Source organism: Zootoca vivipara, chromosome 2, assembly GCF_965207765.1.
Source record: "Zootoca vivipara chromosome 2, rZooViv2.hap1.1, whole genome shotgun sequence".
NCBI lineage: Eukaryota > Metazoa > Chordata > Lepidosauria > Squamata > Lacertidae > Zootoca > Zootoca vivipara.
In genome coordinates, this window is record NC_142584.1 from 80,733,462 (window position 1) to 81,021,819 (window position 288,358).

Below are 288,358 nucleotides of genomic sequence, written 5' to 3' on the forward strand. Positions count from 1 at the left end.
CCGTTTCTCAATTTGTCTAGTCTTAAATTCAGTTCACCACTTTTTTCTTTTTTAATAAATAAATAAATAAATAAATAAAGACATCACAAGAATTCGTCAGTACCCAAGTGCACATTTCTCCTAACAGACACATTTTGCCATGCAGCTTCCTGTAATATAATGCATTTCCACAGATATTGGCGCACTTCCCGCTAATACCCATATTTCCACACGCATCGTTTGGTTGGAGACCTGCACTACAAAACTAAGAGAAGTGTGAATTTCGCGTGCTGGATCGCATATTGTTTTGGGAAGTGCAAATCAGATAGTTTTGCACCGAATTGCAAACCGAATGAAAATTCTCCCTCGTCCCCAGGCAAGAGCAAAGACTTTCCTTGTGCTCTCCCTTTGGGAAGTTGTGTGCATTGAGCAGAGAGTGGGAGGGCAAACCAAGGGCAGATCCGTGGAGAGCAGATAGGGCCCAACAGAAAGGAGACCCCGCTGAAGATACCTTGCCCAAGCGCCCCTAAAACCTGGAGCCTCCGAGGTGCAATTTCACAGGCGCATATGTACGGAGCCTGGTATAAGAAAGCACCTTTGCACAGCATCCAAAAGAACAGCTCTGAATATGTTGAGCTGGTTTAATCCTGTGTCCCTTTCCCCTGCCCTCCATGTTTGGATGGGGTTAATGTAACACTCAGGGTAAATATGCAAAACTATTTCAGCAGTGCTTCTGAGTATTAGAAATGGGATGGAAATGTAATATTACATTTTTAAAAACCCGCAATAAAAAAATACATTGGGGGTGTTGCATCACATGCTTCTCTGGACAACCTTTTCCACAATAATAGCGCCACCCACAGATTTTACTTGTCTGAAAAGGAAGTATTTAGAGGACAGCCCTCCCAGGCAGGTAATGAAGAGCTGCTTCCGAAAGAACACACAGCCCAGGATTTTCTGGGCTTTAAAGATTGCCACTAGTACAGTATTTGAATGCTTGGTTTTAACTAACAAACCCCTTGCTAGTTTTATTTGCAGGCGGTAGGTGGCACCAGTGTTGTTTCTGTAAGACCTCTGCATCCTGGCTTTTTTTACATCCTCCATTAAGGGAATATTGCTGTTTATAGGAATGAAGAAACACACACCACGAACTTCTCATTCGGCACTGAAATGTATCATTTGGGAACTATGGCAATTCTTAATGATGACATATATTTAGTCATCCAAACAGAATGAAATGTTTCCCTTCCTTTCCTTGTAATCTTATGACTACTCCTCAAATCTGTGGCAGTCGGTTGGTTGGTGCATAAGTTGCTTTACAAGCTCTGTCTCATTATCGCAACCGAGATCTCTCAAAATCGCTCTTACTGTGCTCAGGCCAACAGAAACTGCACCTTCCCATTCCTGTTCTGCTCGCCTCCTTGACTGATGATCTACTTTCTACTTTGTTGGAATTTGTTGGAATTAGTTGGTTGGTTATGACAACGCAAGAAGCTTTCAGCCCCATTTCACAAAAGCAATCAATGGGTAGGTAATGAGTGCAAACAGTCTTCTTTTTATTTTCTCCTGCAGGTCTCTTAGATATTCATATAGTCACTAGATGAACTGGGGACAGGCAATAACGGGCACACAGTAAAGCTGCAAGGAAAAGCAACCGAGTCTCATCAGGGAACAAGGCAGGGTACAAACAAACAAACAGCTTTGGGATCCTGTTCATTCTCCCGGGCTAATGGGTTATATTGATTCTCCTCACAGCTTGATAGGTGGGGTGGCAAGGAATTTGCCCATGAAGGAGCTGGAACAACATCAAACACAGCTCTACTTGTTATAGTTTAATTAATATCTCTCCCCAACCCTGTAAAGCCCTGGTGACACAATAATATAGTTTGCTGAAGTTGTAAGAACAGTGCACTAAAACAAATGATTCCCAGTCTGCTGCTGGAAATTAGCTAAACCAGGGAGTGGGTAGAAGGTAAACTGGAACTACTGTACTGGCAGATTGCTGGATGATTTGCAGTTGATCAAGAAGAATTTCTCTTTCATAGCAACACAAAGTCCCCCTTTCCCTGAATTAGCCTGCCACATCACAGGTGTGGGTACTAGGTTCTGTTAATACTTTCTTGGGTGCAAACTCAATGGGAACTTACTTCTGAGTAAGATCTAGGATTGCACTAATCCCACGTAGAATAACCAGAGGGAAAGTAGGTCGCGGCATAACAGGGGCAAAGAACGGGGGATTTATTTACTTATTATTTCAAGTCCACCTTTTTCTCCAAGGAACTCACGGTAGCGCACAGTCTCTCCCCATTTTAGTCCCAACAACAACCCTGCGATGTAGGTTAGGCTGAGCGGTGGCAACTGAACCAAGGTCACCCTGTGAGCTTCATGGCTAAGCAGGGATTTGAACCCTGGTCTTTCAGGTCCTAGTTTGACACTCTAGCCTCTACACCACGCTGGCTTATTTAACTTCCTTATACTCCAAGTTGTACCCTTTGCGCCTAGACAAATGCCAGCCCTCTAACTGGAAATGCCAAGGATTGAACCTCAGGCCATCTGCCTACAAACCAGGGATGGACAAACCTGTCAATTTTCATTTCTCTCGCTTTATAATTTTTCCAATCTTTAGTTCACATTTCCACACAAGTTTGTGACACCCCCCCAGTTCTCATCATTTTAGTGTGAAATTCTCCTCATATACACATTTTTGAATGCAATTTCACTCAATTGTACACATTTTTGCAAAGCAATTTTACCTTGCCTGATGTGTTTTGCCATTTATTTCCACTAATAAATACACAATTACCCCTAGTGTGTACATTTTTTGTAGACGCTTCTTGGCTAGCGAACTGTACTGTAAAATCTGGAAAGGTGCAGATTTTGGAAGATGGCCGTTCCTCCTCTGTTCACGCATTGTGTCAGAAAGTAAAAATTGGGTAGAACTGAATCCCCACCCCATCCTACAAGAAAGGCCTAAGGTCTAGCCACAGAGCAACTCTCATCTCTTATTTCAGGACATGCAGTTTTTATCACTGCTGCATCTCCCAAATCCCCGCAGCCCAAGACTTCTGCATGGCACCCTGGGGGTGGATCTATGTCTCTGTGGTGAAAGCAGGTGCCTGCCGGGCTTGCGAAGATGCTTCTTCCTCCTTTATTGCTCTGTTGCTTTATTATCATTTATTAACTATAGCCTCAAGGCCATTTCTCTCAGGTATGACCTGCCTGGCAAGTACTGCAAGTTAGGGCTCATATTTAGGGTTGCCAGACTCAATAGAGGACAGGACTTCTGTGCCTTTAATTGCCCTGCTCTCTTTTGAGTCTGGAAACCTTAAAGAGAAACCAGCAGACCCTTTGTTTAATTTCCAAGCAAAGGGTCTGCAGGTTTCTCTTTAAGATTTCCAGACTCAAAAGAGAGCAGGGCAACTAAAGGCACAGAAGTCCTGTCCTCTATTGAGTCTGGCAACCCATATTCGGCCCTTCTTGAAAGAGACATTTCTTTCTTTCTTTCTTTCTTTCTTTCTTTCTTTCTTTCTTTCTTTCTTTCTTTCTTTCTTTCTTTCTTTCTGTCTTTCTGTCTTTCTGTCTTTCTGTCTCTCTCTCTCTCTTTCTTTCTTTCTTTTGTTGGTTCACGACAAGGTGCCCCTTTTTTTGGTCTATGTTCTCTAATACTCTTGGCTATTCTGAACCCATGTTGTCTGCCACACCCATTAGCCACAGAGTTTTCAGTACCCCCAAGCAGCTTATGAGACACAGGTGACTTAAGACTGAGTCAATACATTGATCCACTTAGCTTAGTGTTATCTATATAAACAAACAGTGCCTCTCTAGGGATTCAGATCCAGCCCTACCAGATAATAATAACAATAATTTTATCATGTATACCTCACCCATCTGGCTGGGCTTCCCAAGCCACTCTGTGCAGCTTACAGCACATATAAACACATAATAAAACACCAAACATTAAAAACTTCCCGATACAGGGCTGCCTTCAGATGTCTTCTAAAACCTGTGCAGATGCCTGGGGTTGATCCCGAGACCTTCTGTATGCTCTACCACTGAACGAGGGCTTCCCTGGAAAAGCTGCCATCTTCTGTATCTTTCAGACTTTATGCAGATACTGAGCCAATGAAGCTTTCCCCACCACATGACAGGAGAAGCTACAACACAGCTGCCACCTTCCCCATCCCCCGCAAGCCTCATTGTGTGACAATTTGGGTGCACGGGCTGGGTTGTGTCGAGGAAGGACAGGTCTCCTGCACCTTTAATATTTACACAGGAAAGGGAATATCAGCAGGTGCAGCTTTGTCGGGTTGAGTTGGCCGTGCTGCATGACAAGCAGCAGCTGCTGAAAACTCCCTCTGCACAACTGTTAAAGAAGCCCAGTCTTCTTTTTCATCTGGCCACCCTAAAGGCAGTCAGAAATTTTAGCAAGAGCAGCTTCCCCCCCAGCATTGAGATGCAGGGATTTTAACCGCTTTAATTGTCATTCTTTTTAGCTGGCTTGTTTTATTGTCTATTTTAATTAAGCATGTTTTACTGCTCTGATGGAATCATTGTGTATTTTAATTATGCATGGATTTTATAATTGAACGTATAGTTATAAAGTGCCTCGAGGCCATTTGGGCATATAAGTGGTATGTAAATTAAATAATAAATATAATAAACAACTGATGCAATGCAACCTGGTTCTATATGCATGTTTGTTTGAAAAGCCATTCAACTGAATTCAGTTAAGAATACTGTGCTATACATGCAGACAATGTAGTTATCTCAAACCCAGTAGACTCCACCTATAGCCTCCATATTCATTGACTCATTTTCGTATGTGGAGGTTGTGGGCAGAGCCTGAAGCCATAATCATATTCCTCTCTGCACCCACACATTTGGTCTGTTTGCACTGGTGGCTTGAACAAGGCATTATTCTTTTAGGAGTGCAGCATGAACATGCAACCAGCAGGTTAAATAATTCACCCAAGATCAGACTTCTTGCTGTCAATAGGCCTAGCCATGAGTAACTGTGTCAAGCATGCAATTTAAGCTGCAGACCAAACAGCTCATTGGCAGAGTAGCCAACCAATTTAAATATGATTATTCTCAGAGAATTGATTTGAGGAGTGCAGCCTCAGTGACAATATTTGCTTGTTAACATTTGTGCCGCCTGTACTTCTCTCTCTGTTTCAGTCTTCACCAGGAAGGGGAAAGAAGCCTATGTGCATAAAATACTGTATGATTTATTTCACTAGAAGGCTTGTGTGGGATGCCTCCTGCATGACTCCATAGCAATTAATTCAGTACTGCTTAAGCAGAACTCAGTTTGAATTAAAATGCATCTGTATTGTAATTGGAGTTTTTTGTTTTGTTGCTGTCAGCTGGACATGCATAATAGGATGGGCCCTAATTTCCATTATCAGTCACTTGCCATCTTTCCAGCACAAGGGGAGGGACACCAAGCTACAAAATAAGCACAGCGAACCTTATAGTGCTGATAAACATATTGGCTTCTTCACCACCCATGACCTTTTGTCTAGTTTATGGCCAATGCTTTTTATCCACTGAAACTTAGAGCAATTCACTAAGACAACTGTGATTTATTATCTCCATTGTAAAGATTGCTAAACAGAGATGAAAGGCAATCTTGTTCCTCCTCTGCCACAATGGTAGAGGCAGGTGTAGAACAGAAGTCTTCCATTTTTAAAATCTGGTCTCTAATCCATTAGAATGATGTTGACGACTCACTCCCTTCACTGGCCCTTTCTTGTGATCTATCTGTAGATCTAATTCTGTCTCCCTTGGCTCACAGCAATTACCCAGAAGGGTTAAATCCTGCAAGGTGCTAGGTATAAGCAGAAAGCATATCTGTGTTTGCTTTAAGCATACGAGGACAGACAATGGTGCTGGAAATAAATTTGGATCAAAATCTCTGAGTTGTTCTGACTTAGAAAAAGTGTGGATTATTTTCTCTGTCATTAAAAAGCAACAACACCTTATTCATCACTTTGACATTCCCATTGGAAGTTGGAATCTAAAATACTATATATTCCACGATGCCAGTTTTGTACAATTTGTGACCCGCCCCATAAGTCTCAGCTCCTTTCACCAGTCTCTGGATGAATGAGATGGGGGGTGCATTGTATGTATGAGAGCATTTCTGGAGAGAAGCAAGGATTAGTTTGCACAAGCAAGCTGTCCATGCAATTCTTCTCATGTATAGGACAGTGCATCCAAAGTTCATTGTAGGGAAAGGTTTTGCAGCTAAGCAGTCTCAGGAGGTCTCCAGGTTCAATCCCTGGCAACTCCAAGTGGGGCTAGGAGAGACCCATCTGAGACTCGAGAAAGTCACTGCCAGTCAGTTTAGACCAGGGGTCAGCAAACTTTTTCAGCAGGGGGCCGGTCCACTGTCCCTCAGACCTTGTGGGGGGCCGGACTATATTTTGAAAAAAATAATAATGAACAAATTCCTATGCCCCACAAATAACCCAGAGATGCATTTTAAATAAAAGGACACATTCTACTCATGTAAAAACATGTTGATTTCCCCTTAGTTTGGGGACCCCTGGTTTAGACAATACTGAGTGAGATTGACCTGACTTACTTCAAGGCAGCTTCTTATATTCCTAGTGTAAACCAGGCTGGACACAAGTAGAGCACATGGCAACCATTTCTGTGATTTTGGCAGCTTAAACAACAACAACAACAACAACAACAACAACAACAAAGCCAGCCCAATCAAAGGAATTGGAGCTGACTGCTGCAAAAAGTATTCATGCAGAGTCTGATAACACTAGGAAAGAGTGTGCAGATTCAATAAGGAGCCGATGTACCTGCATGCATTGGCTTTAAGAAAGCCTGTAGAAAATAATGTGTGCATATGTGCTTTGATCTGTAGGTTTGTAGGTTACTGAGCAGCGGCCACCCAGGATAGCTTTGATTGAAAGTCCCTGCCCTGTAAAAGGCCCTCCAGATGTCTAAAGGAAGACCAGGGCCAATATTCTATACTTGTTTCTGTCTCAGAGTCTGAAAAATGGCAAAGCAAAACAAATAGAGAAGTGTAGGTATTTCGTTTAAACATTCACAGCTTGGGCAAAATTATTTGTGATTTTTGTTTTGTTTGGGGCGTAATAGAAAGACTGTAATTAGAGTTGCATTGATATGAAGAGTCTTAACATTTACTTGGGAATAACTCCAACTGAAGTGGGTTGACTTCTGATTTAACATATGTTTAAGGTTGGGTTGTAAGTTTCCCTGGATCAATCTATTGATCTCAGCCACTTGATAGCTAATTGCCATCTATCTATCTATCTATCTATCTATCTATCTATCTATCTATCTATATTTCTAATAGCAAATTGTTATGTTTCCGCAATACTATATTTCCTGAATGCCGAAAATGGATATTTAGCAATATTTACCTCCCAGGTCCATAATGAGTTAGAAGTGTATGCTAAAGTACCAAATGTGTTAATTACCGTATATTCCAGCGTATAAGACGACTGGGCATATAAGACGACCCCCAACTTTTCCAGTTAAAATATAGAGTTTGGGATATACTCGCCATATAAGAAATACGACCCGGCGTATAAGACGACCCCCGACTTTGGAGAAGATTTTCCTGGGTTAAAAAGTAGTCTTATACGCAGGAATATACAGTACTTGAACTCTGTAGCTTGTTGTGATTCATGTATGTTGAAACATACAAAGAGGCCTCATGTTTGCACAAGATTCTTACGTGGCTGCAAACTTATATTTTAAACCAAGTGCTAATTTTCCAAAAACATCTGGTTGCAACATTATTCTTTTTTGCCCCAGTTGTTTCAAATGCCATACCCAGGCTGCCTGCCCACATGTCTCGGGGAAAAATGAGGCACAAACCTTTCCCTGTAAGTTGGATCATCCAGGGAGGTCTTTAAAAAAAAGAAAGGGAAGACAAATGCCATCTCTTCTTCTGTACAAATCATTGCTACTGACATTAGATGCCTCTTCAAAGCAGAATGCCTCTTCATAAACTAATTGTTTACTCCTGCTGTGTAGATGCTGTGCAATATTTTTAATGTGCATCTTTTGCTGCTATACATGATGAAACTATATTCAACAAGCACAGCTATGTAAAATGCATGAGGGAAAACTGGATTTTTGTTTGTTTGCCTGGCCAGTAGAACAAAGACCAATATCTTTAGCTGCAACCAGTTCTCAGTCTCCTAAAACTTTTGCAGATGTTACATTAGCATTTTAATATTAATCTCAATTCCTTTATCTCCCAAGATCATGGTGAGCTCTTGCTGCAAAATGCAGGATGTTTGGGGATTGAAAGTATGCACTGGATCTTTCTTGCCCCAGGGCTGTTCTGCAAGCACTCTGCGATATGGGGGACTTCAGAAATATACAAGCACATAAGATTATGATAAAAGCTGGTTAGCATGAAGCAAACCTCAGACTGCATTAGTCAGCCGCAACCATACACTCTCGTTTTACTAGTATCAGTGAACGCCAGCAATAGTTCTCTCTCCCACACCCTTCCGTTGGAAGAAAAGCTGCAAAACCACTCCTTGATGAAATAACGACAATGAAATTGTTGTTATCCTCAGGAAAAAAACCAAAAAGGTCTCCAGCAGAGAAGGTTTTATTGCCGCAATCTAACTATGGCATTAGTATAGAAGCCAGTGGATGTTTTGTGGGGCACTGTCCCACCAAGTCTGCCCGCAGCCAGACCCCACAAACCTGCCTCCTTACAACCAGCAATATGCGGGCTGTGGGGCACTGGCTGTCAGCCTCCTCCTTAGTCTCATTGTTTCCTTTATAGAACTTAGCAGGGAGGAGGATGGGAATGAAACCAGAATTAGTTGGGACCACCTGTCATTTACTCTGGTGCCACCTGCTGGTGGCCTCCCTGCCTTCCGCCCTACAGTTTGAATGAGCACCAGACACCACAGGTGGAAGCTTTTCAGTTTTGGAGAAAGGTATATTTTGTACTTTTTTGCACCCCACACCAGGAGCTCCCCAATATACAATCATGTTGATTATATGCTATCAGACTTGTGCTACCAAAAAAATGTGAATTGGGGGGAAACAGCATTTTGCATCATAGGAACATTACGTGGGTGCTACATGCTAGGTGCTTGCAAACAACTACTTGTTCCCCACAAGAAGGAGGGACTAGTAACCAGGCTTAACTAAATCATGACCTGGAGGTGACCACATAAGTAGGCATTTGCAAACACCAGCCATGTAGTACCCAGTTCATGTTCCTTGTATGGAAAAAGTTACTTCTCTTGTAAGTTTTTTTTTTAATGGAATATAAGTATCATCGCAGATAACAATGGCTCTCAAAGTGAACCATTCACAGTAGGATCAGGTGTTAAACAGGGTTGTGTTATTGCCCCAACTCTATTCATTATTTTCATTGCCATGATCATACACTTTGTCAACGGGAAACTCCCCACCAGAGTAGAAATCATATAACGAACAGATGGAAAGCTCTTCAATCTGAACAGGCTGAAAGCAAAAAGTAAGGTTACCGTAACTTCTGTCATAGAGCTTCAGTATGCTGATGACAATGTAGGGTGTGCACGCTCAGAGGATGACCTCGAAACAATCCTAAATATCTTTGCAGAAGCTTACGAAAAGCTTGGCCTATCACGCAACATCCAAAAAACCAAAGTGCAGCACCAACAAGTACAAAATAACCCCTCTGCAGCGCTACAAATCCAACTCAGTGGTGTAACGTTGGAAAATGTTGATCACTTTTCCTACCTAGGCAGTTACCTTTCCACAAGGGCCAACATTGATGCCAAAATCCAGCATCGCCTGAGCTCTGCGAGTGCAGCTTTCTCCTGATTGAAGTGCAGAGTGTTTGAGGACTGGGACATTCGCAGGGAAACTAAAGTGCTTGTTTACAAAGCTATTGTACTACCAACCTTACTATATGCTTGTGAAACATGGACCACTTATAAACGCCATCTCCAACTCCTCGAAAGTTTCCATCAACGATGTCTCCCAAAAATTTTTACACATCACATGGGAAGACAGGCGAACTAATATCAGTGTACTGGAAGCACCAGTGTTGAAGCAATGATCCTTCAACATCAACTTTGTTGGACTGGTCATGTTGTGCGGATGCCTGATGATCGTCTTCCAAAGCAACTACTCTGTTCCAAACTTAAAAATGGAAAGTGCAATGCTGGTGGTCAACAAAAGAGGTTTAAAGACTGTCTCAGGGCAAATCTTAAAAAATGTAGTATAAACACTGACAACTGGGAAACACTGGCCTGGGAGTGCTCCAGTTGGAGAACAGCCTTTACCAAAGGTGTCATGGGCTTTGAAGAAACTCGATCTCAGGACGCAAGGGAGAAACGTGCTAAGAGGAAGGCATGATTGACAAATCCACACCGTGATAAACTCTCACCTGGAAACCAATGTCCCCACTGTGGAAGGACATGTGTATCCAGAATTGGCCTCCACAGTCACTTACGGACCCATTGTTAAAATCGTGTTTATGGAAGACAATCTTATTTGGCTACGAGTGATCGAAGAAGAAGAAGAGGAGGAGGAGGAGGAGGAGGAGGAGGAGGAGGAGGAGGAGGAGGTACTCGTAAGTGTGGAAACCGGGAAGCATTTTGGTGCATTAGGTTTTCCGGATCTAGTTCAAGGCATTCTTCTGGCACCTCCACAACTTTGGTTAATGGGAGGGGATTAACCTCTATAAAGCCAATGATTTTAGGAAAACAAATGTAGATCAATGGTTGCCTATTTAGTGTTGTTTACTTTAAAGGATTGGCTTGCATGCGGTTTTGCATACCTTTGTCAGGCAGGACCAGGGAAGGCCATGGAATAAGGCCTGGAGTAAATATTATCTCTCATGAGCTGGAACCAGAGACAGAGATGGGGTGGGGTTTGTGGCTTATGGGAAGGCCTGCAATGTGGGCCAGGTTGCACAAAGACCAGACCTCTTCTTACACACCCTCCAAGTGTCCCCGTTTTCCAGGGACAGTCCTGGAATAATGAAAACCACCCCGGCTTCTGATTTGATAACAGAATGTCCCTATTTTTCCTTTCGGTGGTGCCTCTGCCGAGCTCAGGAAGAATGAGCTGATGCTTGCCTGAGCAGTGGTGGCTGTGATGGAGCATTTTGTTGCCTCTCCATGACTGCCACTGCTGGTCTCCTCCCTTGAGCAGCTTGTAGCAGCTGCTGGAGAGAAGGCAAGAAGGAGCAGAGGTTGCTGCTGCTGAGGCCCAGCATCGCATGACACACAGGCTCTGAGGGGCAGGCAGAGGGCATGGCTGCAAGAGCAGGAAGAAAAGGGGAGCCGAGCAGAGTGCAAGGAGTCTTGGGTTTTTTGTCTTCTTCTTCTTCTTCTTCTTCTTCTTCTTCTTCTTCTTCTTCTTCTTCTTCTTCTTCTTCTTCTTCTTCTTCTTCAAGACACGCTTTGTGTATCCATGTCAAATCTTGCCCCTTTTAAAATTAATTTATTGCAGTGTCATTTTTCTTTTCTGTAAATCTACCAAAGAATAAAATAAAATCAGGATTAATGTGTTTTCTCAATATGTGTTCCGTTGGTGTAGTAGCACTTGCCCTTCTTCTGATAGGAAATGCTCTGTGGGGGCGGGAGACAAAAAAATGGGGAGCTGAGGAGGGTCAGTTGGGGGAGGGGAGTGAGAAATGTCCCTATTTTCATCTGAGGAGCATTAGAAGGTCTGTTACTATTGAGAGGGTGCTAGGAGCTGGGCCTGCAAAGCCCTGGGTTGCTCACATGATGCTATTCTCTGACCATATGGATGACCTTCTTTTAAGGAATGATAGTGAAAGGGTGGCTGAAGAACATGTTGACTGTTCAAAATGTCTATTTCTCCTCCTGCAGGGTTTTTTCCCAACAAGAAGCTAGGTCAACTTTTCCTACTGGGATGATTTGTGTGTAGTGAATCCTGCTTCAGAGAAATGAATATAATTTAACAGCACTGGCGGTCCCTTCCAGCCTTATGAATCTATAAATAAATGCCAGCAGGACATTCAACAGCCTTGAGCCACAAGGCTCTGAACAGCTCTTTGATAGCCAATCAACAGGACTATAGAAGAACGATGCTATTAACAAGCAAAGCTGCCCCAGTTGCTATCTTTTGGCAGGAGGGGGGTGTTCAGTAAAAAACATATCTCCCTATCATTGTTTCAAGGAAGAAGTGCGAAGACCATAGTGGAAAACGCCCTCTGGATATCCATCTAAAATAGTGCAATACATAAGGATGGGCAAGGAAACTTCCCTTCTCTGTGTTTGCTGTAGAAGTCAAACAAAAAGGAACAGGATCTGATGTTGATGATAGTGTGGAAGTACATGTGTGTGTAATGTACACACATATACAAACATTTGCTCATTAAATATACAGCCAAGATCTTTCCCTGTGCTCTAGTTCACTTGTAATAATATACAGTACGAAGAAGATATTCCAGCAAATTTGGACGCATGTTTCCAACGTATGTTTTCTTTCAGTGTCTCCTGATGAAAACATAACTTGGAACATGTGCTCGATGTTAATAAGCATTCAAATTCACTTTACAAGCGAACAGTAATGATACTCGCGGTCAGCTTTTGGGGCTGAATCCTGGCCCCCTAGACAGTCTCGGCTAAAGATCATGGATGAAGTGCTTGGCCTGTCTCTGCCTTATGGCAAGGGTAGGCATTTGCCCTCCCCCTTCCCTCCCGAGTCTCAAAGCAGCTACAAAATCATTCTGTGATTACGACTGCAGCATCCTATGTATATCTACTCACGGGAGGTCCTACACATCTCTGTGAAGCAGAGGGGCCAGAGAGCTGCCACCTACATTGCTTCAGCTCTCACTTTGATCTGCAAAAAGCAGATATCCACACAGAGGAAAATGACCCTTGATTGACTTAAATATGTACCTAGATCTGAAGCTGATTGTATATAAAACATATTCACCAACCATGCAGAAAACATGAGCCAAAATAGCACTTGTGAACCAGACGTTTGGAGTGGTATCTAACCACCACTTAGTTCAGGCATAGGCAACCTTGGCTCTCCAGATGTTTTAGAACTACAACTCCTATGATCTCTGACCACTGGCCCTGTTAGCTAGCGATCATGGGAGTTGTAGTTCCAAAACATCTGGAGAGCCAAGGTTGCCTATGCCTGATAGTAACTATTTTGTAGTAACTATTTTGAAGCATCTTTAGCATACTTGCACTATGGAATAATCTCAGCCAATTATACATTTGGGGGGCATGGGGATCATAGCAGGGATATGAGAAAACAGCCTTCCCTTTGTATATTTGAATAGCATTGCTAAGAAGGAGAAACTATTAGGCTGCAGTCTTATGCACACTTCTCCCTTGAATACAGCCCCACTGAGCACAGTGTTTCCAAGTAAATGTGAATAGCCTAGTGCTGTTAGGAGGTGGAGGTCATATTTACAACCAGACTCGACTACTGCAAGACGTTATGCATGCCCTTGAAGATTGCTCAGAATCAACAATAGGTTTAAAATGTGGCAGCCAGGACCAGCATGCAGTACTGTCTGCTTGGAATGTATCTCACCAGCATTATACAAAAAAACAAAATAAAAAAAACTCCACTGATTCCCAGTTTGCTTTTCATTTTCCAGGCATACTTTGGGATGTGTTTTTCTTTTCTTGGTAGAGAAGGACCATAGTTCAGTAGTAAAGCACATGCTTTGAATGCAGAAGGTCCCAGGTTCAAACCCCCCTATTCCTTTCTGAAACCTCGGAGAGGCACAGCCAATAAGAGTTGACAATACTAAGCTTAGATGGACCAATGGCCTGACTCAGTATGAGAACCTTCTTCTGTTCCTGTAAGGCCTATTAAGAATGAACTAAATAAATTTAATTTAATGAATTAAAGGAAGAAAGAACTAAAGATGGTTTGTTTTAGAACATAGCAGCTGTCCTATCAATGTTACAAGGTATATTATTCCTTTCTAATTGATCTTTGTCCAAAGTTAAGACCTTTAAATAGCTACCTTATAACCAGAATACCAAGGAGGAACTGACAAAAGTAGCCAGTGAGTCCACCTTGCAAAAGAGATTGCAAACCAAAGGGCAAGCATTCAGGTTGTAGACAGCATCATGACTTTATAAGGCATTAATTTTTTCCTTCCATTCACCAGCCGCTGAACATTCACAGGGCTGTTGCTCAGATTCAGGGGAACATGGACAGGAATTTTCAGTGGGTACATCCGAAAGTACATATTCCCTTTCTGGGCAATGGATTCCTCTGCCAGCATGATGAAAGCACCAAGGGCTCTTCCACGTATCTGGCAATCTTTGAGTGTACTTCTACACTCCATGGATAAGTTGCCTATTTGGTAGGTCATTATTATTCCTAGTTTACAAATGGGGAACTGATTCTGAAAGAAAGCAATTTGCCCACAACTGACCAGTGAGATCATAGCTGAGTTACAACCATGGCATTCCAGATCCCGTGGGAGTGCTGTCTCCATTGGACAACAGCGAGTCTCTGCCCATAAAGCGAAGGCACATTAGGTTAGCTATTTATTTGGGGGAAAAATCTACCACTTTTTCCTCCAAGCAGCTCAAAGTGGTGCACATTGTTCTCCAACTCCCAAGTTTATCCTCACAACAACCCTGTGAGGTAGGTTAGGCTGAGAGGCAGTGACTGGCCCAAGTCCCCATAGCTGCCAAGTTATCCCCTTTTTAAAGGGATTTTCCCTTATGCTGAATAGGCTTCCTCGTGAGAAAAGGGAAAACTTGACAGCTATGCAAGTCCCCCAGTGAGCTTCATGGTTGTGTGGGAATTTGAACCCCGGTCTATCAAGTCATAGTACAACACTCTAACTGACGGCCATCAAAATCTTTAATCAGCTATGTACCTTGCAATGGTAGCCCATGTGATGCCCTCCAGATGTTGTTGGAGTAAAACTTCCATCAGCCACAGCTAGCATGGCCATTGGCCAGGGATGATAGAGGTGGCATACCAATAACATCTGGTTGGCACTAAGTTGGTTACCGCTGCTCTGTCGCTGTGTACACATTACTGGCTTAAAACACAGCTATGTTGTTCTTTTTCTCAATTTGGATTGAAGCTGGTTTGGCAGAAAACACATCAAATCGCAGTACAGTCGTACCTCTACTTATGAATAACTCTACTTACGAATGTTTCTACTTACGAACGGAGCTCCGTCCGCCATCTTGGATGCTGTTTAGATAGGATTTCTTTCTACTTACGAATTTTTAGATAGGGTTGCTTCGATTTATGCTTTTTTTCTCCCAATGCATTCCTATGGGATTAGACTTACAATTTTTTTCGACTTACGAATGTGCGTTCGGAACGCATTAAATTCGTAAGTAGAGGTACCACTGTATTTCAAAAGAAACTCTAGCACAGATATGGATTGTGGCTATCACCATGCGTATACCACTTATGATGACAAGCTGGAGGGGCTCTTCCACAATGGCAGTCTATGGATGGATGCCCCTCCAACGAACATACAGGTTCATCCAGTTAAATAAAAATATCAAACATACACAGATTCAGAAAAAAATATATGAGAACAGATACAAAAGCTAAGCATAAAATCCAGATATTTTAAATCAGTGGCAGGTAGATTCTATACCCCCTATGACATACATACTTTCTACTGTTATCAGATCAAAAACTTTTTACTAAGTAGGTGGATAAAAGAAACTTTATTTACTTTTACTTGCCGATTCCATCTCAAGTCTTGGGTGTTTTGTGTTAATGTTTCATAATGCTGGTTACCAGCAGCCCACACCAAACATCCCTCCTAACAACAGTATAACTATAAAAGCAGTTATTTCCCCCTTTATAGGAAGAACCAGAACAACCAGATGAAGTATCAAAAGGCCATGCATAGTCATGAGTTGCAGCTGGCAGTTGCTGCATAGTTGCCTATAAGCCATTTACTGTGTACAGTTGCTCAATTTATCAAGTGGGTGGGCCAGCCCCTTAGTACATTATTCATACTTAAAAACAATACAAAAATCCCACCTTATAATACTTTTACGACAGTAGCAAAAATAAAGAGCAGGGGATCATAAGATGATCCCAACTATCCCTGCGGCTTGTTTCTGAGAGGCAACAGTGGCTCTTCCACCACTAGCTGTCACACCCGGTTTGGCAGGCAATTAAAGTTCTCTGGCACCAGCAAGTCCTTCACTGCTGGTGATGGCTAAGGCTCCAATCCTAATCCCATTTACCTGGGAGTAAGCCTCACTGAATTTAGTAGGGTTTGCTCCTGAGTAGGCATGGTTGGGCAGCATCCTGGCCACAATAAGAGACAACACTACCATTCCTCCACTGATGAATCCTGTTTTCCTGCGACTGCTGGGAACATGAACCTTCCTGCCAGGCTTGCTCCAAACATAGCTCTTTCCATGGCTGACATTTGCATTAGTTTGGAATCTGCTTCTCCCTTCCTTCCCAAATCGGCAGCAAGCCATTGTGCTGTGGCCAAATCAGGGTGAGGTGCAAGGCGCTGTAAGTTTGCAACAAGCACTCCACCAGCAACCCTGAATCAAATTGGAAAGGCAGGAGCATGTGTCATTCTCACAGTGCCAATGGGGGTCTATAAAATATCCACAACCTTGCACTGAAGTTGGTTTCCTCCATGACCCAAAACACGTTGCTTAGTCTCCCAACCCCTCTGTCCCCATAAATACACTGGACTTGGCATCAACTCAGAGGGCACCTCACAGGGATTGCTCTTCGTGGCATTTCAATGGCTGGCTAGGAAATGCAATTACTGTTCCTAACTATCATGATAACAGGAAAGGGATTATCCAAGTATGACATATTCCCTTTAAATCTCAGGGAAGGGCTTCTGGAAGCACACCAAAAGACATTGCAGATGGGGGCTGCTGGAGTCCTTCCTGCCATTCCTGACCTAATGTGGCATGTGCTGTTTGTGGCACAGGCCACTTAGATGTATGCTATGATGTATGCATCCGTTATCTTGGGGATGTGCCAGTTACATTTATGGCACATAGATCTTCTTTCCTGTGTTGTGGTTGAGCAAATAGCCACAGTCAGATACACAGTGCTTTTGTGACTAACCCAACCATACAGAGGAAGTTTCTGAAAGAAGAGGAATCTGAGCTCATGATTCAAAAAGCCAGTTGCCCTTACCAATAAATACGAACGCAGAACGGTGCACAAGCTCAAAAAGGATCACAGCCAGAATTCTTGTGGTGAGAGTCCTGGAGGATAGGAAATTGAAGAACAGTCAGAACATAAATACAGGTAGACTAATATATTTAAATGTCTAAGTGAGCATTTGGGTAAAAAAAAAGCCTGCAAACTGAGAAGCACAACAAAAGTCTACAAAGAGATAGTTTATTTCCACTTCTTTTAACTTTTCTTCCCCCCTCCCTCTTTCTTCCTAGTGCAGCCTTCCCTCTCTCACACATGAGCATCCTCAGATATTTTCCTGGGGTGGGTATTTTTCCTGGGGTGGGGCAAAATAAAACATTGAAAGGGTGGAGCAGGCGATTTTCTCACAAAAAAAATGAGAAGAATGGTGTTTGCATGCTTTGCCTCAAATCTCAGGTTCTAAAAATGATAGCAAAAAAATGAAACTTGGGGATTGCGCTTCATTCCAGGGGCACCAAGGAAAGCATGACACCCATGGGTGGTGATCCCTGCATTAGAACATCCAAACACGGCCCTTGGCTGAAAAGGCAGGCTGATCCTACACACATTTCCTGTTAACAGGGGAAGGGTTTGTAGCTCAGTGGTTGAGTATGAAGAAGTTCCCAGATTCCATCCCTTGCATGTCCAAGGAGGAGTGGGAAACCCAGGCCTGAAACCCTGGAGAGCTGTTGCCAATCAGTGTGACCAATAATGAGCTAGATGGGCCAATGGGCCATCTTAGTATAAGGAAGCTTCCTACTCATTCCAGGCAGAAATGAAAGTCAACGCTTTCCCACCATGCTAGGGGAAAGACTTCACCCACTGAACTTCTCCTAGTCACAAAGTTTTGGGGGGTGGGGAGGCAATCCTAGCCCGTGTAGGATTGGTATTCACTTGTGTAGACCACTGTGTGTTGTGTTCCATGGATTTATGGAACAAGGCTAGAAACTGTTGTAAGCTAGTGGCATTTTTTATGCTTTAAAACAGGAGGCTTCCACCTTGACTGGTTTTCCAGCTTGTTCTCTCCCACTCCCTCTCTGCAGCTGGCCACACCTCCTCACTCCTTAGTCCTTCCACCTCATCATATCTTAAAGCAGGAGTGCACAACCTTTTGGTGGCACATTTAGAAAAATACAACAATGAACTGTTCTGGGCAGCAGCAAACACACATCCCACACAACGAAATCTGGCAATGCTTCAGAACCTTATTTGTGAAAGAGCGACAATGACCAACTCTCCCCAAAACAAATAAAAAACAGACACAGAAACAGCAGGCAACCACCTGAAAAGAGCACCGAAAAACCTTCTATAACACATACATACAAATTGAGAGGAGCAGTGGGCCATGCCTGGGGGTGCCAGGGTGCCTATAGGTGCCATGTTTGGAGACCTCGGCCTTAAAGAAAATTTACCCTCTCCACACTGACCTTAAAAGTGATGGATTGTGGATGAAAGTGGATTGTGCTGCGATTCATCACTGCTTCCATATTCTTGGGGGAAGACCTCTTGGGCAAGATGCCCCCAGTGGGCCTACATCCTCAAGCAGGCCTTCCCTCCTTGCCAAAATTGACAAAGGAGGGCATGGGCTTCAGCTGGGCATCCAGGAGGGCATCCAGCGTACTTGGATGTGAGCCTAACAGTGCTGTTCCCTGATGTTGATCCTACTTTTCTTATATTCCCTGTTCTCTGGCACACTGATGGCCATGAATCTGGCCAGTCCTATTTTAAAGCCATCCGAACAGGTGGCTGTCACTGCATCCTGTTGTGACCTTGGGGGGCTAACACCGCTACTCTTCTGTTGTTGTTGTTGTTTAGCTTTAAAAGCAACAGCCGAAGAAGACAGAGAACAAAAAAAAAAAAAATCAAAAGAGAACATGTGCTCCTGTGGTCTCACACTTGCCTAGTTGTGAGGTGATTTCAGCAGATACAAGTTCCACAGACAGAAACAAGTCTTTTTCTTATTCAGAATTACATGTACAGTACAGTATACTGCCCCCCCCTTCCTGAAAAGCCCTCAAGGCTGGTTTCTCCCCACATTTTACCCTCACAACCAAGGGCGTAGCCAGGATCAAAACTAGGGGGGGGCAAGCCATGATCATTCAGGGGCGGGGCCACAAAGTGGGAACGTGGGCGGGGCTACAGGGCCAGCTGGCCTGGCGACATCGTGGCGGCGGCAGCGGCCACCTTGTGCTTCTGGGGCTGGCAACGGCGGCGGCTACCCTGCTTGGCTGGAGAGGACGGGAGGGTCGGGCAGGCAAGAGGGGGTGACAGGGTGGACGAGGGCAAGGCAAGGCACGGCCGCAGTCACGACGGCTCCGAGGCGTTGCTGCATATCAGCATAATATTTCAACCATGTTGTGGGTTCAAGCCCCACCTTAGGAAAAAATTCCTGCATTGCAGGGGTTGGACTAGATGACCCTTGTGGTCCCTTCCGACTACAATTCTATGATTCTATTGATATATTGCCATAGCATATGCATCATTCTGCTTTCTTGAATTGTCCTACTCCTAGGCATAGCAGCCAACTCCTAGAGGCCTAGGTGCCTCCCCCCCCCCAATTACTAGTAAATACCGTATGTGAAAGAGTCATCCCCCCCATGTTGATGGGCTTTCTATGTGGGGCTTATCTGCCCCCCCCCATATTTTATTAAGAATGGAAGAGGGAGGGAAGGAAGGAAGAAATAGAGAGGGATAACTCATATTTGTGAGTGCCTCTGGGTGATGCTGTGAAGCTGGAACTCTGCAGCAAGAGGATGGGAGGGTCGGGCAGGGGAGAGGGGGTGGCAGGGCAGGCGAGGGCGAGGCAAGACAGGGCCGCAGTCACGACGGCTCCGAGGCGTTGCTGCATATCAGCATAATATTTCAACCATGTTGTGGGTTCAAGCCCCACATTGGGGAAAAATTCCTGCATTGCAGGGGGTTGGACTAGATGACCCTTGTGGTCCCTTCCGACTACAATTCCATGATTCTATTGATATATTACCATAGCATATGCATGATTCTGCTTTCTTGAATTGTCCTAGGCATAGCAGCCAACTCCTAGAGGCCTAGGTGCCTCCCCCCCCAAAAGAAATTACTGGTAAATACTGTATTTTAAAGAGTCCTCCCCCCCCCCATGTTGATGGGCTTTCTATGTGGGGCTTATCTGCCCCCCCTCCCAGTATTTTTTTGAGGATAGAAGAGGGAGGAAAGGAAGGAAGAAATAGAGAGAGGGATAACTCACATTTGTGGGTGCCTCTGGGTGACGCTGTGATGCTAGAACTCTGCAGCAAGAGGAAGATACCGGTACACCTGTACAGGAGCCTTGTAAGCAGCTTTCTCTCTGCTTGATTTACAGCAGGCACGTCCAACAGGTAGATTGTGATCTACCAGTAGATCACTGGATGTCTGTGGTAGATCACTGCTAGATCACTGGCACCCCTAAAAAAAGCTCACCCAAATTTTTCCTCCTCCCTAAAAAAAGCTGAACTATGACCTGAAGCCCTAAACAAAAATGGGCCTCCCTCCCTCCTAAAAGAAGCTCAACAAGTTTGACCTAAACCCCCCAAAACAGGGCTTCCCTTCCTTAAAAAAACTCAACAGCTTTGACCTGAATCCCCCAAAAGGGGGTAGATCACTCCCAGTTTTTAACTCTGTGAGTAGATCAGAGTCTCTTGGGAGGTGGCCACCCCTGATTTACAGTATACAGATGCAGGAGGAGGGGCAGACTGGAACACCAATGCTTTTTATAAACATCACTGTGTCTATCATAGCTACAGCCCCCCCCCCTTCTTATTCACTTCCTTTTAGCCTTGCAGGGCCACCTTAGTCAAATTGAATCCTCTGCACCCTCATTAAATCGCCAATAGAACTGTTAATGCGATCCCTGAATGCCCATTAACAACTCCCACTGAATAACAATAGGGTGAATAGGGTGGACCTTGCCTGAAGGGATATTCTGCTCCATTGTCTTAACTGCTTAAGTACTGGTAGCCACTTTGCTTTATTTATTTGATGTGTTTTTGTTACAGCTGTGTTCCCGCCCCCAGCAAGTGGAGAGCTGCTCTTGCTAAAGCAAAGCCCTTTCCACTTCAGTTTTTGGAGGGGCAAAGTATTGGTTATGGTCTGTAAAATACAATAATTTTTTGCTTCTAGGGGGGGCAGCTGCCCCCTCCTGCCCCCCCCCTGTCTACACCCATGCTCACAACAACCCTGCAAGGTAGGATAGGCTAAGAGATAGTGGCTGGCCCAGGGTTACCCAGTGTGCTTCCTCATGGCTGAGTGGGGATTTGAACCCTGGCTTCCCACCAGGCCCTAGTCCTGACACTCACCACTACATCACACTGTTGCAGGAATATAGGTGGTGCCATAAACCCGAAACTTAAAAGCCTACTAAATACCTTATGGCAAAGCTTCCATTGATTAGAGCATTATTAATCTTTAAGGTGCCTCAATATTATTTGACATTTCTTTCACGCAAGTGTTATTGGTGGAAGAGATTTGAATCTGGGCATGACAAAACCAGGAGCGCAATGCGTTGCGCGCAGCGCACCCGACGGGGGGGGGCAGCGTTTTCCTCTTCTCCCCCCCCCCGCGCAGTTGTGCCTCTCCGCCTGCTCCGCCCCCTCCCTGGCTGGGGTCCAATCCCTTGGTCGCCGCGGGGTATATATAACATCTCCAGGCACAGACGGCGCGCAATAGTTCCTCTCTGCAGGATTGTTTGGAGGCGAGCACGTGTGCGCTCCGGAGGCGACGCTGGGCTGGTGGAGCCGGGCAGGCTGTTGTTGGCAAGCTAACGGCGCTGTTCCTTCTCTTCCCCTGTAGGTTTCGCCGCTTGTACACTTGGCTGCGACCCAGAAGCAGCAGCGCGAGGGAGGGAGCCAGCAAACCAGCCTCGGCGGGCGGGTTGGTCGGCCTGCCCGCTCATTACCGCCAGGAGGAGGCGGGGCGGCGGCGGCCTCGGCATGAGCACGCAGGCGCGGGGCCAGGCTGCTCGCAGTGACTGGAGCGGCAGCGGTGGCAGCGGCAGCTTGCAGCCTCAGTGGCAGGAGCAGCAGCAACAGCAGCAACAACATCTCCACCACCACCTTCCTTCTCCTCCCTTGGGCCTCAGCGACCTCGAAGGCGACCCCGCCGCAGCCATGCCGGTGACCGAGAAGGACCTGGCCGAGGACGCGCCCTGGAAGCGGATCCAGCAGAACACCTTCACCCGCTGGTGCAACGAGCACCTCCGCTGCGTGAACAAGCGCATCGGTAACCTGCAGTTCGACCTGAGCGATGGGCTGCGCCTCATCGCGCTGCTGGAGGTGCTGAGCCAGAAGCGCATGTACCGCAAGTACCACCAGAGACCCACTTTTCGGCAGATGCAGCTGGAGAACGTGTCCGTGGCGCTCGAGTTCCTGGAGAAGGAGAACATCAAGCTGGTCTCCATCGGTGAGCTTGCGGCGCGCCCGTCGGGGCTGGGCAAAAGAACAGGGGCGGCCGGGCGGGCTTCCGTGTGTGGCGAGAGCAGCGCTTACGGGCTGCAGGCTGCCTGAGGGAAACAGCTCAGCTTCTGCATCCCCGGACCTCTTTAGTCGGGACGTTGTTTCAACCCAACTGTTCGGGCACCTCTTGTGCCTGGGGGTTGCGACTAAAGGTTTTTGGGGAAAATTCAAACCAGGTGTCTGAATTCCTCCCGGCGTGAGGAAGGCAGACGTGGGGCCAAAGTGCATGGCAGTGGGTGCCCCGTTGAGTTGCCGCTCCGCTAGAGTAGCAAGCGGGTGGGTGGGCGAGGTGGGCGCGGCTCTGCTGCCAAGCGTCTTCCTGAGGCTCCGACGAGCCCCCGGGAGCCCAGCGTGGAGGGCGGCTGTGGGGAGGAGCCGCCCAACCGGACCCTCCCAGGGCGGATACCTGCCGGCTTGTTGCACCCTGCGAGCTTTGAAACCAGCTCGGCTCTTAGCCTACTGCCCTCCAGTGGAGGACCCCTAAGCTATCTTGAGCCCCCCCCCCCCTTTCCCGGTCTCTTTAAGTGCTGTACTGTTGTAAAGCACGCCGGTTGGGAGAAGGAGGAAGGACATCCAGGCGTCGGGTATTTGCATGCTCTCTTCCCCCGCCCCAGTTAATGGTGTCTCTACCATCTACAAACTGCCCCGTTCCCGGGCTCGCATTGAACCGCAAACGGGGCCTGAGCCTAATCCTGGGAAAGCGAAGAAATGGCTGGCGCTGCTCAGACAGGATTTCCTGAGATGCCTCCCTCCCAGCAGGTAGAGCCACTTCCTTTTGGCGGCAAAGACTTCGGTTTCCATGCTGGAGGTTTCTGAAGGGTTTGCGCTGTATAAATGCCCGGTCCTCTGATCTGAGACCAGTTTCTTCTCTGCTTTCCTGGGAGAAGCAGGCATTGGGCTGAACTTGGTTCCCGTTTAAAATTAAAGATGAAAAAAAAGCAGCTGCCGGGCTTGTGGTGATAGTTTGCAAAGCAGTGCTATCTGCCCCTCAAGTAGCATCTGTCAGGGAAAAAAACCCGTAGCCGGCCTTCTCATTTTATTCTCTGGAGAATATGGTGTAGCCAAAATGCTCTGTGCTGTTGGTTCTGTGCACTAAGGATGTAGTATATAAGGAATGCTAATAATTCCTTGTTAAATTATTTTAATACCTCAGCAAGCATTCTAAAGTGTCTGGTTTTCTAAAAGTGTGACTGTGATAGTACATCTATTTTGATCATTAGGATTTGACATTACAACCTGAGATTAATTCAGTAGAGACTATTAACACCTATTTTTTCAGTTGGCACTGCTGTTGAGTCAGCTGTGACTAGGTTCTTGGTGCAGTGGGACAAACTGCAAAATGATGGGCTATGTATGGTAGTCTGGGCATACATATTTGACACATCACACCTATAAGGTGTTGTGCACTATTAACTTGTCACCTATCAAAGGGATAGCTGCAGCAAAATACAATCTTGTTGAGCCCTTAAAGACTGACATCCTGGTGGCATAAGCTTTTGTGGACTAGCCCACTAGATTAGATGCATGGTGTTATCCTGAGTTGCAGGTACATATGCATTGTGTGTTGTAGAATCGAAGTGTGAAAGGATCTCATGGTCATCTACTCCATTCCTCTGTGAATACAGGAAACTGTAGAACCTGGCATTGGGACTCCCTTAAAAATTGTCCATGGATAATGATACTCCATATTTTCTCTTTTGAAGTTGCATTTTCCTAAACTTACGGGTTGGGAGGTGGTAGTGGTAGAGAGGGAATATACTAGTCAGCTTCAGTCTAGTTAGAAACCCTTTGTAAAGGACTAGATGGCATTTCAGATGCTGTGATTAAAAGGCTGCCAGTGTCCTAAGCACAACAAACTTCCAAGATACAGTTGAACTATAGAATGGATAAATGTAGTCTGATTACAATAGCTGATTACAGTATAGAAAGCTCTGCACCTAAGTACTGTTGCTTTGTTTCTAGTATCTTTTGTGTTGGGAATCTTTTCTTGCAAAATGCAGAACTTGTATTAAAGGAGGGAATAAATAATGCAGAACAACACTAGGAGGTGTTTCTGGATAATATTGCATGGATAGAATGCCAGCTGAAATTATTGAGGCTAAACCTGATGCCTTGTGGACACCTGTAGTGTATAGCAAGAATGCAGGATATACTTCACAACAGTTGTGTTTGTGAAAACATGTAGGTAGCACAAACAAAATATTTTACTGTGGCTTAGAAATGTTAACTATAAAAAAGCTTAAATTGATTTTTCAGCAGCTGAAGCTCCACCATCAGCACACCCACTTTTCTGCTGCCAATCACAATTCTAAAGTGACACAAAAGCGAATACTTCTGCTTTTAACAGCTACATGAACCTTTGCATGTTTTCTGGGAAGTAAGTCAAAGGGGGATAATTGGGAGTGAGTGTGCACAGCCTGTTGCAGGAAAAGTCTTGTATTTTACTAGATTTTTTTGAAAATCTGCTTTTCTCCCCAAATTGAAGGGGGAAAGTGCCCACTGGCAATCCTTATTGATCTCAGCTACACTTCACCTGAATGTTCTGGGCTGAAGCAGGAAACAATGTGGTCCATACAGCATGAAAGCAGGAAGGAGTATTGCAGAATTAGGTTTTTACCCAGGCAGGCCCATACCCTGAGGCAGAAAAGGCGCATCATCCAACTTGTCCGTGAGTGTTTATGGATGAAGGTTATGTGATATTTAGGAAGGAAATTATGCCTCTACTAGCAACTGCCCATAATTCCCATTTTAAGAGCAGAAGTTGCAAATGGGGTATCAGTAAAGTGACAAATACTCTCAAAACATTTTCACAAAGATAAACTTGGTTGGCAGGGTTTTTCTGGGCAGAGACTTCATCCATTGGCCAAAACCCAAAACAAAAAAAAAAACCTCTGCTGCCAAGCAATTTGGTAACCATTCTCAATGATAGCTTAATGCTCTCAGTCGCATATGCAGCTTGGGGAGCACTGAATGCTACTCCGAACCTCCAACAGGAATAGTGGGGGCATGAGTATAAAGTACATTATTTGCAAATGAAGCCAGTTTTCAAACTTTTTAAAAGATGGGTTAATAGCAAGTGGTTCTCATAGCCAGATCTTGCTGTGTTCTCTATTAGCAGGCAAGTAGTAGCACAGAAGTGGTGTGTTAACAAGCAAAATAAAATAAAACTAATACCTGCCTGTGGGAGCTGAAATCTAACTTTCTAACAATTGTTGCCCTGTTTGGAAGTCTGTCTGAGTTTTAACTGGGGAAGTAACTTCGGTTCTCTCTGCAGTGGTGTCTCTGGAGTATAGAACTATGTTATGAGCAAAACGTGACCTTGAGTTAGAGACCTGAAGCAGAACTTCAGAGACGTCCTGTCTGTGTAAATAGAGTTGAGGCTTCAAGGAAAAGTATAGGAGAAAAGAATGTTGGTTCTCTGTATGTAACCCATATGTTTTGAAGCACGGAAACCTTGCTGAGCTCTGAATCAGACTCCTTGTGGGAAAATACCTTTGACAGCTGTTGCAAACTTGCTTTTCCAGGGATTACTTCACTCTGGTTTCTTTTCAGTTTAAATATTAACAGCAGAATATTGTTGGTGCAAAGCGCCAACAGAAGTAACAAGCGGAATCATGTGTACTTCTGCAACTAGTGCTGGGTGCTGCTAGTTTCAGAAACCCAATTAAAAAGTGTTGTGGTGGGTGGGGGAATGCCTTTCACTAGACAAGGCCCCGCCCATCCTGTACTGCCCCTGGGAGATGGCAAACTGCCTCTTACAAGTTGGTACTCCAATGTCTGGGCAAAGCAGGAAGTGTGTAGGCTCTTGCATGTGTGGATTACAGTACAGTACATGCTATGTAGCAGCAATAGATTTGATTCAGATTTGTAAATTACGATTGCAACATGTTTTAAGGAAAGTTTCTGAAACGTGTGCCCTGGGTAAGCTTAATGATAGCTGTTTTCTTCCTTCATTGTTGAAGGAAGTATGCCTTTAAATATCAGTTGGTGGGAGTCATAGGTGGGGGAGAGTGTTGTTGCACTCAGGACCTGCTTGCAGACTTCACGCAAGTATCTGGCTGGCCACTGTGAGAATAGGATGCTGGAGGAAGTGCTCTTCCCAAATATCCTGAATTCTCCAAGCTGCTTTAAATGCTAACATGTCATGTCACCTAAAGAGAGGCATAAACTTATCTTCGGGCCAGGGAATAGCAGAGGTATAATTTGATGGCTGCATCATTTTGATACATTCCAAAGGATTAGAGATCAAAGGATCAAGCTTTGCTTTACAGCTGCTTTAGCTTCACCTCCTGTGAGGCACAAGCAGACTATCCTCCTCCTTTTAGGTATTCTTTGTCACTCATCATGGGACAGGAAGGGTCAAAAGTTCTTGTATGGTCTTGGAAGGCATTTTGTGCCATAGCTAGAACTTGAACATGAAATTCCATGCATGTTGCCTCCCAAGTTAAGTCTCACTGAGTTCACTGGACTTTGCCCACCCAGGTATAGGATTACAGCCTAAAGCAAAGTAGGGGAACTTCCGAATCCCAAGTGTACACATGAAGGTTCCACCAGCATGCAGCTATACCTCTGATTCAATTGCTGGCATAGGTTATCTTATAAAACAATCACCTTGCTTGAAATAGGATTGAGGCTCAATGTGATCTATAAACTTACAGCTTGTTATGAAGTTCTCTTACTGAAATCTTAAGTACAAACAGCCATACTAATTTTGCTCCAGGTGTTTGTTCCTGAATCAGATTAAATCTGGCATTGCTTTGGATAGCCCTGTTCAGCGGTGCTTAGGTCTAAAATATCGCATTTCAAACATAAGTGCATCACTATAATCTAAAGAATACCTTATTTTGTCACCCTCTTTCTATATTACTTTGCAATACTGAAACCTTAAATATTACTGCTAGAAACCCTCCCCTGAATGATCAGCCCTCTAGTGTCCTGTAGCTCATGTCTAGATGCAGATTTACGTACAGTGGTAACTTGGGTTGCAGACGCTTCAGGTTACAGACTCTGCCAACCCAGAAATAGTACCTTGGGTTAAGAACTTTACCTCAGGATGAGAACAGAAATTGTGTGCCAGCGACGCAGCAGCAGTGGGAGGCCCCATTAGCTAAAGTGGTACCTTAGGTTAAGAACAGTTTCAGGTTAAGAACGGACCTCCGGAATGAATTAAGTTCTTAACCAGAGGTACCACTGTAATGAATTGTACTCTGCTAAACCATTAGTGGTAGCTGGAATTTAGACACTTACTTAGCACATATACCTCAATATTGAAAGCTGCTTCAGTCAACAAGAGACATATGAATCCTTTTTTGTTGGAAGATGCGTAGTTAAGCACCTGTATTTTGGCAGTTAACATGCAGCTAATGACTAGCTATCAAATTTAATAACTGATATTTTAGTGAACCATTTTGGTTCATTTGCCCCAAGCAGGTTCCAATGTAGCTTTCTTCTTAGGCTCAGAATTGGGTTGCAAATGGAAGTGTAAGAAGTGGGAAGTGATCCAAACTTTTAAAATTGTGATTGCTGTGTGATTGAGAGTGCCACTCCTGAAGCACAGGTTATGAGTGTGCGCCTCATTCAGTATATATTGCCTGATCTTTGTGGGAATTCTTTTCCTTCAGTAAACCTGGCAGGTTTTTTCATGAGCAGTAAAACGCTAGTACATCGCCTGCACTACACTCCTTAATGATTCACCCAAGTGAGCAGTTGGGTTGCCTTCAGTGAACCAGACGTCTTGAATAACTTACTATAAACTGCAGCACTGAATGCAGTGGTCTGCTGGTGGTAGGAGATGCAGCTTGGTTTAATGGCAAAGCCTCAGAGGAAACATGGAACCAAATGTCCATGAGCACCAGTAAGCAAAATCATTTTTATTGTCCTGGGTCAACTTGGAATTCAGAATTTTCCTAATATATTCCTTTTTGCTATAAGAGCAAAAGAGGACGAGATGGTTGGACAGTGTTCTCGAAGCTACGAACATGAGGTTGACCAAACTGCGGGAGGCAGTGGAAGACAGGAGTGCCTGGCGTGCTATGGTCCATGGGGTCACGAAGAGTCGGAAACGACTAAACAACAACAACATTCCTTTTTGAATACCCATTGTAATATGCGCGTAAGTGGAGTGTGGTGGTCTCTTCTCGACTGATCAGACTTCCTTTGGATCCAGACTTCCTTTGATCAGAGTTCCGTTCCGATGATGCTTCTGCCGATGGAAGGGGGGAGCTATTCCCCCATGCCCCTCCCCCTGAAGCCTCTATGCCCTTGCCAATTGCTCAGGAGGATTGGGGATCTTTCAGAATGCTGTAGGCTGCAAGCAGAATTGGTGCAAATTTCTTATCTCCCCTACTCCACTGAAAGCCTCCATTTGGATTGGACGGCATGTACCACAAGCAGAAGGTGCCATTCCATTGCAGAAAGAAAAGTCTTGATCCAATCCATGATCTTTTACCTCCATCGTGTGGTAGAGGCAATAGCTCTTTGCAACATAGGGCAGATAACTTTTGAAGTAGAAAAGCACTACACCTATGCTGACTCAGTTTAGCAGGAACACTGATAAGCAATACTCTGATGTCACTATACGGAGAAAAACCGAACCAATTCGTGCTAGACATTCAATCATGCAACAGTTGTACTATTTATCAGTGGCTCACTAGGGTGTGTGTTTGGGTGTGTGAATTGAGTTGCAATTAGTAATGCTATTGAAGCAACTTCTGTCTTCATGTTGCAGTTGAAGGAACGAACCTGTACTTGGTTTTTTTTGGGTGGAGTAGTTCAAATGAAATGTTTGATTTATGGGTTTCTTCATATGCAGTTGTCTCCGTGAACAGAAGTAGTAGCTTTTTAAATAGAGAGGGTGGTTTCACTGCTGCCAGCTAATGTCCACACCCCATGTTTATATATACTCAAAAACCTAGGTAACTAAGCTAGCTACTGTTATGCAGCAATAATTGGCTGTTTTAGGATGTGGGGACTAGAAACCAGCATGTTTCTAGTCTGTACAATGCAGGAACATACCTTGTGTAATTGCAGACTCACCCCCAGCCTAGTATGATGTTCATACTGTGGTAATATTCTAGTTTCCTCAGGCAAGGAGCGGAGTGATGAAAGCATATGCCTTAAAATCCTCTTGACAGTGGTTAATGACCCTTCTCTGGTCAGGGGAAGGTGGCGTAATACTTTGAGCAACATTCCAAAAAGATTTCTGCCATATCGGGCCCTAGGGTTTGTGTGCTGTTGCCACCCATTGGACTTGAAAAATTCAGACCTTCAACACAAATTCAGTATTGTCCTTTCTGAGTGGCAATGGTTTTTCAAGGTCTTGGGCAGAGAGGACTTCCCCAGTCCTGCAACCTGAAATTTCTTGCCTAGGGATGCTGATGATTGGAACTTAGTCACACAAAGCATGAAGTGCTGGGAGTCTTTGAGAAAACACGCTTGCCCTTTACTATAGAAAATTTTTTCCCCCTTCTCTACTTGTGAGTTGATAGCTTTGTTCAGGTTGGTGTGTGCAAAGAGGCTTTGGTTGCAATTAAAAATGACTGTGCTGGGTGAAATGACATAGAAATCTCATTGGCAAAGCTTGTTTCGGAGAGTGTGTGATAGTATTGGAACTATTGGTGCTTAGATTGCCGTCTTTAATCTTGAAATGGAAGCTTCTTATATACTCATAATAAAGGGTGGCATTGGTAGCTGAAATGCATGTGTAACCTGAACTTATAAACAGACTTCTTCTGTTTCAAAAAGCATGTTCTCCTGTGGCCTGATCAGAGCAAATGCTGCGTCTTACAACTTACTGTTGAAAGGAATGTTGGCAGTTTCCTCCTCCCTCTCCTCCCATTTTGCAGAACCTTGCATAGGAACTATAAATGCCTAGAGATTATCACAGTGGAAATGGTGCTGCAAAGCACAACTCGCCACCTTTGCTCCTAGAACAATGATTTAGCAGACAAACTTCCTGAGGAGGAACCCAAGGTTCAAGGATTGCTTTCTGCCTGTTAACTGACTCCTTAATCATCCTTAGTTGAAACTCGTCTACTTGAAAAACAGTTACTTATCTCGGGGCTTTACCACTGAGTTTCAGCTGGCATTACTGCTTTATTGCTAGTGAACACAAGAATTGTTATTCCTATCATGTGCTAGGTTTTAATAATGGTTGAAATGTAAAATCATTGTACGGTAGATAAAATTGCTGTGTAGGAGGCTTTTTTTTTGCCCAGCTTTATAGTTTGTGTGACACAGGGACATGAAACACTGACTCACTCTGCCCTATTCCTTGCAATGACATGTTTGTGCATGTGTGCCTCCCCAACACTTGAATGCCTGGGTATCTAAATGTCCTGGTAATTTAGAACATATTCCCAGCCCTGGCTAGCTGGGAAGTTAGAATAATTCCTGTCCATAGTATGTGTAGTGTCTATTTAGAATAACTTTTTTTAATCTAAGTTTTTATCAGAAATTTTAATGCACATTTTATATTATGTAATTCTTAGAGGTTTGGATAAATCCTGATATCTAATGTATATATTTACACACACACACACACACACACAAAGAGAGAGAGAGAGAATGAATATGAGGGCAGATGCAGTTACAATGAAAGACGACTACCTAAATGAGGCAGAAAAACAAAGCAACAAAGACAGCTGTGTTGGGATTAAAAAATATCTCGCAACACCCATAGCATAACAATAACTCAACATAGCATAACAATACCTTTATTAGGACAAGCCAAGAATCATGAAATGTGCAAGCTTTCAAGTTCTGCAATCAGGTGAGATGAGTTTCAAAGCAAGGGATGGGGAATAAAAATTGAATGGGCTGGGTCTTCAAGTCTAAAGATGGAGATTGCGAAAATGATTTAGCCTGCTAGGTGCTTGCCAGTGTTGTGATCCTTGCAAGTATTTGGTTAAACCTGGAATTCTGGCATAAACAAGTGACAACTGCTCCCATTTTTTAAAAGTAAAGTTTCGTGACTATAGCTTGAGCTGAGCCATGAAACTCACTGGGTGACCTTGAGCCAGTGATCTTTCAGCTGAACCTACCTCACAGGGTGGTTGTGGGGGTTAAATGAGGAGGGGGAGAACCGTGTAAACTATCCTGATTTCCTTGGAGGAAAAAAGTGGGATGGGAATGCAACAAAATAGAACAGCTTCCAAATGAGACTGGCTGATTGACTTTGGCTGTAATCTTATGCATGCTTTGTTGTTTAGTCGTTTAGTCGTGTCCGACTCTTCGTGACCCCATGGACCATAGCACGCCAGGCACTCCTGTCTTCCACTGCCTCCCGCAGTTTGGTCAAACTCATGTTCGTAGCTTCGAGAACACTGTCCAACCATCTTGTCCTCTGTCGTCCCCTTCTCCTAGTGCCCTCAATCTTTCCCAACATCAGGGTCTTTTCCAAGGATTCTTCTCTTCTCATGAGGTGGCCAAAGTATTGGAGCCTCAGCTTCACGATCTGTCCTTCCAGGGAGCACTCAGGGCTGATTTCCTTAAGAATGGATAGGTTTGATCTTCTAGCAGTCCATGGGACTCTCAAGAGTCTCCTCCAGCACCATAATTCAAAAGCATCAATTCTTCGGCGATCAGCCTTCTTTATGGTCCAGCTCTCACTTCCATACATCACTACTGGGAAAACCATAGCTTTAACTATACGGACCTTTGTCGGCAAGGTGATGTCTCTGCTTTTTAAGATGCTGTCTAGGTTTGTCATTGCTTTTCTCCCAAGAAGCAGGCGTCTTTTAATTTCGTGACTGCTGTCACCATCTGCAGTGATCAAGGAGCCCAAGAAAGTAAAATCTCTCACTGCCTCCATTTCTTCCCCTTCTATTTGCCAGGAGGTGATGGGACCGGTGGCCATGATCTTGGTTTTTTTGATGTTGAGCTTCAGACCATATTTTGCGCTCTCCTCTTTCACCCTCATTAAAAGGTTCTTTAATTCCTCCTCGCTTTCTGCCATCAAGGTTGTGTCATCTGCATATCTGAGGTTGTTGATATTTCTTCCGGCAATCTTAATTCCGGCTTGGGATTCATCTAGTCCAGCCTTTCGCATGATGAATTCTGCATATAAGTTAAATAAGCAGGGAGACAATATACAACCTTGTCGTACTCCTTTCCCAATTTTGAACCAATCAGTTGTTCCATATCCAGTTCTAACTGTAGCTTCTTGTCCCACATAGAGATTTCTCAGGAGACAGATGAGGTGATCAGGCACTCCCATTTCTTTAAGAACTTGCCATAGTTTGCTGTGGTCGACACAGTCAAAGGCTTTTGCATAGTCAATGAAGCAGAAGTAGACGTTTTTCTGGAACTCTCTAGCTTTCTCCATAATCCAGCGCATGTTTGCTATTTGGTCTCTGGTTCCTCTGCCCTTTCGAAATCCAGCTTGCACTTCTGGGAGTTCTCGGTCCACATACTGCCTAAGCCTGCCTTGTAGAATTTTGAGCATAACCTTGCTAGCGTGTGAAATGAGCGCAATTGTGCGGTAGTTGGAGCATTCTTTGGCACTGCCCTTCTTTGGAATTGGGATGTAGACTGATCTTCTCCAATCCTCTGGCCATTGCTGAGTTTTCCAAACTTGCTGGCATATTGGGTGTAGCACCTTAACAGCATCATCTTTTAAAATTTTAAATAGTTCAGCTGGAATATCATCACTTCCACTGGCCTTGTTATTAGCAGTGCTTTCTAAGGCCCATTTGACTTCACTCTCCAAGATGTCTGGCTCAAGGTCAGCAACCACACTACCTGGGGTGTACGAGACCTCCATGCTTACCTAGGAGTAAGTCCTATGCATGCTTACCTAGGAGTAAGTCCTATTGTTCAATGGGGCTTACTTCTGAGTATGCAAAATCGAGGGTTGCAAACAGATTCACACTGTTTGCCTCCGCTCTGAAGGTTTTCTCCTGTAAGAGAGAAGCAGGTACGTTTGGGTTTAATAGACTTGCAAATCCTCTGGGACCCTTCAACATGACCAAAAAGAAAGGAGAGAAACTGGCTGTGCTGCTGCTGGCAGCGCAATCATGTCATGTAAAAATGAACCATCTGTGCAGAACTGCGTTGTTAATCTGAAGAATGACTGTTGGCAAAGATGTACTCAATTCATCACGTGAAATATGCTTCTGTACAGTTCTAGAGAACTGTAGGCCGGGCATAACTCTTTGGTGCTATTGAGCTGTCATAGTGGAGATAGAAAACCAAGGCTCCTACTGTGACCTAGGAAAAGACTATTCCTTCTATCCAACATTTGTTTGTGGGTGCTGGGCTTGCTGCTCCTGTTTTCATTGAGCATTTAATGAATTTGCTCTATATTTTCTTTTCTCTGTAAAAGGAATTGTTACGTGGAAAAGGTAACATATGGTGGGTCATCTCCTTGAGTTCAGGGCAGGGGTCCCACAAACTCTTACATAAGTCACTACAGTACTTGAAACTTTAGATTCAATTCGGACACTGTAGGTAACTTTTAACTTGGAGGGGTTTCTCACTTCATGCTGTTTTTTGTCTCCCACAAATCCTCTACCACAGGTGTGGGCAGACTTCAGACTTGGGGGAATCTCCTTCAGGGTATTTTTTTGCTGGCATCTCATGGCCTGCAAAATAGTGTCTGCAGGTAGGGTGGGGCTGAATATATCCTACCGTAAGGAGCTTCTGAGGACATACTCAGCCCAGGAATCTGTTTTCAGTACCAGAACTCCTAACTCCTTGTGTTTCTCTCCTCACCCCAGCCCCCTTTGCAACTGTGTTTTATTAGTCTAATTTGTTTAGAGGTGCTTTTTTTGGTGCTGTTGATAAAGGAAAGTAGGAAATGCTTGCTCCGCTGCAAACAGCTCATATCTATCACATGCTGGGAACTTGGGAGGAGTGGGTAGAATTAATTAAAAAAACAAACATTCTAGGCTTTGAGGAAGCTGGCCGCAGCAAGTATGTTTGCCACTCTTTTCTCCTTCCAACTCTTCACATTAAATATATGAAGCAACTCTCTTGCTTTCGACTCCCCCCCCCCCAAACATTAGCATGAAGCTGAGATAAAAGTAGGGCCAGTGGCTTCCCGGCCCCTTTCTTTATGGATGGGAGCCACGCCCCACTTGCCTGCTTTATATTTCTGGCACGAGGGTTGGAAAACTCAGGCTTGACTATCTGTGGTTCCCCCTTCCCGCCCAGTTCTGTTCAGTAGAAGTCAAAGACATAACATAGAGTTTTGTGGTAGTGCAAAGTCATATTCTTTATGGCAGTGCAATTTTTTTCCAAAGTGTGCTAAAAGCTAGGGTATTGCATCCATATGGCCTACAATGATAGAGGCCACCCAGGCAGTCTGAGTGTTTCATGTGCACTTTGCATTGCTGTGCTCTGTGTCTTGGAAGTAGCTCAAGAAATGGGTGAACAATGGGTGAAGTAGCTCAAGAAATGGGTGAACATGATCTGACAACTGAATTGGGATTTGTGCCAACGTCCTTATCTCTGCCGTTAGAAACTTGGTGGTGTAAACCTGACCAAGTTCTATACTTTCTGATTTCATCGGCTGCTGTGGGATCCCTAATTGGATTAAACAGGTGAAAATAACGCTTAAGATGTGCTCCTTCACTTTATGAATGAATAGCAAAATGGCTTAATGCTTTTAGCAGCACAGCTCCACTTGCTGCTGCCTCTTAGGAAGCCAAGGCCGCTTTGACATAACATTGCTCTGAGTGCTGCAGTGGGACCAGGCCCAAACTTCAATTAAGTTAGTGGGGTGGGAGGCAGAAACCGTAAAAAGACTTCTGTGTGGAGGTGGAGATAACTGTTTGATCTGCAGCACAGCTGACATGAAAATGTGCTCGGAGCTCTACAAACTACGGTACAAGGGAAACCTTCCCTCTGGGCACTGTGGCTGCTAATGGGGCTCTTCAGGGGTGGAGTGAAAGGTGGGATTTCTGAGTAAAGAGCTCGGGGAACTGGAACTCGTTAGGCAGCTGAGGAAATTAGTGGCCCTGCAGCTTAAAACAGGAAAGAGAGATCGTCAGCTCAGAAACTTGCAAGGTTCTGACTTTAAACTGCTGAGGAGCAGGTTTATGCGTCAGTGACTAAAAGACTTGGAAAGTCCCTATACACTGGGATTGCATCTTAACACATATTTTACTTATGCTTTCCACTCCCGCCTGCAACCTCTGTGTTTATCAGGGGAAAGATCCGTCAAGCAGCAAACCAAGCGAAAAAAAGAACCCCCTTTCAAAAATGGTATTCCTGCCGCTTCTTTGTAAGGAGCAACTGCAAGTGAAGTGAGGTTGTAGCCAACCTGAACGGCTGCTGATAGGAGGGTGCCTGTCTGATGGGGGAGAGTCCAGCTAGCCCTGGCGGGATGCGGTGGCAGCATACTGGTTGCTCTTCAGGAGAGAAGCTGCACAGATGGCTTGCCTGCTGCTGAAAGAGTTGCACTGGTTACGAATCGGCTATCTGGCTAAGTTCAAAGTGCTGGTATTGGTGTTCAAAGGCCACCAGGATACCTAAAAGATTGTCTCACCCCTTTACATACCTCACCAATCACTGTGCTCTATAGAAGAGGGTCTCCTGCAGATACGACCTTATCAGGTGTTCCATTCTGTATGCCATAGTATTTGGACCTTCATTGTGGTGGCACCTCCCCAATTCTCCCAAGACTCACAGCCAAGATGGCCTCTGGCCTCTCCCCTATTCCTGCTTAGTCTAGGTGACTAGGGACTAGTCCTTTCCAACTCTACAATTCTACGGCTCTATTCTGTAATTTTGGGCCCAGGGCTTAATGTGGTGGCCACAATAAGTGTGACTTGGGTGAAACATTGGTTGTTTCGTTAACAAAAATGGGAACATCTTCTAGGCTTATGCCATGAGTCTTGTGTTGCTTGCCTTGATCAAAATGCTTTAAAACAGGTTAGTTTGAGGAAGTAGCCAAAATATTGCGTGTATCAAAAAGTTTTAAGAGGTGTACCAGGCTATGAACATTAACATGTTTTTCCTTTAACTAGAACACTTCCTTTTTCTGAATGCTGCTCTTTGCCTGTGATGGAGCCTGGCTGAACTGTGCATACTTTCATGAATGGGATTTCCTCTCGCCAATCCTGTTATGTGTGGTGACTCTGGATGGTTTCAGATGGAAAAACTGAATCAAAGTGTACATTGTAGTCAAGGATTTCCCCAAACAGTAATCACTTCTGATTACTTCCAACGTGTTGGTTTTGGCTCTAAAAAACCCGTATACACTGTGGCTTTAGTGTTTGGCGTGTGCTGCACAGAAGATATTTGGCTCTACCATATCTAAATAGCTTCACTTATCTGTGCAGACCTCTGCTGGTGTGATGGCTGCCTGGAAGCATCTTGACCCACACCCAGTGTGAGTAAACATGCTTGCTAATGCTGTGGATGTTGGTCTTGGAAGCTCCCCAGACTTTGTCACTAACCATGTAGCCTATACTACTGACTGATTGCTAAAAAAGCTGCTGCAGATGAGTGGCTGGAATCTTATGACTTTTTTTTTAGCATGGTTATTTGGATAAGGAACAAATATTGGGTTAAGGTAGTTGTGGGAAGGGGACCCAGGTGGCGCTGTGGGTTAAATCACTGAGCCTAGGGCTTGCTGATCAGAAGGTCGGCGGTTCGAATCCCTGTGACGGGGTGAGCTCCCGTTGCTTGGTCCCAACTCCTGCCAACCTAGCAGTTCGAAAGCACATCAAAATGCAAGTAGATAAATAGGAACCGCTACAGCGGGAAGGTAAACGGCATTTCCATGTGCTGCTCTGGTTTGCCAGAAGCAGCTTTGTCATGCTGGCCACATGACCTGGAAGCTGTACGCCGGCTCCCTCGGCCAATAATGTGAGATGACCCCAGAGTCGGTCACGACTGGACCTAATGGTCAGGGGTCCCTTTCCCTTTCCCTTTACCTACCGGTAGTTGTGGGAAAGATGCCCACTTCCAGCTTCACCCCAAGCCTGCCTGGGTCAAATGTACCCTTTCCTGTTTCTGGGAGGTCTCCAGTATTTTGAGTCGGCATGGCTCTACCAATGGGGATAGATAAGGCCAGAAGTCATTGGTCTACAGCTCCCATCAGCCCCTGCGAGCATGGCTAGTGATCAGGGATGGTGGGAGTTGTCTGTCAGCAATTTCTAGGGGTCACCACATTGGCCACCCCTCTATGAAGCAGCCTTATCTGATCCCCCACAAAGGGCACCAGGTGGTAGTTTACTCTTCATGGTGAAGGTGAGTATTGAGGGCTGGGTCTCTGAATAGTTCCTGTGAACAGTATTCAGTGATCAAAACTGAGCAAGATGAGTGAAGTTTAGTTGGCTGGTTTTGAGACCTAGCTAGTCTGTTACCTGAAATGCCAAATAGTTTGAGAGTTGGTATTGCAAAGGGTTTGGCTTTAGGAAAAGCTAAGAATAAACTCACATTGTGCTTTTAGATAATGAAGCCTAAGGAAGTCTTGCACAACTCCCTTTAAACTTAGAGTGCAAGTCAATAGTGTTTGGGCCTACTTATTTCAGGTCTACCACCCTGACCTCTGATAGGTCACTGTAATAAGGACAACTTTAGGAAACGTAGACTGCCAAGAAGGGTCTGATTTTCTGTTCTGGGCAGCGTACTTGTAGCAGAAAATACTGCAGAGACATATAAAGGATGTCAATGCATACATCTAGTTAAGTGTTGAAAAAAGCTCATTGCTCCTTGATTTCTGCCTTCCTGGCAACAGGAACCTCAGATGCAGTTATGATCTGTGCATGTAAACTGTAAATAGCAATAATTGTCTGCATAAACCATACATTTTGACAAGACTCTGTATTATCAAATGAGAGGGTATTGCGATCAGGAAATGAGAAGGCAACAGTGGCTTGAAGCTGACATAATTTGCACTCTTAATGCCACAGACTCAAAGCCAAACATACCTTAAAGATAACTGCAGGCTTAAAGGAGGGTCTGTTGTCTGCAATTAGCCACTGAAATAGGAGTGTGGTGTGCATAGTCCTTCCAGCCTCAATCTGAGGTGGCACTATTCTTGTCCAATTGGAAAGCTTTTGCATACTGTTGATGTTTACTTGTAGTAGAATAATATGCATTGAACTATGGCATATGTTGATGATGGTTGTGTGGGTTGCCAAGCCCACAGAACCTGCATTCTTCTGCCTAGCCTTTCTGGAAGGATTGTTTTACTTCTGTCTTGCAAATGTCAAATTGCAAGACAGGCTTGCCTTTTGCAGAATGAAGTTCTGGTTTGTGAGAGGCCTTTTGTGGGAAAAATAGCAAATGACTGTGCAATTTATCATGTACTGAATCCTCTTATGGTGCTGGAGGAGACTCTTGAGAGTCCCATGGACTGCAAGAAGATCAAACCTATCCATTCTGAAGGAAATCAGCCCTGAGTGCTCACTGGAAGGACAGATCCTGAAGCTGAGACTCCAATACTTTGGCCACCTCGTGAGAAGACTCGACTCCCTGGAAAAGACCCTGATGTTGGGAAAGATTGAGGGCACAAGGAGAAGGGGACGACAGAGGACGAGATGGTTGGACAGTGTTCTCGAAGCCACCAACACGAGTCTGACCAAACTACGGGAGGCAGTGGAAGACAGGCATGCCTGGTGTGCTCTGGTCCATGGGGTCATGAAGAGTCGGACATGACTAAACAACAGAATCCTCCTAGTATTTTTTCAGTTCTGTTGTAATTTGTCTTCCCCCAACCTGGTGCTCTCCAGGGTAATGATCACCTCAACTCACTTCAGCCGGGGTGTAGGAGTTATAGTCCAGCAACAGCTCAAACTCACCAGTTTGGGGGAAGTCTAGTGTATTTTATAAAATATTTTTTTTCATTATAAAATAATTTTTCCCCCTTCCATTAGGTTTCTATACTTTTCATGGGGCCATGCAAAGTCTCTGCAATGTGTATGCTATCTGTTTCATACTTTCTTCCCCTCCCCCCCACCCCCGAATTTCTTTGACAGCAGAATAATGGGAGTTTCTACCTATATTTACCTAAATTTAATAGCATTGGAAGATGGAGCATCTTATCTTACCCTGCAGTTATATGCTGTTGTTTTTGAAGTGAGGCTTGAAGACATGGAAGCATGCTAGGCAGGAGCCATAAGTGTAATGTGCCTTTCAAACGGTTATTTTATATGGTCGCCTTATTCCAAGCCAGTGGCTAGTTGATCTAGATACACAGTGAGCTGCTGGAGAAACAAAAATACTTACCAGAGTCTTCAGCCCCCATTGAGGCCTGGTGATGGGGGTCCTGTCTCCTTCCTAAATGATCTACCTCTAGAATTGGTGTTTTCCCATTATTACTGGTTTTCATGTGCTTGTGATGTGTTGCCACTGACTGGTGCATTTTATTCATGAGTGGGCACTCTAGTATTTCAGAGAACAGGCTGGTGGGATGCCTGCCTGAAAATAGACCCATGAACAAATGTTCCAGACAGCAGCCTCAAGCAGCAAACTTGAAGGGGGGCATTGTTGTATGTCTAGACAGCTACCATGAACAATGTTGTGGAAAAGTTAATACCGCCTTTCTGGCATACCTGAAATGAAATGCAGGATTGGAGCCTTAATCAGCAGGCAGGGCTACTTCAGAACACTATTGTACTCATGCGGATGGTGGCAGATTACTGGGAATGGTGGGTGAATGTGGGTGCAGTCGTAACCGTAGGGCTTTCCAGACAATAGTTTCCCACACTATAGTGCTACCTCTGAAAGCACTTTCCTGACATTGTTTTGCACAACCCGTCTTGGACTGTCCCATCCATGCTGTTCCTGATTTGCCACTTGACCTAGCAGCAATTAGCACAGTTGTCATGTGCTTCCATTGGAGCTGCTACTCCTTGACCGTCAGCGCCTGGGGGTCCAGTGGCGCAGCTCTGTTCTTCAGGATGCTTGCTTCCACAGCATCCATTCACCCGTCGGTTGTGGGATGAATGAATCTAGAACCTCTGAGATGAGTTTGGGCTGCCAGAGCAATTGCAATAGAAGCGAGAACGATAGATCTCTATAAACGCTTGAGGCAGCTTGCGCCGAAATGAATGGCAGTATTGGGGGGTTGGGGAATGATTCTGTGCATGTGCAGGTTAGAATGGCTGCCAAGAAAATCTCCTGGGAATACGTGCATCGATATTCGGATGCTTCGCAAGGCAGTGTTCCAGTCAAGCCAGTAATGAAGCAAACTGATCTCATCTGCAGCTTCTGGGGGCTTTTCACATACATGGGGAACAAGGGATGACCTCACTAATGTGGAATGTGCTTTGCTTAGTGTAAGAGGGGGGCCTGTTCTCCTGGGGGTTATTGTCAGCATAACAAGTTTGCCAATGATGTCATTTATTCAAAGCATGCTGCAGCAGGCTTTAAGGACACAGGAAGGGCTTTTCGAAAGCCGAAGTTTATGTTTTAGTAATAAATGGAACCAAAGTTCTCCAGGTTGGCTGTAGAAAAAAATTATTGGAAAAGGAAGCATTACCAGGTGCTGACTCCTGTTATACCACTAGTGCCAGATCTTAATAGCCAAAAGGCTCTTAACGCAGAACTGTGGTGGTAAATGTTATGTGATAACAAGAACTGGTGAAAAACAAACCTGAGCTTGCACTTAAGTAGTGATCACTTAGCAAATGTGCCACAGATGGTTTCTAAGCAGCATAATAAAGCAGCCCAGTATTCACTGCCATACACATGCAGCCCACTTGTTGGCATCTGTCTCAAGAGCTCAAACAGCTGCATTAGCAACAGTGTGTGGAGGTCCTGGGCTGCCCAGGGTACAAGACTGCCCCCCCCCCCGCCTCACTGCTGTGGTCCAATACTTCTTTTGGCACCAGCTTGGCTGTAGAAGTTGTCAGAAGGAGGGATACAAGGCACCATCCAACAGTCTTAAGGACTCTACTCTGGATATGTGTAGGGTTTACTCTTGAGCCATTTTTTCTCCTGAAGTTGATCTTATAAAGCAGTGGAGTTTTAGGACCAGAGTTTTCCTTCTTCTAGATGGGCTACGTTGATGAGCTCCATCTGCTCCTTGTTTCTTTCTACAGTATGTGCAGTTACTGCCTTCCAGACTGTTGGAGTCACTATTGGTCTCGTCTGCTTAATCCACCAGAACCTGTGTTTACATGTAGGGGGAAGTCGCTAACTTACCAAGGGTTTGAGACCCATTGGTTACCCTCACCTGATTTAGCTGGCCAATGGGAGCCATTCCCGGGGTGTGGCTACTGTCACATGCTGACAGCTTCTAGGAGCCACAGGTGAAAGCTGAATGCAGGGTGGGGACTAAAGGTGGACAAACTACCCCAGAAGGGGTACAATGTGCCCCCCCACCAGAGTTACCATCCCTTCCCTAACACCCCTTACATTTTTATTTAAAATGCCTACAGCATTCTTTAAAAGCACAATCCTCTTGGGAGAAGAACTTTGTTAATGTGGCTCTGGTTGCATGATGTCCAGTTCACACTACTTTCAGGGTAAATCACAAACATGAAAACCTCCCACTTCGGATAGTTGTGTGCTTTATTTGGAGGCCGGTGATGGGAAAGTTAGCAGTTCTGTTTTAAGGGACAGTGTACTACAAGAGTAAACAGGGCAGGGCATGAATGCCATTCCTGAATGTTGCACACAGTACCTGCAGGACTAAATCATCCTTGCAACCATAAGAGTTGACACTTGCTTAACATGGAGACAGTATTTCCATGTTAAATACAGTCATACCTCATGTTATGACCTCTTCAGGTTACATGTTTTTGGGTTGCGGACCGTGGGAAACCCGGAAGTACCGGAACGGGTTACTTACGGGTTTCGCCACTCGCGCATGTGCAGAAGTGCCGAATCGCACCTGCGCAGACACGGCGATTCAGGATGCGAACGCTGTGGGTTGTGGACGTGCCTCCGTCATGGATTACGTCCGCAACCCGAGGTTCCACTGTACTACAGCTGCCAAAGACAAATGACTTGTGGCTCTGTACTAAGAAACTTGAAACTTCTAACACTCAAAAACTAAATACCTTCTGAGAAGCGGGAGGTGCAGGGAATAGACAGTGTTGGTCCTTGTGGTGGTTGTGGGTATAAAAATGCTTCCCTTAAACATGGCCCCCCCAACCCACGGGCAGTATTTGGCACTCCCAAAAGGTGGTTCTGTGTACTCCCAAGATGTGTTGCCCATTCAAAATTATATTATAATTTAACTTATACTGAATTTAATGATCAATCGTTTGAAATGATACACAATGGCTGATGGGGCCATTGCAAGGCAGCTTTGAGAACTGCAGTTCGCACCACACTCATACTAACACCCATTTTGATATGTGGCCCCCGGAGGGTTGACAATGGGTCATTGTGGCCCTTTACCCAAAGAACCACAAGTGATTGTCTGCAACAGACTCTTGATTTGAAACATTAAGTGCAACAGCTTCATCTTCCCTAGTTTACAAGACACCTACGGTAAGGATGCATTTGCAGCCATTGTAAGGCAACTGATGATGGCGGGATTGGGATCTTGTGGCCCTCCACTTGCTGGACCAACTCACATCAGCTGCAACCAGGGATGCTGGGAGATGTAGTCAGCATACGGATAACCACATATCCCCCCTCCCCCACACCTTTTCTAGTATGTTCTGTATTTTCTTTGTACTGTCCTCTTGCTATGGTTTGGACCCACAGGCTTGAGTCTTAAGGTCAGGAGGAATTACCTGTTTCAGACATTATGACAAGCCATAGCCTACCACAATGGGAACAATTTGTAGTGAGACATGTTTGTATGCTTCCATTGTTTGATGAGTTGCAACATGCCATTTCCTCCAAACTCAACTATGGCTGGTGTTGCCTAAACGACCTATCTTAAGGTAAGCCTTTGAAGCCAAAGTCTCTGCTACAACTAGAAAGCTATTTGGCACCCTCTGTTTGCTTTAAAGCCCTAAACGGCCTCGGTCCGGTATACCTGAAGGAGCGTCTCCACCCCCATCATTCTGCCCGGACACTGAGATCCAGCGCCGAGGGCCTTCTGGCGGTTCCCTCGCTACGAGAGGCCAAGTTAGAGGGAACCAGGCAGAGGGCATTCTCGGTAGTGGCACCCACCCTGTGGAATACCCTCCCACCAGAGGTCAAAGAGAACAACAATTACCAGACCTTTAGAAGGCATCTTAAGGCAGCCCTGTTTAGGGAAGCTTTTAATGTTTGACGGATTTCTGTATTTTAATATTTTGTTGGAAGCCGCCCAGAGTGGCTGGGGAAACCTGGCCAGATGGGCGGGGTATAAATAATAAATTATTATTATTATTATTATTATTATTATTATTATTATTATTATTATTACTATTATTGTCACGGTGGTGATCTGCTTCCAAGGAATACAACTTGCAGATGCAGGCATATTGGGTTGCTGCGACTTTCCTCAGGGCTACAGTGGTCCCTCGACTTACAAATGACTCGACATCCGAAGTTTTTGACTTACGAACAGGACAAATGGCCGCACACTTAGGAATTTTTCTACATCTGAATGGAAACCATTGGCGGTTTTAAATGCGGTTTCTTCGATTTACAAATTTTAAATGCGGTTTTTACGACTGCATTGCAGCTTGGTAGCAGAACCTTTGCTGCCCCTTTAAGGCATATAGTAATCTTGGCTCAGTTCTAGTAGGTTTTTTTTTAAGGCTATAAACTAACAGTCCCCAAAATAACATGCTTCGGGCTTACAATAATCTCAGTGGTCACATTTGTCATTTTAAATTGCAGATGTGTCATTAAGCTCTGCCCTCTGTTCCAGCGGAAGGCCCCCCCCCCCCCAAAGAAGTTACCAAGTTATGTACTATTAGCTGCTGTTATCTCTTGAGAGTCCCATGGACTGCAAGAAGATCAAACCTATCCATTCTTAAGGAAATCAGCCCTGAGTGCTCCCTGGAAGGACAGATCGTGAAGCTGAGGCTCCAATACTTTGGCCACCTCATGAGAAGAGAAGAATCCTTGGAAAAGACCCTGATGTTGGGAAAGATTGAGGGCACTAGGAGAAGGGGACGTCAGAGGACAAGATGGTTGGACAGTGTTCTCGAAGCTACGAACATGAGTTTGACCAATCTGCGGGAGGCAGTGCAAGACAGGAGTGCCTGGCGTGCTATGGTCCATGGGGTCACGAAGAGTCGGACACGACTAAACGACTAAACAACAACAACAACATCTGCATGATCTGCATCAAACCTACAAAATTGGCTTACGCTTTTTCATGGAAAAATAGCTGTGCTATACCAGTGGATTTCAGCCCTTTTAGGTTAGAGGAAACACACCTTTTTTTAAAGTACCGTGGCCCTTTCTCCCTGCCCCCGACATCCACCCTACAAAGTCAAAACAGGTAATGAGTTGTAAAATGTTGGCAGACCCAAGCATTCTGTGGAACCCTGGTTGGAAAAGGTGCAGTCTAGAAGGCAGCAAGCACATATGTGGGTGTCCGCCTATAAGGCACACCGTTTTTCAATGTCTGGAACCCAATGTAAGAGGTCACCCAAGGTGAAGGGGTGCATTTGGCTACAGAAGAAATCCTGCCTTTTAAGTTATAGCGGCTGGTACCCAGATACTGTAAATCCCTTAAAAAGAAACATAATGACTGGGGATATTTTAGTTGTATTGCCTTGTAGAATAATAGGAATCACTCTGACCTATTACCTTAAGTTTTAAGTACAAATTCTGAAGGCTTGCCAAAAGAAGTATAATACATCTGTCTCCCTTCCGTAGGAGTCTTAGGTGTAATCTCAAATCAAGGCTAGGCCAGAAGAAGACAATCTCGGTGACATCATTCTTACTGAAAACATTGCAAAAAGTGGATACCCTTTCAAGAAATAGTCTCTTTCCTGCCTTCAACTTGCTTTGCTCCAGGCTTTGAAAGCAAGCCCAAGTAAAACCTATTTTGGGATTGGGTTAGGAAAATCTAGCGGAATGGGCTGCCCTTGCTGTTCTAAACTAGGTGCACAGGTGGCACAGTCGAGATGCCCTGTTGCAAAGTGGTGTCAAAGTTTGGAGTTTGTGCTGTTTGCTGAACTTCTTACTTCCACAATTCCAAATGGTTGCTATGCCAGTGAATATGTTAAGAACTGGCCACCTTGCATTCCTGGCCAGTAGTACTACATAGGAGCTTGTTCACCATAGGTATGTCCCAGTTTGGTTACTTCCAGAGTCATAATATCATAAAACTGTAGAGTTGGAAGGGATGGGGGTCATCTAGTCCAACCCCCTGCAATGCGGGAATCTTTTGTCCAATGGGGGGGCTTGAACCCATGATCTTTGAGACTAAGAGTCTCATGCTCTACCGACTGAGCTATCCTATTTCAAGTGACAATTAACCTGGTTTTCTCAAGCTGCCAAATCTAGCTTATAACAATACTGTCCTTCCTTTGCCCATGTTCTAATCTCTTGCTTGTGCCAGTAAAAAGCATAGTTCTTCTGTGTATTCCAGTTACCAAGGAAACTGACCACAGTAGCTTATCATGTTTCCGCTAATTGTCTAAGAGTAAATTCCTTGTAGTACTGCAGCAGGACAAAGTTTTTAAAAATTAACAAATTCACTTGGCTCTTATGCAACGAGGTTTCAGTTGGTGTTCCCCAGTCCAGGCACTTGTGTGAATAAACTGAGCCGTATACTTTGTTTTGAACGGTGGTCCTGCAGAATAGTGGGTTGCTGGCAAAATGAGAACTGTTTCTAAGCGAGGCAAAAGGTCCTATTGGGTGTCACTCTGGACTGTGTTGAAAAGAATTCTTTGGATTGTAGCACAGATCTGAAAGCTAACTAACCCAGCTAGTAAATGCCAGTAATAAACATGAATAACTATTCTTCTTTTTAGTAAATATTTAACACTTGTCTCCAGGATCTGACTAATTCCCAGGGCTGCAAGTACATACTTGCGAGATTGCTCAGTTTCAGTATTGATCAGTCATGTGAGGTTCACAATGGGCTGTAAGTAGGAGAAGGGGCAGAATGTTACTACTGTTTTGAACATGTCCCAGGTTTTAAAATGCTTGGGTAACAACCAAAGATGTATTTGGAACAAATTACAGCATTTCTGAAGAACTGGCATCTGAAAGTGAAAAGGCCACCAGCAAAAACACTTAAAACAATTCACTGTTGGAAAAACAGAAAATAATTATGCTAAATTTGTCTTCTCTAGCATAGACAGTCGGCTGATCGGCGGAGATGTCTTGTCACTATTTTATTTTGGATTGTTTTACTTGCTGTTTTAATGTGCTGTAAATTGCATAAAGTGATATAGAAATGAAATGAATACAGTCATACCTCGGTTTAAGTACGTCTCGGTTTGAGTACTTTCAGTTTAAGTACTCCGCGGACCTGTCTGGAACGGATTAATCCACTTTCCATTACTTTCAATGGGAAAGTTCGCTTCAGGTTAAGTACGGACTTCCGGAACCAATTACACTCATACTTTGGGTTAAGTACGCTTCAGGTTGAGTACTCCGTGGACCTGTCTGGAACGGATTAATCCACTTTCCATTACTTTCAATGGGAAAGTTCGCTTCAGGTTAAGTACAGACTTCCAGAACCAATTGTGTACTTAAACCGAGGTACCACTGTAATGATGATGATGATGATGATTAAATCACCACTTCCAAAAGGCAACTAGACAGTCTTGTTGTTGTGACCGTAACCCAGGTTGAAGGTGCTATTTGGTAATGAACTTTATAAGAGGTTCTAACACAGCTCTGGATGTTGTTGGACCATAACTCCCATCATCTGTGACCATTGGCTTTGCTTACTGGGGCTGATGGTAGTTCAGTAACATCTGCAGGGCTACAAGTTAGCAGCCCATGCTCTAGTAGTCACCACGCAAGATCATATGGAGGCCTCCCCATTGTGTTTCTATAGACAAAGTAGCAGACTTAAATTTGGAGCACTTTTGACCTGTGGTGCCTGTATCACTATGGAAGCCTGCTTCTGCCTGAACCTTTTTTCTTCAGTGATGCTTGTAAATCTTGTGGCTAACAGCTCTAAGCAACTCAATTCATTACATTATAGCGCTATCCCTCTGCAGCTAATGTAGGGCCTGCCCTAATATGACTGTATACTATCTAAAATACAATGATTCAGTTAGGAAATGTGCAGGTAAAAATTTGGTTCCTGCTACCCAAACACATTACTAGTTCTTGAGTGGAAATGTTTTCCACATAAGGAGGAAATGTCCAATCAGCCCTTCTTGTTGTGAAATGAGTTCTTACACTTGTGCAACTTTTGGTTCACTGGTGGAATTACTTCGAAAGCACGTCAAAATGCAAGTAGATAAATAGGAACCGCTATAGCGGGAAGGTAAACGGCGTTTCCATGTGCTGCTCTGGTTTGCCAGAAGCGGCTTTGTCATGCTGGCCACATGACCTGGAAGCTATACGCCGGCTCCCTCGGCCAGTAATGCGAGATGAGCGCGCAACCCCAGAGTCGGTCACGACTGGACCTAATGGTCAGGAGTCCCTTTACCTTTACCTTTACTGTTTTCTTGCAAGCCCTTGTAGCTGTGAGAAGAGGCGATTGCAGACCCCTTTAAATCTTGTGTGCGTATTGTAGCTGTATAATGAATTGAGCAATGACCCTCTGGAATCCGACAAATCTCAGACTTCACATGTTAAAAGGCCAGTATGCAGCCACAAAGCTAACTTGTCTTCAGCAGTTGATCTACCCTCCAAACCTGGCTTTTGTGAGTCTGCAGCTTAAATGTTGCAATTTAGCTAAACACTGTTCCTCAGGCCATGTACCTTAATAACCTCCAGACTGAAGCTGCATTGCTTAAGCAGTTTTAAGATGCAATTAACAAATGACAGTGGCTAGATAGAAATTCCACTGTTAATTGCTCATGAAATGTATTTGTGCTTGGGGCCAGAAACATTACAATAGAGCTTTGCAATGGAGAGAGTTGTGTAGGTGAGCAGTTTCTCATCATGAAACAGTGTATTGGCATAGTCTGTGAGTCCAGGTCTAGTTCAAACAGACCTGGCCAACAGGGCTTGATGTGAGTCCTGAAAATACTTGGATAAGAGTTCCCAGGAAGGACTTGTTTTCATAACTACGATTCTTTAAATTTCCCTGGTGTGATTTTGGTTTTACCACTGGCCAGAGTGGTGGTGCACTGCAAACTGCTTTATAAGTTTTCTAGCCACAGTATCACTTATGCACGGACTCATTTTAAGTTCTTAATTTCTAGATCTCTTTGGTACCCAGTTGCAAATAGCTGTTGTAAGAGTCAATGTAGAAATGAACTTTTGCTTATTATACATCTGAGCTAGGTAGTAGGGAAGCTTGTTTTCCAAGTCCAATTTTGTCGGCATGATGCCATTTTAGAAGCACATTCATCTGTTTGGCTTTCTAGTTTCATCAACATACTGGTGTGTCCTGGGTAAATGTTGACTAGGGTACTAAGGAATTTCTAGCTTGGTAGAAAGTCTGCTACTAATAGTTGAGTGATAAGGAGGGGAAATACTTGGACTAAAAATAACATTTTCATATTGATGTGAATAAGCTATAGCCAAATATGCAATGGGATGGAAATCTAGCTGTGTAAATGCTCCTTTTGTTCTCTAAATTCTAAATGACTGATGCAGATTGGTTCAATCTTGTCTTTGTATATCTTATTCACCATGTAATGTACCTTTCTACAAGAAAGGTTTGTGTTGTAGAAATAATAGCTCATGGTTTCCACCCCCATTTTTAAACCCAAAGTCTTTTGCTGCCAATCTGCTTAATTTTGCAATTATGCAAGAAGCTGAGTAAAACATTAACCTAAAAGCATGGTTGATTAACTCTTGAGAAACCAGAGCAAAAAATTACCACCCTTTTGGGATATCTACCAGTTAGTATGATTGGCTTACTGCCACTTACTATGGAGGTACATAATGAACCTATATAAACTGTTTTATGCTCTCCTGTAGGGCAAGGTCTTAGATTGAGGACAATAGGCTGGTTGTCCTAGTTCCCAAGTTCACCTTATTATGATCTGTCTGTTGACAGTAGGCAGCTGAACTGATGGCTTGAGTAGAAACTTGGAGGAAGCTACTCCAACCATTAATCAAGCATATAGTAAAGTATGTGTAAAAAGATCTCAACAGAGACTTAGGTAGATGGGAAGAACTAATGCGTCTGCCAATCATCTTATCCACCTGACTCCTGTGTGGTTAGTTTGGTGGCTCCAAGCAAATACCTTTGTGGATTTGTTGCCTTTCAGCTTGACTTGATGCCTAATGGTGGTTTTAGTAGTAATTCTGTGTTTCTTCTTCTTTTCAGATAGTAAAGCTATTGTTGATGGGAACTTGAAACTAATCCTAGGGTTAGTATGGACTCTTATCCTCCATTACTCAATCTCGATGCCAGTGTGGGAAGATGAAGGAGATGACGATGCCAAGAAACAGACTCCCAAACAGAGACTGTTGGGATGGATTCAGAACAAAATCCCTTATTTGCCAATAACAAACTTCAATCAAAACTGGCAAGATGGCAAAGCATTAGGTGCCCTCGTTGATAGCTGTGCTCCAGGTAAGCCTCCTGCGACCTTTCTGTTTTCTCGCCCTATGTCAGTAGCAGTTGATTTATCTTTACCTTAATGTAAATAAGATTCCCTTGCTTTGAGAGGTCCTGTGCTTGACTTAGAAGTCACACCTATGAAAACAAGCTCTAAATGTCTGTATAAAGGTCAGCAACCCTTCATGAAGGTTTCACAGCTTTTAGGCAATGCATCTTAAAAAAAAACTTGGTACATATTTTATGGATTCCAAAATGTCCAATCATAGTTGTTGAGCAGCATGTTTTTAGCTTCATGAAATATTGCATGGATTCTAAAAGCTTTTCTACAGGTTTTTTTTTTAAAAAACCCCAAAATATTCTGGATGTAAATGCAACAGTAGAGCTGTTTTGTCATGTTTAGGAGCTGTTACCTTTGTTGCACCCAACTCTCAAGTGAATGAGAGTTGGCTAAGTTAACCTTCTTGTGGTCCAGGAGTAGCCAGTAGCCCTATAGATGTTGACACCTGTTTCTGAGCTAAGAAGGATGTTGGTGGATTAAACCTGCTGTCACCCCTGGCCGCTGGCAGGCTGTCTGGGGTTGGTGAAAGTGTGGCAGAAGGGTGCTCCTGCTGTTGGCAAAAAAAAAATTCCTGAAAATTCAACACTGCAGAACAACTTGATAAATGTTGCATCCAGAATTTCAGGATAATCCTTAGTTATTTTTCCACCCCAATTTGTAGTTTTGGTTTCAGCAACTTCTAGGAGGACTTCTTTCATACCAGGGATCTTGTGCTGATGGTATATTGGGCTGAATGTGCATATTGTAAATTAGAGAGCAGTTTGTCAGAATCACATAGCTGCCAAGTTTTCGCTTTTCTCGCGAGGAAGCCTATTCAGCATAAGGGAAAATCCCTGTAAAAAAGGGATAACTTGGCAGCTATGGAATCATAGAAGTTGACAAGACTGGCAGCATGGAGTGCTGGAAAAGCCAGTCAGTGGTTCAGCAGTCAGTGTAGCTCAGTGGATAGTAGGCAGTTCCAATCTGTTAGATCTCATTGAATCTTTCCCCACAAATAAGAGTGGAGGCCAAACAATACAAACAGGATTTATCTCGTACATCCTGACTTTGCTGTCTGAAAACCTTGGGTGCCAGGCTATGATCTCTGCTTCCTACTCTGTGCAATGCAAGTGCACTTCTGTGGGTAGACCTTAGCAGTTACTAGCTAAGATAAGCATAGAGGTATGCTAAGTGTAAATGCTTCTGGGTGTTCATAGCATTTTAAACTTTCTAATTCTTGCTTTGCTAGGTCTCTGCCCAGACTGGGAAACCTGGGACCCTAAGAAGCCTGTTGATAATGCCCGTGAAGCCATGCAGCAAGCAGATGACTGGCTGGGTGTCCCTCAGGTATGGAGAAGAGAATGGCATTTGAGCTTCAGCATAATCAGGTGGCAGGATATGAACAGAAATAATTTTACTTGTAGCATCTGATAGTCCCGGTTCCACACAATCAGCTGTGTTTAAAAATACCTGCTGTGGTATATGAAATGTCACCGCACAGAATGCGTTTGAGACTGCTTCCTTGAAAGCTGCCTCTTTAGTGTATGGTAACTTATGCATGGGCTACATTCTGGGAATCATGCCTAAATCCAAAATTGGGTATAGTCAATAGACAGTGGGTTCAATGGTAGGTGGAATTGCCAAAATCGCTACCTGGATGCTCACGCACCCTTTTTATTTTTATTTGCCAAGCCTGTAAAGCTGAATGCATACAAATTAAATGTGCGTAAATTGCAGGCTTACAGTATTGAAAAACTTGAGTTTCCCCTCTCATTTTTACAAGGATAGAAGCCCCCCTTCCCCCTCTTCCTATAAAGGTTGGGCTGGATCCTACCCCTGCTAGAAACACTTTCCTTTGCCTTTATTGAAATAACTCATATTATGCCCATTATTTGCTCCAGTTAAAGAAAGCACTTACAACTTACTGTGTCAGTGCCAATAATATTCAATAAATCTACCTAGCTGCCCTCCGTCTCTGTATAATTAAGGTCCTTGACTGCTGTTATGTACTTTCGAATTGGTGCTACTGAAGTGTTTATTTGACAGGTCTAAAACAGTTTATACATAGAACCTAGGCAGTGTTTAAGGGGACCAGTAAAACACTCAGTGCAACTTCCTCAAGTGATTGGCTGTTGGGAGGAAGGTGGCATCATAACCTTTTGACTGGCAGTAGTAACTCAACTGCAAATGACCGAGCTACTAAGCTATGTGTGCAAATAAAATACACTTATTCTATGTGTTGCAATTGTATGGTGTAATCTTTCAAAAGGCTTCTTGCTCTTAGGAATGCTTCTGGTTAACTATATTTCCAAACTTAGGGAATTATTGGACGGACAGTGATTTGGATGTGTAGGAATGTACGAGGGGAACTCTGATTCACATGTTGCAATCCTAATGAAAATATATCCTTATTTACCAGGTCATCGCTCCTGAAGAAATCATACACCCTGATGTGGATGAACACTCTGTAATGACGTACTTGTCACAGTTTCCCAAAGCAAAGCTGAAACCTGGTGCTCCTTTGAAGCCTAAACTTAATCCAAAGAAGGCAAGGGCGTATGGCAGAGGTGAGGTCTAAAATGCTTTTCTTATAATTTGGGTGTATTGTTACTTATATCTTGTTACATACATTCAAAACTATTGTGCTTTTAAAAAACCAGTTGGTTCTTGCTCTATTTAAATCATGTTTGTAGACAAACTTCCAAGTTGCATTGTGTTCATTTAGTGCAGTGCTGAGATTCAGAAAAATGTGGAAATAGTCCAAAAGCCACTCCTACTTTCACATGAACTCCCACTTTGAGAACCAGTTTAGCAAGGCTATTGTCTTGTTCTAAGATGTAAACCTAAACTTCATCACTGTCAGTGGGCGGGGACCAATTGCTTTAACTAAGGCAGTGGTTCCCAAACATTTTTCCATCGTGGACCACCTGGAATGTTGCAGAGGGTCCAGTCCACTTAATGGTATTTCTTCCTGTTGTAGCAAGTGTAATGCACTATGCTAGGTGCTGTATGGTTTTTAAATGTATTTTGATTGCTGCTTTTATTTTGCACAAATTGCATCAGTTTGTATTCAAATAATACAGCAAAATACAATATATCTTAGTGTATAATAAGATTGTAAGAATGTCACACTGCAGTTTGCATGACTGCTGATAGGCAGGAAGGCATCCTAGTCAGGTGGGTGAATGGTTGGCCCAGGTGAGTGTTGTCAGTGGTGGCTGGTCTAGGCAAGCTATAGAGGAACATCCAGGGTTCCTCAGCAAGCATCCTGCTGTTCTCGCTGTGAACCTCAGCAGCTTAGGTGGCCTCAGTAAGAGGCGTGTCTGCTGAGGAGCTTCCCTGACCTATTCCTCCATAGCTGACTTGGGCTGTCATTTGGCCAAGCTGTAAGAGGGGCATGGTTTGGGTGGGTGAGTGACAAGGGAACTGGAGGTGGATGGAGACAGGCTGGTGAGTGGGGTTGGAATGAGAGGGGATGGGATGAGAACCTGGAGAGGAACAGAAGTTCTACTGAAGGTAAACAAGCAGGGATCCTGTGAAGACCATGAAAAACTAATGCACATGTATATTCAGAAAACTACCAAAATCTAGGGTATCTATGTCGTCAACACTAGATTTCTTTTTCTTTTTTAAGCAACACTAAGAATTTTAAAGCAAACTCCTAATTCACAGATCACAGATGAATACACAGTTCAGAAAGTAATTATCTTTCGGATTCTGCACACCTCCAAATTTTGAAATACTATTCACTACTCAGAACCTGTGCATTAGGATAAAATGCATTTGGAAATCTGTGCATTGAGAAAGTATGTATTTACATTTATTTTAAAAATGCAGTTTAATGTGACTGTCGCTAAGACCAGCCCCATCACCACGGATTTGTCTGTCAATAGCAATTAACCACATTAGCTGCAAATTGAACCTCCCATATTTTGTGGCAGTGCTTCTTTCTTCACCATCATGTCCTGATGCAACATTAAGAGCGAGGATAGCTACAAATTGGTGCTGATAATTCTAGGAAATAATTTACTTGCATCACAGTTTAGTAAGTATACACTTTCTGCATGTTGTCTTTACAGCCAGCTAAGCACAGCCTTTTATTCCTGCAGGAATTGAACCACATGGAAATATGGTGAAACAGCCTGCCAAATTCAGTGTAGACACCATCAGTGCTGGCCAAGGCGAGGTATTGGTTTTTGTAGAAGATCCAGAAGGAAACAGAGAAGAGGTATGCATATTGAGAGGTCTTGGGCCAGGGAAGGGAAATGGGTTGAACACTTAAAGGTAAAGGGACCCCTGACCACTGGGTCCAGTCGTGACCAACTCGGGTTGTGGGGCTCATCTCGTGTTATTGGCCGAGGGAGCCGGCTTACAGTTTCTGGGTCATGTGGCCAGCATGACAAAGCCGCTTCTGGCGAACCAGAGCAGCGCAGGGAAATGCCGTTTACCTTCCTGCCGGAGCGGTACCTATTTATCTACTTGCACTTTGATGTGCTTTCGAAGTGCTAAATTGGCAGGAGCTGGGACCGAGCAACTGGAGCTCACCCCATCGTGGGGATTTGAACCACAGACCTTCTGATCAGCAAGCCCTAGACTCTGTGGTTTAACCCACAGCGCCACCCACTATGGTAAAGGAATCCTCTTCAAGTGTTTTGGCGTTTGAGTGAGCTTCATGAATCATGAGGATGGACCATACCGGTTAAGGGGTACAGGCCATATAGAACGTCCTAATCTTAGTCCCTGGCATTTTATTTACTGTATATTCTGGCGTATAAGACGACCCGGCGTTAAAGACGACCCCCGACTTTTGAGAAGGTTTTCCTGGGTTTAAAAGTAGTCTTATACGCAGGAATATACAGTATTTGATTATTTGTACTCTTAGCCTGCCTTTTACAAAATGCTCTCCAGTGCAGGCTACAAAAATGTCACTATAAAAATAGGCACGATGTGTAGAATTAAAATCATAAAACCACCACAGCAGCCAATACAAAAAACCAGTGAAAAAGATCAAGAGACTTAAGCATGACAGAGTTGCCTATTGCCTTCCTCTTTCTTAGGCCATGGTGACTCCTGACAACGATAAGAACAAGACTTATGCTGTTCAGTACCTCCCAAAGGTTACAGGACCTCACAAGGTAAGAATATCTGAAGATTCTGGATGGAGATGTGAGTTTTAACTGCCCAAGTACATTTTGCTCAGGACAATGTTGTTGTAATTCTATCTCAAAACAAGTTTGTCTAGTTTTGTAGCTGTAGTTGAGAGTGACAACACTCCCCCCCCCCAGCTTAAAGTACTGATTGGCTGGTCTAACAATTGTTCATGTAAAAGAGGAGGTGGAGGCAACACTGGTAGTCAGTTTTGTTTTAGAGTAGCTAAGCTGCCTTTTTAAAATCCTGCCTTCTCTTTTGGTGAGAAAGTGAACTATATGGTTGATTGACATTCAATGCCCTATTAAAATGTGTTTTTCCTGTAAAAAATGTGCATAATTCATCTGGATATGGTAGCTGGCATACCACATTCAACGTTTGACCTGCAGACACTTCTCCAGAAGCTTTGGGTTTTTTTTTGTTTTTTTTAAAATGGCTTTTAAATGTCAGCTTGTGAATTCAGAACTCCTCTAGATCTATTGAGTGAATGCAAACTGGCTACCTGCTTGCAGTGGTGCATATCTAACTTGAATACGGTTACTACACTTCTAGGTTACAGTTCTGTTTGCTGGCCAGCACATTGCAAAGAGCCCATTTGAAGTAAATGTTGATAAAGCCCAGGGAGATGCCAGCAAAGTGACCGCAAAAGGGCCAGGCTTGGAAGTAACAGGAAATATAGCAAATAAACCTACTTTCTTTGAAATTTACACGGCAGGTAAGATGGGCTTAATGGATTCCTTCCTTTCTAACATGGAGCTGTGAGCAGCCTTGCCTTCTCTTTGTATGGATGTTGCTTCTTCTTATAGATGTTTTGGGGCACTGAATCTCACCTTCCCAGACGTCAGGAGTGATAGGAATTGGATGCATAGCCAGAGACTCCTCCCCTGACACACAAAGCGTATGTGAGGGTGGAAGGAATGCACGGTGCTCCATGGGTTGGGCATTTACTTTTATTAAAATTTTATTATTTGCGGTGTTTTTACAGGATTGTCTTTATTTCAGTTTTTAATTAGTATCATGCCACTTTATGTAAACCACTGACATATTTTTTTATGAAGTGGTTTATGAATTTGCTAGATAGAATAAATACAAATAACTGGGTTAAGGATGCTCAAGGTGCATTTGAAGCTTCAGGGTTCAATTTGCAATTCATGGCCACGTTACTTAATAACAACACCTCTAGTTTGCACATGAAGGGGTGTATATCGGCTTTACATCTCTTTGGTGTCAGGTACAGAAGCTTGCCTCACACCAACACTTACTAGTCTTCCAACAGGTTTTTTTTAAAGCAGGCATTGATATGAATTCACATCATTTTTTCTGATTTGCCAATCAGGGATGGCAATGGCCTTGGCTTTCTTTGGGAAGAAAGGTTGCCAATGTGTTCAGGGGAGTGCAGAGTATAAGCCTTTTGTGTAAGGTGCATGATGTTCATGCATTTGAACTAAGCATTCTTCATTGTTCTTGGGAGTGCATAGCATGTCTGTGGCATAGTGTTCTGTGTAGTTCCGTTCTCAAGCTGGTCCTTGGCTTTGACTGCAGCTACAGCTTCCAACAGGTATGGTGGCCCTTTAATAGTTCACATTATTGTAGAGCCTTCCTACCATTCTGTACAAGTCATAGTAAATAGTGCTGCATGACAGCAATCTCTTTCAGTTGGGTGTTTGTGTGCAGTATGCTTTCGGCAGGAGTATGCATACATGCGTACATCCACAGGCACACTTTCTTTCCTTTTTTTTTTGGTATAGGTCTTTGGTTCCAACATATCAGAACAAGGCAGTGGGAAAGAGTGTATTTACTATGCACAATAACTTAATTTTGAAACTTGCTTCCCCACTTCACATAACCGTAGCTATGCCATTTGCATCTCGCCATGTAGCTTCGCTATTGTTTCTTAAGAAGTCACTTAAGACGAACTTATTGAGTACTAGACTTAGGAGTTTATAGTGCTTGAATTTTGCAGTAGAAACTTTAAAAGGTGACTGTGAATTGAGTATAACGAGGATTTTCCCAACTGGGGATGTGAGTCTTGTTAGGCTATATTGCAAAACTAAAGCTGCTTATAAATCCTTCCAAATAGGAAAACTACTAGACATAAGTCTAAATAAATCTAGGAGTGTTTTCTGCAAAACAAGCAGGACCTTGGTATAAAGATAAGGAGAATTCTGGCTGCAAATGTCAAAGGTGTATTATCAGGCATTTTGCAACTAAGTTCCTCAGGCTGCAAACCTTGAGGTCCTCCTGCCCTTTGTTATGGATCATTATCATATTCAATAGCTTATGGGTTTTTTTTGAAAAGCTAAACTGGAAATTCAAAACAATGTGCTCTTGAGGGGAGATGGTCTCGGTGTCCCACTTCCCACCACCCCAACTTGGCTATATAGAGTGTGCATTTACTCGGCCCTCTTTCCACTGTGATGGCTACTGGCCAATATAAGAAACTGGGAGACTTCCCTAATTGTGGAAATAATTTTTGAGCTCCTATTTTGTATCTTTTAGGGGCTGGTGTTGGTGATATAAGCGTCGAAGTTGAAGATCCTCAAGGGAAGAACCTCGTGGAAGTTGCAATAGAAGACAAAGGGAATCAAGTCTATCGTTGCGTTTACAAACCTCTTCAAGCTGGTCCCCATACCATTAAAGTGGTGTTCGCTGGAGAGCAAGTTCCCAAAAGCCCTTGGGGTATTCATGTTGGTGAAGGTATGTGTTTAGGGCAGATGTAGAACTATTTAACCATGTTACTGGATAAATGTGCACATTAAATGCAGTATCTATGAGACTCTCTAAATGTGGGAATTCAGTCTTTTGGCTTGGATAAAGCAGTTCATTTCTTGCATGGAAGTCATTTCCCCCCAAAATGACTTTTAAGTGATAGTATCTTATCACATTTAACTAACTGGGTTTAATCAGTCTTGTCATCCTAAATGATCGCATTGTTCCTTCTTACACTTTTAGAATTGAGCTTTCTTGCTGTTTCTCTTTAAAACCAACTATATTCACTTTATTTTGTATCACAACTCTCTTCCCTTCTTGAACTGACACTTGGCTTTCTATTCCATCCTTGCCTGCTCCTGTGCTTTCAGACTTCTGCTCACCTCTCCTGAGCTACTTTCAATTTGTGAGATGTTGGACTTCACTGCTATTGGCTTCATAGTTGGGCAAGCTCTGTCGGTAAGAGGGTGTGCAGGGTGAACTTGTGTTGCTGCGTTTTTTCTGAACACCTAGTCGGCAGGTTTGTAGCCCTAAGCAGAAGTAGCTGGGTTGTATGAAAATGTTGCAAGCAGCAGGTCAGGCTTCAGGCAGTCTTGCAAGAAGTCAAACGGCTTAACCACAAACTGCCAAACTTTGTTGCAAGGAGCTTGAAACTGAACTTCGGCTTGCTGCTACATCCACAGTTTGTTGCATCTACAGATGGATGTAGAACTAGTCAATGCAGATTGGCTGGGGATGAAAATTCCCTGCATGCTTGCAGCAGGACAGCTTTTCGTAGGATGAATTGGTTTTCCCTCTAAGGAAATAGTTGCCAACTCTAGAAGGACATGCATGGAGTTGAGCTGTTGGGCGCCTAAGCCTGCATGCCTCACAGTCCAATTTCATGGCTAGGCCAAATACTGACAACTGTGAGCCTGCTTATCTCCCATAAATCGTCATTCTGTATGTGGTCTTTTCCACACTGTATCCAGTGGTTTCTGCATACAGACCTGCTTTCCCTAATGGTGACGGTGTTCAGGAAAGCACGTTTACACACTTGTGTGTGAATTACATTTCTCCCATCTCCATGGTATTGTTCATTTTGGACACATCTGCATGGGGCTTCCTCTGGGGATTGGATTTGCTAATTTAGGGGCAATAGCAGGATCAGCATAGCAACACTGTCTCAACAATGCAAGGTGCAACATCTCTATGAGATGCTCCCTGTCTCATGCTATGTTTCACTTCTTGCCCTCTTCTTCACCCCCCACCCCTTGAAACCTGAGACTTCGCTGGGAAAAAGAAGGTCTGGTTCAAACTGGAAGGTTTCATCTGCATGCATGCCCTAAGGCAGGCATCCCCAAACTTCGGCCCTCCAGATGTTTTGGACTACAATTCCCATCTTCCCCGACCACTGGTCCTGTTAGCTAGGGATCATGCCCAAAACATCTGGAGGGCCGCAGTTTGGGGATGCCTGCCCTAAGGCAATATGCTCTCCTAAGTTTTGAAACTTTGAAAATGAGGATACTTTGCTCCTTTTACTATTGTAAGACCAAAAATACTTTTCTTTTCTTTTTTTTAATAAACAAGTTTCTGCAGTTCCCCCCCCCCCCCTGTCTTTCATGCTGATGTAAATTTGTTAGGAGTTTAGTTCATTTAAATGAGACTTGTGTTTGTACATAGTGAAGCATGTGAAGCAGAAAAACTGCAGCCCCCAATTTATATGTTAATATAATGTGCATTGACAGCCTCGGTCTTGCCTCCTTAAGCCTGCAAAATGGTGTTCAGGTTTTACATTTCATAAACTTAAAATCTCATCCATCTTAAAGCAAGCTGAGAGAAGCCGTTCCAGACTAGCTTGGCTAAGTTAAATATCTCTAGGAATCAAAGGCTGTATTGATGTCTGTCTGCAATTCGCTTGCAGCGTGCAATCCAAATGCCTGCCGTGCCAGTGGTAGAGGCCTCCAACCTAAAGGAGTTCGGATCAGAGAAACCGCAGACTTCAAGGTTGATACTAAAGCCGCAGGGAGTGGAGATATCCATGTGGCAATAAAAGGACCAAGTAAGTGCTTGGCTTCTTAGCATTGCTCGGGCTTTGGGGTGGGGCCAGGGAAGTTTGCAAAGGGCTTAAAAGTGTAATCAATCGGCCTGTGATTCTGGTATCTGTATGTTGACTTTATCCCCTGGGGAAACTCCAGAAGTGAAATGGAGCCACTCTTTTCTCTCTCATATCTAATTGCACAAGAGGAGACTAGGTAAACATGGCTGAAAATTTGAAATGACTGGTTCTTTGGGTGTGATAACTGCCTTGTTTACCTGTTTATACAGAAGTAACCTGAGCTGTGCAACTGCTTTAGTGGGTTTGGAAAGGCTTGAACTTCTACTTCAGCATCTATAGAAGGGTGTGTGTGTGTGTGTGTGTGTGTGTGTGTGTGTGTGTGTGTAGCCAAAAACATTCAGTAATAATGTTTCATGACAACATTGCTCAAGAAATGTGAAGCAAACATGCAAAAGGGGAAGAAAGGTTAGGCCGAACTAGACAGGATGGTATCAGGTGCCTGCATTTCTTTGCTTATCTGCCTGAATGGAATATAAATAAGAGGCTGTGTGTGTCAGACTGATAACCAAATGAGGTGTGTGGCTGAGGAGTTCCCCTCTGCTTCAGAAGCGGTTTACCTGGGGAAGGGCTGTTTTGGAACGCTAAGTCCAAAGCCCTATTTGTTGGGTGTGCAGATCTGGATATGTAGTACTTTAAGTTCTAATTTACAACCGGGAAGGTCTAGCTTCTGGTTTATATCTGAAGCTGAACATAAAGGGAAGGAATTAATGTCTGCCCCAAATTTGGCATTCCCTTTCGGTTGGGTGGAAGTAATGTGTGATGCATTTCTTGGTGAACATCTTTGAAGGATATTTCTTGCGGCAAAACATGGGCAGCGTTCAAAGCTTATTCCATGTGTAAATACTGGAAACTAATGGTACTTGTATTTATTGTTTGAAATACTCCTCAGCTGCTTGAGGTAACTTGGACATGATCTGTCAATTTTTATGCAACTTTACTTGGCTGTTTCAGGATTTCAGACGGTCATTCTTTTCCCTGTCTCAGACTTGGTAAAATAATAAGTGAAACTTAGCAGTTCAGGATACTAAATTTTACACATTTCTGGGATTTCTGACCTTAAAAATGGGTACTCAAAACTGAACCCCGGGGATCATTTCCCCTCTGCTTCGCATTAGCATGTTAATGCTCCATTCAAGAGTCATAATGGACAGAAAGTCCCCCGCTGGCTTGCTGATCATATGGCAGACACCTTTTTCTACTATTGAATCACAGTATGGCTTGAAATAGATGCAGGGCTTTGTTACCTTCTGGCCCCAGATCAAAATGAATGGCAATCCTTTTCAGCCTTGTACAAATTGGTGGGGATTCTGGTGGGCCTCTTGCGAGCTGTAATGTGCTTAAAGCGTTGGCTACGGCAGGGTTGCCAACTGTGCACTGTTAAAGACAATAGGCTTGTATCAACAAACTTCGGCATATTTAGACTGTTGCAGGAAAATTAAATCAAGTAGGCATTCCACAAATACTTGTGGTCATGAGGTCTGATGAAGCTTAAGCTTCCCTTGTTTTAACATGACACGCATAATTCTTCAGACTAAGGAATAACATAAGGGAATGAGTTAAGCGAGGTAACGTAACACTTTCACTCATCGATCTCTTCTGGAAATATTTATGCCATCTTTTTTGCATGACAACTTAGAGGCCATTTCTCCTCCTTCCAAACTATTTTTGGTTGGGGGGAGGGGAAATGACTTCATTCTTAGCAATTTTTCTTAAAATACTGGAAAGGGGCAAAGTTGCCTGTAACCAGAGGATCGAGGCTGTAACTATGGAAGGCTAACTAGATTGATGGTATTTCTGCAGAAGGTCTGGAGGAACTTGTGAAACAAAAGGAGTATGTGGATGGCGTGTATGCCTTTGAATACTATCCAGTAACCCCAGGAAAATACATTGTGACAATCTCATGGGGAGGCCACAACATCCCTAAAAGGTGAGTTAGAACAGGTTTGTTTGTTTTTAGCAATGGATGTGTATTCCCTACCAAACATGTTGGAACTGCTTAAGTTTCCACAGCTGCCAAGAGCAAATTAACGGATAGTAGTGTCTAGTACAAGGGTACTACCCTGTTTGGACAAATTGTATATTTCAATTTCTGAAGAGGTAGACCATGTCAGCTGCAGTAAAAAGAAACCAAATCATGTGGTGTCTTAAAGGCCAACAAACTTTATTGTGACACAAGCTTTCATCTGTATTTCTAGGTATCAGATTACAATAATGATCATGATGATGATGTATTATTTATACCACACCCATCTGGCTGGGTTTCCCCAGCCACTCTGGGTGAATTCCAGAAGGATATTAAAATACAATAATCTATTGTAATCTTGGTGCTACTATTTGGTAGCACCAAGATTATTCAGATTTTATTTAAAGAGTGGAATTTTAATGTAGGCAACCTTGGAATATCTGCCGTATTTTAACTTTTGTCGGTCCCTGTCTGTTTTCCAAGTGATGCACCACATAGAGGTTAGGCTCCCACTTCATCTATCTGTAGCTCCCAGCTCCTACTCTTTTAGCTGGACAGAGGTGATTGCACAGTAAGCTCTGCCTTGTTCTGGATTCAGGCTGTAATTGGAATCGTTGACAGTGTAGGGAAGGGTAGTGCTGACCATTGCTGCTTTCAGTCCCAAGCTTTTCCTAGAGTCCCAGGTGCATCATATCCATCCTCTCCCTACCCAATCTATCTGATCTGAATCCAGTGGCAGAAATGGAAAAGAAAGGAAGAGGTTTTTTGAAGTCTGGATCCAATCCAGGAGGTGCTTACAAAAACGCAGGAGGACAATGTTTCTAATTAGCTACATCTCTGTAGCTCTACTTGAGCCCAACTTTAGTATCTGATATTAATTGTTCCTAATCCTGCTTTCTGGTGTTTCTGTCATAGCCCATTTGAAGTTCAAGTAGGCCCTGAACCTGGTCCTCAGAAAGTAAGAGCGTGGGGGCCAGGCCTTCATGAAGGCGTTGTTGGTAAATCTGCCGACTTTGTGGTAGAATCCATTGGCCCAGAAGTTGGATCCTTAGGTAAGAACTTGCCTAGCTTGCCCTGCTTTGCTAAATGGTTATTGCATTTATGTGACGCCTGGCTAACTTCACATGGAGAAAGTCTCTCAACATCACATTGCAGTGGGTGTGGAATCGCATCCAATTGGATTTAAAAGAAATTGGTTTGTATAGCACTTCTGACAAGAACAATGACATTGTCCTCTGCCCAGTTTTAGCATGACAGGCAGTAAATGTTGGTGATGCCTTTGTTTCTCATGGTTTTGTGAAGGTTACAATGTCTCTGGTAACTTCATTATTGACCCTGCCTTTCGTATAACACCAAGGACTAATGGGTACATTTATAAGCCATTTTTCCTCCTAGAAGCTCAACGTGGCACATATTATTCTTCTTTGTCCCACTTTAGCCCCACTTTAACTTCACAAACAACCCTGTGAGGCTGAGAGACTGTGACTAGCCCCAGGGCCACCCAGTCCAGCATACTAACCACAACACTAAACTGACTTCTGACGAAAGTGATGAGAAATTTAGCACATGGCCCCTGAAGCACAATAACTGCAGTGAGTTTTCAGGTTTGCTTTGCAATAGATGGTTTCAGCTCACATAAGGGTTACCTCAAACAAAACCAGCTGAACAGGCTTTAATGCTGTTGATTTAAAAAATGGTTTTGAACAGGCAACCCAAGGTCTTTGAGTCCTATAGCTAAAGCATGGCACATCTTAACAGCACTGCTAACATGTTTGCTTCTTTTAGGTTTTGCCATTGAAGGCCCATCTCAAGCCAAAATTGAATGTGATGATCAGAATGATGGCTCGTGCGATGTGAAATACTGGCCCAAAGAGCCTGGCGAATATGCTGTTCACATCATGTGTGATGATGAAGATATCAAAGACAGCCCCTACATGGCGTTCATCCAGCCTGCTTCTCCAGGCTTCAACTCTGACAAGGCAAGTATCTGAGGAGCTGCCTCTTTTTTTAAAAAAGCTGTTAATCTGTCAGCCTTCTGTATAAACTGTGCTAGAGGGTATTCAAGGTCAGGATTTAGCCCCAATTTAAAGGAAACCTACGGTGTTTTGGAAAAGTTGCTGCCTTGTCCAGTGACATGGCAACACCAGATATGAGTCTGTCCCAGGTAAGAAGTTCACTACTGGAAAAGCTCCTTCCATTGAGGACCGCTGCAAATTTAGGCACTGGTGCATGTATGCTTTTGCATTGTAAGATGTTCCCAAGAACATCAACTGGAAAACTACCGGTACTTACTTTAGCAGTGACATGCAAGGTATATCCAGGTATCTCACTCGAACAAACTTTGGGCATTGTAGCCTGAGCTATTAACAACCTGTAAAGGTATGTTGACATATTTTCTTACGTTTCTGCTGATCTTCCTTAGGTAAAAGCTTACGGCCCAGGGCTGGAGCGGACTGGCTGCATTGTGAACAACCCTGCAGAGTTTACAGTTGACACAAAGGAAGCTGGGAGTGCCCCCCTGAGGATCTATGCACAAGTAAGGTCCAGAGTTCCAGGCTGCATTTTCTTCTCACCAAGTCATCTGGAACTGTAGCCTTGGAATTGTGTTCAGAAGTTGGGAGTTTTCTTCTTAAGGGTATTAGTCTGACGGGCAGAAATACTTAAGATGCCATATGGCCACAGGCATCACAGGATGCTGGACTTGATGGGCCATTAGCCTGGTCCTGGCATTTGCCATATTGGTGAGTGTGTGAGCCCAAGTCCTTATAAGATACAGGGTCAGGTTTATTCCTTGATAGGAAAGAATTGCACTATTGGTCTTGTTACCCAGGTGGTTTCTGGTACGTGGTTCTAGCAACACATTTTAGTGTGAATTTGGTCCTAAGTGGTATTAATTAATAATAATTAATTATTGTAAGTGATATTACAATCTGCCTGCTCTGTGAAATCTAGCTATAGCCTGTAGGATTAAAGTGGAACAAGTTTTACGGCTCTTTACAGTACATGGTGGCAGTGAAGAGAAAACAGGAAGGGCTTCCATCACTTACTAGGACTGTAGATGAGAAGATAAACAAAACACGTCTCCATCCTCTATATCTCTATTGTGTTCTTGCCTTCAAAACGTTTATACATTCTATGTACCGTTAAGATCATACGGTGCCACAAGGTATCGGAACATGTTCTGCATGGAAGCCTTAAATGTTGACCAGTAAGCTTGCACTGAAGACTCTTGACTCGCCATCATTTGTGGTAAACCAGCAGTGATAGGATTCTAAAACCATGTCGGTCTGTATGTCGCCCCTCTTAAGAGGATCCACGTTCTTCCTTTTTCTTTACAGGATGCAGAAGGGAATCCTATTGACATCCAGATGAAAAGCAAGCCGGATGGTATCTATGCCTGCTCTTACAATCCAACAAAACCAATCAAGCACACACTTGCTCTTACTTGGGGAGGAGCTAATGTGCCCAATAGTCCTTACAGGGTAAGTTTTAAAAGCTAAATAGCTGCAGCTCTTTAACCTCCAGTTGTAGCATGTCATACCATGCCTTATGCACAAACCTTTGCTTATGTTAACTGGCGTTTTGTTGGTGGTATTACACTGAGCCCAGAGGTGGAAAACTAGATCCATCTGGCAGGCTGGATCTTTATCTCCCTCACCTGCTTGCAGGCCAAGTTTGACAAAAGGGTGGTGCCACCCAGCTGTCAGTCACCTGATACCAGGTGACCAGTTTTTTTAAAAGAAAAACGTGCTTGCAAGACCCAACAGTTTTGCTGGTGCTGCTGAGCAGTACCTGAAAATTCCATTTCAGCCCTATTCCCCAAGCACCCTTGACATCATATGAGGCTGTAGGGCAGGTCGATGTGGTTTAGGCCTAAATGGTCTTGTAGGCCAAATGGAGAGGCTTGGTGGGTCTGATTTGGATGTTCTCCACCACTGCTGTAACCAAAAGTTCAATTGCTTTGTGCCATCGTTGCACATCTTTATGTGCCAGGCAAAAATATTCCTCTTTACCGAGGCCTTTGGCCATTAAATAATCTATGGCCTGTTAAAGCTTGGGTGGGGAAAACTGTTATGACTATTTTATTATTATTCTGTTATTATGCTTTTTATTAAGTTTTTATAATTATGCACTGCAAAATGTGTTCTTAATGTTGTGCACTGTCCTAGGATCTTTTGATAAAGGGTGGTATATAAATTGAAATAATAATAATAATGCACCATTAAAGATGTAAATGAGATTAGGAAAAGTTCTGACCATAAAATAAAGCAGATTCAGAAATATTCATGTTTTCTGGTCCTCTCAGTTCTTAAATCCATTTTTATTTTTTGGGGGTTGCTACAGGTTTTGTTACCATGTACAGTGGTACCTTGGTTTGCAACCACTTTGGATTACAGCCGTTTTGGATTACAACCACGTCAAACCCGGAAGTGCGTGTCCCCTTTTTTGGATTGCAACCCATTTTTTTGGGAGGCCCCATTGGTGAAAGCGTGCCTTGGGTTACAACCTGTTTTGGTTTACAACCGGACCTCCGGAACGGATTATGGTTGTAAACCAAGGTACCACTGTATTTAGGTTCCTGTTTATGATTTTATTTTGTCTCCATATTGTCTAATACTTACTGTAATCAAAGTGGCTCCTCTTTTAATTTGATGAAATGTTCCCCCCCTAGGTCCAGATTGGGCAAGGCAGTCATCCCCAGAAGGTGAAAGTTATTGGACCTGGGGTGGAGAGAACTGGTCTGAAAGCCAATGAACCTACACACTTCACAGTAGACTGCACAGAGGCAGGAGAAGGTAAAACCAGAATCACTAACACTGTTAACCTAAGCTCTATTTGCTGCTGTTCCAGTGGAACTGTTCTAGAAAGAAATGTGCTATTGGAAGTGGCTGACAAAGCTGTTAGTCCGTGTAAATGTGTTAAGCAGGAGTGGAGAGCCTTGGGCTCTCAGTGTTGCTGAAATGCAACTCCTATCAGCTTTAGCAAACATGACCAGTGGCCAGGGGTAGATGGGAGTTGGTAATTCAACAACATCTGGAAGGCCTAAGGTTCTCCATACTGGGCGTCAAGCCGCAACTAGTGATATGAGGGAGCAATTGTGAAGTCTTTTTACTAACAAATTGATACTTTTGTTTTCTTCCTAGGTGATGTCAGTGTGGGCATTAAATGTGATGCTCACGTATTGAGTGAAGAAGAGCAGGACATAGACTTTGGCATCATACATAATGCTAATGACACGTTCACAGTTAAATACACACCCCCTGCAGCTGGGCGCTACACTGTCAAAGTGCTGTTTGCTGGAGAGGTGTGTAGTTATGGTGGAGGGGGGAGTTGAGATGCCATGTTATATTGCTCTCTGGTTAGCTGAAGTTTCTGTATGTATGGCATTATTGCATGACTGATTTATTTTAAGCTCTGTTTCACCTCTCAGGGGTTCACACCTGAAGGTCCTCAGGGTGGTTTATGACAATGAACAGCAATTATAAAAACGTATCTGATATATAGAGATTGTTGTAGCAGATAAAAAACCACTTAATGGGCTCTTGGTTTCATGTTCTGCAGTTGTTTCTGACTCCCTTGCAGTTGTCACTAATATTAGAAGAGTAAAATGAAATTCAGTGCTTGCTCTTTAGAAATGAAACCTGTTTAATACACAGATAATACAAAAAAAAGGGTAATAAGTTTGGTGTTCTCTTGCTCTGTGATTGTAGTTGGAACTAATTCCAAACAAGAGTCCTTACAAGTTTCTCATTTAGCATCAGTTAAATAAGAATGTAGGGCACTTCTAAAAGGCACACACCAAGAAATAGGAATGCTTGTTCAACAGATGGCAGAAAAGGCACCATGCAAAGCATCACTTCCTCTCTATAGGGTATCTGACCACACTCTGGCATTTGATTGAATGACCACTTGAAATGTTCCATGATATGTGCATTTAGGCCAAGGGTGTTCTAAGCAGGATCAGCATTTGCCTTTCGATCTTCTGGAGCAGAAAATTAGATTAATATTAGGGTTTCTGAGTACACACACAGAATTGATTATCTCTGCCACAAACGGTTGATTTCATTTTGGTATTCTTTGTTTTAAATAGAAGGAAATCAATCACTTCATAGTCTGGTGTATGTTTGAAGATATACATTTTGGAAAGATGCCCCGGGTGTCTCATGAGCTAGTTCTTTTGTACTGTCTTACTTGGGGGAAAAAAACTTTGTATTGCATCAAAGCTTTTCTTTTTGTCTTGAAGGAAATCCCTACAAGTCCTTTCAGAGTGAAAGTAGAACCATCACATGATGCAAGCAAGGTGAAGGCTGAAGGGCCTGGACTAAGTAAAACAGGTGAGAGTTCACCTTAACTTGGTGAGTGTGGAAGTTTGGGGGGCTGTCTTGATAGCTGTTTGCTTGTTTCTTTTGTCTTCATATTAAAACACAGCAATACCCAGTTTGCGCATATTCCTTGTGCAATGGACTCCCACTTAAGCAGAAAGGACTTGCTTTTCCTCTTCTCTCACAGCTCCCTGTGTCCAAAATGTGTTCTTTAGCCTTAGGGGACTGCAGTGGGAAGGAGAAGGAAGGGGAAATCCACTAGGACACTGTTGGCTCTTACCTATACAATTCTGCATTTAGGAGAGATCAGTCCATTGATACAAAAAAACTTAATTTGTGTCACAAAGAGTCCAGTTTGGTCTTAGCCTGGTGTCTTCATTCTGTTACAAGAAAAAGAAAGCATGGCACACCTTCTTTCTGAATATGCCTTAAGGGGTGATGATAAATTCTACTTTTTCTCCTACTTAGGTGTGGAAAATGGGAAGCCAACACATTTCACTGTGTTCACAAAAGGTGCTGGAAAAGCCCCTCTGGATGTTCAGTTCAGTGGGCCGATGGCAGGAGATGCTGTCAAAGATTTGGACATAATTGACAACTATGATTATTCTCACACTGTAAGATACACTCCAGTACAGCAGGTAGGATTTCCTATAAGGGGGTATTAATGTGATCTCTCTTCTGTCTCATGGCTTGGCCCCAGGCAGCATCATAGCAGCAGGACCCAGAGGAGGACTGTGATCTCCTCTCCCAGGGGTGGTTTGGCTGAACTATCACTTTATGTTCAAAATTATGTTGCTAGCTGCAACTTTCATTTTCGCCCCTAGCAGTTTAAGTATAGTGACTGCTGTGTGCTTCTGGTGAGTGGTGTTTCTGTTGGTCCTTGTATGTAAATCAAAACTGAAAAACCCAACAGGTCATTCTGGATTGGATCCTTAACATCCTTCTATAACTCTTCTTGTAATCCTTAGCAGAGCAGACACTGGCTTCTGCACTGCCGGGCATCTGTATTGGTCCATTGATACAGGTGGTGTCTCATCTAAGCTCATGCTGAGATGAGCCTTTGGGTATTTTGTGCAACTTTTAGGTGTCCATAATTTGGAATAGCTGGGTTCTATAGGCTTTTGTTTTAGTTGGATCTTGGTAGCAGAAACTTCAATGCCAGCTTTCTCTTTGGCATGCCGCTTGTGACACTGGCTGGTGTAAATAGAACTGGAGTTTATGACTTTGGAAAACAGTAGTGCTGTGTACTAAGCTCCAGCAACTTGCAGCAAGCTTGCAAGTGGTGGGGTGCATTTGAGGGGCTGTCTTCAAAATATGGCTGACGCGTGTTGACTGTGTTCTTTGGAAGCCAGTTAACTGTTCCTGGCTTGCTTACACCTCAAAGTACTATTTTTTCCCTATGCTTACCAAATCCAAGATACACGGATGACAGCTAAGCCATTTTACTCTTGCTTCCTTACAGAATTGTAGAATTGTGGTTTCTACCCATTTGCATAGAGCCTTGTTTGTAAATGCTTCCTCGCATAAAAAGTTCCCCGCGTGTCCCAAGAACATCCCTGCTGGTTCAGGCCAAAGGCCCGTCTCTCCAAGCATCCTGTTCTCACAGTGGCCACAAGTGGGACTTGAGTACAACAGCACTTTCCACAATTGAGATTTCTAGCAACTGGTATTCAGAGGCATGATGTCTGACAGTGTAGGCAGTACATAGTCATTGCGTCTAGCGGCCAAGAATAGCCTGATCGTCCTTTAAAGTTATCCAAGTTGTGTGTCATAAACTAGCACATTTGGGAGAAGGCTACACTGGACCTAACTCACAGGTGATGCTGGCTTATTGTGTGCCGGGAACCACTTCTGCATGGAGAGCATTCAAAAATGTGACCCATTTTCTGGGTGCTGTGTAGAATATTTGGCCCATAGGCTCCCAGCTTAGATAAAGGAAGCGGAGATAAACTCGGGAAACTGAACACTGGCATTCTGCCAGCATTCTGTCAGTGGTTGAAAATCATAGTAGGTGGTGGCACTGTTGAGAAATACTGCCTTATTTGAACACTGAACCATATGTACATTGCATTTTTGAAGCGAACGTTGATAGAGGTTCTGGAGGCGGAAGGGGAGAGTGAGCTGGTTAAAGTGAATAAGGGGTGGAGTAAGCAAACATTGCAGTCTGATCTTTTGCTCTGTCAGTCTGTAAACATAGCAGTGACAAATACTACTTATCAAACATTAAACTGCTCCGGGCCCTGTGAAAATGTAACTTCTATTCCCAAACGCCTTATCCAAGGGATTAATTTCCAGAACTGCCGCATGATATGCACCTTAGTCACAGGGAGTTAACATGCTATGCTTTGCTGGCCCGTGCCCAACTAGCTTAACTGAAAAATCTGAATTTCAAAGTCTCTTCTCTATAGCCAGCCTCTGTTCCTTCAAATTTATTAGTGTTCTACAGCAAATGAACAAAGGGAGGCTGAAGATTCTGGATGCATTAATCTTGTGCCCATATGGGAACATTGCAGACGAATGCATGGCAGTTTCTAGGCAGTAAATGCTTCGTTTCTTGGCACCTAATTTAGCTGTTTTACAGAATCAAAAGTGAAGTTGACCGTCTGTCTTTTGTGGTGTTAATAGGTGCAGCTCAGACTGTAAGGGGTGAATGGGAAACTAGGAAAGCAGGTTGCAGCCAACTTATGGGTGGCCTGTTCTGAAGTTGTTAGAAATGCCTTAGATACAGAACGTTGGATTTTGAATGGGCTTGGTCTGTTAGGTTTAAACGATTGGAGTTGATATATAAAACCAGCCTTTGCCATACACAAAGGTTTTATCAACTGAAAATTTCTAACACTTTCATTAGTGGTTTTTTGTTTTTGTTTTTTGTTTTTCCCTTCCTGTATCTCTTATTTGTAGATTATAAATTTGATAGTTACAGACTTGAGAGTATACATATCCACATTATACACAGTGTAGAGGTCAGGAGGGTGGCAACACAAGAATGGGCCTTCTCTGCAGTGGCTCCCTGTCTGTGGAATGCTCTCCCCAGGGAAGTTCACCAGGCACCTTCACTATACATCTATAGGCGCCAGACAAAAACATTCCTCTTCAACCAGGACTTTGCCTGACCTGACATTCTATACCCTTTTTAAAATGCTGGCACTTTTCCGTGTGTGTGAGATCTGGTTTTTGTTTTAATTTTATGTAAGCAATTTTTAACGTGAACCACCCTGAGACCTTCAAGTATAGGGCAGTATAAAAAAGCCGACGTTTCTCCACAGTTTTTCCGGGTCATGTGGCCAGCATGACTAAGCTGCTTCTGGCGAAACCAGAGCAGCGCATGGAAACACTGTTTATCTTCCCGCCAGAGCGGTACCTATTTATTTAATTGCTCTTTGATGTGCTTTTGAACTGCTAGGTGAGCAGGAGCTGGGACCGAGCAACGGGGCTCATCCCATCGCAGGGATTCGAACCGCCAACCTTCTGATCAGCAAGCCCTAGGCTCAGTGGTTTAGACCACAGCGCCACCGCATCCCTATAGGGTGGTATAGAAATAAAATAGATAAATAAATAAAGTAAAAATGTAGAGGACCCCAACAGTATTTTTGCACATCTATAAGAAGGGTAAAACAGTGAACCTTGACCTGCAGAGTAGTCGTCGTGTTAATTCTGATGTTTTGCTTTGTGCTTGTATTAAGCCCTTGCACATTAACTGTAGCTAACTTACTGAAATTTGTAGAAAATAGATTAGTTTGAAACACAGTAGGCTTAAGAGTGAAGCTGGCAAAATACGGATCCTTATAGGGCAAGACTGAGCACAGGCTTTCATCCATAACAGGGCAGAGCATCTTGGTGTCCTAGTAAAAGCATAGTAGTATTTTAGCCTTTAAATCCAGAACTTCTTAAAGCTTCACGCCAAGGCTGCATCTGCACAAAACTTGCTTCCGCTACCAATTGAGATTTCTCCTACCAGTTATTTACTTGCCTCTACAACTTTGCTTGTATATATTGCCGGACAATTTTAAGTAGAACTCTGGAGGTTTGGGATGGGCTTTTGCTTCCTGGTGTCTGAAGATATGCATGATGAAGTATTAGGGGGCAGTTGTATGTCAGACTCTGCTGCTGTAGTTTCTGGCTTGTAGCAAATATCGAAAAAAGAAACAACATTTTCCAATCTGTCCAATCTCTCTAGGGGAGCATGAATGTTCAAGTGAGCTATGGTGGTGATCCCATCCCTAGGAGTCCTTTCACTGTAGGTGTTGCTGCTCCACTTGACCTAAGCAAAATTAAAGTTAATGGCCTGGAAAACAGTAAGTAACTTAAGTAACGTGAGCCTTTTCTTTTTTTTTACTCGTGTACAGAATAAACTTATCCGGAAAAGAGGTCAAGATGCTAGTAGACACCTGAATTGACAGATTTCACTGTTTTGTGTATTGTGTAGAACTCCTGAGTTTGTTCAAACTTGAGAATTTTGGGTGGAGAAGGGTGTATGTATATGTTCTCGCTGTTAAATTGAAATTGGCTGGTCTCTGCTTTGGAAAGAGCAGCCCATTTAAGGCAAGTACTTGAAGCGAGATTTCTGCCTGTATCGGCAATAAAAGAAGTTGTGAGCTTAGAGGTCGACATTGACCTTGGACTTTCCTTGGATAAGTTCCTTTCAATACCCAAAATGTGGGGTAAGAGAGAGAAAAAAGCAAGGCGTTGAAGCTTTCCTGAGTTCTGCCCATTAAACTATTGGAAAGCAGGAAATTCTCCTGGTTCTAAACCCTTCACCAAAGCTTCCTGTATGATGTTTGCTCTTGCTAAAATGTTTGGTTGGATATATTGAGATAATGGCTTGCAAAATGGAATAGTAACTCTACATATTTTGGAATGTACGGTCTCCCTATGTCGTTGTATTGATAGCCGGTATGAATTTTGTTCTGAATAATATGACCTATGATCCGTGTAGAGAAAGAGAACATTCTGTAACTGAGTCTCCTTTCCTTTCTGAAGGAGTCGAAGTAGGGAAGGATCAAGAATTTCTAATTGATTCAAAAGGTGCTGGTGGACAGGGCAAACTCGATGTGAACATCTTCAGCCCCAGCAAGCAAGCCGTGCCATGTCTTGTGGAGCCTGTAGTAGGCAAAGAGTGCAGCACTGCAAAGTATATCCCACGGGAGGAGGGCCTTTATCTAGTCGATGTAAATTATGATGGGAATCCAGTCCCAGGAAGCCCTTACGCTGTGGAAGCCACTCTGCCACCAGATCCTTCCAAGGTGAGCTGTTGCTAACCCCTGCTACATGGGTGGGTGAGATTTGGATGCTTCCATTGCTTGGCAAGTTGTGATGTATGTGCATCACACTCTTTAAAAGTGTGGCAAGTGTTATCTTTTAGCAGAAGCCCATAGGTGCAAATTTGGGGCATGGTCCCACAGACATAGATGTGCATTTGCAAACCTTACCCATTCAAATTTCACAGAAACTAAGACTTTAAAAACCATCCAAATTATTTAATTTGCACCCTCTCAGATCACCTGGGAGCACTTCCTCTTCAGTTAATTTGATCAAATTGCGCTCATGCTATCCCCGTTCATTATTTCTTCAAATGGTTGATATTTATCCCCCACCATTCAATTTCCCTCAAATTCATTATGGACTCAGAAATGTCCCCAAAGATGTATAGTAATAGCCATGGATCTTAATTGCTTTCTCTCTTGGCGTTCTCATATATTACAAATTGGTAAATTCGTTGGTTATGCAATGAGTTTACGAAGAATTATTTTGGATCATCTGCGATTAGGCATTAATGTCAGGCGTTTTGGTAACGATCTAAGCTTCTACGTTATTTTAATGCATGTTGAGCCTTGTAGGCAGGATTAAAAGGCCTATTTCTTTCGTAGTTCCTGTTGAAGAAATGTTGGCGATTTCTGAAGAAGTTAATGATAAATCACATGGGATCATTTTAGCTCTTGTTTTCCTTTGTGCTGATTGGGTCAACTCTCTTGCTTTCAAAACAGATTAGACTAATGAGAATCAGGTTGGCGGCAATATGCTAATTAGGCCAACTGTTGTGCAATGTCGCTACATTTTCAAAATTGAAGAAAAAAATAATGTTGAGCTTGAAATCTTGCTGACTTGTGATGATAACTTGTGATAGTGATGATAACAGTACTTTTGAACAGTAGAAATACTGTTTGGTCTTTATATATCTATTTAGTGAATGCAGACCACTAACATAAGAGAACTCTAGAACTGGCTCTGATCCCTTCCTGGTTAAATACTTAATTTAGCACTTTCCTATCCTTCCCAGGTGAGAGCCTATGGTCCAGGTCTTCAAGGAGGCCTTGTTGGAAAGCCTGCTGAATTCACAATAGACACCAAAGGAGCTGGAACTGGTGGTCTGGGGTTGACAGTCGAAGGCCCATGCGAAGCCAAGATAGAATGTTCCGATAATGGGGACGGCACTTGCTCAGTCTCCTACCTGCCTACGAAACCTGGCGAATACCTTGTGAACATCCTCTTTGAAGACGTCCATATTCCTGGCTCTCCTTTCAGAGCAGACGTTGAAATGCCGTTTGACGCTTCTAAAGTAATCGCCACAGGCCCTGGGCTTGAACGTGGCAAAGTGGGGGAAGCGGGCTTGCTACATGTAGACTGCTCAGAAGCTGGGCCTGGGACTCTGGATATGGAAGCTGTGTCTGATTCTGGCTCCAAGGCAGATGTCGAGGTTCAGGATAACAAGGATGGGACCTACGCAGTTACATACGTCCCCCTTTCTGCCGGGATGTACACACTCAAGATGAAATACGGCGGAGAAACTGTGCCAAATTTCCCCGCACAGGTCAAAGTTGATCCGGCTGTGGACACAAGTCAAGTCAAAGTGTTTGGGCCAGGAATTGAAGGGAAAGGTATGCCTTCCTTAGTTTCTTTATAGGTTTGTAGCACTTGTAGAATCTAGTTGGAAGGGGACCAAGGGTCATCTAGTCCAACCCCCTGCAATGCAGGACTCTCAGCTAGAGCATCCATGACAGATGACCGTCCAACCTCTGTTTAAAAACCGCCAAGGAAGGAGAGTCCACCACCTCTCGTGGGAGACTGTTCCACTGCCGAACAGCTCTTACTGGAAGAAAGTTTTTCTGAATGTTTAGTCGGAATCTTCTTTCTTGTAACTTGAAGCCATTGGTTCGAGTCCTACCCTCCAGAGCAGGAGAAAACAATCATGCTCCCTCCTCCATGTGAAGGCCCTTAAGATATTTGAAGATGGCTATCATATCTCCTCTGTCTCCTCTTATCTAGGCTAAACATACTCAGCTTCTTCAAGCACTCCTCATAAGGCTTAGTTTCCATACCCTTGATCATCTTGGTTGCCCTCCTCTGCACACATTCCAGCTTGTCAACATCCTTCTTAAATTGTGGTGCCCAGAATTGCACACAAAATTCCAAGTGTGATCTGACTAAGGCAGAATAGAGTGGTACTACTACTTCCCTTGATCCGTATAAAAAAATTGTCCAGTAGCACCTTAGAGACCAACTAAGTTTGTTCTTGGTATAAGCTTCCGTGTGCATGCACACACTATACAGTGGTACCTTGGGTTATAAACACTTCGGGTTACAGACTCCTCTAACCCGGAAGTAGTACCTCGGGTTAAGAACTTTGCCCCAGGATGAGAACAGAAATTGTGTGCCGGCAGTACGGCGGCAGCAGGAGTCCCCATTAGCTAAAGTGGTACCTCAGGTTAAGAATGGACCTCCTGAATGAATTAAGTTCATAACCAGAGGTACTACTGTACTTTTGTCGTCACTCGCATGACTCTTAACCTGCATATCCCAGTACATGCTTAGATGTGCCCTGGCAGTTCACAGTGCTTTCCAGGAAAGCACCCTTCCCGCTACCAAATCACATGGCTCACTTCCTCATTTCTGTGGGTTGATAGTGACTCATGAGACTGTAGAAAAGCACCCTGCCAAAATGTGTCTTAGGTGAGCAGGTTTGCGGGAAACTGCTTGGTTGGGATCATTCTTGCATGATACCATTGGGGTCTCTTGAGTACCATTGCTGTCTCAGAGTGGTTGAACCTATTTCCATGCAGAAGCATGGAATTCTTGCCCAAAATGAAGCTATTTTCCAACTTTATTTCATAGATGTTTTCCGTGAAGCGACCACTGATTTCACCGTAGATGCTAGACCCTTGACCAAGACTGGCGGAGACCATATCAAAGCTCAGATTGCAAATCCCTCTGGAGCTTCCACAGACTGCCTCATCAAAGACAATGCCGATGGGACATATGCAGTAGAGTTCACGCCCTATGAAAGAGGTAAAGTCTGCTAGTTGCTACTGACTTTGGGAGAATAAGGGAGGAAATAGATCGTACTAAGCAGTACCATTCTGTATTTTAACACACGTTAAAGGGCAGGCTTGCTCCAGGACAAGGGGAGCCAACTTGATGGCCTCCAGATGCTGCTAGACTAAAACTCTCATCTTCCCTGACCATAGGCAATGCTGGCTAGCAGAGCTGTAGCTAGGTGATCTTGCGCCCCTGGCAGAACCGCCCAGATTGCGCCCCCTAGCCATGGACAAATTAGCTCTTCTTTCCGACTCTCCTCCAATCCCCCACCTTCCACCCATTCAATTCACCCTCTATTTAAAACGATTTCTTATGAGGCAATAATCAGTATTTATATTTACGGACATATTTTTAGCTGATTTTGCACACACACACCCATCGCCTGTGCCCCTGGCAGGGGCCCACCTCACCACCCCCTAGCTACGGCCCTGCTGGCTGGTACTCATGAGAGTTGTAGTTGGACAACATGGGGAAGGCACTACATGTTCTAGAGTAAACTCTCTTGCATTCTGAAAATAGTTAATTCAAGTAAGGTGGAGGCTAAAGGTCAAAAACCTGTGATATAACTTTCGCAATGCTTCAGAGACTTCTCCAGTAAACCTTCATCATCTGCTTGCAGGTCCTCACACGGTTGAAGTAACCTATGATGATGTTCCTGTACTAAACAGCCCTTTCAGGGTTGATGTTACGGAAGGATGCCATCCTTCTCGGGTGGTGGCCCAAGGAGCTGGGCTACAAGAAGCCTTCACAAATAAACCAAACCCATTCACTGTTGTCACTCGGTAAGTATGATGGACTATATTTATTGGTGGATCTTACACCGATCCTCCCGCAGTGGACCCCCTGCAAGACTGTGCAGCCCAGTGCACTGGTTCAGGAACAGAACTTCAGGAACAGTAACTTGAGTTCCAGTTGCTTTTATTATATACAGCAGAGCAAAACCAAAAGCAAAGTATTTGCAAGTCACCATACACAGCTCTCTCATCTAACACACACCAGCTATCTCCAGACTCTCTCAAAACTCCCCAACAACGACCTTGCAGTATCATGCTGCTTAGCAGGGAACTTTCATCCAATCACAGCCTGTTGCTAGGACTCTAGGTTGCTGGGCAAACTTTAGTCACTTAGTCTAGCCAATTTGGCTGCTTGCCAGCTTTCTAATTGCTTCTCCAAAGCTGCCTTACTTTCTCAGACTTTAACAGTATTCTGATACGTTAATGTGGGCAGAGTAAGCTGTGTATTTGTAAAATAAAGTTGGGAGATCTGACTGTAGGTGCATGAAATAGAATTGCTGGTGTCCTTGCTTCTCCTCCCAAAGTAGCTGATTGACGGGGGCATGCCATGGGCTAGGTACAAATAGCAAGAAGCAACTTAGAGCTCTTGACATCACCACATTGTCATCTTCCTTACAAACCCGCCCACACACCTTCAACTCACTGCTTTGATTCTTGATGACTTTCACTAAACTGTCTTTGTGTGATTCACACGCCTGCCAAGTAATGCCCTCACCAATGACTTCAGAATTCCCCAGGCTAAATTGGACTTGAAGAACTGAAGAAACCATTAATCAATCAACATGTAGACCTACCTGCACTACAGGTTCTTATTCTTCTCAACTGATTGGTAGGCTACTGTCAATTTGAGAGAATGCAGCAGAAAACAATTAGTTGCAGTCATGCAAAGCAAAGTGAGCTCTTGAGTTTAAAATGTGTAATAGAAACATGTTAACTGTTTTTTCTTTTCTTAAATGCTTGCAGAGGGGCTGGAATTGGCGGCCTTGGAATAACTGTTGAGGGGCCCTCAGAATCCAAAATAAGTTGTAAAGATAACAAGGATGGCAGCTGCAGTGCAGAATATATTCCTTACGTTCCAGGAGACTATGATGTCAACATAACTTATGGGGGCGAACACATCCCTGGTAAGACGCTTGCATCCTGAGGTTGGATTCAAAGTAAAAGCCTGTGAACTGGCTTTCATGTTCGAGAACACTTTTTTTAAAAAGGATGTTAAATAATGTGTGTTGCATTTGAAAAAGTCAACACATCATGCTTTTGTAAGAACATTCCCAGTGGGTCTCGTAGCAGAGTCTTTAGATTTTTGGGAATACACAGCAAATAGCCATATTGACCTATAACACAATTATAGTATATTTTACTGCTGCTCTTTGACCTCTACATAAGAATTTCTCACACTAACTGGCAGCAGCTTCCCAGGTTTTGAGTTTGGGGGTATCTCCCAGCCCTACCTGGATTGTCCGGAGATTGAGAATCTGGGATTTCCTGCATGTGAAGCTGATGCTCTGCCACTGAGCCACTGCTCTTCCCCAAATGTATCAAGATTTCGTGGTGGGTGCTACAACCAACTTTCAATGCCCCAAAACATATTTTTCTCACCTCATTAGAGCATCAAGTTCACATTGCACAGTCCCATTTCAATTAAAATTTAATCCTTGTCCATCTAAATAGCCAGTATAAATCTGATTTAAGTTGCCCGCTTTTATCAGGATAGTCATCAGTGGGGGACCAAGGGAGCAGTGAGAGAGGAGCTGGGCTCCTTAGGGGTGGCTATTGACACACATTTACATAAGTTGCCACATTCCCCTTTGTACTAAGCTAGCACTTGCTTCATTGGCAGGGAGTCCATTTAAGGTTCCTGTAAAAGATGTCATTGACCCCTACAAGGTGAAAGTCTCTGGACCAGGCCTGGGAACAGCAGTCCGTGCCGGAATTCCCCAGTCGTTTACTGTAGATACCAGTAAAGCTGGGGTAGCACCACTTGATGTTACAGTAACAGCGCCCAGAGGTAATGTGTTCCACTGCAATCACTTGATATTTCTTTTAAATGAGGTTTTACAGTTGTCATCACTTGGAAGCACTTGAGTGGTAACTGGTAGGAGTTGTTGAATTGGAAGTGCTAAGAAAAAGTAGCGTTGTGTACGGTTCTGAAGTGCAAAGTTTTGGGCACTGCTGATATAGCTATTACTCTGTAGTGCTTCAGAAAGTTGGGAGCTTCAGTAATCAAGGTGCTTCTTTATAACTCAGTTGGGAGTCTTCAAGGCAAGTCTAGTGTTTAAACAGACATGGGAGGACAGCAGTTTGAGTACAGTCGTACCTTGGAAGCTGAACGAAATCCATTCGGGAAGTCTGTTCAACTTCCAAAACATTCGAAAACCAAATTGCAGCTTCTGATTGGCTGCAGGAAGCTCCTGCAGCCAATCAGAAGCTGTAGAAGCCCCACTGAACGTTTGGGTTCCAAAAGAACGTTCGCAAACCGGAACAATCACTTCTGGGTTTGCGGTGTTCAGGAGCCAAAATGTATAAGTTCCAGGGCGTTCGACAACCAAGGTACGACTGTACTTGAAACTTGGAGTGGAGCATATCTGGGCATTGAACGAACTTCTTGCGCTAAGACAATATGCTTTTCAACCAGTCAAATCTTGCATAGAAAGCGGCAGACAGGAGTATTAATATTTGTTTTCATGATGTATTGATTTGCATTTTTGTTCTGTTGTGAGCTGTTATGAGAATATAAATTTAATTAATAAAAACAAATGGTACATGCTGATCCAAATATATTAATGTTGGGTTTGTTTGTTTTTTTAAAAAAAAATCAAGGTAGCTTAGGTAAAAATAGTACTGTATATTCTTAGGGTGGTGAAAAATGGCCTAGGATCATGTGACAGCTGATCGGGGTGGGGGGCTGCGTTTTGAAACACTTCTTGCCTACCTTGAAGGGCCACTTACAACATGTTAAAGATACACTACCGCTTACTCTTTATTTGTGAATGTACTAGAAAATGTTAAGGTGGTTATCTCTTTGGCAGCAAGTTCATTGAGCTCCCCTTGGTCCTATCCACTCCTGTGAGACGTAAGTGTCTGGCTGCCTTGTCTGTGAAGTGCCCTGATCCTTGATAAGAGCATGTAGAAAGATTGAGGGAGGAAAGGGGACAGAGGTAAAGGCCTGAGGAAAGCTCTGCTAGGGGGTGTCAAGGAAAGGAGGGTTGGAAGAAGGAACAGCCTGGTGGGGTGAGGGCTAGTGGAAGAAACCCAAAGCAATTCTGATGTTACTAGATGCTAAGCACTCTTGCTTGTCAACTATCTAACATTGCCAGATATAGAATGTGAATGCATTGAACGTCTGATGAATGAAACCCTTCCCCGCCCCATAAATTGTAGTTGGGTCTCCTCTCTTACCTCATTCTTCCAGTTACTGAAGACCTAACAGACTTTTATTTAACGTGGTAGACATTGTTCTGAGTACTGCAGACTTATCCAAGAATACTTGAGTATGTAAAATACCTCTTGGAGCAAGTACGTTTCAGCTGTTAGCAGATCTAATTCAGCTTCATCTTAAGAAGTCTTTCTTCGCTGAAGTTGTGAAAGCAACTCAGCCCAAGGGCCAGGGGAGGCAATGGCATTTGGAATTAAATTGCATGTACACCGCACACCGTGAACCTATGCTGAATGGGATGCACTTTGTCTAACGTAGCCATTGCATGAATAACCACCTTTTGTGTAATTGGTTTTAAGGCAAACATGTCTCAAGAGACAACTGACAGAGCTCTGATTTTGTATTACTAAGTTAATAGCTTTTTAATTCTAGCTGATGAGCCGGATACCCAGTCATGGCGCAGTCCGCTGAAAGCAATTTCAGAGTTCTTTAAAGGTGACCCACAGGGTGAACCTAATGAGACAGGTTTGAACTTTTACTAACTAATTACCTGCGCCTCCAGCAAATCCTCTAAACTGTATAAAGTGCTGCTGTGAATGAGCTTAATTGAACCTCTGTGCTTAACTGCTGCTGTACGATTAATTCTCCACTGAGTTATCCTTTTTACTAAACAATTCCTTGTTTGATTTATATGGAAACTTACTTTGGTCCTTGATCTAAATTGTAGCTGCAGGCAGTTGTAATCATGTTTGCAACTAATCTTGTGAAATAGCTGCATGTGCAAATCCACATATCTTGATTTCCTGGGAAATAGGTCCTTGGAGCTCTTCTTACCTTGAACTAGCCGATCATAGCACTTGTTTGACAGCACCAAATTTTGTTGACTGCACTCAACTTCTCAATGTCATACTGAGGGGTAGAGCCTAAAGAAGGCAGGGAATTTTTTTCCATTCTGCGCCAGTTTTCATATGTTTATTCATATGTCATTTCAATCCCATTTCTACATCTGCATTTTTTATATTAAAAAAGCATGGACATTTGTATTCAAATACATATTGTCATTTAAATGCATATTTTATCAGTTTCTCAACCTTTTAAATGCTAAAATATGCAATTTAATTTTTTACACATTTCGCTGTTTTTGAGAAGTGTATTGCAAAATTTGGAGAGCTGTTCTGATCTTTGTATTAATCTGGGAGGTGCAAATTGATTTGGTTTGCTCATCGATGCAGACCAAATAAATCTCTCCTCCTTTCCTGGGTTATAACGAAAGTTACTAACTATTCCAGACTAACACGCAGTACTGAATTGGATATTGAGCCCAATCAGTAGTAGTGTTTAAATAAATAAAAAAGTCTTCCTTTTTCTGGAAGCTTATATTTAAATGTGCCCGATAACTGACCTAACCAGCTGTATAATTTTTGAACAATAAATCGTTCCAACCCGTATTTGATGGGGGTTTCTTAGCTTACAGCTACATTGGAGTTGAGCCAGGCAAGGAACTGCTAGTGATTTCACCTCTCTCTAATTGATGAGGTCACAGACTGGGAATGATAGGAATAAATTGGCTTATCTGAACAGACCACAAAGCAGATGTCTCTGTAGATTTCCTGCAAAGCTTTATATCAGCATTGCGTGCGTGTGTCGATGCTCAAAGCGGCAAAAATTGCTCGTGTGTCATTGAGACCTTTGATGAGAAGGTGGCCAAAGGAATTGAAATGTGGTCTTTTTATTACTTAGGCTTGGCAGAACCTGTAAATATAGTTGACAATGGCGATGGCACCCATACAGTAGCCTACACACCTACGAAAGAAGGTCCCTACACAGTTGCAGTAAAATATGCAGATGAAGAGATTCCTCGCAGGTAAGAGTGGGGTGCAGGAAACAGAGCTTACTGTGCAAACTGCAGTTCTGTTGGCTGTCCTCCAAATTTGAGGTGGGTTGCATTGTTATTCATGAGCTTAGTCTTTGCACTTAGTTTTGGTAAAGAGGCTTTAAAGAAATGCTTCTACAGCAAGGACTTGATTCCTCCTGATGGTTGTCAGAGAGGGGGAAGAGGCTACAAAGTGCTGTGCAGTTCCTTGAATCTAGCAAACATTCTGTAATTAGACCAGTGTTTTCTTCTGCCAAGGGCCAGCTTGTTTATTTATGTGCTGCTATTATTGCTTGAATGCCAAAATAGGCTTCCGAGAAGATTTACAAAGCACAAAAACCAGTTACACAAGCATTAAAATGCAAGTGCCCGTTGCTGAAAGGCACAACGAAACAACGCAGCAATTAAAAATGGGGGTCAAAAGATCTCTAGGGAAGGCCTGTGTAAACAGTTGTCTGTCCCACTATCTTCCCCAAATGTCTAGTAGGTTTGTACATATAGTAATGAGTGGTTCCCTAACTCCTACATCAAAAAGATTCAGTGACTAATTCAGTGTCTGGCTTCGGTGGTTATCCTGCACCTTTGTTTAACCTGCAGAAGTACTTTCTTCATGCCGGTGAGGCATCTACTTACATAAACATTCATGATCTTCAGTGCTGAAATATGTTGCTCTGTTCTTTCAACAGCCCATTCAAAGTTAAGGTGCTTCCAACGTACGATGCCAGTAAAGTGACGGCGAGTGGGCCAGGGCTAAGCTCCCATGGGGTTCCTGCCAGCATGCCCACTGAGTTTGCTGTTGATGCTAGAGATGCAGGCCAAGGACTTCTCTCAGTGCATGTGACCGTAAGATACGACTTCTTCCTACTATTGACCATTTAACACAGGAGCTGAATCTTCACACGCTGAACTCAAAGACCTCTGGTGTTTTGAGTAGGAGAACTAGAATGTTTCCTTCTGTTGCACTGCTGAGCTTCAGTGGGGGCTCAACAGGGCAGACCTCCATTCAGCAGTGCCCTTAAAGCCTTCCTTTAAAAGTATAAGTTGGCAAATTTCGCTTGCTTTATATATCACCCAAATTTAGCAAGGCTACTGTGTGCCGACTGTTTCTAGGCAAAGCTTGTGGCTCCTAATAGATAGAGGATGCCCTGGACATAGTACAGTGCTTTTTGATGTGAACTATTCCTAGCCCTTTCAGATCCCCATAAACTAGGCCAGTCTGGAGTTTTCACCATGAATGAACATAGACAAGGTTTTGTGGAAGGGCCAGTGCATACTTCAGAGGTAATCATAGCTGTTCTGGGCTCTGTTTCAAGGCAGCTTTGTCGTGAGTATTTGCAAAGACAAACCTTGGTTTCGAGGGATACTAGTTAACCCCCACAGCCCATTAAAGCTGTTAAAGCAAACAAGTATGCATTAAACCAGAATAATGCATGGTGCCCCACTCTCCTGCCTAATAAGCAGTGCTATGAAAAATAATGGAAGAGTCGAGCTTGCATTTTACCAAAAGGACCTTTGACTTGCAGCTATTGGTCAAAAACTGCACAGATACAACGCCTAAAAGCTGTCTGGTGGCATTATGATATGCAACAGTCTTGCATTAGACTCCTGTTTCAGTATAAACCGAGACCATTCTTAATCAAGAAGAAACAGGTTAACAAAAATGACTGCTTCCAGTGTAACATGGAAAGTGTTTGCATTACCCACAGAAGCAAGCCAATTGCACATCGCTCATCCAAAGCCTGTGGTATTTCTTGCAGGATCCAGGCAACGTGGATATTTACTGCCAAGTCTTGTCCTTGGGGTTTTTTCTTGTCACAAGATTGGCTTTTACAGGCAGCAACAAATCATATTCGTTCGAACTTCCATGTCAACCTCAAACTGCCCTTTGATAGCTTAAATACCAGGTCCCCCTTCAAAATAAAAAACAGCATGTTATAGAAACTGTCAAGTTCAGGGTAGATGTAAACCTGAACGTCTGCTGGTTTTAGAGCTTGCGCTCTGCGTCTTTGTGATTGAGGCTTTCTTGCTGATTGTGGCTTTGCTTCTGGCATTCAGGACCAAGAAGGCAAACCAAAGAGGGTTGACGTCCAAGACAACCAAGATGGCACTTATGCAGTGACTTACCTCCCTGACAAGACTGGTCGCTACTCAGTTGGCATTAAATATGGTGGGGACGATATCCCCCTTTCTCCATACCGAATCCGTGTGTCGCCAGCAGGAGATGCTAGCAAGTGTCAGGCAACAGGTAAATTAATTTTGTTTTCTCACTGTAAGCAAGTGTTTTATAAGAGTACTGGAGCCAGGCAAGCTATGCAAACAACTCTCCTAAAAGCCTTTGTACAGATATATTGAAGTGAAATGGGATATCTGCCCTATATGATCAGTACAAATACTTAAAACAGTAACTTTTAAAATCTGCATTTGTGCCAAGATAGCATTTTGATGTACAGCCTTTAAACAAAATGCCTTGCACTAGGTCTGACTTTTGGTTCATCTAGCTTAGTTTTGCCTTACACTGACTGGCAGTGGTTTCATGTAAAGGGCCTTCTCAGCCCCACCTGGAGATGCCAGGGATTGAACCTGAGCCCTTCTGCATGCAAAGCAGATGCTCTACCACTGAGCTGCACCCCTCCCACATGCACAGTTATTCCCCTTGGTGATTGCAGCTTGATGCAAGAATATGTTGAACCCAAAAATCTGCTGCAGAAGTAGCTCAAAGTGGAGCCTGTGGCCAGATGCCAACCATGTGCCCCCAATAGGCATCTTTCAAGCACAAAGAATATGGAAGTGGTGGTAAGCATGCCAGTCTCTTAGGAAAGCATCCATTACAGGCTGAAGCAAAGCTCTAATGCAAGAGCCTAGGGTTGACTGCAGGGAAAGACCATGTTTGCACCAAAGGAGTGACTGCACTGTTGCCTTGATCCACAGCGGTCCATTTCTGGTAGGGTGTATGTTGTGACATCTTCTGGCTGTTTTAACGGCATTAAAGGGGCACAGAGGGCTTCAAGGGAAAGAGCAGCTGTCTCTGCTGCAATAACCACCTCCTTTCTCCCCCCCCCCCCACCTTACAACCAGCAACCTGTTGTTTGAAAGCTGATACAAGGATAATGCTTTCTGCATGAATACAGCTTTGTGTTGCTCATGTGGATCGCAAATTGTGCAGGGATTTTTTAAAGTTAAGCCAAACTACTTTAGTGTTCACAAACGTACATACCTCTCCTTATCAAAGTATGCTGTGGTACCCTGATAAAAATTCTCATCTGTAAAACATTGCTGTTTTGTGTGAAAAATGCTTTCGATGTGTTACGAGTGCTAGATAAAAGGAGAAATGGATCTGGAGGTGCAAATGAATCTCTTCCCCACTTCATCCACCTCCGCATGCACCCAGGGGACCTTGTGCTACACCTGGGGTGGTTTGCAAAGGTTTCATGACGAAAGCCTGGTTTAGGCTTGCTGGTCTGCAGAAGTTGGGATTAACTTGCTGTGTGTTTCATAATGCAGGTGTCCAAAAGGAAACCGCAAAGGATTTTCTTGGCAGAAGATACGAGAAACTGCTCTGATGCTCACCATACCATTTATCTCCTAGGTCCTGGCATTGCAGACACAGTGAAGTCAGGAGAGGAAGTTGGCTTTGTAGTAGATGCTAAATCTGCAGGCAAGGGCAAAGTGACATGCACTGTTCTGACACCAGAGGGTACAGAAGTCGAAGCAGAGGTCATTGAAAACGAGGATGGAACATACGACATCTATTATACAGCTGCTAAACCAGGAACCTATGTAATTCATGTCCGCTTCGGTGGAGTGGACATTCCAAACAGCCCCTTCACTGTCATGGTAAGGTGTCTGGCTTTTGGTTTAGAAACCCTTTGTGTGAACTTAAGAGTAGACTGATAAGTAGTGAGCACGTTAGCTTTAATGAGTCACATGAAGTTTGACACACAGTCGTTTGCAGCCTGTTAGTGCAATCCTTAGCAAGAGTAATGAGAAGAAAGTTCTGTTGAGTTCAGTAGGACAAACTCACAGGTAAGTGGCGCTAGGATTGCAGCCTAAATTAGCATTGGAGTGAGCTGAACGTTTTGCCTATGTGGGTCTTGTGGACAAAGTATTGTTTTTTTCGGCTATGAGAAGTACTGCTTCACAAAACCTAGTGTCAAATGCCATTCTTCCATTCAGATCTGCTGTTGTACCACTTTCCTCCTTGTTCAAGGCTCTTCGCCGTTGTGATCCCAGCTAGTTGGGAACTGTGAGCAAGAAGTCAGCCCAACGCAGAGTGCGTGCGCAAGAATGGAGTTCCGTCACAAAGGGCTTTGGGGCACATTCTTGTTTCATGCGGAAGAGGGGAAAGGTGGCTAGCTTGGAAGTGTCACACAACCCTTGAATTCTGGTGTAGCTGCTTTCACCTTTCCCACACTGTGTGTGCCACAGAACCCTATGCATATGTACCTCTTAAGTTGTGATGTTTTTTATAAGCTCTATGAATGAAGAGGGTTTTTAAAACTATACCTTGCCTTTTGCCACTAACTAGGCTACAGATGCAGATGAAGTTGCAGTGTTGTCTCAGGAGCCACTAAATGCAGCATGTCCCCCTGGATTCCATCCCTGGGTACCTAGTGTTTTGTTTTTTTACACTGTCTTCCATGTTCCATTCAAGAATTGACATCCTGCCTCTTGGGTCTGCTTAAGCTTGCTTTCTTGTCATATCTTACTGGTGATCAGAAAGCTACTTTGGGGCAACTTGGATTTGATTCAGAACCTTCCTTCATATACATATATATATATATTTAACAACTCTTAACATCACAATCATTTTAAACGTTGCATCTATGGTACTTTGTCCTTAGGGAGCTATTTCCTTCTTGACTTCAGATGGTGAACGGCTTCTTCCTAGAGTGTTGTCACTGACCATGTTGTTCTGGCTTTGTTTTGGTTTCTCTTCTGCTTACAAAAAACCCACAACTTTCTTCCAGACCATAGCTAGCTTCAGTGTTCCTTCGGGCGGAGCTATCCTTACATCTTTTACTCTTCCATTTTGTATGTTTTTAAAACTCTCTTCTGAATGTGTTTCACATTAAACAGTGAATGGGAGCAAAGCTTTGTTGGGTGGTCAACAGTCCGCTGTTGAGTGGTGTCTTCATTCTGGATGCAACTGTTTTGTGCTAGAACTCCTAAAATGACAATAACTTTCCCTCCACAATAGGTCACGGAAGAAGCTTATGTTCCTGATGGTGACATGAATGGTCTTGGGTTTAAGCCCTTTGATATGGTCATTCCTTTCGCAGTAAGAAAAGGAGAAATAACTGGTAAACAAGCTTTCAGCACACAGTTGATGACTCTCTTTAAAGCAGTGGTGAGGACCCTGTGGACCCCCAGATGTTGGGCTCTTAACTCCCACAGTCCCTGACTGCTGGTTGGGGCTGATGTGGGTTAGAGGCAATATCTGGAGAGCCACAGAGTCACCATCCCTTAGTTAATGTCAAGGAAAACGCCTTGCCCCCACCTGTCTTTTGGGTGCCCCTTGCATGGCCCAGTAGTTTAGCTTTGTAATACATTGTAATAGAAGCATAGATTTCATCCTGCAAGATAATCTTTCAGAAAGATTGCGCTATTGTTTGGCCTTAGCAGAGCTGGGAGGAGATAAAAACGAAGCTCTCCTAGAGTAGCCACGATTGTCCTGTCCTTGTGCCCCACTGCGCAAGTCTATTTAATCTGCTCTTAAGCATCACCCAGAGCAACAGCTCTTTATTGGGGCCTTCAGTTATTATTATTATTATTTATTGAATTTCTATATTGCCCTTCATCCGAGGATCATGGAGCAGTTCACAATATAAAAACACAAAAATACATACCATAACAATTATCATTATTGTTATTTATTGAATCTGTATACCACCCTTCATCCATAGACCTCAGGGCTGTTCACAACAAAAACAAGAAAAAGCCTTGCACAAAATGCTAAAACCAAAGCGCCTGAAAATAATACCCCACCCCTACACTGTTGAAAAGGCCATAGATTGTTTAATTAGCCAAAGGTCTGGTTGAAGAGGAACATTTTTGCCTGGTGCCTAAAGGTGTTACAATGAAGGTGCCAGGCGAACCTCCCTGGGGAGAGCATTCCATAAGTGAGAAGCCACTGCAGAAAAGGCCTGTTCTCATGTTGCCGCCCTCCAGATCTCTTATGGAGGAGACACACAGAGGAGGGCCTTCGATCATGATTGCAAGGCCTGGGTAGCTTCATATGGGGAAAGGTATTGCAGTCCTGAGCTTGAAACAGTCTGTGCTTTGGCAGGCCATGGCAAACTCTAGAGAGAGTTGTAGATGCCACCAGACCTTGATGGCTTTATGGATTTTGCCTGTCTAAGCCCAACCTTCAAGGACACGACTTATGTTAAAAAATATTAGTGCGTTACACTCTGGTCGTTATCAGAAGAATAAATGGATCTCCAAGCCTTAATGCAGGAGAATTTTTGGAAGTGTTGTCAAAGAAATGTAGGGAAACCTTTGCACCTTTATATAACCTCCTCCTCCTCTCCTGTTTATATGAGTGAAAGGGAGGGCCCCAATACCATGTGGATTTGAGTGTGAAAACACCAAAACATATGGATTTGCTTTTTGAAGTATTGTGCAGTTTGAGTTCAATTTGAGCCTTGCGTTTTCAGGGGAAGTTCACATGCCCTCGGGGAAGACTGCACCAGCAGATATTGTTGATAACAAGGATGGCACTGTGACAGTCAGCTATGCCCCTGTTGAGGTTGGATTGCATGAAATGCATATCAAATACATGGGCAGTCATATTCCAGGTGAGTGCCAGCTGATCTCAAATCAGCGCTACGTTATGTTATAAGAACTCAGCTGTTGTTGTTGATTTGCAGGGTGAGGGCTGCCTTTATTCACACTTTATTTTCTTCAATGGTGGACACTTCAATCCTATGAGTTGTCTTGGTCTAGGGTTGTATTGCATGTCTCGTACGGTGATGGCGGCGGGTAGCTGAGTGAAGGCAGGAGGAATTCTTAGTGGGTTTACAGCCTGTGCCAGACTTAAAACAGATTTGGCTTTTGTGGACAGAGTTTTGTGGCCTTACTTTTGCAGTTAGCTTGGAACTTATAATTAACTTATTTTAGTGAGGAGGTACTACAACTAGAATTGAGAAAAAGTTTTGAAATGCATGTGTAAAATATTAGGTCTCCTTTGCTTAAACTATAATCTGTGGAAAGGATCAAGCTATAAAGAGCTCGGCCCAATTTCCTAGTGAAGTACTTACGTTACCAGTTTTGACTGCCTGCGCCACTTTTGCTGGCTGTCTCGCATGCATCATCTTCATTGAGAAGTTGTAAAAATGAAATCTGAATACAATCCATCTGGCCTCCCCCACTCCCCCGCCTCCTCTCTTAAGCCAACACTATTAGCTAGCTTAAGGTTTACTACTTGGCAAGAATTTTCAATTAATTTTATCTGGAAAAATGGACAAATCCCTAGTAGGTCAGCTTTTGCATACACATTCTCCTGGGTTACTGGTATTGATACAACCAATAATTCTGCATAGATATTTTTCCTCTTTGGCACACTAGTGCTTCGAGGGTCACACTCGGTGCCTTTTTGCACCTGTAGTGCCAGGGCCCAAATAATTTTTATTACATCCCTTAGAGTTTTCTGACTAGGCAGCTTTCGAAATAAATAAAACAAAAAGAGGTGGACATCCTGTTCCATACTACCTGTGTGTACAGCTCCTTATCTACTCATGGAAGCGGCATTGCAGGTTTCTGCCCATGTCAAAAGGAGCTTTTTGTTCCTTGAACTGGGGCACATCCATACAAACTGGAGCCGGCTCATAGCTTTTGGGGACTGGGACACATTCAGCTTTGAAGCCTGTGACACAGCTAGAAATAGAAGTGCCAGTTAAGTCCCAGCCACAAAAACAGACTCTGCACAAATCTGGACTTTTTTATTATATAAAAAATAGCATTGGCTTTTTTAAATGTGCTCTGTAATGACTGGCTTAGTAACCACCTGGCAAACTCAAACTTCACTGGCAGCAACCAGTTGATAAATTTGTAAGGAATAGGATCCTTTACGTGGGCATCACCGAGGACCTGGTGTTTGCTTGCCGGTAGAAAGCAATTGCACCAGATGGTTGGAGTCCCTGCTGTGTGGATGTATAAGTTGGGAGGTGTAAGGCAAAGTCCTGTGGGAGACTTTGATGGAGGGTTGGGTGCTGCATATGTTCATTATTTGCAGTAGTAGGCTTTCTGGAGTGCTCTAGTGAATAAATGTGAAACCTAAATGGAAACTAGTGAAACACTGAAATCAGAGGAAGATAAAGTTACTGGAACTGAGCAGCATGCTTGAAAACTTTCCTAAATGCTCATGATTGACAGTGGAGCTTGCATTTAGTTTCTTGCAAGGCTCTCCAGCATCAGAGGCATATGAATGGCTGGACAACTGCAGCACAAGAGAGTGATTGCCCCCATGTCTTCCTGCTTATGGGTTTCCTATATAAGCATCTGGTTATCCACTGTGGCAAATGGATGCTGGAGTAGATAGATCTTGGTCTTATATAGTAGGGGTCTTAATACGTAGCATTCTCTGTCATACGGAAGGGAATATAGGGAGGAACTGAAAATAAACTCTGTGTGTGCAAGCTTAAGACGTATTAAATTGCTGAGTAAACACACAAATTTATATTCGTTCTCTTTAGAAAGATTAACAAAAAGATGCTAACATAATTTAAATATCCTACTTCAAGTGTGTTTATGCATAGTTTTTCAACCTTTGCAGAGAGCCCTCTACAGTTCTATGTGAACTATCCCAACAGTGGACATGTAACTGCTTATGGACCTGGCCTTGTCTATGGTGTAGCAAACAAGCCAGCAACCTTTACAATAGTCACAGAAGATGCTGGTGAGGGTAAGTAGTCTATTCCGCAGTCTCTAAAGAATTTACTTGACATGAATCCTGTTTGATTTTTTGATGGAATGTTTAACTTCCATGTAAGCATGCCCCAAAATTTAAATTCCGAGGCAGATGCTATAATCAGACTTCATAGAGGGTGAATAGAAATAATTCATGTTCTTCATTTCCCCAGTAACTTTAGGGATCCTAACCAGTGCATGGTTCAACATAGCATCACTAACAGATTGTACTTCTGAAGCATTTTGCAGATTACATGATGTGTTACAACTGTCCCATCTAACATTATGGTGACCCTATTGATGGGTTAGGCTGAGAGCTACCCAAAGCCACAAAGTGAGCTTTATGGATGAGCTTGGATGTGTACCTGCAAGTCCAAATACGATTCTGGACACTGAACCCTCCTTTAGGAGAAACGTAGATGTTTCTGTATAGAGCCCATAGAGTTGGGGCCCAGCGTCTTACTGCCCTTGTAGTCCAACCCCTTGTTTGCAGCAGGAAATCCAGAGCTTATTACAGTCAGTTTGACACAGATTTAATTCCCTTAATTCAAAGTTGCTTGCTTTCACTCCCAATAAAACATTTTTGAAGATCACTTGCATATGACAAATGAGATCTTCAGAGGGCTAGCCATGATGCTCAATCCAAGCATCTGAAACTGCAACTTGGTTCTTAATTGAAGTTCACTGATTTTTATTTCGGACCATGTCTTGAAAAATGTAAGTTTGAGAATTATTGTGGCACTTTTTTCTCCAATGTGACAGGTGGTTTGGACCTAGCAATTGAAGGTCCCTCCAAGGCAGAGATCAGTTGTATTGATAACAAAGATGGCACTTGCACCGTGACTTACTTGCCAACTCTTCCAGGAAACTACAGTATATTAGTCAAATACAATGACAAACACATCCCAGGAAGCCCATTCACTGCCAAAATCACAGGTACGAGGAGCACTTGAAACAGCTACGATAGGCCTAAAAGCTTTGTGTTTGCAATCCATTGCATTTAGTATAAATTTACATAAAGAAAAGACTTGCCTTGAACACCATACTCTGTGTAGGCTGCAAACGGACAACTGACAACTTGTTTTTAACCATGCTGTGTGATGAAGACATGTTGTGTTTAGCTGGCTTTTGCCCAGTAATTTAGGATGAATTGCAAAACCAAAAGGTATCTTCCCTGCAATAACTTCTGAGCTGCCAAGTGTTGTCCAGTTATTGTCCACTAGAGTCCTGGTTTCATGGAGCATAAATTTGCATTTGTAAGCAGCATACATGTCTTCTGATTCTCATCGATGCTTACTTTGTAAATTTAAGTGGAAAGGCATTTGGGTGGTTTGCCCAGAATGTTACAGGTAAAGGTAAAGGGACCCCTGACCATTAGGTCCAATCGTGACCGACTCTGGGGTTGCGGCGCTCATCTCGCATTATTGGCCGGGGGAGCCGGTGTACAGCTTCCAGGTCATGTGGCCAGCATGACAAAGCCGCTTCTGGCGAACCAGAGCAGCACACGGAAACGCCATTTACCTCCCCGCCGCAGCAGTACACCTATTTATCTACTTGGACTTTGACGTGCTTTCGAACTGCTAGGTTGGCAGGAGCTGGGACCGAGCAACGGGAGCTCATCCCGTTGCGGGGATTCGAACCGCTGACCTGATCGGCAAGCCCTAGGCTCTGTGGTTTAACCCACAGCGCCACCCATGTCCCTCGCCCAGAATGTTAAGATCCAGTAATGTTAATATCTAGTAGTGTTTTAATCCAAAACCCTAATGGGAAATTTTCCTTCTTAAAGATGACAATAGGAAGCAATCTCAAGTTAAACTGGGCTCTGCTGCTGACTTCCTGTTAGACATTAACGAGACTGATCTTAGCCTCTTGACAGCCAGTATTAAAGCCCCATCTGGCCGAGATGAACCTTGTCTTCTGAAAAGGCTACCCAATAACCACATTGGTAAGTCTTAATCATCTTCTAGGGAGGCTGATGTATTGGTTGTGTGGTGCTGGCAAGGGTGGTCTTGGGGAAGCTTGTGAGCCTGGGCCACAATTGGAAACAAATAATACTTTTGATTTGTGACTAGAGTGGGATTTTGATGCCACAAATAATATTTAATGCCAGCTATCTTCCAGTTCTGTATTGTGATTTGACAGTGTGGGAGGAGGGGGGAACGACACGAAAAGATAAAGTGCCAAGTTACTAATTTGTCATGCCGCTAACCTCCGTCTGGCAGGTATCTCATTCATTCCACGGGAGGTGGGAGAGCACCTGGTCAGTATTATGAAGAACGGGAGCCACGTCCCCAACAGTCCGGTGTCCATTATGGTGGTCCAGTCCGAGATTGGTGATGCGAGCAGAGCAAGGGTTTCTGGACGTGGCTTGGTTGAAGGACGCACGTTTGAAATGTGTGACTTCATTGTAGATACAAGAGATGCAGGTCAGTACTGGAATTCCTGGGCTGCCAGAGAGTATCTAAGGGATGCCTGTGGGCTGTGATGTGGTTGATCTACTGAGTATCTAAGGGATGCCTGTGGGCTGTGATGTGGTTGATCAACCTGTGATGTGGTTGATCTACTGTTGCTGTTCTGAGACGCCGTTGTCCAATCATCACAGCAACTGAGCAGAGCAAAATTGCCTCTGACTTGTAAATGGCGGTTGCCATGATGTAGAACAGCTTTGGAAGCTCTGTCAATCTGCTAATTCATATAGGTTAAAACTCACAGCTCTATACCACAAGTAGCATATCAAGCAAAACCTCATATGTGACCATGAGCTGAAACGTCTGGCTCACTTGTAATGGTTAATATACAATGACTGCAATCCGTAAAGCCCTTCGACTCCATAAAGATTTAGGCAGTGCTCGTTGGAGCTCTTCACAACTGCTTGCACTCATCTCGGCTGCTTTCTTTTCTAGGTTATGGTGGGATATCGCTGGCAGTTGAAGGACCTAGCAAAGTAGATATCCAGACAGAAGATCTAGAGGATGGAACTTGCAGAGTTTCCTACTTTCCAACTGTACCTGGTGTCTACATAGTATCTACTAAATTTGCTGATGAGCACATCCCAGGTAAGAGAAAAGAAGCCGTCATAGGAGAGCCATTGGTCGTCCACTTCCCCACCAGCGCTGACCTCTTGTAATAAGTGCAGAGTCTATAGGACACTAGCTAGGCTTCCCACCAGGGCCTTCATGTTGTGAAAGTGCCTGAAGAAGCTTGATTGCTAAATTTTGGAAGGCAGGATAATAAACTTCTTGCACACCTTGAATATGCTTTTGTTTGAGGGGTTGTCTCCTGCTGCAGTGTAACACTTACCTCTTTGTTACTCAAACTAGAATATTAGTTTGGTACAGGTGACTCTCAACGTACGTGGGGGTTGCGTTCTAGGGTGTAGCTCGCAAAGCCAAAATCACGTATAGTCAAAATACTTTGGGGTCATTGGTGGTTGGGATTGCCAAAGCCTCCCCCCCTCCGGACACCTGCCCCGCCTTTAATTTATTTAAAATTCACGAAGCATGTAAAGCTGAATGTGTGTAAATAGCAAGTTGACCTATGTAGGAAGATGGGGCTTCCTTGATGGTCATCGCTGGTAAGTCTCATGCTTAATGTCCTTAGTTAACAATGCAGTGGTCCAGCCTTCCTCAGTGGGAAAGAATTCTAAGATGCTAGTGGAAATAACTATTAGTAGACGATATGCTACTTTATTGCCTGTGAAAGTCTTTACGCTTCCTGTACTGATAGATGGAACTCAATGTTGTTTTGTCTCTACTAACTACAGGGAGCCCGTTTACCGTGAAAATAAGTGGTGAAGGAAGGGTGAAGGAAAGCATTACACGTACCCGGCGGGCTCCTTCTGTGGCCACGGTTGGAAGCTTGTGTGATCTTAACTTAAAAATTCCAGGTAAGTTAGTTCTACTAATACATCTGCTACAGTATTTTGGAAACCACAAACCAATAAGTCATTGAATCTTCTGGGCAGTCTTTGCAATCAGATTTAAAAACTGAATGTTATCCAAATACTTCTAGAGATCAGGGAAGGCATTCTTATTTAGATCGGGGCTTTGCATGGTAGGGCTCACACTCATTTCTTCCTAGCCCCATGAAGCAGCCTTGGCATTTAATTGTTGCTTTCCAGCACATCACACACTGGCTCAGTTCTAATAACAAGTGACCTGGTTCACATGTAATGCTAAGCCAAATGTGGACTTAAAGCTATTCAAAATGATATCATTATTTTTGCCTCGTAGACCTTCCTCCTGCTGCCAATCTACCTGAGTCTAAGCCGCAATTTGACTTAGCACACGGCTGAACCCAGATTTGTTTTATTAACCAAGGTTTATTCCTGGTTTTACAGTTTATGGTTTGTCTAGAGCAGGCATATGCAGCATTGGCTCTCCAGATGTTTTGGAACTACAACTCCAATGATCCCCGACGACTGGCCCTGTTAGCTAGGGGTCATGGGAGTTGTAGTTCCAAAACATCTGGAGAGCCAAGGTTGCCTATGCCTGGTCTAGAGGAAACAAACCATGAGCTTGAGTTTGGGCTACATGTTAAGCCAAACCATGGCTTAACTCACTGTAGCACAGCAATAATATGCCCAAAATTTCTGTTCTGGGAATTCATGCATTCATGCTATGTGTGAAGTACAGGTGTTAGAATGATCACAGAAGTTTGTACTTCAGCTGTATTTTTGGAAGGGTAGGAGCACAGTTGCTACTATAGAGATCTGTATCATGTGGATCTAACTGGGGAAGACACATAAAACAATTGACTGGTTAAGGAATAAATATTCTTTAAATGCTATCTTGCTCATAGAATTCACTAATATACAGAATATATTCAGCATGCCCCTTCAGTTTAATACATGTTCTGACGTCTGTTTCTGTCTATTTCTCCACTGCTCTAATCAATCTTGGTCTTCCTGTCTTCTGTTCCTTTCTTTCCCTCTATTGCCTTCTCATAGTTACATGGTTCCAAATGGCTATATGTCTGGAGAGATTGTCCTGTGTTTCACACCAGTTCATTCCCACTTTCCTGTGTGTTGAGCAGAAGGAAAACTGCCAGACTCAATTGAGAGAATCTCGGTGTCCTAGTTTCATAAAAAACCCAGCCAACATCAGACAACAAAGTTTCCAATCATTCCTTCTATGGGATCTACAGATGTATTACATACCTGGCTCCTTAGGGGTAGTGAGTACGTTGTAGTACTGAGGTTGTCCTATAACCACATTACATACTTCAATAAAATCTGCTTTAAGGTGCAATGCATGGCAAGTAAGCAGCAAAAGTATTTGTTACGAAGACCTGTAACAAACCCTCAGTCAGTATTGGAGCCTGTGACCCTCCATATATTGTTGAATTCCAATTCCTATCAGTCCTCAGAATGGGTGATGTTCACTGCAATAAATCCAATTATGTTCCCAAATAAAATTTGTTTCTTCGTTCCTCCCTCCTTTCCTTTCCTTTCCTTTCCTTTCCTTTCCTTTCCTTTCCTTTCCTTTCCTTTCCTTTCCTTGAACTTCAAAGGATCTAAGCACAACCCATCCTGGCCATATTTGTCTGTAACTTGGTAGATTTGATCTGCTGTGTTGTGGGGGGGGGGAGTCTCTTGTGCCTGCAAATTCAATCCTCTTCTGTCAACAGGAAAAGGTCATTTTTTACTTCCCAGTAGTTATTGGGATGGGGGATGAAGTGGACTTAAGTTGGGTGATTCAGCTCTTGATTCATTTGTCAAGTGCTTCAGAAAGAGGCAGACTGCTTTCTGAATTGTGCACCTGCACATTCAAAAAAGGGGGGAGTGGGCTCAAATTTAACTGTTACCCCACACTTGAATGCATGTGACTAAGTGTGAGTGCAGTTGAGGCTCTATCCCAATTCCATATTTTGCAGGAAAAGGGAGCCGCTTAATATGCTTAACTCTTTTGAAATATTCTCTTTTAATTTCATTTGAGAGATTCTATAGCTTCAAAAATGGGTGGTGGGGGCTCAAAGATTTCTCATTACCAGCTGCAGGCTCTCTTAACTCTGCTTTCTGCAGTCAATGGAGACACCGTGACTTGCTTGTCAAGGGTGGTGGGTGACAAAATAATTGGATTTGTGGACATTCTTGGTTTTTGAGGTGAACTGATAGGTGTGTGTGCTCGTCCCTAATATATATCTGACACTTTGAATGCACAGGTGAATGCTTGGTATGCACTCACTTGATTGTCAGTTATGTTTTGCTGGTTGCAGTTCTGGGAAGTTGAGTTCCATCAGGTTCCCAGCAAATGTCTGCCAGATAAGTGTTTTGGTGTACAGTGGAACCTCGGTTTATGAACACTTCGGTTTATGAATTTTCGGTTTACGACCCATCTGGAACGGATTAATTCACTTTCCATTACTTTCAGTGGGAAAGTTCGCTTCAGTTTATGAACACTTCAGTTTATGAACAGACTTCCGGAACCAATTACACCCATGCTTCGGGTTAAGTACGCTTCAGGTTGAGTACTCTGCCGACCCGTCTGGAACGGATTAATCCACTTTCCATTATTTTCAATGGGAAAGTTCGTTTCAGTTTATGAACGCTTCAGTTTAAGTACTCCGCGGACCGTCTGGAACAGATTAATTCACTTTCCATTACTTTCAATGGGAAAGTTCGCTTCAGTTTATGAACAGACCTCTGGAACCAATTGTGTTCATAAACCGAGGTACCACTGTATGACGAATGTGCACTCAAGGGCCACTTTGCATGTAACATTTGAGGGCAGCTCAAACATCTGAAAGCAGCTGACTTTGGAACTTCCAGTAGATCCCAAGAACCTCAGTTGTATAGTCAACTGAACTTGGTGACTGGGTTTCCTATGAGGAAGGTTTCAAAACAACTGAAATACTGGGGAATTCTGCCCTCGTGCACTGGGCATTGTGTGACAGAGTAAGATGTTTAGAAACCAAATCTACCTGCTTCCCCATTAATGGTCAGCTCCTTTCTTTCTTTTAAAGAAATCGACATTGGTGACATGTCAGCTCGGGTCACTAGCCCATCTGGGAGAATGACAGACGCAGAAATAGTAGAGCATGATAAAAACACGTACTGTGTCCGCTTTGTACCGCAAGAAATGGGGGTCCACAATGTGGATGTGAAATACAGAGGACAGCATGTGCCAGGCAGTCCGTTCCAGTTTACTGTTGGGCCGCTTGGTGAAGGAGGGGCCAATAAGGTCAGAGCTGGCGGTCCAGGACTTGAAAGAGCAGAGGCAGGCATCCCAGGTAAGACCTTCACTAAATTTCATCTGAATAGATTGGCATGGGTCTAAGGGCCTTGCAGTGAGAGGGGACGATAGCTGTAACCTTGGAACAGGGTGCTTACACCTTGTAGCACTAGAACACATTTCTAGAAGCCTGGTGACCCTGCACTACCACTTTGTGTTGCAGAGCCCCATATCACAAAGGGATTGGAGGGTCATTTGCCTGCTTCTAATTCCTGGGTGCTTGTTGTTGTTGTTAACAGCTGAGTTCAGCATCTGGACAAGGGAAGCTGGAGCTGGAGGTCTTTCCATTGCAGTAGAAGGACCAAGTAAGGCGGAAATTGCTTTTGAAGACCATAAAGACGGGTCGTGTGGTGTATCGTACACTGCCCAAGAGCCTGGTATGGATATCTTAAGTATTAGCAAGTTGAAATGAAGCAAAACACCACAAAAACAATTCCTCCTTGCTTACCAAAGTTCTTATTTCTTCCAGGTAACTACGAAGTGTCCATCAAATTCAACGATGAGCATATTCCGGAAAGCCCTTACCTGGTTCCTGTGATTGCTCCTTCCGATGATGCTCGTAGGCTCACTGTTATGAGCCTTCAGGTGAGACATAAGGAAGCATCTCCCATAGCCTACCACAAGCTGATACCATCCTTGTGCTCAAGCTCCTTAAAATTATTACTTGCTCACTAGCTACACTTCTTCAGAGGAAATCCCTTGGCAAGCATGTAGGCCTTCCACGTTAGGAAACAGCATCTGAAAAGGGGCGACTCTTTCCTAGTGCTATTCAGCTAAGGAACAACCATGGCCTCCATTCTCCCTGCACAGTGGCACTAAGCAGTCCTATAAACCTTGCTGTTAACTTTCTCACAAGGTTTGTCTATGTATGACAGCGTTCAGCAATGAAGCAATACTAAGAGGGGTAAGTTGGCTTGCATGATTGCATGCTGACAAGGCAGTTAGGCTAACATGCAACATTTCTGCTTGGCATATGCTCCCAGAATGCACATGGTTGAACAAATGAGGCTCTGGGGTGAGCACAGAGCAGTAATTCACACATGTGCAGATGTTGCAAAACCACAAGCTTGTACTTTAAATGATTCTTAAACAGCAGCCAAAGTCTGAGTGGATTCCAGACTTCTAGCGGCTTGAGTTTGTACACAATCCTGACTTTTGTGCGGTGTGCAGCAAGCAACATTTTTAAGTGACTGTCTTTAATCTAAAATAAGAAGCCTGGAAGTCTCAGATTGAGCGTCATCCAGCCCATCATGTGCAGATTTGCTGCAGCTTGAGGCAGCAGTATTAGTTAAATTGCACTGCTTTTCAGAACTATGGTTTTATAGACTGACATTTGGTGTAACTTTCTAGCCAGAGCTGAACTTAGAACAAGGAGTTACAAGGATGATAATTAGCTGCTGTGGTACTGATGTTTTTCTTGTGTTTCATTTAAAGACTCTTGACAGAATGTGTGGTGTCAGCTGACTTAAACCCTGAAGAGGGAAATAAAACTGATATTTTTTTGGGGGGGGAGGAGTAATCTTTTTACAAAAGATGTCTTTTGGCACTTTATAAAAAACTTCCTTGGTGTATTTTAGCTGGCTGTTTTGTCAGTTTCAGTTTATTTCTCTCTTGAGGATAAAACTGTTAAGTGGAAATTAAGGTAAGCTCTGCACTGAAAGCAAAAGCACAGCATTCCAGCAACCCTCCCCTGATGGAACTTCAGTTTTCCAGTGCCTGGGGGCGGGAATCACACATTCATAACACCAGGAGACTGTGGTTTTTTGTATGTGTGGTGGCCACTGCTGGGGAGCAGGTGTGCATTGGTATATGCTTTTGGTTCCACCTTTGCTGGCGTGTTAACAGAAATCTCCAAAATTTTATTTGTTGGCATGGGGTGAAACATGCTTTGCTTAAGCAGAAAGCCCCAGGCTTAATTCTAGATGCAATATGGGAATTTGCTTTTGGCAGCATGTTAATGAGTTAGCCACACAATTAGGAAGAGAGATTTCAAGGGATTTTGGGAGTATAGCAAAGCAAGTTCAGACAAGCATTTTGTTTTAAAGCTGATGCATTTGATGATTTTGGGGCTGGCATCCTACATTTGTAGCAAAATGATGACCTTGCATACTTATAGTCAGACCAGAAAAAAGTGCGTGGGTAGACAAACTTAACCAAGCCCACACTTTGGGAATGTATTTTACTGCCGTTCAGGAATATAATTAGCTCACTAAGACAAGATCACATCACTTGGTGGTATCTGGAACCCTCGGAACTAAGAAGTTAAAAATAAAAAATATTCCTAGTTTTAAGACATGAGAATACAGTACTCAATTGGGAAAAGCATAACATAGCAGGGTTAGGGGTGCTTATGTCCTTGTCAGACATATTTTTGTAAATAGTGAGACTGATAATGTTTTTCCACAACCATAACTTCTGTAATGCAATAACTTTACATTTGCAAATGCGATACAGGGCTACCATGTGTCAAATATTGGTTCTGTGTTAGACAAAATAGGCAAAGCTGCTGCTAAATTTTGGAGGCATAAAGGACTGAACTGTTACATATTCCTTGCAAGCCAAATGTCAATATGTATGTGAGGATCTTACTATTGCGTTGTTAGGAGTCTGGGTTGAAGGTTAACCAGCCAGCATCCTTCGCTATAAGGCTTAACGGGGCAAAGGGCAAGATTGACGCTAAAGTGCATAGCCCAATTGGAGCTGTAGAAGAATGCCATGTTTCTGAATTGGAGCAAGGTAAGGGTGTGTCGTAAACTCGGTACTCAAAAACTGCTTTAAATATGTAAACAGTCAAAATGGTTGTAATAATTAAACAGGAGGTGGCAATTTCAGTTCATGCCAGTATAGAAACAGCATAGAATTACAGTATTGTACAAAGGACTTTGTTCCACAAAGGAATTTTGTATTACTTCCTTGGCGGTAAAAGGAAAAAAGGAACTCCCCTGTACTGAACAAAATACTTCCGCATAACCCATTTTAAGGCTAATTGGCATGTGCATTTTACCACAACCCCAGTTGTTCGTTTGTGCAGAGAGGAAGTCCTCCTGTGAACAGAGGTGTGCATGAGGTTGCATGTGCTTAATATCTTGGTTGAATGGCTGCATATGCATCTTTCTGCATAGTAGAGAGATTGCTTCACAACTTTTAACTGAATTGTGGCCCAAGGAAAAGTTATAATCCTACATAGGGCAGGTACCTGTAGATCAGGCTTCCTCAACCTTGGCCCTCCAGATGTTTTGAGACTACAATTCCCATCATCCCTGACCTCTGGCCCTGTTAGCTAGGGATCGTGGGAGTTGTAGGCCAAAAACATCTGTAGGGCTGAGGTTGAGGAAGCCTGCTGTAGATATTTCAACTCTAGCTACCTGAAATGGCTCCTGTCTTTCCATCCTGTCCCCTATACATTTTCGTTAACTCTTTCTCCCTTCATCCTTCACTTTTGAAATACATGGTATATCTGTAGGCTGATTCTAACAGGGTCTGATGCCGGTGCCGATTTGTTTAAATTGGCCTTACATTTTTGATAGCCAATTCTAGCTACTTTTAACCATGCAGCGCTACCATTCTAGGATTCTGTTTCCCAGACAGTTTTCAGACTAGTCACTGATTAAAAGGAACAAGCTATACTCAATTGTGCTATAATTATAATATTTGCTGTAGAATAAAGAAATGCAGTTTTCTACCAGTGCAAGTGGATAACCATTTTTCAAGGGGGACTCGTCCTGCCTTGCTTGTCAGCCGTTATAATAGACCCTTGGAAAAATAACTTGCAGCACGCTGGTGGTTAAAGCAATAAGAACGGGTTTTTAAGTGACAGCTCCAACTCCTACCGTGTTTCTCATATTATAAGACATGTCTTATATTTATTTTTTCCTCAAAAACACACACTATGGCTTATTTTCAAGGGATGTCTTATTTTTTTCCTCCTCCTCCTGCCGCGTCCAGCATTGCTGCTGCGCCTATCACTATGTCTTATTTTCGGGGTATGGCTTATATTCCTTGAATGCTTAAAAATCCTGCTATGGCTTATTTTATGGGTATGTCTTAAAATATGAGAAACAGGGTATGCATGCTCTCCACATGAGGATTGCATTTCAGAGGCTTTGCTTCTCCTCAGGCATGTTTCATGTGCCACATTCCCATGGCCCAGGCATGTGAGTCATAGAAATCTGGCACAGTAGTTTTAGATGCCGTGTGCTCCGCTTTTTGACATCAAGTTCTCAACCTAAATTTATGATGATTGGCCTGTATATGTATTGCAGATAAATACGCTGTTCGGTTCATTCCACGTGAAAATGGCATTCATTCTATTGATGTGAAGTTCAACGGTAGCCATGTGGTAGGCAGTCCTTTTAAAGTTAGAGTCGGGGAACCAGGTCAAGCAGATAGCCCAGCTCTTGTCACCGCCTATGGGCCAGGCCTTGAGAGTGGCGTAACAGGTGAGAGGTTTCCTATTTCTGTGTTAGAATTCTGAAAAATAGGATGGTCTTGACCCAGAGATTTTGCCTTTGTCTCACTAGCTAGCACTCTTCTGTTGGCCACAGTTGGGCTCTACCTTTAATAGGCTCAGCCAATACGTTTCGAAATGGGTGGTGGTCTCGGTTCATTTCAGTTAAACAGGGAAAAGCTAATATGCAAGAAAATGGAGAAATGGATGCTGAACTGATTTGAACAATTCAGTTTAGCAGTTTATCACACGGTCGCATCATTCATGACCATTGGTCATGTTGGCTGGGTTGTTGGGAGTTCCACAACACAGGCTCTCCATCTCTGGGCTGTGTAGTTTCCAGTAGGTCACATGGGAGTTGTTGTGACGTGGGGTTTGTGATTTCAGCTCTCTTGACAAAACATGCTGGAGACAGTTCTCTAGTAACAGCTCTTTATTAAAGTGAACAAGACTGACTGTGAGGGCAGGAAGGCTACATTTATAGGGACAGGGGACTGGCTAGGAAGGGATACATTTTGGAGGGAACAATATCAGGCAATCACAGTGCTGCCTTTTGGAGGGAACCAATAAGACAGAGGATCCAAATACAGCAGCTTAAATGAACCAATAGTAGCTGTACCCTCTGGAACCAAAAGGCAGTTACTTTATCCTAATGCAAATACAGACAATAATAATACAGATATAAAATCCTTTGACTCAATACACAACACCCCTCCCCCCCTAGTGAGCACAGCAGACGTAATCCCTCAGGTACTGTGGGGTCCTACAACTTCTACCTGATCTCCTGACAACAGGTGTTGCAGGTTCTGGATTGGGTGTTACCTGTGGTGGAGGGGCTGCTATGGGGGTTTCGTCAGGAACAGATGGAGTCCCAGACATCTCAGGGTCCCCTACCTGTACCTCGTCATCCTGAGGACTAGCAGACCCTGGTTCATTTGCTGAAGCCCTGGTGACTGCACCTCTGGGCCATTTTCACTCTGGTCTTGCAGCTGTGCGTCATTAGCCAGGGATGAATTATCTGACTCCTCCCTGCTGAGCGCCCGGCGCCTCAGCTGATCTATATGTCTCTTCCAAACTTGCCCATTTTCCAAGGTCACATAATAGGACACAGGTCCACTAGCCCGGGTGATCACACCGGCCACCCACCGCGGACCTCGTGAATAGTTCCTCACCCAGACCAGATCTTCAGGGGCGAGATACCTTGTTGTGTCACTCTCAGCCTGGGGGGTTGCTCTTGAATTACGGTTTGGCATTTTATCTGGGTGGACATAATCCAGCACCGTTACCAGTCTTCTACCTAAGAGCAGCTCGGCTGGCGACTTGCCCGTCGCAGTACACGGCGTCGCATGCTGCAAAAATAACATTCGTGCAATGCGAGCCGACCAGTTACCCTCCATTAAGCGCGCAATGGATTCTTTGGCTGTTCGTACCATGCGCTCAGCCTGCCCATTGGAGGATGGGTGAAAGGGCGCGGATGTGACCCCTCTTATGAAGTTATCAGCCAAGAATGCCCTGAATTCTTGGGATACAAAAGCTGCCCCATTATCTGATACAATGGTCTCAGGTAACCCGTGGGTTGCAAACAGCTGCCTCAACACCTTGATTACGGCAGCTGATGCCATGCTAGGGACCATCGCCACTTCTAACCATTTGGAATATGCATCAACGATAACCAAAAAGACCTTCCCTTGGAATGGCCCAGCAAAATCTATGTGCAACCGGCTCCAGGGAGTCCTGGACTGCTCCCACCAGTGGACTGGTGCTCTGGCCACTTCTGGCCGCACCTCTTGGCATGCCTTGCATGTTCGTACCCATTGTTCTATGTTCTGGTCCATTCCAGGCCACCACACATAACATCGGGCTAGCGACTTCATCCTGACCATTCCTGGGTGTCCCATGTGAAGCGTCTCAAGAACCCTGTTTCTCAGTGGTGCTGGGATGATCACCCTATCTCCCCATAGGAGACAACCCTTATGCATGGACAATTCGTGCTGCCTTGTCGCATAAGGCCTGAATTTTTCTTCATGCGGACCACCTGGCCACCCCCTCCCCACCCAAGTGAGCACACGGGAGAGAACAGCATCTTTCCTCGTTTTCTCAGCTATATCAGTAGCTGTTACAGGAGCCCCCGGAAGTGTTTCTAGCATCATAATGTGCTCCGCCGGAGCAGGATCCTCATTGCTCCCGCCAGGAAGGGGCAATCGACTCAGCGCATCAGCGTGGCACAACTGTTTCCCCGGCACATGGGTCAAGGTGTACTGGAACCCATTCAGGAATATTGACCAACGCAACATTCTGGGGGAGAGAATTTGTGGCGTTTGTTTGTTTGGGTTGAACAACCCTAACAGTGGTTTGTGGTCCGTTTCAATGGAGAAATGGCGACCGTACAAATAATCATAGAACTTTTTGATTCCTGACACAATTGCTAGTGCCTCTTTATCAATTTGAGCATAGTTGCGCTCCGTGGGTGACAACGTACGGGAATAGAAAGAGATGGGCTTTTCCGACCCATCCGGTTCCCTATGACTCAGCACAGCCCCCAGGCCGTATTGAGAGGCATCACATGCCAGGACCAGCGGCTTCGACTCATCATAATGAGCAAGGACGCTCCTGCTACTCAGCATTTCTCGCAAGGAGTCAAAAGCCTTCTGCTGCTCCCGCCCCCATCGCCACACAGTCTTTTTCTGCAAAAGTCTATGTAATGGTTCAGCTACCGAAGCTTTCTGGGGTAAGAATGAATGATAAAAGTTAATAAGTCCCAGGAATGACTGCAACTCCGTCTTGTTCTGTGGTCGTGGTGCCTCGATGATGGCCTTAATCTTAGCATCTGTGGGGTGGATGCCTGATGCATCAATTTTAAACCCCAAGAAATCCACAGTTGGCACCCCAAAACTGCATTTTTCTTTTTTCAGTTGCAACCCCACCTCCTTGAACTTGAGCAACACTGCACGGACACGCGCAACCAGTTCCTGTGGGTCTTTTCCAGCAATCAAAACGTCATCAAAAAATGGCAAGACCCCCGGCAGACCCCTTAACAGGCGTTCCATGAGCCCTTGAAAAATCCCTGGGGCCACACAAACTCCGAACTGTAATCTGTTAACTCTGAACGCCCCTTTATGTGTGACAATAGTCTGTGCTTCCGCTGATTGTGGGGTTACTGGCAGCTGTTGGTAAGCTTGTGCCAGGTCAATTTTGGCGAACACCTTGCCCCCAGCCAGTTTAGCCAACAGATGTGATACGACTGGAATGGGGTATGAGTTTCCCCTGAGTGCCTTATTGATAGTACATTTGTAATCTGCACATATCCTGACTTCCCCATTTGCTTTAAGGGGCGTGACGATTGGAGTCTCCCACTTAGCAGAGTCCACGGGTGAGAGAACTCCCTGCTTGACCAATTTATCCAGCTCTGCCTCGATCTTGGGTTGCAGTGCAAATGGCACTCGCCTTGGTTTGAGTCGGATTGGGGCCACCCCGGGATCCAACTCGAAGTCAACTGGGGGCCCTTTATAACAACCCAGTTTTCCATTAAAGAGACCAGCAAATTCCTTGCATAATGCCTCGCTCATCTCAGGGCAGGTTTGGATTGAATTTAGCCCTGAGATACTCAGTCCCAGGGCGGGGAACCAGTCAGTGCCCAGGAGACTGGGGCGACTGCCCTTCGCAATCACCAGTTTGAGTACAGCCTGTTTGTCCCGGAACTGTACTCTCACGGCACACATTCCCATAACATGGATGCGGCCTGCTGAGTACGACTGCAAGGTTGCCGGGAAGGGCTCCAGAGGGGGCAACTTACCCCTGGGGAAGAATGTCTTCGCAGTCTGGTCCGACACGATGGTGAATGCAGATCCGGAGTCCACCTCCATGTCGCACTGCTGACCCTCAATCTTCACCTTGACGTGTGCCTTGCCTTGCGCTGGAAACTGCACGGCCCTCCCGTTGATCTCCGTTACGTAGTGGCAGTCCTTTAGAAAACGAGGTGCTGTGGGCGGTCTGCGATGCTCCAGTCTAGGTGCTCCTGTCGCTCCTGACGCCGCCGATCTACAGACCCTGGCGATGTGACCCGTCTTTCCGCACGTCCGGCACATAGCATCCCTGAAACGACAACTCTTCCGCTCATGGTTTCCGCCACAACCTGGGCAACTGCCTCGGCGATCTTTGTGCACTGTGCAGGCCTGACGCACCAACTCAACCCCACGGACTGGGCTCTGGCTCGGAGTAGCCTCTAGCTCGTCCATGGCATGCGCAACTTCTATCTGTGGCTTAGTGGCCTTGCGACTGGCATCAAGCTCCTCTCTTTCATAATTCTCCGTGGCGGTGGCCTCTTTCAAGGCTGAAGCAAGGGTAACCTCTTCTTTAGCCACGATGCGTCTTCTGGCTTTCTTGCTGCTCAGACCACCAATAAACCGATCCAGGAGAGTCTCTTCCAGATTTTGGAAGCCGCAGTGCTGAGCGAGCTTCCGGAGTTCAGCCAGAAATGTGGATACAGACTCCCCAGCATGCTGCTGCCTCTTATGGAACTCCATCCGCCGGGCCATCTTGGTCTCAGTAGGCGCCAAGTGGCTTGTTAGGCAGGCAAGAATATCTTTGAGAGATGTCTCACTCAGCTTCGCTGGAGCAAGTAATGCCTTGGCCAGCTTGAAGGTCTCGGGCCCACAGTAGCTCAGGAATGTGGCCCTTCTTTTGCTGGCATCGGTGATCCCTTGAGCCACTGCAAAGAACTCGAAGCGTTCGACGTAGTCTTCCCAGGTGTGGGGCTCTGATGGCTGGAAGGGCTCCAATACCCTTGGACTCTCCATTGTCCTAGCGGGCAGGGTCGTCTTCTCAGCTGGCCAGTGAGTCTTGTTCTCAGCTGCAATCCGGACTCTGAGGCAGGGTTGTGTTTAACCGCTCCTCAGCATTCCGGATCCCACCTTCGTCGCCAGTTGTTGTGACGTGGGGTTTGTGATTTCAGCTCTCTTGACAAAACATGCTGGAGACAGTTCTCTAGTAACAGCTCTTTATTAAAGTGAACAAGACTGACTGTGAGGGCTGGAAGGCTACATTTATAGGGACAGGGGACTGGCTAGGAAGGGATACATTTTGGAGGGAACAATATCAGGCAATCACAGTGCTGCCTTTTGGAGGGAACCAATAAGACAGAGGATCCAAATACAGCAGCTTAAATGAACCAATAGTAGCTGTACCCTCTGGAACCAAAAGGCAGTTACTTTATCCTAATGCAAATACAGACAATAATAATACAGATATAAAATCCTTTGACTCAATACACAACAGGAGTAGTGCCCGTTTATATCTTCTGAGGCCCTTGGAGGGAGAAATTAACTGAAATTCGACAAATGAGTTGTCAGTATTACCAGCAACATATCCATTCACCAGCGCTGATGCTTAACATTTTGGGCTGGGTCCCTGCTATTGATCAAGCCGTAATGGATTCCACACAGCCAAACATTACTTACTGATGGTCTGGCTGCACTTAGGACTCAGCTATACAGCTGCAAATAAAACATTTTAAGTGTGTTTTAAGTGCACTGTACAATGTGACACTAGATGGCAATGGTGAGCCTTATGGAAAATTCAATGTATTTTTAAAAACGCTTTAAAGGAAAGCATTTTCAGAAAGTTTTTATATGTGTGTAGATTCCACCTTAGAAGAAGCATTCATCAGTTCTTCTGGGTTTTGTTTTGCTTTTTGCTTGTCTTCACACACTTGCCCAGGCATCCCCAACCTTTGGCCCTCCAGATGTTTTGGACTACAATTCCTATCATTCCTGACCACTGGTCCTGTTAGCTAGGGATCATGGGAGTTGTAGGCCAAAACATCTGGAGGGCCGCAGGTTGGACGCGCCTACACTTGCCTGTGCAGCAGCATGCGAAAGTGTGAAATTTGTGATCGCAAGGCATCAAAGAAAGGGCTGCTTTTATTAGGAGGTGGAACAAGGGTTTTTTTTTTTTTTGAGTATTTGCTTTTTTGATGGATTAGTGGTCGTGACTCACTTCGGGTATTTTTTGAGAGAGTGGTCTGGTTTTTTAAAATTAAAAATACACAATTTGCAATGGCAGATTGTTGCAGGGTGGGAGGCTGTATCCATGACATATACTTGGCAAACAAGATTGCCACATGAAAGTGTGAAGTGACAAACTGTTAGTCTTGAAACCCATGCTTCCTATTTCTCCTTTGCTTTCTAGGGTTACAATCGGCATTTACTATAGACACCACCAAAGCGGGCCCTGGAACCCTTGCTGTTACAATTGAGGGGCCGTCAAAGGTGAAAATGGATTGTCAAGAAGCTTCGGAGGGCTACCATGTAATGTACACACCTATGGCCCCAGGGAACTACTTAATTGGAATTAAATACGGAGGGCCCAATCACATAGCGGGCAGCCCTTTCAAAGCAAAAGTGACAGGTAAGACTCACGAGCCAGTATTACCTACCTGGTTGTGTTCTCAGCGGGAGGGTGGGTGCAGAGAGATGGACTTTCCCAAGGTGGCACAGTGACTGGCATCTACAGTAGTTGGTGGTAGCCATTGAGCTCTTGCACGTAGCAGCAGGGGTATTGCCACACTGTTTAAACTGTGCTCTGGTTATCTTGCTCTGTAGGCCAGCGGCTGGTTAGCCCAGGTGTGTCCAATGAAACATCCTCCATCATGGTGGAATCTGTGACCAGATCAACAACGGATACCTGCTATAGTGCCATTCCCAAATCTTCATCTGATGCAAGCAGAGTGATCTCCATGGGAGCAGGGCTCTCTAGAGCTTTCGTGGGCCAGAAAAACACATTTTCTGTCGACTGCAGCAAAGCTGGTAACTTCCTTTTAAAATGAATGAATGAATGAATGAATGAATGTGGGTTTCTATTACTGGTCCAGTGACCAAAGACCTGAGTTTCTTCACCTTGTAAGTGTCCACTGAATCTTTAGCGCCTCTTTCGCCCCAGAGAAAAGTATTCAATTGCCATTGGCAGTGGAATGTTGGCATCTCCCACCATTCCAGCATTCCAAAGCATTTAAGAGCATCTAAAGCAGGCTTTCCCAAACTTGGGTCTCCCGTCTGTTTTTGGACTACGACTCCCATCTTCCCTAGCTAGCAGGACAAGCAGGTCAGGGTTGATGGGATTTGTAGTGCAAAAACAGCTGGAGATGCAAGTTTGGGAAAGCCTGATCTAAAGATGAACTGCTAAGAAAAGAACTAGAATTCTTTGACTTGCACAGGAGTCAGCAAGGTTTACTTGATGAATTTTGCCCAGTGCTTTTTCTCTGCAGAAATACCTTGCCCTGCAAATAGCATTATCTTCCATGAGCAGCATGCTATTAAAAACTACTAAGCGTAATGGGTGTCTTGCACTGTTGGAGGCAGTATGCCTCTGGAGCCAAGTATGGGACTCTCACATGGGGAAAGTGCTGTGAATTCAGATTCTGCATCCCAACTTGGCGAAAACAGGGTGCTGGGTTAAAGTGAGCCTTTGGCCTGCCTGATCTAGCAAGGCTCTTAATTTTGAGTCTGATTTAGTAAAGCTAAAAAATATTTAGTAAAGCTTGATTGGAGCTGTTTGAATTTGGGGTATGGTAGTAACGCTCTTCATTCTGCTTTAGGTTCAAATATGTTGTTAGTTGGTGTCCATGGACCTACAACTCCTTGTGAAGAAGTATCTGTGAAACACCTTGGGAACCAACAGTATGGTGTAAAGTACGTCGTCAAGGAGAAGGGTGACTATATTCTAGCCGTGAAGTGGGGTGAAGAACACATTCCTGGAAGCCCCTTTCACGTTACAGTTCCCTAAGTTCGTATTGTTTCAAAACATTCAGCTCTGTTCAAGTGAAATCTGAACAATTCAATACTGTGAGCATTCCTGTGAGAAAGAGTATACCTTCATGTATACAGAACACATTTTTTTAATGCACCCCAACTTAAATTCCGCAACTTTTTAAAAGTGTTCTATTTCCCTCCTATACAAATGTAAACCAATGTACCTTTCGGATCGATATGCAATCATGTAACAAGGGCACTATCCTTTTTGTGGATTTTAGAATTTACATGTTGAACTGGAATTTGTGTTTGATAATTGGGTAGCTTAAACTACTGACTTTTGATGGACATTTTTTAGACTGGAAACTTTTTAAATTTAGCTGTAGAAAATCACTTTGGCTATTGCCAGTTAAAGTTCTTCTGTAAAGAAAATGAGGTAAAACTGGTACTTACTGTGCCTTTTTGTATACTTGATTTTTTTTTTTAAGTAACATTGAAAACTCTCAAGCGTTACCGCTAAACACTAAAACATCATAACAGAAATCTTGGCTGTTTACATTAGCAGAAAATGAAAACTGCAAGGGGTATCAAACTGTTCCTGGAAGTCTTCACCTCTTTTGCTGTGTACCGTTACAATGCTAGCTTACTTTAACCATGATTGTTGTGATTGACAGGATGCCAAATTAGCTGATATTCTGCCACAGGTGCGTTTTGCTGGGCGCTTGGTCGGTTGTGTGACACACAGTAGGTGCAACATGCAGGAACTTTGTTTCTTCCAAGAGATATCTGCTTGTTTCTGCACTCAATGTAAAATTCATGCTTGTGCAGCTCACACGTTGGCTATGCTAGAAACACGTTTATCTCCAGCACACGAGGCTCTTAGCTGAGTATATAAAAAAGTAGCTTCTGACTTGCTCATCGTATCCCTGATCAGGGTGATGTGAAAACTAGCCTAGTCAGTCAGACAGACAATATTAAGTGTACCTCTGAACGTTTCTGCTAATGGTGCGAGTTTATTGAGCCTGTTCATGCACAAAGTGTTTATTCCCTTCATTGTTTTGGGATAAGGAAATGAGCACATGGCCATTCCAGATTTCAAAAGACATTCCAGGTATGCAACTAACGGTTACTACAAAACTCCTGTGGCTTTTAGCAGATTTTTCTCTTTCTCAAAGAGCTTTAAATGTGCCTAAGGGAAGAAGAGACTTGATGGAAATTTGTTCCCTCTGTTTAGAGAAAGATTTCTACTTGGTCAGCTTTATTTTTGTAGTAGTATATCAGTGCTAAGTCTGAGCACAGCTTCTTGGAGGGGGAGCTAGAGTAACAAGACACCCTTTTTCCTTTTCTTTTTTTACTGTGCTGTGTGCCTTAATGTGAAATGCTCACTACATTGTAAACTATAAGGAAAAGCAGAATAAACTGGAATAATTGCAAGATTGTAATATTGTATCCCATAACTTATTAAAAACCATGAATGTTGGCTTCATGAAATAAAATGTGCATGTTAAAAACAAACAGGTGGGCTTCTAAGTATTTTTTTTGTTTTGCCATGACTCATGTCTAACTAACTCATGGACTAACTTGTATTGTACCTGCATCAAATGTCATTCCTAATGGTGGTTGTTTTTTTTTAATGGGAACTGAAACATGGAAATGGCATAAGCCAGGCAACAAAGTGCCTTACAGTAGTACGGAGATCTTGAACATGGACCATAATTGGCAATGGTAAAAGCAGATATAGTCTTTAGTTCATCACACATGATTTTAAACACACAGGCTTCCTGGCTCTTAAGACTGTCTCTGTGGCCGAGTTAGGTATGCTCTGTCTTTTCCACAGATTTTTATACTAAATATTCTAGGTCTTGTGCTGTGAAAACAAGCTAGCCCAGGCATCCCCAAAGTGCGGCCCTCCAGATGTTTTGGCCTACAACTCCCATGATCCCTACCTAACAGAACCAGTGGTCAGGGATGATGGGAATTGTAGTCCAAAACATCTGGAGGGCCGAAGTTTGGGGGTGCTTGAGCTAGCCCTTGGTCAAGTATTTAGCTCTTAAGCCTCCTACTTGTTTGCATGGCTCTGCCAAAGTCTACCCCTAATCCCTAAAATCATTTGGTTCTTGCCATGCCATTGAAAGGCACTCTGGAGATCTGAATTTTGGGGAGGGCTTGTAGCTCAGTGGTAGAGTATACATCTTGCATGCAGAGTCCTGGCTTCTCCAGATAAAGACCAGGTAGCAAATTATGTAAAATGTTTCTTTTTTCAGAGCTGCTATCAGTTGACCATAACCAGCTTTTCCCTAACCCAGTGCCTTCCTGTTGTTTTGGACTACCAACTCACACCCACCCCAGTTATCATGGCCAATGGTTGGGATGGTAGGAGCTGGTAATCCAAAACATTGGGAGGGCACCAGGTTGAAAAAAGCCTGAGCTGTGTTGACATGGAAGCAGCTCATCAGCATTTTAGTCAGGAGTTTTTCCAACCTGCTCTGGAAATGCCAGGAATGGAACCCAAGATTTCTGCTTGCATAGAATGCACCCTACTTCTGAGCTATGGGTGATGGACAGTGTATGTGGAATTTATTAGTCTTTGTAACTAATGCTACCATCGAACCAGAAGTAATGGTTGCTGTTTCGGTTTTGTTTGCAATGTTCTTTTTTCGGTGCTAATATTCTTCCACTGTGGCCGTAGCTTAAAAGGGCCATGCCATGTTTTCTAATAGATGTCAGATTCTTACATCTGTGGGCGGTTAATAGCTAGAGCTACATACAAAATCTTTCACTGTTTTCCATGCCACTCCTAGGCACACACCACGGTTTCAAAGTTCAGTGTTATGAATTTGTTCAGAATACAGTATTCTCTCTCCTCTTTATATTAGTTTACTCACCATGTACTCTTTGAAACTTGGGTGGAGGCCTGGCATTTGAATCTTCTAATTTATGGCTTAACTCCAGAGGTCTAAAACTTTCCCATTTCTTTATGGGTGTGGTAGTTCTTGCATTGCGATGAAAGCATTAGAGGAGGAAACCAAATGGCTGGCATGGAGATCATCTCTATACAGCTGCCTTACCCATCTCTCGGCTACAAATGCTTTTGATTCTGTTATTTTAAGATGCTTTGCTTTTAAAGGGCAACTGCTCTGATTAAGACCACGGGACAAGAAAGATAGAGGGAGTACCTTTGCATGCATTTTACTTTCCACTCCGTAGCTGTGTGCTATGTACATTTCTCTGGAAAAGATTTATCCCCCTACTGTGCTACCTTTCAGCTATCGCTATGACTACTGCATTGTAAGGCAGGGGGCTTTTAAGAAGGTGTTTGAATTCTTTGTGTAACACACAGAGAACCAGTCAAAACTTGCCTGCTTTGGGGCTGTATTACGCACCCAAACCCCAGGGTGGGTTTTGAGCAAGGGCACACAGCCAGTTTCGTGGTTTCAGAGAGAGAAATCACAGTCACCACATGGAATGGTAGCCAATCTAACTTTTTGTGGCTTCCGCTGAGTTTGGCTTTGATTTTCTTTGGGTTGAGTCCAATGCAACTTAAAATCGGGGAAATGAAGATTGGCAAATCTGCTTGCTTGTGCACAACTTGCATTCAAGGTGGACTACTACCAACCAAGTGTTTTGGTTAAATCACACTCTGTGTGCGTGTGCGCACACTCGTGTGTGTCTCAGGTGTAAATATTCTCTGTAGTCAGCACAAGTGGGAAGGGTGGGGAGGGCAAGGTTATTCTTTATTTTCAGTTTGATTTACGAGCTCTGCAGTCACAAAGCCCCAGCTAGGTTGTAAGGTAACGAATTCCACCTGTCGGGCAATTGTAGCTGCAAAGAAGCCCACCTAAGGTTTTCAACATTTCACCAAAAACAAACCCTTCCAACACAGCTTTGTGCCTTGTAGTCACCTAGTTGCAGGAGGTGTGTGTGTCAGAGAGAGAGAGAGAGAGAGAGAGCGCTCAGGCCCTGTTCAGAGGCTGTAATTTGAGAATAGCTTCACTGGCCCTTTTGTGTATGTTTCCTTGGACACCAGAGGCAGGAAGTAACATTGCCGAGCGCACAGTAGTCACCACACAGACTCTGCCATCTCTCTGGGGCCATGAGGGATCTGCTGACCACGCGGGAGCAAGATGGCTGGAGGGAGCTTATTAAGAGGGAGGCCTCCTGCAGGGTCAGCTGGAAGGCAAAATACGGGCACAAATACCCCAGGCGGGTGACTGACTATGGAGTTGCCAAGAGGAAGTGTTTCTTGCCTGCCATCTGCCCTCCTGAGGAGAGTGCAAGCTCCCTCCGGTGTCAAGAAGTAACTGTGCAAAAAGAGGACGGGCGGCAGCTGTCAGGGAAGGAGGAGAAGCAGGAGGTGGAAGCCCAAAGCCTTCAGGAGCCTCTTCCCGAGATGAGGGTTCCCACACCACAGACAACTCAGCTGCTCTACCAGGGCTTCTCCCATGAAGGCAAAGGGAGGCAGCACTACCTCAAGCAGAGAAAGATGAAGAGCCCCGAGGAGAAATTCTGCTACCCAGTGCTGTCGTCATGGGAATATGGCTGGCGCTTAGGTAAGAGTAATGAACCAGTAATGGCTATTGCATGGATCCCAGAGCATGAGAGGCATGCAGTAGGCTTAAGAGAATGCTTCACCAGTGACGAAGAAATATTTCAAGTTGCTTCTGCCTCCCCTACTTTAATTGTCTTTGTGAGGGAAAATTATTAGGGTGGAATGTAGCGTAGCGCTGTCTGTTGTCCATATGTAATATTCTCCCCTGCCATGACACACTTAAATTTGTTGTAGGACTTCCCCCTGATCTCTAGCAGATTTGGGAAGGCACAGGGCACTAACAGGATGTGTCTCTGACAGCTGTCTGTCTTTCCTATGCGCACACGTCGGCTCCTGAACAGTTTTAAGTATGGTGGCCCACTTACACATTGGCAAAAAACCCGAGGAAATGTATCTCCTCAAAAGAGGCCAGAAATCAGCGCAGTATTTTGCATAAGGTAATTTATACGTTTGCAAGTTTGAAAATAATTACCATAGGTCAAATGGGAAGACTGTGACCAGGTGGCCTGTGTGCCTGCAGTCCAGGTATCAACGCTGGATTGACAACTCCATTGACACCTGTCTCTTTTGGAGCAGACTATTCTTCAGTAGAGGACTGTCCTCTCTAAGGTAGGCCGCATGGTCACCCTCTTAAGCAGGCATCCCCAAACTTCGGCCCTCCAGATGTTTTGGACTACAATTCCCATCTTCCCCGACCACTGGTCCTGTTAGCTAGGGATCATGGGAGTTGTAGGCCAGAACATCTGGAGGGCCGCAGTTTGGGGATGCCTGCTCTTAAGCCTTGTTCAAAAACACATTTTTGAGGCGCAGTAGCTAAATTGTACCTCCCGCTTGCTCTAGTTGCCCTATGCCTGCCTTTCTATCTGTTACCACTTAGCAGCCTTCCTATTTCATTCTGCATGAGCCCCCAACAAACCACTGAATTGCCAGCTAAGCATTATTCCCTGAGTCACGGTGACAGAAGCCAATCTAGTTCTGTAAGCCAGAGTCTGAATAATGTTTCATTTGCTTACATGGTGACTTTGCTCTGAGTGTAAATGTTAAGAAGAAATACGTAACAGTAAGAACTAAATAAAGTGAAGCACAAGCTGGCGGTGTTAGCTTGGGATGACGCCACCCTTACAGGCCCCGCTTCAGAGTCCAAATCCCCATGCAGTCATGAACCTTTGGTCAGTCACCATCTCTCAGCCTAACCTGCCTCATAGGGTGGTTGTGAGGATAAAATGGAAGGAGGGGGAAGCCACATTGAAGCTCCTTGGAGGAAATGACTGATTGCCTGCCCCTGAATGGTAGAAATTAGGCAGATGAAGCTTTTAAGAAAAAATGATGGGCAAGGGTGCACCTGCTGAATTTCTGTATAGTCTGCTGCTATTACAGACAGGGGAAAAGTTTGCCATTATCTAAGCGTTTATATCTTTTATTAATAGTGGAACTAAGCTGCTGTTTTGTGAATTATCGTTTTATGGAGCAGAGTTTTGTTCAGTGGGAGCTGTAACGCATTGCAGCTCTCCAGATCTCATTCCAAAAGACCCAAACAGGTTTTTGTGCTTTCTACTTAAGTTAAGAGCACATGTTGGCTTTAGCCAGTTGTAAACGCAGGCGGAACTACCTGGGCAGCCCCGGGAAGGCGATGTAGTCATCACAGCTACAGGTGGTGAACTCATGATGATTTGTATGGCAGTCAGTTAAACGCCTGGTGATGATTCCCCCAAATCCAGGAAATGGATGACAGGTTTATACTGCTCCTTGCTTATCAGTTTACAAATTGTGACTGTTCTGTAAGGGAATCTGAAAATCACATCATGTGGCAGCTGGCATTCTGCTCAAAATGGGCTTTAGGTTATCTTAGGCATGCAAATTGTAACGCTCAATTACACATTTATTTTTTTCCAGGAGACGTGGTTAAGGACATGAGGACACCAATTCATGGCAAATCCCGAATTGTAAAGGATACTTTCTACTTCAAAAACGGCATCTTCTATCATCCATCAAAAACTGACAAGCTGTCATGAATATTATTGCTAACTGACATGTGGAAATGTTTGTGCAATGTTGCCTAGCATGGGTATTTGTTGTGGTATTGGATCAGACAACCCTCTATAATTACTTCCCTCCATAATTACTCTTTCAGATTTAAAACTTGCTTCTAGCCTTCCTCTCCCTGGAGCACAGCACCTATCATTCTGGCAGAGTAACTTACTGAGTTCTGTGTCAAGGATGTGTATACAACCTTGCATACATTTGGGACCTGAGTCTGATTTAGAGCCAATTAATTCATATGGCTGTTGTGATGTTTCTTGTGATAGTTTCCTTTTGTGGTGACACCCTGAAGGAAGACCTACCATAGGTTGATTTTTTTTAAAAAAAAGCACCTGTCACAGTTTATACCAAGATGAAGTTAGAGAACTGCTTTGAAATTCAAAAGGGGTGCAGGTTTGTAACAAAAACTTTTGTGACAAAGTATTCCCAGTTCTCCAGGTAGTGGATCTCTGAAAAACCTTTGACTGAGGCCTTGGAGGACAACTGCCAGTCAGAGTAAACAGTATAGGACTAGCTGGACCAAGTCTGCCCCATTAGTGATTGGGTACATTATCATATTCTTCCTTGGAGGTTGTGTGAGCCGTTGTATTGTTCCTTAGACGTAGGGTGGAGTACCAAAACGACTTTACTATTTTCACTCATGGGAGCGAACCCATCATTCACTTGTATAATAAAGGTAGACTATGAGGAATTTATAGCTGCAATTATGTTTATGTCAGACCCGGGTATGCTGATCAGCTGATTAGTCATGGAGACAACGAACTAATGGTGAGCAAAAAATTCACAGGACACAGCCCTCAGAAATGGGTAGCTCTGTGGCTTTTGCTATTTTCCCTAAAGGTCTTCAGACATGGATGTAACTGACTTGTGAGAGTACCCTGGTTTCTTTAAAAGATCATGTGAGAAAGCCATGCTTTGCTGTGTGTCACATCCACAGCAAAGCTCAGATTGAGCAGGAAATTGATCTATGAGCCCAAGGTTGCTGCCTGCAGGGGACAGAGGCCCCCAAGTAGTGAGGTGACCCTGGGGCTACCAGAATCCCCTTGTTTTTCTAAGGGTTATTTTCAGATATGTAACGCCCCACTCCATAGAACAGTCGTGACTGCCTCGGAATGCCCCTTGTTTTGAAAGCTTTTTGCTGACAGGCCTCCATGGCTCCCAACTGCTGTGTTACAGCCAGAAGAGTGGACAAAAGCTCTGTTGTTACTCGCAGCTCGAACAAGCCTGGCTGAAAAACATGAGATTTAAAATTAAAATGGGGGTTTGTGTGGGTGCTCATGCTTTGAAGGGTGCATAAGGCAGGCATGCTTTCCCAGGTTGTCTCCACAGCTATGGCATACAAGTATTTTAAATGAAAATTGAGATACCCGAAGGATTGAAGGTGCTCCCTGGAGCCAAGACAAACTGTGCTGCTTCAGCTCACAGCTTGTGTAACCCTCATTCTATATGCACTCATACAATGGACTTTGTAACTTCAGCTACTCTCTCCCTATTTGATCCGGAACCAGGGTGGTGATAATTTTTCTTTCTTTCTTGGCTTTGTTTGCTTGAGAAGTCGAAGAGATCCAGTGACTCACTGCTCCACAGGGGCCACTTGACTGGAACAAAATAGCATAACGCAAGAGTGCTGCAAAATAAATTTAGCGGATGGAACCATAAATTTATGTGTGCTGATGTATCTAAAAGGTGGCTCTTTTTCAAGTATATGTGAATAATTTCGTAGTGTCTTATGCCTCCCTTGACTGAAATTTGATAGTAACATGAAATATACTTTCAGTGTTGTGATTTACTACAGGAATGTTGTCCAATGGGCCAGCAGGGAATAATAAGGGATGAAAATTTCAACCCGTGTGTGATATATATTGCTGATATTTTATCTGCTCTCAGTAAAGCCACAATTTAGTCCTGCGATTCAGCTTATGCCGATCCATGGACTGAAAAACAGGCTACGTCTAGACCAGGTACCCCCAAACTCAGCCCTCCAGCTGTTTTGGGACTACAACTCCCATCATCCCTAGCTAACAGGACCCAGTGGTTAGGGATGGTGGGAACTGTAGTCCCAAAACAGCTGGAGGGCTGAGTTTGGGGATGCCTGGTCTAGACCAATACTTACTCCATTTCATTTTGGTTTTAGGCTTCACCATCTCTTTGCATTTCTCTGGACAGGGCTCAGGACAGATAGAAGTATATTAATTATTCTACACCCTCCCCGACTAGCAAACAACAATTTAATAAAAAACATCTTCCGGATGATGTATATATGGATGTAGGAAGCTGCCTGAATTCAGATCACTGGTCCATCTAGCTGAGTATTCTCTGCACTGACTGGCAGCAGCTCTCCAGGGTTTCAGACACTACTTTTTTCTAGCTGCACCTGGACTTGTCAGAGATTGAACATGGGACTTTCTGCATGCAAAGCAGAAGCTCTACCACTGAGCTATGGCCCTTTCCCATGCTCGGCCTTTGGAAATCTCTTCCCCTAAAGACTCGCTTCCTCTAAAGATCCCTGAAGTTAAGGAAAAGCCACAGGGAGCTCCTCTTTCCATTCAAGGCCAGTGTACTTAAGAGAACACATCAGTTTCTTGGAATGCAAGTGTAGGATTTTATTTCCCCCCCAGCAATTTCTATATGTGCAAACAAATGCAGAATGAATGATTGATTCACAGGAAGACCCACAACCACGGCACAAGCAAATCAGGATTAACACTGTCATATAACTGCCCTGCAAACGAAGTGTAACAAATGCTCAGTAAAAACTGAACATAGTCCGACCTTTGCATAAAGACTGCACAAGCAGAGCAGGATGAGTGCCCAATAAGCCAGTTGTCTGATTGAGTCCCACATCTGAAACGGCAGGGCTTGCCTCATGTGGCTATGTTACCTTAGGCAGCATTTCAGCTAGGAAATGACATCTACATTACATGTAGATTTTGTATTTGAGAGTGCAATATTATTTTGATGATGGGAAATAAACAAGGAGGTGATCTAGCACAGCTTCCTTTCGAGATCCCTTCAGAATATGGACCAAGGATGAAGCAGCATGATCAGACCATTTGGCATCCTAATCTATGGTGAGCCACTTATTTTAAAAGGTTATCAAAACGGCTTCACTGAAACTTGCTTACTGTACTTATTAGTTTTGTCTTCCCAGAATTGGTAGTATTTCCTGCACAGGAATTTTTAAACAGAAGCAGGCCTTTAAGTTATATCAAATCCTGCAATTAATTTGTCTAATTAGTTTACAGAGAAGCTATAGTAAATATGCTTTTTAGTATTTTAACCTCATTTCTCATTTTATAAAATAGCACATGCATGAACATTTCGTGGTGAGGGCTTGAAACTGCGCTAATTTGTACAGGAGGAAGGGCGTTGTGAGGAGTCACTAATAGAATGACAGGAGTGTTGTCTTTGGATGTGGGAAGCCAGATTTTTAATCCCCATTTAGCTATGAAGCTGCATGGGAGGCTTAGAAGTCAGACTAGTCAGGAAACCAGAGAAGAAAAACAGCAAGAGGAAACTCCTGACTCCGTCTAGGCACAACTAAGCCTAGTGCCACCTAGTGGTGAAAGGTTATATTCAAAGAAGGGCTACGTCACATCCCTATTAGTGCAAGGATTTCTGCTTGAACAATGGAACTCTCCTTGTGTGCCCCTTAAATTTGTTCTAGTGGTTCTGCCAACACCCTGTAGCAGATTTGGGGTGGAGAGAGGGGGAAAGTCCCATTGCCCAAATGGAAACCCATGCGCTGTCGTGACACATTTATTGAAGACCACCCTACACAAATAGAATATACTGTTCTGTGTAATCCCCACCATGAGGTTTACAGTAAGTTTGTAATTTGAAAGTAAAACCTATAGTTTAGAATGCTCATACACAATTAAAAAAACAAACCACTATTCTATTCTGTGTTAAGAATGATCAAATATTTGCACAAAGAGACTGGGAGAGGTTTAGAGGCATTTTAAACTTCACATAGCTTAAACATTCTCAAGAATGTGAGCTGAGAACTAAGTGGTTCAAATGTCACAACTATAAATGCACTAGGGGCGTCTTAGGCCAGGCCTGATCCTGCAGCCTCAGCTTCCCCATGTGGAATGTGGGGATAATACTGCCATGGCCTACGTAACAACAATCCTCTTACAGAGCAATCTTTTGTATGTTTCCCTTTTAGTTTGATGGGACTTGTTAATTTGTGCATTCAAGCTTTCAGCCTTTGCTAACCTACCACACAACATTTTGTTGTGAGGCAAAATGAGAACCAAGTGTACACTGCACTGAGCCATTTGAAGGATACAGGTTTGACACATCATGCTGAAGATGGGATAGTTTCAATCCAGAAAAAGGAATATTGCATTTTACTCAGACAGACTTAATATTTGTACCACATTGTGGAAAGTTTGGGGGATTATTCCGATCCTCACACCTGTGTTCATTCCAATGGCTCATTCATTTTTATCTGTATACATTTTTAAAAGACTATATGTTGTTACAGGACTGTGAAAAAAATGTGGTTAGAAATCTGTGCACTAAATATGGCCACAGCCTGAAATAAGAACCTGGGTGGTATTAGCAGCAGCCAACCATAAAATCAACACCACCTTTCTCGATGGCCACACAAAGATTTTTCTTCTTCACTTTCCCCCACCCACTTAATGCATCAGGATGTATACAATTTGCGGAGGTGACATATTTCAGGTATCTACAAGGGGCATGTAGGTTACAAACAGAAAAGGCCGGGTGAATCCTTGACATTTCTGCTCCAGCAAAAAATAATAAACACTTGCGTTTACTTTGGCATTACAAGATATACTTAGCTTTTGTCCTAATGGGCTATGCTGAGCTATGAATGGCAGGACAAGGGGGTACATTGTGGCTGGGTGGCTAAAGACCAAGCAGTTGAAAAGTTATGGTTTTGATGAAAATTGACAAGTTAACACTGCTTAGTTTTATTCTTCTCATTCCTAATTGTAGTGTTTTGTTTTGTTTTAATTTCTGCTTCAGAAACAGATTTGAGCCTTCATATCTGCCATAAGAGGGACCCAGGTGCTGCTATGGTTAAACTTGCTGATCAGAAGGTCGGCGGTTCGAATCCCTGTGACGGGGTGAGCTCCCGTTGCTTGGTCCCAGCTCCTGCCAACCTAGCAGTTCGAAAGCATGTCAAAATGCAAGTAGATAAATAGGAACCGCTACAGCGGGAAGGTAAACGGCGTTTCCATGTGCTGCTCTGGTTTGCCAGAAGCGGCTTTGTCATGCTGACCACATGACCTGGAAGCTATACGCCGGCTCCCTCGGCCAATAATGCAAGATGAGCGCGCAACCCCAGAGTCGGTCACGACTGGACCTAATGGTCAGGGGTCCCTTTACCTTTATCTATCTGCCATAAGAGGAGGGGCACTCAGTTTCCTCCAGACTGTTCTAGTCTCTCTCGGTTGTTATTCTCCACTTTGGTGGTCAGGCAACCCAGAGTGAGAAATCAGAACTTGTTCCATTATTCGGTTGACTATACATTAATATGTTACTTCAAAACAGGAGAATAAAATTTAAAACACGGCAAAAATTGTTTTATGGGAGGTGGATTAATGATGTCACATCTACAGCCCAGTCAGCACTAGAGATGGAAGGATTTGTCAATTTTGTTTCTTTCAGTTTCTCATTTTTTCATTCTTAAATTCAATCCTGCAGCAACTAGCATTTTTTTTGGGGGGGGGAATCATGAAAATTATTCAGCATTTTAGTGTGAATTTCTCCTATATACAGTTTTGACTAACATATGCATTTTTGCTAGTGATTTCTCCTGATACAATGCACTTTAGTACATAATTTCCAGCAATAGATGCATTTTTGTAAATATTGTTTGGCTGGAAAACTCCCTTGAAAAATTCAGATAAGTGCAGATTTTGATGGTTATACTTGTTTTGGGGCTGACATTGTTTTGGAATGTATGAAATTGATTATACTTTAATAAAACTGAATTGAAATGCTCTCCCATTCTTAACCAACTCTACACAAATGACTTCTATTGTAGACAGAGTGAATTGGGACTCAGCTACACGGCTGCAAATAAAACATTTTAAATGTCTTGTAGAGTGCATTCTACAAATGTAACACTAGATGGCGAAAGTGAGCTATGCAAAATTCAATGTGCTTTTCAAAATGTTTTAAAAGCATTTTCACAGCATATTTTATGTGTGTGTAGATTCCATCTTAGTTTTCCCTGAGCTTGATCCAGATGATAAGATTGTTTAGAAATACAAACACAGTGAGTTGCACTTTCACAGTGGGTTGTTCACTGCTAAAATCATTGATATCTGAATATAATGCTTTTCTCCGCAAAGAAGGACAATGAGGTCATGCCAAAACTATAAATGTATCTCTTTTATGGGCCAATTTGGCTTGCCCTGAAGAATCATGGGAATTATAGGATTGTAATCAATGAATGTCTTCTCAAAGTAGACCCACTGAAATGAATGGACTTGAGTTAGCCATGGTCATTCATTTCAGTTGGTTTACACTGAGTGAACACGACCCATAGCTTGGTGGTGTGATGAAAACATAGCAAAGCTTATGTTAGGATTCCTTCCTTCCTGCCTGCCTTCCTGCCTTCCTGCCTTCCTTCCTATGATTTATGAATGCCTCAAATCTTTTTCACGTTGTGTAGTTACATTAGTCTGCCCACCAAAGCCAGCTACAAATGGACAGTTATTTCTTTTTCAGTTAGCCGGTGAAGTCAAGGGCAGACAGAACAAGCAAGGAGCTTTTCAACACAATGCAACATAGACGAAAATATATAAACAATCCCAAAAATTGATTTGAGTGAATAAACAAAGAAATGAGACCATGGCAAACAAGCAGAGAAACCCCATGGAAGACAAACAGGAGCCACATCAACCACACTTGTTTACTTTAAAATGTGAGTGTATTTCACTGTGGGGACCAAGAGTTGATAGCTTTTTGATGGAAAGAGAGGTGCGGTTGTGCATTTCTGGCTTCTTCGGAGTGGAATGAAGCCATTTTAGAGGAATAATTTCATTGTTGACACACACAAAATTCTGTAAACCATTATCTGTGGATATTCCCAGACGAGTCACAAGGAAATGACTTCACTAGAGAAAATGGGAGTTTGTCCTGAGTCAGAAGTACTGAGCCCTCAGTTTTTCCTATCTGAGCTCTGTATTTGCTCAGCTAGGATTGTTCTAATGAAAACATGGCTGTCATCTTGGGCTTGGCCAGCGAGGCTTCAGAGGGCAACTGGGCTTGTAAAAGCGTTGTTTATCCATTTATATGAATGTGTGTGTGTGTGTGCGTGCGTGTGCACACACTCGTAGAGCTTGAAAATAAATCTCAGGGGAACTTGAAGTAAACAAAATGCAGACCAAACAAATATTTCTGATTTTTTGTCAGAAAAAATAAATCAAATGCTTTATATCTGAATCGTTGCCTTGTTTTCAACAGCAAGGACTTCATGCTCCCCCTGGTGGGGAAAATCTGATACAAAAAAATACAAAACAAAATGTAGAAATGCTCCTGCTTTTGAGAGCTGTAAGGAAATAAGATAAGATTTTTTAAAGTCTTCTTCCCACAATGCCCTCCTAAAGTCTCAGGAAGGGCTTGGACCAAAGTATATAGTATGCCATGTGGTGGTTGGCTTATTTATTAATTATTATTTATTAAATTTATATAGTGAAGATCACAGGGTGGGTTACAACACAAACCTTTAGGTTATTGAAGCCCCTGGCAAATTTAAAAGCTATCCCCTGCTGAAATATGAGAACAAAAGAAGTCTATTGTCCTAGACTAATAGTACAGGGAATGACTGAGTTCTTGCTTGGTTGTATTTCCACTGGAAGCAGCCAATGTCCCGTCTGAAGCAAACATGAATTTTGATTGCAGTACAGAGCCTTCGCCGCCCTGACACACACAAGGGGAACAGTAAGTACTGCCCTTTCCCTCAAAGTTATGGTGCACAGTACCCAAGACTCGTCCAATTATTTTTGGCAGAAAATGCCACAGGGTCTCTTCCCACTAATAAAACGACAGCAGTGATAAATGAAATCACAATTTGCTACCATTGCATCCAAAATCAGCTGCCTGGGCAACAAACTCACTCCACCTAGTGGTGTGATCAGCCCTTCTAGTATATCGCAGCGTTATTCATCATGAAATGCCTCTTACCCTGACCTTTGACACCTGAACTGTGTGTTTTCAGGATCCACCCTAGTCCAGTCATTTAACTGATTTTTTTTATACTGAATTTTAAATTGTTGTAACCTGTCATGGGACGTGCTGGTGAAGGGTGTGTAAGAAATGTGGTGGCGGTGATTATGACAATATTTTATATACAAGCAGGTCCTGCTATCTGCATGCTCGCTATGCAAAAGGTCACTTATCCGAATATAATTTCCCCCAAACTTTGTATATACATGCCAGATTCAGATTCAGATATCCAAACAGACAGTTGGCCCACTTTCTTAATTTCTTGCTTGTTTCTGCTTTGCTGGTCGGCAGCAGCCATTTTGGGGCAGAACCCATTCAGGGAGGGGGAAGTTGGATGAAACAGAGAGCAGGAGCTATTGGACAAATAAGTTTCCCCCCTTTGTCTCTCTTTGTTGGTTGGCTGCAGACATTTCAGGAAGAAACCATAGGGGGGGGGGGAGTGGGGATAGGGAGATTGGAGCAATCCTGAATTAGAAATGTTCCCATAGAAATCAATGGACACTGTGGGCTTGTTATGCAAACACTTGTCTACCAAATGATTGTGGGAATGGATTGTGTTCAGTAAGCAGGACCTGCATGTACAGCACATTTAAAGTTGCATCAAACCCAATATCTCCGTTATTTGAACAAAAGACCTGTAATTATCTCCATGTTGCCAATTGGTGGCAGTGGAGAGAGGACTTGAGGCTAAGAAAGTGATGGCATACCTATGACTCCTAGTAAATTTGTGCCTACAGTAAGATTTGAATCAGGGACTTGGGAGCTCACTACAGCCATTTTCATTGGATTGTGGTTTCTTGAGTGATATGCTTTCTTTCTGATAGCTTCTGAGAAACTCTGCCCATCTTGTCAAGTTTCTCAGACTTCGCAATTCTATAATTTTATGATTCATGCAGGACATGTGCTCTACCGAGTCCTTTCCTTGTCTCAGAATCCTATTTTTCCTGGAATGTGCCTTTCCTAAGGGAGGGCAAGCCCACATTTTGAGAATCGCTGCATTAGGTCTGGAGATAATGGTAGTTCTTGTCCAGGAACCTGTAATTGAAACCTATCGAGTGAGCCAGTCAGCATGTTCTATATTTATCATTATTCTGTCTTCAGTCTTGGGGGATTAAGACAAGAGGAGGTTATGGAATTGTCTATTCCTGTTTTGTTTCCCTATCAACTTCTTCCATTGTCCTAGTTTGAGCACATCCTCCCAATGGGATAATTGTCTCCATGTGCCAGTGCGTGTTCCTTTTAAAAACAGTGTCTTGTTTGCATTCCCCAACTACTAAATGTTAAAGAGCATTGATTTCGGGAGACTGCCATGTTTAGAGTCACTGTGTCAGCTTTCATATATTTTTGTCCCAGCAGCCGGACCAAAGGCCAAAGTATATAAACAGAAGTTGAATAATTTTGTTTTTTGTAGGGAAGAAAGCAGAGGAAAAGGCGGAAAGACAGAATACTCATGGTCATTAAACATTTCCCATGGCATTTCAAAAATCTGCAGTACAGAGATGTCTGGGGAGGGTGAAACCTATTTGTTAACAAAGCAGTTATTTGATATCTCCATAGTTCTCTTATAAGAAATCGCATTAGAGCCCTGATCTATAGTTCTCTTATAAGAAATCGCATTAGAGCCCTGATCTATAGTTTGTAGGAATATGGCTGGCTGATGAAAGTAAGAGAACAAGTAGGGCATTGTTGTGTCACTATCTGGCTGTTTGCCTGCACAAAAAATACATTTCTCTTCTCTCTCTCTGGTATGTCATTGGCTAGTTCAAATATTCCTCCTTTGGGGCAAAATTAAGTACTGTATATTCCTGCGTATAAGACTACTTTTTATACGGCGAGTATATCCCAAACCCTCTATTTTAACTGGAAAAGTTGGGGTCGTCTTATACGCCCAGTCGTCTTATACGGTAATGCTGCAGTTCTGCAACAGATTTCCGCTTGCACAACAGAAATCTTTTCCCTCTCCACTACAGCCCTCCTATGCAGCTGCAAAATCTGCTCCAGAGGATGGGGGGGGGGGTGGCCCATCAACACATTTTGGGGGCACAGGGAAAAGAGAGAAAGAGGAACTTCCATTGCAGCTCATTGTGCACCAAGTTGGATACAACCCTATGGGTGGTATCCAAATAAAACTCCCACCAATTGAATTTTTCACCCCTCCCTGCTTAATCCGATCTAGGTGTTCTCCCAAACCTCCAGAGCAGAATTGGGGAGGTTAGGAGGTGCACAGAAGGACAAAACTAGGGACAGTTCCATTGCAAAAGCGCAAATCCTTGCACTGATGTTAGTTGGGTGACGTCCTATGTCTCTAGTAGTGATAAAAAGTGCAGAACTGGTGCTGTGACCCGTGCTTTGCACTTCTGAGAAATGTTTTAAATGTCTGCTTTTATCGCTATTTTTTGAAATGAACGTTTCGTAATATTTTATGCAAATCACTTAGAGATTTTCTTTTTGATAAAGCGGTATAAAAAGCTTGCTAAATAAATAAATATCAAACACCACAGTTGTAAAGAGCAGCAATGATATAAAAACAAAGAAAAGGCGATCACTGCAGCAAAGACTTGGTGACAGCTCATATCTGTGTACTCCCTTGTGTATGCCCTTTGATGTTTTCACCATTCATGGTGGTCTTGTTTCCACATGCCATTTCTACCCACCAGGTAGCACTAAGTACAGTGCGGCTGCCCAGCACTGGTGGGCTACACTTCCAAGAAAATATAAGTCCTACCATCCATCAAATTTGAAAATAGGAGATGCCCCGCCCCCTTTTCGCTCCAATTCCTGCCCATTTTAGGATTGCTTTCAATATATCTCCATGCTGATCCTTCTCCTGCTGGTCCATGTGGCTGACACATGGAAGCACCATGGGCTCTGTGGTTCATGGTAGTGAGTACTGGAACATCAAAGTAGAGAGCCAATGTGGTGTAGTGGTTAGGAGTGTTGGACTGGGACCTGTGAGTCCCATTTGGCCATGCATAGCTGTCAACCCTCCCTTTTTTGCGGGAAACTCCCTTATTCCAAGCCACAGCTGCCAACCTTCCCTCTTTTTTTGCTGGAAACCCCCTTATTTCAGCACCATTTCCCGCTTGTATCCTGGATTGTTAGATATACCGTAGACCAGGGGTCAGCAAACTTTTTCAGCAGGGGGCCGGTTCACTGTCCCTCAGACCATGTGGGGGGCCAGACTATATTTTGGAGAGAGAAAAATGAATGAATTCCTATGCCCCACAAATAACCCAGAGATGCATTTTAAATAAAAGGACACATTCTACTCATGTAAAAACACCAGGCAGGCCCCACAAATAACCCAGAAATGCATTTTAAATAAAAGGGCACACATTCTACTCATGTAAAAACATGCTGATTCTCGGACCATTTAGAAGGCGATTGGGCTGCATCCGGCCCCTGGGCCTTAGTTTGGGGACCCCTGCCATAGACTGTCCCTGGGACAGGTGAGGCTGCTGATCCCTTATTTTCAAATCCGAAAGCTGACAGCTATGCCATGCAGCTCACTGAGTCACCCTGGGCGAGTAATTGCCTCTCAACTAAATCCACCTCACAGGGTGGTTGTGGGGGGTTAAATGAGGAGAGAGAGAGAGAACCATGTGTCCCACCTTTAGCTCCTTGAAAAAGGTGAGATACAATCGCAATGAATGAATGAAAAGGGAAAATGCACCAACCAGCTATCTCAGGATGCTTCTTCCACTCCCACTGGTGTCCTGCAATATGCAAAGAGGAGGGTGGGAAGGTACTGACTGTACATGATTACAGATCTAAACAAAGGTGTGTTCCTCCTCTTCAGTTCTCACCCCTTTTGCTGCTTTGCTTTTAAGGGCAATCCTTTTTCTAGGTTCATATCAGCCTGCCATGCAATGCTACATGTGTTACTTGCATCTCACTTCCAACATGCTGCATATTAATTGATCCAACAAAGGACATCACTTCGTGCATGGTGTGCAAAAACAAACAATTTGAGTGAAGATAAAACAGATGGCTCAAAGAGAGAGAGAGAAAAGGACAAAAAGCCACCCGTGTCATTAATCAGTCTGACTTGAGGATAATTTTCCCTGTCACCTTAATACGGTAAGAAATTAGATCCTGAGCACCCAAGCAAGATCAAGCTGTGAAATAAATTTTAGTCTAGCATTACAACATTAATCCTACTGGCCCATCTTCAAAATTGCAATAATCTAGAAAGGCAAATGTGAAGCATCCGATACTCACATTTTCCAACCTACTTGCCTGTTCTCAGTTTCATCCAGACTGAAAATTTGGGTTTGATTAAGGATGAGGGAGAAGACTTGATTAAGTTTGTATGTAAGGTGTATACCCAGTCATTCACCCTCCTTGGAACCATATGCTAACAGAAACACTGCCATTGTTCAATATTTGCAGTTCTCTGAATTTTGCAGCAAAGTTCTCCAACCAAGAAATGTGCATGAAAAGGCATATTCTTGGGGGGGGGGAGTGTGAACAAATATGTATGCTAGTGAAAATATCACTCAAAACTGCACTACATCAGATGAAAATGCTTATGTTAGGCAAGCTTTCTTATAAAAACGTATGTATTAGAATGCTGATGGAATTTCTTGAGGGTTAAACTCCTCCCTCCGCAAAGTGATGTGGAGAAAAGGGCACATTCTTCTTGGATCAGATCTGAGGGGAGAGTTGAGCTGATGCTCAGTGTCTCAGTACTAGGTTTTTATTTCGGTAACCTTTGGAGTTCCACCTAAATTAGGCATCCCCAAACTTTGGCCCTCCAGATGTTTTGGCCTACAACTCCCATGATCCCTAGCTAACAGGACCAGTGGTCAGGGATGATGGGAACTGTAGTCCAAAACATCTGGAGGGCTGAGGTTTGGGGATGCCTGGCCTAAATCAACAATTTCACATTTCTCTAGCTTCAAAGAAGTGATGTGGCGTGTGTGTCTGTCTGCACGCACCTACAAGATTGGAGTCAGTCAATTGCAAAAAGTGTGTTTCTGTAGCTTTGTTCTGAGTTCTTGATTGTAAAATATCTTTGGCCAGAAGACTGACGTTGGGAACGGGCAGAGATGCCGAACCACTCTGAACAAATTGTTTCACCAAACAACCCCTGCTGAAGATATTGCTAAGGCATTCAGATTGCCTCACTGCATTTGTCTTTCAGGTTACGGCAAAGTTAATTTTAGCTCGTTTATTTTATTTAGCCTTGAATGCTTCTAACAATAAAAATAGTTTTGTTTTGCATATTTTTGGTGAAATAGGCCATATGGGAGGCCAACATACATCAAGGAAAAGGTCAAAAACGAAGCCCATTCTTTTCTTATGACTATACATCCAATTTCTTTTCTCTTCGGAGAACAGCAGTATCCTGTCTAGCCCTGTTGCAAGAGGTGCCTACGATTGCTTGCTCTTGCTCGTCTTGGGGAATGTCTGCTGGCTCGCAGCTGGAACTCTACTGGAAAGTGGTCACTCACTGCTAAAGCCTGCAGAGTAAGGGACACAATAGGTGGATTAATTGGACACCCTGTCCCTTGCATACAAATATTTAAAAGCCATACTGTGTTGAGTAATTGCCATTTGTTGCTACATGAAGCCACACAAAGATAGCCCCTAAGCGAGGTGCATAGCCCTTATTCTAGGGACGCCACCAATAAATCTGGCTGCTATGCTTTCAAACATCCAAAGCCGAATTGCTCAGGAAGGCTATGGATGCATCTGGCCGACAAGCACACATAGGGGGCAGTCCATTGTACTTGGAATATGCAACCAACCTGAGAGCTCTACTACATTATAAATAGATCATGAAGACTGCAGCACAATACACTGTGTTAGTGTGGGTTTCCCCATGCCACATTAGCCTTCTTCGGGGGAACTTCTTGTGCATTCTGCCAATATATGAGAAGGCTGTGCTGAGTAGCCCTGACCATGACATCACACCCTAGATCCTTCCAGTGGCGTAGCATGGGTTGCCAATGTCTGGGGCGAGGCAAGTATCCTTGGCACTGCCGGCCAATAGGCTGGAGTGAAGGGGCAATAGCTTGGCAGCCAACCTAAGTGTCAGCCATGGCCAAGGGAGAGTGGTCATGTTTCTAACGCCCATGCAGAAGGTGCCCTAGCAACCAGCCGTAGCTCAGATCCGCTCCTCAGCCCGTCCACATAAACATTGGGAGATATTCTGTCTGAACGGGACGGCACACTATTATTTTTTTTATCAATACTTTTCTTTTGAAATTTTGTGCTCCTAAGAATTTTGCACCCAGGGTAACTGCCCCATGGCTCCACCCACACTACGCCACGGTGTCCTGCACAATCAGGATTCTAGATGCACATGGGCTCCTTTGCGTGTGTAGCAAGCAGCCTGCACAAAGTTTCCCTCCTTGCAGATACTCCTGCTTTGTGTGTATCAGACCACTGGTCTTTGTAACTCAGCATTGTCCCCATCAGGACAAGAGTGCCCCCTAGTCCTACCGTAGTTGGTTAAAGCATGGTGCCGATAATGCCAAGATTGCAAGTTTGATCCCTGTATGGGACAGCTGCATTGCAGGGGGTTGGACTAATCAGGGTGGCCAACTCCCAAGAAACCACGATCTACTCACACAGTTAAAAACTGGCAGTGATCTACCCCCTTTTGTGGGGTTCAGGTCAAAGTTGTTGAGATTTTTTTAGGGAGAAGGGAAACCCTGTTTTTTTTAGGGGTGATGGGGAAAGTTTTTGAGCAAAGTTTAGGGGAGCCAAAGTTGATGAGCTTCTTTGGGGGGAGCCAGTGATCTACTGGTGATCTACCACAGACATCCAGTGATCTACCGGTAGATCACGATCTACCTGTTGGACATGCCTGGCACTAGATGATCCTCAGGGCGTCTTCCAATGCTACAGTCCTGTGATTCTATAATTATATGAAACTGGGCCCCTCTGCATGCAAAGCAGATACTCTGCCACTGAGCTCTATCTCCTCCCAGGGACACTAGGGGGCAGGGGCTAGTCGGAGTGCCCTATCAGTGGCAGGACTCGCTGATGGAGCACATGGGCCATTCGTCCAAAGGCTGCCAAAGTACAGCTCTAAAGTGGAGTCTTTTGTTATCAGCTCACAATTTAGCCACTGATGCAGCTGCAGGTACTACATAAATCATATTCTTGGCTCCTCCGTCGTTGGAGTTGTGTTACTGCAGCTGTTTACGCAGCTTGATCCACACCGGCCTCTGATTTGCGTAGACAAACACAGTGGGGGATAAAGTGATGGAAGTATGTTGGTTGTACACATGGCACACACCTGGGTATCTGTGCAGATGGGCCTGGAATTCTGTCATGTGATTCCCTATATTTCTCTGCTCATGGTTCTTCCTGCTTCTCTGCTCTACCTGCTTCTTGTTTCCCCGCGCCTGGCAGCCTGCCTTTCTCACTGGTCTGTTTCCCCAGTTTTGATGCAGCGCAGCTGTGGACTCAAGCCCCGGCGGATGCAGGACGAGAACGCAAAAACGCCCCGCTTGTGTACTATTCCTGTCTTATACAAACCTGTGCTTCAGTCATCAAAAAGGCCCTCTGGAAATCAAAGATGCCGGCTGAGTCTGGCACAACAGCATTTATGAGTTTATTCCCACGGAGCACAATCCTTTAAGAGCCGAAAACCACTGGGTGTTAGCCTGCTGTGCAGGAGGAGAATACATATGCTGCTGTCAGAAAGAAAAGGCAGGCAGCGGAGCATGGTGGGTTTCGATAGCACAACGGTGGATTCGCAACTGCCCCAGAGGCAGGGCTAGGAGAGTTGCCTGTAAACTTCAGCAATTAAGCTGATCCACAAATAGCTTGTCTCTGAGTTGCTATTTCATCTTTCTGTGGGTGGTAGAGGATGATGGAAAATGGCAATGTAAGTGCATCAGTTTCCATTAGTCATAAAGATAGGAAAAACAAAAGAATAACCAATTAAAATTATCCCAAACGTAGTGGGTTCTCAAGTATTTCTGGCTGAGCTGCATAGATACGGGTAAGCTTTGGTGCTTGTTATTAGGACTGCTTCTGATATTCTTCTTGTTCTGGTATCAGGTCTTACTTGGTAAGTCAAAATTCTGAGAAGCATGAAGTTAGCCAGCTGCGTATCTCAGATCATGGGCGTACCCAGGATCAAAACTAGGGGGGGCACGCCAGCCACGCCCCCAGCCCCCCGATTGGCTGGCTGACGACGACGTGGCTGGGATCCCCCCAGGAGGCGTGGTCAACATCCACGCCCCCCAGAGGGGAGGGGGCCGTTTCCAGCCGTTGCGAGGCAGCAGCAGCGAAGCTGCCTCCGTCAAGGGAAACCTGGAGCTGGACATGTATGCAAATTAAGCGCCGCAGAGCATTGTGGGGCAGCACTTTCTGTGCTGTTCTTGCTGTGACTGGAAGGAGTGTGGGCTGAAGTTAGCCCAGGTCCAGGTCCCCCTCGACGGAGGCAGCTTCGCTGCCGCTGCTGCCGTTTCGCTTCAGCCGAGCAGGCCGAGGCGGAGCACAGCTGGCAGCGTCCCTGCCTGTCGTGCTGTGCTCTCTAGCTGCCCTGCTTCTGGGGGGGGCAGCTGCCCCCGCCCCGCGCCGGGTACACCCATGTCTCAGATCATGGATGGGGAACCTCAGGCCCAGGGGGGAAGCAAAAAGGCCCCTCTATCTTGGCCTTGGGGACTCTTGCCAATTCACCACTGCTTAGGAATGCAGTTACTAACCCAATGATACCAGCCCTTTTCTCCATCTAATTCTGCATTGCGAAGTCCTATGGAGATCTTCAGGGATTGAATGTTTGCTCTCAGCTGGGTAAAGTTCATTCCACTGCAGGTAGGCTGCCACAGGGATTCCCACCCACCAAGCCGAAACATTTGTCCGTGCAGTGCTTTGTGCAAAAAACAACCGGAGAAGAGCTTCCCCAAGCGATTTCTCTCTTTCTCCCGAACTGCCCATCCTATGTTCAGGCATCACTAATCATCCTGACACTACCTGATGCACACTGCTGGGAAAGGAGACTGGATTGTGACTCAGAAGTACACTCCTATCTAACACAGCGCTTGCTTGCCAGCTGTTTCAGGAACAAGGAAGGGAGGTGATCTTGCCAAGGGTAACAGCGTGGGCAGAGGGAGGGAATGAGCTCATTGTGAGCATCAGCATGTTCAGGTGATTATCCTGGCAGACTTCATGGAGGTCAAAAGTTTTCTGTCTGGAAATCAACCGAAGAGCTTGCACAGGGAGGATGGCAAAGTGCAACCCAGGAATGGTTCTGTTGCAAAAGCTGCAATTAACTTGCCCTTACTGCCTCTCAATGGGGGATCACAGTGTGGGTAGCTAACCATTTTGACTCAACATTTTGACTCTTTTGTAGACTTTTAAATATTTTAGAATGGTTTCAGTTGTTCTCATTCTTTTTTTCTTGCATAGCGCAGTAGGATATGCAAGAATGATGGAATATAGCGCATTAAACAAAATGTGTGCAACAAGGCAGGTATGAAGTATGAGGCGGTGGCATTCAAGTTCACACAGTAGTACATACAAGAACATAAGACGAGCGTGCAGGATCAGGCCAATGGCTCTTTTAGCCCAGCATCATGTTCTCACAGTAGCCACCTAGATACCTGTGGGAAATCTGCATGCCCAAGAAAGCTCTCCCCTCCCAGCAACTGGGAATCAGAAGCACTGCTATCTCCAGCTGTGGAGGCAGAGCATAGTCATCCTGGCTAGCAGCCATGGATAGGCTTATTCCCCATGAATTTGTCCAATCCTCTTAAAGCCATCCAAGTTGGTGGAGAAGAAGAAGAAGAGTTTGGATTTGATATCCCGCTTTATCACTACCAGAAGGAGTCTCAAAGCGGCTCACAATCTCCTTTCCCATCCTCCCCCACAACAAACACTCTGTGAGGTGAGTGGGGCTGAGAGACTTCAGAGAAGTGTGACTAGCCCAAGGTCACTCAGCAGCTGCATGTGGAGGAGCGGAGACGCGAACCCAGTTCCCCAGATTACGAGTCCACCGCTCTTAACCACTACACCACACTGGCTATCAATGGAAGTGAGTTCCATAGCTTATGAGCTGTGTGAAACAGTACATTCTTTTATGTGTCCCAAATCTTCCAATATTCAGCTCCATTGGAGCTCCATGAATTCTAGGGTTGTGAGGGAGGAAGAAAAACTTTTCTCTAGGAAGCCCATTGTGCCTTGGTAATTGTTGGCATCTGTCTGTCTTGAGACACAATGGAGTGTGCTTCTCGGGGTGAAGTCAAATCGCTGTGTTAGCAGCACTGAAGTGACCTCCCGAGGCATAAACTTGGGCAGTGGGTATGGAGTTCTGGGCTGCCCAGGCGACAAGACCCCCAGCTCTGCCTTGCAGATATGGTCCAAAGGAAAGTAGAGCAATACTTTGGGCGTCAGGTTGGTTGCTGCACGAGTTACTAAAAGAAGGTATTTTCTTCCCCCAAAGATGTCCTGCAAGGCAGCGGAGGTTTAGGATCAGAGTTTTCCTTCTCCTAGATGAGCTACCGTCCCAGGTTGATGAGCCCCATCTGCCGCTCACTTTCCTCTACTGCACATGCAGAAATCACCTTCTTGGCTGTTGGTCTTGTCCGCTCAATCTGCCAGGGGAAGTCCCTAACTCACCGAGGGTTTGAGTACAGCATTGGTATAGCTTTATTCTTCTGAGCCAAGGAACAGGAAGAATGTCTTCACACACTGTCACAAAAACAATGGATTTCACTTCCAAAACAGACACCACGTGTGACTTTAAAAAAAGGATTAGACAAATGAATGGCCATGATGACTGTGTTCCACCCTTCACTGCTGGAGGCAGTATGTCTCTGAATACTTGCTGCCAGGAATTGTAAGTGGTGAGAACGCTGTTGGGGTGAGGTCCTGCTTGTGAGTTTCCCTTAGGCATCTGGTTGGCTGCTTTGAGAACAAGATGCTGGACTCTGATAGGTTTTTGGCAGGACTTTTGTGTTCCTGTGTATGTTCTTAAGAAATAATGGAGCAGTGGAAGCTAGATTGGCCAATCTGCTCCGGTCCAGGAAAGCCACAGTCCGCAGCTGCCTCCCATTTCTTGCACTTGTCACAGATTGGTTATCCATAGATTAATAGCTGGGTGTGATGTCACACAGGTAAGAGACCAAATATGCAATAATTTATCCATGCATAGATAGCCCAGGTGCACATTTTCCCCCTCACAATATTAACGACCTGTTGTAAATCAACATGCATTTTGTTAAGGTAACCAGCAGAGTTCTTCTAACACTGCAGATAATAGGTAGCTTAGCAGAGGCTCTAGATGGGAGGGTTCACAAGTCAGCTCTAAAACCAGCTGTTACCTGTCATAGGGGCAGCGGGTGCTGGCTTTCACCGTTGTGTCAGTTTTGTCATCAATCAGCCAAACAAATTCAGTGTGGTTTCTCAGTCTGATATTCTTCCAGTGTTTCTTGGCAACATAGCCACAGCCAGCGTTGAAGTCTCCCATGAAGATGAAATTCTACAAGGTGGGAGGCAGGAGATTGTGAAAAGACAAATTTGAAGAGATAGGATTGCAGAAAGTAGGGCAGAAAGGTATGACAAACCCCCCCCCTCACCACCACTTTTTATTATTGGGAAAGTTAAGTGATCTATTTTGAGCTTCTTAACAAAGGCGCCTTATCATGGCAGCGGGTGCACCCAGATCAGACTGGCTCACAGAGTCACTGATGAATTTCCCTGGGTGTGCCAACCACATATGAGAATTATCTCAATGGATCTTCAGATACAAAGAGAGATCTATGGGGAGTATCAGAGAAATGAAAAAGGAGGAAGTTAATGGTGTGTCATTATGAATGAAACAACTTCATTCATTAGTACAGATGACAGGCAGTAGTAATCCTGTCTCCAGGAACTGCTGGGCTGCTCAGAACAACCAAGCCACACTTTGACTAGGAACTTTAGGAGAAGGGCAGTAGCTTAGTGGTAAATCCTCTGCTTAGCATGTGGAAGATCACATTCCCTGGTCTCTAGGTAGTGCTGAGAGAGACCCCCATCTGAAATCCTGGACAGCTCCTGCCAGTCAACACAGAGAATGCTGAGCTAGATGGACCATTGGTCTGACTCAGCAGAAGGCAGCTTTCTAAGTTCCGACGTTCACAGGGGTGGGTGGGGTGATATTCAGCACAACTTTAGCACAAATGCACCAAGGAAACAGTGACTGACCTCAGACTTCAAGCGTTGTCTTACATCTAAGTACACGTCATAGAGTTCATCAATTTCCCGAACAGCCATTTCAGGTGTTGTGTGCAGAGGGATTACCACAAATTCCCTAACCACTTAAGAAGCAAACATTAAAAAAAAAAAGATGATCAGCATTTCCCAAACTCACTCCCACTATGGTCAGAAAAACTGACAGATCTAATATGTTTATTAGGTATAGGTAAAGGGACCCCTGACCATGAGGTCCAGTTGTGACCGACTCTGGGGTTGCATCGCTCATCTCGCGTTATTGGCCGAGGGAGCCGGCGTACAGCTTCCAGGTCATGTGGCCAGCATGGCAAAGCCGCTTCTGGCGAACCAGAGCAGCACACGGAAACGCTGTTTACCTTCCCGCCAGAGCGGTACCTATTTATCTACTTGCACTTTGATGTGCTTTCGAACTGCTAGGTTGGCAGGAGCTGGGACCAAGCAACGGGAGCTCACCCTGTCACGGTATATTGCCCTTTAAAGGTCATGGATATTGGAGGTCTTGAGTTAAGCTCATATGGCACCTGAGCCTACCAAAACATAATATTCTTTGTCTTTCTAAAGACAAAACAACCCCCATTGTCCACCTTTCTTCCGGTATCAAGTATCAAGTTTTGTAACTTTGTTAGGGCCCAGATTGGTTTCCAGATCTTAGCAGGCCCATTTTGCCTGATTCTGGTTAGCATCAATTCTCATGCTACACTTTTGTACACACAGGTCTACACCTCTTGAATAGCTTCCTTCCTTCCTTCCTTCCTTCCTTCCTTCCTTCCTTCCTTCCTTCCTTCCTTCCTTCCTTCCTTCCTTCCTTCCTTCCATACTCTTGGGCTGTATACCCATTACCGGCTTAAATTGCAGCTAGGTTGTTCTTTTTCTCAATTAAGATCAAAGCTGGTTTTGGGGAGAACACACCAAAAGACATAAGAATCTTGCATAAGAAAGGAACAGCTAGATACAGGATAGGTAATTTCCAGCAAAGAAAGGGAAGGCTGACAGCTGTGGCTTGGAATATGGGAGTTTCCCGCAAAAAAAAGGAGGGTTGACAGCTATGCCACTGAGAGATGGAAGCCTGCATGGGACATAAAGGGGAAAAAGATTTTCTCTCATTGTGTCCTGTCCTCTGTTGGTGCCATCAAGAGAAGGAAGCCTGTGCCTCCGTCATCCTCTCATTGATGGCGGTGGAGACTACATGAAGCTGCAAGTGAAGGGGTGGAAGCAGTGCCGACTTTTGCCCCCTCCAGCAAATTTGTAGACCCAGCCCTGCACATTATTGTATGGACCTTTAAGCCTCAACATATTAATGAGAATTGGAATTCACCAATTTAAATCATGTGCTACACTACATTCCTCTTGCTACCTACTTACCACCCTATCTTCAGATGTTTTCTCTGTCCAGCTATCTAGCTCTAGGACATTAATCACGCTTAGAAGCCTAGCTGGCATGCAGTGCTGGAAAATGTTGAAGTCAACAGATCTCATTGCAAAGCACTTGGAGTTTTACAGTCTTTGACTTATTTAATGTTTAGGACCTTAATTAAATTTGGCACAAATAAGTCAACGTGCGGCGAGTTCTGAATTATGCTTGTGGTTCTACGAAAGGCTGCAATCAAGGGTGGATTAATCATGAAGTTAAAGAAGCTGCAGAGTAACCTCAGCCAAATTGGGATTGAAGAGTTCTCTGTGGCTCTCAGAATCCCGTGAAGGCCCATAATGCATTTCCACTCCTGAAGCTAAGCAGGCTTGGCCCCATAAGATGCCTAGACAGCAGGCCCTCCATTAAGGCTTGCCATTCAGAGCTCATCAGTGGAGTCTAAAATAAAGATCTTGGGCTTCCCTAGTGCTCATCCTTTTCCTGTGGGTTATGAAACACACAGAAGGAAGGAGGATAGTGCATGCTCAGCAATGTCTCACCAGTTTTTGGAGAAGAGAACCAGACAACATAAGGCTCCCTGGAAAGTGCATCTTCGTCACCAGGCTGCAGATCGGGATACTGATAGATTTGCTTCACTGACACCATTTTCGATCTGCAGTGTGAATTAACATACAGGCAGAATATCAGCTGTCTCAAATAGTTTAGACCTATTTTTTTTTTAATGTATAGGCTGACTTTCTGTCCCAAGATCCACAAGGTAGCTAATAGGTAAGACTACAATCAACAATGAAAATGCTGCAAAAAAGCAAGCTAGTTTTCATAATCTCAAATCAGCGTGTTTTTACATGAGTAGAATGTGTCATTTTATTTAAAATGCATCTCTGGGTTATTTGTGGGGCATAGGAATTCGTTCACACACACACACCCCAACATAGTCCGGCCCACCACATGGTCTGAGGGACGGTGGACCAACCCACAGCTGAAAAAGGTTGCTGACCCCTGAGATATACAATCTAAACTGGGAACTGAAGGCTAATACTCCAGCTTATATCCTTGCAGTTTCCAAAGAATGCCACATGCAGAAAGTTCCGAAATGCACTTACCTGTAGAAAAAAGCATATTGTTCCTTATAGGTCCTTCTTCCTAACCGATTGCTGACCACATAACTGTACTTTTCTTGCGAATGACTGGAGAAGAATGATTATTTTTGATATATTTGAAAGAATCCACATGAAACACACACACACCATTGTAAATCACAAACAGTGGTCATGGCTTCTGGCTTTGGCATGTGGAGGAGCTTACTGCTCAACTATCTGAGCAAAATCATGGCCAATGGTCAGGGATGACGGGAGTTGTATAAGAAGACCCACAGGTTCCCCATCTCTGGCAGAGAAAGAAATGCGCTCGAGAAGGCCAGTGCAGTGATTTCCTAAACAATGGGGGCCTGAAGCATGAGTTAAGGAATTAATCCACCATATTGGATGTATCCACCATGGCATGCTTGAAAAGGGGAGACCTCCTTCAGCATTGATTCTCCTCTCCTCTGCCATAGTTGGTCACCTCCTGAGGCCTACATCCCAGAAGGGACCCACTGGCCCTTCTCTTCCTACTCCTAGCTTTTGCTGCTTAGAAACATTGAAAGTTGCCTTTCAATGAGATCAGTGTTGTCCTCATTGACTGGCAGTGGTTCTCAGGGGTTTATAGCAGGGAATATTCCAAGTCAAAGGTGTCATGGGCTTTGAAGAAGCTTGAACTCAGGGCGAAAGAGAAAAATGCGCTACAAGGAAGGCATGCTTGGCAAACCCTCACCATGATCAACTCCCACCCAGAAACCTATGTCCCCACTGTGGAAGGACGTGCGGATCCAGAATTGGCCTCCACAGTCACTTAAGGATTCACTGTTATGGAAGACAATCTTACTCGGCTACGAGTGATTGCTAAGGAAGAAGAAGATTCCCAGCCCTAACTGGTGATGTCAAGGATTGAACCTGGGACCTTCTGCATGCAAAGCAGGTGCTCTACTACTGTGTTGTGGCCCTGCATGCTCAATTTCTCCAAGTGTACAAACTATGACAAGGGCAAGGAGCAGCAGCAGCAGCAACAACAACAACAACAACAGCCACCTTCACTTTCTTTGACCTCTCCTTCTGGGCAAATGAATGAACAGTAGGGATGGATCTACTATGGAACTAATGAGGCTTAAGCTTCAGGGCCTCTAATTCTGGAAGGGCCCCAGGAGCTACTTCAGTCCACATTGCTTAAAGATTTGGGGTATAGTAGATCCAATTTGAGTCACACATCTCAAATTGATTAACTTCTTTTGTTGAATATACACTTCAACAAAGTTTGAGAGTCAGTAGCACAGGTGTGGTGATCTGTCGTGGAGCAACCCTATTGAAGAAGATAACAGTGGTTGTCCAGACCTAGTTACTGGTTGCGAAGGGGCCTTCCATGACAGTTCAAGCTTCAGGGCCCCAAAATTGTAGGTCCTCCACTGGGCGGCACATCCTGTTTAGTCACCTGAGGTGAAACAGGAAGCTGATGCCACCGCTGCCAGTCTCGGCAGGAAAAGCAAGATGGCAGCGGTAGTGGAAGCACCGTTCGAGCTCTGCATTAATATTGTATTATTTTACTAGTGTTTTATTATTCTTTTAATCAAAAGGAGGATTGACAGCTGAAGAAAACCTGCAGCTGAGTGAGTAGAACTCCCTAAAGGAAAACTACAAGACTAAGATAAACTCCCAGGAGAAAAGACAAATTGCTGCCAGTCTCTCTTACTTGGGTCGTGCAGCAGTGCCCATGAAGCTGCGGTGGATTCTGAAGAGATCTTGTGAGATCTCACCAGAAACTACCACTGCTCCTCCAACATTAGTGGGGTTGGCAGGGTGGGGAGCCTCTGGGGGTGCTGCCTTGTGGCACTACGACCAAAGGAGGCTGCCTCATCCTGCCTCATGGGCCACCTGGCCATAATGAACAGCGATGGCAGTAGCAAGGAGGTGGACCAGTTGAGATATGGGCCCACTGAAAGCTTTTTGCCCAAGACCCCAACTCTCTCCAAAAAACCCTTGATGTTTTAATAAAAATTTTTTAAAGTAATTTTATTGTTTTTCTTACATCAATATAAACCAACTCAGACAGAACACAAAATTATAAACCAATCCCCCTAGATAAAAAAACTAAATACACATTCCAATAGATCCGTTCCGCCGAACTTGACTTCCCCTTTACATCGTTTTGGTTTTATTTGGTCAAAATCTAGTTTATCTGCTTTTTCCCCTTTTTTCCACGCTATATCAACATATATTGTCCTATCTTCTATTCATACATTATTTTAACAGTTGTAGATATTATGTCATTCCTGTAAGTGTTTTTGCTATTTTACAATGCCTTTTAAGATATTCCCAAAATTTACTCCACTCCTTATAGGTCTTTTGATCTTTTTGTTCTCTTATCCTTCCAGTCAGCATGGCTAGTTCTATATATTTGGTCATCTTTCCTCTCCACTCCTCTACTGATGGTGTTTCTGATGTTTTCCACCTTTGTGCAAGTAGAATTCTGGCCGCGGTGGTGGCATACATAAATATTTTTACATCCTCTTTTTTGATTTCATTCCCTATTAAGCATAGTAGGATCAACTCTGGCTTTTTTGGGAATGTATACTGTAACATTTTTTTTGTCTCATTATATATTATTTCCCAATAAGGTCTCACTTTTTTACATCGCCACCACATATGATAGATATTGCCCATGTTTTAATAAATTTGACATTAACATCTCACCCATTCAATTTCTCTAAGAGAAAGGGGCATAGCCTGTTGCTGTTGTCCTTTATTTCCATCAGTAGCACGATGTCACACCGAGAAATAACCTGCAGGAGGAAAGAAATAACATTCTTAAGAATGCTTTATTTGACACACATGGAATTCCCAGAATGAACAGGCTTTGCATGCCTCCTGAACATTTCCCCCATCAGAAATGGGCTTCAAAAAAATTCCTGTTCTTTCAGCTCCTGTACTAGAGAGCTCCTGGGTTAGAGGGAAGGCAGAAGCAAAATTCTGAGAGGAGCAGGAATATTCTGGAAGCACTCTCACTAAGTTCAGCCCAAACATATCTATCCTTTCCCAAATCCATACTATGAAAAAGACTGGTTCTGCAAGTTTGAAATAAACCGTCTGTGCATGGCACTGATTAGCCGATCCCTCAGTGATTTCACATGCTCCCCCATTTTCCAGAGTACTTTTGTGCAACCCCACCAACTCTTCTTTAAAAAGGTGGATAAATTTATGTGGTACGTGAAAAAAAAGTGTATAGCCCATCTGCAGGCCACTGTTCTTGGTAGATGAAAGGATTTAGAGGGAGGCAAAGCCAATTAATGTCTTGTGTATTCTAGAATTCCAGATATCTCAAAGCTAGTGGCTGAGGCAGTATTTGATTTGCTGGTATTCACATCTATTGTGAAGCCATGGAAAATAATGGGTTGAAGACAATATAAACACTGTGAGGCAATCCTTTAAGAAATGGGATGATGTTGCAAGAGATTGAAAGGGTTGCGTAAGTGAAAATTTTAAAGTGTCTTAAGGCACACAGAAAGGTTCACGCCTCCGTACTATGCATTCATTAGCAGCAAACCAATAAAAGAATACAATTATGATTTATATTACATCAACTATTAAATTTCTATCTCCCATCCCTCCCAAATGAGCTCTGGGTGACAGCCAAAGAAACCCCTGGCAAAACGATGCAATGAATAAATGAACAAAGACCTATTAAAACAGTTCAAAACATTAAGAACATCTAAAAACATTGTCATAATTTCATTCATTTATTCAAACAATTTATAGGCTGCTCCTCAAAGCAGAACTTCAAGGTGGCTTACACAGTAAAAGCTTTTTGAAAACAATACCCCACCTTAAAAATATAAACACTAGAAGATATCGACAAAATGCTGCAACACTAAATAAGGTGGCAATAACCTGAGATGGGTTTCTTATGGGGAGAGAGTTCAGTTAGGCACTCAGCTGAGGTGCCCAAACCTTCTCTATTTCTCGCAGAAACAACCAAGGTGAGATGGAGTATATTGGCAAAATATTTGGGGAATGAAGTCTATCAGGTCAGGTGCAACCAGACTGCCAGGGTGCTTCTTTGAAACATTTGAAAAACCCCTTTCTTTGGCTTGTTACTTATATCACATTACAGCAGCATATGATGGCTAGTGTGCTGGATTTAAACTGAAGTGGAGTGGGGGGGGAGTCCCAGTTTAACATGCTGCTCCGCAATAAAACATACTGGCTGAACTTGGGCCAGTCACTATCTCTCAGCCTAACATACCCAAATAATTGATATGAGGATAAAAGTTGCTTTATGGCTAGCTCAATCTTTTCTTGCTATGTTCCTCTAGTGCTGTTTTGATGTGCTATATGCTGTGTTTCTGCTGCTTTATCGATCTGCTTTTTGCAAGCATTTCACGTTGTCTTTAATATTATTTTATTGTCCTCTTGTGTGATTGCAAGCCACCTTGTGATTCCCCCTTTCCCCCCAAAAATGAAAAGACAAGGATGTGAATAAAATAAGTCTGCAACCCAATGCCCTTTTACCGGGGGAATAAGCCCTGTTGAACTCAATGGAACTCCTGAATAGACATAGAAAATATAAATAAAACTGAAACAACGACAAAGATAATGTAGAGGATGAGGAGAGAGACACCCCTGTCCATGTTGTCTTGATCTCTTTGGAGGGAGGGGAAACATTAAATATAGAATCAGGGAAGAATAATGCATTTAGCTTAAAAGCAAGCCCTGGAATCAACCTATCTTACACAACCTATCTTAGTGGTGATTGCCCTCCAAGCTGTTCTTGCACATTTGGAGGAGCAGGGGAGCTATGCCAGACTGCTTTTTGTAGATTTCAGCTCAGCATTTAATACCTTCTACTGCGACGTCTGATAACTAAATTGGGAAATCTGGGGCTCCCGCTATCACTCTGTGGGTGGATACTGGACTTTCTTTCAGATTGCTCCCAGAGGGTCCGGTTGGGCCCTTCCACCTCTAATATGCTTAGGACTAACACAGGAACACCACAGGGATGTGTGCTTAGTCCGCTCCTTTATACTCTTTATACGTATGATTGTGTCGCTGCCCAGCCTAGTAATAGGGTTGTCAAATTTGCAGATGACACAACCGTGATCGGGCTCATCTCTGATAAGGAGGGTGAAACAGACTATAGAGATGAGGTGGAGCGGCTGACAGAGTGGTGCAGAGTTAATAACTTGCTCATAAAAACAAAGAAAACAAAGGAGCTTGTGGTGGACATTAGGAGACAGAGGAACAAGGTCCAGCCACTTTTGATTTACGGAATCTGTGTGAAGAGGGTAACAGCGTTTAGATTTCTAGGCATTGAGTTACAGGAGGATCTGTCCTGGAGTGTTAATACAAGGGGGCTTGTGAAGAGACTGTATTTTTTTTGAGAATTTTAAAAATAAAATAAAATTACAGAAATGAGTCTGCAAGCAGATACAGAAATAGTCATGTCACAAAACGCTGCATGTGTCCTCATTTTGTCACTGTCAAACAAAAGATTTGAAGTTCATAATTTGCTGGGAGAGGAAGGATTCAGAACAGCGGTTGCATTTGTACGTTTTCTTGTACTCTTTAGAAGCACTAAATGGCTTCAAGCAGAGCTCGTTGCAATGCAAAGGCGATGTATTTTCTTGTTTACAAGCATCTGATACACAGGCACCAAAGTGCTTAAATCACTCAGAAGGTGTTTATAATACAATCACTTTTGTCTGCAAGGGTCCAACTTATTTTGTGATTGTAATTTCTCCTTAATGAGACCAGGGTACTTCATAGTGGTGATTAAACAAATTAAGCATGCTAATAACGAAGCAACGTCTGATGAGACTATAGATGAGAAGGGGGCAATTTTTCTTGCCCATCAAAATGTTCCCATAATCCCTCATGTTCATCTGCAACAGCATTCAACATTGTATTTCTGCTAGATTTAATGTGTAAATAAATCTTGCTGAACATATGGCTTCAGGTCTGCAAATAGATTTTTCCGCTGTTAGAAGCACAGCAGATTTATTAATGCTCAGCCATTCATTAGCAGGACTTGGCTGTGTGAAGTTAAAATACCCTGAAAGATGAGCTAGATAAAATGCCCCTCCGTTCAGCTGAGTATTGATTTAATCCCGTAGACGTAGAGCAAACAACATACCTCTACAATGACGTCCAAGATTTCTGGTCTTGTTCGCTTGGCTTCTCCAAATGACCTCACATTGAAAGAGCAGATTTTAAGGCTCAGAGCTCCATGAAAAGAGAAAAGCAGAAACAAAGAAACGCACAACATCTTTTCAAACCTGGGCCAAAAGAAAAAAACAGTGAGGTGTCCTCTCATTCAGCACTTGGTCTGCAAAAACCGATGGAATTTAGCTGTTATATTTCACGATTGCTATGCAAATTAAGCTGCATGTCACTGGCTCCTTCCACAGGTCATCAACTTCTCTATTTTGGGGACTAACATCTGTTGCTGAGGAACTCAACTTTTTGCCATAGGGGATTACCTGAATTTAGAGCCAACTTCCACAATTGACTAGGCTTATTCTTGAACCTCATGGGAGAATACAAAACTGAAGTTTGTTCTGAGTTCCAAGTTCCTTATTTATGGAAACGTTCCCAGCAAAGTTCAATAAGACGACTTAATAAGGAACTGGTTGATGTGCTCTTGCACCTCATAAGAAATGCTGACCCACCCCATATTTTTTGTGTGTCTGCTTTCAGGTCCACAACAATTCTCTGCAATCAAAACTGTTGGTTTGCCACAACGCTCTTAAACGCACGATGACCCCCCAGATGATCATTGCAGATAAGGGAGTGGGAATGTGCACTCCGACTAAGATTTTGGATACAGGTAAGTAGCCGTGTTGGTCTGAGTCGAAACAAAATTAAAAAATTCCTTCAGTAGCATCTTAAAGACCAACTAAGTTTTTATTTTGGTATGAGCTTTCGTGTGCATGCACACTTCTTCAGATACACTGAAACAGAAGCAACCAGACCCTTATGTATATTCAGAGGGTGGGGTGTGTGTGATGGGAATGGGTGATGGGCTGATAGGAGTGGTAAACCTGTTGATGACTGTTAATGACTGCAGTTGGTCTTGCGGGGGGGGGGGAAGCAAGGGCTGAGGTGCTAAAGAAAGCTTGATCATGTATAATGAGATAAGAATCCTATGTCTCTGTTCATACCAGGTGTCTCCATGGTTTTAAGCTTGGTAATGAGTTGCAATTCAGCAACTTCTCTTTCCAGTCTGTTTCTGAAAATTTTCTGTAATAAAACAGCTGCTTTGAGATCTTGTGTAGAATGTCCTGGGAGATTGAAGTGTTCTCCTACTGGTTTTGGAGCAATCCACCTCTCTATAAAAGTGCCCCCTATGAAATGGTCCACAACTGTGCCCAATCTAATGCTTTAAAAGGGATCCAGTTCTCCTCTACTATACAGTCAGCAAGAAGGGAAGAAATGGGTTTTTCTTTTTATTAGGTATTTTGTGGTTTTATATCTTGATTTTATTCTGTGAACCACCCTGAGACCCCCAGGTATAGGGAGGTATATAAGTTCAATAAAGAAATTCAAATAAATTCAAATTCAATAAATTAATTAAAGATTAATAATAAATAAATAAATAAATAAATAAATGATTTCCTTTGTCTTCACCCTCCTCCCGGAACCATTTTTGCCTAGATTAGCAGAGGAGAGGGAGTGAACAATCAGGGCAATGGGACGGGGCAGTGATGCAAACTTGGTAATACTACTACTCCCACTCTTAAGAGGACCTCCAGAGAGGACTATGGGAAATTCCTATCATGAAACCAGAGGTGTGCATAGGCTTCTCTGCACTCTTGGCAAGGAGATGTATTGGCAGCTCTGGAGCCAGGAGAGACCATGGAGCAGAAACTCAAAATTTTGCTCTTCTAATAGTGCCACTGGACTACTGGGCAGGAGCCCCCACAGGACTGCTGTGGTGGTCCATGCCAGCAACCTCATCTGCCAAGGTGCCCAGAGGAGCCTGTGTGCCTTGCCCTGCTGCCCAGAGCAAAGGAGGAGTGGCCCGGACTGCGTGCAGATGGGTGGGCAGACTCCTAGCAAGAGTGGAGAGTCACAATTCTTGCACACACCCCTGGGTGGGAGCCAACCTAGCCAACCCCTAGCTATACCCCTGCATGAAACACCCTCTAGAATGACAAGCAAGCGGTTTGTGAGCTAGGAAGAGTGCCTGTGTCCCTTTCACACTCATGGCTAGATCCATAGACACCCCCCAAAGGGGAAATGGTAAAAAAGGGGCGGCGAACCTGTAGACCTCTAGATCAGCGTTTCCCAACCTTGTGCCTCCAGATGTTTTGTGACTACAATTCCCATCATTCCTGACCACTGGTCTTGCTAGCTAGGGATGATGGGAGTTGTAGTCCAAAAACAGCTGGAGGCACAAGGTTGGGAAACACTGCTCTAGATGATGTTGGACTACAACTCTCGTCAATCATTCGTGCCAGTCCCTGAATATGCTGCCTGGGACTGATGAGATAGATAGGCTTTGGGCCTAATCCAGCATGGCCCTTCTTCTGTGAGTGCTTGTACCCAAAACAGAAATCCTGAGAAGGAAATAGAAAGTAGGGAAGCCCAAAGCCACATGAGGGAAACTCAAGAGCAGAAGTGGGAAGTCAACAGGGAAGTTCCAAGGGCAACAGCTGCTAATTCTCTAGCCACCTGGCAATTATTCTGATGATCCTTTCCAAGGCAGAGAGGAAGTCGGGGGGGGGGGGGGAGAGATAAGAGATCAGCAGCAGAGAAATGTGGCACAGCTTGCTTCTCTAGCAACAGCCAAACAGGAAGGGGGTAGGGATCTTCTGGAGATAGGCTGCTGGGGGGTGGAGGGGAACGTGCAAGAAAATGCCCATTGGGTGAATTCTGAACTGGCACCCCAGCTCCAGTTCTATATTTTGTCATGCACTGCAAATGCAAATGAGCAGCGGCTCTGGCAGGTTTTCATCAGTTCCATTTAGGTGGCAAATCTTAGTCTTCCAAAATAGCTCTGGGGTCAAGGCACAAGCAACAATGAAAGCACAGATGTGAGTGTTCCAGAAATAGACAAATAGAGGAAGATGGGAGCATTTGTGACAAAAGGAAAGCACAAAACCTTCAGCCTGGGAGAAATATGAAGGCAGAGCGACATGAACTTTAAATGGAAATTTGGTGTGTGCAGGAAGAAGACTGTGGAATACTATATATATATATATATATATATATTCCTGCATATAAGACTACTTTTTAACCCAGGAAAATCTTCTCAAAACTCGGGGGTCGTCTTATACGCCGGGTCGTATTTCTTATACGGCGAGTATATCCCAAACTCTATATTTTAACTGGAAAAGTTGGGGGTCGTCTTATATGCCCAGTCGTCTTATACGCCGGAATATACAGTATGCCGCATTCCATCAGATATTTTTAATTTGTATCTCGCCCTTGGATACTAATGATAATTTTACTACTATTTTTTATTTAGTTGCTAACATAAATAATAATGACATATCAATGCATCAGAAGTTGGCAGGCATAACAGAGCATTGTTCTTGGCTCAATAAACCTGTGCAATGCTTACTGGGCTTATACCTTTTGCTCAATGCCTGGCACATTATGAGACTGGTTGATTGTCAATAAACGGATTCAACAAACTTCCCCTGTCCTGTGTGTGTGTGTGTGTGTGTGTGTGTGTGTGTGTGTAGGCTTTTGTAGTCACAATGTGGGAATTGATCTCCTGACTTGTTTCAATTACAGTACTTGTGTTGTTTTAATGGGACTGTTTGATTACATCTTTTAATTATGGGTTTTTATAGTTTAATGTTAATGTAATTAGTTTTTGCCTGTTGTCTTTGTCCATGGAGTTTTCTTGGCAGGGATACTGGAGTGGCTTGCCAGTTCCTGCTCCAGGTGGATCACGTTTAGTCAAAACTCTCCACTATGACCTGTCCATCTTGGGTGCCCTGCATGGCATAGCTCATTGTTTCTCTGAGTTATTCAAGCCCCTTCGCCACGGCGAAGCTACGAACATGAGTCTGACCAAACTGCAGGAGGCATGGGGTTACGAAGAGTCGGACACGACTAAACGGCAACAATTAGTTTTTATGCTTGGAAACCACTTAAAAGTTTCTTTTGGTATTAAGTGGCAAAATCATTTATTATTACTATTAACAGTAAGAAAACAAATTGTCAGTGACAGCCCCCCATACACACACACACACACACACATGTTGTTGTTGGCATCCGTCTGTCTTGGGAGACAAAGGATGAGTGAGCCTTCAGGAGTAATATCAGACCAGTGGAGAGTTATAGCAGCTGCTGTGGCTGTAGATACTAATATGGGAGAGACATGTTTTGTTGCAGCCGGGGCAGATGAAGGTATCCTAAGCATAGAACTATCCTGGTACCAACTTTGCAGGAGGTTAGAAAATCACCACCATCATCCAAGTCCACTCTGTAGATGAGTTGGCATAGGGAATGGGAGTCTAAGGAACCTATGGAACAGCTTGGGGTTGGCTGAATCTATACTGACCACCCTAATTTACAAGCGGCAATCACTGGTTTGCTTCAAGGTAATAATGTTTGCTGCCAAAGGTCTGGAAGCAATAACATTATTGCACCCTTAGATCAATAATGGAGAACAAATAGTCCCCCCCCCCAATGTCATTGGACCATCAGTCTCCAGTGTCATAGTCCTGTGCTGCCAGCCAACCAGCTGAGTCTCGAGGTGGGGGTGGGGGTACTTGCCTGGAGGTAGAGTCTGTATACAAGGTTGAGTCCAGTCCTAAGGTCTGGAATATCTCAGTTCACGTAGTCAGACAATACAGGAGTCAAGAAAGCCGAGGGTCCAAGGTCATGGGAAGCAAGAATCGGCCAGGAACGACAAATGTTTCCAGCAACTGACTGAGGCTGGAAACCCAGCTTAAGTTCTCATCTGGAGCAAGAAGGCTGATCTGCAGCAGGTGTCACTTGCCTTCTGCTCCTTCAGCCTGCTGCTCAACAGGTGAAGCTGACTCCTGGCCCATGACACCCAGCCAGCATGGCCAAAGCCAGGACCCTTCCATGCATCCTTTCTATTGTGCGTCCATTGTGCTCATGATGCTATTGGTGTGGTCACATGAAATCCCACTTTGCAAAAGTTTTGGAGTGAACACATTGCTTCATTTCCAATCAGCGCATATCCTGCTGAAATCCCAATGTTCTGATTTCTTTTTGTCCTTTTTTTTTTTCGTGCTGTAGCTCCTCCAGCAGCAATACATGGCAGCATGGGGAAATCCACGTCGAATGCACACTAATTGTGCCATGACTTTATTGCAGGATACACCCACCATAAAACATCCGTCTGAGATGATGGAGTCCAACCACATCCCTGCCTTGTTTGCTGATTTGCACCACGTTGCAAACAGTCAGTTAGCAACCCTCTTCTGAATTCTGGGGCTAATAAAAAGTCAAGTTTTCTAGCGCATGATAAATACCATGTTCTTACCACCTGAAGGTGCATCATCCAATAATGACAGGGCATTTGCAAACGCACACATGGAAACCTGCCCACAGTTACGTGTGCCCTTTTATCCCCCTTATTACAATTTCAGCAATAGGTGTAACTACTTAATTATCACATGGTGACCTAATTAAAATTAGTTTGAAACTCCCGCCCTGGATCAAAATGTGTGAAATGTCAATGAAATAGACCAGGCGTGGTTTGAGGTCTTTAGCTCAACTCAAATTTACTTTCCTGGGTTAATGGTGAAGTGTTGGCAGGTATGCCAGAACATTCCAGGTTGTCAAAGGTGTCGTTTTACAATGAAACACACACAGGGTTGTAACTGCAGCTGGCAACATGGCCTTTGAGCTAAGGAATTGTGTCCAGCAGGTGGCAGGATTTATAATTGTTTACTCGAGTCATCTGAGTCTTTTAGAAATCCCCAGGATTATTAGGCAGCGCAGGCAGGGTACTTTGCACTCAGGTGAGTGAAAAGCAAGGTTTCGTGTTTGTTTTCTAAACTGCAGATCCAATTGTGCAACACAGTTTAGATCAATGGCATGGATTCCAGAGCCCAGTCAGAGGGGAATTGAATATTTTTTGGGCCTCTTTGCTGCTGGTCAGTCTTCACCCCTGGAGGTGCACTCCATTCTCTATTGAGACAGATGGATTCCAACAACACAAATGAAGGATCCTAGGAGAACACTGGATCCAGCAGCAAAAAGTTTGTTACAGCAGTCCTAAGAATGTCTACTCAGAGGGAAGTCCTACTGAATTCACTCGGGCTTACTTTCGGGAAAAGTGGTTTTGGATCACAGCCATATTATTTCACTCTGGCCCAGGGAGCTGGTTCGTCCCCCTGCAGCCAAGCAGCAGCGACCATCAGTACGGTTGTGCGAGGTGCAAATGGGAAAATGCAGTGTGGCTAACAAGAGGTCTGAAAGCTAGCATAGAATTGCTTTGCAGAAATGCTGTGGAAACAGATATATCTCATTAGAGGCTACTTGAATCCAGGCAGAGCTGTCTAGCTGCATCCTTGCTTGTCTCATCCTTAACTGTGACATCTGGAGCCTCTGATTGCACTGAAACAGCTGCAAATAAGGGGGTAGGACAAAATACCAAGGTTAGTTAACATAGCTGGATTTGAGGGGAAACAACCAGCAGTGGGGGTGGCTAAGTAATTTTAGGGCATGGACTTAATGGCCTTATCCTCTGTATTCTGTTTAAATTGCAATGTGTATTACTTCAGTTGTGAGACACTCACTTCACATAACTCTTCCTTGCCGGTCTCCCTGCAGTCATTTCACGCTTTACAATCGTTTTACATTCCTGATACGTTAGGGCCACAAATGAACAAAAAGCAGTTTGCTAACCCTGATCAGAAAGAAACACCACAAGCGCCTGCACTTTTGCAATTTAATTGCCCTCAAATTATAGCAAAATCACATCTTTGGGAATAAAATGGTTACTTCTACTGCTCTAGTGCTCAATACATTTCTTTGGAAAGAAGCACTATTTTCTTGTAGAAAAGAATAATTTAAAATAAACATAATACATGGGCATCTGAAACCATGTTCATGTCTTGCTAGCTACACTGGGCTAAAAAGTCAAGGAAGGAAGGAGAGATACTGTGGTGACCTGCCCCAATCCTCCTCCTCATTATTATTATTACCGATAATTGAATTTATTTACCGCCCTATGCCCGGAGGTCTCAAGCTCAAGTTCACAGAAAAGATCAACATAAAAAACACAATATATATACAACAACTCAATAACATTCCGCCCCCTAAAAAGAGCCACATTTAAAAGGTATAGGATGTCAATCAGATCAACCAAAGGCCTGGTTAAAAAGGAACATTTTTACTTGGCGCCTAAAGGTATATAATGAAGGTGCCAGGTGAACTTCCCTGGGGAGAGCATCCCCCAGACGGGGAGCCACTGCAGAGAAGGCCCATTCTTGTGTTGCCACCCTCTGGACCTCTTGAGGAGGAGGCACATGAAGAACGACCTCAGAAGATGATATCAGGGTCCTGGTAGGTTCATATGGAAAGAGGTGGTCCTTGAGGTATTGTGGTCCTGAGCCATTTAAGGCTTTATAGGTCAAAACCAGCACATTGAATTGAGGCCGGAAACTAATTGGTAGCCAGTGCACTTGGACCAGGATTGGTGTAATATGATCAAACCATGTTACTCTGGTGAGCAGCCTGGTCGTTGAATTTGGCACAAGCTTAAGTTTCTGAACCGCCTTTGTTATATGCCTACATATATACATATAACACATGCCTACATGCGTTATATGCCTACATATAACACATTGCAGTAATCTAACCTTGAGGTTACCATAGCATAGACAACAGTAGTTAAGTTATCCCTGTCCAGATAGCGGCATAGCTGGGCCACCAGCTGAAGCTGATGGCAGGCACTCCAGGCCACTGAGGCCACCTGAGCCTTGAACAACAGCCAACGATCCAGGATACCCCCAAGCTACAAACCTGCTCCTTCAGAGGAAGTGTAACCCCATCAACAGCAGGCGATCTTCCACCATCCAGTGTAGGATACCACCCACTAATTGTGCTCAGTCTTATGTGGATTGAGTTTCAGTTTGTTGGCTCTCATCCAGTCCATTACTGAGGCAAGACACTGGTCCAGCACTTCCACTGCCTCACCTGCAGATGTAAAGGAGAAACAGAGCTGAGTGTCATCAGCATACTGCTGACAACGTACTCTGGAACTCTGGATAACCCCACCCAGCAGTTTCAGGTAGAAGTTAAACAACATGGGGGATAGGATTGAGCCCTGCAACCTTTTGAATCAAAAAAGAAAAGAAAAAAAAGGTTGCCACCTACCTACCCCTAGTTTGGAGAGATGCTCCAGAAGGATACTATGGTCGATGGTATCGAAAGCTGCTGAGAGGTCGAGAAGAATTAACAGGGATGTTTCCCTTGTCTCTCTCTTGACAGTGGTCATCATACAAGGCGACCAAAGCAGTTTCTCTGCCAAAACCTGGCCGATTGAAATGGATCCAGACAATCAGTTTCTTCCAAAAGCTCTTGGATATGGTCTGCAACCACTTGCTCCAGAACTTTGCCCAGGAAAGGGAGATCAGCAACTGGTCAGTAGTTAGTTAGGTTTTCTGAATCCAGGGAAGGTTTCTTAAGGAGTGGTTTTACCACTGCTTCCTTCAACCAGGCAGGAATCACCCACTCTTGTAAGGAGGCATTGATTACCTCCCTGGCCCAGCCAGCTGTTCCCCCTCTGCTGGTTTTTATCAGCCTAGAGGGTGAGGGTCTAGCGCGCAAGTGGTCGCTCTGACTGATGGTGCAAACAAGGCAAATGTTAGCATCTAACCTCATTCTCTGTCACTCTCTGGGTAGTGGTTTGGGAGCCCCTGGAGTTTGGCCTTCAAATCCAGCCCAAGCCACATGTAATGATCTCTGGTAGGCAAACAAGCCTTGATAGGAAGGAATGACTTTCTGGCAGTTTTATGTAAGTTTATTTACAAAAAGACACCCAGAGCATGGCTTCTCACCTGCTTGCATTTACGATAGTTGGTCAGTCTGAATCTTCGTCCTTCCTGCAGCAGGAAGGATGCCAAACTCCCGCCTTTTCCCTCTTGCCCTTCCATTGCCCTCTGATCTTATCCAGTTGCCTAGAACGGGGACTGAGAGGCTGGCCTGCCCCCTCCCCACTTCCACTCGACACAGACTCAGACCTCTGCTTATCTGCTGATTGCCTAGCATTGCTCTGGCTGCCTTCCAACTCTTCCTCCTCTTAGAGCTAACGGAGTCTTCCCTGGGAAGGGGGGTTGAACTGCCCTTTCTTGACTCTGTCAGCCAGCTCTCATATGCAGAGTCAGTCCCTCATTCACTTAGTTCAATTTCTGAGTCTAACTCTTCCCCTGTGCTCTGGGGGGCCATGTTCCTGACACCATACCCCTGGAAGTGATATGGTAGGTTAGCAAACTCATTTGTTAGCAGAAAGGTCCAGACCTTTCCTGGCCTCCTGAATTGGAATATGCACATGGTGCCATATATGGAAATAGATGACCATTTGCTCTGTGGGTGCTGGAGAGTCATTCACACAAACTCTTGCCTTATTTGAATATAGCAAGAAAAGGTAGTCTTCGTAGCTGAAAAGCGATTGCATGAAACAGACTTGAATGTGGTTCCCATTCTTACATCAGGTAGCACTGAATTCTTATGGGTGCAATGCAATCCTAAACACACTTACTAGAGAGAAAGTCCTATTCAATATAGTGGGACTTAACTTATTCTGAATAAACATGTACCGTTTTGCTTGTATGCAACTAAATGGATGAATTTTTGGACCACGTTACTTAATTTACTGTACTCAGCCCCCACCACCTTATGTGGGTTACATTCCGGGACCCCATGTGCGTTAGTGAAATAAAGTGCACCCACTAAAAAGTTTCTAGTGCCCCTTTCCCCCTGCTCTTCAGATCTCTCTCCCTCTCTCTTGCCACACAACTCTCTCTTCAACTACACTTGAAACTTTGGGGCCAGTTGGAGGCTGAAGGACGTGTGGGAAAGTGACTCCTGTTGTTGCTGTTCTACGCTGTGTGTCGGCTGTTAGATGGGGAAGCTGAGCAGCCTAAACAAAGCCCCAGTGTGCCTCCAGTCTATTTGGGGCTTCCTCTGCCCTCACTGACCGTCTCTTTGGGCTCTGGGGAGGCTCCTCACAAGCCATGAGGACTCCCCAGCTCTCCCCAGCATTTCCTGGTACGATAATATTTGTTTGTTTATTTCCTGGAGCCACGTGAGTAGTACGCAGGTAATGGGTGTGGGGGAATGCCCGAACTTTACTTCACTAGCTTTACTTTAGATTTACTCCTGTGTAATTTAAAGCTTGTCGGCGAACAAACATATTCCTTAAGACAGAGTCAGGAATGACAGCACACAAGGCTGTTTCTGTCAAACAAGTTATTCCTCTTTTAGGATTATATAGAACAGTGTTTCTCAACCAGTGTGCCTCCAGATGTTTTGGGACTACAACTCCCATCATTCCTGACCACTGGTCTTGCTAGCTAGGGATGATGGGAGTTGTAGTCCCAAAACATCTGGAGGCACACTGGTTGAGAAACACTGATATAGAACATTATATAAGGAAGAGCTGGATAATAGGTTCCTTGTGAAAAATGGATCAAAATTCTTTTTGGCAAAGAAACAATTATCTCTCATCATAAGAATGATGATGCCAGTCGCTTATGCCATTGTTAATTACACCTGGTAACCAAATAATCCGGAGCCTCAAGCCTTTCAACATTTCTCTATCACTTTCATCAAATGGCTTATTGTCTACTTAAAACTAGAAGTAAACACTTGCCAGGTAACATAGTGCTGCCTTGGGGAGATTATGAAACTGGTGGTGTGGCCTGCTTTTGTATGGAGTAGCCAGAGGTAGGGCTCCCGCATCTTCAATAGGAGAGGAAGATGTAGTTTACCAGGCAAACTCCACCTCTTCTACACAACTTTTAAAGGTGCAGGAGCCCTATCCCCCTTTTCACCTGGCCACCTTACTTCTGCTCATGGCTGGTTGGTTTGTTTCACTTCAGAAGTCCTTCAGCTATGGATACAAAGCCTTGAAGCATACACAGAAATGGACTAGCTTTCTGACAACCACAGTTGTCTCCTGAGTGAATGGTGACTGTTGGCGGATGAAGAAAATGTCCACATAGGTTGAAAGCACAGCAGCAAACAAACAAACCACATTCCAAAAGAGATAGTAGATAAATAACCTGTACAGCAGGCCAACCAATTGCTGGGAGCAGAAGAATTTCCCCATCATTCCTGCTTCCCACCATCTTTCACCTCTCTCTCTCTCCCCACCCCGCCCCATTTTCTTTTTGAAGCAGTGCTGGGAAATGCTGACATAGATGCATGACATAGACCTAGGATGCAGGATAGTGGGACAACAACACCACTGATCATTGACCCTGGATTTGAGGATGCATTTGGCGTGTTGGGGCTACTTGATAATGCTATTCTAGGCTGCATGAACAGAAGTATAGCGTCCAGATCAAGGGAAGTAATAATACCACTCTGTTCTGCCTGTTGGGATATTCCATTCTACCTTAAGGAGCAGATGTGTGAGATTGTTACATGTTACATGCCTGTTTATGTTCCAGCACAGTCTGCTGGGAACTTCTGCTGTGTATAGCTTTTGCTTTGGGACTCTTTCTGAGGAGACGAAGGAGAGACGACATGTTTTTCTTTGTCCTGATTAATCTATATATATATATAAATCGTGAAACAGCATTTTCCACTTTTCTCCGTAACCGCTTGACCGATCGTCCTGAAATTTTGACACAACAATCCAGGCTACTCCCCGAGCGTTGTTGGGGACAAAAATCCCTCAAATCACACATCTGGGCAGATATAGACCTGGTTTTCCACCAAGTCAAACAGCGCCCTCAACTGGCGTAATACCCCCTCCACCCCTCCAAATGACATCATCAACCAAGCAACTGAAACCACCAAGATGGCCATTATCAGACCCCTAGGCCCCCACCAAATAACCAACATTGCCAAGTGGAGGTGGGGGCCTGCCTGGAGGGGATGCGGGGGGGGGATAGGTAGCAGGGATATGTAATGGGTCAGAACAGGGTGGGGGGAGACACAGGGATGAAACCTGCCCTCTCCACAGTATCTCACCTCGGCTTTGCAGACTAGGCCGCTTTCCAGACTAGGCCAAATGGAGGTAGGGGCCTGCCTGGGGGGGGGATGGGGTGTCCGAATAGAGGGCAGGGATACGTAATGGGTCAGAACAGGGTGGGGGGAGACACAGGGATAAAACCTGCCCTCTCCACAGTATCTCGCCTTGACTCAGGGGGACTCTGAGGCTCAGAGGGATCTGAAGGGGGGCTATTACCCTCCATTTCACAGTCTAACACACAGCAACGCATGCAGGGCCAGCTAGTGCTTAATAAATCTGTTTGTAATTATGCTTTCACAAGCCTCTCCATGCCACTTCTGTTCGTGCAGCATGCTCTGCTAATTTAGTGTACTCAGACTTCTGAAGTCTGAGTCGCTGGCTACGTCTCTCCAGAGATCGGGGGATCATCCAGCATGTCGGCTGGAAGGGCATGATCCAGCTGGGGGCTAGCTAGCTGGCCTCTCAGCCCTCTCTGGATGGCGACACTGCCTTGGTCAGACTACACCTGGAGTACTGTGTCCAGTTTTGGGCACCACAATTTAAGAAGGATATTGACAAGCTGGAACGTGTTCAGAGGAGGGTGACCAAGATGATCAAGGGTCTGGAAACCAGGTCTTATGAGGAACAGTTGAGGGAATTGCATATGTTTAGCCTAGACAAGAGGTGAGTGAGAGGAAATATGATAGTTGTCTTCAAATATCTAAAGGGCTGTCACTAATAATAATAATAATAATAATAATAAATTTCTACCCCGCCCATCTGGCTGGGTTACCCAGATGGAACAAGCTTGTTTTTTCCTGTTCTGAAGGGAACCAATGAATTCGGAATTATTTTTATTAGTTTTCAATCACAATCCAATAATAGCCTCATTATAACAATACCAATTTATAATACAATTATTAATACCAATCGTTCAAATACCGAATTATATAATTTAGATAATAGCTCTGTTTTATCGTTTGCTCAGGTTGAAAGCATTGCTCGGGATGAGGCGGCGTGGAGGCATCCCCAAAGGTGCCACCGGGAAAATGCCGCTTAATTTGAGCCAAAGGCGAATCTCTCCGCGTCGCGACTCTACACTAATTTTGGATCGCATCCCAAGAATCCAGTAAGTGCAGAACGCGGCGGGCTGATCCTCCACCGCCTTTATTCCCCATCTCCGTCCATCGTCGGGCGCGGGCGAGCAGCTCTCTCGGCTTCGAAGCCGAGCGCAAAGCCGCCTGGGTGGCATCGGCCTGCCTTGTCGTGCGAGGAGGAGGGGAAGGGCCTTCCGTTGAGCCAACCCCTTTTCTGTCGGAGGCTGGGGAATCACGCGCGGCCCCTTGCCTTTAAGGTTCAATCGACAGAAAAGAAAGGGGGTGGTGGCCAAAGGCGCCGGCCGGCCGAGCCGAGGTGGTGGTGCTGGGGCGCTGCGAGCGCCGATTCCTGGGGTTGGAACACCCCCCCCCCCGCCCGCCCGCCGCGCAGCCGAAGAAGCAGGTGCAGCGAGGCAAGCGAGCTGGTGCGGCGCAAGGTGGTGGTGGTGGTGGGGTTTGCATTGCAGAGCGGCTGGGGTCGGGGACCGCCCGGGAAGGGGAGGGGGGGGAAGCCGGTGGGGAGAGGGGCTGGGAGGTTAACAGGCCGGCGGGGGTGGGGGGAGAGAAGACAGCCTCAGCTGCTGCTGCTGCTGCTGCTGCGATGGAGTGAGCGGACTCGGTGGGATGCAAGGCAGGCAGGCAGGCAGGCGATGGCAGCCGGAGGAAGGCGCTGCGGCATCGCTTGCGTGCGGTGCTCCTCCTGCGTGGCTCGCCCCCAGGCGCCGGTCGGTGGCGCATCGGGGACCGTGCGACGAGCAGAGGGCCCTGCTGTGTCACTATGTTGGCAGCGGGGGTCGGACTCCGGAGGGCCGGGCCGGCGTGGCTCAAGGCCGCGCTTGCACGGGCATCCCTGGCTTGGGTGCTGGCCAGTGCAGCAAAGGCAGCCGGGCGGGCGAGGGAAGGAGGGAGGACGCTTTCTCGACTAAAATAAATGCCCAGGCCCGCCTATCTTCTTCGCTCGTTCTTTAGGCCAGGCAGCCCCCTCTCCTCCGCCGACCGACGGGCCACGCGTAATGTATGGGTCGAGTGATCCGCCGGTTTGCGTCCCCTCTGCGAGCGGACGTTTTTGCTGTGTCAGCCCAGGAAGCGGTGTCGCTTCTGGCGCATTCACACGGTCGCTTGGCATGTCGGCTGGGATCCACCACCTCGGGGAGCCAGCCCCCGTTGGACACGGTGGGACTTGCAAGACTTCTAGTACCGGGCTGAAAGGCTCCAAAACCTTCTGTAAGTTCCCCTGGAAACCGGGCACCTTCCCCGTTACTCCGTCGAAGGCACGCTCGCCTCTCCTTTGTTTCTCGGTTCGTTGCTGTCTGTTTATGCTCGGAGTGGCAGCTGTAATCTGCTTTAGTGCTCGGAGGACAGAGTCAGGTGCTGATAATCGGCGGTTATTCCGGATTACTGGAAGATAGGTGTGTGTGATCCGATCTCATGAAGGACCCCTGGTGACCCGTGTCTTTCCCTATATCTGTAATGTCAGTGTAAAAGGTGCACTGGTTGTAGAAAGTAGGTTCTTCTTCTTCTTCTTCTTCTTCTTCTTCTTCTTCTTCTTCTTCTTCTTCTTCTTCTTCTTCTTCTTCTTCTTCTTCTTCTTCTTCTTCTTCTTCTTCTTCTTCTTCTTCTTCTTCTTCTTCTTCTTCTTCTTCTTCTTCAGCTTCTTATCCTGCATGACCATCCATCTGGCAGTGGCATGTGAAAAGCACCTGAAGCATGCCTAGCTCTGTCAAAGGACTTGGCATGTGTTTTGTGGACAGCTGAACCAAAGGGCGATAACACCTGGTATGTGGTACATTTCTGGTATAGAGAAAATGGAGACTATATAAAGTCCTGAATATTTGATTTTGCTATGCTGTAGGAAGGAGAGCCTCCAGGTTGCTATGTAGAAATCTGATGGGGCTAAATGAAAGTTTGTTTTGCATTTAACCAGTAATGTGGGTCCCCCCACCCCATGCAAATAGCTGTGGTGGGAAGGATTGGGACCTTGCAGGCAGGGCTGAAAGGTTTACTCCTCCCCTAGCCATTATCATGACATTGCCCCGAAATTTTGTGATGAAGGATGGTTGAGAACTATTTTATATAAATCACATGTAAGAATCATTTCCATCACCGGTGTAGCTATTTGCATTGAGACAAAAAATCCCTGTGTTCTTTAGGTTGCATGAATTCCACCCCCACAAAAACATCCTGTTTCCTTATACTGTACTTGCTTTAAAGCTGAAGAAACTAATTTCATAGTGTGGATGTAAAAATGGGTATGTTCTTCCAGCTCCTCCCCATTTTTTAAAACTCGAGCTGCTTCCCACTCTGCGCAAGAAGTCACTGTGTGAGGGAGGGTATTTTCATCAAGTATGAGCAGCAATGTATGCATTGCTAAATATGGTGGGCCTGTAGACACAGGCTGGACTGGCTTGTGTCTGCGAAACCATATCCATTTCCCTTTATTGCTGTGTGGAAGTATTGCTGTAATAGGTAAAGCTAAATTGGGACATGGGTGGCGATGTGGTCTAAACCACTGAGCCTCTTTGGCTTGCCGATCAGTAGGTTGGTGGTTCGAATCCCCGTGACAGGGTGAGTTCCTGTTGCTCTGTCCCAGTTTCTGCCAACCTAGCTGTTCGAAAGCACAGCAGTGCAAGTAGATAAAATAGGTAGCACTGTGGCAGGAAGGTAAATGACATTTCTGTATGCTCTGGTTTCTGTCACGGTGTTCCATTGCGCCAGAAGCGATTTAGTCATGCTGGCCACATGACCTGGAAACCTGTCTGTGGACAAATGCTGGCTCCCTCGGCTTGAAAGTGAGATGAGCGCCGTACCTCATAGTTGCCTTTGGACTTAACCATCCAGAGGTCCTTCAACTTATTGCTGTAATGTGGTTCTTCCAGTGGCAAAATATCGGAGAGGCAGTGAAGCTGATTTTCGGCAATAAGCATACACCAGTTATGCCACCGCTGCTGCTGATAGTAACCAGGGATTGTGAGAGTAACCAGGCAGCGTGCCCCGAATACCGATTGCTAGGAAACACCAGTGGGGAGAGAAACTGTTGCGCTCATGTCCCGCCATTGTGGCCACAAGCAGACCACAAGTAGAAAGCAGTTACCTTGCCAAAAGAAGCCTGCAGAGCAAATGGCTCTGGGTGATGCCAGCCAGGAATCCATGCCACATATGATAGCTGAAGGAGGGAAGGAACCTCCCAGTGCCAGCGCAAGGCAATTGCTGCATGGGGCAAAGGACAATGCAGTGTCTCCCTATAGAAGCTGAACAGGCTAGCCATTGATTCTTACTTCAACATTTATGATGAGACAACACCCTCTATGTACCTGAGGGCATCTGTCTAGCTTGGGGGTGGGGACAGGACACACTGCATGATGCACACATTTATTTTTTGTTGTCCTCTAACAGGAGAATGGCTAAAGGTCTTAGAAGGAGTGACTGGCACTGCTGCCCCCTGCATCTCAGCATCTGCCGCCTGAGGTGGCCTGCGCCTAACGATAGAGCCGGCATTTATATCTTCCTAGGCTCAGATGTGAACTTTGATGAATGCTAGGCCTAACACAGATATGTCTGGAATTCTTATGGCACAGTGGAGAATGCCACATTCACTACCCCAATCTAGCCTTTTAGCCGTGAAAGCACCACAATTTCAGCCCCACGTTCTAATACGAAAGCAGTAATGTACTTTCTCGCAATGCCCTTTATTATTATTACTTTAAGAACCTTCTATTCTGAAGCCATGACTGGAGGACAGGAAGGTTTTGCCGCTTGATGGTTTGAGACTTTAATGGAGGACCATGCCAGTCCCGAGAAGACTAGAGGAAATACTGGATGCGGCCGAGAAAGCTTAATATGTCAGGGAGGATTTGTTTGGTTATATGTTGCTCACTGCACTGTGTGAAGAGGACTGTGACGCACAGCTTCGTTTTTGCAAAAGGGAAGAGAGACTATTAATCAGATGGGTGCTGAGCCAAGAAGCATGCACTTAATTTTTGAAACAATATACTCTATAAAAGAAAAAGAAAAGGAAGAAAAATGGATTGATTTATCAAAAAATGTTGCTGGACTGGAAAAGACCCCTTGCAGTCATAGTAGAAGAAGCCAGGCTTATCTGGCAAAGGATGAGGTGGCTTTTTATAGTCAGAAACTTGTTAACAATCAAGGAGCCAGAGATTAGTCCACATGATTTCCTTATACAGTGGTACCTCGGGTTACAAACGCTTCGGGTTACCAACGCTTCAGGTTACAAACTCCGCTAACCCCAAAGTAGTACCTTGGGTTAAGAACTTTGCTTCAGGAGGAGAACAGAAATCGTGCGGCGGCAGCGGGAGGCCCCATTAGCTAAAGTGGTACCTCAGGTTAAGAACAGTTTCATGTTAAGAATGGACCTCCAGAACGAATTAAGTTCTTAACCCGAGGTACCACTGTAATAGCATTTCACCAACAGGAAGCCAGATGAGTGCTTTATTCATTATTATTACATATTTTACATATTTTATATCACCTCCCTCCCCACAAGGAGCTCAAAGTGGTGCCCAATGTTCTCCTTTCCCCACTTTATCTTCACAACAGTCTTATGGGGTAGGTTGAGCTGAGAGACTGTGACCACTGGCCCTGTTAGCTAGGGATCATGGGAGTTGTAGTTCCAAAACATCTGGAGAGCCAAGGTTGCCTATGCCTGGTGTAGATGAAGAAATTTCAGCATGGTGTAGGTGGCTTTTTGAAAGGTCCCAGGAGATGAAGCAATTTGATTGGTATTTCCAATTATTCCCTGGTTCTTAAACCTATGCGTAGGATTGCCAGCTACTTGGGGAGAGAGGGAAACCTGCCTTTGCCTCCTCATGTGCCTTTAAAAGCATTAAAAGTGGCTTGAGTTGCAGAGAACCAGCAAGACAAGCATGAGCACTTGCTACATGCTGCAGATCAAATGGTTGTTAAAAGCCCAGCTACAGGTCCCACATCAAGACCTGCCAACTGGTGGAAATGTTTTGAACGCATCTCCAAGGGAGTCTCCGGTTTAAATTGGACTAGGACCGTGCACAGGGGAAAATCTCTTTCATAGAAAGGTTTTAGGGAGGATGATCAGATCTTTGCTAAATAGGAAGATAAGTAAACTGGTATGTTGTAACTGTTTGTTGTAAGGTTGCATGAAGGACATCAGTTAGATTTGATAGTGGGTGCCAGAGGATGGAGTTAGGGGTAAGCCATGAAACAGCAAAGTTTGCAGCTGTCACTGAATTATTTAAGGTGGTTAAAAAAAAGAAAAAGGGACAGCAAGGATTATGGCTCATGGCTCAGTCAGTAGAGCATGAGGCTCTTAATCTTGGGATTGTAGGTTTGAGCCCCATGTTGGGCAAAAGATTCCTGCATTGCAGGGGGTTGGACTAGATGACCCATGTGGTCCCTTCCAACTTTACAGTTCTAAGGAGCTCCAAAAGGATTGTTCCAAAACGGAGGAAAGGATGTTAAAATGGCAAATGTGAGCCAGTGTAAGCAAATGTAGAGTGATGTACATTGGGGCAAAAAAAAATAATTTTAAATCCAAACTTTGCATATACTGTATGCTGATGGGATTTGAGCTGGCAGCAACTCACCAGGAAAGAGTTCTTTGGATTGTGGTAGGTGGCTCAAGGAAAACATTGGCCCTATGTGTGGCTGCTGTGAAAAAGCGAGCTCTTATATTAGAGATCATTAGGAATATAGTTGAAAATAAATCTGCCAATGCCACGATGCCCTTATATAAATCTGTGGTGCAACAGTGCTTGGAATATGTGACCAGTTCTCATCACTGTACTTTGAGAAGAATACTGCAGAGCTGGAAAAAGGTGTAGAAAGGAGCTTCTATGAGGATATCAAAGATTAGAATCTTAGAGCTGGAAGGGACCCAAGGGTCATCTTGTCCAACCCCTTGCAATGCAGGAATCTCGGCTAAAGCATCCATGACAGATGGCCATCCAACCTTTGCTTAAAAACCTCCAAAGGAGGAGAGTTCACCACCTCTTGTGGGAATCTGTTCCTCTGCCAAGCAGCTCTTACTGTCTGAAAGTTTTTTTGAATGTTTAGTTGGAATCTCCTTTCTTGAATTTGAAGCCATTGGTTCGAGTCCTGCCCCTCAGATCAGGAGAAAACAAGCATGTCCCCTCTTTCATGTGACAGCCCTTAAGATATTTGAAGACAGCTATCATATTTCCTCTCAGTCTCCTCTTTTCCAGGCTTAACATACCCACCTCTTTCAAGTGCTCCTCGTAAGGCTTAGTTTCCAGACCCTTAATTATCTTGGTTGCCCTCCTCTGCGCACTTTCCAGCTTGTCAACACCCTTCTTAAATTGTGGTGCCCAGAATTGGACACAGTATTCCAGATGTGGTCTGTCCAAGGCAGAATAGTGTGGTACTATTACTTCCCTTGAAGTTCCCTTGGAAACTACGCTTCTATTGATGCAGCCTAGAATAGCATTAGCTTTTTTTGCTGCTACGTCGCATTCTTGACTCATGTTAAGCTTGTGGTCCACCAAGACCCCTAGATCCTTTTCACGTGTACTGCTAGTAAGCCAGGAGTCTCCCATCCTGTATTTGTGCATCTGGTTCTTCCTGCCTAAGTGCAGAAGCTTACACTTGTCCCTATTGAAATTCATTGTTAGCCTGGGCCCAGTACTCCAATCTGTTAAGGTCACAGGAGCTTTGCTTGGCTCTTGGTGACAAAGAGCAAAACTCTTAAGCTTGTGTTCTCTGAAAGGAATGGACATGGTTGCTCCTTGCTGGACTTCCGACCCTTCGTCCACAATGGAGGCTTGTCCTAGGACTCTGCCTGGATCTTCTCCAGAAGATCCAATCCTGGCACAACTACTGCTTCAGTTCCCTTGTTTTCTGATATCCTGCCTCAGGGATGCCTCACTTTCCCCCATGATCAGGGATTGCCATGTGCAGCTTAGTTACATCACTTGAGTTTCTGTACTCCAAGTCTTAAAGGCCATACTTTGGGGGGGAAGGTGTTCACGTAAGAAGCATGGTTTGGGGCCTTCATAATTAGAAGGTAGCAGTTGGGCAGGAAACATGTCATGTTGTCAATAAAAGTAATTATTAGGAAATGGGGGGGGGAACCCTGGTTTATCGATACCTGCAATTTGCTATGCTTTCCATGTCTTCATTCCAATACTTTTCCCAAAGTTGACATTTCTCTGAACTGTAGATTGTGGGATTTGTCTTGAAGTTTTTCCTGTTGATCTACTGTGTTCCAGAAAATGCTTGTTAGTTATATGCTGGTAAAATCTACTTGCATATCTAACTTGAAGCTTTGCTAATTTCCAGTGTGCTTCATATGCAACTAGTGCTGGTTTATAACCTGTGACCCTCCAGATGTTGAACGTCTACTATCATCCTCCATAGACCATTGGCCATGCTGGCTGGGCTGCTGGGAACTGGACTTCAGCAGCATCTGGTGGGCCACATGTGTTCCACTCCTGATTTGTAAAACTGGAAATGTGTATTAACATGTGGAAAAGATCTGCCCAAAAACAGATCTGGACCTTCCTGTAACTTGATGGCTGCTTCTCCTCAATACACTTTCTTTGGGTCTGAAGTTTCTTCCATGATCCTGTTCATCTCCTGTAACATCCCTGCTTTACTCTCTCTGAGCAAGACAGCCAGTTACCTGCAGTTATCGCAACTGCCAGCATTTTAATCTGGTCTGCTGTCCCAGCATTTCTGGATGCTGCCATTTATCTTCAGTTTGCTGAACATCCCTTGAAGAAACTCGCTGTGTAGATTATGTAATGCATCCTGCGAGAGAGGGGGGGGAGAGAGATGCACTGAACAAGAATTTGCTGACTGCAATGAAAAATACTCTGCACTTATTGGTCAGAGCTGTAGAATGATGTACCTTGGTGCTTGTAGATTGAAGAAAATTTTGAAAGAAGAAGTGAGAAGAGGAAACATTCACAGGAATCATCAGGGAAGCAATAGCTGAGTTCTGCCCATTACAAGTTAGATGCATCTCCTGTGTGCGTACATGGTGCCTTCAGAATGTATTCTGAGTTGAGGCTACTTTTAAGTGTGAAATGTATTATACCTCATTTAGCTATCTCTGGTCTGTTACTATGTATTCCCCATTTCTGAGCAGTGAGATGCTTGTAGTCTTTGCTCCATTTAGAAATATCCACACAGTGGCAAAGTAGAAGTAAGCAGTTGCCTATAAAGTATATGCGGGCAGCAGATCTACTCGTCCTGTACCAGATTTCCAGAGAGAAAGAGAGAAGCTTCTGCACTTCAAGATGCTTCACTTTCAGGCAATCCTTAATTCTCAGTCTCATAGTTTCCACTCCTCATTCAAACTGCAAACTAGTTTCAAATTGCTTCTCTGTTGCTTCCCCAGAGCTGGAGTGCTCACTTCCTGGAGAGGGATTCCCAGCAATCTAGGAAGGGTTAGCATTGTTTTGTTCCTGTCTATTGCAACTCTCCAGTTGGCCTCATAGTGACCAGGATGTCTCAAGTTGTCACACACTCTGTACAGTACATTCAGTACTCCTTGATGCTGCTTGTATCAGACAGAGATATGGTTTTGTTAAAAAAGATGAGTTGGCATGGTTAGCTGTTGGCTTGTGTGGTAAGGGTTGCCCCAATTGTTTTCTGAGCCTTTTTTTGTGTTTCCAGGACATAAAAAGCTGCCCTAGTATCCTTAACACAAATCTAGAGGGAATTTCATTTCAGAATAAGAAACTTCAATGTGTCCAGAGGGAGATTGTTTGAAGAAAATATCTGACATTTCTGTGTTTCCTTAAACAGTTCTGATTAATAATACTTGAGTAAGCAGCATTGTGCATTTAATTTCCAGATGCTTCTTTGAAATTGTGATTGAGAATATTCGTATTGTGAATTGCATTTTTATATAAAACGTAAGGTTTGGGGCCTTATTTAGGCTCTGAGGAAGATATTCTAGGAATGCAGCTTTATGCGATCGCTATGGTGAAGAAAGCTATACTTGTTGAATTTCCGCTTGTGATGTAGTGTTTAAATTGTGGGTAGAGAACCCAGTGCCCTTCCAGATGGGGTTGGACTCCATCTCCCATCAGCGCCAGAGAACATGGCCAATGGTCATACAAAATCTGTTCAGCAAAATCTGGAGCACATCTGGGTGGGATAGGCTGCTCTGGGAAACCAGAAGAGAAATTCTCTGTGAATTGGGCAAAATGTGTGCTTATGGTTATTGCCATGGTAAAGCTTGAGAGAAGTTTTGTTGGCTGGTGTTATAGAAACTTAAATTTGCATCTTTCGAAGAGAGCAATGTGAGTCTACTGTTTCAAAGCTCTGCTGTTTCACAAATATTTCGTGTATTTACCATGTTTATAGAATGGTTTTCTTTCCGTTAGATCGCCATGGGCATGGTTTATATATTATAACACAGAAACGGCTTACTGTGTAGGGGATGGGATACAAAAGGAATGGGGAAGAAGCAGAAGAAGAAAATGCATGTACCAATCTTGTGTGGTGTCAGCATTTGCATGGTCAGGCAAATGCTGGAGTTGAATATGGCTGACATTGGCCTCTTCTTTAATTTATATATATATATGTATATTTTGGGGTTGAGGGGTCTTACTTACTTTACATGGTAAATAGACTCTCTGGGTGAGATAGCTTCAGCCTCTGCTTCCACATCATCTTCCTTCTCTCCAGTCCCTCTTGGACCCACTCTGGCTCTAGGAGAGGCCCAGAAGCATTGGGAAGGGAATTCCCTTTGCTTAGGTTTTCCTGAATGAGTGGTGAGGGCAGAAGTCAAACCAGGGAGCCTAGATTAGTGCAGGTGTTGGTCCTTCTCTTTCATTGCTGGCCTCTTGTTGCCATCACCACCCATCCAGAGTAGTGGAGCCTTGGAGATAAAGTGGTAGATACTCTGGAGTTCTTCTCTGACTCAGGCCAGAGAAGTATTTCCCTCTTGCCTCCAGTACCATCACAGGGAGAGGGAATGAAAGGAAGAATGCCTCCCATCCTTTTTTCCTCTACAGCCACTGACTCTCTTCCTGAAAATGCCCCCCCCCCCCGGGTCACCATCTCCTTTCCTTGATGTAGTTACATTTGGTCTTAGAGCATAACTGGTGAGAAATGGTCTGGAAACAGTCCAGGGGGCATTTTCAAGGGTAGGGCAGGGTTTCAAAGCATTGTTTGTGGTCTTGAAAAGTATATGTTGCATACTGGGATATACTTGCCTTCTGCCTCTTGTTCATGATTTCCAGTGCTTATAATTTACCATTTTTAAAAATCTATTTTTGCAGTTGAGGTAGAGCCACCAAGAGAACAAAATGGACCTTGATGTGCTGAACATGTTTGTAATAGCGGGAGGCACCCTGGCTATCCCAATTTTGGCATTTGTGGCATCCTTCCTTCTGTGGCCTTCAGCACTGATCAGAATATACTACTGGTAAGTTGTTCAGAATCCTGGCTCTGATTGGTGTTGCCTTCCTAGAAAGCATATGTACTTCCAAAAAAAGTTTGCCACAATTAGAGTGAGTGATCAATAGCCCTTTAAAAAAATTATTTAAAAATCAGTCCCAGTTCTTTGGGCAGCTGATTGATTGCAGCCTATTTTCCATATGATGTTTCAGGAGCACCTCTTGATTAACGCCAATGATCCAGATTGAGGAGGAACCTTCCACTAATCATGCAATAATGGAGGCTCATCCAAGATCGCTTCCGTTCTGCCTTCCAAATTGGTAGACATGGAATTGTGTGACACTGCAGGATGCAGTGAACTTCCTAGACCCCACTGGAAAATATCAGGAGGGTTTATGCCTCATTCCCTTCCTTTCCCCTGCCTGAACTCCTTTGCAGCCCCCAGAGGGGCTACAGAGAACAACCACCATTGAATTGTGGGTGTTGCTGGAAACCGAATGATCAATAGTTCTTAACTTCTGAATGACCAGTAGTTGCAAAGGCTTCCTTTCCTTGATCCTTCTGTTGTTTAGACTCCTGCTTCATACAGCACCTCCCCCAAAAGTAAAAGGTCCCCTTTGGCAGTGGTGTCCAATGTAGCACGGTTAGTTCACTGTTGGAAGAGGTAATTTGACAAAGCCCGGTGTGCATGTAGAACAGCTTTGGCCAACCTGATGCTCTCCAGCTGTGCAGGAGCTGATGGGAGTTTAAGTCCAAAACATCTGGAGGGTGTCAGGTTGACGAAGACTGACTTAGAACCATTTAGGAGCATGGAGCTCCTTCAACTTGTCCACTAAACTCGGACTGCCTTAAGCTGCCCAAGAGGATAATGAAGCCTTTTCTCATCACCAGTGCTGATCAGATAGTGTTTGTTTCTAAGCCTGCTTCACATATTCAGCTAAACTGGCTCCTCTCTAGGCATGGCCTGGAAGTATGAAACACTTATGGACTCCCACCATACTTGTGGTGTTGCATGATCAAGGATATATAGACAGAAAGTTCAGTCTCTCCCCTCGACCACCTCCTGAAGGCTTCATCTGCACATACAGCCTCCTCATAGCAACGCAGGAAGATGACTTTCACTAAGTCAAACTACTTGTCCATCTAATCCAGTATATTGATTTACTTTATGTATAAGAGTGCTTATAAGCTCCTAGTAAATATGGCAATGTACACTAAAATGCCGTAACATAAAACACAAGGCCAACGTACTTCTTAAAATACATGTATTTTCTACTCTGTCTGCTAGCAGCTAGCAGGGCCTCAGGTAGAGGTCTTTCTGAGCACTTGCTGCCTTTCCTCCTTCTTAAATCGGAGGTTCCAGGGATGGAGCTAGGAACCTTCTGCATGTAAAGAAGGTGTTCAACTGCTGAGCCAACCATAACAGTTGTCGTGTATGTATGTTGTAGGTTAGTGGAGTCGCATGCACACTCATTAACACTAGACTAGGGGGTGTTTAAGGGACACGGGTGGCGCTGTGGGTTAAACCACAGAGCCTAGGGCTTGCCGATCAGAAGGCTGGCGGTTCGAATCCCCGTGATGGGGTGAGCTCCTGTTGCTCGGTCCCAGCTCCTGCCAACCTAGCAGTTAGAAAGCACGTCAAAGTGCAAGTAGATAAATAGGTACTGCTCTGGTGGGAAGGTAAACAGCATTTCCGTGTGCTGCTCTGGTTTGCCAGAAGTGGCTTTGTCTTGCTGGCCACATGACTTGGAAGCTGTACACCGGCTCCCTCGGCCAATAATGCGAGATGAGCGCCACAACCCCAGAGTCGGTCACTACTGGACCTAATGGTCAGGGGTCCCTTTACCTTTACCTTAGGGGATCTTTGGCCCTCCAGATGTTGTTGGACTCCCATCAGCCCCAGCCAGCATGGTCAGCAATGATGGGAACTGGAGTCCAACAACATCTGGAAGACCAAAAGTTTCTCCCTGCCTTAAAACTTCCTTATTATGCTTATAGAGGGGCTGCTAAGTCTACATATGTATGTATAGATGCATAATCTTTCTTAACTGATTTTTAGATCCCTTCCTGTACAGATGGTTATTGCTGTGGCTGTTCCATTAATGTAAATGCTTCTGGGAGAATTCTGCATTATCTTATTACCAAAGCATGCCTTTGTCGCCTGTTGCTAGGCAGGCCTTTATTACCCCGCTTACTCTGGCTGACTCGGAGGATTAGCTCCCCATGGGCGCAGATGTCATTGGTTCGTTTCTGAGTGGAGATAAATTGCTTGCCAGGAAGGTTCATCAATCAGTAAAGCTATTTTAAATGCCTAAGCAGGGGAAATTGTTACAAAGGGATTAGAGCCGCGGCTCAGGTTGTTTCAGTAAAGGGAGAACTTTGGTGCAAGGGAAAGTGGGAGAGGGTCACGTTGTGATTTCACAACCTTGTGGGAAGGAAGGCATGGGATGCCAGGGGCTGCAGCTCAGGGTGGAGAGTCTGATTCATATGTGGAAAGTTCCAGGTTCAATTACCAGGTAGGGCTGGAGAAGACACCAGGTGTTCCTAAAAAACAAGTTCAAGTGTGGCAGTTGCGCTGTGGTCTCTTGCAGGGGGAGCAGGCAGTGGTGTCTTGAATTTGTTGCAGAAATGCTTTGCTCTTGTGCTGAGGCTGCTGCATTGCAACCCTTCTCCTTTGTCCTGCCCCTGCTGCTGTCAGGTACTGGCGCCGCGCCCTGGGCATGCAAGTTCGATACGTGAACGACGACGACTACCAGTTCTGCTACTCCTACCGAGGGAGGCCTGGCCACCGGCCCTCTGTGCTCATGCTGCATGGATTCTCGGCCCACAAAGATATGTGGCTTTCTGTAGTCAAGGTACACTTCTCCTTCTCTATGAGGAAATAACAGTTTCACCTGGGAGGGACAACGTTCTGCTCTCGGGCTAAGTTGCAGCCAATTCCAGTGTGCCCTTGTCACTTCTCTATGACTGATTTGTGCAGCATCAGGTGTATGTATTACATCCCAAAGGTGGAGAATCTGCGGACCTACGTATGTGGTTAGGCTCCCATCAGCCAAAAGTTCAGGGATGCTGGGAGTTTTAATGCAGTAACTCCCAGAAGGGCACAGGCTTCCCACTTCAGACCAGGCCCATGTGAATGTCTTCCTTCCATCAGCGCTGCTACAGGGGAAGTACCCGTGTGACATAAAATCCATATATTAGTGTGCCAGCAGTGGGTTTGTGCTATCAGCCACGCTGAAAAAGTAAGGGGTGAATCAGCCTTGAGAATAAGTTCAAATGGTCCACTTGGTTGGGATCATGCCTGGCTTTCACCATGGGAAAATGTAGGTACTATTTTCCTGGCCACCCACATGTTCAGTGTGGAAAGCCAGCTGCTCGAAATGAGCATCCCATGGTCGTCACTGTTAGTTCTGTGGAAAGTTTGGGCTGTCACACTTCTGCATCTACTGCGGAGCCACCTGTGCTCAGAATACTCCAATTTTTTATCCCTGTGGGGCTGTTGCTTGCTAACTGCAAATGAATTATTGTGATGCGATTAGGAGGGGAGGGGAGATTAGGAGGGGATATATATATATATATATATATATATATATATATATATATATATCATATGCTGAGGACATTAGGATTCACACAGAAGACTTTGGGGTAACGGCATGTGCGTATGCTTCTTCCCCTCTCTCTTTTATAAGAATTCTCTTCATATATTTTAGCTTTTAACGAACAGCTTGCCATGGGGCCAGTGTTAATACAATTCATCCGTTGCCAATGCAGTGCTTGCTCAGCTCCACTTCCACCATGATGGCAGTGGTTGGAAATTTGTTCAGATTTGCTTCTGGTGTGATCTCTCCTCCATCCTAACCACACGATGCTTGTTTCCCACAGTTCCTTCCAAAGAACCTGCACTTGATTTGTGTTGACATGCCTGGCCATGAGGGTACGACTCGCTCATCCCTTGATGACTACTCAATCTATGGGCAAGTGAAACGAATACACCAGGTAATAAATATTCCAGAAATGACCCGGGAAATGGTTGGGATGTTCTCTCTGTTCCACCTTCTTGAGTCCACGGACTGATTCAGAACTCACTGTTTGGAGGTGACTAGTGTTTTGATGTGGAGAGTTTGGGCAAGATTAAGCAATGTTGTAAAGAGTGATGGGAGATGGGTTACAGCAGAACCCCGGAGATATATCCCAATATTTCAGTACAGCGACTCTCCCTTCTGAAAGTTCTCTCCTTCCTTCCTTCCTTCCTTCCTTCCTTCCTTCCTTCCTTCCTTCCTTCCTTCCTTCCTTCCTTCCTTCCTTCCTTCCTTCCTTCCTTCCTTCCTGGCCAGCAGACATGCCAACTATTTACAGTCTCTAAAGATTCTCTTGTCTGCATTCTGACTCTCAAATCCTTAATCTCTTTCATTCTTCACATCCTGTCCTGTGAAGATCTAAGTGATCAAAAGAATTGGTTTGCAGGTTGTAAGTTGACTGTCTGTTTCCTCCTTTAAAAAGGGAAGAGCTCCCATTTGAACGGCTGTCTGCTAAAAGACTGGCTTAAAGAGAAAAAAAATCAGATTCAGTCACCAGGTGTACAGGACGTCTGAACCGCCAGGCAACACGGCCTTCCATCCTATGGCAAGATGGATAGATTTTTAAAATTTAAATTATAGCAACTAATTCTAAGCTTGCATTTATACATATACAATCAGTACATGGTAATTTACGTAAATCTTTTAGTGTTGGCACATTTCCCTTTTCCCTTTGGTGATATGTAAGCGTCCACCCTTCTGACTGGGTGAGTAGTCAGTTCACATTTTAACTGTGGGGTTCCTCTGTACAGTGGTACCTCTGGTTACGAACTTAATTTGTTCCGGAGGTCCATTCTTAACCTGAAACCGTTCTTAACCTGAGGTACCACTTTAGCTAATGGGGCCTCCTGCTGCTGCTGCGCGATTTCTGTTCTCACCCTGAGGTAAAGTTATTAACCTGAGGTACTACTTCAGGGTTAGCGGAGTCTGTAACCTAAAGTGTTTGTGACCCAAGATGTTTGTGACCTGAGGTACCACTGTATTCCAAAGGAATTGAATTGCAGAGCACGGCTAATATCTTCCGCTTCCTTTCCCATCTCCCATACATCCTGAGTTCTGAGAAGTTATCAACGAAGTAGCTTCTTTACCTTGTAAAAATGCCCCCCTCCTTTCTGTCAGCAGCTGAGCTGCTAATATGTGGCCCGCTTTGTCAGACTTCTGTGGATCATAAGTGGATCAAATGTATTAAAAAGACAATTCAGTGTCAGGGTCTGAGAATCAGTGGACAGTCATCAAACTCTAAGCTCTCAAGCTTTCCCTCTGGTAAGATGTTTGTTTTCAGTTGCTTTGGGCCTGTTCATAAGATGTGCTGGTTTTCCTGTCTGTCCACTGAGTAGTGTTGAAGGCCGCTGTCCTGGGGACAGAAACCCCATTTGCCTGAGGGCTAAAATGAAGGGTGAGGAGGGGCGCACCCACAAGTCCCACCTACAGTGCCACTGTGGACGTCGAGCACCTATTCAAACCTTTCCATGTTGGCCATGCACACCCTGAAGGGAGATTGGAGGAATCATCAGAGTTTACTTAGAATCCTCCCTGTGATCAGGAGCCTTGTCTTAACAGGGTTCCGGATCTCAAGGATTCTATGTTCATTCCCTCAGACACATGTAGACATCCTCATCAGATTTTCCCTCTCAGCATGGGAAGGGAAGGTCTGAAGTGAAGCTGACTTTCATGGGGATGTTGGGGGTGGGTGGGGGCTTCTTTGTGCACCCCTCCCCTCTTTTAACTCCACACGCACCGAACATGCCTAGAAGCCCCCTTCAGACCTTCGTGACTGATGAGCAAAATTCTCCTGTGGGGATGAGGGCAAAGAGGATGGGTTTGTGTGCGCACAGAGAGCCAGCCTGGCGCAGTGGTTAGTGTCAGAATAAGACCTGGAAGACCAAGGTTTGAATCCCCACTTGCCCATGAAGCTTGATGGGTGACCTTGGCGTAGTCACTGTCTCTTAGCCTAACCTACCTCACAGGGTTGTGGTGGGGATTCAGTGAGAGGGGGAGAAGCATCTACTCCAGCTTGGAGGAAATGTGGGATTTAAATGAGATAAATAAACACTACCCTTTCCACATATTTACTCTGAATACTTGAAGAGGGTTTCGATGCCTGTCTTTAGCTTTCCCAGACCTAGGATAGAATTTAGCTGCTGTTAAAGTTGCAGCGCCTGCTCTGAGGCTTTGTCTCTCCCCAGCACAGTTAAGCCAACCCCTCCCCACTCCATAAACAACACTAATACTTAATACTACTAAAATAAGAGCCAGGTAGGGCACTGCGCATAACCTAACTTCATCTGGGCTGCCCCTTAACATCTGTTATGGTGCTGAATCTCATGTGCTATTACTTGTGTGGGTATTAATTTCCAAGCCAGTTCCTCTCATCTCTCCCAACTCTACGGCAGTTGCTGCCTGCCCCATAGTAACCTAAGTGTTGCTTTTTTAATCTTTTCAGTTTGTTGAATGTATCAATCTGAACAGGAAACCCTTCCATCTACTTGGAACTTCCATGGGCGGAAACGTTGCAGGAGTTTATGCTGCTCAGTACCCAGCGGAGATCTGTAGCTTAAGTCTTGTATGCCCTGCGGGTGAGTGCCACAAATGAAATTCGCCTCTCGAGGCAGGAGATGTGTCCACGGTCCATGTGTCTGGTGAATTTAAATACTCGGTGTCAGGGATGCTGGTGGCTACCCTCGAGTAACAACGCTCCACACCGTCGTGTCTTTAAGACTTTTATTTGTGCATACTTATTTACAGTGCAAGAAATAGGGGAAACATGACTGTTGAGTCTTCATCAGAATCTCGCAATGGCACTTTCCTGCTACGCGCCCAGCAAAGTAGTTTGGGGACCCCAAAGCGCTGCCCCTTGCTCCTACGGGAGATGGCACGCCTCAAATCGGGCGTTGGGGAGAAAGGGCGCCTGTCCGATGCTCCGCCACTGGCCATTTCCTGTATAGGAGCTCTAGGCTGCAGTCTTGGATGCTGCCAGAGCCCTGTACCGACTTGCTCACTTCCTCCTGCCCTTCACTGGACTCGCTGCTGGAGCTCTGACTGGTTGGGGAGCTGGACTTTATGATGGGGGGCTGTTCTCTGTAACTCCGCCCCCTTACATCCGGGATGTGCACCAACCACAGGAGTTGATTGGTTCCTGACCTGGTGCTTTGGAAGACAGTCTGCTCCTGTCAAAGGTGCTTTGGCTGCCTGGTGGAATGGCCACCTGACATGGATGCTTTAGTTGAGATTCCTGCATTGCAGGGGGTTGGATTAGATGACCGTCAGGGTCTCTCTCCGCCCTATGATTCTGTGATTCGGGCTGCAGTCAGTCTAAGCCCCCTTCTGTTCGCCAACGCCGCCACCACCCGCCTCCCAATTCAGTAGTGGTGCCCGCCCTGTGGAACACCCTCCCATCAGATGTCAATGAAATAAACAAGTATCAGACTTTTAGAAGACATCTGAAGGCAGCCCTGTTCAGGGAAGTTTTTAATGTTTGATTTTTTATTGTGTTTTTAATATTCTGTTGGGAGCCTTCCAGAGTGGCTGAGGAAACCCAGCCAGATGGGCAGGGTATAAATAATAAATTCTGATGCTGATGATGAAGGAGCCAGGCAAATCTTCCTGGGGAGAACATTCCACAAATGGGGAGCTGCTACAGAAAAGGCCCGTTCTGTTATAACAGACACATGGCTGTTATTGGAAAGAGCAAATCTCTGTCTAACTACCCTCTTCCTAATCATAATGTCAACGCGTCAAAGTGCTGAGCATCCTGCAGGCACTCCATCAGCAGCAGCACCCAGCAGTGTTTGGGAAACACAGCTCACCATGAGTCTGGGTCACCCTAGATGAAAGGTGGCCGACACGGTATCCCCCAGAGCAGGCATAGGCAAACTCCGGCCCTCCAGATGTTTTGGAACTACAATTCCCATCATCCCTAGCTAACAGGACCAGTGGTCATGGATGATGGGAATTGTAGTCATCTGGAGGGCCAGAGTTTGCCTATGCCTGCCCTAGAGCTTGGATCGCTGAACTCCTGTCAGTCCCAGTCAATGGCCGGGGATGATGGGAATTGTAGTCCAGATACATTTGGAGGGCTCCACCCTGGCTATCTTTGCCTTTGATATGCCAAGAGGAATCCAAACGCGCAGGAGGTGCCTTGGTGACAGCCATGTGTGCAACTTGACGTGTCATTTCACCCTACATGACGAATGTGGTGGTTCTGTCCTTGGGAGGTAAGATCCTTCCTTGCTTGTGACTTTAAGAAATAGTTGGCAGGTTTTCTCTGGAAGGATTGTTGGAGGATTTAAAAGCTCGTCAAGGCTCATATTGCGTTGCTTCTGGAGCTCAGCATATGGCTGTTCTTCTCTTTTTTCCTACAGGGCTACCGCCTGGCAAGGAAAGCAAATTTGTTAAAACACTGAGGGAGCTGAAGGAGTCTGAGTCCCTCAGCCAGATTCCCCTGATCCCATCCACCCCAGAGGAAATGGCAGAAATGTTAAAGCTTTGTTCTTACGTACGCTTCAAAGTGCCCCAGCAGGTGAGAAGTATGAATGGCAGTTGTTGTTTAGTCGTTTAGTCGTGTCCAACTCTTCGTGACCCCATGGACCAGAGCACGCCAGGCACTCCTGTCTTCCACTGCCTCCCGCAGTTTGGTCAAACTCATGTTCGTAGCTTCGAGAACACTGTCCAACCATCTCATCCTCTGTTGTCCCAACATCAGGGTCTTTTCCAAGGATTCTTCTCTTCTCATGAGGTGGCCAAAGTATTGGAGCCTCAGCTTCAGGATCTGTCCTTCCAGTGAGCACTCAGGGCTGATTTCCTTAAGAATGGATAGGTTTGATCTTCTTGCAGTCAGTGCCACTTGCTTCAGATTGTGTTTTAAATTTTCACCTGGTTGGTATTGCTTTCCTTCTCCGCAGCATTAATTCTTCCCCACCTTTCTCAAGATATGTGCTGAATGTTCCTTAGTAGCCATGTGGGTGTTTGTACAGAGAGCAGATAGATACCGAGGTGCTATATGCAAGATATGATTTTTAAAATTGGGAAGAACAAGTGAAATGGATGTGGTGTGTGTGTGTAGCCTGTTCTGAAGATCCAAGCTTTCCCTGACAGGGAAACCTGATTTCCCTTGAAGTCTGAGCTGCGTGGGTTTCCACAGGGCAAGCAAAGTGCGAAACAATAGCTTTTAAAATTGCGCAGAGCTGTGATTCATTCTCCCCTCAGCAATCTTTCCAAAGGAGGATTCTAACTTTTTCTATGTGGAAGATTTGCCCCCTTCTCCCTTACAGCTTGGATGAGGAACCTGAGGCCCTTCACCTTCCCCCCTCCCTAGCCAGCGTGCCTAGTGGTCGGGGACAATAGGAGTTGTAGCCCAACAACTTCTGGAAGGCCTCAGGTTCCTCCGCCATGCCGTACAGATTTGAGTGCGTTCTGTGTTGGCTCTCATCCTTCTAGCAGCCCCAAAGCTTGTTTACCAAGGCTCCCTGCCTCTACTTGCTGCAGTGCATCTCCAAGCGGACTTACTCCTCTGCTGCTCAAGTGTTCAAGAGTCCTGATTGTCTGCATGGATTCTGTGGTGTGTCCAGAAAACCGCTCCTCCTGGGAAAGAGAGGGGCAGCAGATGGCCATGGTGTGCTTGCCCTGTTACGTAACATAGGGACGGAATAAGAGCCCCGCCAGTGGCCTGTCTGGTCCAGCATTGTGCTCTCTCACAGTGCCTAACCAGATGCATGTGGGAAGCCTTGCCAGCAGGACCTGAGCACAGCAACACTCTCCCCACCTGGTGTGGAGAAGCACGATGCCTCTGACGGTGGAGGCAGAGCATAGCCATAGTGGCCAGAAGCCACTGAGAGCCTTGCCCTCCACAAGCCGTTCTTCTAATGCGCCGTTTTGTGTTTGTAGATCCTGCAGGGCCTCGTCGATGTCCGCATCCCGCACAATGACTTCTACCGCAAATGTAAGTGCATCACATCCTTTCTTAGATGGCTCTAGCTTGGGATTGGAATGGGTGCTTGTCGCTTCTGTTATCTGAAGGTGCAGTCTACACCCTGGGTCGGATGCTTGCCTGTGATTTGGTTTTAAGGCCCACGAGACAGCAGCTTTTGCCCAGTATTGAAGCAGCACACAGGTTGAAAATGTCTTTAAGGAAATGAAACAGTGGGGATTGCCGTGGCTTTGTGTAGGAACGAAACTCCTCTGCCTCAGACCAAAGGTGCACCTGGTCTTAGCATTCTGTTGCCAACAGCAACCAGCCATATACCCTTGGGAAGCTTGCAGGCCAGAAATGAATCTCATGGTCATAGACAAAGGTGGAGAGAACCTCTGGCCCTCCAGAATCAGTGGGATCACAGCTGCATTCACATGTGGGGTTTATTGTATTAGTTCAACTGATTGTAAGGCTAGTGCTTTGGTCCCACTTTCTGATACAGTGGTACCTCTACTTACGAATTTAATGCGTTCCGAACGCACATTTGTAAGTCGAAAAAAATTGTAAGTCAAATCCTATAGGAATGCATTGGGAGAAAAAATTCGTAAGTAGAAGCAACCCTATCTAAAAATTCGTAAGTAGAAAAAATCCTATCTAAACCACATCCAAGATGGCGGACGGAGCTCCATTCGTAAGCAGAAACATTCGTAAGTAGAGTTATTCGTAAGTAGAGGTAACACTGTATTCTTTTCGCAGTGTGTACGCCTGTTCCACTGCTTTTCCACCACCATGTTGCGGTGAACGTCATTGACACATGTCATTTCTCCATGCTGTCCTTCCCCCTCTAAGTTCTGCCATTCTTCTAGGCTATACCTTTTGGGCATGACTTTCTGTGCTGAAATAACAAGGCACTTTCATGTCAGTCCAACCGCCCTCCCCCCAAAGCATGAGCCTTGAAATGGACAGGGAGCACTGTGCATGCCGCCTCATGGCTTGTCACATGAGCGACTGGAGTGTGAACCTGTGGAAAAGGCGGGAAAACTGTCGTGCAGAACTCCCGCAATTTTCTGGGTCAAGGGGTCTGCAAACTGATTTATGTTTTCTGGGGCTGATGGGGATTGTGGTGCAACAACACCCAGGAGGCCACAAGTTCCCCATTCCTGCCATGCCAGATACTTTCCCCTGGAATCGAGTGTAATCAGATCAACAACCTCCTGGATCTTGAGCTTCTGTTTGACTGTTGTGCATAGCTGCCAAGTTTTCCCTTTTCTCACGAGGAAGCCTATTCAGCATAAGGGAAAATCCCTTAAAACAAGGGATAACTTGGCAGCTATGCTGTTGTGTCTCACAGCAGAGGTTTGGAATTGCAGGCTTAGGGGTGGAGAACCTGTGGTCCTCCAGATATAATTGCACTCCAACCCCCATCAATCACAGCCAGCATGGTCAGTGGTCAGGGGTGATGGGAATTGTAGTCCAGCAACTTCTGCAGGGTCATGGACTCCCACCTATGGCCTAAACTAGACATCCCCAATCTTCGGCCCTCCAGATGTTTTGGACTACAATTCCCACCTTCCCCGACCACTGGTCCTGTTAGCTAGGGATCATGGGAGTTGTAGGCCAAAACATCTGGAGGGCCGCAGTCTGGGGATGCCTGGCCTAAATTATATGAGGAAGTGTTGGGGTGGGTTGGCGAAGAACAGGACGTGGGGATTCAGATTTTGATGTCAGCCACACATCAAGTGACTTTGAAGAAAGGGAACTTCCTCCAAAGGCTTTTGTGCACATCCCTCTCTGGCAAGGAAGGTTTTCCTTTTGTTATTTATGCCGTGGGAAATCTTTTTCTTTCTTCTGCTGCTTCATTGACCCAAACTGCATGATGGTTTTCTTCGGGCAGGGAGATAGGAATAAAAGGTTTAAAAACCCAGCTCGTTAAAATTTGAGTTCTGTGCACTGAAACTGAGCTAGACTGATATATTTTTTTTCTCTCCTTCCTCCTCCTCCTCCTTTTTCCTCTTCTGGAAAGTGTTTTTTGAGATTGTAGATGAGAAGTCCATCAGCTCGCTTTATGAAAACATGAGCAAGATCAAAGCTGCAACACAGATCATCTGGGGAAAGCAAGATCAGGTGCCTCAGCCAATTTGTTTCCGCTTCCCTCTCCTCTCCTTTCCTTAGTGCAATACGTAAAGATAAATTAGAACAGCAGAGTAACCAATAGGGAGAGCAGGCGGATAATGACGGCAACTTAAAGATTAGCAAACATGCTATATGGTGTAAGACCAAACCCCACTTCGTCAGATTAAGAAAGCTGCATTTGCACCTGTCTTCTACTGCTCATTTTCCTGCTATGTAATGTGCAAGAACAAAAGACCCCTGCCTGTTCAAGTGGACATTTGTCTTTATTAAATGTAGTGGGAGATGAGGGGATGATATTGGATGAGAGAATTGCACATACAGGCAGAGGAGAATTTTGTTTGGTCCACGTTTTTAAGGAGACGGACGTGCAGATCAGAACACCATTATTCTTTGGATATCCCCCTTCTAAAAAAACGTAATGAAATGTGTAAAAATACAAATGCATTTTTGAGTGAAATACATTTAGAAATGCATACGCTGAAGTAAAATATGTATTTAAATAGTGAAATACATATTTAAATACAAGTTTTATGAAGTTAAAAACAATAACCATGGGACAGAACTCGCTTTTGAATGAATGAGCGCATTCAAACTGCAGTTTTTCCTCTAATAGAGCTACAATTCCCAGCACTGTTAACTCACTATTGTTCCCAGGATTCTTTGGGTTGTATGTTTGTGTGCAACAACAACAACAACAACAACAACATTTATACCCCACCCATCTGGCGTGTACATAGACTCAAGCTGCAAATCTCCATTGGACATGCCAAACTCTTACATGTGCTCAAAGATTTCCCCATTCATTTTGGCAGAGGTAGCAGACCCGTGCGCATATTTCTGTGTATAAATTTGCTGGCTCCATTGAATTGAATGGGTGTGTTGTGCTCCCACACCTGTACAAAACGGTTGGATGAGGGATGAGTGAGGGTTGTATGATTAAAAAAGAAGAAGGTTGCGCTGTATACCAATTCACCGCGAGTTCCAAATGTGTTTTGAGAAAAGGTACCATTAGCGCAAGATCTGTAAGTTGGTGAGAGAGATGTTGCCATGACAACTAAAAGGGGGAAACTCTGTTCTACGGGTTTTCTAGCACGGTTAAGAAGAAAGCTGAAAAATGTTAGCTACGGGAAGGAAATGAGGGGAATGTGAAGAAATTATCAGTGAGTAGGAGGAGGAAATGATTGTGCATGGAGGAGCGCCGGGGGGACGGGGGATGGAGGGCAAAGCTGAATATAAGCAAGGCTGATTTGGATGAGAAGATACAGGAATTGGTTTGGGGTCTAAGGATATGTGGTGTTCAGAAAGCCTCCAACTAATCATATCCTATTTCCTGCTGGTAGTTGATCTCTTTCTCTTCTCCCCCAGCATGCATGTCCCTAGTTGCTGGGCAACTGCAGCAATGCTGGAGCTGGTACAAATCAGCCCTGCAAGCTGAGATATTTTTGGTCCACAAGAGTTGACTATGGTGAGCTGCTTCAAATGTCAAGAAGTTCCGACACTGACAGCCGTTCTCATGAGACCGATAGGCAGTTTTAACATTTGTCCACGGCGCTCTGTGTGTGTTTGTTCGTGGGGAAACAGTAGCTCACTGTGGTTTCTGTGTAGGCTCATGTGCTTATGCCACACACACAGAATGAAATAGCGTGATTGTTGAATGGGGCAGACCTTGGCTACAGATATGCAGGCAAGGAGGAAATCTGTGGGGGAGCGAGGGCAGGAGATAGGGGTGGGGTGGGGTGGAGCAGGAGACAGATCTGTGTGAGATTTCTTACGGCATGAATTCTTCCTGTGCTTTGGCACCATAGAAATGAACTGTCATCAGGAAAAAACCGAATGTGGGTTGATGGGGGGGATACACCAATACAATGTTTGGGTTATTTATTAAATTCAGGTTTAGTGCTCAGCTGTCGGGAGTGTGAGTGTCTGTCTCTTTGTTTTTGCACCCCTATTATCGCTGGTTTCCTCCTTCAATTTGGTCTAGTGTTGCTCAGCTAAGGTTTTCATATGGGCCAAACTAACCGTGGCACAACTGGATCAGTTAGCAGTTGTGTGAATGCAAGAGTGAATGGTAAGAATGTGGGGGCCCTGATCAGAACTGGGGTGCAGCTTTGATACCTCCTCTGGAATCCAAATAAAGATCACATACAACACCCCCCCCCCAAGAAAAAACCCACATGCCCTTGCTATTTGCATTGGGAGTTCCATTAGAGCCAACTTCGTTTAAACGTCAGTCTTAATTTTAAAAAATCAAAATGCGTCATCCTCAAGAGGCACATTATATCACAATGCTAGCCTTTATTGAATGCTTCTTCTGACAGTTTTTTCTGATCCAGGCCAAGGAACTGAGCAAAAGGTTGCCCCCTGCTTCCCCTTTGGCATGTCTCCACGGTCTTTGACAAGCATGTCATCCACATGAGTGACACCAGTTCCTCTTTTGTTGAATCCTTTTTCTCCTCGTCTAGGTCCTAGATGTTTCAGGAGCAGACATGCTAGCAAACTCGATTCCTGGCTGTGAGGTACACATTCTGGAAAACTGTGGACACTCGGTAGTCGTGGAACGGCCCAGGAAGACGGCAAAGCTCCTCCTGGAGTTTTTAGCTACGGTACAGAATATGGATCACAATAAGAAGCTGGCTTGAAACGCCCACTGTCAAGTTGAACCCTTAAGCTAGATGTTTCAGTTATGATGAAATACTGCTGATTTGATCAATTCTCAGGGGTCTCATACAGAACTTGGTGACTGTGCCAAAATCCCTGAAGAAACCAGATTAATCGATATATTTAATTTGTAGGACTGCCAGTGAGGTGGCTCATGGGATACTGAGAAAACTTCTGATAATGTGTGTTGATAAAGTCCAGTAAAGTTTACATTATCCAGATATTTTGGGTGTAGTAAAAGAGCCATCAGATTTATGACTCTAACTTTTTCGTTCAGGCACTTTCCGTCTATTTTTTTGATAACGTGTCCCACTCCTTTCTATCCAAGTTGGGCTAGATAACATGCATGCTAGCTAGACAGAGTCTGGAGAGCCTCTGACCTATCTTATCTTGCCAGAAATGTACCCATTTCTTAGACTGTCTTTGGTAATTTTTCATTGAATTGTAAATCTAGTGACATGAAAAGAAGCTGGAAGGACAGATCTTTTGGATTCTTTCTGACTTTAGTGAATTTCTTTGCAAAGTTCCTGAATTATCCGGAAAGTATGTACCCTGCATATCCATTGGCCTTTACCTTTAGCATACATGTAATATAATTATTTATACAACATATTAACTAGACTATGACCTCAATTCAGAAAATTCTATATCACAGAATGTACTGGCCACTCCTAGGTTTATGCAGCTGTGTTATGTGATCTAGCATAATATCTGGCTAATTGGAATGTAGATGCCAATGACATTCATCTTGAAACACATAGGAAAAATCAGTAAGTAGCAAAACTTCATAGACTGAGAGCGAAGGGATGTTCCTGCCTCTTAGTATATATGGCCTTGCATGATAAATAATTGTTACAAATGACTCTTAGGATCCAGGTGGTTGCTAAAGTGCTGTTTATGCCTCTCATCAATTTATGATTTCAGCAGAGAAGGAAGGCAATGCGTGAAATTCAAAGGGCACAAACGTTTTAGAGAATCTGCAACTCTGCAATGTTTACACTGATTTATTTTGGATGAGTTTTTGTATCCCTCAAGAGCTCCGTTTCTTACGTTTGTACTGCCTTAATAGTCGGTATTGCTGAAATATTGGTATAATCTGATTTGAATCAGGAAAGGTTTTTTTATGGTTGTAGTATTCAAACAATTTTGGAGTAACTGGTTTCGGGATTCAGACTCAAGGGGAAAATTCACTGACTATGTACTAAACAAACACACACAGCTTAGGTCTACTGAAATCAACAGGACTGTTCCTGATTCAAGCGGTTAGCATATTCCCTGTGAAAAGTGATCTTTCTGTGCAGTCAATAAACCAAGTGGAGCCATTTCTGGAGCCATTTTTTTCCATCTAGATGGGACTTTCTCCAAGCAATAATGCTGTATGTAGATAGATGCACAAGTGATCCAATTCAGGTTAAAGTTGGGATGAGCTGTTTTCTCAGCTCTTTTCTTAATTGTTTGTTCTGCTGAGTTATTTTGATGTAAATAATTGAGTTTCTTAATGAATTCTGTGAATTCTGTGAATGGTAATGTCTTGGCTGGGGGAGGGAGGGGGGAATGTCTACATGTAAAAATAAAATCTAATTAGGGTACTCTAAAGTGAATTATTTATCAGATGCATCTTCAAGTTTATTGGACAAGAGCTTAGAAAATATGACCAGCCTTCTTTCTTCTAGGTATTTGTACTCATTTGCAGTTTCAGCTCTTTAGCCGAGTGAAGTTTCTGAACCAGGTTTGTTTCGTCGTCTTATTTGTGATGCTCCTTTAAAAAAAAAAGCAATCAAAACAAAAACAAAAAACTCCACACACATTACTGAGGTTTCTGAAAATCTCCCATACCGTGAAATACACAGTGAACATCATTGTCAAGTCTAGCTATAATTTACAGTGAGTTGTACTTAGGCAGTAGTGTAGTGGTTGGGAACCTGTGGCTCTCCAACAATTGTTGGACTCCAGTTCCCATCAGCCCCAATTGGCATGGACAACAGCCAGGGATGATGGGAGTTGCAGTTCTACATCACCTGGAAGGCCACAGTTTCCCCACCCCTGCTGTAGCCTAAAGGTAAAGGGGCCCCTGACCATCAGGTCCAGTCGTGTCCGACTCGGGGGTTGCGGCGCTCATCTCGCTCTATAGGCCGAGGGAGCCGGTGTTTGTCCGCAGACAGCTTCCAGGTCATGTGGCCAGCATGACAAAGCTGCTTCTGGCAAACCAGAGCAGCACACGGAAACGCCGTTTACCTTCCCGCCGGAGCGGTCCCTATTTATCTACTTGCACTTTGATGTGCTTTCGAACTGCTAGGTTGGCAGGAGCTGGGACCGAGCAATGGGAGCTCACCCCGTTGCAGGGATTCGAACCGCCGACCTTCTGATCAGCAAGCCCTAGACTCTGTGGATTAACCCACAGCGCCACCTGCGTCCCTGCCCTGCTGTAGCCTACTGTATGCTTACTCCAGAATATTCCTAATAAGTCAGTGGATCCATTCCAAAGTACGCTGCTGACATATTGCAACTTCAGAATAATTTTGTAGGCACACTTTGATTCTCAGCGTTCCTTCTGCTTTTCTATGGGGCTGCTGAGTTCATGGGACCATAAATGTAGTTGTATGGCTACTCCATTTATTCCCCAGTTGTAAGTGCTAAAGGTTTGGTTTCTTCTAATTTGTAAGTATCTGTGTATTTTTTTAAACTTGCATTTACGACTGCCATAGCACCTTTTGAAACGTGATACATAGCATCCCTGTGTTTGAACCACTGCTGGTCTATCTCTTGCACAGGTGGGAAAGGAAACGTTCCACCTTTTTATTCGAGGGGATCGGAAAAATGTGTGCTTTTATCCAGTAATTGCTTGATCAACATTGCTGCAACTGATGGAAATAAAAACAAAGGGTGGTATCCAACTAAGACATATTTAGAGTAGACTTGCTGGTATTAATGGACATACCAACTTAAGTACATGGATTTCAGACAGTCTGCTCTGAGTAGAACTTGGTCAGCTACCGCTCAAAGAGATTGGTATCTTAATGCCTGCAAAAACCAGAGGAGTTAGAATTTTATTTTATTTTGGTACGGCTTTCAGAAGTCAATGTCGTGTCGGCAAAAGGACTTACTGTAATTAAAATGTGAACGGAAATAAAACTCTAGTTCTCTTTTAAAAGTTTTCATAATACTGGGACCTTATTCGGTTTGCAATCCACCCCCTCCAAACTAAATATCCTCACACTATAGATAGTCTTGATGTGCTATAATGCTTGTTTTTATGCTTGGATTTAAAAGAGAATGTGAGTGCATGTGTGAATGGACAGCAAGTGCAAAATGGGGAGAAACAGGGGAAGGAGCCTCCGGAGACTGGCACTGCACCCCCTACAGGGGTGTAAGCCTTGGCAAAGGCCCATTGATGCCAGCCTCTGGAAACAGTTCTGGGTAAATGGCACCCTGTTTGTAGGCAAATGGATCATCTACATCCAAACCTGTTTAATTCTATTCCCTTCCTGGGCCATTCAGGTAAAGAAATGCGGAGGCTCTTCCAGACTGCCTCTTATTTGGGGGTGGGATTCAACTGCATTCAAGCAAATTAAAGGTAACATGGAGGTCACCTGCAACAAACCCATTTCCCTCCAAAGACCAGACTTTTTGCGATAAGGAAAGTGACAGGGAAATGCAGTGGAGCCCATGGGATAGCATTTACTTTGAAGCAACGTTGTCTAACCTCCCGACAAGCAAATCGTAGCGAATGCTCATTAAATAAGAAACGTCGTCTAGCTTCCCCGCAAGCAAATCCAGATGGATGTTCAATGCAAGCGCCACAGGACTGCGTTTAGTTAAAAAGCAAGGCCCAAATAATCACCATAAAGTTATTGACGCTCAGAAATAACGCATAACCTTCACTGACCAATCTCTCTTGTGAAACGGTAGCACTTCAGTATTGCGGCAAAACAGGATATTTGGGTTTAATGCACCCCGGGGGGGGGGGAAGTGACCGAGAATAATTCTTACTCTGGGCGTGTCCCTGTTGCAGAACTTGCTGTGAGTCTTGTATGAGAGAGAAATGGGCATATTGCTTTACTGAGATCAGTAAACAGAGGAACCGGCAACATCTCTCTCCCCACCATTGTCTGGTTTTAAATCCCCGTGGCTTAGTGATCCTTATGGGGATGCTGAGCTAAATTTTGCATCAAATGCCATAATGTGTTCAGCCTATTAGAGCAGGGATAGCAATTCTGCCTGTGTCTGTTAGCGGCTTTTTGCTCCATAAGAGTCCTCTCTTGTAATTAAAGTGATTACAATAGATTTAATCCTTAACTGTTGTTGTTCATATATATGCACTGCTAAGAGCTTAATGAGAAGCTGTCCAGTTCACCAGTGACAATGAAAGGGCTTAGATTTTTTTCAGGTTGGAGCATGTAACTGTTTAAAGGCCTGCCTCGCACAATTTATTTAAGCATGACATCACCTTGACCTCTGTTTCACCTTTCTTGCTGTTCCAAGACTGGGCTTTATTACAGCCCTCTTGCAACTTGCAGGGTGGGTGGGTGGGTGGGAGGGAGAGAGAGATTTGCTTTCTCCTGTTTTCCAAAGTGGCTGCACCTTTCTAGACCTAACTATCCTCTTATGACATTTCAGTTTGTAGAGGGACAGAAAGGTTTTAGCAGTGCACGAGTTAGGAAAAACCCTTGGAGGGCAGCCTGCTTCTGCCTTTGCCATTATGATAAATTCATCCTGTCTGTCCCACAACAGAACAGAGTTTTCTGCTCTTCTTTTAAGACGCAAGGCACTGGCAGAACCACCTAGCATGAATAAAGGACCAGTTCTTTATTTTTAAATCAATGTCATAATAAAGGCTCTTTTTTATTTGGGCGTTGTGCCATTCAGTGATGTGCAGTTCATGCTCCTACATGTTCTCTCTGGACCTCCAGCAGAACGCTGCAAGTAACTTCCTGGCTTGGGAGTTAGCAGCCATCTACGGTATCTAAACCAATATTATGGACATTAGTTAACGGTCAACTCTTATATCCAGGGGCTCAGGTAGACTTCTGCTAAGCTCAAGTCCTTTAAAGTGTGGTTGTTGGGTTAGAATGCATGACCCCATTAGCATGCTCTTAGTTGAATTTTGGGTTCCCATAATGGGAACAGAGCAGGTTAACAGCCAGCCAGGTGTGATATTCTAGTCATACTAGTTTTTTGGCTGCTACTTTTTAATGCCTACTCTGAGCAGTTGCCCAAGGCTCTGTCTGTGCTGTCACTGCCTACGCATCAGCTGTGGCCGTGCCAAAGCTTCAAGTTCCTGCTGGAACAGCTGCCATCTGGAGAATTGCCCACGCTCCTCCAAACCCTGCTTGTGTCTAACAGTGCAGGTAGATCTCATCTCTTGCAGGGAGTTGCCACCATCTGCCCCTGTTTTAAAGAGCCATTGCATTGCATGTTGTTTGGATACTTTGCGCTGCCTGCATTTTCCTGCAGGGGTGTAGGTATCACCCCAAAACCTGTGCAGTTCTGTAATTTTGGAAACAGTTCCGTTTTCCCCATAACCTGCCCCCCTTCTCCCCATAAGCAGCTTAGCAGCTGCTAGTATGCATTCTCTTGTTGGGCATGCGGTGTTCTTTCTCCTTCCCTCTAATTTAGAGAGGCGAAGAAAGATCTGAATAATGGACACCCCCCCCTCTCACACACAGCTTCAAACAATTTGTGTATGCTGAACAAAGCTTGACATCACAACATTTTAATAATAATATAATAATAATCTTTCTTTTGTGTGTGGAACTGGGGGGCTGGATGTCATTTACTGGATGGGTGCAGAGGAATAACAACAACAACAACAACAACAACAACAACAACAACAACAACAACAACAACAACTTATACCTCACCCATGTGGCCAGGCCTCCTCAGCCACTCTGGGTGGCTTCCAGCAAAATATTAAAAACACAAATGAACTTTTTAAAAATGAACTTCGCTAAATAGGGCTGCCTTCAGATGTCTTCTAAAAGTCAGATAGTTGTTTATTTCATTGATATCTGATGGGAGGGCGTTCCACAGGGTGGGTGCCACTACCGAGAAGGCCCTCTGCCTGGTTCCCTGTAACCTCACTTCTCGCAGTGAGGGAACCATCAGAAGGCCCTCAGAGCTGGACCTTAGTGTCCAGGTTGAACAGTGGGGGTGGTACTAGCTGGGGAACCCTCAAGGGAAGAAGGCTTGGAGCCCAAGGATTGGTGGTGGGACAATGATGAGTGGTCAGAGGGAGAAGACAGTGTCAGAAGCTGAAGAGGCAATAGGGCTGAGTGAACTGGGGGAGTCTGTGGCAGGGAGATGTCCCAGAATCAGAGGCAGAAGCTGAAGCAGGGGAGGAAGGATGCCCAGAGGCAGAGATGAATCCACCTGGTGAAGAGCCACAGGTGTCTCCCCCTCCTGTTGTGACAAGCTCCCCTTCCCACTGGTGTCCCAGAACCAGAAGAGACATGAAAAGGGCGGAGGAGAGGTTGGCTTCACACAGGCACAGTCTCTGATTGCTTGGGGAAAACCCTGGAGAGGATGGGACTTATATGGCTGAGGAGAGGTGGGGACTTTCAGTCCCAGCAACTGATCTATGGGGCAAGACCTCCCGGGGATGAGCTGCTGTGCTCATTAGGCATGAAACACTGCCAAGTCTGTGCAGATCATGTTCTTGCTAATAAAGAGTTAACTCCAGCTTGCTTGGTGTGATTTACTGCTGACTGGCTCCTGACAGTGGGTGGGAATGATGCTCTCCTCTCTGACTTGGGTTGGCAGTGGTCAAGAAAACAAAGGGGTGGGAGAAAGTAACAGTGAGGGGGAAAGGCTCTGGCCTTGCCCACTGCTGGTTTGCAGTCTCCAGCAGATTAAAAAAAGATCCTCCCTCTAGAGATGGGAGAGAAATTCAATTCCATCCACATTTAAAGGTGGACCGAAACGGTACATGAATTGAAACGCAGCCGTCCTTTGAGACTCTGAATTTTGCAGTGCCATTCTCCAGCTGAGAAATGTCTACAAGAATGCATATACTTGGGTAAAGTGTCCATTAAAAATGCACACACAGATGCTTTTTAAAGGGGATAATTTCTTTGCAAAATTTGTGCATGTGATGCACAATTACTTGCAAACGTGCCTGTTGGGAGAAAATTGCACTACAAAGCTGGTAGATTTTTGTAAGGACTTAAAAAATATATATCCTGAAACTGATGCGGAGGGCCGAACTTTAGACCCTGGTGTATGGGAAGAGAGCCTGGACATTGGCCTGTCTGTGTATGACTGCAATGTGAAAAGACGACGGGAGTCCATTTCTAAGAGGCCTGGGCTCAGAGCTCAGTGGAAGCTCAAAAGTGCTGCAAAATACAACCATGCAGAAAAGGAGTTCAATTGCTGTTTGTAGAAAGAAAGGCTCTGCCAGTCTCATTCATTTCAGCGAGGCAGATTTGAGTTTGAAAAATGGCACTTGCTGTTTCCTTCATCCAGCCTTCTGCTCTCCTGTGGTACATTTGGATAGAAGGAAACCACATTGTTTTGCTTTGCGTGGGAAGGCCTGAAGTGATGTTCCTACTCCCCTGCTACAAAGGGCTTTTGTTGTTTATCCATTTCTTTTCCCCATGTTCGCCTTAAATGCTTATGAATATGATATATTACAATGCTCCTGAGGTGGAAGGGGAAATTAACAACAAGCTGCGTTGAGACACAGAAGGTGCGCATGCACCTTCCATGTAATTTCTGAGCAATATGGGGGAGGAAGGAGAGAAATTTGTAGTTCTTGTGACTGGGAAGGGAACTGAATAGATGACAATTCTCCATGTTGCCCTTTGGGAGGGAGATGTCACAGGAACACACAAAGCTGCCTTAGAACATTGCTCCACCTGGCTCAGTGTTGTCTAGACTTTGCACCAACACCTTCCATCTTCAGTTCCTAAATGATGTCAGAGCACAACCCCAGCTATCCCAAGCCAGCTTAACCCAATGGTCAGGGATGATGGGGAGAACCTGGTTGGATCCACAGTTGAAAGAAGTCTGGTCCATACTGACTGGCAGACATTTTCCAGCCTTTCAGTGAGAACTGTTTCCCAGACCTACTTGGAGATGCTAAGGGTGCAAGTTGAGGCCTTTTTGAATGTGCTCCACTACTGAGCTGCAGTCCTTTTCTTGCAAGGACATGTCAATGTCCTCACAATACTGCCCTGTGGTTCTCAGACACCATTAAGGAACAGAGTGCTCGGGCGACAATATGGATGGTACTTCTGCTTGACAGGATCTCTAGCCCCATCCCTTGTTTCTCAACCACTCCCTGATCAACCCAATGCAGAGAGAATTTAGCAAGACATCAGGTGGGAGAAACCATTCTGAAGGCTTCCCCAGTGGGTTTTTTTTAAAGCAACCTGCCTTGTTTTGAAAGGATTCTTGGGCTGTGATATAGCTGCTCTGTGTAGTGTTCTGAAATAAGGAACGCCTGCTTTGTTCAATGGCGCATTGATGTTCTGGGGGCATCTGGCTCCCCTGCGGGTCTGCACTGTCACTAGTATTTCCACCTGGCAAACAATGGCCCTGGATAAATGAGAGGCATTGGTTTCCTGCAGAGAACCCCCAACAGGAATACAAGTTTCAGCGGAGAAATTCCTTTCTTAGTAGTGATGTATTTGCATTCTGCACGCAACAAAATCTTCATCGCAAAATAATATTAGCTTTATGGGATTTTCAAAGGGGACAGCACCATCTAGAGACCACAAAGGGCAGTAAACCCACAAGGCTATGAGTTTAAGCATGAATTGTGAAGGTGGCAGCCAGAGGCAGGTGTGTGTGTGTGTGTGTGTGTGTGTGTGTGTGTGTTTCAAGAGCAAGCCATTTACGATAGAAAATCAGTTCTATCTCACACTCAAAGGGTTGAGAGCAAAAAGATGGAAGGGTGTGTGTTGTGATCTGTTGTATAACGAAGAGTAAGGACATATTCAGGCATGTTTGCAAGACCAGCAAAGAAGTCAGAAAATCCAAGCAACTAAACGGTGACTTGGAAAGGGGAAAATATATTGGGGGAAGGATCTGCACCAGAGGAGATCTAATTATTTAAAGAGCCTTCCTCCCAGTCGCATGATGGGATCCAAATTATTTTGCTCTTTAGCCTAAAAGCAAGAATGGGGATGGGAAGATGGGAGGATCCCTGCTATTTTAAAAAGTGTGCTTGGTCTCTCTTGCCTATGCATGTATCTGTGTGCGTGTGCGCGCATGTTCATACCCTCCAACATTCTTCAGATGAAAACAGGGACTTTTCTCACCCCCCCCCCAGTGGCCTTCCTTGACTCCCCCATTTCTTGTCCCCTGCCCCCGCAGACAATTTCCTATCAGAAGAAAGGCACCACTGCACCAATGGGACACAGCACACCCACCCTCCCCTGTCCTGAGAAAATCCCTTAATCCCAATTTTATTTTATTTTATTCCTTAGCAGATTTACAAAAAGAAACGTGCACACCAATAAATAAATTTTAGAAAGGGACAAGATTAGACGAAGGCACACAAAGCTCTTTTTTTAATCAACAAAAACCAAGACTCAAGACTCCTTGAGTTTTGCTCTGCTTCCTCGTTCTTCCTGCCCTCTGCCTGCCCCTCAGTGGTGGTGTGTCCTATGGAGTTAGCAGCCTCTCCTCCTCCTCCTCACCTGCTCTTCAGCAGCTGCTACGGAGGGAGGAGGCCAGCAGCGGAGGCCACCAAGAGGCAATAGGATGCTCCCTCACAGCCATGACCACCACCACTGTCATCGCCACTTGGGACAAGTGCTGGCTCCTCCTCCTCCTCCCTGAGCTCAGCAGAGGCGGCACTGGCAGGGGAAACAGGGACATTCCAGGATCAAATCAGAAGCTGGGGTGGCTTTTGTAATTCTGGGGCGGTCCCTGGAAAATAGGGACACTTGGAGGACATGCATGCGTGTCCGCACAGATAATGATTTGCTGGTTCTTCTTGTGACGGTAAAGGGGCTGCTGTTCAGAAGCAAACCCCACAGACAGAGGAGCCAGTTTTCATGGAGGGGGGGGGCGCGGAAGGCTGTTGGGAAGTCCTTACAGGGCTGGCTCTCACACAGATGCTGTGGCTTTTGTGCATCTTGAGGCTGCACCTGAAGACATGATGTAATGCTGAAATGTTCATCGCTTTGCATGTTTTCACTGGGAAGCGATTTGCTCGTAAACAAACCCTTCAGCTCCTGAGCACATCGCTTCATCTACAACATTTTCTTTTTTAAAAAATGTTATCTGACAGCATGGCCATCTCCTGGCAGAAGGCTAATCCAGCTTTCTTGCTTTCTGCTAGGACCAGGCTTGTGCAGTTTGATTGCTGCTAGCAAAGCCCTGCAAACAGCATCATTTATTCGGAAGAAAGAACAGCCATATTTGGAGTGGCTTGAAGGAACTGTGAAGGCCCAGAGGAATTTCAACATGAGACCTTTTACTGGAGAGCAAATGAAGAAAAGGGGATGTAACTGCAAAAAGCAAACCCGTTTTGTCCCAGCACTATTCTTTGGGCTAAGAGAAAAAAGGGTAAGGGAAGGGGATTTGACAAATTTCTGGGTTTTGTCATTTAAAAGCTCTGGTACAGAGGATGGTGCAAGTTCCCAACAGTGGCAGCAGGTGGCAGCATTGCCTCCCTTAAAAGGATTCTTCTAGCTAAGATTGCTGGAGTTTTTGTACTTTTCCTTAAGCCAAGATACGGTATTTGTTTTTCCTTCTTCCTACAATGCCTGCTTGTTGGGTTTTAAACACAGGGTCCTGATCTTCAGCTCCTGGCACAACTAGCCTAGTTAGTGTATCCCAATGTGGCCACTGGTGTTTACTCCACGATTTCTGTACAGTGAATATCTGTAAAGGACACAAGATTGCTTAAGTGATGGTAAAATGATATTGGCTAGGTGCTTGAGCTCGCTTGTTATCTTTGCTCCCCATCCCTTTTACCTTTTGTGTCATGTCTTTTAGTCTGTAAGCTTGCGGGCAGACACTGTCCCGTGTAGAACATAGCTACAGCTAAGGTGGCATTTTCCCATCTCTGCCGTATCAAGCAGTTGGTCCCTTACCTCTCTCGCCCTGATCTGGCCACAGTGATCCATGCGACGGTCACCTCCAGGCTTGATTATTGTAACTCACTCTACGCGGGGCTGCCCTTGAAGCTGACGCAGAAACTCCAGCGGGTGCAGAATGCAGCGGCGAGGCTCCTTACGGGGTCCCGGCCGTGGGATCACATTCATCCAGTGCTTTGCCAGCTGCACTGGCTCCCAGTACAGGATCAGGTTTAAGGTGCTGGTTTTGACCTTTAAAGCTCTATGCGGCTTGGGACCCTCGTACCTACGGGACCGCCTCTCCTGGTATGCCCCGCGGAGGACCTTAAGGTCCACAAACAACAATATTCTGGAGATCCCGAGCCATAAGGTGGCTAGATTGGCCTCTACTAGGTCCAGGGCCTTTTCAGTATTGGCCCCAACTTGGTGGAACACTCCTTCACAGGAGACCAGGGCCTTGCGGGATTTGTCATCTTTCCGTAGGGCCTGCAAGACAGAGCTGTTCTGCCTGGTCTTTGGGTTGGACTTAGTCTGACCCCTGTGTTTTCCTCCCTCATGGCTTGGATTTATGGACTACTTAAAATGAGGCTGCATTTTAAATTTTAATATTGTATTTTAATCTGTATTTTAATTAATTGCTTTTTATGTTTTATTGTAATTTTATTGGTGTTAGCCGCCCTGAGCCCGGTTATGACTGGGGAGGGCAGGGTATAAATAAAATATTATTATTATTATTATTATTATTATTATTATTATATAGGTAAATGATGAATTATACTGTAATTTAGAAAATGAGGTTGCGAACAAAATAAGTGACGACAACGGCAAAGGAAATACAGTGGTGCCTCGCTTAACGAATGCCCTGCTTAACAAAATTTCCGCTTAACGAAAGGTTTTTTCTAGTGGAGGTTGCCTCGCTAGACAAATTCGTTTTACGAAAAATTCATCTAGCGAATCGCAGTTTCCCATAGGAATGCATTGAAATTCAATTAATGCGTTCCTATGGGCAAAAAAATAATAATTCAATGCATTCCTATGGGATTCGCTAGACGAATTTTTTGTTATAAGAAAAGACCCGTGGAACAAATTAAATTCGTCTAGCGAGGCACCACTGTACTCTCTTTGGAGCAAGAATCATGAGGATCACCCAGCCTTTTTGCTGCGCTGTTTATACTAGTTGTAATAAATGTCAGGAATGGCTGCCCTGTCCCTTGCGATGAATTAAAGCACTGCTCTGCCGCATCGCAGTCTCTTGGCTCATAAAGTTGCAAAGTTATTAGGATGGTCAGCTTGAATGCAACTGTTCAGGGATGGTGGGGGGGGGTCAGGGTGGGGAGACAGGTGGACCCACAGTTAAGCTGGTGGCCTGGGTGCTACTGGGTCCAGCTGGCTGGAGTGGCAGCTGATAGATGCCTGCTGTGAAAGAGAAGACAAATGCTTTTGTGCTAGTGTGACTGGAGGACTGCATCAGGAAGATCGGTCTTCAATTGTGGGCCCCAAAGTTAGAAGAACTCTTTAAGCCGGCTGTCAAATTATGCCCCCCCTTCTAAAAACAGGAACTGAAGATGCCATCACAAAAGGGGAAGGAAAGCGATCACTTCTCCCCACTCGCTCCCCCCTTGGTGAGCTCAGCACTGGCTAAGATACATGGCTTAAGTCAGGCACGTCCAACAGGTAGATCGTGATCTACTGGTAGATCACTGGATGTTTGTGGTAGATCACTGGCTCCCCCCAAAGAAGCTCAACAACTTTGGCTCCCCCAAAAAGCTCAAAATTTTTGCCCTGTACCCCAAAGAAATGGGGCTTTCCTTCCCCCTAAAAAAGCCCTACAACTTTGACCTGAAGCCCTAAAAAATGGGCCTTCATCCTTCCTAAAAAAGCTCAACATTTTGTACCTGAACCCCCCAAAAGGGGGTATATCACCACCAGATTTTAACTCTGTGAGTAGATCACAGTCTCTTGGGAGTAGGCCACCCCTGGCTTAAGTAAATCTCTTCCATTAGATGGGTTGATGATGTAGTCTCTTGAATATTCTGCTTGGTGCAAGCCTAGGTATTTCTAGGTGGGGCTAACCAGACGTGGATAAAGCCTATTCTGATTACCTAATTTTAAATATATTAATGTCTCATTCTGCCCCTTCCTTACCACCCAATCAGGTTGTTCTTTGAATTCGTTTGAGAAGTTCAGCAGTAAAATTGTTCTGGACCATTCAAGTGACTATAAGCAAGGGCAGGCAGACTTCAGGAGATGTGGGAGCCAGGCTAAGTTAATTGAATTTGGGTCCCATTGAAACCAGCGAGACAATGAGACTTAAGCTCAACTTACTCAGGCTGTATAATACACCGTGCATTTCTAAGCACCTCCCCCAATAATCCTGGGAGGTGTCGTTTGTTAAGGGGTGCTGGGAATGGTAGCACTGTGAGGAGGTAAACTATGCTTCCCGGAATTCTTTTTTTGAGTGGGTGGGTGTGCTTCAAACAGTTTGGATTCTACCTTTCATTTTTACTGGAACCCTGAGATTGACCAGCCAAAGGCAGTTGTAAAATAGCAACTCAGAGGACCAGACATATGCTTAGGATTAAGGAATGGAGTGCCTCTGAGTTCATGCTCAGTTGATGAGGATTTTGTTTTTATTACCAGAACTGAGCTCACAATCCTGTCACAGAAAAATCCACTCCTGATTTACCCCCACCCCACCCCCAGCAAGCATTTTAGCATCAGCATTTGGAAGTGGGGGGGGGCTTTTTGTTTCTGCTCTACTGCAAATCATCTACAATATCTGTTGGTTAGTAGACCCTGATCTACTGTCAATCATCTACCCCAAAAAGGTAGGGCACAGAACAGGAGCAAGTCAGACAATCAGGATGGAGATTCAGTGCTCCACTTGAGCAAATACCCCAAAAGGTGAAGAAGGACTCTTCCATTCTAGTGGCACAGGAAACCTCTTGTCTAGATTCATCAATGTGTGGCGAGCGAGCGCGGGGCCAGGCACGAGCGCGCTGGGGGGCCGCTGGCACCGAGCAGCGGCGGCGGCGGTGACAAGAGCCGCGTCACGGGAGGCTGGTCTGTCCCTTGAGGTGCTGCTGTCCTGCGTTGGAAACAGGGATGAAGTGTGTGTGTGTTTTTGAGGGGGGAGGAAATAAAAAAGTGCCAGCTTTGTGTGGTGGAGTCTCCTCCTTTGGAGGTCTTTAAGCAGAGGCTTGACAGGCATATGTCAAGAATGCTTTGATGGTGTTTCCTGCTTGGCAGGGGGTTGGACTGGATGGCCCTTGTGGTCTCTTCCAACTCTACGATTCTATGATTCTATTTTACCCTTTTTATCTGAGGAGACATGTGTGGTTGCAGTGATTATTTGATAAAGAACCGTGTTCAGTGCTGTCCTTTGGAAGTTTTCTTACACAGCACAATCTAGATTAGCAGAATGTCCATTGCATTGCAATGAGTGAGACTTTACTACCATATGTGCAGAGCAAGCTGTGCCTGTGGTTGGGGTTTCAGACCCTTTGGAGCTGATAGCTGTCGCGGCTAAAGCTTATTCCATAAAATATCTGGACTTGGAAGTTTAATGGCAAGTTAGCTCTGAACAGGCTAAATCATTAACTGGTCTGCAAAAGGACCCTGTAAGAATTTACACCTCTGGATCAAGTCATTCAAGGTCTTGGGTAACTCCACTGTGGATCCTTCATCTAATCTTTTCACTCAGATCTCCCCAGCCCCCCCTCAAAACAAACCAAGGGACTGTGGGGAAATCCCAGCAGAAGAAAACAATAGCAGGTACTTTAGAACAGTGCTTGGTTCTCAGACAAGCAAAATTCCTTTCCCTGGAGCTGGCACAACAAGCAAATGGGCCCTGGGCTATGATTTGGGAACAAATGTTACCAGGTGACTTCACCAAATTTTAATCAAGGTGTGGTGAAACATTTGTCTGCATAAGGGGAAGACTTACACAATCTAGTGATGGCCATCAAATTGGAGTCTATCAAAAATGGTTTATTCATGATTTTAAAAATAAGTCTGTGGAACGCTCTCCTCAGGGAAGTTTGTCTGGAGCCTTCATTCTACATCTTTAGGCGTCAGGCAAAAACGTTCCTTTTTAACCAGGCCTTTGGTTGATCTGATTGACATCCTATGCCCTTTTAAAATGTGGCTCTTTTTGGGGTGGGGTGTTATTGAGTTGTTGTTTTTATTTTGATTATATATATTGTCTAGGGGCATGTGTGGCGCGGTGGTGTAAACCACTGAGCCTCTTGGGCTTGCCGATCAGAAGGTCAGCGGTTTGAATCCCTGTGACAGGGTGAGCTCCCGTTGCTTGGTCCCAGCTCCTGCCAACCTAGCAGTTCGAAAGCACGTCAAAGTGCAAGTAGATAAATAGGTACCGCTCCGGCGGGAAGGTAAACAGTGTTTCCGTGCGCTGCTCTGATTTTGGTGTTCCATTGCACCAGAAGCGGCTTAGTCATGTTGGCCACATGACCCGGAAAAACTGCGGACAAACACCGGCTCCCTCGGCCTGTAAAGTGAGATGAGTGCCGCAACCCCAGAGTCGTCTGCAACTGGACTTAACTGTCAGGAGCCCTTTACACACACACACACACACACACACACACACACATATATATATATACACATATACATATACATATACATATACACACACACACTAGCTGTTCCCAGCCACGCGTTACTGTGGCTCAGTCTGTTAAATGGGAAAGTAACTCCCCCACCCACACACATTGTGGAAAGTCCCCCCACCCCGTCCCGACCAATTCATCCTCCCCAAACCCATCAGTGCCCCCATTCCCCACCCCAGCCGCATGACGTCATGACACCACTCTCTCTGGTCCCCCTGCCGGGTGATGTTATAATTCTCCCGTGTGATGGCATTCGCCACCCCGACCCCTCTCTCTATCCCCCTTGCATACCCCATGCACATCTTGGGGAGGGCCGGGCTGGTTCCCCTTCCCCTGGCGGGTCCTGGTGGGTGAAGGGACAGGATCCGGTCCCCGCCCTCCCCGCCCGCCGGACATCCACTCCCAGCAGCCTCTGTGCACTCGCACATTTATATTCAGTAGGTTCCCATGTTTTTTGTGATGTCACAGATAATCTTTATCCAATGGCAGCAGCTGACGCCTGAGATTATGATGCAGCATCCTCAGCTATGTTGCTTTAACACCCAGCAGATGGCACTGGTTTTCCAAAAAAGCATGTTTTTACCTGTCGCAGGTGACATCTATATAATCTAGGTATATAAAAACACTCACGTATGCGAATGCAACATTGTGTAAAAATTTCAAAGCAATCGGTCAAGTACTTTTGGAGAGCATAAATTAGTAACAAATGGAGAGTTACATTTTTATGTATATAGATATTGTGGTTTTTATGTTGATCTTTTCTGTGAACTGCCCTGAGACCTCCGGGTATAGGGATGTATATAAATTCTAACAACAACAACAACAACAATGTTGTCAATGGCTGGTAGCCATGTTGACTGTGCACTATTACCTCCAGGATCAGAGATAGTACATTACATCTCTGGCTACCAGTTGGAGAGAGTGCTGCTGTGCTCATGTCTTGCTTCTGAGCTCTCCACAGATGGATGGGAACTAAATGGATTAGATGCTCCCTTGTCTGATCCAGCAGGAGTCATCTTATATTATTATAAATCCTTTCAAGTTGTAGGACAGAGATAATAGAATCATAGAATTGTAGAGTCAGAAAGGACTCAAGTGTCATCTAATCCAGCTCTTTGCAATGCAGAAATCTCCACTAAATCATTCCCGGCAGATGGCCATTCAACCTCTGCTTGAAACCTCCATTGAAGGAGAGTCCACCACCTTTCAATAGTAAACATTTTAACAGTAGCTGGAGCTGATGGGAGTTGCAGCCCCAACAATATCAGGAGGGTCACAAGTTCCCCATTCCTGATATAGAAGAACAAGTCTTGTGAAGAAGAATAAGCATGGCTTCTCCAAAGGTAAGTCCTCTCTAACATTTTTGAATTTGTTGAGATGGTTGACGAATATGTGGAAAGGGGTGATCCAGTAGTATCCCATATAAATTCTTTCCCCTAGTTCCTACAGGAAAAAAAAAATCCTGGTATTAGTTTCTTTATTTCCCTGTATCATGCCTTTCCAACCTAATGTGCCTGCTTTTCAGGAAGGAGCTTTGTATATTGGGCAAATAGCACAGAGGAAAGGGTTAAACACCTACTTTCCCAGTACTACTGCTTTGATAAGAATCAGAGATGTTTGTGGTTGCTTTAATTTAAAAAAAACAAAAACAAATCAGGAGATCTGATCACAAATTTCCAGCATCACGCAATGACTTTCGGCCTTAGGTGTGCGGTGCCACTGCTTGTTAAAACCTGTCCGTTATCCTGAGCAGAGACTCATTTCCCTTCCGAAGAACCACATACTCTCTCATGAGGCTTCCCTTACCCATCCCTCCCTTGCCAACACATCACCCAAGGAAACAAACAAGATCCTGTAGCCAAGAAGAATTAAAATCCCTCCCATAAATATTTCCCTGGAGTTTATATCCAGCACGTACACACTCCTACACACAGTCACTGAGAGTTAGTAAAGATTTATTGGTGTAAGAGCGTGCCTCAGGGTATAGTCACTGGCAAATAGAGCGATGTTAAATACGGTAAGGAAATCATACCTGGTTTGAAACCTGTGGTTTCAGAAGTGGTGATTTGATCTCGAGCATTAATCTGGATTTTAAAACTGGCTCTCCTCCTCCTCCTCCTCCTCCTCCTCCTCCTCCTCCTCCTCCTCCTCCTCCTCCTCAATTTATTAATTGCCTTCTAAACAACTGTCTCAAGGCAGTTTTATTGAATACTGTTAAAGACAGAAAAAACAGCAAATATACTTAAAACAAGACTAAAACCCCAACAAGAGGGCACTCGTGGCAAAACAAAAAACAACCCAACCATTTATCCATCTGGGAAAGCCAGTCAGAACAAAAACTATCTTCAGTTGTTCCTGGAAGGTGTCCTGGAAGGTGTAGACAGCGGGCTCCTGTCCTATCTTGACAGGAATACTATTCCCCAGAAGAGAGGCAGCCACACTAAAAGGCTTGCTCTGAGAAATTTGGATAACCATTTAGAAAGACATAATGAGGTCAGTTCTATATCTTGGTTTCCAGCAGCCCAGGAGGTTTTCATCTGCTAGCCCCACTAAAACATCTCAGCTTTCTGAGCATGCTACTTCACAAAATTCATGGTTGCCGCTAACCCCACCCTTTCTCAACCTGCTCTTCCTCCAAAGCTTTTTAAAAAAGACCTCTTGCTGCTCAAAGATGCCATCGAGAGACTTTGTGCAAGGGCCATGAACAGACCAAGGAATGACAGCGATGCTGAAACATGCTCAAACCTTGAACTGAGCCCTGAGAAAGTTTTGTGTAAGAAATATATATAAAGCTAGATATTCCTTTTAAAGGCAGGGTGAAACTCTAGCTCAGGCATAGGCAAACTCGGCCCTTGAGATGTTTGGGGACCACAACTCCCACCATCCCTAGCTAACAGGACCAGTAGTTAGGGATGATGGGAATTGTAGTCCCAAAACATCTGGAGGGCCGAGTTTGCCCATGCCTGCTCTAGCCTGTGGGGATTATTAGGTCCTGATGTGGTGGCATGGAACTAAGTTTTACTCAGAGTAAACCTATTGAAATTAATGGACCTAACTTAGTCATGTTCATTAATTTCACTGGGTCTACTCAGAGTAAAACTTAGTTGAATGCCACCCAATGACGGTAATGATAAGCATTGCCCCATAAGTGCCCCAGTGCTCAAATTGTAGGAAGAAAGGCTGCTAATGAAACACATAAGCCAAGCCAAGCCCCCTAATAGGCTTCTAAAAGCACTAAGTAAGTGCTTTTAGAAAGAAGGAAGGAAAGAAAGAAAGAAAGAAAGAAAGAAAGAAAGAAAGAAAGAAAGAAAGAAAGAAAGAAAGAAAGAGGAGCCATCTTCTTCTGGCCTCACTTTCTGATAACTTCCTCATTGAGTTGCACTGCCATCACCCCAAACACGTTTAAACATAAATAACCCTAAGAAGGAAGGGCAAAGGACCCCTGGAAGTTAAGTCCAGTCAAAGGTGACTAAGGGGTGCGGCGTTCATCTTGCTTTTCAGGCTGAGGGGTCTGGCGTTTGTCCACAGACAACTTTCCGGGTCATGTGGCCAGCATGACTAAACCACTACAGGCACATGGAAGACCATGACGAATGCCAGAACGCAAACAAAAACACTGTTTGCCTTCCCACCGCAGCGATACCTATTTATCCATTTGCACTGGTGTGCTTTCGAACTGCTAGGTTGGCAGGAGCTGGGACAAAACAATGGGAGCTAACCCCGTTGTGCAGATTCGAACTGCTGACCTTCCGATCAGCAAGCACAAGAGGCTCAGTGGTTTAGCCCACGGCGCCACCCATGTCCCCAGGGGACCTCGGACACACAGCTGGAAAGGGCAGGTGCTCAGATCACCTGGGGGTTGCAGCCTTTGCCACTCTGCTGAGATGTATAGTATTTCTATTTAAATTATAACAATTACTTCTGAATTTTCACCTATACATATAAATGGGTACAGTACTTGTGCATTCTATGCAAATTGCCGCCCGCTTTGTTGGGGATGCACGAGCCCCCACCCCACTGGCACTTCCAGCTCGTGCCATTGACTTCCATGCTATTGCTTTAGCCCTCTCTGTTGTTTTTGTCCCAGGCGCCTGTGATCTCAAACCCTCCCTGGCTTCTCTCTCAACCTCCCACCTCTCCTCCCCTCCCTCCCTACTAGTTTTCAACTTGTGTTTTGGCAGAAACGCTGTTTATATTTCTCACTCGGCCATCTTCACGTGTCCCTCTCGTTGTATAACAGTTCAACTGAGGATAATATACAGAAATTGGGTTTCCTTCTCGCCAGAAGCAGATGATCCTAAACTGTGGGCTCTTTAATCTCAAATGGCCATACTCTCTGGGGACCCTTTTAGGGACACAAATAATGGGAAGACAGAGTAAATGGAGACCCCTGAACCTATTGCGGCAACTGTGATCTAATATAAGTTCCCTGAGGTGAAATTTATCAATCTGTTGTATTCCCCTTCGTTGTTTTTGTTGACCCTAGTCTCTCATTTTCATTACAACATCCTTACTTCCGCCCTTGGAGTTTGCCAGATGGAAACCACCTGGCAATGAGCTGCTGCCTAGCATCACTTCTAGGCCCGTCCTAGCCATAGAGGTTAGTTGCGCGGAGAACCACGGCGCCGGGTGCTGGAGGGCGCTGACCAGGACTGCGCTCCACGAGCTGAGAGGCTGCGCCGCGTCTCTCTCCTTCGAGGATTATGCGCTGCGCCTCCTTCTCGTTTCCCCAGCGCTGGGTTCCGCTCAGTCAAGCTTCGCCACCAGCGCGCGCACAGCGCCCAAGCAGCTCTTGCTGGTCCCGCGGTGCACGCGCTGGTGGCGAAGCTTGACTGAGCGGAACCCAGCGCTGGGGAAACGAGAAGGAGGCACAGCGCGGAGTCCTTGGAGGTGGCCTCCCGGTGCTGCCGCGGTCCGCTTGGCACTCCCGGGCCCTTGGAGAGGCTCTGGAGGCGGGGCGCTGGAGGGACCTTAGCGCCAGGGCGCTGGATGGGCTTAAGACGGCCCTGATCACTTCTCGATTTTGTTGAGGCTTCCCTAGTCTGGAGCCCTCCAGGTGAGGTTGACCTCCAACTCCCATCAGCTGCAGCCAGTGTGGCCAATGGTGAAGGATGAAGGGCACCAGGGCTACATACACACGAGTGCAGAGCTTTCCAAACTTTTCATGTTGGCGATGCACTTTTTAGACATGCATCATTTCGTGACAGAGTAATTCAGTTTTACTAGCAAACCAGAGGTAAACTAACCCCCTTTCTAGCCCCAGGAAGAGTGCGGGGAGCGTTCACATGACACATTCTGCAGCCGACACAGAGTTTGGAAAGCTCTGTGTTAGTGGCTTAAAATGCAGCAAAGATTTTCCCATATGCTGTGTTTCCCAACTTGTGTTTCAAGTTGCATTTGCACTTGCTGAACATGCCGGAAAGGTACCAGGATGTCTTTGCCCAATGCATATCACCAGATTTGCTTCCCTGCACCTGCAATCCCATTCTATGCAAGGGAATTGTCATTTGCTGTCAACTGAGCATGTGCAATCACATCAAATGGGGGTATTTCTCAAGAAACTCCAGGGTAAAAATGGATTGTGACCAGAGCTTGCTTTTCAGCAGGAACTCACCAGAACTCAGTTCCGGCACCTCTCAGGAGGGTGCCATTGCCATTCCAAGGGAACAAGGAAAGTGTTCATAGTGAGTTCCGGCACCTCTTTTTCGAGAAAAACTGCACTGATTGTGGCTAACATCATGTGTACTTGGCTTTAAATACCAGGGGTTGGAGTGTGCTGGTGTACACAACCTAGGTTGGTGAAGTCATGGGATCTTGGCAGGGAGTTGGAAGGGATACCAAGGGTCATCTAGTCCAATCCCCTGCAATGCAGGAATCTTTTGCCGAACGTTGGACTCGAACTCATGATCGTGAGAATAAGAGTCTCATGAACTATCTCCTTAATCCTTGGTCTGATCTAGGTTGTATCTTCCATATTCATGTAGAAGGTGGCAGTGGTGGTGGGCAGGATATAATGTTAAAGGTGCATGCATAAGGGCAGCTCCACTTTATTTCCCCATGGGCTGTTGCCACAAACACTTTCCTCCTAACTGAGCTCACTTTGGTATTGGAGCCAAGCTGGGCAGAAAAGTTGTTTGGGCAATGAGCCACCCCAGGGAAAGACTCTTCTTATACCTCTATGACCCACTGCTCCCCTGCATTAGACATGAACTGCGTAGTCAGGCAAACAGCAAACATGGTTGCCACCATCACCTTTGGCTCTCGGCCTGCTGCGTTCCTGTCTGGAATTCAACCAAATTTAAAAAAAGAATATGCATTGCAGTCCATTGTGTGGTCTTCATTTCCTAGAACCGTTGAATTAGGGAGGGAAAATGTTCTCTCTGCACAGCACATTTCCTGAGCAAATGCTTTCTTTGCAGAGTGTCTCTGGAGAGGGGTAAGGAAAGTGCAGGGAGGAGACGCTTTGGCTGAAAATGCTCTTAGGGTACAATCCTAGGCACAGTTCTTCCAAAGGTGGTTGGTTGTTGTTTTTTTAATCATTTGCTTCAAGATAATGAGTTTGGGACAGAAACTGTTGCAACGCTTTGCTTTTCATAAATGCATCCCTTGGCCCTGCTACAAGTCAACTATGCTTGAAGGACCTAGAGGCATTCCTAATAGGCAGTGCTTTTTTTCTAAAAAAAAATGTTTGAGGTACTCTCATTTTCCTACTCATATTGAAATACTGCCCCTCAATGAGGCCAAACCTAGATTCACAAAATGTTTAGGGGTATGCATCCCTCCCAGAAAAACCCCCAAACACTGCTAATAGGGATAATCATATACTGTAGTTGTTTCTATTTATCTTCAGCTGTTCTGCCAGTTCACTGGCTTTTGGGGGGCACAAGACCTATGTCTTGAGGCATCCCTCATTCACCAATCTTAACATTCAGGGCCCACTCAGCCTATGAGTCTACTTAATGCCATCTTTGGCTCAAGGCAGAAAAGCCATTGCTAGAGAAATCCCCAGCAATTGGTTATCTAGTTCGGTTTGAAGACCTCCAGCTAGTTTCAGGGCACCTGCCTAGCACAGCACCCTGTATGGAGCTGGCTCTGATCTAACAATAGAGTAATTTCTTACTAGCAAAAGGAAAACTGGATTCTTTATTCATACACAGGATTCTCTCTTCATGCATTCATATGCCTGTAATTATGTTTTTACATGTGTTGGAAGCCGCCCAGAGTGGCTGGGTCAACCCAACCAGATGGGTGGGGTATAAATAATAAAATCATTGTTCTTTTATATGCAGTTTTAAAATTGTTTTGATACATGCAGTTGTTTTACATAGGTGTTCAATTCATTATGAGACATTTCAAAGGAAATGATTCATAACTGAAATAATAATAACAATACCAATCTTATCTAGTTAGTTAGTTAGTTAGTTAGTTAGTAAGTAAGTAAGACTTTAATACGGTCAAAGACCAGCAAAAGAGCAATACAATTCAATTCATAAGTTATAATATTGAGCACTACACAGTTTTAAAATTTTATGACATATTACATGGCTGTTATAAAACTGAGCCTCTGTCGCCTCTCTATCTGCTAGGATCTTTATCTTTGGTGGTTGCTTTCGTCCTGGCATGTCTTATTCTTGTCACCAAGTGGCAATATTTAGCTACAGCCCTAGTGGTCTCTATATCTGTGTCAGCTAGCAGATAATTGGTGTAAGCTTCTCCTGATCAACCGGGTTGTTTGGCTCGGAGCGGTTCAATTAGCTCTTTTTTCGTCTCTTCGTAGAACGAACCGTGTAGCAAAACGTGCCTGATTGTTTCAATCTCTTTGTTGTTACACGGGCATAATCTTTGATCAAAAGGAGTCTTGTTATACCTACCAGCTAATAGCGCTGAGGGGAGAACGTTGAAGCGGGCCCTAGAAAATGCCCAATGATGTTTAGGATTATCTACCGACTTAAGGTAATTTGCCAAATAAATCTTTCGATGGTCATATAGGTGTTGATAATTTGTAGGAAGCCTGGTAAAATAATTTTGTAGTTCATTGTCGGTGATTCTTTCCTTGCTTAAATTTTTCGTCCTCCCCATCTTATCTAGTACATGACCCACTTTAATAGCTACTCTGAAGGAAGAATAGGTGTTGTTGTTGTTTAGTCGTTTAGTCGTGTCCGACTCTTCGTGACCCCATGGACCATAGCACGCCAGGCACTCCTGTCTTGCACTGACTCCTGCAGTTTGGTCAAACTCATGTTGGTAGCTTCGAGAACACTGTCCAACCATCTCATCCTCTGTCGTCCCCTTCTCCTAGTGCCCTCAATCTTTTCCAACATCAGGGTCTTTTCCAAGGAGTCTTCTCTTCTCATGAGGTGGCCAAAGTATTGGAGCCTCAGCTTCACAATCTGTCCTTCCAATGAGCACTCAGGGCTGATTTCCTTCAGAATGGATAGGTTTGATCTTCTTGCAGTCCATGGGACTCTCAAGAGTCTCCTAAATACCTTTCCTCCCAAAGCACAGCACCAGCTGTTCTGAAATGCAAGAGGGGCAATGTCCCACTACCCAAACCCATCCTCTTTCCATAGCATCCCTGGCAGGAAAAAAAAAAGTGTCCAAGGTTTCCTTTACCCTAAACGCACAGAATCTATCAAGACTGCTGGCCGAACAATCCTAGTAGTCCATTGCTGTGGCTTCAAGAGAAAACCACCCGAGGGCGATTTCTCAATCGTCGGTTACCACTCTCTGACCTGGGGATTAGGAGGACATTCCAAGCTCCACTTGCTTAGTCCTTTTTCCAGGCAGGTTGGCATTTACAGAAGGTGGAGAAGACAAGAAGATACAGCGATGGTGGGAGAAATATCCTATCCTGCATATTTTCCTTTCCTTAAAAGGCAAAAGTCACAGGCTCAGTCAGCAATTTGCTCCAGTACAGCTAATTATTTACTAGCCTCGTAAGCATCTTTGGGATAAAGTATCAAGGGACGAGGGTGTGGGCATGATAAGGTGTGAAAGACCAGCAGCACAAAGGAGGGGTTTTTTTTTGCTGTGTGAATACAGACCCAAGCTCATTCTTCTAGTCCAAAATCTTTCAGATTTTTCACAGCCTCCTCCAGCCTGGTTCCCTCCAGATGTTTTGGACTTCAATAATCCATAGTTCAGACTAACTATGGTTTGGATAGAATGCTAAACTGTGGGCAAGCGGCGGGGTTGGTGTAGGGGGTGCCCCAGTTTGCCCTCTGAAAATGTTGGGGGGGGGTTTAGGGGTTTGAGCCCTCTGCGCCATCCCTGTATCAGAGCCTCTGGTGTGAAATTGAAGTGCCCTGGTTTGTGGTTTGTTCCAGGCACAAAGCAGCACATCTGAAGAGTGGACACAGGGTGGATTTGGCAGCAGCAGCAGAAGAAGAAGAGTTTGGATTTGATATCCCGCTTTATCACTATCCGAAGGAGTCTCAAAGCGGCTAACAATCTCCTTTCCCTTCCTTCCCCACAACAGACACCCTGTGAGGTGGGTGGGGCTGAGAGACTTCAGAGAAGTGTGACTAGCCCAAGGTCACCCAGCAGCTGCATGTGGAGGAGCGGAGACGCGAACCCGGTTCCCCAGATTACGAGTCTGCCGCTCTTAACCACTACACCACACTGGCTCAGTGTGGGGTTATAAGCAGGGCTGTCTTAAGCACCTCTGGCGCCCTGGTGCCGTGGTGCGACGGATCCCTCCGGCGCCCCCTGCCGCCCCGTTTTACAGCGTGGCGGGCGGGCTCAGCACGCAGTGCGGCTGCCAAGGGCGCTGCTGCGAGGTGGAGCGGCCAGCAGGCGGGCGGGCGCAGCTGGTAGGGCCGGCCCTGGTTATAAGGCAGAGAGTAGAACATTGTCCCTCAATCCAACCTGGTCTATATTACCACAACTGCATCAACAATCCTTTCAGATATGCCGGCTTGTACTTTGAACATACCATAGTTGTTTGTTCCTCTAGTGGTATCGTTGTGTTGTCTCCTCATCCTCTTCTCCCACTGCTGTCATCTTTCCCTGTACCAAAGTCCTTAGCTGCCCTTTAAACTGGCTCTGACATGGTGCAGTCTAAAGGTCTTACAATCCCAGGAACTGTGTGTGTGCTGATCCAGGCTGACCTTGTTTGCTCTCTCCCTTCAGAACAAGTGAAAATAGAGGAGTTTCTGCTGTCCAGCAGGCCAGATGTTTGAAAGGCTCTGAGCTTCCACACTAAAGGGGAAATCTTTCCTCTTGTAGTAGTGTGGGATGTTTCACTCACACAATATTGTTTGGTGAAGGGTGATTGCCGCCCCTGTGCTCTGGTTTAGTAGCAACTACGGAGGCATGTATCTGTCAAGGAGATGTGATTTGCATCTATATTGCAGAGTACCCAAAGGAATCTCATCCATTGAAGTGTCTCTGGGATTAGAAAAACAATCTAAAAATGGTGAGGAAAAGCTGGTGGGAAGAGCCAGAAAGAATAACAGGCTGAGTCCTGGAGAATTTCTCTTTGTTTTTGTGGGCACAAACTACTTCTGCAGAAGGAAATGTTCTACTGAGGAAATATTTTATAATCTATTTTGTCCCCGTCCCCGTCCCCCGCCTGTGCACCTGTCCACTCGGGCTCTGTAATACCAGTACAGTCATACCTCGGTTTAAGTACGCTTCGGTTTGAGTACTTTCAGTTTAAGTACTCCGCAGACCCGTCTGGAATGGATTAATCTACTTTCCATTACATATGGGGAAGTTCGCTTCAGGTTAAGTACGCTTCAGGTTAAGTACGGACTTTCAGAACCAATTACACCCATATTTTGGGTTAAGTACACTTCAGGTTGAGTACTCTGCAGACCCGTCTGGAACAGATTAATCCACTTTCCATTACTTTCAATGGGAAAGTTCGCTTCAGGTTAAGTATGCTTCAGGTTAAGTACAGACTTCCGGAACCAATTGTGTACTTAAACCGAGGTACCACTGTAATTGCATTATTAATCATTTTTAGCCCATATTAACATTTACCTAGCCTAATCCAGCACTGTGTTGTACTGTGGCCTTTGAGTTAACATAATCTTGTAGATGTTGTCATCTTTAACTTCTTTTAGTCAGTGTAAAAGAAACCCCTCTGTGTCTTCCCTACCACTGTCATTTCAACTTCCTAATGTGAGCAATATCTGTTGCATTGTGTAAAAGCTAGAGGTGTACACAAGCCTCGAGATTGGCTTAGATCTCAGTCCAGTACTTCAGAAAGCAAAGTGCTTCAGAGGCTGCCTGATTTGGCTTGGGGCCTGAATCTGAATATGCTTCGGGCCAGGGTGGAGTGGGGAGAGAACCCTTATTTTTCTCCCATTCACTTTTAAGGGGAATCAAAAACAGCTTTTGACAGAAAGGGATAAATTTTGCAGGCATATGCAGGCTGTCCAGAATGGATAAATCCTCCCAAATTACAGTCAAACTATTTCAAGGTTTTTTGTGCAGGACACCTTTAAAGTTCACTCACTCACCTACCACCACCACCCCCAGCAAAAAAGGAAATGTATGTAACTTTTTAAAAAGCTTTTGGCAGAAACAGATGAAATTTGTAGGGAAAAGCCTCAGAATTTTTTAGAAAAATAGCTGCAGTAGTTTTCTTACTATGGCAGCCATTACTGCTTTAGGTAGATAAATAGGGAATCACTTGCTCTCCCCTGAGATAATAAGCCTGCCAATACACATACAAGGTTTCTGAGGTAGATAATTTTGAAGTTTTTTTTTTTTTGGAGGGTTTTGGAGAGTTACCCTGTTTCCCCTATTTTAAGACGTAGTCATAAAATAAGCCATAGCAGGATTTGGTAGGATGAATGAAAAACACACCCAACTTCAGGCTTGTGTTCCGTTCAGTGGGTACCAAAAGTCACAGAAACTAAGTGCAGACCTGATTTGACAGGAATGCATATGTGGGTCATGTGGCCTAGAGACAGAAGGACTTGAATGTTCAGCATTTTCCAAGCAAGCATCACTAGCAGAACTGGCATCCGTCCAAGCTGATGCATTACCTCAACAACCCTTGCCCTGACTGACTCCAGCTACAAAAGCTGGACAGGGTTTTAGTTGGGGAAGGGGTTGTTGTTATTATTGATAATTGATTCTTTGATATATTTTATTTTTTGTTCTTATCATTTATGTGAAAATTGTTCACTTTGGTAGTTTTTGATGTTTTTGATGTTTTATTTATTGTTTATGACTACTGTATTCCGCTCTAGTCAAACCTCACCTGGAATACTGAGTCCAGTTCTGGGCACCACAGTTCAAGAAGGATACTGACAAGCTGGAACGTGTCCAGAGGAGGGCAACCAGGTCAAAGGAAACAATGCCTTATGATGAACGGCTTAGGGAGCTGGGTATGTTTAGCCTGGAGAAGAGAAGGCTAAGGGGTGATATGATAGCCATGTTCAAATATATAAAAGGATGTCATATAGAAGAGGGTGAAAGGTTGTTTTCTGCTGCTCCAGAGAAGCGGACACAGAGCAATGGATTCAAGCTACAAGAAAGAAGATTCCACCTAAACATTAGGAAGAACTTCCTGACAGTAAGAGCTGTTTGACATTGGAACTTGCTACCAAGGAGTGTGGTGGAGTCTCCTTCTTTGGATGTCTTTAAGCAGAGGCTTGACAGCCATTTGTCAGGAATGCTTTGATGGTGTTTCCTGCTTGGCAGGGGGTTGGACTGGATGACCCTTGTGGTCTCTTCCAACTCTATGATTCTATGATTCCACTTTTGTTATGTTTATAATTATGTAATTTTTGTCATGTTGTAAGTCGCCTTCAGCATGGTTTTGGCTATGGATAAGCGGCATACAAATAAAGTGATGAATGAATCACTGAATTTGACAGTTGGCTGGAGCAGCTAGGTCAAGAGCCTCAGACTCTTCTCTGTTTCATACCTTTCTAACTGATATTTAAGCTCTGGAGAGCTAGATTGGTTCATCTGGAAGCTATGACTCACTGTTCAGCAACCCTATCTGCTATGGTTGGCACACGAAAGGAAGACAGACAAGAGTAATCTCGGAGGCGCTGTTGTTCCAAGGAATTAGGGGTTTGACAGGAAATCCTTACATTGCACTGAACCCACAGAGGAACAGAACACTCAAGGGATGTCAAGCTCCTCTTTGTCACATCATATCATAGGCCAAGCGCAAACATTACCAGAAGTCACAGTCCCTTCCTTGAACGGCTCACGCCCAACAGAGGCAAAGGAATACTGAAAACAAACAACATTATCATTTTGTTAGCTGTCCTGGCAACACAAAAACTCAGAGCTCCCCCCCCCCCCCGCTGGGATGATAAACTGTCCATTGTTGCTCTTACAATGCTCAGCAGTAATCTGTAAACAGAGAGCACCTACTTATAAGAGGAGCGCTGCAGATATATATCAACAATTTACCAAGATTAAGTTGTCCCTCTCTCTAGCAACTGGAAGGCAGGCAAGGCTGCAGTCCAAGGCACACACTTACTAGAGATGTGAAGCATCCTGAGATCTATGGATGAAGGGCGGTATACAAATTAAAGAAATAAAGAAATAACAGAGATCCATTGCTATTGAACTCAGTGGGATGCTCCACTTCTGAGTCAACTGGCCTAGACCTGTAACACACACACACACACACACACTCAGAGAGAGAGAGAGAGAGAGAGAGAGAGAGAGAGAGAGAGAGAGAGAGAGAGAGAAAGAGAGAGCGCTTTTTCCTAGGGGGATGCAGGGGTACACATACCCCCTAAACATTTTGTGAATCTTTGTACTTTTGTCCATTTACTGTACAGTATTTCTTTTCCCCAATTTGAACTATAAAACGGTGATTTTCTTGAGTAAAAGTGAGAGTACCCCAAAACATTTTATGAGAAAAAAGCACTGCACACAGCAAAGAGCGAGAGCGAGAGCGAGAGAGATCAATTTTGGTTTCTCACCTTTCCAGTTTTAATTTCAGTTCTCCACATCAGTTTTCCAATGAAATTCATCAGCATTTTAGTATACAGTATGTTCTCATAAAATGCACAATATGCAATTTTCCTAATATATATATATTTGCATATTTTCCTAATATTTTTGAATCCTATTTTTACTAATATATGCATTTTGATGCATACTTTACCCTAGTATCGCTATGCACGTCTGAACCCACATGCACGTCAACATTCCCTGTGTATACTACACACAGTGCTAATTTTCTAGAAAGAGAGGTGCCAGAACTCACCATGAACACCTGTCCCTTGTTCTCTTATAATGGCAATGATGCCCACCTGAGAGTTAAAAGTTAAAAGAACAGCACTCAACAATAGCAGCCTTTCAATTTCCACCAGTCAGGGGACAGGTCAAAAAACATTTCTTTTTTAAAAAATGTATTTTTATTAAAGTTTTTGTTGATTTACAAAAGTATGTGCACTGTCTTCCTCTCTCTTATTTTTTCCCCATGTAACATTTTTTTACAGATCGGTTTCATTTGTCGAGACATTAGGAAGAAAAGGGGGAGAGAGGTGGAGGGGGGAAAGGTGAGTGGCGTTGGGGTCGGGTGGCGATGTTTCTATTTTACTTAATATATGTGGGGTTTTGTGTGAGCGTCGCTTGTGCAGGGGTTGGCCTAGGGTGTGGTTGTTCATTTGTGGCTGGCTGTGGTGGTCTTTGTTTTCATGTGTGAGTGGGGTGGGTAGGTATTTTGGATCAGGTTAGCTATATTGATTTGTATGCTGTTGGTGGTCCAAAAAAGCTTTTAAAGCTCCTTTCCTTCCTCTGGTTCAGCCCCACTTTCAAGTTTCTTGGTCCACACCTGATACACCAGTTTCACACCTCCTCCCAGTCTGCAGTGAGTGTGAGGGCTGACCATTCAAGAGCATGTTCCGAGGTGGCAGAGGTGATTTGCTGCCTCGATCACCCGCCAATCGGCATTCTTCATCTGTAAACACACCCCTGCATAGTTTTGAATAACAGGACAGCATGGCCCTGTTCCGGACAAGGCCTGACTTTTCCATCACAGTGTGTGAAGCACGACGGGTTGTGAATCAGAGTTTTATTTTTGCACTGCAGCATCTAACCATCTCTTTGCCTGTCAGAACAGCCTGCAAGAACTGTTCCTTTCAAGTCAGCGGAACCTGAAGGCAGAGCACAGGGGGCAAAAGGCTCTGCTCTGGCTGCCAGGCTCTTTCCATCAGAATGGACTTGACAGAATCATGCCAGTGCCCATTTAAGGCTGCCGGGTGAAAAAGGCATTCTCAGAATTGTAGGCAAGATTGCCAGCAAGGAAAAGTCTTTGCTGGATACTGATAGAAGAGGATATGCTTTCATTGTTTTTTGTGAATCAGAAAACGGGTATTTGACTGTCCGTGCAATCTGCTGAAAGTTAAGCTGTGGTGCCCATTTACTCCATGGAAGGTGGAAGCCTGATGCTGAGTAACAAGTTTGCTTCTTTCTCCTTGCTCCCCTCTCCAACCTGCTCTGCTAGGATTTATCCCCCTATATTGGCTTCTTGCATGCAAGAAGGTAGATGTCATTTTGGAGTTCTGCTGTGATGTGAAGCCTTAAGGACAGGCTTCCTCAAACTCAGCCCTCCAGATGTTTTTGGCCTACAACTTCCATGATCCCTAGGTAGCAGGACCAGTGGTCAAGGATGATGGGAATTGTTGTCTCAAAACATCTGGAGGGCCAAGTTTGAGGAAGCCTGCTTAAGGATATGTGAACCTCAGGACCGGCCCACCAGTGAGGCAGATTGAAGCTACTGGAGAAGCAAGAAGCCGATGCATGACCTCTGTAAATGAGGCTTTGGCAGAGGGGGAGCAGCAAGTTCCCATTTCGCCTCAGGTGGTGAAGCGGGATGAGCCAACCCCAAAGAACCTCACCTGCCTAGCAAACAGAAAATCTAGCTGCATAGTTGACAGTGTGGCCCTAAGCATGTTGAATCAGAAGTCCCACAATTGAATGGGGCATCTTCTTGGTATGTGTGCTATTTAGGCATTGCAGCCTTTACATTGTACAAACCACCTGGGTATCAAAGTCCTGATCCAACATGGTTTGGATTTAGACACCAATCTTGCTAATTGCTCTGAAATAAACTTTAGGAACATCAAACTACCTGTCTACACAAAATTTCCTAGCTTGAAATGATTATTGTTTCGCGTGCCTCGGCATGTGGGGCTAGATTTTTAGCTTTGCCCAAATTCTGTATAAGGCAATAGTTACTATTTTTAAGGAACATTATTAAGGCTACATTTACACATACCTTTAATGAGCTGATATTCCCCCCCCCTGCACATATTTGATATGCATTGAGTTGCTTTACATTCCCAGTCAAGATGATTTGCAGATCACATACCACCACAAAGCACCTTCATTTTCAACTGTTGCATTTAGATAAGGTGCAGGAATCCATGAGGCTGAGTAACATGCAGAAGCCATATAGAATATGCAGTGCTTCAGTGTATGGCAAGTTACAGTTTGAGATTCTCCTTAACTTCCGCTCCACCCATGTGAATCTTTCATAAGTGGAAGGCCGCTGTATTTGTCACTTCCAATGAGCTGTGCTGACCAGTAGAAAACTCAGAGAACTATGTGTTATTCAAAGCTGTGATTGTTGGCTGCAGGTCCTATATATGTCTAATTAGTAACCCTGATGTTTAGAAGTCAGTAAAAGACACACACCTACTAGCAAAATCTTTCCGCTCCCGTTTCTACTAGCAGAGCAGCAATCAAAATGCTTGGCTGTGTGAGTGAGGCACTTGTGTGGGTGTGCACAGGTGTGTTTTTGTATGAAAATGAATGACTGTAACAGTGAGTCAGGATGAAGCCTCTGTCTATTTCCCAGTAATATAATTTACAATGCAAAGTTGGGGTTACCCCGACACACCTTGAGAAGGTTACAAGGCCTGTGAGGGGTGTTTGGGACTTCTTAGTTTAGAGAAAAGGTGGTTAAGAGCTGGCACTATAGATGTTTATAAAATTATCCATGGCATAGAGAAAGTGGATAGAGGAAAAATTTTCTCCCTCTCTCATGGCACTAGAACTTGGGGGGTCTCCAAGGAAGGTGAATGTTGGAAGATTCAGAACAGATGAAAGTATTCTTCATGCTGCATACAGTTCAGGTATAACACTTGCTTCCACATGGGGCAGTGATTGCCACCATCTTGGATGGCCTTAAAAGAGGATTAGACAAATTCATGGCTACTAGCCATGCTGGCTATGCTCTGCTTTAATGGTCAGAGGCAGCAATATTTCTCAATACACAGTTACTGGAAAACACAGGAGAGGGGAATGCTCTTGTACTTGGGTCCGACTTGCAGGCATCTGGTTGGCCATTGTGAAAACAGGATGCTGGGCTTTGATGGTCCATTGGCCTGATCCAGCAGGGCTCTTCTCATGTTCTTGTGCCCTAGAATAGGGATGGGAAACCTTTCTCGGTCCAAGGGTCTGGGATGTGAAACACAGAGCAGTCAAGTACAACATTCCTAGAGTGGACATAAAAATGGGATGTCTAGACCAGCCAGTCGGAACTTCCTGTTTCCTCCTAGGCTGGGATAGACTTCCTCTACATGTGACCAGAGGTGGGCATGGTCTCATCTGTGCAGGTAACAAAAGCATAGGACTGGCCTCTCTCTCTCTCTCTCTCTCTCTCTCTCTCTCTCTCTCTCTCTCTCTCTCTCCATTTGTCGAAGAAGCAACAAATGCTTAGCCTTAAGATCAGGCTTCCTCAAACTCGGCCCTCCAGATTTTGGTCTACAACGCCCATGATCCCTAGCAAGCAGGACCAGTGGTCAGGGATGATGGGAATTGCAGTCTCGGAACATCTGGAGGACCGAGTTTGAGGAAGCCTGCCTAAGATGCTGTCTTGGCTTCCACCCAAGAGAGGACAAAGGGACTATCTCTTGATGGGATAGATTCCACGTGTATATATTTTGTAACCCAAGCCTGCCTTCTGGGATCTTTCTGTGAACAGGATGTGTGAGTAAACTCTCTTATACTTTTATACAAGACTGTGTCGTGTCTAATATTTTTATGAGGGGATAAAGGGGAATTACCAAGGTAACTTATTTTAGAGGCTTATACAAGCCTGGCAAACACTATTCGCTGTACAAGTTTAAAAGGGGGAATGTTACTCTGCCAAATTGTAGAACTTGTTAACACAAGTTGGAAAGGCTATAATTAAACAATATGTCCTCTCCTGCCTCCCTGAACATTCCCACAAAGGGCAACATTTCCCAATAGGCAACCTTCCTGGGAGCACCTGCTCTTAGTGGGTGTGGCCAGAGAAAAATGTGGGCGGAGCAACAGATGTGACTCTTACCTAGACATACGAGTGGTGGTTCTCTGGACATACAATATGTCATGCTTTAGATCTGTTGTCTTCTTCCTGATCCCATGAGATATCAGTCTCTCCTAGGAGAGAAATGGATTGGGAAGGGAAACTATGTTCTTCTAGCCAGGGGACATTTAGGTGCCTCTGTGACAACCTCTCCTGGGCTCCACTTCCTTAACTGCACCAACAGAATGGAAAGAAAGGGCTTTGAGGGCTTATTTTTAAAACCACCACCACCACCAAACAGTGTGTAAATTATATGAAATAAATAGAACATCTACAGCTGACTATTTTTAGAAAGCAGAATGATACCAGGGAGGGAAGGGAAGAAAAGAGAATTTCACTGGTTTTGAATAAGTAACCTCACCCTTGTTGCCCCTGGAAATTGTTCTTTCCAGCCTACCAGGAATAATCTACCAATGCTGGCCTCAAGTGGGGTTTTTGTGTGTGCTTATTTTCGCTTCAATCAACTGTATTTAAAATAAACCGTTCTCTTATTCCCTCCCTTCCTCCCCCTGACCTTTCAATATCTACTGCTATTGTTAACATAGCCTGGCAACTCTCAGCTGCTGCGTCACACTCCAGCAATGGCCACACGTCTCTTCCTTTGCCCCCTTTGTATATTTTTTTTTTGAGGGGGGGAGTTTTCAACTCAGAAACACACACACACACACACTGCTAACAGCTACGCTTTGCACAATGCCGTCCTCGCATGGGACAACATGAGCAGATCTCCCTAGCTTCTGCCTCTCTCTCCCCACCCCTACACTTTTGTTATCTGAACCAAATATTCTCCGTTGCACCCAAATGGGGAAATGTGCTGCAGAGCAGAAGGTTTCCAGAACGGGGGGAGACATTTTGGTTCTCAGTGCAAAAGGGGCATATTCACAGCTTCTCCCCCACTCTGTGCCCTGAGTCCTTGCGGGGGCAGTAGATAGCTTTCCTTCCTGTGATTTCTCAGTCAAATATCTTTGAGCACTGAGGGTGTGAATCTATAACTGATTCAAAGTAACCATCATTCTATTTCTACCGTGTTTCTCATATTATAAGACACGTCTTATATTTATTTTTTCCTCAAAAAAACACACTATGGCTTATTTTCAAGGGATGTCTTATTTTTTTCCTCCTCCTCCTGCCGCGGCCGGCATTGCTGCTGCGCCTATCACTATGTCTTATTTTCGGGGGTATGGCTTATATTCCTCGAATGCTTAAAAATCCTGCTATGGCTTATTTTATGGGTATGTCTTAAAATATGAGAAACAGGAGTATGTGCAATATACTCTCTCATGAATTTAGGTCCACTGCGGATGTTTTGCCTCCAAATTGCAGGATATCGCGAGGAAGAGAATATCGCAGAATTGGTGGGGGATTCTTGAGTGCAGAATGCAGCGCAGAATATTTGGGAGGGTTTCTGAGAGACGGATCATACATCCTTCAAATAACAAAGCACAAATTCTCTCTATATCTGGAGCTAAGCACATGTTTAACTTTCTCCATTGGGATCACCAAGACAGATAAAGATTATTTGACCCAATCTAAGTAGGAGCTGTATCCAAAGCAAGATAGTTTCATTCGGTGCTTTTTTTTCCCTAAAAAAATGTTTAGGGGTACTCTCATTTTGACTCAAGAAAATCACAATTTTATAGGAAATCGGGGGAAATAAATACAGTAAATGGTCAAAAGTGCAAAGATTCACAAAATGTTTGGGGGTATGCATCCCCCTGCGTCCCCCCAGGAGCACTGGTTTTATTACTTTTGTAAGCTACTCTGAAATATGACTGAAAGGGAGGAGGGTTATAAAACTGCCAGTGCTGCTTCCTCTAATACTTCTATTAATAATAATAATAGATACAGGCATTGGTGCAATTCTAAACCCAATCCAAAAACTGGGCTTTCTCTGTATCTTTCTGTGTATGTAAAAAACAAAACAAAAAAAACTTCTTAGGATAAAATGCAGGATATATATGGGTACTGGATTCATCCTTCCCCTCTTCTTTGGTATAGAACGGACTTGGATACCAGTTTTCTTTTATTCACATATGCAAATGTAGCCGTGCTTGTGCTAAATGCATGCTCTGTGGAACTGGGGCCCTTAACTTTGGATTGTGCCCCTGTATGGAAAGTTTGGGGCATGTTCTGCTATATCGTGGTGCCTGAAAGTATAATCTTTTGAAAACCAAAGGCTGAAAAGAGGAAGTAGTTTGAAGAGGTTATCCCAGGATACTCTGATTATGACAGACAGGCCTTGTGTGCTGAGAGATCTGCAAAGGCAATGTTCACGCAAGCATGGGTCTGTCTGGAGACAAATTGGAATTGGGAAATTCTAGGAATCCAAAGCCATATGTTTGCTTCAAAGCTGTGAGACACAAATGGCATATCCCATCTCTTTTCCTTCCCCATGCCCAGCCATTCATGAGGGAAAACCTGAAGCAACTGTGAGTAGAAAATAGTCTGTTCCAGTAGATTTTAACCTCTTAGAGGATGAGATGGTCGGACAGTGTTCTCGAAGCTACGAACATGAGTCTGAGCAAATTGCGGGAGGCAGTGGAAGACAGGAGTGCCTGGCATGCTCTGTCTGGTCCATGGAGTCACAAACAGTCGGACACGACTAAACGACTATACAACAACAACAACAACCCATGTTTTACCCCAACCGATCTGCTATGTGAAATCCACTTTTCCATTTTCCTTTAGCTATATATGTCTGGCCTGCTGACCCCACATGTTTATCTTTCTCCATCTCCCTCTTCTTCCTACTTCCTCCTCTCTTCCTCCTTTTCTTTATCAATCCCTCTCTGAAAAAGACAAAAACATTTTTAATGGAGGTTGAGTAGTTAGTGGAACCCACCTTAGGTTGGTCACAATGCAGTTTGGGGTCCTGAATCTTAAGTTAAAGGTAAATGTGCTAAAATATTTGATAAACAGTGTGATATAGGGGGAGATTCATTCATTCTCTTGAGTATGCTTCCACTCTGAACATTTACTGTGGAATAGCTATGCTTTGTCCCAGGACTGGAAGAGGAGAAAAGTTTTATCCCTCACCAAGAGTTCTTAAATTCATTCCTAATTGCCACCTCTGAGCCCCCAGCTCACTACCACTCTGGACAATCTTCCATTACCTGATGGCTACAAGCAACAGGAAATGAGTTCCCTTTCTCTCCTCTCTATCCATCACTCTTCCTTGAATGGGCCTGCCCTACCATTAGACCAAGGAAAGCAGCCACCTCAGGCAGCTGATTTTGGGTGTCATTAAAGGATGACATATTGTTAGTTATTTAGTTTATTGCTATTGTATTTTTACTTCCAGGGAGGAGAGGTGCATGCGGGATTTTGTGTGCCACTGCCAGATGCCAAAATAACTTAGTGGCCTTGGGAACTACGTGCATTGACTTGGGAGAGAGATGCCATTTGCTGCTGCATCTCAGGCAGCAAAATATCTTCAGCTGGCTCTGCTTCTGTGGCAGGTGCCCTGGAGAAACAATATTTCCCAGGGTTCTTTGTGCCCGAGATGCTATTGCTGGGGCAGCATTCATTGTATGAAGGAGGAGGGCAATGTTATTGCTGCTGGAGTAGCAGTCGTAGCAGAGGTGGACTGGAATGGAGGTGTTCATCTCTGACTTAGATTGAAATCAGAGCTGGGGGTGGTGCATAGTGCACATAGCTTGTGCATAGTATTGTATTAACAGTTAGCATTGCAAGTGGTCAAAATTAATATTCATATTTTTACTTCACCCCCAAAGATACACTCCTCCATTGAAAGATGGATGCCAACATTCCAAGGCAAGGAATTGCAAACTTTGTCAACATCACTGGTAGCTAAACTCCAGAGCAGTCAAACCTTCATCTGATAAACTGCCCATTTTGAGATTCTAATTCAGAGTTTTTGCAAGCATATATGTGAGACAAATCATGCATCCTTGGGTCATTTAAAAATAAAAATAAAAAAATACTCATCAGGGTGGATTCTAATTATTGATTTTCAAAAAACCTCTTGTGATTTAAGTACAGTTTGAGACCGTGGCAGATTTTATTTTTATTTTTAATGGATTGTGGTGGATCTGATAGGCAGTGCCAAACAGGTAACGGGCAGAGTTGAGCTGAGCAGAGCCTAACAGATTCTGGCTTTTCAGACTCCTAGATATTTGCAAGAACATCATTTTAGGGAGCAAATTGAGAAAATGCTGGCTGGTTGGTAGATCTAACGATAATGGCAGGCAATTGGGAACAGCCACGCCATTCATTGTTTTTGCCAATTCAGATCACTTTGCCAAACTGGTTAGCCTTCAACAATTTAACAGTCGTTATGACCTTTTAATAGTGAAGCTGTTAAAAAAAGAGAGAAATGCCCGTCTCAGATCAGAGGAGTGTTTGGAAAGCAAAATTCACTGAGTCATGTTCGCTGATTCTGCAGTCCTGTCATTCACTCCATCGGCTTTGGCAAGAAGTCCCTATTTACCTTGATGTCCTTATTGCTAAAAGAAGGGAGATTAAACAGCCTGCCAGCCGGCCTCTTTATACAGGAAATGCTTTTGTTTAATTGTTTAAAACCTCTACTTGTCCCTGACCTCTCTTTGCTGTGCAGGGAACACCCAGTAATGTTTTTCAAGGCACCCAAACCAGTCCCGGCCACTTCTGAATGTGGCTCAGTCACACTCATTCTCATCAGCTCACTTTGGGTGAACTATTTAGACTGGAGGCGAGTTCTGTGCCTGGACATCTTACAATCCAATGCATCTCGCGTTAGCCTGGTTTCCATCCCCCTATGAGCGAAGGACAGGGCTAAAAACAAAGCAACCTACTTGTCTTTCCCTTCTCGGTCAATGTCAGCTCATCTGAGTAATAAATTAATTATGATGGCATGGATATAAGCAGAGGGCAAGGCGATCTGGGCAAAATGGGAGATAAAGTTTGATGCTGCAAAGGACAGTCTGCCTGTCCCTGCTGTTGTTTACGCAGTGCTGCAACGTGGCATTAGAGGGCGCTGTGGGGCTGGAGCTTCTGCCTCTCGAAAGAGAATTCGTGCCTCAGGAAGCATTTCTGCCGCACTTGCCAAAAAACAAGGCTATGCTCCGTTCTTCCTACCTTTATTCCTAGCCTTCCTCTCCTCAAAGAATTGTGCATATTTGTCAATGGAGCCATTTCACCAGTTTCTGTCCTCCGCATGCCATGCATGCTCCAGCATTCCAATAGGGCAGAAGGTGGTGGATTTTCACAAACCCATCATTTATTGAGTGCTCTGTTTCAGGGGTGGGTGACCCCCCACAGTCCTGGGGCCATGTAAAGCCTATGGGCAAAAAGTGCTCCTGAAAACACACCAGCATTTTAGCTTTCTCCCAGGGCCGTCTCAAGCATGTCGGGCACCCGGGCGCCGTGGCACGGAGATTGCTCCGGCGCCCCCGCCCTGGTGGGCGGGCGCAGAGCGCAGCACAGCTTCTGTGCGGCTTTGCCGCGCAGAGCCCCCCTGCCGGGCCGGCGCCCTGGCACCCCGCACCACCCAGCCTACCCCTAGAGCCCGCCCTGCTTTCTCCTAATATACACGTTTTGGTATGCACTTTTCCCTAGCTTATTTTTTGCAGTTCCTCTCTCTTCATTACTTTCCCCAGTAAATGCATGTATATGTACACTTTACCCCACTATGTGAATTTTGTATACTTTGCTGGAGAAGTGCCTTGCAGAATACAGAAAGGTGCAAATTTCAAATCCTAGAACTGCAGAGTTGGAAGGGACCAACATCTAGTCCAACCTCCTGCAGGAATCTGTTTGGAATCCTAACGTGGGGTTCGAACCCACAACCCTGAGATTAAGAAAACCATGCTCTGCCGACTGAGAGTGTGGTTGCTTTTCCACTTGCATGCGGTTTTGAAATCCTCTCCCATCTCGTTCCTCTCTCAGCACACTCTTCCCTTTAAGTCCTGCTGTTATGGCAAAACTGGCAAGCTGGAACATCTGCTACATAATGTTTGCTCTGTCCATATAATGGGAAACTGTGGCTGGCAATAGCGCTGCTGGTTTTTATTTATTTGCTTGCTGTCATTTAGGAGCACCATTGCAGAATGTGGTCTACAGAGCACAGAAGGATCATTTGTGTGGCCTTCAAATGACTGCTCTCCTTTTTAAGAAGCTCAGGTTTCATTTACCCTCGTCATGGCAGAGAAATGCTGAAAACGTGACCTCGGCGTAACCAAAAAGCTCAGACTCATTGCAGTGAATTGAAATCAAAAGAGCTACTGGGTCTATTGCGTGTATTGCTGAAATCTATTGTTCTGTGATTTTGTTCAGGACTGTTGACTCATGTTTCTGAGCATTTGATGTCAGCAATACAAGTGGCTCTTGGCCATCTCAGCTGGCTGGAAGGCTCAGCTGGCCAAGAGGAACCTGTCATAGTTCCCAGCATGCCAGATATTGTTTCACACACGGGAAACTAAAATGTGGCATGGAACCAGTGGTAACGCGGCTCTATGGCGAATCTGTGCAGATCGAAGGAAGGTTCCCTTGTTAAAGATGAGAGGAAACTGCTCTCCCCATACCATTTTTAATGGAGACCTCAGTTAAATGAGAATGATCTTTACTTCTAGTATCATAATGAAAATATTACTTATTTTTTATGCCTAGCAAGTTGCACTGCCTCAAGAGCTTCAGCATACAAAAGCATACCTGTACCAAAATCCAGGACAGCTCCCTGCCCCATGCTGCCAGGGTGGCTGCTGTCTTAGGACGTCCCACTTAAAGCAAGACACTTGGCAGGTATGCAAAAGAGAACTTTGACAAGGATGATTTTGCATCACTCAGGGCTCCCCCAGACTTCCTTTCATGTCCTGTTTCTAGGTACAGGTTCATTCTTTAAAGCTCCATGTCTCTTTTCTTGCCCTGACACTTTCCCCACGAAAACCCGCTCTGTACCATTAAATTGGAGCAAACAGCAATCTGTGGGAAATGTGAATTGCTGCTTGTTCTGATTCAGCGTTAAAGTGGAATGGCATGGCTGAAGAGCTGTAACGGGTGCCTGGACCACATACGTACCGTGTGCAAGGCCTGGAAACTTAAGCAACTACGGTGAGGTCAAGAGGTAAATGTCCTAAGAACACACAAACACAGAGGGAATGGCCAGGACAGGAAGTTTTGTCCAGTTGCAGAAGCATTTTGCTAAATATAACCTAAGTCGATGGCTCCGGGCAAACAAAACAAAAACCCCAGCAGATAAGCTTGCAGTCGATGCCCTTTGATACCTTTACATAACGAACCACGTGAAATTCTTTTACCTTTTACCCATTTGAGTTCCCTGTTGTCCCACATTCTGCTTGTTACCCAACAATCCTGAGAAGAAAAGGACCAAAATACAAAGTTTCCTCTGTCTAAAGGGGTTGGCCTGCAAACCTTTGTAAAGAATGGATACCTCACCTCTATGCAGGGATTTGTGTTGCAGATTGTGGCGGCTACCCTAGGCAGCTGGTTTGGGGGGATGAGTGTTGAGAACATAGGAATCCCATGATTCCTGCATTGCAGGAGATTAGACTAGCTAACCCTTTGGGACCCTTCGAACCCTACAATTCTATGATTCTATATGGAACCAGACCATTGGTCCATAAAGCTTGGCATTGTCTACATTGACAGCGGTTCTCCAGAGTTTCAGGCAAGAGTCTCTCCCAGCCATAACGGAAGGTGCCAGGCATTGAATCTGGGAATTTCTGCCTGGAAGCTACAACCCGTCCCCATAGTTATTGTGATATGGGTGTTTCTCATGCATGCCCATTTTTCACATTGTCCGCATGGGTTGTTGGCATCAAAACGCCAGCCTGCATTTTTCCTTCATTGAATCCAGATTGTCAAGGGGGGGAAAACCCCATGTTGCCAATTTCCTGTTTGTGATATCCAAAAGATTTGCAATATTAAGTCCCATCTGGAATCACTCTGGGTTTCGTGAATGGGTAGCAAGCGGTTAGCTATTTCATTGATGATTCCCTGGGTTTACTCCCAGGGAAAGACATTTGTGGGATTGCCTGCCTCATGTGCCGAAACAACTTGGACAGTATGAGGCATACTTGGAAGTGGGCATCATTTGCTGTTCTGCCTCAGGCAAGAAAATATATCGAGCTGACCCCTGCGTAGGTGAAGCAATCATTTGAGTAAATTCTCCAGGAATCATAAATGGCGGAAACCTCTTAATTTCTGGTTTGACCCCTGTTTTCCAAGAGAGTAGTGGGTACTGCCATCTACCATGACCTGTCCGTATTAAGTCTGTCACCAAATCATGCCACTTCTTCCTCTTACATTAAAAAAAATTATGGCCCTTCCTCTCTGCCCCCTCTGGGCATCTTTCATCTTAACTATTCCAACTTTTCTTTTCTAGACTTACATTATCTCAGCTGCACCCCCTTACTTCTGTTAAGAACTCTGCCTGCAAAATCATTCACTTCTCATTGCTCCCCACACACCTCTCCTTGCATATCTCTAGCCATACCAGAATGCAGTACACTGGAACCTCAGGTTACGTACTGCCCTCGTTGCAGATTCTTCAGGATACGCATGTGGCAAACCTGGAAGTAATGGGAAGGCTTCCGGCGGCCGCACCTGCGCATAAGTGGGCTACAGCCGCGCGCACCTGTGCAGAACAGGCACCTCTGGATACGAATGTTTTGGGGTGCACAAGACCCCCCAAAACAAATTAATTTCATATCCAGAGGTACCACTGTACAGCACTAGCTCCTCGCCCTTAACTTCTAAGCTTTCTGAGAGTCATGCTCCCCTTTAAAAATAAAATAAATCATAATAAAAACTGCCCATACTCTAGTTCTGTCCCCTTCAAAGCAGTAGCAGGGAAGCTTGCCAAAAAATCTGGCAATAAAACAGTGTTACTGATAGTCACAACTGTGGGGGAAGGGGTGGGAAATTACAGTAGTGAAACAGGAGTATGGGGGAAAGTTTCTCTTGTATCACTCCATTTGGTTAGCCAGTGTTACAAAATAGACCCTCGTTAATAGGATCAGGAAATGAGAAGTTTCTTTGGCTCTCGTTCTGCTGAGGCTAACTAAGAATAGGAACTCACAAGTAATCACACAATCCCGTTTCTTAGTAATCCAGGCGAAAGAGGCTGAGCCAAGTTTCCGTATCTTTCAGTTAACTGCCTGACACCTCAGGAAATTCCAGAAATAGGTCTCCTGAAAGAACTAGGCCAGCCTTGGCCCTGAACTTTCCCACAGTTCCATGAGTGGATTGAAAGGAGTGGCTTTATTCCCTATCCATATCTACATCTACAAAAACAGTAGGAGCTTATATTAGATTGATTGATATGTGACAATTATTGTGTGACTGCTATTTACAGTCAACTCACCTGTGATCAAACAGCAAATTGCTGTCCAATTTCCAAGGATCTACCGGTAAGCACTTAACCTAGAAACCTAGTCTCTGTGATCTGGGAGAAGGAATCCAAGGAATTAAGAGGGCTTATAAAATGGACATGCGTAGAAGCAACTTCCGGTGCCGGCGCTGTCCGATTTCCGGTGCCACTCTGCCCGAATTCCGGTGCCCAGACATGGGCAGAGTGGCACCCGAAATGGAGCCTCCCTGGCAGGTAGGAAATTGAGGGATTTACGGGATTTTTTTCTATTCGGGATAACAGCGGGAAACGGATTAAAATCCGGGGGTTTCCCGCGAGAAACGGGAGACTTGGCAGCTATGTGATGAGAATTGTAGTCTAAAACATCTGGAGGGCGCCAGGTTAGCAAAGGCTGAGTTAACCTGAACCGTCTTGCACTGACTCACTTTCTTCCCAAACATACAAAGTTTTATAAATATTGAGAGTGTGTCCCTATAAAGTGTTCTTGCCTTTGTAATTTGAAAGTGAGTCAACAAAAATTTATATGCTAGTGGGAAGTGATCCATCACTTAAAATAACATGAAACCAGAGATAGTTATGAGCCTTTGAAATGACTGGAGACATGCAAGGAAAAGTCAATGCAATAACTAAGCTAGCACAACCGGGAAACTCCTGAGGACAGCAAGCTGCAAACATATTGCTCAGTTAGTTGCTGGAAGGTGATTCAGGGAATCCAGTAAGTCTCAGCTTGGTCTTCTTGAACCTCATGAAGGGGACAAACTACCTGGATATTGGTGATAAGCTGGACATGCCAGTAACATTTAGATTTCATTCTCAAGTTTTCTGATTGCATCCTGCAAAGGCTACAGGGGGTCACACTGGCCTTGTCAAAGTATACAAATCAAGTGAGAGGAAGCTATATTTTCTTTTTTTTTTTTTTTAAATTTTAAAATAGACTTTATTAGAAAATTTTAAAAGATGTACAGACACCAAAAAAAAATTTTTTAAAGTAACTTAATAACATAAAATAACTTGGCAACTTAAATACTATAGTATATCAAGTAATATAAATAACATAACTACATATTTAAGCCACCCAACGTAACTTAATCAACATAAGTAAACAAATCAAGGTTGGTCTAAATAAATTAAATCCATCAGACTACAAATAATATACAAAATCAACTTAGGCAAACCTATCATAATATAACATAACATAACATAGCATAACATAACATAACATAACATAACATAACATAATAATATAACATAACATAACATAACGAAAAGGGAAAGAAAAAAAAAGGAAAAGGAAAAAAGAAAAAAGAAAAAAAAAAGAAGGAAAATTAGCCCCAGCTTAGATCTTAACACATGGGCCTATCTCCATCAAATCCATTCATTTTAAATTAAAATTGGCTTCCAATCGCCAACATATCGCTTCTCTTGCTATTATTTCCCTCTTTAGTTTGCTTTCCCTCTTGTTAAATCCAACTAAGTTTTTCCTACATGTTTTCTCTATTCCAGACAAATCACTAGCTCTGTTTTGATATTTTCTTTTTTGAAAAACTCTTCTACGTATCTCCATTCTGTTATTATTCTCTGTTTTGGTATATTCCTAATTGCCGCCGTCATTCTTGCTAAGTTCATAAACTCTACTACTTTAATTTGCCACTCTTGGATTGTTGGCGTTTCTGTTCCTTTCCATTTCTGAGCTAGTACTAATCTCGCCGCGGCACACGCATATAAGAAAATATTAATTCTATCTTTAGGTATACTTTCTGGGATTAAACTTAATAGAAAATATTCAGGTTTCTTTTCAAACGTAATTTTTATCATTTTCTTCATTTTTTCATATATCTCACTCCAGAATTTATATATTTTCTTACATTCCCACCAACAGTGAAAATACGTACCAGTTTTTTCCTGGCACTTCCAGCATTCTTTTGTTTCTGTCTTATAGATTTTAGCTAGCCTTTCTGGCGTCAGGTGCCATCTATATACGAGCTTCATCATATTTTCTTTAATTCCTGAACACGCTGTAAATCTCATTGTCGATCTCCACAATTTATCCCATTGCACTTTATAGATTGGTCTTCCTACATCCTGAGCCCATTTTATCATTACAGATTTTATCTCCTCATCTTTTAATTCCCACTCTAATAAAAATTTATACATCTTAGACAGTGGTTTAGCCGTATTATCAATCAAAATTTCCTGTAATTTAGATTTGCCCTCATTGAATCCTATTTCTTTATGTTTTTTAAATAAGCTTTGTATTTGTAAATAATGTAGCCAACTTGTACAATGATGTTTAATTTCTTCATATGGCTTTAATATAAGTTGATCCCCTTCTTTTACTGTTAATTCCTGGTAGGTTGGCCATTTTCTATTTTTACCTCGGCCACTCATCGTTGTCATTTCTAATGGTGACGCCCACCAGGGCGTCTTTGCTTCTAATAGGTTTTTATATTCCTCCCAGATTTTAAATACCGATTTTTTAATTATATGATCTATAAAACTTTTATCTTTTCCTTTGTTTTCTTGCAATAGGTACGCGTGCCATCCTTTATTATTCCTAAACCCTTCCAATTCCAAGAGTTCACAATTTTCTAGTACTATCCATTCCCTCATCCAGCAAAAACATGCGGAGGCATAATATAGTCTGAGATCCGGGACCCCCCAGCCACCTCTCTCCTTGCTGTCTGTTAATAATTTATATTGTATTCTCGCTTTTTTCCCTAGCCAGATGAACTTGCTTAGGTCTTTTCTCCACGAATCAAAAATTTCTTTCTTTCCTATGATAGGTAACATTTGAAACAAAAACAGGATCTTCGGCAACACTGACATTTTGATCACTGCTATCCTTCCTGATAGGGACAAGTTTAATTCTTTCCAACGGTCCAAATCTTTTTTAATCTCCCTCCATACTCTAAGATAATTGTTCTCATACAAATTTATATTATTGGGGGTAACAACAATTCCTAAATATCTAATTTTATTAACTATTTCCCAATTTGTAATCTTCTCCAAATCCATTATTTCTTTCTTCCCTATATTTTTGACTATCATCTTGGTCTTTCCCATATTAACTCTAAAGCCTGACACTTCCCCATATTTTTGCAATTTCTCCTTTAAATTAATTATCGAATCCAATGGTTCTTCCAACATTAAGATCACGTCGTCAGCAAAGGCTTTAATTTTATAAATATTCTTCCCCAATGTTATCCCCTTGATGTTTTTGTCTCCTTGGATGTCTTTTAACAGAAATTCAATTGACAAAATGAATAACAAAGGAGATAAAGGGCATCCCTGACGGGTACCCTTTTGGATTTCAAATTCTTCCATTATTTCTCCATTTAATATCAATCTTGCCTTCTGTTCGCTGTAAATTGCGTTTATCCCCTCTATAAATTTGCCCCCTATTCCAATTTTCCCCAATGATTTTTTCATAAATTCCCATGTCAAGTTATCGAAGGCTTTTTCGGCATCCAAGAAGATAAAAGCTGCTTTTTTGCTAGGCATCCAATCTAGATATTCAATTAAATCTAGGAAAATTCTCATATTATTTGACATTTTTCTCCCTGGTAAAAAGCCTTGTTGGTCATGCCCAATGATCCTGTTTAGTATCTTTTTTAATCTTCCGGCTAGGATATCACTGAAGATTTTATAGTCGACATTAAGTAGAGAGATCGGCCTGAAGGATCCCACCTGGTCGTTCTCTCCCTCCTTCTTTGGTATTAATGTTATAAATGTTTCTCGCCATGATTTTGGAAACACTCCCTTTTCTAAAATTTCGTTCACTAACAATTGGTACACACCACCTATCTCCTCCCAAAACAATTTATAATGCCGGCTTGATAGACCATCTGTTCCGGGTGACTTACCCAATTTCAATCTATTAACAGCCTCATACATTTCTTGTCTTGATATCGGTTTGTTAAGTAACTCCTTTTCTTCTTCATTAATTTGACCTATATCACATTTGGTAAAATAGTTTCCCAATTTTTCTCCATCAATATTCTCTTTTTTATACAGATTTTTATAGAATTTGACAAAACATTTCTGTATATCCTCTCTATTATTCAACCTTTTCCCTTTATCTACTATACTTGTAATCATTCTTTCACTCTGCCTCTTACGTATCTGCCATGCTAGAAGCCTTCCTGCTTTCCCCCCATGTTCGAATGTCTTCTGTTTCATCCATTTTATTTTGTTCTCAATTTCGTGGCTCGTCAATGTGGATAATTTATTTTGTAGGAGTCTAATCTGCATTACCAAATTCCTATCGTCTGGTTTTTTAGCTAACTCCTTTTCCTTCTCCTCCATTTCTCTCCTAACATCTTCCATATTTTTCTCTCTCTCTCTTTTAACCCTATTTTTTTGTTGAAGATATATGCCCCGAATAAAGGCTTTGCTTGCATCCCATGTTGTTGTCAAATCTATTTCTTCTGAAATATTATTTTTAAAGAATTCTTTCAACAAACCTTTAACCTTTTCAACAAATACTTCATCATTTAAAATTCTCTCATCCAATCGCCATCTTCTAATCAATCTGTTATATTCTCTTATTCTCACCATAACCGGGTTGTGGTCCGTTATAGATTTTGCTAGTATTTCACATTTTATTACCTTAGACATTAATTTAGATGACACCCAGATCATGTCAATCCTTGACGCCGACTTCTTAGCCCCAGAATAATATGTAAATTTCTCTTCTTCGGGATTTCTTACTCTCCATCCATCCTTTAATTCATAATTACTTATTATATTGAAAAAAACGTCCGGTAATTTACCTCTATTTTTCCCTTTTCCTTTTGTTCTATCCAGTTGCGGTAATACAACTCCATTAAAATCCCCTAGTAAGATTACCTCTTCCTCATCTATATATTCTTCCATCTTCTTCCCTAATTTCTTGAAAAAATCCAATTTACATCCATTTGGTACATAAATATTAATTATTGTCACATTCCCTGTCGGCAACGTCAAGCGCACTCCCAACATCCTTCCCTCCTTATCCTGGAATACCTTTTCGGCCTTTATACTAGATTTCACATACGTAACCACCCCCCTTTTCTTTTTCACGTCGGATGATATAAATTCTGTACCTAACCTCTTATTAATTAATACCCTTTCATGATCTTTGGATACATGCGTTTCCTGAAGACATATAATGTCCCAGGAATCTTTTTTCAATATATGCTCCGTCTTATTTCTTTTAATTTTATCATTTAGTCCATTAATATTCCATGAAATAATTTTTAAATTCATAACTTTATTATGTCACTCCAGTTGTAGGCTATCAATGCCGGCTTAATTTTAAAAAAAACTCTTAAGGATAAGAAAAGGAGAAGAAAAAAAAAAAAAGAAAGGGGGGAAGGGGGGAGAGAGGGATAGGAGCAACCAAAAGGGGGGAGGAAGGAAGAAGAAGAAGAAGAAAAAGGGGGGAGGGGGGAGGGAAAGGGAGGGTGAAGAGAAGAGGGGGGAAGGGAAAGGGGGAAGGGAGGGATTAAAGATAAAAAGGGGAAGGGGAGAAATTATGTGTGGGGGGGAAGCAATAAGGGTGGGCAACTATTGTTTACAATTCCATCATGTACACGAGAAATAAATCAGAAGTTGGTAACTAAATTATCCGCCTTTGTAAATTAGAGTCAGTTCGTCTTAATTCTCTTCTTCTTCCCCAAACAGTTCTTTCTTTTGTCTGTTATAGAATCTTTCCGCTTCTTCCGCCGATCTGATCGTTTTCCTTTTACCTTTGAATGTAAACGTGAGCCCTTCTGGGAACTCCCAGACATACCACATGTTCTGCTTCGATAGGGCATCCGTCAATACTTTATAATTCTGTCTTTTCTGCCGAATCCTCTTGGGAATTTCTTTATATATAGAGATGATTTTCCCGTCTATTATCAGACTTTCTTGTTTTTTCTTTTGCAGTATTTTGTCTCTGAGTAACATTGAGTTAAAAAAAACCATGCAATCCCCGGGGCCTCTGATGTTCTTTGACCGGTCTAATCTGATTCGGTAGATCTTATCCACATCCATCAATAACTCCTCCTCATTGACGCTCAACCATTTTGACAATTCCTTAATTATTTTTTCTTCTATTTGCTCATTTGCTGACTCAGGAATGCCCCTCATCCGTAGAATCGTGGACTTCTGTTTCATCTCAAGTAATGAAAGTTGGTCTGCTAGGTCTTCTTGTGCTTTCTTTATTTTTTTATTTTCCTCCTCTTCTTTCTCCTTTGTCCTCCTTAATTCTCTATTTTCCACTGTCATTTTCTTAATTACTTCTTCTTGCTTAATTACTTTGGCATTTAGATCTTTAACCGATTTCTCAAGTTCTTTGTTTTTACAATGTAGATCTTTTATTTGTCCTGTCAAATCAGCAATCATTTTAGAATTTCCTTCAATCTTTGAGTCCAATTTTTCAATTTTTGAGTCCACTGTATCCAACTTCTCATTTAATGCTTTGTTCATTTCAGTTATCAGCTCTTTTAAGTCAGCCAGAGCATCATTTTCATTATTCATTGATTGTCTTCTTGGTTGGTTACCTGCTGTCACTGTTGAGTTTGTTGTATTCTGTCGTCTGCCTGCCATTTTCACTTTATATGTTCTCTTTGTGTTTCAATTCTCTTTAATTCTCTTTAATTTCTTCAATCCGGATACCTTGTTTCCCCTTTTAATTGGGAGTTCCCTTATGTTCTTCCTTAAATGGGTCTCATCTCTCTCTCTCTCTTTTTTTTTTTAAAATAAAGGAAATAAAATTTGAGTGGGTATTTGTCTTATAGCTGTCTCATACACAGTTTGCAAAATGTCTTTAAATGAGAGCAGCAAAGAAGAAAGAAAGAGCCTCAGTTACCACTTCAATCCACTGGGTGTCGCTGTGTATCTTTCAGAGATTAACTCTGCTGGTCTCTCCTCTCACCGCTTCTATTGCTGCTGTTCCTTTATCTTCACTTCCGCAATGACGCCGGAAAGGAACACACCGACATGAGTCAGCTACTGGCAAGTCTCCATCTTTAATGACAATTCTTATCTGTCCTTGCAGCGTCTATTTTAATTTTCTCTCACTAATATTCCACCACGCTGTCTTGGTGATTGCCTCCCTTCTCAAAATTTCTCCCCACACGCAGGGCTTTCAAAGCAAGTCTATCAGCGGTATATTAGGCGTTCCTTCGGCTTAACCGCCCGCCCGGAGTCTGTTTTAAAAGTCCAATAAAAGCAATCTCAACACTCACGGGTCGGTAGCTCTTGTTTAATCTCCAAGCCGAAGAGCTCTGGTGCTCGCCAGGCAGGGTCTAGGGCGCCGCTGCAGCGTCGTCTGTTCTTTATTTTGCGCTGGCTCCTCTCCGTAGCTCCACCATTCAAAGCGGTGCCGCTACGCAGTTCCGCCGTTTCGCGCCGCTTTTTCACTATATTAGCGGGAGACCCGTACTCCCGCTTTTTTCGGGGGGGTGTTTAGCGCCACTCCCCCCCCTCGAAGACAAACGCTATCGAATTTAACGCTCCAAGTTGAGCGGAGCGTCTTAAACGCAGCCTGCTTCTGGCGCACCTTCACCGGAAGTCTCGAGGAAGCTATATTTTCAAGCCTCCCAATGTTCCCTCGCTTAAATTTGACTGAGGGTGTCCGCATAGACAAAATAAGATAACAGGCAGCAACTAGGCAGAATGAATTTAACTCCCACTGGATTAGCTGTGGGATATTCCACCCATTTCATTAGCATAAAGAATTTGCAGGCTTTAGAACAGAGGTAAGATCTTTATTCAGTTCTAAGTAGGCTCACGCCTAGGAACTGATGTACTTGCCTTAAGCTGAGTCAGTTCAGTGCTCCATCTAGCTCAGTGGCAGTCGCAGTTGCAGCGGCTGCCATGATCAGGTAAGGGCTGTGGTTCAGGGGCAGAGCATCCACCTTGCAAGCAGAAGGTCCCAGGTTCCATCCCCAGCATCTCCAGGTAGGGCTGGGAGAGACCCTGTCTGAAATCCTGGGGAGCTGCTACCAGTCATTGCAGACAAGACTGAGCTAGATGGACCAATAATCTGACTCAGAAGAAGGCTGCTTCCTAGGTTCCCGTGGCATCAGGCAGGGGATGTTCCCAGCACTACCTGGAAATGACAGGGACTGAACCTAGGCTCCCAAATGCCAGCCCCACAATAGCCAGTAGTCTCCGACCTATTGTGTCTCTGAAAGGCACACATGCAAACAATTTTTGTTATTGTTGCAACCAAAACTAACAGTTGTGTCCACCCTTTTTAATCCCTAGAGGGCCTCTGGGTCTCATGTGGGTCCAGAGGGGTATTCTGAGAACTGAAGAGGGCACGCTTTGCTCCATTTGCAGCAGTGCACCTGCTGTACTTTCTATTTTATTTTAAGATGCTGTGGGGGCTGCAGCTGCCTGCCTAGGAAGGAGGAGGAGGAGCAGCAGCAGCAGCAACAACAACAACAACAGGGGAAGGTGATAAGTAACTAGGTAGGCAGTGGGGAAAGGACCCTTTCCCCTAACCTTTCTTAAGTTTCTTAAGTTAGAGATTGCTGGGTGTGCTAGCAACCTTTGTAATTCTCTAATCCCAGTTTTAGATGGTGACGATGATGATGATACCCACTTTTCCACCTGAAGGAGCCTAGGGCGAGAGGCAGACACAGCAATGATCACACATTATAAAACAGTTTAAAAAATATATCCAAAAAAGCAGTTTTACATATTCTAATCAAAATGACAAAAGGGCTCATTCCCCACTCCTTTTAAAAACAAACAAACAAACAAACAAATAAACAGGTTGGGTGTGTGTAGGTAAACAGATCCCTTTTCACTTATCAAAAAAGTGACATGTTCTCCAGGTTAGGGGAGAGGGAAGGTGACAGGGTGGTGGTGGGGTCCCCAGAGGGCATCTTTCCCAGGATCCTCTGAAATCTGGAAATGGCACTGCATGACTCAGTGGCAGGTCACATCCTGTGCCTTTAATTGTTGCCCTGGAGAGTCACTTTCTCAGCATTTGGAGTTTCTCTGTTGAATCTGGCACCACCGTGTTTTCATTCTCAGAAGAGGATGTTGAAACTCTTCACTAGCCATTACGACGGGTTCCAGAATTTTATCTCAGGTACAAAGGCCATTACATTAACCATGCAAGCTAGAGCGGGCAAATTAGCATGAATGGTGTGCTTCTAAAGATTGTTAGATCCAGATAATTCTATCCCAGAGTAAGAGCTTGCTGTTCCCAAGCCAATAAATCCTGCATCTCCTCCCCCCCCCGCTGCTGTCATGCAGAATCCATTAAAGACCACTTCAAAAAAGCTACCATTCAAGCATTCCCATATCTCTAAGCCTTCTTCTTTCAGTATTTATTTGACCAAACCAAACTGGTTTGTAAGAGTAAATTTAAGAAAAAGAGCCAAAGGCTGTTTTATCCCATTTGGTGCATTTGTGTTAGATGCTGTTATGCACCCCACTCCCAATTCCCCAAGTGGTAAGAAGTCTAGTGGTGATGTTACACAAGGTTTCGTTTCCTTTGAATGAGATCGGCAGAGACTTAGGTGTCTTTGTACTATTTGTTTTGGTTATTAATGTGCAAGCAGAACACAGTGGAAGCAAATGCAGACCTGTAAGCAGGCAACATAATCACTAATACACTACAGTCATACCTTGGAAGTCAACTGCACCTATCCATTCTTAAGGAAATCAGCCCTGAGTGCTCACTGGAAGGACAGATCGTGAAGCTGAGGCTCCAATACTTTGGCCACCTCATGAGAAGAGAAGACTCCCTGGAAAAGACCCTGATGTTGGGAAAGATTGAGGGCACAAGGAGAAGGGGACGACAGAGGACGAGATGGTTGGACAGTGTTCTCGAAGCTACGAACATGAGTCTGACCAAACTGCGGGAGGCAGTGGAAGACAGGAGTGCCTGGCGTGCTATGGTCCATGGGGTCACGAAGAGTCGGACACGACTAACGACTAAACAACAACAAAAGCAGGCAACATAACCACTAATACACTACAGTCATACCTTGGAAGTCAACTGCAGCCAATCAGAAGCTGCGGAAGCCCTGTCAGACTTCCAAAAATAGGTCGCCAAACCAGAACACTCATTTCTAGGTTTGTGGCATTTGGGAGCCAAAACATTCAAGAACTAAGCTGTTCGAAAACCAAGGAACAACTGTATTGCGTTTGATTCTCAGAAATTTACCGTTGCAATTACAGGAAGGTTTCTCCCCCAGTAGAAACTGTCAACATAGCACTATTTCCCTTTCCCCTCTCTCAATTCAAAATTACTATCCTCACTCAGAATTCTTCCTAGCTGTCTCTGGGTCGCTTCAGAAAATACCATGGGTAGGCAAACTAAGGTCCGGGGGCTGGATCCGGCCCAATCACCTTCTAAATCCGGCCCACGGACGGCCCGGGAATCAGCGTGTTTTTACATGATTAGAATGTGTGCTTTTATTTTAAATGCATCTCTGGGTTATTTGTGGGGCATAGGAATTTGTTCATCCCCCCCAAAAAAAATATAGTGCGCCCCCCTACAAGGTCTGAGGGACAGTGGACCGGCCCCCTGCTGAAAAAGTTTCCTGACCCCTCCTTTCCAGTCTAGCCCAATGCATGGAGCGGAGTGAATGTGCACAGGTCTTCCCTGTTACACAACAGAGTGCCCAACCGTATGCTATTCCCACCTGCACACGAGGGCATGGGTTGTCTGACTGCTACCTATGAATGTACAAATTGTATAGCTGTTTTCCTGGTGATTCATTCATTAATCTAACGCTTAATGCCAGGGTCGAAAAAGGCTTCTGTGTGGTTCACAAAGTGTAAAAACTAGTTATACAAATGTTAAAATATAGACACCCATAATTAAAATACACAGTAAAACCATCTCATGAAAACAACCCAGCAATTAGGACAGGAGACTCAGGGAGAGAGATCAAGGAATGCGTTTTCAAAAGCCGTCAGAATGCCGATATAGATGGGGCCTCTTGGTTCTTATCAGGGATTGCATTCCGTAATACAGGTGTCTCCATCGAAGTAGCCTGCCTTCTTGTTCCTGTGAGTTGATCACAGTCAGGTCATAGCAATCGGCAGGCGATAAATATATCGATCTTAATTCGGAAAACAAATACGTTATGTACATGTGCAGGCGACCATCAGACAATCTCCAACATGTGGAGACCGCATGCCAGATCGGGGTGGGTTCTGTGTGCAATTGTCCCCATCCATATGCTGGAACAGGGGAGAAGTATTGTCAAAACCAGCCTCCTCTCCTCCAAACTGTGACAGATGTCGCATTCCAAAGGCCCAAGCCATCAAGGAACATTCTGTTATTTGGCCATCAGGTGACTCCTTGGGTAAAACCATAATGATAGGTTCATTCACTATGATCAAGAGAGCACACACTATAACAAAACTAGTAGGTGTGGCGAGGCTGGTTAGCATTTGGAACAGCTTGTCTTCATAGCTCTAAATAGTTTCTTGTATGTGCCTGGATATGGTTCCAGGGTCTCAATTTTGATACAGCCACCCAACCAGGATTCAGGTCAGGGGCGTAGCCAGGATCAAAACTAGGGGGGGGCAAGCCATGGTCGTTCAGGGGCGGGGCCAAGGCACAGAAGGGGAGGGGCCACAAAGTGGGCGGGGCTAAAGGGCCAACGGGCCTGATGACATCGTGGCGGTGGCAGCAGCGGCCACCTTGTGCTTCTGGGGCTGGTAGCATTGGTGGCTACCCTGCTTGGCTGGAGAGGACGGGAGGGTCGGGCAGGCGAGAGGGGGTAGCAGGGCGGGCGAGGGCGAGGCAAGACACGGCCGCAGCTACGACGGCTCCGAGGCGTTGCTGCATATCAGCATAATATTTCAACCATGGTTCAAGCCCCACCTTAGGAAAAAAATCCTGCATTGCAGGGGGTTGGACTAGATGACCCTTGTGGTCCCTTCCGATTACAATTCTATGATTCTATTGATATATTACCATAGCATATGCATCATTCTGCTTTCTTGAATTGTCCTACTCCTAGGCATAGCATCCAACTCCTAGAGGCCTAGGTGCCCCCCCCAATTACTGGTAAATACCGTATTTGAAAGAGTCATCCCCCCATGTTGATGGGCTTTCTATGTGGGGCTTATCTGCCCCCCCATATTTTATTAAGGATGGAAGAGGGAGGGAAGGAAGGAAGAAATAGAGAGATAACTCATATTTGTGGGTGTCTCTGGATGACGCTGTGATGCTGGAACTCTGCAGCAAGAGGACAGGAGGGTCGAGCAGGCGAGAGGGGGTGGAAGGGCGGGCGAGGGCGGGGCAAGGCATGGCCGCAGCTACGACAGCTCCGAGGCGTTGCTGCATATCAGCATAATATTTCAACCATGGTTCAAGCCCCACCTTAGGAAAAAAATCCTGCATTGCAGCGGGTTGGACTAGATGACCCTTGTGGTCCCTTCCGACTACAATTCTACGATTCTATTGATATATTACCATACCATATGCATCGTTCTGCTTTCTTGAATTGTCCTACTCCTAGGCATAGCAGCCAACTCCTAGAGGCCTAGGTGCCTCTCCCCCCCCCCAATTACTGGTAAATACCATATTTGAAAGAGTCATCCCCCATGTTGATGGGCTTTCTATGTGGGGCTTATCTGCCCCCCCTGTATTTTATTAAGGATGGAAGAGGGAGGGAAGGAAGGAAGAAATAGAGAGAGGGATAACTCATATTTGTGGGTGCCTCTGGGTGACGCTGTGATGCTGGAACTCTGCATGTACAGGAGCCTTGTAAGCAGCTTTCTCTCTGCTTGATTTACAGCAGGCACGTCCAACAGGTAGATTGTGATCTACCAGTAGATCACTGGATGTCTGTGGTAGATCACTGGTAGGTCACTGGCACCCCTAAAAAAAGCTCACCCAAAATTTTCCTCCTCCCTCAAAAAAATTGAACTATGACCTGAAGCCCTAAACAAAAATGGGCCTCCCTCCCTCCTAAAAGAAGCTCAACAAGTTTGACCTAAACCCCAAAAAAACAGGGCTTCCCTTCCTTTAAAAAAAACTCAACAGCTTTGACCTGAACCCCCCAAAAGGGGGTAGATCACCCCCAGTTTTAAACTCTGAGTAGATCAGAGTCTCTTGGGAGGTGGCCACCCCTGATTTACGGTATACAGATGCAGGAGGAGGGGCAGACTGGAACACCAATGCTTTTTATAAACATCACTGTGTCTGTCAAAGCTACAGCCCCCCCCTTTCTTATTCACTTCCTTTTAGCCTTGCAGAGCCACCTTAGTCAAATTGAATCCTCTGAGTCTGCACCCTCATTAAATCGCCAATAGAACTCTTAATGCTCCTGAATGCTCATTAACAAGTCCCACTTAAGAACAATAGGGTGAAATGGTCAGCTATCAAATCTTGCCTGGGGATATATGCTCCATTGTCTTAACTGCTTAACTACTGGTAGCCACTTTGCTTTATTTATTTGATGTGTTTTTGTTACTGCTGTGCCCCCCCCCCCCAGCAAGCGGAGACTTAGCTGCTCTTGCTAAAGCAAAGCCTTTTCCACTTCAGTTTTTGGATGGGAAAAGTGCTGGTTATGGTCTGTAAAATACATTAATTTTTTTGCTTCTAGGGGGGGGGCAGCTGCCCCCTCCTGCCCCCCCTGCCTACGCCCATGATTCAGGTTACATTTCCATGTAGGGTATATATGCAATAAGGTCACAGACAGTACTGATTATAAGACTCTTGTGCATGGTCGGTAGCCTTCAAATGGCTTTGTATGCAAAACAAGTTGATCATCCCTGTTCTTGCACCTTGGCTTGTTTTGAGCAAGGAACAAAGGGATGCATTCAACTACTGTATTGGTCTGAATATAAGCCTCACTTTCACCCCAAATTCCGACCATGAAAAGCTAAAGTGCAGCTTATATTCCTGATCTTACGGTATGTAGCCAGGAGCATGGGCAAACAGCGCCAGAAGCATGTCAAAACGGCGCCCACCCCACACATAGTCCCCTGTCCCCTCCCCCAAGGCCAGGAAGGGAGAGAGTGAGGAAGGGGAAGGGCTGCCGGCAAAGCAGCATAGCTCCACCCCCCCTCCCAGTATGCAACCAGAAGCAGCAAGGAATGGAGTGGCTTATATTGGAGTATTTTTTCTTCTCCCCCCCCCCCAATTTTAGAGGTGTGGCTTATATTTGTGTGCGGCTTATATTCAGGCCAATACGGTACATCATATTCGGTACAATAGACTTAAGTCCATTGATTTCAGTGGGTCAATTCTGAATATCACTTAGTTGGATGTAAGCCAAAGACCTTAGCATCCCAAGCCTAAACTGAGAGCCAGGGTGGTGTAGTGGTTAGAGTTTCAGACCAGAACCTTGGAGACTGGGGTTAAAATCTCCACTCAGTTACAAAGCTCACTTAGTGGCATTGGGCCACTCACTGCTTCTCAGCCTAACCCACCTTACAGGGTTGTGGTGAGGATAAAATGGGGAGGGGGGGATAACCATGTACCCCGTCTTGAGCCACTTGAAGGAAAGGTGAGGTATAAATATAATAAATAAATAAATACATACATTTAATTTGGAACCATTTGAGTTCCACAGTATCTGCTTCCTAGTAAATATATTCAGGACTGGGTCATTGCAGTCTTTGTGCTTCTCCATTTTTGGCACGTAACTTGGCATGGCAAGCAAAATTCACAGCTGCCACTTGGGGATATGAGTGGTGACTCATCCAGCTGTCCCCTTGTGGGCAGGAGCTGACCAGCACCTGCAGCGAAGGAGCCTCTATGTAGGCTAGTTCAGCTGTCTGCTAGCAGGATGATGAATGGATCGAGCTGATATGTCAAATCTCTGGCACCAGCATTTTGGGGGTAGTTTACTTAGCTGGAAAAGTAGGCAGAGGAAGATACTGACTTGTATGAAATTATGGGGGAGAGAGAATAATAAGAATCCCTTCCTGTGATTTTAACAATTTGCCTGTGGCTATATTACAAGATGGTTGGACAGTGTTCTCGAAGCTACGAACATGAGTTTGACCAAACTGCGGGAGGCAGTGCAAGACATGAGTGCCTGGCGTGCTATGGTCCATGGGGTCACGAAGAGTCGGACACGACTAAACGACTAAACAACAACAACATATTACAGGGGAGGATGGCCTATTAGGGCAAATGCAACACACACACACACACACACACACACACACACACACACACACCTCTTATTTACAGCCAGTCAGGGCATGTATTGGCCTGTCATTGGCCACCCTGCCTTACCAATCCGAATAGGCACCAACCAGTGCTGGTTACAAAGAGTGTAATAACATAGGTGATTGTGGGGAGAGGTAAACAAAATATAGCAATCCTAATCCTGCATTAATGAATGCGTACCGTCCAATTTTTGGAGACCCCAAACCAGAGTGTGAAGCTAGCCCAGGCACTATGGATGAGATTCCCCAGACTTCGGCCCTCCAGATGTTTTGGACTACAATTCCCATCATCCCTGACCACTGGTCCTGTTAGCTAGGGATCATGGTAGTTGTAGGCCAAAACATCTGGAGGGCCACAGTTTGGGGATGCCTGCCCTAGACTGTGTTTTGTCATCTGAGTGAGACAGACACTTTTGCTACTGTCCCTGAAGATGTGACAGTCCCTTGTTGTCTGATCATGACACAATGCCCTTTGCCCAGATAAGGTATCCAGTGGCTCATCCTTAATGCTGTTATGCACAATTATCACTATTAATCTGATTTTCTTAAAGAGGGGAGGAGAGAACAGAACAATTTTTTTGAAAGCCACTAATCCAAGGGGATTAGACTGGAATGTTCCCAAGGGCCTTTGAAGTGTTTGTAGGTTTCCAAAGGCAGGCAAGTATTACTCTGCTAAAAAGAAGCTCTCTCCTGCCCTGATATCTTGAGCTCTCCTTGGAGAATGAAAAGTTGACTGCAGGTTTTCCACAGTAGAATTTGATTTGTTACTAGGCTGCTTTGAATGGATCAAAAGTAAAGCAGGGGAGATATATATTTGAACAAAACATAGAACAGCTTTGCAGAAGTCTTCTGCTCCTTTCTGTAGATCAGATGAGTAGTTTACAGTTTGGAATCTTCTTGGGCTGTTTATGGGGGGAAAGGGGGAAATGTGGGACCTGTTCGCTGCACCTGTGAAGAGATGAATTCTGTGCTAGGGATCATTAGGAGAGGAATAATAAATAAAACTGCCAATAGTGTACTGCCTTTGAAGAAAGCCATGGTGTGATCACATTTGGAACAGTTCTGATTGTCACAGCTCAACAAGGCTATTTTAGAGCTGGGAAAGGTGCAGATCAAACAATATATAAATTGTGTTATATAAATAAAGCCATTGCCTTACTGCCTTGATACGTCTTGGTATGAACTGCCTTGGTATGCAGTGCAGAGACGGGGAAATATTGTTGTTCACATGTAGCGAATAGGCAATATCATGGAAACAGAAAACAGCCTTCAGGATTCCCATCTGGATCCCTGCATCATTGTGCAGAAATATCAGGCCACCTGTGTCAACAAAATTAATGTAGAGAGTGGGGGGAAATTAGGATTGTTCTTGAATTCAGAAGCGCTGACTCACTGGGCTCGCTTAAGCAGGGCATTTGAACTTCCTTCATCTCTGTTGTGAATTGGAAAAATTCCATTTTAGGAAGGTGATCCAGTTACTTGCCTGCCTCTTTAGCTAGTCTAGCCCTGAACTAATCATAGTGGGTGAAATGCTACAGCTGGAAAGGATGAAAGCATCTTAAAAATGCTGCTGCAGCTGGCCCACTCGAAGCCCTCTGCTTATTTCACTGAAGCATTTCAGCTGCCTTAAAATGTGACATATCAGACACCTTCTCCCCGCTTCTCTATTAATCATGAAGAGGAGCCGGGGCTTTGTTAAAAGAACATCGTGTATGTTCTCAGGCAAGTGCTAGGACTTGGGAAAACAGCATTTGTGTTTATTATGGAAATGAGCCTTTCTAAAAGATCTTTCTCTCTTGCTAGGAAACTAAGAAGACGGAACCAGAACGATCAGATAACTGTGTACGTTTATGTAATTTTTGGTGCAAAGGCTACTTGGAATAACATTGTTGAGAAAGGCCAGGTTTAAGCCTGTGCAGTGTTAAGGGGTGAAATGAGTCAGTATGTTTCAAGGGCTGGGGCTGGGGGGCATGGGGGGTCTGCCAGCTGCAGAACCTACCAGCATGGCAGAGGATAGCAGTGACCTGTGGCTGTTCTGACTTTGGCTACCCTGCAAGTGGGTTTAGATTTCCAGATCTGGTCCATACAATTGAGTCAGGGATTGGGAACTTTTGGCTCTGCAGATGTTGTTGGACTCCCAACTGCCCTCAGCCCTGGCCAGTGTCGTGATCACCTGGGAACCGCATGCACACACCACTTTGGATTCCATGATGGAAGTAAGGTGAGATGTAAATGTGATAAAATAAATCAATAAAACACACACCAGCAGGTTCCCCATCCCTGAATTAAGTCAAGCTTTCGACCCATGCTCTCCTTTCCCTCTGAAAGCAATTACCACCCATCAATTCCACACTTTATAAATTTTACCAATCCCAACCAACATTTGCCTGTTCCCCACCACCTAAGAAATACATAAGTGGCTTTTGGCCCTAGTTTCAACAACTATCTGGAGGGCAAATGCTGCTTATGGCATTTCTAGAGCTCAGTAACTTGCTACTTCAACTCATTGTGAAGATCTTATCTTTGCCATCTATTAAGGCATGCTTTTTTATTCCTGGTTTTCTACTCTTGCCTGCATCTGACATTCTGCTTGTGCCATCTTATTAAACTGATCCCATGTGATTTTGTCCTGACGATGGGATCATGAGGGGGTCGGGAGGGATCCATCCCTGAGGTCTTCTGTCAAAGCACGCATGTCACAAGGCAGGAGGGGGCAAGACACCAAGGCCATGTGCCGACAGAGAGCTCCAGGGTGACCTTATATCAGGCAAACCCTCAATTTTCATAAACACACACACACTTACGGCACAGAGGCCTGGGATAAATATTTGCGCGAGGAAGTTCTTTCCCCCTGTCAAAGGACGTCACTTAGTGACCTTGATGTTGGCAGCAGGCGAAATCCCGGGGTGTTATATTACTTGGAAAATGTCAGAAAAATAAGAATAGCAATCCGAGCCAAGTGCGATAACCTCAGTCCCGTCCCATGCATCCTGCTGCTGGTGCAGCAAACTTTGTGTACGTGTAGGTAGACCTGTGCCATACAGGAAAAGAGCCCATACAAGGGAAGAGCCTCAGCTAAGTTTATCTGCCAAGCATTTACTCTTTCCTTTGCAAACAGCTGGGGGCTTAACTATCGAAAAGAAATCCAGAGAAACTATAAATAGTTCAAAGGACTAACTGATGTGCTGGGTAGCTCCCCACCCTCGTCTAAGCTACACACCCATTTCCAACATCGCAGGGCAGCAACCTTTCCGGCACAGGGCATTTTCTAAGTCATCCTTTCCTTTGGCTTGTAAAACAGGAACTGCACACTCTATGAACACATTTGTCACATAAGGGAGCAGCAGTTTGGGAGACTAAAGACAGACTTTAAGTTCAGCTGAAACGAGGCTTGGACGAGGAAGGGGCTCTAAAGCAGGTTCTACAGACAGTGTCGCTGGGCATAGTTTCAAGGCCCACAGTTCTTGTTCTGATTTGAGCAGTCCATCTTGTGCAGGAACTAAGAGTACAGTTGTACCTCGGAGGTTGAACGCCTTCAAGACAAACCTTTTGGCTCCTGAACGCCGCAAACCTGGAAGTGATTGTTCCGGTCTGAGAACGTTCTTTGAAACCTGAACATCTGTTGTGGCTTCTGTGACTTCTGATTGGTTGCAGGAGCTTCCTGCAGCCAATCGGAAGCTGCGCCTTGGTTCCATTCGATTGTACGACTTTATATACAAAGCATGCAGAAGGCACCAGTTGCAATCCTTGGCCTCTTCAGGTTGGGCTTGGAAAGACCCCTGTCTCAAACCCCTAGCACTACCGGTTAATGTAGACCAGGGCCAGCTCACACATGAGACAAGGGGAGGGGACTGCCTCAGGTGGCAAAGTGCACCAGGGCAGCAGTTCCCAATGTTTATCTTTCTTCTCCTGGATCAGAGATCCTGAAGGACCAGAATAAACTATTTATGTATGCGACCATGGCTGCGCAGACTCTCTTATGCTACAACTCTGACCAAGGAAGAGTGGCAGACAAAATTGATGAAATATGCCGTGGTGGCAAAGCTTACAAGAAGAATTAGAAACCAGGAAGAAGAGGTTTTTAATAAATAATGGGGAAAGTTTATAATTTATTTGAAAAACGATTGTAAACAAATATATACATTGGTAGGATTGACAGAAAGCTTGTACAGTAAAATTTTGAACTATGGATTGATGAAGGATTTATAAAAATGGAGTTATACAAGAGATGCAGAGAGAAAAATCATTACATTAAGAGCCGCAATGGGGTGGAGGGGGTTGCCAAAATGTATTCGGCTGGTGTAGACAGTACAAGACAGCTTCTGATTTCTCTGTTTCTTTGCAGGTAATGAAACAGATAGGTGCCTGCGGAAGCTTGTGCTGCAGCGAGACAGTCTCTGTGAAGCCACAACACCCTTCCTCTTGGTGATACTGAAGCAACACATTTTGGAATGTGCTCCCAGTAGCACCACCCTAATATTTTTGCACATTTTTTAAAAATAGAATGGAGAACTACATCCCAAAATGTGCCAGGTTGGAAGGATAGCTTTGTTTCCGTTTGTGTGTGGCTTTGGCGGGTAAGAATTAGGTAGGTCTGCATTAAAATGAGTATTGGGCCAAATCTCTCACCCATCCTAACTCACAGCAGCATGGGGGTGGGGAGATGCCGGGGTGGGGGTGGGGAGAGAGAAAGAAGCTACGCTACTGGCACTGTGAATCTCTATTCCACCAAAAACCTGTTGAATATTTTTCCTGCCCCTGGAGAGATTCAGTCAAATTGCTGCCACCTCCAATTTCTATGTTCACAAATAAGAGTGGGGATGGGGGGGGGGTTCTGAGAGGCCATTTGTGCAAATCTCTTATTATTTCCTGATCCAGGACCAAGCTGTCCCCTGCTTCCAAAACAAGGGCAGGAATCTTAAAAGGCCCTTAGCTTGCTAGCATTTGCCCATTGTTTTACTTCATACTTCATATAGCAGTTGATTGCTGGTCCTCAGCTCCACAGCTGTTGTCAGGACTGAGCCAGGATGTGGCACTTGCATGGTTGACTATTTGGTTTTAGCACTAAGATGGTGGAGAAGGTAAATGGCTATTGTTTGACATTTGAGAGTTTTATGTTATTTACGCCTGCATGAGTCATTTGCTGTGAGTCCCTCCAGAGACCCTGCTATGAAATTGCAGCTACAATTAAAAAAAAAACCCCAAAAAAACTCAGGGCTTTCTTTTTCTGGGGAGTGGGGGATGAGAAAAAGTGGGGGAACTCAGATGTTTTCTAGGGAAAGTGTCTTCTGAGAAATGTCAGCTCAGCTCTAGGATTAATATAGATTTAATCCTTCCATTGTCTCAAAAGGGCTGTTTTTCCACTGAAAACAATAGGACTATTGATGTATTAGGGCTCTGGCTGCATCTCACCATAGCTGACGTCAGGAGGATATTGTTCCTAGAATGGTATTTATTTACGAGACACCATGACTTACAAGTTTGCAGCAGATTGTCAATTTGTCCCAATAATATTCTCCCATTTTGTCCTTGTACTCTTTCAGAGCTAAGAGATCACTCATGTCCTCCATTGCTGAGATTGCCAGCTGGTGCCAGGTGTGCCTTGCTGATAATGTTGCCAGTGGAGAAAAAGCAGAACTAGAAAACGTGAAGAGATAGAATCCCAGAGTGCTATTTGACCGTTACAAGAGGGGGGAGGTGTCAGGGGACCAGGGGGGGGGCAGCGGAGAGCCCAGGAGATCGGGGCAAGGGCTCTCTGATAAAGACGGCGCCCCAGAACCAAGTGTCTTGCAACTTCCACCGGAAGATGGGACTGGGGCTCAGGAGGAGGTGCAGACTCTTGAGGATGCTGAGAGGGCTAGCTTTCCAGAGAGAGGGCTGCAGGGGGTGGACCAAGGCACTTCCGAAGGGGATGCTCCAGAGGATACAGCACTGTTTCCTCAGCTAAGCAGATCTAGCGGAGAGGACGCTCCACCAGCGCCCTCACCCCAACAGAGAAGGGGGGAAAAGAGGAGAGAACAGCGGAGGAGGTTTAGGGTGCCCAGGGGGCTGTGTTGGTGAAAGTCACGACGGGAGGTGCTTCCGGATTCTGGATCGAATTAGTGCAGTCATGCTTTTTGATGCTCTGTCTTGTACATATGTATATAAATAAACCCTGTAAAAACCTAGCACAGGGTTTGGAGCTGCTTACTTGTGAGGAAGCGACTAACACCGTTACAGGAGGTCTAAATTCAATGCAGCAGATCCACCAGTGTCCTTGGGGCATGTATTTAACCCACTTACATTGAAAAGTGGGGAAAGACCCTGATGTTGGGAAAGATTGAAAAGACCCTGATGTTGGAAAATACCCTGATGTTGGGAAAGATTGAGGGCACTAGGAGAAGGGGACGACAGAGGACGAGATGGTTGGACAGTGTTCTCGAAGCTACGAACATGAGTTTGACCAAACTGCGGGAGGCAGTGCAAGACAGGAGTGCCTGGCGTGCTATGGTCCATGGGGTCACGAAGAGTCGGACACGACTAAACGACTAAACAACAACAACATTGAACACATTAACCACATCACAGTGTGCATAGCCCAAGAAGTGATTACTGGAAAATATGTGCTGAGTGTGATGTGAATGATCAGTACAGATCCCATTGCCCACCTTTGACAGGATCTGTTTTGAAGCTGCACGGTTTTGAATCTGGTTAATAGCGAGTTGCACTGACCCTCTGTGCCACAAATTCTCACAGAGACTGAACCTGGGATCTTTTGCATGCAAGGCATACACTAAAACTCTGAACTACAAACATGCATGATTGCTAGAACACTAAATATCAATAAAAAAGAGACAAATAGAATTGCCACTTCTGTTACCTGGATGACAGGAGGGGGGAATCCATGACATTAGGATCAGTATGGAAAATCGTGACTTTTCCTGAGAGACTTAAAAGAAGCAATGAAGGCACTGGAAGCAATGGAGGCTAGGTACCTGAGGCTACTAGAGAAAACAAGATGGGAGTGTTTTCCTTGTTCTGCCTGACAAGGAAATGCTAAGTGCTGCTGCAAAGGAGAGTGGAGGGTGAGCCCAAAGTAAAGGTTGGATAGGAGCCCTACAGTCTTGGCTGCCTGTAGTAGCTGTTGCAAGCCAGGACAGTCAAGAGGAGGCTTCCAAATCTGCTTGCTCATTGAGATGGTATCATCATCAGTAACAATGATAAACAGTTTTAAGGTGCCTAACATTTTCTAAGCGCTTTACATATATTAAAAGGTGAGAGCAATGTCCCTGTCCTCAGGCTCATAATCTAATACTGTAGAATATATGATATGACCTTCAGCATGCCACATGACTAGTGAAGTATATATGAAGTTTGGAAAGGAGGCAGGCAAGAGAGTGTAGGTCAGTCATCTGTGGAAGTTAGGGGAAGGGGTGTGTTAAAGGGACATTCAAAAGATACATTAGCGTTGTACTTGCAGTGCTTTGCCACAGATAGCACTTCTTATAATATCTTTTTAGGCTATTTGGACCATGTTGTCCAAATAGCTCTTTTTAGGCTATTTGGACCATGTTGTCTGAAGTATATATCTCTGGGTCACCAAATCACATCAAATGTTATCAAAGATGTGTGTGTATATACTGTATTTTTGTGCAGCTACACACACACACACACACACACACACACACACACACTTATAAACGTACACATGTTATTGTTATAATTTTGTTTTGTGCAAAGGGATGTTTGCATTACTGCTCAAACAGTATCATCCAAGAGTTGGTTTTTCTTGCTGCACTCATCATTACCCATAGACATAGAAAAGGAACAAGGTCCTTTTCTTCTCTTGGGACATATAACTAGGGAAATCAGACAGCTGGAAAAAAAATCATGGCTACTAAGTGGTTAGGTAAAATGATAGTGGGGTCATCAGAGCTATGACTTACTGTAGTGAGTTCTGATCTTTTGGTATTCTCAGAATCAAATCAAATCAGATGAAGTAACACATATTGATATATAGTCTGAAGGCACACAAGGCTATCACCTTGATGAAGCTAAGCAGGTCTGGATCTGGTCATTGCCTGGATAGGTGACAGCCTAGGAATCACATGTATGCTACCTTGGGTTCTATGATGGAAGAAAGGTGCAATAAAAATGTAAGAAAATGAATCAATTAGTAAAAATATATATATTATATTTATATTCTGCCCTCCAATTAAATTCCTGGATGTGTAAGTGAAGAAAGAACATGCATTAGCAGTGCAAATGCACAAGAGACAGAAAAGATAGTGGAGAAATTCAAAAATATACAGTGGTGTGCCATCCATGAGAATGTCTGCTCCTCGCTGCAGTCCTGTATGCATGTCTACCCAAAAGAAAGACTTGCTCCTACCTAAGAGTACATTTGATTGAAGCCTAACGCATCCAAGCAAATGTTAGAGGTTAGGAGGTGGGGAATGTTGACAGGTTTGCAGAGAAATTCTCTGTGCTCTCTGCTCTCTGCTAGTATATAATTACTGCTGTGTGATCTCCTCCCCCCCCTTATGTTTTTCTATCTTGCTGTGTGCCTCTGCTAAAGGGAATGTTTATGGAGAAGTAATTGAAGGGAGCTGTTAAGAGCTGACTCCACTTGCGAGCAGCTCTTAATGAGTCATTTGGAAGGATTGGGCTTTGGCAATGCAGGAGGGGATGAAGTCATTCTGCAGTTGTTTGATGTGTATTTACATGGGCAAGAATAATCTGTTGTGTAGGCCTTCTCCTTTGGTCTCTTAGTGGGTGACATGTTTAAATTACTCTTGTTCTCTTTCCACCACTTGTTCCATACCAGATCCTACGTATTCTAGGCCCCAACACCTTTCCTCCTCACCCACACCTTAGTGTGCTTCATTTGGTGGAGTGGAAATGTGATTGCACCACCACATGGCCAGCTCACAACTCAAGTCACACTTATCACTCTGTGCCGACACTTGGTGTACTGTCAGCAGCTTTGTGGGACTTCTAAACTGTGTTGCAGCATGAGTCCGTGGCTGCTTCATCATGCGCCCATGGCATGTATCCTGCACTCATGTTCTTGACACATCAATTTATTTTTCTCCATTTATTCTGCCGAAGATCCCAAATAGCCAGTGTGACTGTAGCTGGCTGGCATGCAGGACCATTCAGTGCACATGGTGAAGAAAGTCCTATTAATGGAAAAAAATGTTGCAGGAAGCAGCTGTGTTAGCCTGAAGAAGATGATAGCAATCTTCAAATATCTGAATACCTATCACACAGAAGAGGGCAAAGACTTCCCCCTGACGTCTGAATTGAGGCGCACGGCACCCCATAGGACAAGAGGGAGGCGCTTTGGGGTTCCCAAGCTGTTATGTTGGGCGTGAAACAGAAAGAAGCCATTGTGAGGTTCTGACTCAGACTAAGCAGACGTGTTTTCCAGACACTTTGCACTGTAAATAGAATGCACAATAAAAAACACCTTCAAGACAAGCAGGTGTGGAGCGTCGTTACTCAAGAGTAGCCGCAAGAACCTCTGACACAAGGGAACTTTGCGAATTGTAGCTCTGTGTGGGGAATAGGGGTCTCCTAACAAATCTCAGAACCCTTAACAAATTACAGCTCCCAAAATCTGTTGGTGGAAGCCATGACTGATTAAAATGGTATCATAGTATTCCATAGTATCATAGTATTTCAAATGTATGGTATGAATGTGGTCTGGATTCTTATCTGTATATGGGACATGCATGGTTCATATACCTTACATAGCATAAATACAGAAGCACTGTAATTATGTGAGGCTACTTATTAAAAGCACATGCTTCGCCATGCATTGTGCTGATTCATGCTTGACACAGCAAACATGTTTACTATGTGTATATTTTGTGTATCTTGTGGTGAATGCAGGTTGGAGAGTGTGTTTCTAAAAGTAAAAATAAAACAGGAACATGTGTTTGTTGGGTGATAACGCTGAGGCCTGGTGCTGATAACGCTGAGGCTGCAACACAGTTTCGTCCAGGATTCATCACTCCGGTCTCCTGTCATGCTGATGTGGCCCATATCCAGGGACATGAGCACACAATTTGTTGTTGTTGTTTAGTCGTTTAGTCATGTCCGACTCTTCGTGACCCCATGGACCATAGCACGCCAGGCACTCCTGTCTTGCACTGCCTCCCACAGTTTGGTCAAACTCATGTTCGTAGCTTCGAGAACACTGTCCAGCCATCTCGTCCTCTGTCGCCCCCTTCTCCTAGCGCCCTCAATCTTTCCCAACATCATGGTCTTTTCCAAGGATTCTTCTCTTCTCATGCACACGATTAGCAGCGTTCAAAACAGAAGTTCTTTCAGGGAAATGACAGGCCCTTTACCCAGAGACTGGCTCTCCTAGGTTCAATGCAAACTAGTTTGCCAGAAAGCTTTGTAATGTTGGCCACCAGAGGGTTAATGTCATTAAATGTATTATAGTCCATTAACAATGAGATCCTCTTGTAGGCGGGGTTGGGTTTCCTGTCTCTTAAATGTCAGATCAAGGTCAATGGTTTATGCTGCAGATTGAGTTGCTCTATTTAAAACTGCCTCTTCGTAGCGTACACATTTTCCCTCCCCCAAACAGTGCTGTCTCTGAATTTTATAGGAGAACATATATGATTTTGTGCCAATGTTTATGTCAGCACCAGGGCACTGCATTGTAGGCACACAGTAGGATTGCCAACTCTTGAAAGACATAGGTCTACTACCTGGATGGTGCTTGAGGAAGAAACCAGGAGAGGAGCGTGCCAAAAAGTAGATACAAGCAGATCAGGGGCTAGAGCCCAGTGGTCCTTGGATGACTATTTCCAGAAGGTGGTGCTTGGTAGTTTTGTTCAGCCCTGTGGAATCTTAAGGGTGGGGTTTCTGTAGGGTTCAATTTTGTCCCCCATGCTGTTTAACATCTCCATGAAAACAGCTGAATGGGGTCATCCAGAGTTTGGGGGTGCATTGTCTGCAACATGCTAATGACACACAGCTCTATATTTCCTTTAGATCTGCAGGTGTGGCAGCGGATGAGGCTAGACGGATGCTTGGCCTCAGTCATGGAGCTAATAAACTGAAGACTAATCCAGACAAGATGGATTGCTTTTAGTGTGTGGCTCCCTACACCAGATGGATGGGATCTAGACGGGAGTTATACTTCATCTGAAGAAGCAGGTGCATAGCCTAGGAGTAATTCTGGATCCACTACTGTCACTTGAGGCTCAAGTAGCCTTGATGGCATGGAGTGCCTTCTGTCAGCTTCAGCTGGTGGTCCTGCTGCAGGTAGTACTATGATTTCCCCCCTTTTCTTCTGAGAACTCCTGTTTGTGGGATGTGAAACACAGAGCAGTCAAGTACAACATCCCTAGAGTGGACATAAAAAGGGGATGTCTGGACCAGCCAGTCGTAACTTCCTGTTCCATCCTAGGCTGGGACAGACTTCCTCTATATGTGACCAGAGGTGGGCATGACCTCACCTATGCAGGTAACAAAATACCTCAGTGTAGGCTGCCACCCCTCTCTCTGACTACATTCATCGAAGAAGCAACATCTGCATAGCCTAAGATGCTCTCTTGGCTTCCAGCCAAGAGAGGACAAAGGGAGTATCTCTTTATGGGAGATATTTCAGATATATTACTTTTGTAACTTAAGTCTGCCTTCTGGGATCCATCTGTGAACAGAATGTGAGTGAGTAAACTCTTTTTATACCTTTCTACAAGACTGTGTCGTGTCTAATCTTTTTAAGAGGGAATGATGGGGAAATTACCAGGAAACTTATTTTAGAGGCTTATACAAGCCTGGCAAACGCTATCCGCTACACAAGCTTAAAAAGGGGAATGTTACTCTGCCAAATTGTAGAACTTGTTAACACAAGTTGGAAAGGATATAATTAAACAATATATCCTCTCCTGCCTTCCTGAACATTCCCACACTGTTGTGTTGCAAACGATTCTGTGGAGCGTTGTACAATCCACACACGGTTCACCCAGGGCACTGACATCCTTGGGCCTCATTGTGCTGCTCCCTAAAATATGCGACAAATTACCCAGAACTCTTCTGCTGCAGCCCAGCACAAGGGGGAATCAATATTGAAGGGCACCCTATTTTATGAAGAAACTTGACCAACTTTAAGGATATTCACAAACTCCTGACAGGCTTCCTTATACCGGTAGATTTTCCCAGAACACACTGAATCTCTCTCCCTTAGAGATGTGTAGTGTAGAAAATGGACTAACTTAACAGAATTACCTAAATACAGCATCTCCTCCACTCCTATGCTACTGCAAAGGTCTGTCAACATTTCAAGGCTTCTAGGAAGCTGAGACAGAGACAAGGCAGCATCCAGTGATCAAAATCTGAGGTGAGTGGGTGGTGGTAGTGCGGGAGAATGACTACCCTGATCTGACATAACAAGTGGGAAGCTGAGAATCAGCGAAGAAGAATAAAAGCTAACTGTGCACATCCTTAGCCTTGCTTCCATTATCTTATTCAAGCAGTGATTTGTGGGAATCTGCTCAGAGCCTCATCTGAGTATCTCCCATGGAGGAAATAATCGAGATTAATGAATCTGAACTCCCAGGAAGTTATAATTTACATTTCCCATCCACATCTGGAGCGCTGCAGTTCTTAGTGTGGTGGGTTTCTTTTTGCTGAGCCCCTCCCCTTGCCCGATGAGCTGGACAACATGCTGTTCAGTGAGCGATAATTGCAGCATTGGCACAGGCAGACAGCCCTCTCCTTTAAACAACATGTTGCTCAGAATCTCATGCTGGGTCAGGAAATCGCTAGAAGTCAATCTTTTGTGAAGGCTTCCCACTGGCCCTGTAGGCATATCGAGTGATGGATAGTTCTTCCTTCTGGTGGTGGTAGTGATGGAGCAGAGAGAGGGGAAGTTTCCAGAAGAAAAATAGAGGCGCCACAAGTAGCATTCAAACATTCCTCTGTTATTTGCTTTAATGAAAGTAGGTTGATGAGGCAGCGGGGGACACTCTCTTGGCAGACGTTGTGTTCCTCTTAGGCCTCATTCTCATTGGGCTGGTAAACCTGTGCCCAGGCAACTTACCATATCACCAGAAAAGAAGAAATAGGTTACCACAAAAGAGTGCACCAACTTGCATCAGATTTGCAGGTGCTAATTTCTCTGTGTAAATGCAGATTTAGAAATAAGGGGTTGTATCCAACTGCATTCCAGTCAGAAGAAACCCACCTGAAGGCAGGGAGGCAGATGTGAGTGAGAAGAAAACCAATAAATCATGAAATGGAGAGACCAACTCGGTGGTTGCATCTTCACAGAATAATAATAATAATAATTTATTTAATTTATTATTTATACCCCGCCCATCTGGCTGGGTTTCCCCAGCCACTCTGGGTGGCTTCCAACAAAATGTTAAAATACAGTAGTCCATCAAAAGGTGAGGGATGCCTTTTCTGCCAGGTATCTCCTTCTTCCTATGCCTTTCCCTCTTTTTGCCACTTCCAGAACTCTCTGCCTTCCTGGTTTGCCCCCTGAAGGATCCAGTCCTGTGTGGTGCTGCTCCTTCACAAACAGCTTCAGTTGCATGCAGCAAAATCACTCGCACAAGAGCAGGATCAATGGCGGTGGGTGGTGCTGTGGTCTAAACCACCAAGCCTCTTGGGTATGCTGATCGGAAGGTCGTCAGTTTGAGTCTGTGCAACAGGGTGAGTTCCCATTGCTCTGTCCCAGCTCCTGTCATCCTAGCAGTCCGAAAGAATACCAGTGTGAGTAGATAAATAGGTATCACTGTGGTGGGAAGGTAAACGGCATTTCTGTGCGTTCTGGCATCCGTCACGGTGTCCTGCTGCACTAGAAGTGGTTTAGTCATGCTGGCCACATGGCTCAGAAAGCTGTCTGTGGACACTGGCTCCTTCAACCTGAAGAGAGATGAGCACCTTGCTCCATAGTCAAGTTTGACTGGACTTAACCGTGCAGGGGTCATTTACCTTTACACGTAGGATCAAATTCTTCTGCTTAATAGCTGTTAAGTGGAAGGATCTGATTCTGTGTGGTGCCGGTTCACCCCATGACCTTTTAAAAATAATCTTACTTCTACCTGAGAGTGGGATGAGTACTCTTAACAAGACATATTGTTGGTGATCCAGAGATACATACTTCAGACAACATGGTCCAAATAGCCTTTGTTGTTGTTTAATCGTTTAATCATGTCCGACTCTTCGTGACCCCATGGACCAGAGCATGCCAGGCATTCCTGTCTTCCACTGCCTCCCGCAGTTTGGTCAGACTCATGTTGGTAGCTCCGAGAACACTGTCCAACCATCTCATCCTCTGTCGTCCCCTTCTCCTAGTGCCCTCAATCTTTCCCAACATCAGGGTCTTTTCCAGGGAGTATTTTTTTCCTCATGAGGTGGCCAAAGTATTGGAGCCTCAGCTTCAAGATCTGTCCTTTCAGCGAACACTCAAGACATATAGGTTACAATATATTGAAGAGCAAAAAAGAGGACACATTTGCCAACTTCTGCTTTTAAACTATGGATCGCTATGACGACTCTACCCTTGAAAAAAGAGGATGTGTCCTGGAAAAAGAGGACACGTGGCAACTCACCCCTCAATAAAATAATTGATGGGGCTGGGCCCTTTCAGAGTTGATGGGCATTGCCATTCAAATGGTGTGTGTGCACCATGCCATGTCATGTATTATGTGGTGCGGGGCTTACCTGCCCACCCCCAATATTTTATTCAAGTTGGCACCCCTGGCAAAGCATCCCACTTGCCCCCCAGACTTGTTGCCTCTTTAACCAAGTGGACCAAGTGGCTTGAGCTCATGGGTGGGACAGATCCTTTGAGCCAGGAGAAAGATCCCAGATTCCAAAGCATGCAGATGTATTTAATGAGAGTAGGAGAAAAAAGAAGTTAGCAAAGAAAGCTCACGAAACAGTTCTAATTAGTCTCATTTGAGACAGACTTACAGTGACTTCAATCATACTTGGAAGGCCTTTCCCCATTGCTCAATAAGAAACAACCAGCCCCCTTTTATTCAGTGTGCTCCACAGAGGAGCTGCTGGATGGGCTCTTTGCCCATCAGGAAGTGGTGACAGGCATTTGGTGTAAGCACTGGGTGCCTCTGAGATGAGTGGTTAAGGATGCTTATCGCTAGCCAGGGAAAGAAGGGGAGGTGGGAAACAAGGTGCCAGTTCCCCTGTGACAGGGCGAGACCAATTGGGCACCCACAACCTCGTCTTGCGGATGCAGAGGAAAAGGCAGGCTCTGTATGTTAGGATTGTTTTGCTTTAATGGAAGGAGTCTCTGGACCCATCAAGGTCAACTGTTTCTCCCCAAAATCCATGAAAGGGTTAGCACAAATCGAACCTAGCCAGATTTCTTTTCTTTTCTTTTTTAAAAGATGCAGACAGAAACCAGGCTGTCGCCTCCATAGCAACACTGGTATTATTTTGTAATCGGTCGTTTTAGTTTACATTTTTAGCATTGGTAAAAATAAAAATTACGACCGGCCTGCACAACTTGGGACCCACCAAGATGAATGCGGCTAGAGGAGCAACTTGGCCTGTTCTTTGCACTTAAGGAGTTTGGTATGTGCCTCCGAAGCTTTTTATGGCACGGGGAGAGGAGCCTTATCACCTGCTAAGGTCTGCACAACAAGCTGCTAATTAAGGCACAGGGAAGAAGCTTGCAAATCAGTTGGCGACTCCTCACTGGCCATGTAGGGCAGTCTCCCTGCTTTGCTCCCTGCCTGAAACTGCAAAAACAAACAAACAGGAAGGTTGTGAAACCTCCTGTTTTGAACCTGCAAAAAAACAGGAAGGTTGTGTACTGTCTTAGGTTGGAGGACCCAACCTTCTCCTCCTCTTCCCTCCCTGGCTTGCATTTTTGAATTGTCTTGCTGTTACGTTAGCAGTGGCAGTGGGTTTCTGGGGTTCATATATTTTGGGTCCTTCCTCAGAGTGAAGCATTGTGGGTGAGGTGGCCCCAGAGGGCACCTGTGCGACTGCCACTTTTTCACAACAATGGCAACAACTGCTTAAAGTTATTTTAAATCTAAAAGTACCTTTGTAACCCTAACATTTCAAGTCACTTGAAATGGTAGTTGCTGCTGTTGTGGCAAGATGGCGGCAGCACAGAAACTCTCTCGCTAGATGCCTCTTGCTCTGAGGAATGACTCAGAAAAGATGGGGCAAGTGCTCCGGGGGCCTCCTGGCAACCTTGCTGACCACTCTCTTGCCATGCAGGCAGGCAGCGAGAGGGTAAAGGACCAGGGAAGAAAAAACAAAAAGAGATAAGCGCCGGTGCTTCTGATAATCAAACATTCATTCATCTCATTATGTTTCCTAGACATCCTCTTCATCAGGAGCTATATACAAAGCACAATTAATATAGCGTTGATACTTAAGAGACAACATCATCATCAGTGCTAGCAAATACTAGGCTTGTCGTACATCAGGAAAATTCCTGACATGTCCTGGTTTTGGGGTGTAAAAATGGTGTTAGGGGGGATTTTTGCCGACAAAACACAAGAGAAAACCTGGATGTATGGCAACACAACGGAAAAAAGCAGCGGGAACAGCTCCAAAATCACTCTTTCAGGGGGAGGTTTTCCCGCAAAAAGCTCATCAACCTGGGTTTGCTCCCAAAAGAAGCTGAGCAACAACAACAAAAAGCTTTAAGGTCTTCCTAAAAGCTCAACAACTTTTACTTTTTGAAATATGGCAACCCTAGCAAACAGACCCACAACAGTGGAAAAGAACACTCAAAACCATACCTAGAAAATATCATATCTATAGGCACTCCTTTGCAATGCAAATATCACAGTAACAAAAGCAACAGAGGTGGGCAGGCAGCAGCCAATCGGTGAACTGGGAAGACAGGGTGATGGTAATGAAGATGAAGGTGGCAGGCAGCCTTGCAAACAATGGATGGGGCCCACACAATGTGCCAGTCACTTTCTGAACCATGTGGCTGAACGTGGCACATGGTGGGATGGGCCTGTGGATCACAAGTTGTGGTTCAGCCTGTTTTAGGGGCTATATGCTACCCATGGATTGACTCCCACATGGGATGGGCCCATTCCTCTAATTTGAGGGGGAGGGGGAGTAGCAGTGCTGCCCATGCCCCCCGGGGTCTTCTCCCCACTTCCACATCTATTCAGGGGTGTTACGCTAATTGATTCTTAGAAGTTGCTGAATATTGTGCACGGTCAGAGGAATGTGCAAAGGAAAACATGCCTAATAAGTAATGGGATTTCAACTGATAAGGAAACCCATCTCATATTGAGCTGCTAGCCTTGCAGAGGACAAGAGGTACGCTGGCATATATTGCACTCTGGCTGGAAACAGCTGACAGTTATTTTGGAGAGCTGAAGGTAGCATGAAAAGTGGTTCGGGGTGGTATTAAAGAGGCATTGCAGTGTGTACCATTATCTCTGTTTTGCATCTAGAAAACTTTCCCAGCCTCTGTACACCACTACATCTCTAAAAAATATCTATTAACACCAGGGCAAAAGTATTGGTCTATTATATTTATTTGAAAAATGTACATTTACTAGGTTGGTGATGCTACAATACACCTGGATTCAGCTAGAGTTTTTGGGTTGCATTTCCCTAATTTTAAGAACCACTTGAAATCATCTGGGTGGGCTTGTTTTCACGAAACATTCAAAGCCCATCTTCAGACATCTGGTTTAGCAGAATAAGAAGAAACTGCAGTGAACTGTTAAGCCCCCTCTCCTCTTCTGGCATGGCTGTGAGGAGGAATTCAAAATGTTTTGCTCTGGTTTTCAACTAACCACAGTTTTGCATGCCATGTGCACCCTAAACTGTGGTTAGTATCAACTACACAGCAAGCTAGTTAGTCTCAACCACAAATAAAAGCTTCCAGGCTCCTCATGGAAGTGCTGGGACAGAGTAAGGAAGCACATGAATCCAATGCTTGTTCTTTCCTTGTTAAACTATGGTTTCGCTTGACACCCAAACCCATGCTGAGTCATTCTCTTGATCCCATTCATTTGTGCCCCTTGGGATTTAATTTGCTTTTCGTATTTGCTGCATTGTTTCTCTTCCGAAAGAAGCATCAGGGGGGGTTCCTTTGTGCATGATCTGCTGAACAAAGCAATGCTGCCCCCTCCAATTCCCACAGCGTTCTCTCTTTTGTGGGGATTTGATATCTGCACAATTAATTACTATAGCAAAGTTGTTTTCACAGCAGAATGGAAATATCTCTCCCCCCCAGTGAGCGTTTTTGCTTTTTTGTTTTAATTGAGAAAGCTGAGCAGAGTCTAAAAATAGGGTCCTTCAAGCTGTCACCCATGCAATTGTGGAGAACAGGGCTGTTATATAACAGCTTTAGTGGGAGGGGGCGGCTTTCAAAGTAGATCTGGGAAGGTGTTAGTATTAGTACTGCTGTGATCTGCTCAGCATTGCATCCCAGTGTGATCATTGACAATTGACCATTGTCTTTTTTAAAAAATAAATATTTAATAATTATGTCCTTTTGCCATCTTTATTAAAGAAAAAGATTTGTGAACTGTGGATTCCCTGCCTTTGCACTGAGTAGCCCCAGCCTGATCACCCTTTCCACTCAGGGCTAGTTAATCCATATAAATAGCTTGGAGTGAACTTCAGCCAGCACTTGTGCAGTCTGAAACCCAATAAATGATAGGGTGTGCCGAGACAGGTGCTGCTATACCTACTATCTCATTGGTGGCTTATACAGCTATAAATCCAGGAGCCTTAATGCTGAGATCAGAGGCATTCCCAAGTCTTGTCATCTATCACCAGCTTAACATTCCCTGCTAAGCCCCAATAAATATGAAGAATGTGAGTACAGTGGAACCTCGGTTTATGAACACCTCGTTTTACGAATTTTCAATTTATGAATGCCGCGGACCCATCTGGAACGGATTAATTCACTTTCCATTACTTTCAATGGGAAAGTTCGCTTCAGTTTATGAACGCTTCAGTTTATGAACAGACTTCCAGAACCAATTACACCCATGCTTCGGGTTAAGTACGCTTCAGGTTGAGTACTCTGCGGACCCGTCTAGAACGGATTAATCCACTTTCCATTACTTTCAATGGGAAGGTTCGCTTCAGTTTATGAACGCTTCAGTTTATGAACAGACTTCCGGAACCAATTGTGTTCATAAACTGAGGTACCACTGTATAAGCTTCCTCTCCATTTCCCCAGGTTCCCCCCACCCCCTCTGCTTAAGTACTGACCATCATTTCAACCAAAAGGCTGAAGTAGCATTATTTATTTTAAAAAATAGTATATAACTATAAAATATAAAACTTGCAACCCAGCCAGCTAAATGAACTGTGATTGACGGCTCAGCAACCTGGTGGATTGTGATAGTGCTTTCCCTCTTTCAGAGCAATACATAGACTCTCTCTCAGAGTACGCCTTCCTTTATTCAGGTTCACTGTACTAAAATGATGGGCAGTGGGGGGGGGGAATCCTTTCAGACATAAACCAGAGCAAGCACACAGATTCAGGCACCATTGCGTGCCATTAGGAGGAGAGTAGTTAGCTGTTTCCGTTCAGTGCTGGTTGGAACCAGACAACTGTTCTGACTGGGCCACTTTCCACAGGATATTGCTAATTGGACTCTTCCCTTGCCCTTGGGGTGTTTTTATCCTGCTTGGCCACATAGCCCACCCCCCAAAAAACACACACACAAAAACTGTTTGATCTGCATAGCCCTTGCTTTGTTTGCTTGTATAAAGACGTGGGGTCCTTCTGTTCCCTTTTGAAGCCTTCCCCTCATGACTTTTTGCGGTATGGTGACCCGTGCTTCTGAGCACCGCGATTTCCTAGCGACTCCGCTCGGCAAATCAAATCAGCAGAGGAAATTGCTTTCTTTGCTTGGGATACAGGCTACTTGCTTCTTCCCTCTCATTGTGCCTCAGAGGCAACGTCTAATTGATTTGACTCACTTGAAGCCCTTGTCAGAGTGGTAGCATGCTTAGCCATTTTTCCATCAGCAGCAGTTTGCATCGGGCCTTTGGGTAATAATAATGATCTCTCCACCCCACGGGCCTCATTTTAGGCCTGACAGGCCTTGAAGAAGGTTGGCTTCGCAGGCTGTTTTGGGCAAACCATGCCTCATCTTAGCTGAGACTGAGACTGTCGTCATATGGTGTCAGGTATTGTTCAAGAAAGAGTTGACCTATGCAGCCATGGCTTGAATTTAAGCTGCCCAAAGTTGGCGCTTTTGGAATTTGGCTCCCTTTTCTGCCCAAGATCCTTTGCATCCCGGCTTGAATTCAGGTCAAGAATACAATATTGCTTTGTAGCCATGGCTCAAAGTTTGAATCACCTGATGCCATATTATGTCAGGTAGCAGACAGTCCTGTCCACCTGTGGCCTGTGCACACATTTCCCCTTCCTTTTGCCCCTTCTTTTCTGTCTTTCTCTCTTGCTCTACCACCCCATTCTATCTTCTCCTCTGTTTATCCCTGCCTAGCGGGCTGCCCTGGGAGGGACAGCATACTCTTGCTGGCATGGCAGCCTCAATTGATCACCCACAGAGGGCTTTTTTTTTCAAAACATACAGATCATTTTCAGCCTCTTTTTTTAATCCATTCTAACTTCTCTCCCCCATTCCTCTCATCATCTCCCAGGAATAAGTTTGTTTAGATGGAACTATATATAGGTTTTCCTCCTGATTATATGTGCCTGGCTGCTTCTGCTTTGTTCTTAGGCATGACGTGAGTTGATAGCCTCATGGCCAATTTTCTTAGCATATCATTACTGCCGTTTCAAGTTGAAGTGGATGGCTTGTTTGTCTTGCTCTGTAGTTTTCATTTTTAAATGTAATTCTGGGTGAGCTCTCTGACTCAGCCTGATCCACAGCGCCTGCAGCTATTATAACCAAGCACTCCTACGCAGAGCTTTGCTGATGTTTCTGTCCATCAGCATCCTGCAAAAGCTGTTCCAGTTCTGGGGCCCACACAGGTTTCCTAATTCATTTTATTAATCACTTTCCTGGGACTGCCTCCTGTGCAAGCCCCATTGAGATAAGCACATTAATGGTCCTTATCAACACAGCCCTGTGGGATTCAGTCCCTCTTCAATGAACGGACAGGAGTTACCAAGCTTGGAGGTTTTGCCATTTTATTAGCTATAGATCTGTGCAGCTGGGAAGATGCAATTGGATCAGAGATCCCTGTATTGCCATACATGGTTTAAGGAGAGGGAGCATGGAAGGATCCAGGCATGTGCTTAGGCTGCATCTCTTCTACTGCTTAAGACTTCAACAGTGCAATCGAAACAGGGAATGTGGCCCTCCAGGCCCCTCTGTCTGGACCTCGGGATTCTCCCCAGTCCACACCCCTTACAGACAGGGCTGTTTTTTGGACCAGTACTCCCAGGTATGAAGTACCAGCATCCTTTTTTTGCTGAACACGACAGCTATTTTGTACCTCCCAGCTGCACACCGCATGTTTATCAAGGTAGCATAGGGACCCCTGACCATTAGGTCCAGTCGTGACCGACTCTGGAGTTGCGCGCTCATCTCGCGTTATTGGCCAAGGGAGCTGGTGTACAGCTTCCAGGTCATGTGGCCAGCATGACAAAGCCGCTTCTGGTGAACCAGAGCAGCACACGAAAATGCCATTTACCTTACCGCTGGAGCGGTCCCTATTTATCTACTTGCACTTTGACGTGCTTTTGAACTGCTAGATTGGCAGGAGCTGGGACCGAGCAACGGGAGCTCACCCCATCGCAGGGATTCAAACCGCCAACCTTCTGATCAGCAAACCCTAGGCTCTGTGGTTTAGCCCACAGTGCCACCTGCGTCTCTAGATAGCCCCTAGATAGTCCCTAGATAGCCACAGCGCCACCTGCGTCCCAAGATAGCATACCCTCCAACATTTCTCCAATGAAAATAGGAACGTCCCATTCCATAATGATAATTTTATTGTTTATATCCCACACATCTTACTGGGTTGCCCCAGTCTGGAAGTTCCAACATATGGACAGTCTGGACAACTTCCAACATATGAAAAAAAATAGTAAAACATTAAACATTAAAATAAATAAATCCCTATACAGGATTGCCTTCAGACAGCTGGGGGGGGGGGTTGGATAACTCCATACCCTCCAACATTTCTCCAGTGAAAATGGGGACAATCTAAGGAAAAGCGGGACATTCTGGGATGAAATCAGAAACCGTGATGGCATTCTGGAAAACAGGGACACTTGGAGGATCTGAGATAGGAGTATTGGTTTATCACAAAGCACTGCTCACATGCTCTACCCTGCAGGTGCCTTGAGTGTTTTTGCCTGGCTGGGATGTATCGAACTCACCTCTTGCTTGCTGGGATGCTTGCACTGGCATGCGGCCCCCAGAACATTGCCCAGATGAGACTGCCACCCTTGGTCTAAGAAAGGTTTAATAATCATGATAATACCGTAAGAGTAATACAAACTGTTCTCTAGCATGGATTGCAGTGATCACGAGCGACCTTGGGGGTGGGGCAAATGAAGCTCTTGGAATAGGTGAAGACTTGTCTGAGACGGGATGTCAGCAGATTTAGAAACCAAAGTGCCTGTAGGATGGTTGGGAAATCCTCACTCAGGTCGTTTTAATGGGTGCTTGCTTGCTTCTGATCCAGTAAACAGTAAGTGGAGAGCTGTAACAGGCACTGTGCAATTAACCCTATTTTTATAACCGTGCTATCAAAATCTTTCATTTGGCTTTAGGCATCATTTTCTTCTGGTTGCACAGCCAAGAGTTACAGAATTCTGAAGAAAAAGAGCTAAGGCAGCGCGGGGGGAGGACTGACTCCTATTTGGAGCAGCACACATCTGAAATCATGAGCCATGGCTATTGTCCTCTGCCAGCATCCGTGCACAAAGACACGTCTGCACAAATAGGAATGCCCCATTCCCTTTCCACCCCTTAGCTGCTGCTGCTGCTGCTGCCGCCTCCTCCTCTGTAGAATTAGCAGAAGACGAGGAACTTTATGGCTCTGAATTGCATGTGACAAAATACCCCTCATTAACATGAAGATTGCACTTCATGTACCTAGTTTTTTTTTTAAAAAAAATGATTTTTATTGGTTTTTATACAAACTAGACCAGGCATAGGCAACCTTGGCTCTCCAGATGTTTTGGAACTACAACTCCCATGATCCCTAGCTAACAGGGCCAGTGGTCAGGGATCATGGGAGTTGTAGTTCCGAAACATCTGGAGAGCCAAGGATGCCTATGGCAGAACTAGACAGACAAAACATACAGTATAAGCTCTGTCCCTTCGATTTCCCCCCACCCACAGGTCCACCTCTGCCACCGGTAGTGCCCATGGGCGTTCAGCACCGGAGGGGTCCATTGTACGCTGGGTTTGGCCTCCCCCCTTCCCTCCTCCCCCCTCATCCCCTCCCTGCCACTGAGAGGACAGGGATGGAGGATCTCTGAGGCTTGGTTTCCCCCCAGCTGATTCTTCAACATAACAATCCAATTAACAATAAGACAATAAAAAGAAAAATGACAAAAAAAGAAAAGAAAAAAGAAAAAGAAAAAAAGAAAAAGAATAAACATAAATTCCCAAATCTTATTTTCTTAACATTATAATTGTGACTTCCTCGATTCTCTTCCTCCTGGTTTTCCTAACTTCTCTAATTTATTATGGCGGGTTTTCTATTCTAATTCCAAATCTTATTCTTATAATATTAACTTAATCCTCCTCCTTCTTCGTGCTGTCCTCCCACGGGCCCCCTCCTGCCACAAGAGGAACCCGTAGGGTCCAGCACTTCAAAGGTTCCATTTTTGTGTCTGGGTTTCCTTCCACCCCCTCCCCTCCCCCCAGGACACCCCCTGCCACTGGGTGCCACCAAGCAAAGAGAGGAAGACAGGCAGCTCTCTGCCCAAACACCTATCTAAACATAAACATATTGATATTAATCTAAAAATTCTTTCCTCAGCCACTCTTTTAACTCCCTCCAGAAAACTCCTTAATTTTTAAAACACTCTCCCCCTTCTCTCCCTATGTCCTTTCCCCCAATTGGATCAGCATTTCCTTTAACTAGCCAAGATTTCAAAAACCGTTATTCAGAAACCAAAAAGAAAACCTTTTAACTAAGTTCTCACCCTACTCCAGTTCTTTCCCTCTTCCAACTCCAGGCCCCTGTTCCCCCCTCTCCCTGCCCTTCCCCTCCATGAATAACACAACACCACATTTCAGTCCTTCCAGGATCTTCCTTTCCATTAATCTTCATTTCCCTTTGCTTCTCATCATCACTCTGTTCTTCTTTTTCAAATCCTTGTTTTGCCTCATCCACAAAGTATTTTTTGTGGTCCAGATCACCTTCAAAATTGTCCAAATTACCATCAACTTGCTGCTCCTCATATATAGTCTCAGAGTCTGAATTATTTTCTAGATCGTGATCATGAACCTCATTCTCCATTGATGGTGTATTAGGATGTTGCCGTTCCTTATAAATGTCCTCCCATATTTGTAAATAGTTCAACACAGCCTCCTGGAAGGCTCGAGAGTACTTTGTTTTCATATTTCTCTTAACCGCAAGCAGACAGGTGATAGGGGGCAAAGGGTGCTGGAAAATTCCTTCCTGCTACACGGTCAGATCCATCTTGGCTGATCTTCTCTTTTGTCTTTAACTCCATCACAAGTCCAATCTTAATTCCATTTTTTTTTCCTTCCACAACAATGTAATAAATTTTCTTAATCCTTTGACAGCTTGGCAGCTTTTGATAGCTGTCAAAACACTTTTTCCTTATTAATGCTTAACCTCAAGGGGTGCTGGATTCGGGAGCCGGGAAGGGTTGCAAAAGTCTTTCTTTCTCTCGGGTCCACAGTTCAAAAACTTTTTTTTCCCTTTTCGGCTTGAGAATAATTATTGCGCCTCTCAATTAACCATTAGGAAGAGATCGACTTCCGTTTTTTTAGATCTCTCCCTATTTTTCAGATTACTAATTTTAAAGTCCAAATGTAGATTTCACTTACTTTATGGAAATCTCTTATTTTCTTGGAAGAATCCACCGCTTGCCGGGTGAGGACTCGGAGCTTCGCTTCTAGGAGGTAAGTTGGAACCCAAAATGGCTCCCGCGACTCCACTCCGCTGGCTCTCGATCGCTCTACTGAGCTCTCGGGCAGCGGAGGAATCGCGAAACGGAGCACCGCTGGGCAAAATGAGTCACCGGGACGCTCTTCCCGGTGCTTTTACGGGGAGTCCGCTCGCTCTGCGGACTCCCCCCCCTCCGCGAGGCCAGGGATTTCAGAGCGCGAAGTCCCTGCGTCCTTCTTCCTCGGCGCGACGAACCGGAAGCCCCTAGTTTGTTGTTGTTTAGTCGTTTAGTCGTGTCCGACTCTTCGTGACCCCATGGACCATAGCACGCCAGGCACTCTTGTCTTGCACTGCCTCCCGCAGTTTGGTCAAACTCATGTTCGTAGCTTCGAGAACACTGTCCAACCATCTCATCCTCTGTCGTCCCCTTCTCCTAGTGCCCTCCATCTTTCCCAACATCAGGGCCTTTCCCAAGGATTCTTCTCTTCTCATGAGGTGGCCAAAGTATTGGAGCCTCAGCTTCACGATCTGTCCTTCCAGTGAGCACTCAGGGCTGATTTCCTTCAGAATGGATAGGTTTGATCTTCTTGCAGTCCATGGGACTCTCAAGAGTCTCCTCTAGCACCGTACCTAGTTAGGTTTTGACAATCCGAGAATGACGTTTCCTCATCTGAGAAGATTAATCACCTATGGCAGACCATTATTTCTTCCCTGTTTCTATTGACATAAACAGGGCTGAAGAGTTTCTTTCAGCCAGAGGACTGCATTCTCTTTTGGAAAATCTTGGGGAAGTGGGCACACGCCTGTGGGGTGGGTTCAGAGGCAAAAGTGGGCAGAGCAATGAATGCAAATGTAGCCTTTATTCGGTAATAATAATAATAATACAACATTTTAATAATAACAAAGCAAAAGAACAGATTACTTCCCAGCTGCACCCACAATTGTGTGGTCTGAGGAGTAATCAATGATGCCTCCCCAGCTGTTGCCATTGGCTGTGGATTGCCTGTGATGTCACAAAAGCACATGGCAACTGAGTGGATATAAACATGGTCCAAGGGGAAAGGCTTTCTCCCTTCCCTAACAGAGCACAATAGGTAACAGCTGTGGCATTCAGGACTCCTGGATTTCACATGGAATTCACAGGCAGAATGAGGAGATCATCCAACAGCAAGTTGCTATGGAGTGATAGAAAGCAAGTTTGCTTGCTGAGTGGGATTGCAGCATGGAGGGGGCCGATACCCATGGTTGGGAAGCTGCCTGGAGCCTGGCGGTGGACCTAGTGGAAGCTGGCAGATGTTGGTGGGTGGAAGCTGGTGGAGTTCACATTTGGAAGCTAGTGGGTGGCACGAAGCAGGTTGTTGCTTGCAGATGTAAGAGGGTTGGAATTTACCTTCGGAAGCTGGTTGACATAAACTGTGTGGATATTTGCGTATTGAACTGAGAGTGGCTGACGAGCGAATGTGTCTGCTGGCGTTCTTCCTGGAAGTCAGCTGGTGTGTGTCTGTGTGCATGACGGGGAGGTTTTGAATGTGGTCGAGGCAAATGGTGTGTGTCCGGGTGCGTTCATGGCAGGGGCGGAGGAAGGGGTGTGTGGTGGGGGCGGTCCGCCCTGGGTGTCACCACTGAGGGGGGTGGCAAAATGCCAGGTGGCCTGCAGTGTGCCTGAGCCACGCACCTCTCCTGGTAGTGACACGGTGGCTTGGGCGCCCACAGGTTCCGTGCTGCCCCAAACAGTCCGCCCGCCACCTCCCCCTCAGCTGCAGGGTGGCTGAGTGGGAGGAGGCAGGCAGATACCTCGGAGGCCCTCCAGAGTGTCCTGCCCCGGCTTGCCCCACCCTACAGCTGGCTGGCCCCACCCCTGGGCACCACGCCACCCCCAGGTGCCCAATTGGCTTGCTCCGCCACTGGTTCAGGGGGCGATGGAGGTCACCTTGCAGACACAAGATAAATGGATGAGGCTGTGGACATTCATGGGTGGAAGCTGGTGGGAGCAGGCAGGCAGAGGCTAGGGATGACGTTGCTAGTCAGAAGCCAGTGAAGATGTCTGAGCGACCCTGTTGGATAGTAGCCATCCCTCTCACTGTTCCTGTGTTTGCTTTCCAGGATGCCTGAAGATGGGAAGGCTTTCCTCGAGGCCACCTGTGGAAGTAATGAAGAGAACCACAGGGCTTAAGCCAGCCAGCTTCTATTTCTAAGGAAATGTCTTTCTAAATACACTGTTCATTACACCTTCCCCAACCCCCCACAAGATGAATACTGTACTGGGAGGCTGTTCAGGTGCTTCTCCAGGTGTTGCCATTGGCTCTGGACTGCCTGTGATGTCACAACAGGACATGGCGGCTGAGAAGAGACATGGCAGCTGAGGGAGAAGCTACAGGAGGAAGGGACTCATGATAAGTTAGGTCACATGGCCATCTGGAGACACAGAAAGGAAATCTGGGTTGACTCCCTCCTGTCTACTTAGGTTGCCAAGACATTGCTCTCTCAGGGCTCCTGTATCCTGTCATTGGCTCCACCAACTGTTGGGTTCCTTGACTTCTGCTCCCATTGGGCATCAGCCACCACTGCTGGAAGGCCATGCCTGGCCAGAAGTAGCCCCTGTCTGATTTACAGTCATTTATATTCCACTCTTCAGGTTACAAATCTTTCTGAGGCAGCTTACAAATAATGTCAGAAACATCTGAAAAATGCAGTAATTGATATTGACATGTGTATACCAGTATCAGGATCCTTCCCACAGAGCAGTTGGTGATAGGTGGCCCTGTGGGTGAAGACGGTGGCAGTTCAGCTGGAGTAAATAAACCCTGAGGTGGTCTTCAACCGCTTGCCTGCCTCCCTCCTTCCCTCTCTCCTACAATCCTTACCAGTTTTTGAGTATTAAGAAAGATTTGGTACAGCTCAGCTGTGAGAGAAAATAATTGTCAGCTCTCAAGTAACTAAGCAGGTGGCACATGAAGGGAACAGGTTTTGCACGTATTCTTGTGTGTATTAAGAAAAAGAGAGAGAGAGAGACAGAAACTCTTTTCTAAAGGAAAGAAAACTGCACAGGTCCAAGTTCAAAGGGAAAAGTGAGATCTGGAAGGAAATTCTCACTGTGCTGTGTATCTGAAGAAGTGTGCATGCACACGAAAGCTCATACCAAAATATAAACTTAGTTGGTCTTTAAGGTGCTACTGAAGGAATTTTTTTATTTTGCTGTGACTATGTGCAGAAACTCCTATGGTAAGAACATGACAATAAAATTGTAGGTTCATGCTAGCATAGGCTACTATAAGGCTATACCCAGGAGCTCTTTACAATGTATTTCCCTGTCACTTTCCTACCTGCAAAAGGTTGTTGTTGTTGTTTAAAAAAAACTGGATTTATTACACTAGGGCAGGCATCCCCAAACTTCGGCCCTCCAGATGTTTTGGACTACAATTCCCATCATCCTTGACCACTGGTCTTGTTAGCTAGGGATCATGGGAGTTGTAGGCCAAAACATCTGGAGGGCCGCAGTTTGGGGATGCCTGCACTAGGGCAACAGAGTGCTTTAGTCCACTTTAATTGCACAAATGCCAGTATCCCAATACATGCTTGAATCCCTGCAAAATATTGAGAGACTGGAGATGTCAGTAGTTTTTTATTAATAGAACCATGAATTGTAGAGTTGGAAGGGACCCTTAGGGTCATCTAGTCCAACCACCTGCAATGCTAGAATGCATCTCAAACAACATACTACCGTATGTCTGCTGAATACCTGATCCTATGCTTACTTATTGAAAATAGGGTAAGTTCCACTTATTTCAGTTGAGTTTACTTTCAAGGAAGTTTAATATATATGGTTTCCACCACTGTAATCCACCATTTGTTTAGTTATATCTCCTGTTAATCCCAGTTCACCCCATTGCTGTAACCCTGTTTAAAAATGACCTTCCCAAGTTCTAAATGCAATTTTCCAAGTGTTTGTGATGTCATGAGGGACAGGCAGACCTGCTGGCTTTAATCTGCCTGCCTCCCACAAATACGGGGTCTGCTATTAAGTGCTCTGCTGAACTGTGATATTTCCAGCAGAACTGGGGGCGTAATTTTCAGGAAAAGGTCCTTGTTTACATAGGTGTTTGGGCTGTGCAAGAATCTGTGGATTCCTCTTTTTAGTGACTCATGGAGACAAAATAGCCTTAAGTGTAATATTCTGCTGCTGTGCTCCCTGGGGATTGCCCAATAAATTGTTGGCTGATTCTTCATCTAGGCATTCCTGCCATAATTGGTAAGTCCTGGGTCTGTTTATTCTTCCTCTGTATTCTACTATGAAATGAAGTCAGGATAGGCTGAGTGTGGCACCCTACTCCCATTAAGGGCAGCAACAAACTTCCTATTGATGTTAACAAAACTAATGAAACTCCAAGCTGCTTTTCAGTTAAAACAAATAAAGTAACCAGGGAGATAAATGCTGCGGAGGGTTCCACAGTGCTTTATGCAAACATTTGCCATTGTTTGACACTGCCATTTTTTCTTCCTACATCCCCCTTTTACTTGAACTTCTATCATCACTTTCCCCCTCTTAGGGCTCATTCATACTTCTGCTTGTCCCATGTCTAGAAAGTGTTGGTTGAAAAAAGAGAAGAGAAAAAAATAAAGATTTCCTTGGATGCCAAGATCCAAGTTTGGGGCAACTATTGTTTGGTTAGAGAACTCCAGCAGAGATTTTAAATCACAAAATATGCAGCAAAGTAAAGCATGGAAATATAGGCTGTAAAACCTTTAAGATATGCCCTTCCAAGTGAATTCCAAATTTGTCTCCTTTAAAAGTTCCTTCCAAAGTTTCCCTCTTCCCCCACCATAGGAACAGATCACGCATTTGGTAAGTTAAACAATAGTTTACTTACAAACTCTCTTAACAAAGGTCAGGTTGATGTGCTTTTCTATACATCAGTCAGAAAAAGCTGCACAGGCAGTAAAACATAGTTTGGTTACAAAGTGGTAATACTAGTTCCTAAACTATTAAAGGTAAAGGGACCCCTGACCATTAGGTCCAGTCGTGACCGACTCTGGGGTTGCGCGCTTATCTCGCATTATTGGCCGAGGGAGCCGGCGTATAGCTTCCAGGTCATGTGGCCAGCATGACAAAGCCGCTTCTGGCAAACCAGAGCAGCACATGGAAACGCCGTTTACCTTCCCGCTGTAGTGGTTCCTATTTATCTACTTGCATTTTGACGTGCTTTCGAACTGCTAGGTTGGCACGAGCTGGGACCAAGCAACGGGAGCTCACCCCGTCACAGGGATTCGAACCGCCGACCTTCTGATCAGCAAGCCCTAGGCTCAGTGGTTTAACCACAGCGCCACCTGGGTCCTAAACTATTGGTATATGTTAAAAAGCCATGTGGCCGAACTGGAGCAACCACCTCAGACCTCTTTCCATGGTGAATTTGCAGCTAGAGTGGGGGGCAGCAAAGGCTTGATTACCTATTTCCTCCCAAGGTAAGGGGAAGTGACATAGCTAACCCTTTCATGCAATAGACTTAAGCATGTTAGTTGTATGAGGCTGGTTATCCTACAGAAAGCAGGTTGTCTTAGCAGTTTTCTGCTTGTCCCACACTTTCTAGGCATGGGTCTGTGTGGGTTTTGCATTTGCCCCACAGCTTTCCCCTAGATAGCATGCTCTTTACCGCTGAATCAGAACAAATGACAGTCTATGGAAAACTCGATTGCCGTTTGTTCCAATTCAGCAGTAAAGAGCGTGTTTTCCCAGGGGGAAGTGGCAGGGCAAATGGAGGTGTGGACGGGCCCTTAGTTTTCCTCCCTTCTCACTCGCATGCAATGGCCATTGCTGTTGTGCAACCCACCTTCTCTTTTGCTCCCCGCCCCCACCCAAATGTCATTCAAATCCAGGACTGTGATGAGGCATTACAAATTCTTAAGGGGGCTGTGTGGTGACAGGATGCTACACAGATATATACAAGGCCTTCTTCCACCTTAAGGGAGCTGTGCCTGGAGGAAGAACTGTGAGGGGAGAGACTTCATCAGGCAAGACCTTCTTCCACCTGCCTTGCCCCACCCTCCAGTCTCTGCTTCTCAATTTGTATTGCATTTTTTTTGAACTGTGGCTTGCCGTTGTTTTATTGATTGTAGTTTAGAAATTATTTATTGTGGATTTCTGTTTAATTTTTACATATTATTCTGATATTATTCTGTACTATTCTAATGGTTGTTGAATGTTACTTATTGGATGTAGGTTGCTTATTTTAAAGTTATGTTTTATTATCACATTTTTGTATTGCATTTGATTGCTATAAGGTGTACATTCTTTGTTTCTTCTGCTTGTAAACCGTCTTGGGTATTGTAAGATAGAAAGATGGCATACAAATTAAAAATTATGATGATAATACAGTATAGACCAGTGGGGTAACTCAGGATAAGGGAGCATATCTGATACCCAGACACCTCTGTTATTCATAGGATTAAGCTTATGGCTTTTCATTTTATCTACACAGCTTTTATCACTCATGTGAAGCCTATTAATCACCTACATAATTTAGTAACTTTGTTCATCCTTATCTTGTGTAAAAGGTCCATTCTTTCATAGCAATGTTTTCTAAAATGCAGCCTGTCTCTGACATGTCCTTCCTTACGATCCAAAATATGAGACAAATAAGTTTGCTCAGGACAATTAACTTTGCTGGGTTAGCCACCTTGGTTGCAATGCCTTAAGGTTGCTTGGTTTTCCGAGGATGGAAGCTCTGAACCTTTTGAGGTGTATTGAACACCCACTAAACACTTAAGTAACTAATAATTATGTAATGGCTGCAATTGTCCTGAGGGTTTGTCAGTCCTTCCCCTTGCTTGGAAAGTACTTCCCAGTCACTGGGTGGGGTGAATTAATCTTTAATGGAAGTTCTCATGAACTGGGGGAGGGGGGATACTAGGGCTGCAATTTACATCCTACCGTACTTGTGTTGAACCACCTTCTGCTTTTTGTAAGCTTCCTCTATACTGTACTATATATGGGCTACTGCGGAAGGCCATTGTTTCCTACTCCCTAACCCATTTTATGAAGTAGAGCAGCGGCCAAATGGTGACCTCAAGGTGTTGTTAGCAAACAAGTTAATGCCTATTTTTGCTCTTTCAGTAGATAAAGATCTAACAGGGTTTATTATTTTCAACCCTATGACCTCTTCAAATGAGCTTTACTACTTTAAAAAACAAAACAAAACGCTTGATTGATCATTCCTTTATTTTACTATGTCTATGGTTGTTTCCAGCTGAGGTGTATATTGGGCAATTGTCCTAAGCTGTTTTCACAAAATCTGCACCGAGGTTATATGACATTGCCGCCAAGTGATTGTTATCCTGCACTTTCCACTGTAGTTTTCCATTGCTGTTTTTGGTGCAAAATGTCTGTTTTGTTTTTGTTTTTGGAAGAGCATCTGGGTACTACTTAGCCACTGTTATTTATCACAATGCACCCGCATTCTTAGTGATGGGCTATGGAGAAGCACTCAAAGGGCATACATTGAACTGTATGAAAGATCTTTGAAAACGTGTGACGGTTTGGAAGTGCCCTGAATTTTCAGTCTCCACACTTTTCAGGGGAGAAAATAACTATCTGCAGCAACAACACAAACAAGTATAAAAATTAGCCCAAGCTTTGATGTCTTCTAGGTAAAGGTAAAGGGACCCCTGACCATTAGGTCCAGTCGTGACCAACTCTGGGGTTGCGCGCTCATCTCGCATTATTGGCCGAGGGAGCCGGTGTATAGCTTCCAGGTCATGTGGCCAGCATGACAAAGCCGCTTCTGGCAAACCAGAGCAGCACATGGAAACGCCGTTTACCTTCCCGCTGTTGCGGTTCCTATTTATCTACTTCCATTTTGACGTGCTTTCGAACTGCTAGGTTGGCAGGAATTGCTAGGTTGGCAGGAGGTTGATGTCTTCTAGAATCTGGATAAACATGGGCTTTCCAGAGCTCTCTATCGTAAAGGAGCAAAATGTTATTTGTTGAACTTTGGCTGATCTCTTCCATACTGTTTTTTCTTTTTAGTGGTTTGCAGAGCAGCTCTAGAACAAGTGAAAGTTACTCTTTACCTTCTCTCACCCTTTTTATCTATGGTGATGCAAAGGTTAGCAATTTCAAAGCAGCTGCAATAAGTAGCTTAAGCCACAGTCTGTTGACATGGAATAACCATGATTACCTAGTAAAGCTGGCTTTGTGAAGAGGAGGAGGAGAAGAGGCTGCCTGTGCCGCTTTGCCCAACACCATGACAACCAGTGATGGCCAGTTACCTACTGTCTAACCCAGAAATCTCCCTAAATCCCTTTTGCTACTGCTGCTAATGGTTCCTGTGGCACTTATTGCAACCACTTACCTGTTGCTCTCATAAAAACAGTTAGTGCATATTGATGTGCTCTGTTGTAAATCAATGGCATTACTGGACAGGTTGTGCGGCACGATTGATGAAGTTGCCTTGCCAATACATTACATGATGATGTACAGGCACTGCAGTATGCCTGTGCACATTTACGGTTTACCATGAAACAGAGCTTAGTTTATGTTAAGGCACAGATGATCTGCAGCATTATACTGGTAATTTATATACGTACTGGGTGAAGCAGGAGCTTTAAAGAGCATCCTTTCACATTGTTCTGCCTTTGCAATAAAGATATTTCGTGCATTGAGACGGTCTATCTGCTGGGAGAATGGACAAAACAATGAGGTCATGTGCATGCCTTTGTGTGTGTGGGGGGGATGTTTGTTTTGTGCAATTTCACAGTTAAAGCAGGAGCATGCAATCAATCATGTTGTTTCAGAGTGGTTGGAATGTGCAGTGGTGCATTTATCTGAGCAGTATTTGCAAATGCCAATCTAGGAAGGTGTCAGGCAAGCAAATAGCACACATTTATCCTGCATAAACCTGAGATATAATGAAATGCCAAGAACTTCTCAGGATGGAGTCAGAAAGTGCCTCAAAATACAAACAGGTCCATGTGCTCTAGACACGACTGGTATCAATCACTTTGCTCTCTTTTTAATTGCAGCCCATTCTGGGGATTAGCAAGTGAGACCTCTTGTGCTCTGGGATAGTACCATTCAGCAACACAGAGGACAGGGGAGATCGTGAATAATAATAATCTCTTAAGCGTCTTCCATTGAGGAACAACATGTGCTTTATAAACATGAATGAGTTAAGCTTCTTGAATCCTCGTGACGAAGGAGAGAAACAACACGAGCCTTCTCCATCTGCCGGGGCTGCGTGTAAGAACATGTGTGTGTGCCAGCTGCCTTGCCCAGCCCTTGTTGACATGACACCATTTTTCACATGACCTTCACTGCTCTGCATTGTGGGCTTCCAATCGAACCTTGCCTACAGGGTAATGAAGGGGCTGGGTTTGTAATCATAAGGGTATTATGAATGGCCCAGATTAAGAGGGTCCCAGCTGATAGAACAGGGAAAAGAAATCACCACCGTGCTACTAAATCTTTCTCCACAATTTTGCTGAATGGGTTTAATAGCTGCACGTGCTACCGTATTTCTCTGCTGAAAGCTCCAGGCCCTGATGAAAAACTTTGCCCTACATGGACATTGCCCTTTCGTTCCTGGCCCTGCTGCAAAACTCTTCTATAAGAGTGTTTCACATCTGGCCCAGATCCAGCTGCGAGAAACCTATTAGATCCCAGGCTTCCCATTGTTTGTCAAAGATGGTTCTTGGTGAATGCAGGTTTACAACTCTCAAGAAGTTATCTAGGATGAGTTGTGAAGATAAGCCAAACTAGATTTCACAATGAGTTCATTAGCTGTGCCCACATACCATTTTCTTTAACTGCAAGGGAGTAGGAACCCTGGGATGTTTTCTAACAGAAGGTAACTGATATAAATCTATGCATATCTTTCTTGCTACACAGACAAGTGGTTTTCCATCCATTGCCTCTTTCTCCTCTGTACTGTATGAACCATGCCTGGTTCCCAGTATTGAGCATATGATTGATTAAGTTTATAGACCACTTTTCAGCCAATAATGCCTGCCAAAGTGGTTTTACAGCAACCTTTGAAACACCCTGGACAAATTAAATTCACAATTTAAAATTTAGACAGGCACTTATGGATGGCAACAACCTGGAATACACCAAAAGGCACTGAACAACAGAAAAACCCACAGAAACATAACTTTAGCTACAGCCAAACAAACCTGTTGTTGTTTAGTCGTGTCCGACTCTTCGTGACCCCATGGACCATAGCACGCCTACCTATGGCCTAATTTCACAACCCAAATGCAAACATTTTGGCTGATAAATTCCGATCAATGGGCCACGTGAGAAGAATCTTTCTCATTCCTAGCTTTGTTGCCCCCCCCCTCTCTCATAGGTGCCAGGTCTCTGGGGCCCTGGCTGCCCAAGCACCATAAAGGGGCCGAGCACCCACAAATTTCAGTGCCAGGGCCAAGCACGCTTCATGGCACCTATCACCCATCACCCGGGCACCCATGGTCACAGGGCCAAGTTGGCACTCTTGCTCTCTCACTTACATGAGCCCAACTACATTATCACACTTCCTGTCTCTGAATCCTAAAAGAGCCCCAATCTCACTTTTTAAACCTCCTAATTACCACCCTTGCAGTTCTGTGCAATATTATACAGTGGTACCTCGGGTTAAGAACTTAATTCATTCTGGAGGTCCATTCTTAACCTGAAACTATTCTTAACCTGAGTACCACTTTAGCTAATGGGGCCTCTCGCTGCCGCCGCCGCACGAATTCTGTTCTCATCCTGAAGCAAAGTTCTTGACCTGAGGTACTATTTCTGGGTTAGCGGAGTCTGTAACCTGAAGCGTCTGTAACCCGAGGTACCACTGTACTTTCCCAAACACCATTTCTCTCCTATCCCACCTGCCTGTCTCATCCTTCCCTCCCCCCCCCACTCCTACCCTGGTCCCTGACACAGCTGAAGATTAGCATACAGTGTATTATTTACATCGTTGCTAAATATTTAATTTAATCCTGGCTAGATTTGTTCTGCTGAGCCCTTAACCATGACCTGCTTTACTCTGTACTTACACATAATCCAAACCCAAAACTTTCCACCTTGGGCAGCTGATTCAGCCTACCCTGGCTGCCACCCGAGTGCAGCACCTTCTCTTAAGGACACAGTGCTGCTGGGATGGGGAGCAAAGCTTGTGTCTGCACAAAACTACACTTGGTACTTGAGCTTGCACAGCATGACCTGGCCTTTCCCCTCTTGTTGCTGAATAATAGCATATTTAGGGGTAGTGGTAGTTTTATTACCTGCTTCGGTGATTTTTGTCACAGCCAGTTGCAGCCTGGATGTCTGTTGCTTGGAATCACAAGTGGGGAGAGAGCTGTTGCACTTCGGTTTGGCTTTGGGGTTTTCTAGAGCAGTGTTTTTCAACTTTTTTGGGCAAAGGCACACTTCTTTCATGAAAGAAATCACGAGGCACACCACCATTAGAAAATGTTAAAAAAATTAACTCTGTGCCTATATTGACTATATATAAAGTAATTCTCCCACGGCACACCAGGCAACATCTCGCGGCACACTAGTGTGCCGCGGAACAGTGGTTGAAAAACACTGTTCTAGAGGCACCTGGTTGGCCACTGTGAGACCAATGGGAGCTTTCTTTCTTTTTTCTGTGATGATTTTAATGTCTATCCCGTTCTTCATGCCAAAGAGCCCAGGATGGGGAGGAAAGGGTTCAATCACCCCTCTCTGCTCACTACCCCACCCCACCCCCATGCCCAGGATTAAATTTTTGAAATCCCCTGACATGTCAGATCTTCATAAAATTGTAACATGACAGGTAGTTAGACCTCCAGGGACAGAATCTAGTGCGCTGTGCAGACAAAGCAAAGCAGCCTTAGGCTGAGCAATCTCCCATTCCAAGGTCCACTGCAGGTTTTCTTACTTAGAAATAGAACAACGGGTGCCAGAGGGAGACACAGAGGATCCCAATCAAACTGGATCCAGTGAAAACAAATCTGAAAAAGTGATGCAAGATTATGCAAGCCACTTTTAACAGGATTACAGCAACAGGGGAGGAATGCCAAACATTCCCAGACGGACAACCTTCCCCTGGGCTTGCCCCAAAGTGAGTGAGGCTGCAATTCCCCAGCTTCCCCTAAACAAGGAAATGGTATCTTTTAAAACACACTGCACACGATGTCCCCAGAGCTATACAAATGGGCCCCTCAGTTAACTGGATTCCCAGGCACTCAGACATGGCATGAGAGCCTGCAGCTGGCATTCCGCAGGGGTCTCAGGTGACAGTGATAAGAAGCAGATTGCAAGAGCATTTCTCCTTTCCCTCTTTGGTGCCATACAGTGCTCTAAAATGACAGTAAGCAGTGTGCTCATACAATGATGTGAGTCAACCCCACAACCTCAGGCACAGGACTCTCATGCCCAGACAGTGTCATGCGAGCTTGCTTGGTGGCAGGACACACACCTGGCATGTGAAAGGTCTCAGGTTCAGTTCCCTGAAATCTCTAGATAGAGCTGGGAAAAGTCCCCTGCCCGAAACTCTGGAGAGATGTTTCCAGCCAGGGTAGTGATCTAGGTGAACCCACAGTCTGACTTTGAACAAGGCGGCTCCCTACGAATAGTAATACTGTAGTCTGGGAATAGTAAGAGCCTGGCTCTGTCACTCAGTTTGCATCAGCCGTCTTTCTGCCCTGAGTTTTATTGGCTGGGATCCTGTAAAACAATAGCTTCTAGATTCTGCAGGGAAGATGGATGAAATGTAAACTGCGCAGGTAAGGATGTGCAATTCAAACAATGCCAGTTTCATTAGAGAGAGATGGAGCTGTCAAACAAAAAGATCTGGTGGCTATTAGGATTTGGTTTTTTTTGTGATTTCTTGTTCAGATGTTTTTTAAAGGGTTGTGCTATCTCATGGCTTTTCATCTGGTTGCCTAAGCCACCTACCACTTGTGCAAAGGGTGGCGTATAAATCATCTTCTTTCCCAATAGTCCCAGGCCACAGATCAAAATCTCGCCTCTCTCAAGGCAAATCTTAAAAAATATAGTACTGTATAAACTGTGTTTCTGGCTGTGACCTTGTTTGTTTCTGGCTGTGACCTTTCACCTAGAAGTGTGAGTCAGGAGGGTCAGGTGATTAGCTGTGGGCGGAGCTAGTCAGAGCTTGGAGTGCAGCGGCGCGCGCCTAGCGGCGCGTGCAGTTTGACCCATCTTTTTGATCTAGGGCAGCAAGTCTCACACGTTTGTTAGGGGGGACCTAGGCCTCTTCCTCTTTCCCCCTTGACTTCAAGGTTTTCAAGATGGAGGTGGAGGGGACAACCGTTGTCACCTGCAATTCCTGTGCAATGTTTGTTTTCTTGCCAAAGGATGTGGGTAGCTACACCTGCAACAATTGCAAGTTGGTTGCCCTACTAGAAAACAAGGTTGCCCTTCTGGAAGAGAAGGTGCAGCAGCTTCAGGGGCGTGTATCTACGCTCCAGAGAATTAAAGAGCTGGAGCTTTTCTTGGATGCAGCAGAGCACACTGTCTGCACCAAGGAGGAGACAGGGGATCTCCCTGAGGAGGAGGTCAGTTCCCCAACACAGCAGCCAGATGTATGGAGGAACGTGACTCATAGAAGTAGAAGGCCCAGGGATCGCTCTGAGTGCTTAGAATTACACAACCGTTTTGAAGTGTTCATGGAAGACGAGGAACAGACTCCACCTGAGGATCTCTCCCTCATCACAGTTGATGAGGAATATGAAGACGAGCAGCAAAGTCAGTCCTCCGGGAATATGCAGGTAACCTTGGAAGGGACAGCACATGGAAGAATCCCAACCAAGCCTATGAAGAGGCGTGTAGTGGTGATAGGGGATTCCCTACTGAGGGGTACAGAAGCAGTGATCTGTGGGCCTGACAAGATGTCTCGAGAGGTGTGCTGTCTACCTGGGGCCAAGATCAAAGATGTAACAGAACGGCTGCAAGGAATCATAAAACCCACCGACAAATACCCCTTCCTTTTGGTGCATGTGGGAACCAATGACACTGCAAGCCATAGCTTACAGAAGATCAAAAATGATTATGAGGCTCTGGGCAGGAAGTTGAAGCAATTAGATGCACAAATTGTCATCTCTTCTATCCTCCCAGTTGAACGACATGGCCCAGGGAGAGAGGGAAAAATAGGGGAAGTGAACAACTGGCTTCGCAAATGGTGCAAACAGGAACGGTTTGGATTCCTAGATCACGGTCTGCAGTTTCTTGAAGATGGACTTCTGGCAAGTGATGGACTGCACCTCACAAAAGTTGGGAGGAATGTTTTTGCCACGAAACTCAAAAACCTCATCAGGAGGGCTTTAAACTGACTTATGTGGGGGAGGGAGACAGTGGTCCTGAAGGTAGGAGTCTATCAAATGCTGAAGATGATCATCCGAATGTCAAGGACCAAATGGAGCAAGCAGCATGCAGACCTAGTGGTGGGACGAAAATATCCTTAAATAAGAGACATGGGGGAATGATCAACGGTCTTCAATGTCTGTATACTAATGCACAGAGCATGGGAAATAAACAAGATGAACTTGAGCTCTTGGTACAGCAAACTAAATATGACATAATAGGCATCACTGAAACCTGGTGGGATGAGTCTCATGACTGGAATGTAGTAATAGAGGGATACAATCTATTTAAGAGAAATAGACCAAACAGGAAAGGAGGAGGAGTAGCTTTATATGTTAGGGATATGTATACCTGTGAAGAGATCCAGGATTTAAAACTTCAAAGCCAAATTGAGAGTATCTGGGTCAAAATTAAGGGAGAGAAAAGCAACAGTGATCTCATTGTGGGAGTTTACTATAGATCCCCAAGCCAAACTGAGGACACAGATGATGCCTTCCTGGAACAGATGGCCAAGCATTCCAAAGGAAGTGAGATAGTAGTAATGGGGGATTTCAACTATCCTGATATTTGTTGGATGTCAAACTCAGCCAAGAGCATAAGGTCGAACAGATTCCTCACTGGCCTTGCAGACAACTTCATTGTCCAGAAAGTGGGAGAAGCAACAAGAGGATCAGCCATTTTAGATCTGGTCCTAACCAATAGTGATGACTTGGTTAGTGGGGTAGAAGTGGCAGGATCATTAGGTGGGAGTGACCATGCTCTTCTGGAGTTTATTATCCAGCGGAAAGGAACAACCAAGCATACTAAGGTCCAAATTCTAGACTTTAAGAAAGCCGACTTCAGAAAACTTAGGGAAACGCTGGGTGAAATCCCATGGACAGTAATACTAAAAGGGAAGGGAGTTCATGATGGTTGGGAGTTTGTTAAAAGGGAGATATTAAAAGCACAACTTCAGGCAATACCAATGAGACGGAAACATGGAAGGTGCCTAAAGAAGCCAGGCTGGCTATCTAAAGAACTTTTGACTGAGTTAAGATTTAAAAGGGATATGTACAAAAAATGGAAAAGGGGGGAAATCTCCAGAGAGGAATTCAAACATATAGCCAGCACGTGTAGAGACAAAGTCAGAAAAGCTAAAGCACAGAATGAACTCAGGCTCGCCAGAGAGGTTAAAAGCAACAAAAAGGGCTTTTATGGGTATGTCCGTAGCAAAAGGAAAAACAAGGAAACAGTGGGATCACTCAGAGGAGAAGATGGTGAAATGCAAACAGGGGACAGAGAAAGGGCAAAACTCCTCAATGCCTTCTTTGCCTCAGTCTTCTCCAAGAAAGAAAACAACGCCCGACCTGAAGAATATGGAGCAGATGATTCAGCAGGGGAAACACAGCCCAGAATAAGTAAGGAGGTAGTACAAGAATACTTGGCTAGTTTAGATGTATTCAAGTCTCCAGGGCCAGATGAACTACATCCAAGAGTATTAAAAGAACTGGCAGAGGTGATTTCAGAACCACTGGCAATAATCTTTGAAAATTCCTGGAGAACAGGCGAAGTTCCAGCAGACTGGAGGAGGGCAAATGTTGTCCCTATTTTCAAAAAGGGGAAAAGAGAGGACCCAAACAATTACCGCCCAGTCAGCCTGACATCAATACCAGGAAAGATTCTAGAGCAGATCATTAAGCAAACAGTCTGTGAGCACCTAGAAAGAAACTCTGTGATCACTAAAAGTCAGCATGGGTTCCTGAAAAATAAGTCATGTCAGACTAATCTGATCTCATTTTTTGACAGAATTACAAGCCTGCTAGATGAAGGGAACGCTGTGGATGTAGCCTATCTTGATTTCAGCAAGGCCTTTGACAAGGTGCCCCATGATATTCTTGTAAAGAAGCTGGTAAAATGTGGGCTAGACAATGCTACCATTCAGTGGATTTGTAACTGGCTTACTGACCGAACCCAAAGGGTGCTCATCAATGGCTCCTCCTCATCCTGGAGAGTAGTGACTAGTGGGGTGCCACAGGGTTCTGTCTTGGGCCCAGTCTTGTTCAACATCTTTATCAATGACTTGGATGATGGGCTTGAGGGCATCCTGAGCAAGTTTGCAGATGACACCAAATTGGGAGGGGTGGCTAACACCCCAGAGGACAGGATCACACTTCAGAATGACCTTAACAGATTAGACAACTGGGCCAAAGCAAACAAGATGAATTTTAACAAGGAGAAATGTAAAGTACTACACTTGGGCAAAAAAAATGAAAGGCACAAATACAGGATGGGAGACACCTGGCTTGGGAGCAGTACATGTGAAAAGGATCTAGGAGTCTTGGTAGACCACAAACTTGACATGAGTCAGCAGTGTGATGCAGCAGCTAAAAAAGCCAATGCAATTCTGGGCTGCATCAATGGGAGTATAGCATCTAGATCAAGGGAAGTAATAGTACCACTGTATTCTGCTCTGGTCAGACCTCACCTGGAGTACTGTGTCCAGTTCTGGGCACCACAGTTCAAGAAGGATACTGATAAGCTGGAACGTGTCCAGAAGAGGGCAACCAAAATGGTCAAAGGCCTGGAAACGATGCCTTATGAGGAACGGCTTAGGGAGCTGGGTATGTTTAGCCTGGAGAAGAGAAGGTTAAGGGGTGATATGATAACCATGTTCAAATATATAAAAGGATGTCATATAGAGGAGGGAGAAAGGTTGTTTTCTGCTGCTCCAGAGAAGCGGACACGGAGCAACGGATTCAAACTACAAGAAAGAAAATTCCACCTAAACATTAGGAAGAACTTCCTGACAGTAAGAGCTGTTCGGCAGTGGAATTTGCTGCCAAGGAGTGTGGTGGAGTCTCCTTCTTTGGAGGTCTTTAAGCAGAGGCTTGACAGCCATCTGTCAGGAATGCTTTGATGGTGTTTCCTGCTTGGCAGGGGGTTGGACTGGATGGCCCTTGTGGTCTCTTCCAACTCTATGATTCTATGGTTCTATGAAACACTGACAACTGGGAAACACTGGCCTGCAAGCGCTCCAGTTGGAGAACAGCCTTTAACAAAGGTGTCATGGGCTTTGAAGACACTCAAACTCAGGACGCAAGGGAGAAACGTGCTAAGAGGAAGGCACGCTTGGCAAATCCACACCAAGATCAACTCCTGGCTGGAAACCAATGTCCCCACTGTGGAAGGACGCGCGGATCCAGAATTGGCCTCCACAGTCACTTAGGGTCTCATTGTTAAAACAGTGTTTATGGATGATAATCTTACTCGGCTACGAGTGATTGCCAAAGAAGGAGGAGGAGGAATAAATCATCTAAATAATTAAATGAAAGCGAGAAAAGCTGGCTGGGGCCATTAAACAGGAGCAGTAAGAAGGTCTTGGTGGGAATCAAAAGGAATAAGATCTGGATGCAGCACAGGCTTAATGGATGTAGAATTTATTGTTCTGGCTCCTTTCTAGCATAACAGTGACAAACAACCCCCTATTTCTCCCCACTAGAATACCTCTTGTCTTCCCAGGTTCATATAAGTCCTGGGATTGCTCACCCTGGGGTTCACAAGGCATTCTGAAATACTTTTGAGAATTCAGGCTGCTTGAAGGAGGAATAGGAACTGCAAGTTCCATGGTCAATAAACCTGAATTTAGGGAGAAGGACAACTAAGTCTATTAGGGGGTGTTTTCTGTAGGGCAGGAATAGTAACATAGTTACCTAACCATGTGTGTTAAAATTAATAAATGTGGAAACAGGATGGAATGGACTTGTCAGGGAATACATGCAAAAGTGACATGAGCCAATAATATTCTGATTTATCTATCCTTGCTTTCAACATAATTGCTTATGTCACAAGTGACAGAGACATCAGGCAATGTTATATGCCCATGCATAATTCTCTGGCTTAAATGCATGTTTATAAAATCCCTGAAAGTTAATCAATAATCTTGAATAGTAGAAGATGTGGCATGCAGAGCTTTCCTGCCTCAATACAGGAGCGTGTGCATCAGTGACAAAGTGATATTGATGCAACCCTTAGCACCATTGCCCATCAAAGTGGATCAGTCTTATCTTATGGATAAATGCACTGACTTGCCCTTTGCTAGCTAGCCTAGCAGAGATGGCTGTTTGTTTGTGTTTTTTTTTTAAAAAAAGTCAGTCAACAAACAAACAATATTTCTGCTTTCCACACTCCCCCTTGCACTAACCACTACATGATGCTCCCTGTTTCTTTTGTGCATGACCGTGATAAATTGAATATCTATTACTGATCCTGTTCCAATGCTGACTTTATGTTACTCAGAGTGAAAGTCCTCTTTATTTAGCATTCTAGTTCCATTTGGTACATATCAAGATATTTGCAGTAAATGACTATATGCAAGTCAGGACAATCTGCCTGGTTATGTAATGCAAGCAACGCTGCACTAATAATAGAATGCGGAAGAAAGCCTGGAGCAGGAAGAACAGCGGAGAAGGGATAAATCAAACAAATGAAGTGCACAAGAAAATGTCATTCTTGGACAAATGGTGACAGCGTTCATTCTCTCCTCTTGGCATTTCCCTCGGCGCTTTCATCAGTTCCCAGGAGTATCTGCATTCAGGAGTATATCCAGGCAATTCTGATCCGATGATGGTATCAAGGTCCAAAGGCCAAAAAGAAATCAAATGTGTGGAGAGAACCCACATTTCCTTGGCCCGTATTTGTTTCCTGGCTTATGCAAGAGGTTGCTGCAATGCTAATTTGTTGCTGATTTAGGCTGTGCAGTCATGAATGAGCAAATCCCATCAAAAACTCTGGGCTATTGGTGAATGAAGGACTGGAGTCCAGCCCACTGTAGAAATAAGCTCAACCATAGGAATATAGGAAACAGCCTTAGACTCTTGGTCCATCTAGCTCAGTATTGCCTACACTCACTGGCAGCAACTCTGCAAGATTTCAGACTGCGGACATTTGCTGCTCTACCTGGAGACCCTGAGGATTGAATGTGCAACCTTCTGCATGCAAAGCAGATGCTCTGTCGCTGAGCCGTGGCCCCATAGGGCTGTTTCCCAGCATGGAATGACATGCTACATTCAACACAGAGCTCCTGTCAAAACTGACAACTGTAGATTGACTTTGTCCATGCAGGCCCCCATCACCTTTCGGCAGAGCTATGACGTTACCACGTTGTGTGCCTCTCTGCCAACATCCAATGCACGCCACTGAGCGGCATGGGAGAGGACAATGCGCAATGTGCTGGTGACACTGCAGCATGGCCAGCATGCCAAGGGTGGGAGATCTTGACATGATGCTGCTGCCTTTCTCTGAGGCTTCCGAATGTGGGTCTGTGTGGCAGAACAAGAGAAACATGTGTGCTCCCAGCACACAAAGGTGCGCATGCAATTCTTTAATGCAGAACTGATGTTTGTACAGGAAATTGACTGACTGAATGAATGAATTTATGTATTGCCTTTCTGCTGAGGTGCTCAAGGTGGTTTGACAATTTGAAACTGCATGAGGGGCCATGATTCATGAAAATAATTTGGGAGCACTGGAAGAAGAGATTGTTGTTGTCTATATCTGTATCGTTAGCAGTATCAAAGGTGTGCCGTCAGTGTTTTGCTTTATTGCTCAGACACCCACAAGCACTCACAGAGCCTGCCCCTCTAGTAGGTTGAGTGAGGTGGGTGCCTCAGATGGCAGATTCCAGGGGGCACCAGCAGCGTCTTCCAGCCATTTCCCCTTCACCCTGGTTTTCCCCATCTGCCTGAGCTGGCGTTACTGCTTTCTTGTGTGCTTGTTGTTTCAAAGGTGCTGCATCTGTGTTCAAAGGTGCTGCATGTATATTTTTTCATTATATTGTTAGTTTAAATAGGGAAC

General features: G+C 44.5%; 4 protein-coding genes across 12 annotated transcripts; 3 read left to right on the forward strand and 1 right to left on the reverse strand.

Moving 5' to 3' along the window:
• The first annotated feature begins 22,037 nt into the window (after positions 1-22,037).
• Positions 22,038-112,508, forward strand: FLNB (filamin B). 4 transcript variants are annotated; one of them, XM_035106401.3, is made up of 47 exons: positions 22,038-22,521; positions 49,792-50,040; positions 51,315-51,412; positions 52,485-52,632; positions 54,175-54,293; positions 55,123-55,200; positions 55,766-55,928; positions 57,713-57,910; positions 59,826-59,963; positions 61,821-61,947; positions 62,899-63,035; positions 63,769-63,962; positions 64,406-64,519; positions 65,322-65,465; positions 66,656-66,779; positions 67,128-67,288; positions 68,228-68,318; positions 68,775-68,944; positions 72,484-72,601; positions 73,287-73,549; positions 74,584-75,181; positions 76,416-76,589; positions 77,239-77,401; positions 78,377-78,537; positions 79,254-79,421; positions 81,222-81,314; positions 82,530-82,653; positions 83,349-83,505; positions 84,718-84,907; positions 86,249-86,496; positions 87,188-87,265; positions 87,860-87,962; positions 89,319-89,459; positions 91,436-91,564; positions 92,332-92,505; positions 93,356-93,514; positions 93,792-93,995; positions 94,473-94,625; positions 95,333-95,455; positions 98,533-98,799; positions 99,041-99,178; positions 99,271-99,386; positions 101,405-101,537; positions 103,064-103,240; positions 109,435-109,653; positions 109,848-110,051; positions 110,840-112,508. In XM_035106401.3, exons 1-47 carry the CDS (start codon positions 22,053-22,055, stop codon positions 111,025-111,027), a joined length of 8,085 nt encoding a protein of 2,694 aa, XP_034962292.2. In that variant the 5' UTR covers positions 22,038-22,052; the 3' UTR covers positions 111,028-112,508. The 4 variants fall into 4 exon arrangements, with proteins under 4 accessions (XP_034962292.2, XP_034962293.2, XP_034962295.2 ...); XM_035106402.3 differs by lacking the exon at positions 87,188-87,265; XM_035106404.3 differs by lacking the exon at positions 81,222-81,314.
• A 2,228-nt stretch (positions 112,509-114,736) lies between these two features.
• On the forward strand, positions 114,737-119,242 carry LOC118080726 (protein SPMIP1). Its single transcript, XM_035106405.3, has 2 exons — positions 114,737-115,543; positions 117,436-119,242. The coding sequence occupies exons 1-2, from the start codon at positions 115,087-115,089 to the stop codon at positions 117,552-117,554; spliced, it is 576 nt and encodes a 191-aa protein (XP_034962296.1). The 5' UTR covers positions 114,737-115,086; the 3' UTR covers positions 117,555-119,242.
• An 11,712-nt stretch (positions 119,243-130,954) lies between these two features.
• Positions 130,955-146,811, reverse strand: DNASE1L3 (deoxyribonuclease 1L3). The gene is made up of 8 exons (XM_035108077.3): positions 146,561-146,811; positions 143,125-143,213; positions 140,446-140,529; positions 139,882-139,994; positions 137,947-138,059; positions 137,085-137,242; positions 133,291-133,387; positions 130,955-131,261 (listed from the first exon to the last, which is right to left on the reverse strand). The coding sequence occupies exons 1-8, from the start codon at positions 146,738-146,740 to the stop codon at positions 131,151-131,153; spliced, it is 945 nt and encodes a 314-aa protein (XP_034963968.1). The 5' UTR covers positions 146,741-146,811; the 3' UTR covers positions 130,955-131,150.
• Positions 146,812-159,508: 12,697 nt separating this feature from the next.
• ABHD6 (abhydrolase domain containing 6, acylglycerol lipase) lies at positions 159,509-186,374 on the forward strand. Of its 6 annotated transcripts, none has more exons than XM_088662314.1 (9): positions 159,509-159,674; positions 169,890-170,035; positions 172,706-172,862; positions 173,893-174,006; positions 176,530-176,662; positions 178,448-178,605; positions 179,970-180,024; positions 182,018-182,118; positions 184,590-186,374. In XM_088662314.1, exons 2-9 carry the CDS (start codon positions 169,917-169,919, stop codon positions 184,764-184,766), a joined length of 1,014 nt encoding a protein of 337 aa, XP_088518440.1. In that variant the 5' UTR covers positions 159,509-159,674; positions 169,890-169,916; the 3' UTR covers positions 184,767-186,374. The 6 variants fall into 6 exon arrangements, with proteins under 6 accessions (XP_088518440.1, XP_088518438.1, XP_088518442.1 ...); XM_088662312.1 differs by lacking the exon at positions 159,509-159,674 and adding an exon at positions 159,761-160,055; XM_088662316.1 differs by lacking the exon at positions 159,509-159,674 and adding an exon at positions 159,898-160,045.
• Positions 186,375-288,358: the final 101,984 nt, after the last annotated feature.

Coding starts and splice junctions, on each gene's coding strand:
- FLNB (XM_035106401.3), top strand. CDS start 22,053: ATGAGCACGCAGGCGCGGGGCCAGGCTGCTCGCAGTGACTGGAGCGGC. Junction 59,964..61,820: donor TGTGGCAATAAAAGGACCAA/GTAAGTGCTTGG, acceptor GTATTTCTGCAG/AAGGTCTGGAGGAACTTGTG. Junction 81,315..82,529: donor GGGTGAACCTAATGAGACAG/GTTTGAACTTTT, acceptor TTTATTACTTAG/GCTTGGCAGAACCTGTAAAT.
- LOC118080726 (XM_035106405.3), top strand. CDS start 115,087: ATGAGGGATCTGCTGACCACGCGGGAGCAAGATGGCTGGAGGGAGCTT. Junction 115,544..117,435: donor GGAATATGGCTGGCGCTTAG/GTAAGAGTAATG, acceptor ATTTTTTTCCAG/GAGACGTGGTTAAGGACATG.
- DNASE1L3 (XM_035108077.3), bottom strand. CDS start 146,740: ATGAGAGGACACCTCACTGTTTTTTTCTTTTGGCCCAGGTTTGAAAAG. Junction 140,530..143,124: donor CTCTTAGAGAAATTGAATGG/GTGAGATGTTAA, acceptor ATTCTTCTCCAG/TCATTCGCAAGAAAAGTACA. Junction 139,995..140,445: donor CAATATGCTTTTTTCTACAG/GTAAGTGCATTT, acceptor TTCACACTGCAG/ATCGAAAATGGTGTCAGTGA.
- ABHD6 (XM_088662314.1), top strand. CDS start 169,917: ATGGACCTTGATGTGCTGAACATGTTTGTAATAGCGGGAGGCACCCTG. Junction 170,036..172,705: donor CTGATCAGAATATACTACTG/GTAAGTTGTTCA, acceptor TGCTGCTGTCAG/GTACTGGCGCCGCGCCCTGG. Junction 176,663..178,447: donor AAGTCTTGTATGCCCTGCGG/GTGAGTGCCACA, acceptor TTTTTCCTACAG/GGCTACCGCCTGGCAAGGAA.